At 42.2% G+C, this 288,358-nt stretch overlaps 6 protein-coding genes and 7 long non-coding RNA genes across 33 annotated transcripts in view; 7 read left to right on the forward strand and 6 right to left on the reverse strand.

The window, feature by feature from the left end:
• Window positions 1-24,976: 24,976 nt before the first annotated feature.
• On the reverse strand, window positions 24,977-52,627 carry URB2 (URB2 ribosome biogenesis homolog). Of its 6 annotated transcripts, none has more exons than XM_077894551.1 (11): window positions 52,506-52,627; window positions 49,931-50,069; window positions 48,291-48,467; window positions 42,808-46,129; window positions 40,189-40,410; window positions 39,014-39,174; window positions 37,030-37,140; window positions 35,211-35,453; window positions 32,443-32,530; window positions 29,082-29,221; window positions 24,977-25,453 (listed from the first exon to the last, which is right to left on the reverse strand). In XM_077894551.1, the coding sequence occupies exons 2-11, from the start codon at window positions 50,054-50,056 to the stop codon at window positions 25,256-25,258; spliced, it is 4,788 nt and encodes a 1,595-aa protein (XP_077750677.1). In that variant the 5' UTR covers window positions 50,057-50,069; window positions 52,506-52,627; the 3' UTR covers window positions 24,977-25,255. The 6 variants fall into 6 exon arrangements, with proteins under 6 accessions (XP_077750677.1, XP_077750676.1, XP_077750678.1 ...); XM_077894550.1 differs by having other exon boundaries at window positions 52,408-52,547; XM_077894552.1 differs by lacking the exon at window positions 52,506-52,627 and adding an exon at window positions 51,830-52,333.
• Window positions 52,628-52,738: 111 nt separating this feature from the next.
• On the forward strand, window positions 52,739-81,577 carry TAF5L (TATA-box binding protein associated factor 5 like). 3 transcript variants are annotated; one of them, XM_077894560.1, is made up of 5 exons: window positions 52,739-52,941; window positions 63,744-63,888; window positions 67,517-67,621; window positions 72,426-73,150; window positions 79,610-81,577. In XM_077894560.1, the coding sequence occupies exons 2-5, from the start codon at window positions 63,747-63,749 to the stop codon at window positions 80,405-80,407; spliced, it is 1,770 nt and encodes a 589-aa protein (XP_077750686.1). In that variant the 5' UTR covers window positions 52,739-52,941; window positions 63,744-63,746; the 3' UTR covers window positions 80,408-81,577. The 3 variants fall into 3 exon arrangements, with proteins under 3 accessions (XP_077750686.1, XP_077750687.1, XP_077750685.1); XM_077894561.1 differs by lacking the exon at window positions 52,739-52,941 and adding an exon at window positions 53,164-53,319; XM_077894559.1 differs by lacking the exon at window positions 52,739-52,941 and adding an exon at window positions 53,446-53,741.
• LOC144312182 (uncharacterized) lies at window positions 78,242-118,133 on the reverse strand. 4 transcript variants are annotated; one of them, XR_013377611.1, is made up of 5 exons: window positions 117,666-118,133; window positions 92,161-92,335; window positions 86,580-86,667; window positions 80,188-81,285; window positions 78,242-79,118 (listed from the first exon to the last, which is right to left on the reverse strand). It is a non-coding gene; the product is annotated as an uncharacterized LOC144312182 (long non-coding RNA). The 4 variants fall into 4 exon arrangements; XR_013377610.1 differs by having other exon boundaries at window positions 117,644-118,133; XR_013377613.1 differs by having other exon boundaries at window positions 80,188-80,375; window positions 117,644-118,122.
• A 448-nt stretch (window positions 118,134-118,581) lies between these two features.
• ABCB10 (ATP binding cassette subfamily B member 10) lies at window positions 118,582-154,380 on the forward strand. Its single transcript, XM_077894336.1, has 13 exons — window positions 118,582-119,098; window positions 129,040-129,240; window positions 130,342-130,544; window positions 134,305-134,439; window positions 135,437-135,583; window positions 136,571-136,706; window positions 141,276-141,371; window positions 142,540-142,749; window positions 145,192-145,271; window positions 147,026-147,206; window positions 149,585-149,628; window positions 151,943-151,977; window positions 152,470-154,380. The coding sequence occupies exons 1-13, from the start codon at window positions 118,582-118,584 to the stop codon at window positions 152,699-152,701; spliced, it is 2,217 nt and encodes a 738-aa protein (XP_077750462.1). The 3' UTR covers window positions 152,702-154,380.
• A 3,675-nt stretch (window positions 154,381-158,055) lies between these two features.
• LOC144312181 (uncharacterized) lies at window positions 158,056-159,432 on the reverse strand. Its single transcript, XR_013377609.1, has 2 exons — window positions 159,337-159,432; window positions 158,056-159,098 (listed from the first exon to the last, which is right to left on the reverse strand). It is a non-coding gene; the product is annotated as an uncharacterized LOC144312181 (long non-coding RNA).
• Window positions 159,433-159,495: 63 nt separating this feature from the next.
• NUP133 (nucleoporin 133) lies at window positions 159,496-213,454 on the forward strand. 2 transcript variants are annotated; one of them, XM_077894557.1, is made up of 26 exons: window positions 159,496-159,794; window positions 162,217-162,335; window positions 165,001-165,104; window positions 166,426-166,533; window positions 168,116-168,250; window positions 169,224-169,394; window positions 171,197-171,352; window positions 171,659-171,729; window positions 176,521-176,668; window positions 177,713-177,860; window positions 178,839-178,996; window positions 182,631-182,722; window positions 187,163-187,326; window positions 188,415-188,509; window positions 190,971-191,195; window positions 195,719-195,841; window positions 196,415-196,514; window positions 197,379-197,630; window positions 198,439-198,572; window positions 200,333-200,491; window positions 200,960-201,095; window positions 204,475-204,593; window positions 205,554-205,634; window positions 206,395-206,459; window positions 208,702-208,790; window positions 212,399-213,454. In XM_077894557.1, exons 1-26 carry the CDS (start codon window positions 159,613-159,615, stop codon window positions 212,533-212,535), a joined length of 3,471 nt encoding a protein of 1,156 aa, XP_077750683.1. In that variant the 5' UTR covers window positions 159,496-159,612; the 3' UTR covers window positions 212,536-213,454. The 2 variants fall into 2 exon arrangements, with proteins under 2 accessions (XP_077750683.1, XP_077750684.1); XM_077894558.1 differs by lacking the exon at window positions 159,496-159,794 and adding an exon at window positions 160,176-160,200.
• LOC144312184 (uncharacterized) lies at window positions 184,868-197,652 on the reverse strand. Its single transcript, XR_013377615.1, has 2 exons — window positions 197,354-197,652; window positions 184,868-189,822 (listed from the first exon to the last, which is right to left on the reverse strand). It is a non-coding gene; the product is annotated as an uncharacterized LOC144312184 (long non-coding RNA).
• Window positions 213,455-215,916: 2,462 nt separating the features above from the next.
• LOC144312183 (uncharacterized) lies at window positions 215,917-219,993 on the reverse strand. Its single transcript, XR_013377614.1, has 2 exons — window positions 219,265-219,993; window positions 215,917-218,091 (listed from the first exon to the last, which is right to left on the reverse strand). It is a non-coding gene; the product is annotated as an uncharacterized LOC144312183 (long non-coding RNA).
• ACTA1 (actin alpha 1, skeletal muscle) lies at window positions 219,396-222,223 on the forward strand. Its single transcript, XM_077894562.1, has 7 exons — window positions 219,396-219,554; window positions 220,327-220,467; window positions 220,579-220,903; window positions 221,012-221,173; window positions 221,268-221,459; window positions 221,557-221,738; window positions 221,821-222,223. Exons 2-7 carry the CDS (start codon window positions 220,339-220,341, stop codon window positions 221,962-221,964), a joined length of 1,134 nt encoding a protein of 377 aa, XP_077750688.1. The 5' UTR covers window positions 219,396-219,554; window positions 220,327-220,338; the 3' UTR covers window positions 221,965-222,223.
• Window positions 222,224-222,515: 292 nt separating this feature from the next.
• On the reverse strand, window positions 222,516-241,459 carry LOC144312186 (uncharacterized). Of its 6 annotated transcripts, none has more exons than XR_013377622.1 (5): window positions 241,104-241,459; window positions 240,191-240,327; window positions 232,391-232,517; window positions 227,470-227,592; window positions 222,516-222,979 (listed from the first exon to the last, which is right to left on the reverse strand). It is a non-coding gene; the product is annotated as an uncharacterized LOC144312186 (long non-coding RNA). The 6 variants fall into 6 exon arrangements; XR_013377621.1 differs by having other exon boundaries at window positions 240,924-241,459; XR_013377625.1 differs by lacking the exons at window positions 222,516-222,979; window positions 227,470-227,592 and adding an exon at window positions 227,897-228,080 and having other exon boundaries at window positions 240,924-241,459.
• LOC144312185 (uncharacterized) lies at window positions 232,008-237,725 on the forward strand. Of its 5 annotated transcripts, none has more exons than XR_013377616.1 (2): window positions 232,008-232,525; window positions 236,471-237,725. It is a non-coding gene; the product is annotated as an uncharacterized LOC144312185 (long non-coding RNA). The 5 variants fall into 5 exon arrangements; XR_013377618.1 differs by lacking the exon at window positions 232,008-232,525 and adding an exon at window positions 232,803-232,831; XR_013377619.1 differs by lacking the exon at window positions 232,008-232,525 and adding an exon at window positions 232,808-232,942.
• A 27,757-nt stretch (window positions 241,460-269,216) lies between the features above and the next one.
• LOC144311785 (uncharacterized) lies at window positions 269,217-271,266 on the forward strand. The gene is made up of 3 exons (XR_013377309.1): window positions 269,217-269,517; window positions 270,991-271,029; window positions 271,114-271,266. It is a non-coding gene; the product is annotated as an uncharacterized LOC144311785 (long non-coding RNA).
• A 15,461-nt stretch (window positions 271,267-286,727) lies between these two features.
• CCSAP (centriole, cilia and spindle associated protein) overlaps window positions 286,728-288,358 on the forward strand; it is an 18,887-nt gene continuing 17,256 nt past the window's right edge. The window contains exons 1-2 of the mRNA XM_077894566.1: window positions 286,728-287,086; window positions 287,135-287,183. Coding sequence (XP_077750692.1) covers window positions 286,760-287,086; window positions 287,135-287,183 — 376 coding nt within the window. The 5' untranslated portion in view covers window positions 286,728-286,759. The remainder of the gene's footprint in view (window positions 287,087-287,134; window positions 287,184-288,358) is intronic.

Consider the following 288,358-nt stretch of genomic DNA (forward strand, 5'->3'; position numbering starts at 1 on the left):
AAGCAGGCTCCCTGCAGGGAGCCCGATGCAGGACTCGATCCCAGGACTCCGGGATCACGTCCTGAGCCAAAGGCAGATGCTCAACTGCTGAGCCACCCAGGTGTCCCTTTTTTTTTTTTTTAGACTACAATAATGCTCAAAGCAATCTACATATTCATTACAATCCCTATAAGATCTCAGTGGCATTTTAAAATAAAAAAAATATTAGAAAAATAGAAAAAAAACCCATACAGAATCTCAAAGGACCTTGAATATCCAAAACAATCTTTAAAAGAAAAACAAAGCTGGAGGCCTCCTGAATCAAAACTTTTACAAAGCTATAATAATCAAAGCAGAATGGTACTTGCTAAAGACAGACATGGAGTAATGAATAGACAGCTCAGATATAAGCCCTCATATATATGATCAAATGATGTTTGACATGGGTGCCAGGAATATGCAGTGGGTAAAAGATAGTCTCTTTAACAAATGGTACTGGAAAAACTGAATATCCACATGGAAAAGAAATAATTGGACTCATACCTTACATTCTATTCAAAAATTAACCCAAAATGTATCAAAGACCTAAATTCAAGAGCTCAAACTATAAAACAGGATAAAACATATAGGAAAAGCCTCATGACATTGGATTTGGCACTGATTTCTTGGATATGACACCCAAACCATAGGCAACTAAAGGAAAAAAAATAGATACATTGGACTTCATCAGAGTTAAAAACTTTCATGCATCAAAGAATACGATTAGGAGAGTGAAAAGAAATGCAAAAAAAAAAAAATAGGAGAAAATATTTGCAAATCATATATTTGATAAAAGCTTAATATCCAGAATATATATAAAGAACTCTTACAACTCAACAACAATAAAGACTCAACTCAAGAATAGGCAAAACTCGTGAGTAGGCATTTCTCCAAAGAAGATATACAAATGGATGATAAGTTAGAATTGCATTAGGAAAATGCAACTCAAAACCACAATGAAACACTACTTCAAAACCATTATAATGTCTATCATTAGAAAAAAAAAATGAAGAAAGAAAAAGAATACAATTACTGTTGACAAAGATGTGGAGAAAGCAGAACCCTCTTGCATTTCTGATGGGAATATAAAATGATGCAGCTGCTGTGGAAAACAGTTTGGCAGTTCCTCAAATAGTTAACTTAGACTTACTATGTGGTCCAGCAATTCAGCTCATAGATATACACTTGAAGAATTGAAATCAGGTGTTCAAGCAGATGCTTCTCCAATAGTCACAGCAGCATTATTCACAGCAGCTAAAAGGTGGAAATTATTTATCTGTCCATCAACAGATAGATATAGATGGAAAAAATGTGTCACACACACATACAATGGAATATTATTCAGCCTTAAAAAAGAAGAAGGTTCTCACCCATGCTACAACATGGATATACCTTGAAGACATTATGATGAGTGAAATAAGTCAGACACAAAAGGACAAATATGGTATGATTATACTTATAGGAGGTAACTAGAGAGGTCAAATTCATAGATAGAAAGTATAATAATGGTTACCAGGAGCTGAGGGGAGGGAGTAATAAGAATACCCATAATCTGATGGGTATCAAATTTCAATTTGGGATGCTGAAAAGGTTTTGGAAGTAGATAGTGGTGATAATTATATAACATAGTGAATGTACTTAATGCCACTAAATTATACAACTAAAATTGGTCAAAATGGTAAATTTTACATTATTTTACATATTTATATTATTTTATATTATTTATATATTATATATTTATATATTATTACATGTATTTGTATTATTTTATATATTTTGCCACAATATTTAAAAATTAAAATAAAATTAAGGATCACCCCAGGTAGAGGGTATAGGCAGGTTCTTCTTCTCAGAACTATAAAAGGAACAAAAATTTGGGTGTCCCCAGGGTGCCTGGGTAGCTTAGTCAGTTAAGCAATCAACTCTTGATTTTGGTCATGATCTCAGGGTTGTGAGATCAAGCCCCATGTCAGGCTCCACACTTGGTGTGTAATCTGCTTGAAAGTCTCTCTCTCCCTCTGCCCGTCCCCCTGCTCACTTTCTCTTTAAAATAGATAGATAGATAGATAGATAGATAGATAGATAGATAGATAGATAGTAGATAAAATCTTTAAAAAAATTTTTTTGGATATCCCCATGAATAGCAGGAGCAGTGCCCTGCATAGCAGAAGGGGATGAACTGCAGGCATCTGGAAAAGCAGGCTGTTGACGCAGTCTGCAATCAGGGAGCTCTGAGCTTACATTGTATCCCACCTTTTGGCTATTGTGAATAATGTTGCTATGAACATTGCTACACAAATATTTGAGTTTTTGTTTTCAATTCTCTTGGGTATATACTTAGAAATGGAATTTCTGGCTTATTTTGTAATTCTATATTTAGCTTTTTGAGGAACCAACAAACCGTTTCCCACACTCACCCTCTCAGAAATGTAAGAAGGCTCAAATTTCTTTTCATCTTGTTATTTTCCTCTGTTTTGATTATATCCACACTAATGAGTGTAACTTAGTATCTCATTGTGGTTTTGATTTGCATTTCCCTAATGACCAGTGATACTGAGTATCTTTTCATGTGTGTATTCACTATTCATGTCTTCTCTGGAAAAATGTCTGTTCAAGACCATTCTTAAATTGTGTTATTTGTTCTGTTGTTGTTGAGTTTTAGGTATTCTTTATATATTCTGAATATTAAGCCCTTATCAGATACAGGCTTTGCAAATATTTCTTCCCATCCTGTAGGTTGCCTTTTGAACATCTTGATAACGTTCTTTGACATGCAGAAGTCTTTAATTTTGAAGAAGTCCAATTTCTCTATTTATTTTCTTTTGTTGTTCGTACTTTCAGTATCATATCTAATAATCTATTATGTAATCCAAGGTCATTAAGATGTACTCATTAAGAGTTTTATATTTTGGTCATTAATCCACTTTTAGTTAGTTTTGTATATTGTGTGATGTAGGTGTCCAATTTCGTTCTTTTGCATGTGGAAATCCAGTTTTCCCAACACCATTTATTAAAGAGACTGTACTTTCACCATATAAGGGATTTGGTACCCTTGTCCAAAACCAATTAGCCACAGATATATGGATTTATTTCTGGACTCCCAATTCTATTCAATTGTCTATGTGTCTGTCCTTATGCCAGTACCACACTGTTTTGATTACTGTGGCTATGTGGTTTGAAATCAAGAGGTATAAATCTTTCACTTTTGTCCTCTTTAAATATTGTTTTGGTTATTTAGAGTCCCTTGAGATTCCATATGAATCTTGGGATGGTTTTTCTATTTCTGGGGGGAAAAAACCACAATGGGATTTTACAGGGATTGCACTGAATGTAGATTTCTTGAGTAGTATTTTCATCTTAAGGATATTAAGACTTCTGCAACCTAAACACATGACTGACCCAATCATCAAAGCAAGGAAAGGAAACATTCTTGGAACCTGTTTCCTGGGGACCAGTAATAAACCCTGACAATCATGCTGCACCAAGAATGAAAGGAAGCAAGTGGAAACAGGACCAAAGATTAACAAGAATCCTCTATCCATTCTTTCATTCTCCAGCATTTACTGGGCACCCACAATTGCCACATTATGTGACAGGCAGTAAACTTCAAAGACAAGATATACCTCATGCTCTTGTGAACCTCAAAGTTAAGTGGGATATGCGTTAGGATCTTTCAGGTTATAGCAGACACTCACTAACACTCACTTGAGAAACAAGAGGTTTCTTGTGAGAGAAGTCTCCCCCAGAATGTAGGGATGGCAGCCAGGCCTCAAGAAAAGCAAGGAACCAGTAACTGGAAGGCTTTAAGGTACTCAGGGTGCCCTCCATCACTATCTCTCACATCTATGTCTTTCCAAACATCTGCTTCCTTCTCTTCCTTACAGATTAGCTTCCACTGTTCTTCTCATCTGTATGGTAGCAAATGTGGCCAAAGATATTAACCATATTTGCTCATTACTGGTCTGTATATGAGCTATACTTTTGGTTTTTCATTTTCTGAAGCCAAGACCAAGAAAGACAATTCTATCATGGTATAGATGGGAGACACAGGACTTGAGGTGGGTCAGGCGGGAAGAACTCACAGTTCCAGTTTACACAGCTAGTAACATGCAGATTGAGCACTAAGACCAAGTCTACCCAATTCAAAAGGCCATGCTCTTTCTCTACTCATCACTGAAACTCTTTTGGTAGAAAAATGTTTTGCAAAAAAAGAAAAAAGAAAAAAAAGAAAAATGTTTTGCCAGTCTGAGCAAGTATAAGAAAGAAAAGCTCCATAAAGTTATGAATCTATTTGTTACCAATATAATGTCTTCTTTTTAGAAAGTTTCTGAGAGGCATATAAAAATACCTTATTTTCAAAAATTACTAATCAAACCATTACCATATGGCAGATATGTTCTAAAGCTTTAACCTACACAATACTACCCTTTACAATAGGGTAAATAATAGTATTACTGGTTCCATTTTTTGGATGAAGAAACTGGGATTTGGAGAGACTTTTTTTTTTTAATTTTATTTATGATAGTCACACAGAGAGAGAGAGGCAGAGACATAGGCAGAGGGAGAAGCAGGCTCCATGCATCGGCAGCCCGACATGGGATTCGATCCCGGGTCTCCAGGATCGCGCCCTGGGCCAAAGGCAGGCGCTAAACCGCTGCGCCACCCAGGGATCCCTTGGAGAGACTTTAAGTAATTGCACAGTGTGATACAGCTAATAAGTGGCAAGCTAGATTTCAAGTCAAGTCTGAGTCCTAAGCTCTTAACTCTTAGGCTAAACAACTGAAAAGTCAGGGCAGAGGAAACACATGATTAAGAAATTACATCCTGATTATCCCTTAGAATTCTATTCTATATGGTCCTGATTGGAAGACAGGAATAAACCAAAAATATTAAAGATTCCTAGTAGACAAAAAAGGAAGAACAATAGTTGCAAGAGTCAAAATATCCTTAAGATAAATATAAATTTAGGATAATCCCAATTTTTCTGATACTGAGAGACTTTTACCCATGAGTCTTCATAAAGAGAGAATTCTGTGTGATGTCATGGATAATGTCCTGATATCGTTATAGCTAATACTATGATGGTTTTTATAACTTCTACACTTGACAATTCACACAATTAATTGCAGTCAACATAAAACCAAAGAACATATGAGTTTAGGAAGTTCTGTATGAGGCCCAACTAATGCAGTCCAATTCACAGCTCCCTGTAGAACTGGTTAGAACAAGGGGAGGGGGCAGGTTTGTACATGGATTGCACTTCCTTCAGAGAATCCTCCACATATATTTGAACAAGAATTGTACAGGGAGTCCTAGCTGGGATTTCTGACATAAACCTGCAGTGTAGCTAGTCTATGCTGCTGATTAAAAGCAGAGCCCTGAAAAAAAAAAAAAAAAAAAAAAAAAAAGCAGAACCCTGGAGAGAGATACGGGTTAAAATTATGGCACTAAGAAATATTTACCTCCATGGGTGGTCACCTTACCTACATGGAATAATTTGGTTTTGATCAATATTATCTTATAAAATGTTAAAAAAAACCAATATTCTGTGAAAATTATTTTAAGAGTAACATGTGAAATACAAATGTATATGCTAATGCTATCTTGTGTTCCCTCAATTGTTTTGAAAATAAAGACAGTGATTCTTACTATTTAATTGCAAGCAGGAAAAAAAATTTAATGATCTAATAAACAACGACAAGTGCCTACAATCAAAATACACATAGAAGCTAATAAGACAGCTCCCTATTGGCATAACTTGGATCATTCGATACAAAACTATTCTTTGAAAGATTTTCTCCTCTTCTTTATAATGGAAATAAAGTGCCTTATAAATGAAGTTTTTATTAGGTATCGAAAGAAAGCAATGAAAATCTTTTTTAAAAAACTTGAAATGAGGCGAAATTGGTGAGGAAGAAGTATTAGTAGAACATAAATCAAAATATATGAAGATGTCAAATAAAATATTACTTGGAATGTCAGCCAGGTAGTAGTCTGCTTACAGCTTAAAATAGAGAGAACAAAATATTCAGATGTTTCTATTTAAGTTAGGAATAAGATGAAAAATTAATATGCTTACTACTATAAAGTGAAGAATTCATGGTTTAATTCATCATTCCTGGTTTCAACACAAAAGCATAACTAATAAGTCCACTTGAGAAGCATCTATGATAGTTTTTGCTCATGAAATAATTTTCATAATACAGACTGAAATTAATGGTGGCTAAATCCAAGGACTCTACAAAAATGGACTGTATTGAATGTAAATCTTAATGAGAAAAAAATGGGAATATAATTAGTGAAAATGGAGCTGATTTCTTTGTAGAACTAATAACAGAAACCAGGAAAATTTCCCCAAATAAGAAACAGGGACCTATACCAGCTTTTTTAAAACTATTTTTACTGTTATGACATCAGATGTAGAATTTATATATAGATTTTTAAGTTATGGGGCAGCCCGGGTGGCTCAGCAGTTTAGCACCCGCCTTCAGCCCAGGGCCTGATCCTGGAGACCCGGGATCGAGTCCCACGTCGGGCTCCCTGCGTTGAACCTACTTCTCCCTCTGCCTGTGTCTCTGCCTCTCTCTCTCTCTCTGCATGTCTCTCATGAATAAATAAATAAAATCTTTTTTTTAAAAAAAAGATTTTTAAGTTATGGTGCTGACTTAAGGAAAACTCTTGAATTTCAGGATTAACTAGAATTTTACAAATTTACTAAATTTTACAAATTTATTCAAAATACTCTTACAGTCTCATTCACATATTCTTCTGCGATCACAGCTGAATGGGAGGTTAATCCCCATTGCATCACTGCAGTGTAAACTCCATGAGGGCGGACTTGTTTGCTTCACTGTTGTACTCTCAGCACCTACAACATTTTGGCACATAATTGCTACTGAAGAAGTATCTGTTAAAAGAATGAATGCTTTTGTGTGAGTGAATGGATGTCATTCAGATGCAGAAGTAAATGCCTGCCAAAACTTGGAAATAAGTTTAACCTCTAGGAATGAAACTAATAATAAGATATACAAAAGACCATAGCTATCTGTAAAAAAAAATAATAATAATCCAAAAGATTGCCTGTATATGTGAGAAGGGGGTGGATTTGGGACTCCTAAGTATAATTAAGATATGGAAGATAGTATCAGGGAGTCATGATAAAAAATGATTGCAACTAAAAAACCAGAAGACTGATTTTTTATATGCTGCTGGGGAAAAAAAAAAAAAAACTATGTAACCAAATAGGATCTGGGAAATAAGGGATTAGAGATGAAGAATTCTTAATTTTTCAGGGTCACCTGGGTGGCTCAATCAGTTGGGCATCTGATTCTCAGGGCTTCCGGTCTCAGGGTCATGAGATCGAGCCCTGCGTCAGACTCTGCGCTGGGCATGAAGCCTGCCTAAGATTCTCTCTCTCCTTCTCCCTCTGACTCTTCTACCCTCCATATGCATGCACACATGTTCTCTCTTAAAAAAAAAAAAAAAAAAAAAAAATTTAAAATTTTTCTATTGAATTACTATATTGTACACTTGAAACTAATAAAACACTGTATGTTAACTATGCTGGAATTAAAATAAAACAAAATAAGGAAAAATAAATAAATAACCAGGTTTTTGAAGTGCACTTGATGAAAAAATATTCACTATCTAATGGTAAATAAAAATTGAGAGTACAGATGGAATTTCCCCTAAATTAAAACTATACATATCTGGAAGGAAAAATCTCAAAATATAAAAGAGATCATTTCTAGATACTTAAAGAAAAAAGAACTTTTAATTTTTCTGATTCCCTTACTAGTAAGAAACTAAGCTCCATGAGGGAAGAGATTTTTGTTCTATTTACTTATTTATTTTTAAAAATATTTTATTTATTTATTTATGAGAGATACAGAGAGAGGCAGAGACATAGGCAAAGGGAGAAGCAGGCTCCCCGCAGGGAGCCTGATGCGGAACTCAATCCCAGGACCCTGGGATCACAACCTGAGCCAAAGGCAGACGCTCAACCACTGAGCCACCCAGGTGCCCCTTTTTGTTCTGTTTAGATGGATGGATGGATGGATGGATGGATGGATGGATGGATGGACAGACAATTCTTTCATTAATTTATTCATGCATGGAAGAATTTATCCATATTAACCAACATGATCCAGGAGAAAGAATCATTGAATTTGTCAGAGGACTCTGGGCACCAGAATGACATCTGCTATTCTGGGACAGACATGGGTTCCCCAACTTTACCATGGCTCAGTTCAGTTAATAAACATTTATTGACTATCTATTATTTAATAGTTTTCAAATGAGATGTCAAGACTCATGGGTGTTCATTAGGATACAGAATCAGCTGGCTGTGATTAAAACCAAAAATAAGTGTCCTCTGCAGCACTGTGTTTCTCTCACACAGGTACATCCAGACCACGTGGTGGCTCTGTTCCACAGAGTGGCTCCAGAACAGCTGGTGCGCTAGTCTGGTTAGATGAAGTTCTGCTGCAGGAACACAACCCTGAAATCTTGACGGCTTGATAATTAAACATTTTTCTGGTTCTTTCCCCCTGGCCATGGAGCAGCTGCTATGGGCCTGACTGTTCTCTGGGAAAGCTGCTTCAGGCAGTGGTACAAGGATCCAGATTAAATCAATGTTCCTGTCAAGCACAAGGCCACAGTGAGGCCCAAGCCCTGGCAGATCCGCTGAGCAAGCAACAAAGAGCTGTTTTTTTATTTAGATTGTTTACTACTTACATGGACAGTGAGGAAGCAGAGCCACAGGTGTCCCCTTCCTGAGGTCCTCGCCACACAACCTGGAAGAATGAGCCCTAAAACTAGGGGCCATATGATGATTGTCCTTCTCTGATTGACTGATTTCACTCAGCATAATACCCTCCAGTTCTATCCATGTTGAAGCAAATGGTGGGTATTTGTCATTTCTAATGGCTGAGTAATATTCCATTGTATATATAGACCACATCTTCTTTAGAAATAGTGAAAGGGATTATAAGGGAAAGGAGGGGGAGTGAGTAGGAAAAAATAGAGAGGGAAACAAATCATGAGAGACTCCTAACTCTGGGAAACAAAGGGTTGCAGAAGGGGAGGTAGGTGGAGGTATGGGGTAACTGGGTGACAGGCACTGAGGAGGGCACTTGATGGGATGAGCAATGGGTATTAAACTGTATGTTGGGGATCCCTGGGTGGCACAGCGGTTTAGCGCCTGCCTTTGGCCCAGGGCGCGATCCTGGAGACCCGGGATCGAATCCCACGTCGGGCTCCCAGTGCATGGAGCCTGCTTCTCCCTCTGCCTATGTCTCTGCCCCCCTCTCTCTCTCTCTCTCTCTCTCTGTGTGTGTGACTATCATAAATAAATAAAAATTTTAAAAAAAGAATCTTAGTCTTAAAAAAATTAAAAAATAAAAAAATAAACTGTATGTTGGCAAATTAAATTTAAAATAAATAAATAATAAATAAATAAATAAATAAATAAATAAATAAATAAATAATACAATTAGAGGCCAAGCAACTGCAACACAAGATCGTGGGACATCCAGTGGCGGAGCTGCTAATTACAATCATCAACCTTGTGGTTTTACAGTCTGCAGCTTTATTCTAAGGGGCTGTGGCAGGACCACCACCACTCAGAACCCTGGAAGCAATGGGAAATGATCTTGCAACCTAAGGAGAAAAGGAGGCTGCACACAAGCCCCCCATCCTCTCATATTCCAGAAAGACCCAAGACGTACTAGCAAGACAGATTCACTGCATGTCAAGCCTCACATAGAGCCGTTCCCCACAATCTCCACCTGCACCAGAGAAGAACACAGACTGGAAAGTTGTGTGTGCCTTGGCCCAGAAGTGAGCCTATGTCATAACTGAACACAGCTCTGCTGAACAGCCAGGGAAACAGGGGTGGAGGTGGGTATGAGGATATCTGGTGAGCTGTGACAAACATCTGCTGTAGCAGGTATGGCTCTCAAGGTGTAGGATCCAAGCTCTTCCACTGGTCATCGACCATCCCCAAAGCATTTGTCTTGTCTGCACGACCAGGTTGGCTGCACTGGAGGCAGCAGGAAAAGAACCTTCCTTTTAAGGGAATGACCCTGAAGATGCATGCACTACTCCAGCTCCTGTCCTACCAGCCACATGGTCACACAAGGTATGGTAGGAAGTATAGCCTTTCTCTTCAGAGGTCACATACCTGGTACAACTCTGTCACTGTAGAAGGGAGGACAGATATTGGGGGAGAGAGAGCAGAAACATTCACAGGTGTTTTGGGATCATTTGTAAGGTATTTTCTGGGTATTCTGGCTCCAGGAAAAGTTAAAACATCAATGTTTGTGAGTGATTTTCTTTTGCAATCTGCAAATTGTATATCCCTCTCATTGTCTTTCATTTTGACACAATTCTGGGTGAAGAATAAGGTGTAGAGCTGCAGCTACTACATCTGGGTAGATGAGCATAGCTTTCATGGATCTATGAACTTCATCAGGCGAGTATGCCACAGCAGGTGGAGGAGGCAGGAGAAATGCACAGAATACTCTATTATCAGGTGGACAGGGAGTGCACCCACCTGGGCTCAGAGACATGGATTAAAAAGCCATGTGTGAAACCTACAAGCAGATTGGCCTTGTCAGCACTTAAAACACAGAGGAATGGCATGGAAAGATCTATGTGAAATTATCCTTTACGGCCATGCAGCTCCTGTTATACTAATACCACCCTTACCAAGCAAAACCCTGATGATGAACCAACTTCCCAAGGACTCTGAAACTAAGAACTCGGTGTCTTCCTTAATAGATCAAATCTGGTAGTCACTGTCAATGGATCTTGTCCATTGCAAATCTCTTTCAAGTTTGGTGATCAAGACATTATGAGTTAGATCTGAGAACCATTATGAGTTAATGCTGGGTTTACTGATAGATACAGTGAAGTTTCTGAAACTGCTAAGTGAATGCACGACACCAGAATATAGGGATCCTGTTATGGGCCTGCCTAGGACAGGTAGCCAGTCAGTCGTCCCTTAGCATTTCTATGGAGGGCATGCATGTCTCATGACAGCAGAAGGTTAGCCTGACAATGTGTGGTCTCATGACTTGATGTGCATGTTTCCACCAGAATGACTGCCTGCCATCGAAAAGGTGCAACATGATAGCAGGCATGTCCATACAACTATGCATTTGAGACAGGAGGTGCTACTGAAGTCACCAAGAATCACAGAAACTCTTAGGGCAAATAAGCACAGAAACCACCAAATGCCTTCTCTCTAGCACTCAAAAATAAGACCACCAGTATTTCTGATTTAACATCTCTGATTTGAGAGGTGGGAGAAAGAGGGGAGGGGAGATCTCCTGCCAAAAGCTACAATGGAAATAAAATAATAAAACTTCAGTAAAAACCCAAATCAGAAATACATCTTAAATATAATCAAAGGTACATAGTGCCCTGCCTATCAATTTTCTTAAGTGATCTTTTCATGTTCAGTGGAAATTACAGGCATAGCTATTCTCAATAAATGTGTAATTTGGATGGAGAAAAGCCCAGAGCTGGCATAAAATTCATCTCTATCAGTTGGTGTTTAGATGTTTCTAAAACGAAATAGAGCAGAAACAATTTCAAAGCTCCCAGAAAGTGAGCTGTTTTGAAGAGGTAGCAAATAAAAATGAAACACCTGCAAAGCCCACAGAGAACCATCTGTAGCATCAAAAGCTCCCAGCCACCTGGGAGGGCAGTTTGATCCCAGTAGGATTGTGTCCACTGTAGGGAACCAAAGGGTTTTTCTTTTTCTGTGTTAAAATACCCTTCATTACCTACAGATAAGGATAGAAACTCAAGTCTAATGACCCAAGGCCAAGGACCACAAAAAGAACAATAATTAAGAAGGTCAAGACTTTTCTTAAATTTCATTACCTTTGTTATTATTAATGGTGCTCTTATAAACCCCAATTTCTATTCTTTTAGAAGTGGCCCTCAGTGTCTGCAATAAAAACCCACCAAATCCCTTCCCCACACAATGTGACCTCACAAGAGTCCCTCTCTTTTTGTCACTCTACCCCAAGAGAATGGGATGATCTTGTCTGATCACCCAGAGTTTCTCAAACCTTGACATCTTAAGACGTCACCTTAAGGCATCCCTATTTCCCCGTGGAAATCTCCATAAGAACCATATCTAATAATAAACCCCTCTTAGATAGCCACATTGTCCTCATCAGCTATGGAACATGCCCCCTCCCCATCTAGTTCTCACTTATATTTAATAGTAACAGCTTTTAAGAATGCCTCTTTTGATTTTTTATTTGATAACGGGGCAGGGAGATGTTTGGTGGTAGTTGTCGTGGGATCCAATCCAGATTCAAGGACTGTTTGTTCTATCTCAGCAGTGTCTCGGTCTGAAGTAATCCCCTTGTCTTTTTCTTTCTTTCTTTCATGACACGTTTTCCCCCTTCCACTTCAGCTGGGTGTTTGTTTTTTTTTTTAAACTCTTATTGAAATTCAATTTGCCAATTTATAGTATAACACCCAGTGCTCATCCCATCAAGTGCCCTCCTTAATGCCCATCACCCTATCACCGTATCCCCCCATTCCCTTCTGCAGACTTAGGAGTTAGGAGTCTCTCATGGTTTGTCTTCTTCTCTAATTTTTCCCCACTCAGTTTCCCTCCTGTCCCTTATAGTCCCTTTCACTTTTTCTTATATTCTGCATGTGAATGAAACCATATGATGATTGTCCTTCTCCAATTGACTTATTTCACTCAGCATAATACCCTCCAGTTCCATCCAGGTCAAGCAAATGGTAGATATTCATCCTTTCTGATGGCTGAGTAATATTCCATTGTGTATATATATATATATATATACCATATCTTCTTTATCCATTCATCTGTTGAAGGACATTGTGGCTCCTTCCACAGTTTGGCTATTGTGGACATTGCTGCTATGAACACTGGGGTGCAGATGTCTCAGCATTTCACTACATCAGTGTATTTGGGGTAAATACCTAGTAGTGCAATTTCTGGGTCATAGAGTAGTTCTATTTTTAACTTCTTGAGGAACCTCCACACGGTTTTCCAGAGTGGCTGCACCAGTTTGCATTCCCACCAACAGTGTAAGAGGGTTCCTCCATCCCCACATCCATCCTCTCCAGCATTTGTTGCTTCCTGTCTTGTTAATTTTAGCCTCACTGGTGTGAGGTGGTATCTCATTGTGGTTTTGATTTGTATTTCCCTGATGGCCAGTGATGTGGAACATTTTTTTATGTACTTGTTGTAGGTCATGACACTGACTTTTTGAAGAGTTTTACAAAATGCCCCAAAGACAGATGTCTCCATTCCTTGATTTTCTGAAAGTTAGGTCTAGAACAATGCTATCCAAGAGAAATATGATGTGTGTCATATATGTAATTTAAAAATTTTAGTGGCCACGTTTTAAAAACTTTTTTAAAAGTTAATTTTAATAACATTTTATTTAACTCACTGTATCTAAAATCTTATCATTTCAATACTTAATCTGTATTTTAAATTATCGATGAAACATTTTACATTATTTCTTCATAATAAGTCTTCTAAATGCAGAACATATTTTTTATGTAGAACACATCTCAGTGGGGACTAGTCACATTTCAAATGTTCAGTAGCCTCAAATAGCTAGCTAATGGCCATCCATTGAACAGTACAAGTCTAGACACTTGATTAGATCACAGGTAAGAATTTTGGTGGCAATATCTCTTAAGTGATGGTGTGTGAGCAGACCACCACATAATGATGTTGATTATTAACATGGTCAGATCTTTCTATGATAAAGATACCTTCCTCCTTCTTTGTCTTCAGTAAACAATCCTTGAGTTGATACTTTGGCATCAAACAAATATTCTTCTTGGGACAATTGGGAAATTTGCATGTAGACTAGACATAAGATGACTTTATAGAATTATTTTTATTTTTCTTAAGTATTATAAGGACATTGTGACTATGTAGGATAATGCCTTTATTACTAGGATCAGGATGAAGTTTTTAGGAATGAAACATCATGATGTTGGCAACTTATTTTCACACTGTATTAGCAAAAATTTTATGTATATAAATGCAGATATAAATTGGTATGTTTAAAAAGAGATAAAACAAATATATCAAATATTTACAATTTTTAAAAATCTAAGTACAGCATATATGGGTATCTATCATGTTACATTTTCAATCTTTCTCCAATTTTGAAATTTTTTAAAATAAAAAGCCGAGGGCAAAATTTTTGAACTAATAAATACCAGCACTTTTTTTGTTCCAGGGACTATACAAAAAAAGTACTAAAGTCTTTCCTACATTATCATATTTAAACCCTGAAACAACCATATCATCCCACTTCTTCTGACAGAGAAAATAAGGAACAAAGAGGTTAGGTGATTTGCAAAAAGTTACACAGAGTTTAATGAATGACAAGACTAAATTGAGTATGTGTGACTTGGAATCCAAGTTTTGAATCACAAAAGTATATTGCCCCCTTAGCATTCAAAAGAAAGAATTACAGTTCAAGAAAGTCATTTTTCTAGGTCTTTCCAAGCTCCATCTGTATTCTATTTTTTTAAAGATTTTATTTATTTTTTTGAGAGAATGAGAGAGAGAGAGAGAGAGAAAGCATGAGCAGGGGAAGGGGGAGGGGCAAAAGGAGAGGAAGAAGCAGACTTCCCACTAAGCAGGGAGCCCCATGTAAGGCTGGATGCTAGGACCTGAGACCATGACCTGAGCCGAAGGCAGACACTTAACCAACTAAGCCACCCAGGTGCCCCTCCATCTTTATTCTAAAAACCCAGAAGCAATGGAATGTGAACTTAGAGAAACTATAATCTTGATTCAGGACCCTGCTAGTGAGGTCACCCACAATGACTTCAGCTAGGGGACTGATCTATTCCCAGGACCAGACCCACCGTGTCTTCTCACTTATGCAACAAGCTTTTGCTCAGCCTAATGGCTCTAATAACCGTGATGATTTTCTCTAACCACCCACAGACAAGGGGCCCATGCAAGTCATTTCAAATACTACTGGCAAGGTTGGATTTCCACTCACTCCTCTCTAGTGGGGTACAGAATAGCAATGAGGGGAACTATAAGCTACTATGTATTGAACACCTGCTGTGTGCCAGACACTGTTCTGAGTGCTCTATACACCTAACTAAATTCTCCCACCAACTCTGTGAGGCATGTTCTAGAAGGAAAATGAAGCACAGTAGCCATAGGTATTAAGTATAGCCTAGATAACATAATTCCAGATGGTAGGTGGCCTCCCCAGAGTTGTTACGCTGGAACAGGGGTACAGGCAGGCCTGCCATGAGAAGCAGCAGCCACTATACCATACTACCCTCCAGGAGAGGGAGGGGAGGATTGGCAGAGACAGCATTTATACCTGTTGAACTCTACCTATGTGCTAGTATTGGGTGAAGCCCTTTAAAATCCATTACCTTGTTTAAAAGTACATGAACACTCTAGGGGTAATTAATAATTATCTCCATTTCGCAGATGAGAAAACAGAACTCAGGAAATTAAGTCACTTCCCCAGAGTCTCATAATTAAGAAGTGGTTCCTGCCACATAGTAAAAGTTAACAAATGTTTGCTAAATGAAAGCACAAATAGCTGCATGAGCTAAAAAAAATAAAAATACAGAGACTGTCATACATGTCATAAGCTAGATGTAGTTGCTTCTCAAAAGGAAAACTATGGCTCAGTGCCTGAGGTCCCACGTCATAAAGAGGCAGCCTTGACACTGGGGCATGCTGGGAGTTCCTGGCTGGAAGAAGGGACTGAACTAAGGGAAGCAACGGAAAAGAACCTAGGGCCAAATCCTCACATATGACCAGGCACAAGAAACCCAAGGCAGTACCAACTACCTCCAAAAAATAAGACTCTGGAACAAATCTTGGGGGCAGATGGGGAAGGAAAGGGTCTGGTCCCATGAGCAGTGACTGCTCACAAAGAGGTATCTGAGCTGTACTTCAAGTGGCATGGGCGACCCCTGGCCACTGTGGAAAAGCAGGTAAGCACAATTCCCCCAGAACTAAGAGAAAAAGGTGCTTGCTCCACATGGACACAGGATCTGGGGTAGAGGGCTCTGCTAACAGAAGTCAGGCCAGATTCCAGCCCTGCCTTATTCACTCAGCCAGGGACTTCTGGACATGATGCAAACTGCACAGCTGTACACACCAACCAGGAAGTTAACCAGGTTTAATACAAGAATCTGACCAGATACCCCTTTGTCCAACCACAGAGCTCTGTGTAGACTTCCCACTCTAGAAATTTTAAACTCTTGCAGACATGGCCTTGCCTCCTATGCCGCCCCTTCCCTTGATGGAGGCCTCCTCCTCATCCCCTACTTGATGCCCACAATGCAGATGTAGGCCAGAGGCCAAGAGGGGAACATGCCGTCTCATGAGCTCTCTCTCCTCTGCTTCAGGGCCTGGACCCTCACTCCTGCTCCCTGGGGTTGGGCTCCATAAGAAAATGAGATCACACACATCTGCTTTCTGGGGAGCCCAGGCTAAGACAGAATAAATGGAAGCCACAGACCTACTCCTGAGAAAACTTAACATACGAACTGTGGCATGAAGGCTCAGTGGGTCTGGGCACCCCTGAAGGTCAGCTTAAGAACGTGACCTTACGGAGGAAAGTAGAGGTTATGGTTTCTAAATAGAAGCACATTTTCTTTTTCTTATTCTAGGACACACCCCAGGATTTCAGACTCTGGGAAAATTCAGGAGTTGGTCATGGAGAGGGGAGCTCAACAGAGCCCTCAGCAGCCTCATAACATTCACCAGAAGCTAAAGTCAAGCAGGAGTGAAGCAGCTGTCAAAAATTACCAAAGAACTGGATGAGGGTTTAAAATGGATTTTGAGTCAGGAGAGGGTGCTTCTCTCCCACTGCTCTGGCTCTTGACCAGTATCCCAATCTCAGCATCCATAGTCTTTTCCCCAAACGCCCTTTGTGTTTTTAGCAAGAAATATCAAAACCGTTCAGTAAGATAAAAGGTTCATTATAAACCTTCCATAGTCCAGAAGCCCACAGGCAGAAAGAGCAACTCACCCAGATCAGAGCTCCTCCAGCCCTGCATGCAACCATCTGAACATCACACATGCTCTCCCATCCCCCCCCACAACACACAGAAGGAAAATGCCTCTGGGGATTTGGGGGGATTTCTATAAGGTATCCTGAAAAGAGAAACATTTGCTCTTCTAAAGACTTTGAAAGGAAGCTTTACAGTTCTCCCTCCAATCCTTTAAGGAGGGAAGGAGAAGCCCCCTGGCCGCATGCCACATCTGTGATGAATATGCATTTAAGGGGCTAGAGGAAACCATTAGTGATCACTGAATGCACAGCTAATGCAACAGTCTTGGACATGCATGCTAATCATTTTGACAACCTGTCAGCTGAAAAACAAGAGCGGCATCCAAATGCCACCTAGAGAATCCTGAGAGACCAGTAGGCCTTTGGGTCCATCCCGTACCCAGGCTCCATGCAAAGGCACGGCAGAGAGAGGGGAGGGCTGCTTTATATGCGCTTCAGCTCCTCTGAATACTCCCTCCTCTCTTCAGGGCTCCTCTTGCAAAGGGAGCCACCGGTCCCCTCATTTCCAGCACCCCGCGCCAGAGCAGCAGAGGGACATGTTGCCCGAAGCCCCGTCAGAATATCAAATCTGGCGGAACTGTCTTCCACCTGCTCTCAAATCTGAGTGACAACCAAACAAGGTGCCTAGCAAACAGGTTCCAAAAAGCTCAGCCTCTGGGACTGAAAGCCACCCTCCTGACATGTGCCAAATTAGGGATGATGCATCTGGAAATTGTGACAACCAGGAAACTAAAACACGAAGCAAAACGAAACACAATGATAGTGCATTTCCCTGATTTTATCAAGATGTAAGGTGTGGGTGTTGAGGGGAATGAGGACACAATTCAGTGTCAAGCTTCAGTCACATCCCCTGCAGTAATCAGCACCCGGAGGCCTCTGCAGATCCTGGCCGTGAGACTGCACACAAGGGATGCAAAACCTCCTTGGCCCCTTCACTTGTTCTTTCAAATATTTATTCTACAAAGATGCATTCGTTGACATTTATGGAGGCGGGAGAGTGGAGCACAGGGCATCAAACTGCTCTGCTGAAAACCCAGAGTTCTCAGGGGGTCTTCATTGAACAAATATGAATTGAACACCTACTACGTGCCAGGCCTACCCACCCAGGTGGGTGCTGAGATACAACAATGAGCAGCACAAACAATCCAGATTAAGACTCATGTGGATCTTAACTTCTAATGGGAGAGAGGACATCAGACAAATGTAACACGTGAAATACATAGTAAATTGGAAAGTAATAGTAATAATCAGCAGTAGTGATAATAATAGGAAAAAGCGGGATCCCTGGGTGGCGCAGCGGTTTGGCGCCTGCCTTTGGCCCGGGGCACGATCCTGGAGACCCGGGATCGAATCCCACGTCGGGCTCCCTGTATGGAGCCTGCTTCTCCCTCTGCCTGTGTCTCTGCCTCTCTCTCTCTCTCTGTGACTATCATGAATAAATAAATAAAATCTTAAAAAAAAAAATAGGAAAAAGCAATAAAGCAGAGAAAGGAGACAGAGTGGTCAAAGCAGGGAGGTTGGAACTTTATTTAGATTGGGTTCCTAGGGAAAGCTTCACAGAGAGACTTTTGAGTAAAGCTCTGAAAGAAAAGGAGACCCTGGTAAGTCCAGCAAAGCCAGGGAGGGAGGGAGGGGAGCAAAGGGGAAGGCAGAGCCAGGGAAGTGGGGGGGGGGGGGGGGGCGAGTGGGAGGAGGTAGAAGGTGGAGTAGGGAAGGCAGATCAGTGGGAGGACCCAGAGTGCTGTGCCAGGTGACCATTTTTTTCAACTATGGTAGTCCTACTTTCATCCGTTCAAAACACTGAGGTTCTACATTGATTTTTGTTTTAGAAAATCATCCACTGCTAAAAAGAGTAGGGGGTAGGAGGAGGGTGGAAAACAACCCACGTGGTGTACAAAGCCTTTGGAATAAGACAGTGCTGGGTTCAATTCCCAGGTTGGTAGCCTAAGTTTTCTAGAGTCTCCCTTCTCACCCTGTGTGCTCCCAGCCTGGGGAGCCTTGGAGAATGAGCAGTTGGCATAAGGGTTTCGAACTTAGCAGAGGGCAGTGGATGGCTTCCCTGCCCCCACTATAGTTGGGGCTGCTCATGAGGGAAGTGCAGACGTGGGGTCTGCCTTTGAGGAACACACCAGCCAGTAAGAAAGCTGAGATGATGCACACGAAGGCAGCATCAGGACACAGCGAGCTACACAGTTCATCTCCAAAAACCATTATTTTCAGCTACAGGGACCATGAGAAGGCAACCTCAGAATGAGGCCTGCGAGCAAGGGCAGCTTTTTGACATAGGATATGAGTCAAGGAAGACACTGCAGGTGGGAGGGGACAGCACACACAAGGCAGAGATTTAACAAGCAGGATGTGTTTGAGGGATGACAGAGAGACCACCTTGGTGAAGGTCCCTCCAGATGACACCTGGGAAGATTGTAGGTAGACTGCAGTGATCACAGCGCCGGGATGAAGGGTATGTCTTTAGAAGACAAAGCATCCCTGGGTCCTTGAAGATTTCCTAGCAAGGTGGAACCACAATCATTAAGGTGATTTGGAACAATACATGGGATGACCAGAGGCAGCAAGAGAAAGGAGGAAAGATGGGGGTTGGTAGAGCAACAGAGATGCTGGTAATGAGAGCTCAAACCAAAGAAATTAGATAGGAGTCTAGAGGACCAAATGTGAGAAATCTACTCTGTCCTCTCAGGCTGTCAACTCAAGAAATAAGGCAGGGTGATTCAGTGTAGAATTTGGGCAATGTGAGAGGGTCTTGCACAGAGGCAACTGGTGATATCAGAGAAATGGAGAGGGTGGAGGGGAAGGTCAACAGGGGACTGCCCAGAACTGATCCTGGGGGACACCAGTGTTTCAGGGTAGGAGAGAAAAAGGAGCCAGTGAAAGTAAGAACGCATCAGTGATACACAAGTCCCTAAAAACAGAAGAAGCCAATGGGGAGCCCAACAGGCCAAAGGTGCCTCAAGACCAAGAAGATCAAGGACCAACCAAACAGCCATGACGTTGGATGGTTAAAATCGATCCCATTACTTCCAGAAGGCAGTTTCAATGGGGAGGATTATCAAGATAAAAGGGTAGCAAGGTATAAACAATAAATGTAGGCTACTCCTTATATTTGTTTGGCAGTCAAGACCGTGATGGGGAGAATAACAGGAAAAATATTCAAAATTTTTAGATTAAGGGTATTCTGTGTATGTCTATTAAACAGAAAGGAAAGTGATAAGAGTTTCAGGAGACAGAAGGGATATGGCTAGAAGACTGGAAGATTGTTTGGCTCATTTCATCAGTGATAAAAGCTCAAAGGGGCTTAGAAAAATGCTAGCACACACACTGCATGTCCACAGAATACTGGACATTGAATACTGTGGGCATCTATACTCATGCATACAAGAGTAATCACCTCAGTCTTTAAAAGTGGCCACAGTTGATAAAAGTGAGTGTGGCCGGGCAGCCCCCATGGCTTAGCAGTTTGGTGCCACCGTCGGCCCCCGGGGTGTGGTCCTGGGGACCCAGGGTCGAGTCCCGTGTCGGGCTCCGTGCGTGGAGCCTGCTTCTCCCTCTGCCTGTGTCTCTGCCTCTCTCTGTCTCTATGAATAAATAAACAACAACAACAAAAAAAAACATTAAAAAAAAAAAAAGTGAGTGTGGCCACAGTTGGTAAAAGTGAGTGTGGCCACGTCCTCTACCATGATGTTGGTACATCCCCGCATATTTACCTGGGTGGCTTCCCTCAGTACTCTTCCTCTGGGTCCCATTTCTCTGAATGTGTCTCTCATTCCACACACCAGGTGAGCCTGGTCCCACTGTGTGTGGCATGGTTGGCGCTGAGTCACATCCCTCCATCCTCCTGTGTAATGAAAACCCTTTCCTACTCGTATCAGTTGTATCCATTATAGAGCATCTTACAGACCTCTTTCTTGTCCATAAATTTATTTTCTACAATCAACCAGAACTTGATACTAAAACCACAATAATCCAACTACCACTAACTCTTAACATCTCAAAGCTATGTTGCCTCATGAATGATGTTTCTTCCTCTGATTTAAAAAAAAAAAAAAAACAAAACGGTATTTTTCTTCCAAAGAGGTGGACCCAGCTGAGGAGATAACAGGATTTTGTGCAGAATCATCACCAGGATTCTATTACCTTCTGCAACAGAGCTTGTCCCTCTGGAGTGGAGGTGAGGAGGTGAGGGGACATACAGTAGGATAACCAGGGGCATCTCCAGAGCTTGACAAAGTGACAACAGTCAAAGGAGGGAAACGCTAAATGCAGGGAGGTGAATGTGGGTATGGTGGCCATGGGGTGGCTACAGGGAATTAGCTGGATGGAGGGACAACAGGGAGACAGAGATGAGGTGGTACAGAGCGGGAGGGGACATTGGCTCCTGGAGAGAGGGACAGCTGAAGGGGAGCAGACATGGAGACCCCTGGAAAGGACATGGCTGGGAGCTGCAGGCAGAGATGTAGCCAGCTGGGGAGAGCGAGCCTGGAGCAGAGGCTGCTGAGTGCAGATGGCACAGTGTCTGGAATACTTCCACTGGGGACGACAGGTGCGTCATTCCCCACGGCCCAGGCGACAGAAGTCCCAGCCATTGGAGAGACAGTGGTTACCTACAGGCTGAGCAGGAAAGGAAGAGCTGAAGGAAAGAGAGGGACTTGAGCCCCTTAGAAAGGAAAGGGAGAATGTTGAGAAGACACCAAGAATCAATCCCTGCTAGGACCACTCTCTCTGCAGTGGACTTTACGAGACTAAAAATATAAAGATGTGAGCCTATTAGACAAAAGAGACAGGGCTGTAGCCTGGCACATGAGCGCCATCAATCAGCATAATCTCTGTGAACTACTTGGAAGATTCAACCTGAATCCCTTCCAGGTCTGCACATGCCCTCCTTGACGTGTCTTTTCTTCTTAAGCCTTTCCGTTCCTCCACAAAGCAGGGAGGAGTTGCAAGAAAGGAGTAAGCATGTGGAAGGTACACATTTCCGGAAGCTGAAGAGGAAGACAGGCTGTGAAGACCTACCCACGGTGGTCCAAGGGGAGTGGTCAAGGTCAAGGATGGGAACAGGCAGTTTGTGGTGTGTCTCCTCTGGGGCCACCTGCAGTTCTACATCTAGGACCTCCACAGTGGCTCCTGCAAAGTCACAGCCCAGGCAGAGGCCCCCACCGCCAAGCCTTCTCCCTTCCAACTTCCTCCACACCTGCCGCTCCCTTCTGGTGCCTTCTCTCTCCCCAAACCAATCTGACAAGTGAATTCAGAGCCAGCCTCCTTAAAAGCTCCTTCCCTTCCATCAGGCAGGTCTCAGCTCAAATGTCATCTCCCCAGGACAGCTTCCTCCTTGCCAGCCCCTGCCCCATTTTCTCTGTTTCCCATCCCTATGACCACACCCTGCAATGATGGGTGTATTGGATTGCTGGCCCCTTGTGGATATCCCTTGCCAGAAAGCAAGCTCTGTGAAGCCCAAGAGGATGGCCCCAGCCCTTGGCCGAATACAGAGGGAAGTGATGCCCACTTGTCATATGAATGTACAGCCGGGGCCTTCCAATTCAGAGGGAGTTTGGTACCTGGCCAATCTGATGGGGTCCTGCTCAAGTCATCTTTCACTGTCACCCCCAAAGCTCCCCACTCTGCCATGCAGAGAGCTAGCCTGGGCCGACTTTCTTTGCCTGTAAGATCTACTCTAATCAAATAAAAACACATGGCATAGTTGCCCTTATTACCACCAAGAGAAATGTTTCCTCTTCATTAATCAGCAAAAATAGAATTGAAAATTATTTCTTTCCTGAGGGAGGTTTAGAGCTCCTCATGAGGAAAGGGGGACAGCATTTCTCAGGAACAGGCATACTGGAGAGATAGCATATTTGAACTGTGCAAGGAGGCCACAGGGTTGACAGCCTTCTCGTCCTCATTCCCTTTCTTCCAAGACAGGGAGCACTTTACACACAGGTGTCTCTGGGCATCTTCAAAGCAGGCAGGGCCTTCAGTTGCGGCCCGCAGTGCCACCGTGAGGACGCCTGAGCAACTGCTCCGTGTTGGTCTGCATTCCAAGCAGGAGAAAACCAATTACTGCTCATCTCTGGCCTTGGTGAACTCCTGGCAGAAAAAAATAGTTACAACTTCATGAGGGAATTCTGAGACCAGCAACCTTCCTGTTTGGGCACTTGACCAAAATGGGAAAACCAAGAACATGTTTTTAATTCTAGCTTTGTTCACAGCCTGTGTCCTTGAAAGGTCACCTGCTTGCTCCAACACACCATCTCCAGGTATGAACAAGAAATAACATCATCAACCTCTCAGAATTAGAGGATCCTGCAGGCAATTGGGCATAGAAACAAAATTTCATCAATACAGAGCATTAAGCAAAAAGATGCCAGACCACCTGAATTCCACTTGAATTTGGGTTACATGAGCTTAGAAGCCTCTGCACACATACTATCTAGGCAGAGGGAAGGAAATGGATCAAGCATGTAACGTGCAAAGCAGAACCATCTCCTCAACTCAGTCAGCCGATACAAGAAACAAAATCAAATTTGGGGCATAAAAAATGAGCTATTTCTCTTAGGTAGCCATAAAAATCCATTTCATATTGTCTGTTCTGATCATAAGTGCTTGAAAAGGTAGGGTAAAAACCAAGCCTTTTGCTTAGGTATGATCCTTCAAATAATTTAAGCCTGTATTTCAGGAGAATTCCAACATAAATTCTACAAAGATAGTGTGTAAGAAAAAAAAGCAAATATCCCAAATGATAGCCAGGCTAATTAATGTTACATAAGAAATATAATTACATAAATGTAATTTATACAAGGAATAAAAATGGTAAATATGAAAAATGTATCATCTCTTGGTAACTAAGGAAATTCAAGACAAAATAACATTTCTCTACCAAGGAAACATAAAACCAAGAAAATCAATTATACTAAAGTTGAGTCACTAGTGAGAAAATAAATTAGTACACTTTCTGGAGGGTAATCTGGCAATATTTATATAAATCCTTAAAACTGGATCGGATTTTTGACAAACTATATAATTATAATTATGGGAGTTCATCTTACAGAAGAGTAAAGATAGAAGGAAGAGTCAGCTGCAAGCACCACGTGTAAGAGATTTGAAAAGATCCCAATGTCTAACCATGGCAGATTTATTAAGCAGCTATATCTATGCAACGGACTACTATACAGCCATTAAAAAGTATGTCAAATGTCTTTATAGACCCAAAAATGTTACTGAAATATTACATAGGAAAAGCTAGGTAACTAAAACAAAACAAAAATGCATTTATGATTCAATTTGGCAACTATATATTTATTTCTATGTACATCTAGATAGATACATAGCAAAGAAATGGAAACCAGGTATTTAAGATGACAGAGGCTGTCCATGTAGTTGATACTAGGAGTGGTTTTTTCAATTTTTTCCCTTTTATTAACTGAGGTTGCTAAAATAAAATCTATTGCTTAGGTAATTAAAAAAAAAAAAAGAGTATTTCTTAGACTGAAAAGAAAAAAATTCCAAAATAAGCTTCAGAGAGCTAAAGCAGGAAGAGCAGGCAGAACAGAGCACTGAAGGGGTCAACCCACGCATGCCACACAGGCTGCACGGCCTCCCACCTCTGTCCAGAGCAGGCACCTCAGCTAACACTGAGTCTCAAAGCTCTAACTGTCCCCAGGCCCCTTGAGGAGGTATACTCAGAAGGAAGGTAGAGAAAGTGGCATTTCAAGAATACTTCCCATGTTACTTAGGAGAATATAAAAGGCAAAGATATTTAAATGGGATTTAATTATACAGCCATGTACCTAGTTTCCCATGAGGAGAGGAAACACCAAACCACTGGAAGATAGAGACAAGAACCACATTTGGATGGCCACAAAAGAGGTTCAGTAATTTTTTATTAAATTCACCTTATTCCAAGGTCAGTGATCAGAATTCTATTGCAATACATACTGCATAAAAAGATCTGTTAAAAAATATTCAGTGTGGAAAACAGGGCTGTAAAATATAGTATATATATTACATAAACTCAAAAGTGTTTTCCACATATCTCAACAACAGAAATTAGAACACCTGAATTCTTTCCCTCTCCAACTCTTCCAGAACAGGGGGCCAAAGCCACTCCACAGTAACATCAGCAGCACTTCCAGAACGAGGCCTCAGGCTGTGTATCTTTTCTCTCCTTCATGTTTCGCCTTGTGGTATTTCACATAATCATTATACAGCTCCTTAAAGATGTCTCTCACCCCCGGCTGCAGGGAGACCCGCAGGAACTGGACATCTGGCTCAATGCAGAGGTCCAGGATGAGGTAAATGCCTTCCTGTAGAAGGCCCTTCACCGTGGGGTACAAGGTGACCTGCAAAAGGAGGAAACGCCCACCATAAGAGCAAACACAGACCATGCCCTCAGAGGACCGGACGAGTTTCAACTTCAGCCCCCAATTTGAGAAAAGATATTTCTTTTACATTATAATTTTGCATATAAATAAATACTCCTATCTTAAAGATTTGTGTCTTAGATAAATAAAAGGCAACTCAAGTAACAAAAGCCTGGAATAAAGCCTCACAAAATTACAGAGTAGTTTTGCTACTCAGTAAATGATGCCTATCAGGGGCATTTAAACACTGGAATCTTTAAACTTACAAATCTTATGAGAGCCACCTGCACATTATGCCAAATTCTTTGCCATGACGAATCGCACTGGAAGTCACACTAATGTGGCACAACGACAGTAACGTTCTCTATGGGACTGACCCCACCTTCTCCCATAGCAAGGTGTGCTGGCAGGCTCCTACTCTGCAAATGGATCATTCATAGGCCTATATTAGTAGCCAGATCACATCATATCCAAACAAATCAGTTGTGATTTATGGTTACACTTCATACATCTTTTTATTTCTAACAATCGCTCAAGAGGACCTGAATTTCTAACTGCCACAGGATGGCTGTATTGGTTCTTGAGCCTTCAGATGTCTTTCTTCCCTGAACTTCTGGGTTAGCTACAATCTGGGGCACAGCAGGAAGAACGGTCAGGCTGGCTCCAACTGTACTGGATATTGTGCACAAACTTTCAGATGAGAGATTCAGACTACTGCCTAGACAAAAAGGCTGAGAGAGCAGGCTCTACTCACACCTGCTACAACCATTCAGGTTTCAGCTGAACCTGGTACTAAACCGTCTGAATATCCCAGGAGTTGAAACCAAAAAGCAACTGGAATGTTCCGGCAGACTGGCCTCGGATTTGGTAAATTCTTCCTTAATGTCTTGTTGGCCTAAAAGAGTTAAAGCCCCTCTACAAACATGTAGCTAGCTTCTGGCAAGGATATATGGTATTCACTAGAAGTCTGATTCACCAAAGCAACCACTAGAAGGCACATACCTAGAGGCTGTTTGTTTTCTGTTACCAAGATGCTGTTGTTCAAAGTTATGGTCATTTTCACATGACAGCTCAAAAAATTTCTGACAATCATCTTAAAATTTACTGTTTATAGTTGATAAGAACAGTCAAGGACTGGAGATAGAACTGTCTGTGACTTCAGCAGAAGGCATCAGAGAAGGAAGGAAAAATAAAACAAAAAAACAAAAGAAGTCCTGAATCTTATTGGCTGGGTGAGGATCCTATAAGTCGACTGCTTATTAATTTGTCTAATCAGCACTCACTGAACAGGTATTTCTAATTCCAAAGGCAGTAGGTGAAGTAACTGTCCCAGTGACAGAACTGAGAGCTGAAGCCCACCAGTTGGAGGCCAGGGCCCACACGCTCCCCCATCCCCTCATGCTGAGACTTCTTAGTCAAAGGATGGTGCCAAGCATGCAGCTCTGCTGGGTCACAGGGAGACAGGCAGCAGCCGGCCTGTACAACCACTGTGTATCTTTCTCTTTCCATCAACTTGTTTATAAAATGGGGGAGGGGAGGTGTCAGTTTCTATGACATCAGTGAACATCATTGACCTATGAATGAAAAGATCTCTCAGTAGCCTAAAAGGACCTTACTTTAAAAAAAAAAAAAAAAAAAAAAAAAAAGGACCTTACACAGAATAGGCAGTACAAACTATTTACCCTAGACTGTCAACATAGACTGATGTAAATCTGATCTATGGATGAAAGAGACAAGTGACCAGATTTCCCTAGCACATCCCTACAGTGACACATTACTGTATGGAGGATACAAGGTCTGTAGGAGTCACTGTGTATCCTGCCTGACACGGTCTCACCAGCTCACCACCAGACCTTCACCCACACCCACTCCACAAGACTATGGGGGGAATGCAAAGGAGGTTCATTTAGCTGTACTTGCTATCTAGCATTTAATTAAAATTACAAATGTCTTTCTGGTCTAGAAAGATTTCCAGTTTTCAGCAGAAGCCTCTAATACATATGGAATATTTTCTTCATTACTGAGTCAAAAAACAAATGAAAGATAAACCATAGACTCTTGCCAATGAATTCTGGGATGCTACAGCCTTAGATAATTCCCAAGGCCTTTGGCTTTCAAGATTAAAAATAAATAACTGAGAAGCATAAATTAGACATGAATAATGAGGCCTGGAAACCAGAGACTTTCATAAAGTAAATCTCAGAATAATAATTAGTGACTTAAGGGTTCAAATTATCATCTCCCTTCTTGGATCTTAGTTAAGTGATATTACTATCTCTCACTTTATTTTTCACTGAATCAGAAAATAATGCCGGCTTTTCCTTCAGTAAAGGCTTACATATCAATAACTTCAGTGCCTGGAAAATATCAAGATTCTATAAAAAGGCTAAGCAATTCCAAGGAAACCAAACACGAAGCCCATCTCTCAGTGAACGCTGACTTAGGGGTCCTTGCATGTTGCCACCAATCCTCCACACACCATGCCTGGTGAAGACCCAGTGCGTACCCACAGGGCTGGGCTGCATCTTGCAGGGCACCCCCCCAACCCCCATCCCATTTCAAACCGAGCCAAGTGCCCACCCACATGGCAGGCATCTCCACTGGCTAAGGCGAGCAGGGCCACCGTGTCTGAAAAGTATTTAATGTTATAGATTCATCATGAAACAGGGTCAGAATAAAAACGGATGTAACACCAGATTTTCTGAGAAAGCTCATTCAGCCCCATCTCCCTTGAGGAAAATCTCTTATGTAACAAGTTTACCAGTGGTTTTAACATTATTCTTACAAGACTTACAAAGGGGGGCTATTCTACAGAGAGCAATATAAACAACACAGATGTATTATCTATACCTGCAAAAGTAGATATGCACAGAAACACACTGTACTCGAAGCCTCTGACATTCAATTTAAACAAAGTAAGGTACTAAGTCTTGTAGTGAGCTTCACTGCTTGGGTCACGGAGGGTCTTGTGGAATTTTAGATATAACATGCTGACATTCCAAAGTGAGACCACTGCTGACATTGAATTAATTATCCAAAAAATATATTAAGTCAAAATGTCAGATTAAATAGGACAAAAGTATTTTTGTTTAAAGGAGCTGAACGAATCTGCCATTATCTCCACTGTGCATCTACTTTGAGCATTTGAGAGCAGCTGACTCAAATGCACGATGCATTCCAAGAGGATAAACTTTTGAACTCCTGCTGTTGGGGGGTCCCAAGACCCTTCTCCCTGGTCACTGTTAACCCTAGCCCTAGGAGAGCTCCTGTTCTTGAACCTGGAAAGCATTTTATCTCACTCATTACTCAAGAAACTGACCAGAACAGACCCTGCAGCTTGTGCTGCAGCAAGAAGGGAGAACCAGTGGTCATGGACCATCTTCCAGGTTCTAGGCATTGCTAGCTTCAATCAGTCATCCCGGGGACCCCGCAGGGCTACTGCTGAACCATTCAGATGGGCAGGACAGCCTGTTACAACACATGGTTTGGGACCATCAAGCTCAAAACATCACCCGCCACTATGGTTGAGAAGACCTGCCACAAAGGATGACAAATGAAAGCACTTGGTGAGAGCGAGAGTGAGAGCGAATGAGTGAGCTTGGTTTACCTTCTGCACCTCGGTGACATAGTGGGCCACCATAAAGGGAGAAAACACTGTGAACTCTTCGGCCCGAGCTGCGATGTGGCTGTACATCCTTTGCACCAGACGGGCACACTCGAGGACCACCGACAGGTCATCTGTGCCTCCTATGGAAGCAGAGTGTTTCCAAACTAATTAGTCCCTTCTAATTTCATACATTTAATACAGCTGAAAATTATTCAAGTCTTCCCTTTATTCTAGACTTGTTAACTGGCTTATTTCACAGACGGAATGAGGGAGAGATAGTATATCCAAATATTTATCTATATTACAAAGGAAAGACCACTTAAAATACTCAAGAGTACATGGGGTTTTTCAGGAGTCAAGAATAATCAAAATTTTTAGGATGAAGTCTACTATTGCTATTGTATTTTAAAAAGAGGTGGAGATCTATAAGGAAGATTTAAATTGGAAAATTATCTTTAAAAAACATGGTTTTTTACATCATAGGATTTTAAAGATGAGACGGCCTAATTATGCCTTTGCCTTCTATGTTTCAGAAATTGTATAGGCAGATAGATATAAGACTCAGCCATCACTATTAGATATCTTCCTGTCTTCCCAGATTGACTTCTGATTTCCTAGTTCTCCACCTTAAGGCGACAGGACCACCCAGGCCCTTCTTAACAAACTCCTCTCAAGGATTCTAATAGCCTACAACGTCCCTGAGGCCCTAGTCATACCCGCTCCCTTAGGCATACACAACAGAGCAAAGTGGGAAACCCCAGCACAGGCCAGAGTACCTTTCCCAGCTTTCACACAGCATAAAGAAATATACCCATTTCTGTAAAATTCTACAAACTGCAAACAAATCTATATTGAAAAAAAGCAGATCAGTGGTTGGCTGGGAATGGGGCCAGAACAAGAATAGCTGTAAGAGGACTCTTGTCGGGATGATGCGAATGTTGTGTATTTTGATTGTGGAGACAGTTTCCTGAATGAATTTACCTATCAAAACTCATTCACAATTGTACACTTTAAACAGATGCAGTTTGTTACACATATTTTATGACTCAATAAACTTCAGTTTTAGATGCACAATGTCTTTTTTAAAAACCCTGAATATACATATAAACATGTTACATATAGACCATTTTTCTAGACACAATGTAATTTTATGAAGTTATGTAAACGTCTAGCATTCACTGGACATTTCAACAGGCAAGAACTTTAGTGAAGCACTTGAATATCTATTATGTACCATTTCTTTCCTCTTTTCAGAATGCTCAGCACACATGTGCAGCTCAGTGAATACCTGGCATTTCAGCCACACAATGTGTGGTTATTAAGAGTACACTAATAGGGGTGCCTAGAGGGCAGTTGGTTAAGCTTCTGCCTTCAGCTTGGGTCATGATCTCAGAGTCCTGGATCAAGCCCCGTGTCAGGCTCCCTGCTCAGTGGGGGGTCTGCTTCTCCATCTCCCTCTCCTCACCCCTGGCTTGTGCTGTCTCTCTCAAATAAATAAACAAAATCTTTTTTAAAAAGAGTGCAGTGGGGCACCTGAGTGGCTCAGTCGGTTTAGTGTCTGCCTTTGGATCAGGTCATGCCTTGGGGTCCTGGGATCAAGCCCCACATCAGGCTCCCTGCTCAGAGGGGAGCCTGCTTCTCCTTCTCCCTCTGCCTGCCACTCCCCCTGCTTGTGCTCTCTCTCAAATAAATACATAAAATCTTTAAAAATAATAAATAAATAATTTTTTTAAATTTTAAAAGATTTAAAAAGTGCATTAGATATCAGTAAGAAAAGAGTAAATAGTTAAAACTCCACTTAGTTAAGCTATGAACACATCAGAGAACTGAGTCTTGGCAGATGGGAGGCACCTGAGCTGCACCACATGGACACAGCAGTGTCACACTTGTGAAACACACCCCTGCACTCCCTCAGAACAAATGACAAAGGACTCACAAATACTCGCTGGACACTCCTGTGGCAGTGTGATGAGGGCTCTGTTCCCCTACTGCTCAGCAAGGGCTGAACCAGGGCCTCCACCACACTGCCATTTCCCATTTCCTGTCAAGGAAGACATCACTAGTAAAAACAAGGATTCTTCTTGCTGAGCTCAAACATGATCATGACCTTAAGGGCCTCAACACAGTGCCACAGTTAGCCACCACCAAATGACCAAGGACAGCTTGGGAGATGGAACCCGTTTCCCTACCCTTCTCCTAAACATATTCACAATTTGACACTGACACCAGTATTACATTGCTCTGCACTAGGCCTGGGAGAAAGCAAAAGATCTCACTGCCACTGACCTAATCTCAAAATGAGGCAGAATAATTTGGGAATTATAGCCCAGTGTTAACTATACCTTTTCTTTTTTCTCAAAAAAAAAAAAAAAAAGTATGGTTTAAGTAGCTTAAATCTACAAGTCTGAACCCATTAAAGTGATTCACACAGGAAGGGGAGAAATTGAGTAGCACTCCTGCACTTCTGATTAGTCTAGAACTGCTGTCACAGGTTCTTCCCAGACACCCTTCAAGTTGAGTTATAAAATCCACCTTGTTGGTCCCAGAGCATCCCATCAGGTACCACACTCTGTAAATTTGAAAAAGCATAATATAGACTGCCTCAATTTATATGCAAATTTTTAAATGAGAATCTCCCCCAAACTAGAAATTTAGCAAGAATCAACAACCTTCAAGGCTGAAAACAAACTGTACTGTAATTTATGCCATCACCATATGGCAGTTCACTTCATTGTAAACAAATACAACCTTGCCAAAATAAGGCTGAAATGATGACTTGCCAGACCTCATCCCTTTTGTAAAATGCAATAGCTCTATAACTGCTCATTCTTTTTTAACTTCCCCACCAAACTAGGAACTCCTTCAGGGCAAGAATGGAATTGCAGTCACTTTATATCCCCTCTACATAAGAGTAAATATTTCCTGAATCTAGATTCTTTTTTCTTTTCTTTTCTTTTCTTTTCTTTTCTTTTCTTTTCTTTTTTCTTTTCTTTTCTTTCTTTTCTTTCCTTTTCTTTTCTTTTTTCTTTTCTTTCTTTCTTTTTCTTTCTTTCCTTCTTTCTTTTTCTTTTTTTTCTCTCTCTCTTTTTCTTTCTTCCTTTCTTTTTTTCCCTTTTTTCCAGGAAAAGAACTATTTCAATTAGGAGATCATAAATGTACTCATTGTTTTGGACATAGCAAAAAAAGGGGGGGGGCAGTCTGAAATTTTTTTAAAAATTGTTTTGGGCATTCATTGAGTGATCTGAACATTTCTTACTTAAGCTCAACTGGGTGGTTTTATTTTCAGTAACATATGAGGCCAGAGACATCACAAGATAAATACATTTGAAATCATGTATCTGATACTATTACTTTGAATTACCTTTGTCTTTCTGCCTCCCTTCATGCATAACCGAAAACAGCAATCTATTAAAACAGTTCAAGAAAGAAGGAATGGCTTTCAGCATTACCTGTAATAAGAAGCAAAAGAATATAAAAACATGTAGTTATTTATTTCAAATTCTACTTTAAAAGAGCTCATGTTTATTTCCTTCTTAACCCCATATCTATCAAGATGCTCAAAACAGCATTGGCAACTTCTTTTTTGCCTGAACTTTCCAGGGAACCACTCACCCACCCTACTTGACTCTTTAACATTTGTTTTAATGGTTTCGGATAGGGCTTCTAACTTTAGGAATCTAAATGAGTGATCTGAGTTTAGATTTTGCTTAATCTATACTGTAAGCTGTTACTCATACATTCTGGAAATGGGCAGAAATAAATAATAGAACAAACAATAGACAATATATTCGAGTATAATGCATTAGAAAGAGGTTACATAAAGCAAATCCACTTAAAAGAAGGACCCAAACTTCTCATTTTTTTACTGATGAACAGGTCTGGCTGAGATTTTTATCTCAAAAAATTATATGAAAAAATTGTTTTTAAGATTTTATTTATTCATGAGAGACACAGAGAGAGAGGCAGAGACACAGGCAGAGGGAGAAGCAGGCTCCATGCAGGGAGGCCAACGTGGGACTTGATCCTGGGTCTCCAGGATCAGGCCCTGGGCTGAAGGTGGTGCTAAACCATTGAGCCACCGCGCTGCCCTATATGAAAATTCTAAAACATGCTTCTTTTATATTCAGTCACCTTTAGGTCATAACCCAAACAACACACTATCCAATAAAGCAGCCATGAGCTACATGAGGCTACTTAAACTTAAATTAATTAAAATTCAGTTCCTAGTCATATGGCTCCTAGACCACATTTCAAGTGCTCAAGACACACGTGGCCTGTGGTTACTGTGCTGGACAATACAGACACAAAATACGTCCAACAGTGCTTTAAAAAATTACTGGACAGTTGTGCTCTTTTCTCAGAATTCTTAGAATGAACAAAGACTAAATCACGTGTTGACATTTTTTCTTTGGTACAATTTATCCAAACAAATTCTTGCTAGCATTAACATCCCATTCTTTACATCAAATTACTGACATCCACAGCATGCTCAGAAAGAGGTCATTTTTGCAAAAGTATTCCACAGCTTCATCAAATTTCCCAATGACCTTTTGTAAACCTCTGCTAGCATACTGATTAAAAGCACACAAATCCAGAGCCAAATTATTTGAATTCACACCCTGGCTTAATATGGCACCAGCTGCTGATCATTGTGCTGGGTACCCTGGCTTAGCTGACCTCATGCTATCCCTTTTAGATTTACCTAAGCAGATTCTAGCCTGGTGCTTTTATCAACTCAACTATGCACATGGCCAACAGTGTGATCACACACCACATGGAGCCCCCAACCCATGTGGGAGATAGTGAGTGGGAACTATTATTATTAGTCACATCATTCTTTACTTCAATACCATGTCATTATCCCTGTCAATTTTCTTTCATTAAATGGTCTAATTCTGCTAAATGGTCATTTGTCAATGGTTCTGCAGGAGATTCCCACAGCTTTCTATTATTACTTTTCATCAACTGCATGGAATCCTGCATCTTTTGCAAGATGGGCAATTTCAGCTTATAATTGATACGTATTGAATTTATTTGTATGGTCACATAAAAATCTAACAGTCAGCAGAGAGATTTAAAACAAAGATCCTGGGGCAGCCCGGGTGGCTCAGAGGTTTAAGCGCCGCCTTCGGCCCGGGGCCTGATCCTGGAGACCCAGGATCAAGTCCCACATTGGGCTCCCTACATGAAGCCTGCTTCTCCCTCTGCCTATGTCTCTGCCTCTCTCTCTGTGTGTCTCTCATGAATAAATAAATAAATCTTTAACAAAATAAAAATTAAAAAAAAAAAAAAAGATCCTCAAAAGATAGGCAGGGCCAAAAGCACTGGAGTAAGGCCCAACATCATGAGTGCTTTAGTTTACGAGACAGTAAATTTTTTCAAAACTGTGCTGCTGTCAGGTCTCTAACTTGAGAACATGAAAACACTTAAAAATAGTTGAATGTGTCTGTGTATATGTGTATACATCTTATTTATGAGTTTCTACATGTCACATGTACAGCAGTGGTGCAGTGGAATGAACCCAGGCCAAAGAATTAACAGTCCTGAATATAAAATTTAGCTTCGGCTAGGTCAAATCACTTAGCAGCTCTGAGCTTCAGTTTCTTTGTCAATAAAATGGACTACCATCTATTCTACAGACTTGCTGTACGGGTGAAATGAGACACACAGCAAATGTTCAATAGATGGTGGCTGAACTGGAATCTTTCCAATGGAACATTTATTCCTACTGAGTTTAATTTCAAAGGCAGAGTACTACACAACTGGAACTTGGGAAGTCTTGCTCCCTACACCCATCTGAGTTATAAACCCATGAAGAGATCAAAGCAAGTGAGTGAGATTTAAATGTGGGGTCTGTAAAAAGAGAATAAATGTAACGAGCTTCCTTAAATAGCTAGTATACAAACACCATCAAGTGTCAGACCCAACAAAGATGAAACTCACTCAAACAGCCTGATGTGAAGATCAAACATTTTTGTGCTTAAGAAACCACTGTGACCCTGGAAATTACTGGAACCAAAAAGTTTGCTTGGCAAATTGATGTTCTTACCATCCTCCAACAGTAAAGCTCTACTGCCGCTGTTCTGCAAGTTAAATTATCCTGCCCTGTGCCCTGTTCCTCCTCCTCACCTTCGGATGACACTGCAGGATGGAGAAGAGCACATTGTGCACCCGCAAGAAGATGCGCCCATACTCAGGCGGCTTCAGATGGTCCAAAGGGACTGTGAGCAGGATACTGAAAGCCAGGCTGACATGGTGTGGATTGCTGATGGTCTCCTCCCCCTGTCGCAGCAGTGCTGCCAGCAGGTCCAAAATAGGCCCCACCACTGCCAGGAGCACAGGCTGCTCTTGACAAGCCTCTCGGTTTTGCAGCTATAGAAAAAGAAGGCATAAAGGAAAGAAAATGAAGGTGATTCTCTAAAGAAAGAATACAAAAACTGAAATAGAGATAAGATCTGAAGTGACAGAGGTAAAAATGTCAAAGTGAACTAACGTGGTCAGAAAGCACTTTGAACAGACAAGGAGCCCAATGTTCAATCTCCGAGGGCAACCTACTGTGGATTTGGCCATTTCGGTCCACGCTTTTTGTTGGACTCATCATCCACAAAGAGAAATAACTTCTCACAAGAGTTTATTTGCCCAATTTCTCAGAACAAGTAAACTTCACATCAGACATACACTATATTTTCCCAAAAAGATAATTTGTTGTACATATCTATAATTAAAGTTCATTTGTTGTATTTCTTAAAAATTAGCTCTAGTTAAGACGTTCACTTACTGTTCTAGAGAATAAAAAGAACAGGCTCAGTTTGAGGGCCAGTGCAAAGTCTTACCTACATAACCTGGGAGAACTCACTGTGACCCTCATCCTCACGTTGCCAGGTGTAAATAGCAGCCCTGGTGTGGCCTGCTGGGGCTTCTCACAGTGCTCCCTTTGCCTGGGGACTCCAACTGTGCTGACTTCATACTGTAAGATCTACTTTTAGATTTACCTGCATGGTTTCTAGCCTAGTACACAGCCCAACTGTGCACCACCACCAACACTGACCACGCACCATACGAGTGTGTCTTCCTCCGCCCTACTCCCTGCACTCTTCCTCCTGACACCCATTACACACACCAGGTAAAGAGGAGATTCATCCACTAACACAAATTCCCAGAAAAACAACAAAGCAATCAAAGAGAACAGAAGGGAACATTCAGCCTACTCTAGATCCTCCTGCCCTGAGAATCTGCTAATCCAGGGCAATTCTCTCAGGTAGCACAAGAGAATTATGACTGATACTGATGGTAAAAGAGATGCTGATCTTTTGAACCCAAATGCAAGAATACTGACTGGAGACTCTCTAGAGAGCAGAAACAGAGATGGTTCCCATCAAAACTATGTTTTTGTGCTAATGAAACAAAGTCATGTGACTGCCACGTTATCTTCACCAGGTGCCAACATTTAATGACTGGGTGGGATCTATCTGCAACATTACTGTCCCATTCTATAAAGCCATTTTTTCCTCACTATATCATAGATTTAAATGTACACACCCCTCTACAAATGAATAAATGCACTAAACTGACCATAGAATTTTTGTGGGGACAACAGAAAGCCCCAGAATTCCTTCTCATCTCATCTACTTGAAACGAACTTCCACAGGAGCCCCATCTTATGACTGCATGCCTCTATTACTGCCTACCTAATGCTTCCTGGGGCTGCTCAACATCCCCTCATTCCACCTCTCCCCCACGTCTTGAGCAGACACCAATGTTTGCAGACACACAAATGCACACACAGCACACACACTGACAGAAAAGCATTCCACTGGCTGCTGTCTTCAGGACATAGTGCCCAGAAATATATTCTGCATAAAACCAGAGCTGGCAAAAGCCAAAATGCAGCCTTTTGTTTGTAGAGGGACAGGAGCGATGAGATGAAGGGAGAGGAAGGGGTACTCACAGTGAGAGCCGTGACTATCTGCGGGCATGCACTCCAGAACAGACGTGCTTTCTCTCCACTGAGTGGGGAGCTCAGGAGCACCTTGGTCAATGTAACAGCTGACAAAACGGCCTGAGAGAAAAGGGACAAAAACTTAACAGAAACAGCCAGTTTTCTCTTAAGAAGTCCATCTTGGGAAGAAACCTGATCACGGGTGCTGGAGAGAGAGAGCAGAGCCCACTAGAACCCTAGGGTCAGAGGCACGGACAAGACCCGGTTTGGGCTAAATATAGAGGATGAGGCGAGGTCCATTCCATCACCAAGCAGCCAGGAAATAAATGAATAAAATGAGGAGGACTGTGGCCAAGTGGAGGCCATTTCAGTAGCATCTCACTAAACCAAGCATGCAAATGTATCAGGATGGTGAAATAAAAGGCGGCCACAAATGGGCACAGCAACCTAATTACAGGATCTTATTTTGTCAAGATAGTGTGGAAAGAGGCGACAAGCTGTAACTTACCCATGCAAGAACTGCATACGCTCATGGATAAAAGGAGGAGCCGGGGAAAACATGGACAAAGTAAAACAACTAGATTAGGTGCTATGACTACAGGTGGTTTTAAACCATGAGCAGGGAACTATGTGGGAAGGCAACTCACTTTATTGAGTGCCTATGTCAATAAACGTCCAACCCTATGTTGGCATTTTACATCATCAATTTTAGCCTTCCATCAGCCCTTCCTCCCTAACACTGCAGCCCCACAATCCATACAATTCTCACCTAGGCCCTTTGCTCTCACTTTCCATCTCTCCGGCCCTGAGTAGCCACAGCCCTATACACACTCCCTCCCACTAGGCAGCCCTGCCCTCTCTCCTAAGCTGGGGGCCCACTTTCTTAGCCACCTGTAAGACAAGTGTACCCACCAAGGGCCTGAACACTGGCGTCTTCCTTGCTGTCCACCTCACACCTATACAACCTCTGCCCTGCTGTGCACATAACACCCTCCTCCTGTCTCCATGGCAACATCCCCCCATCCAAATCCTCTCCAGCTCTAAGTGCTCAGGCTCCAGTCTCGCCTCCTCCATAAACCTTCTCTGACTGGTTTAAACAGAAACCTACAGTGAGGCCTTCTCAAAGCTGGGTCCCAAATCGTGCCACAAATGCACACAATGAAAACTTCCAGAGAAAGGAGGGCAAGTGTCACAGGCAACAAGGAGGGGCTGGTGCAGAGCAGCGGCCCTGGTCCAGCCTGGGCCTCTTCCTCATGTACAGAAATGTGATTTCTCCCCGCTGTCCCTCTGTGACCTCAATTACCCTCTCCAGCTCTCCACCCATCCAAATCAAAACCCAAGCCTTTGTGCTGATTATAACTGCAACTTAAGAAGCCACTCATGAGGCAGAGAAAGCTCAGAACCAGAATACATGGGCTGCATTGCTGGCTCCAAGATACTTGGCTCTGGGACATTCTTCCTCCTGTGCAAGAAGGGACATCTGACCAGTCCAGAGCACAGAGCTGTTCAGCAGACCAAATTCCAGCAAGTAAACTTCATAGAGAGGCTCTCCTAAATATGCAATGCCAAATGCAAATGCAGGGCTTTATTAGCAACTACCAAATACCCTAAGGTGCAAAGGACTGCAGGGCAGATTGCTAATCAGAATGATTCTCAAACAGGATCAGGGCTATGTGACCAAGTAAAATTTTTAAGAAGTATGATGGCAGATGTCTAACACATAGGATGAGTGGAATTTAGCTTTTTTACATATCACTATCAGTATGCAATACTTAGTATTTCACATAATAAGTATACACAGTTGTAATTTGAAAAAGTTGCCCTTTGAAAAATAAGTTCCTCTTACACTAAAGCCCCAGGCTTCTCCACAAACATCCCCTGGGGTTTGATTTTGTGTGTTTAACTTTAGGGATGACATCGCATCTCAAATAAGTTTTCCCATTTGAGCTATCATTTGTGTGCCTTCCACCCAAGGGAAAAAAGGAGTACCCACCTGCAGATCTGCTTTCCACATGTTACTAACATCTAAACCTTGGAGAATACACTGCATCACCATCCTGAAGTCCTCTGTTGTCCCAACTTCTAACATCTGGGTGAACAAGGCTCCCAAATGAGGTTCAATGTCCTGAATTACTTGAACTGGAATTGTAGGATCTGTGTGGAAAAGAAACCAGTACTGCTAAAATAAGATAGGAAAGGGGCAGGCGAAATACTAGAATAATCACATGACAAATAGGGCCCCAGCCCTTAAAAGTCACAATTTGAGAGGCATGGAAATACTCATAGTGCGAAAAAGGTGTGCCACCTGTTGCAGAGTGACAGTGTTCTGCACACAGCTGACCTATGTAGACTGCATCCACAGCACAGGGGAGAGCCAGAAGGATGACAGCAGCTGTCAACAGTGCTTAACACTGGACTACTGGACACAAGTGATTGCTAATTTCACTACACTTTTTTCTACTTTCCTTGTTCAGCTGTACCTCAGAGATGGGACAAGTTTGGTTCCAGACCACTGTGATAAAGCAAATGTTGCAATAAAGTAAATCAAATAAATTTTGGGGGTTATCCAGAGCAGATAAAAGCTATGTTTACACTATGCTGTGCTCTATTGAGTGTACAATAGCGTTATGTTTAAAAATCAATGCACATACCTTAATATAAGAATACTTTCTTGCTGAAAAATTAACCATCTGAGTTTTCAATGAGTCGCAATCACTGACCACTGATCATCGTAATAAATGTAATAAATAAAAAGTCGGAGATATTGCAAGATTCACCAAAATGTGACAGAGACACGAAGTGAGCAAATCCTGCTGGAAAAATGGTGCTAACAGACTGCTCGAGCAAGATTGCCACAAACCTTCAAACTGTAAAAAAGCGGAGTATCTGTGAAGCTCAATAAAGAAAAGCCCAATAAAATGAGGTATGCTTGTATTCTTTTATAACACCAATAGGGACACAGGTGTGGTGTGGTACATTGGGAGAGACAGGAATGTTGAAGACATTAAAAGAACCCCACACTTCAGGGACCCTCCTGCTGCAGTCATCCAGCTGTTACTCACTTGATGCAGGAAAATCTTCTAATGGCCCCAGGGTGCTCTAGCCCAGGGTTTCATTCTAGAGCCCAAAGTCAGGGTATTCAAGGCTTTTCATCTGATGCCAGCTTACCTTCCCAGCCACATTTCAGCCTGCAGACTGTTCCATGTTGCCAGAATACCTTCCAACATCCCAGTCTTTGCTCACTAATTAGCTTTGGGGATGAAGGGGACGACAGGCTTTGAGAGATAAAGACCTCGGTCCAAGTGTCCCACAAGCTAGAAGATCCTGGACTCATGAGTTCTCTGAGCTTCCATTCCCTCATCAGTGAAATGCATATAACAGCACCAACTCCTGTGGTTGGCAAATAAAAGGAGCACTGCAGAATGTCTGCCACATGGAAGGCTCAACATTAGCACTCCCCATGACGTCCACCCATTTGACCTATCCCTCAAAGGCCACTGCCTACTAATGCTTTCCACACACTCTCAACCCACAGTCTCATAGTTCTAGTAAACCTGACAGCATTTCACTGTTTTGCGATTTGTACGATTTGTATGAATGTCTATTTACTTGATTAGACAGGTCAAAATCAACACTGTATTCATCTCTAGAGTAGGACGTGGTTCCCCCTATATATGAAATATTTGTAAAAGTAATTTTTTTTTATATGATAGTCACAGAGAGAAAGAGAGAGAGAGAGAGAGGCAGAGACACAGGCAGAGGGAGAAGCAGGCTCCATGTAGGGAGCCCAACATGGGACTCGATCCTGGGTCTCCAGGATCGCGCCCTGGGCCAAAGGCAGGCGCCAAACTGCTGCGCCACCCAGGGATCCCAAAGTACTGTTTTTTTATGATTGAATTAAGAAAGCCTATTCTACAGTCAGAAAGCATTCCTTAAAAAAAAAAAAAAAAAGAAAAGAAAAGAAAGCATTCCTTACAAATGCTCACTTTCATGAGCTGCAATCTACCTGAAACAACCCCTGAGAACACAGAGGGCCACACTTTGGTTATTCATAGCCACCTTAACCCTCCCTCTCCCCACTCAAAACTTTGGACCCTCCTCAGTAGGCATTTCTTTCAGACCTCTCACCCTGGTCCCTTTTCTAGACAAGTCTAGTAGCTCAAGAATATGAGACCTGGACCCAACAGCAGCACCTCAGCCCATGATCTGAGGAGCAGTGGGGCAGGGGGGCCTTGGCCCCCTGAAACTGCCATAACTAAGGCTCTTTCCCTGGAGTTGGAGGCACCTCAAGTCCAGGGACACATAGTTAGGCCCTAGAGGCCACCTCAAGTCAAGAGGAGTAGAGGGGAAAAGGAAGACACAGTATTCTGTTTAACAAAGAGGAAGAGGACAGAGCTTCAGACCACCAGCTGCTATTTAGATCACTCATTTAGGACTATAACTAGTGTTAATAAAAGACTAAATTCTAGCCTCCACTAAGGTGAAAACCATTCCCTAAAAGAGTCACTGACAGTACAGGATAGAACATGTGACACCAAAGCCTTTTTAGTCAATCCACAATCAAGGCAGGGATAGAAAGGCTATTGAAAGGGAGACAACAGCCGTGTTATTCTGGCCTCAACATTTCAGTTCTGGTGCTGGCCCGGACAGCCCGGGCAGCTTTGCTTCCTACAAGGCCCTACTTTACGCTTTTGTATCTGAGCACGCCTGCAGCCCCATCTGCGGCTCTGCCTGTCACAGCTTCTTCATTGGGAAACAGAAGTCGGCATGTGTCCTGGGGGCTAGGTTTAGCTGACAGACTCCTCAATCTCACCTCAAAGGACTATTCTAATTAACCTCAACCCCTCAAGAACAACCAAAACAAAAAGAAAACAAACCCGCACCAACTTGAAACACTGCTATCTTGAAACAGGAACAGATCTGGCTCGTTGGCCTTTGAGCTAGGGGACAGCAGATACTGAATGCTTCTGTACACTGGCTGGGTTTGGCTGGTCTAAAAGGATGACATCAGAGTAAAAGACTTGAGACAACAGCTAAACCTCTGTCCTGTTAGCACTCACAGCCTAATGACGGCCAGGCACCACCCTGAGACCTAGGCAGTGCGAGTCTGGCCCTCAAGGAATTTTATGAGGTTCCCTAAGTATTAAATCAGTTGCATTTTTTAAGTTGGCAGGTTTTAGATCTTTCTTAATCGCTGAAGATGGAGCTAGAGATTGGACACAAAAAAGGCCACTAAAAAGGATGAAATTATGCATGCTGACCATCCTGGGCCAGGACAGATATAAGCTAAAAAAGAGCAGAAGACTTTAAAACTATAAACTAGAACAATCTCCAAAATAAATGAAAAACTAGTGCCAAACAATATACCAAGACGGTTACTATTTGTGTAAACAGCAGAACTGTGAGGGTCACCGCTTATCCTTGCAGAGAATGCAAATACTGGGAACGAGTTCCTGGGAGCGGACAGGAAGGGATTTTCTCTTGGCCCGCCCCGGCCTGTGCCTTCTAAAATGAATACCTTTTCCAAAGGGGCTTGGGGGCAGGTGGGAGCCCTTGGGGGCGGGGGCGGGGGGCAGGTAGTAAGCCACTCACCTTGCCAGTGGCTTACTAGCTTTTACCAAAAGCCTAGCATGATGCTGAGTAAGAAATGCAATTGGCACAGGTTTCTTATAGAACAAGGCAGATTTTTCTTTAAAGGTTTTATTTATTTATTTGAAATGGAGAGGGCGTGAGAGAGAGAGCACAAACAAGGGGTTGGGGGGGGGGGGCAGCACAAAAATATCTTACCTGCAAGAACTTTTCTCATAGAATGAAACATGGAGGTAAAAACAGAATCCTTCTTGGGATGTAGCTCTGGGGTCAAAAAGAATAGAGTTAAAAACCGCATGGCTGCTTGAAAACACTGACTGTCTTCTGCAAAAGCCGGCAACTCTGACAGTAGTTGAGAGTAAACACTCTGGTAGAAGGTAGTATGTGAGCACGTCATTTCATCTGTCATTTGGGAAGTCTCTGTCCTGTGCCTAGGGTGCTGGCCTACATCTGCCTCCAAGAGTGTGCTGGCTGATGAGATAAAGATGGAGGGAAGGTGATGATCCTGGGCACCCTGGGCCCAGCAGAGCTGCAGCACAGCTCCTGTGTGGAGAACAGCCTTCTGCAGCAGCTCACACAGTGCTTCTGGGGCCTCGTGGTGCTGCTTCCGCTCTTTGACAAAAGGCCCTAGGACTTGGCACAACTTGGTTAAAGACACCAGAATGAGCTGCTGGCCCCGACAATTCTGATTTTCCACCTGTTTGCCTGCAATCGCTTCAGTGTAAAGTTTGTGGAGGAATCTAGAGATTTTCCCAAAATTAAGTACCAAGCTGAGCTTCATCTGGATAAGCATCTGCATTAGCTGTTCTAAGAACGCCCCTATCACTTGGAGGAATTCCAACCAAGAAGGGTCATCCATGTTAACAGGCAACCTACTACTGGCTTTGAACAGCGAGGTCAATATAATCTCAAAAATATCACTAACATACATAATCTTGAGCACTGAGCGAGCACTTTTCCCTCTCTGCAGGTAACCAAGAAGCCGATAGCAAGTCATCAAAAACTTGAGGGTCAGTGAGGAGGAGCAAGAGCTCCCCAGCTTGATCATGGCCATGGACAATAATAGAAGGAAATAATGCACATGATAGGGAGTCAAGAGGCTGTCCAGCTGCAGAGTAGAAATAACTTCCAGAAGTCCCAGGATGCTCTCTAATTGTTCTCCCTCCAGCTGAATGGGGAAGTCACTCTTGACCAAGGATAATAAGTTTTGGGCAATTTCTCCTTTTGGTTCTACACCTTCAGGTCCAACTTTTGCAAATCTGTTTTCCCAAAGAGCCACCATCATGTGGTCCTTTTCAAAAAGCCAGGGCAGCTGTTGATTGAGAAGACTTGGGTCACACTGGGCCCCAGAACACAGGATGCTAGTACATCCTTCAGTCAGGCACATTAAGAAAGCAGAATGAAGGGATTGCATTTCTGGAAAGAGAGGGCTGTGAAGGATAGAGTTGGATATTTTTTCAAGTGTGATGCTTGGCTCTTCATCTGCTGAAACTTCTTGGGCTTTACTCATTGGTAAAGTTCTTAGCAGCACGCTAGCCAGGGATCTCACATCATCTGGACAAAGATAGGATATCAAAATTGTGAGATTTGACACAATCAAGTGCCAGTGAGCTACAGGGTATGTGAGTGCACTCACTGTCCCAACCTGGGCATCCCAGGAAGCTCTTGTTCTTTGATTTAAGCTTTCTCTGCCAGAATCAAGAATGTAGGCAGCATCACACCGCAAAGTTCGGAGGGCTTCTTCAGACTGGAAGTTAGTTTGCATTAAAGTCCTTTTCATTTTCTGCAAGTAGAGCTGTTCTAAGCAATACCTGCCAAGAGAGTCAAACTGAGCTGTAAACTTTTCTATCTTCTTCCATTGGTGTGTTTCAACACCTGGGAGCAACAAGGGGAGGTTTGAGATCTCTGTAGCAACATCTGTTAGAGCCACAGACAAAGAGTGATACTGGCTACAGTTTATACTGAGCATGGCATCAACCTGGGCCCAAGTGTAAGAGAGCAGGAGTGCAGAGTCACTGACCTTCTGCAGCCAGAGCTCAAGCTCTGGGACCTGGAGGTCCAGGAGAAGGTCCAGCAGGGGCCTTACAAGCTCTCGGAGCATCCTCTCCATTGTGCACTGCATCCGTCTGATGATGGGCAGAGGTGTGCTGCTGTCTAGGCTCCTCATATTGAACATGATACAGTGCAGCAGTGAGCTCAGGGACAGTGATTTCAAGGCCATGTCGACATCACCCTGCAAATATGGCAAGACCAAAGACTGGAACTTCTCCAACAAGAGGGACCATGTGTCCAAGATCTGACCTGGAGGCAACTCCAGGAGGCACTCACAGAGCACCCTGGAGGGGCCCGAGGCCAGCACAGGCTGCCTTAGCTCCTCAGCAGCTGGACGACAGATCACCCCCAAAATCTCCTCAAACAACCGCGGCACTTGTCGGAGTTTGACATATGTCTGGAAGAGAGTATGAAGAAGCGCCTCCTGTGCTTTTTTGGTTCGAAAGTCTGTCACTTCTGCATCGATCCAAGCTGAAGCCAACAGGTCATCCAGGTCTGGCTCCAAAATCAAATGATTCAGAGACATCAAAGCCTTGAGGCAGCGGAACCAGGCCGGCACAGATGCTTGAGAATGGTTTATCAGCAGCTCAGCCAAACGGCGGTAAAAATGGAACTGAGCCTCTTCGTGTCGGATCCTATCAGCAGCAATGTTGTAGATATTGTTGCTGGCCACTGAATTTAGCAGCTGTTCTACAACCAGAAGTTCTGTAGTCCAATCTGACGTGGCCAAGGCTTTTATCTGCTCCTCCTGCAGATGTGAAATCCTCAAGCAGCCGAACAGCCTGGAGAGTACCCGGAAGCAGAGAAGCTGGTTCCCGTCCTTAAAATAAGAATCTAAAAAGAGCTTATACAGCAAGGCCACTGAGTTGGCTATAACAGCAGAACGAAGGGATGGCTCACAGTAACCAACATCTAACAGCCTAGCAATCAAAGTGTCCATGGGAGCTAAAAGATTCTTCATGGTCCCTATCTTCGTGTCACCTTGCTGCTGGTCCAAGAGCTCCTCTTTGTAGGACGAGAGCAACTCGGGCTGAAAAGCTCCACCTTGAAGTAAAGCCTCAATCTGACTCCTTATCTCCCGGCTCAGCCCCTGTCGCAGCTGGCCCTGACCAGCCTGTGTCCACATGCCCCCGGAAAGTAAGTGCCTCAGGACCAGGCAGGGCTGGAGCAAGTGCCCAGTCATCTCCCCAAAGGCACGTCTTGGGTTGACTTGCTGTTGCTGGATCGAGAGGTAGTGGCCAAGTGCCAGGTGAATGACTTCAAATAACTGGGCCACCATGGCTCCTTCTGGCTGTCTACAGGCCAACCAGCACAGCTGGCTCAGCAACACCACTATCAGCTCCTGTCTAGCTGTGTAGATAACAGCAAGGGCAGGCGTTGAGAGGATGCCCTGGCAGCAGCTCAGCACGGCACACATACTTCTTTGGGATTCCAAAAGAGAGAATTCAGCTATTCTCTCATTTATGATCTGAGCATTAAGAGAGAAAGAAAACTCATTACTGACCCTACACATACACAAGAAAAACACAAGAGAATCAATGAACTCACTCTTTGCCCTTATCTTGACGAGAAAGAAATCCCCAGATCATCACATCTAAATGAACTTGATGTTTGCTTAATGTCCCAAAGGAAGGCAAAGTACCTCCTTCACATATCCATCTCCTACCAACATGATTTCAGAAAAGGGATGAGTGCCTTTGTAATTCTGCTGTCCCTTTTTAAAGAGCTGGGGTTTTATAAGACTTAAACTGCAAAGATTACTTTTGCTCACATCCTAAACCTGCAATTCAGCTTAGGATGCTACAGGTGGATGGATGGTAGCCCTGGGCTATGATCCTTTGTCCCAAAATACATTTTTATAGTTAATTACACTGTTTTTCTATTTAAAACACCAAAGCAAAAGGTACTCTTGAAAGAGGAAAGCATGGGCAGCCTGGGTGGCTCAGCAGTTTAGTGCCACCTTCAGTCCAGGGTGTGATCCTGGAGACCCGGGATCGAGTCCCCATCGGATTCCCTGCATGGAACCTGCTTCTCCCTCTGCCTATATCTCTGCTTCTCTGTTTCTCTCATGAATAAATAAATAAAATCTTTTTTTAAAAAAATGAAAGAGGAAAGCAAATGTCAGCAATTACTGCATATCATACAGCAAAAACCAGTGTCTTCTGCTTCCAAAATTCTAAAATTCAAAAACACCAGAAATTAATGAGGCCCAGGCAGATTCCAAAATTTACTCATAGGCTGAGTGGCTTGCTCCCAGCCCTACAGCATCAAAGAACCATATTTATCCTGAGTGCTAAATCACTAGCAGCCCAATGACACAGGTGTGATTGTCTCCATTCAAGTAACTACTGGCTCTGGAAAAACTGAAAAATGTAAATACTTATATGCCAATGCACTGCTACAGTGACTGTCAATATTTCTGATTATACAACTTATCTACCAAACTTTTTTCACATTTGCACCCAATAAAAATAATCTGTTTTCCAAATCATGGGTATATACTATACTACTACTATCTCAACATAAATATAAAACGTATACGAATTGAAATACGACATTTAAAAACATAAGATTTTTTTCCCCATACTCCCAAAGGACAAATCAGAATAACCCACTTTGGTGCCCAGTCTATTATTTTAAAAAGTAACATACAATTTAGAACATAAACTCAAGAACCACTAAAGTCTATGAACCATCAGACAGCTCAACTATTTAATTTTCTTATTATCAGCCTTTACTGATTTTCTTTTGGCCTACACACTCATGTGGGTAGTGCAGAATGATGGTTAAGAGCACAGGCTTTGCAATCAGGTAGATCTATGTTCAAATCCTAGCTATGCCAAATGATCTATGTTCAAATTACTAGCTGAGTGACTTTTAACAAAGTACTAAACCTCTTTGAGCCCAGCACACATTAAGTATCCATTATGAGTGCTTTCTATTGTCACCAACTATTCTCACAGTATTTCAGAACACTCGGTTTTGATAATGAAGTTCATAATTCTAATCTGAGACTTCAAAATCACTTTGACTCAAGAGCAAATCCCTATTCAGATTTTGGCCTTTGATATTCCTCCAGACTAATGGAAAAGTGTGGGGGTGGGGGCAAGGAACACAAAGTAGCATTATTTGCTGGCAACATTTCCAATTAAAAGGTAATCAACAACCACTTTATGAAATAGTTCTAAGCTTTCCTTGAACATTAAACAACATAAAGTGCTTCACACAGCGTTTAAACAACATAAAGTGCTTCATATAGCATAGAGCATACCATATACATTCTTTTGTAAAGATGTTATTTATTTGAGAGAGTAAGAGAGAGATCATGAGCAGGGTGGGTGGAGAAGGATAGAGGGAGAAGCAGACTCCCCACTGAGCAGGGAGCCCAATGCAGGACTTGATCCCAGGACCCCAGGATCATGACCTGAGCCAAAGGCAGACACTTAATCGACTGAGTCACCCAGGCACCCCTACCATACACATTCAATAAATACCAGTCATCACTATAATTCTAATATCATTTCCTTCTCTTCCTCCACCTTGATACGTCCTGCATCTTCAATAATTAACAGGAAATCAACAGAGATGCATGTCACACACACAGGACAACAAGGTAAACAGAGAATTACCTTGACCAGGGAAATCTGAAGGTTAATTGTCTTTCCATTCTTGAGGAGATCCTGCAGTTTCTTGCTGTGTAGAATGTTATCTATATAGATCCAAAGCCTTTCAACAATATCTTCCTTCAGTTCAAGTTTTTTCTTATAAAATGCAATCAATGACTGTCTTGCCCAATCAAGTAGTACCTGAATTTGGAAGAAATATGCTCTAAAAACAAATGAATTTCTTTATTAAGGAAGAAAGATGCTGGACGTTTAAAAGGACATCTCATACATAACCAAACCCAACTGCCAGGGAAAAAAGCTGTCCTTTAAAACTTATCTTTGGTAATATTATATTATACAAATGTTCCAGTATCTTCAAATGTTTATTATCAAAGAATCAATAAAATGAAAGAAAAATTTTGTCATCATCTGGGGCCAATAAAAAGTTTCCAATGAAACTCTTAACAGTTTCTTCTAACTTTTCTGAAGTTATACTAAATTTCAAAAGTTAGAACAACAATTGCTCAAAATGGCCACAAAATTAAGTATGCACAAAAGCAAAAATGCAGAGTCCAAAGACAGAGCTCTGTGCCCTGGCTTCCCATGTTACTGGTAAAACCTCTAGGTCTACTTAACTCATCAGAAGACAGAGACAGTCTTCTGTGAAAGTGCTTTATGAAAAAGAGAGGCGGACATAGTTTCTATTACTGTGATATGTTTCCTTATTCGTCACATGAGGAAAGGTGGTGAGGCCTCATTTCACGATACCAAAACTGTCAATAACAGTATGAACAGAGACAGATGCTCAAAGGGAAAAAAAAAAAAAAAAAAGAATCTCAGCATAAGACTAGGTGAGACCTTAATCAAACTGCCACCACCACTTCCCCTTTCATCTCATTCTGGATAGCACTTGTTAGTTGACTATCAAGCTGCTAAAACAAATCTCAGGGGCAGCCAGGTTTAGAAATCACTGAATGTAAGAGTGTTCTACATACTGTACCTCTCATCATCATTTTAATAGATGTAATCCATCTTTGACAGACACATTTTGTGCTGTCTCCTTTAATACTAGCATTAATCCAATTTCATGAGCTCAACATCCGGGGGTCTCTAGTGTTCTATAGTACTTTTATTTTTTTTATTTTTATTTTTATTTTTTTGCCAGATAAGCTTGAAAATGTTAACAAAGAAAAAAGCCTTTCTCGGTTCCTAATCTATTTCTAGAACAGCCTGCTACAAATACTAAAGCTTCTCTACTTCCCTCCCTGTCGACTTATCAAATTCCAAAGATGTTTAATAAAGCACCAACAAGCAGTTGCTTATGGAGCATCACCTTGGATTTACAAACAAATGGAGCTACCCATAGACTCAGATTCTAATTTCTATAACTCGATTCCCAATTTGTTCACTGATGCATATACTTGATTTGAAACAGAAGAGATGTTTCCAAACATAAAACACTGAGACTTTGTAACAGAAAAACTTGGTTAACGAAATATTTGACTCAGAATTTTTTTCAATGACTCTACTTTCACCTCCAACCATGCTTCCTTCCCCAACCTTTCCTTTAATCTTTTCAAATTTTAACTAAATATCAATGTACAATTTATATAAGTGACCATTCTTTTCGGTTATAAAAACTGTAAATTTCACATTAAACTTACTTGCTCTTTATTTGGAAGAACGCATTGGTGGGAAATCCAAGCAAAGTGAGCTAGTTTTAGTTTATCTTCCCAAGAAGTTGTCTTGCTTTTAAGCTTAAAGGAAATTCCAGAATAAACAGCAGCCATTGCTACACTTTATCTATAATTTAAAATGAAAAAAATATATATATTATGGTCAAACTCAATAAGTACCAAAATATGAACACCACGTATCTTATTATCTACATAACATATACTCCTTTAAAGAAATTTTTAGTGAATTAAAATACATCAACAAAATTGTTGGGTATAAATCTATACATAAAATGTTGCAGCCCATAATCGGGGAAATACACATCAAAACCACAATGAGATACCACTTTGCACTGGTCAGAATGCCTAAAATGAACTCAGGAAACAGCATATGTTGGCAAGGATGCAGAGAAAGGGAAACCTTCTTATATTGTTGGTGGGAATGCAAGCTGGTACAGCCACTTTGGAAAACAGTACAGAGGTTCCTTAAAAAATTAAAAATAGAGCTACTGCACAACCCATCAAATGCATTACTAGGTATTTATCCAAAAGATACAGTGATTCAAAGGGGCACAAGCACCCTAACGTTTATAGCAACAATGTCCACAGTAGCCAAACTATGGGAAGAGCCCAGACGTCCATCAACAGATGAATGGATAAAGATGTGGTATATATACACAATAGAATATTACTCAGCCATCAAAAAGAATGAAATCTTGCCATTTACAATGACATGCATGGAACTAGAGGGTTCCAAGTTAAGTCAGAGAAAGACATACCGTCTGATTTCACTCACATGTGTAATTTCAGAAACAAAACAGATGAACAAAGGAGAAGGGAAGGAAAAAATAAGACAAAAAATAAAAAGGAAAGCCAACCATAAGAGACTCTTAACTATAGGAAACAAACTGAGGGTTGCTGGAGGGGAGGTGGATGGAGGGATGGGGTAAGTGGATGATGGGCATTGAGGAGGGCACTCGAAAACATTGCAGATAACACCCAGGTGTTATCTGACGAATGACTAAATTTTATCTCTGAAACTAATAATACAATATATATTAATTGAATTGAAATTTTAAAAAAATTTAAATGCTTTAGCCCATGAATTTCCTGGGGGAAATGCAGACAAAAGCAGGTAGAAGAATTATACACACACGTATAAGTATCCCTCCTGTGACCAAACATCACATCCTCAGAGGTGACTGTATAGGAATACAATCGGGCAAAACCCAAAGTGTCCAAACGATCTGTGAGAGAAGATTCACACGTGGCTTCAGACCGAAAATTACTGCACAAATCATCTGAAATATACTATGTATTAAGACAAGCTCCATCAAATAGTTGAGAGACATAAGCAGTATTTGGAGAAAGTAATGTTTCACTAAGTAAAAAAGAAATACAGTATAAACCTAGTCCCAACAGAAATACTGGTATTTCAACTGCAACAGTAACTTCCCACTCTAACTTTATTTCCTTTACATAGAAACCTAGGGACAGGCACAGCATCCAAAAAAAAAAAAAAAAAAAAAAAACCAGAGCACAATAAAATTATGAATAAAGGAAAGCGAGCATACCAACCAGCTATAATTCTAAAAACCTGAAGTAAACATAGCTTTGAGTTTCCTAAAAGGCATAATAAAAAGGGGAAATATATTAAGTCATTCTCGTTATATAAAACAAAAATCTGTTCCTCAAAAGTGAAAATTTTTCATAATACTGAAGTTGAAATATCGTATATAAAAAGCAAAATTGGGCAACACCAATGAATCTCATACACTGCGTCCCGCGGTCCTGATGCACTACGAAAGCAAGAGAGTCTGCTATACACCAAGGGTTGGGTCACTTTCATTTCTTCCATCGGTGGGGCCTGAAGCCTTACAGACCTACCCTCAGAACTTCTCCTCCACAGGCCGACGCCGCCTGAAGGACGCCAACATGCAGGAGAGCCTCCTCCACTCGGTCACACAACAGGAGCGGCCAAGAGCTGGAAGTGCTCCCCTTCTGCCAAAACGTCCAGGAGGTACCCACTCCACAACTCCCCAGACCTCTAAAGTCAGCGTCAGAAAGTCGTCGTGCCAGCTACAAAGTACTTGAGAAGTGTCTGCACAACTGGTCACGAAGGCGCCCCAGACGCCCCCGCGACGGCGACGAACGTCCTGCTCTCGGCGCCCTCCAGGTCCCCCGGCTACTAGGAAGCCCAGCGCGGAACGCAGAACCCGGTTAGCGCTGCCGCGAGGGCCGGCGAGGGCCGCCGCAATCAGAACCGCGCCGAGCGGCACGAAACCAAGTAACCAGGACGCGAGAGAGCACCGAGGGGCGACGCGAGGGGCCGCCGGAGGAGCGAGCCCTGGGGCCTCTCCCCGGCGCTTGCCATCACAGGCTGGGGGGTCCTCCCCGGTTAGGGAGCAGGGGCGGCGGCGCGGGACCGGGCCCACCTCGGGGGCGGCCTCCGGGAGGGCGCTCACCTGGACGCCGCCCTCGGGTAGGGCGCTCCCCGCAGGCCCCGCCCCGAAGAGCGGCGGCGGGCGCGGACGGAAGGCAGGCCCCGGGGTGAGCAGCTCACCTGGCGGCCAGCCCGGCTGGGGACGGCGGGTGCGGGCGCGGGCGCGGGCGCGGGCCGGCGGCCGGTCGGGGCTCCCGGGCGGCCCCACCACGTGAGACCGGCCCCCGCGCTCCTTCCGCCCGACGCCGGCGGCGCGGAGGGGCGGGGCGGCGCGCACGCCAGGCATCGCCAGCAGAGCGCCGAGGCGCCTCGCCCATTGGTGGAGACGGTTGCGCGTTGGAGGCCCGAGCGGCCCAGCCCGCGGCCCGCTCCGTGTCAGTCAGTCATGGAGCGGCCGCCCAGAGCCGCCGCCGCGGGGGCGGCAGGGCGCGGGGCGCGGGGGCCCGGCTGAGCCGGCCGTCGGAGCGAGACCCTGCGGCAGAGACGACGGAGGCGGAAGCAACCCGATCCCGGAGGCGGCGGCGGCGGGAGGAGCCGGAGCCGCCTGGGATGTTCAGTGAGTGCGGGGCGCGCGGGCGGGGAGGGCCGGGGGAGGGGGTCGCGAGCCGAGCGCGCGCGGGCGGGCGGGCGGGGGCCGGGAGGGAGCGAGCGCGGGCGGCGGCGCGCGGCGAGGCCTAGGCGGGGCGCGCGCCCGCAGCTCCCGCCGGCGGGGCGGTGGGGGCGGGGCGGGGCCGGCTGTGCGCGGGCGCGGGCGCGGCGGCCGCGCCTCCGCCCTCGGCCTGCGAGTCCCAGCGGCCGCGGGCGGCGTGGCCTGCAGTCGGCAGCTACACCTGGAGGGCTCCGCGTTCCTGCTCGGGGTGGGTCCTGCCGGGGCGGCTGCCGGGCGCCCGCCGGGAAGGGGTCCTGAGCGCCGGGCAGCCGAGCAGGAGCGCAGGTCCGTATCTCCCCTTCATTGAAGGAAAAAGGAAATGCCTTTTGGCCGAACTCAAGATTAAACTTCGCACATGGTGACTGCGGGTGGCCGGCCGGGAAACCGACCTCTGCGTGTGACAGGGGCGATCTCGAGTGAGACTGGCTGTTGCTAGAGGATGCCGACCTGCGGGGTTGCCTTTGGGGTTGGTTTAACTCCTGACAGCGGGAGGTTTGTGCGCTCAGGCTGCACTCGCGAAGCTCCGGGGGTTTGAAAATGTATTAGGTGAGGCGTTGGTCCGAAGTCAGTTGATGCTTAGAAATAGTGGTGTCATTTTAGACTTAGCGGAAGTGGAGCGCTTGAAAGCTTCGTGCGGTTCTCCCATCAGTTGTGGGAGTGTCGTTATGCTGCGGATCTCGCAGCTTGTACGGTTCTGGGATCGGGAGGTAAGTCTGCCAATGCCGTGCGGCGTTCGTCTTGAATTACCTCAACTCTGACCTCGCAGATTGAAGTCTTGGAACGGTGACTCCCGCGAACGAGCAGTTGGGTGCTGTGTTGGGAGGAACAGTGAGGGCGGAGGTGATCCAAGTGTGTGTGTGACATACCTGAATTGTGGGGTGGGAGGAGGACGAGGCGGCAGTTCCCGGCCTTGCTCACAGCCCTGCTTGAAAGTGAGAGTGGGAAGGGGGGTCTGAGCCGCATCTTTAAACTCCGAGAAACTTAATGTACTGAATGGATGGGGCTTGATGACTGTGGAGACCTAAAGCTGAAACCACGGAGCGATCATTGTAACTTTGGTGAGCCTTAGTCTCCTCTTCTGTAAAACGAGGTGATGACTCATAACTTAAAACTGGATCTTTTGAAGGATACCAAAAAACGGAATAATGAATGTGAAAATGCCTGACATATACAAAGCATTCTAAATATTAGCTGTTGTAATTTCTTTTGGGGGAAGATACCTTTTAGATTCCTTGTAGGCCTAAATTTTGTGTGTTAAATGGGAAGCATACTGACATTGATTTGTTTTATGAATTACAAATTCTTCTTGCCCGGAAAATCAGTGTTCAACTACAAAACCGAAGGGTGGGCTTGCCTTGAGTTTTTTTTTCTTTGTCATCAAACAACAAATCAGGTTGTTGTGTCTTGGAATAGTTTTATTGTTTCTGCCTATCAATGTGAGGCTTATATGTGCTTCTGTCACTGGTAAGCTGAGTGAAGGCCTCACTAAACTGCTCAGCAACTGGTTTGGGGGGTTTTGTTTTTGCAAACAGATGTCCTTCCTGATACCTGTGAAGGACATCTTTGGAGAAAGGAAAAGAGTTTTGGCTTTGATGATTGATTTTTGCTGGAAGGGAACCCTAGGGAGCATCTGATAAACCCACATTACTCAGTGGACAGGCAGAAGTTGTTTCCAGCCTCCCCGCATCTTCTCAGGTAGTAATTGTTCTACTTGTAATTGTTCTGATCATTCTCTCAACAAGCAACTGGTAAGCCTTCACTATTGTGAAGAAGCCTCTGATTTAACATAGAACCCTTTGGGCAAGCAGGACATTGTAAAAGGTAAAGAGTTCAGACCCTGAAGCCAGGTGACCTGAGTTTCCATCTTAGCACTATGGAACCTTGGGACAGTGTCTGACTTCTATGGGCTTCTGCTTTCCTATCCAAAGAGTGTTATCTAGCTCATAAAGCTGTTGAGATACATACAAGAGATAATCTGTGCACTTAAAATAGTGTCGTAACAATGGCATGCATACACTCAGCAAGTATGAGGTATTAGCAGTGATAGAGTACGAGGCAAATATTATGGTAAGCAATGAGACAGAAGCGTTCCCAGATTCAGAGGTGGAGAAGGCTGAGCGGAGCTGTGAAAAAAAGAGCAGGATTTAACCAAGTTGGAGCAACAGTGTACCCCTACACTGCCTCCACTTAATGGAGAGGTCTTGGCCAAAGCCCCTGAGATGACAAAGTGGGATAGTACCCACCAGGTGAGTGAACAAAGGTGAATCAGAGTAACCCCGGAATGACATAGAGGAGATTGAATTTTTTTATCCTCCACACTGGTGGAGGCAATAGAAAGTTTTTAAACTGAGCAGATGCCATCAGATTAGTTTTGGAAAGATTGTGCCTGCAGTAGTGTGGGATTGAATTAAAAGTAGGGAAGGGGGATGCCTGGATGGCTCAGCAGTTGAGCTTCTCAGGGTGGCTCAGGGTGTGGTCCCGGAGTTCCAGGATCGAGTCCCACATTGGGCTCCCTGCAAGGAGCCTGCTTTTCCCTCTGTCTGTGTCTCACTTTCTGTGCCTCTCCTGAATAAATAAATAAAATCTTTAAAAAAAAAAAAAAAAAAGGTAGGGAAGGCCCATCCATTCACTTGTCCTGGCAGCTTTGTATCTTCCTGTGACTCAAAAAGGAAAATGACTGCTTAGCAGAGACCGGCATTTCATTCCAAATCTGGAAGCTTAGAGAGCATTTACAGAAGGCATGAAGAAAGCCTTAGATCATCCCAGGCAGCCTTCCCTCTTAAAAGTCGACTGCAGGGCCCTACTGTATACACCTGATTACAAGGCAAAGTTCCTCCCAAAATACCCCTCTGTAAAGAGCGTATCACCACATCTTCAAGTCTCTCAGTCACTCTATTTTGAACAATAGGATGCTGTTTGGGAAATATGTATTGGGCTAAAATAACTTCAGTTGATGCTAGTTTGATATATTTATTCAGTCAATCAGTATAGTCACTGATGACTGAAAAAATGTTCTGCCTTCCTGAATAGGTGTTGATGGCTTTGGCTGGTTGAGATTTCCAATGAGAGCATCATGTGTGGATTCAAGAAGCACTCTATCACAGCTCATTTGGTAAATGTGAAGGTGATGTGCTCTAGAAAATGGAATTTGATAATTCAGAGTAGCTTGAGTGACCACAGAGACACTGATATGTGGAAGATGAAAGTGAATAGAGTAAAATTATTTCATGAATTAATATATTGTGCTATATAATGTATTTTTAAATATATGTGAGTTAATAAATGAAAGATTATAAGCAGACATTTGTTTCTTTTTTTTCAGACATTTGTTTCATTTATAATCATCATAGATTTTTTTTTAATTAACCCTAAAAAGTTCTTACTAATTTTCTCATTGCAAGGGTATCATTGTCTTAGGTTTGAACTTAACCTTTTATTTGGATTTTCACAGAAATTGACCACTGATCTTTTTCTTTACTGAGACAAATTCCCTTTCCTCATTTTTTAAACTTTTAGAAGGTTTAAAGAACATTGTGTACTGGCAAGGTTTAGAAAACACTGTGGAGAACTTCCATTCATAATTCTTTGTTCAGCAGTCAAATAAGATATTCTTCTGATAAAATGTATTGAAATGTATCTTAGTCACCTTACAGTGATTGGTTGTCTTAAAGGAGAGTTCTGTTTTACTAGCATAATACAGCTCACCCTTGAGCAACACAGGTATAACTGTATGGGTCCACTTCTAGGCAGACTTTTTTTCCTGTAAGGGCAAAACAGTACTGTAAATCCTATTCTCTGGCTTACCTTATTCTAAGAATACAGTATGTGATTTTTTTTTTTTAAGATTTTATTTATTCATGAGAGACAAAGAGAAAGAGAGAAGCAGAGACATAGGCAGAGGGAGAAGCAGGCTCTGTGCAGGGAGCCTGATGCAGGACTCAGTCCCCGGACTCCAGGATCACACCCTGGGCCGAAGGCAGGCACTAAACCAATGAGCCACCCAGGGATCCCCCAGTATATGATTTATTTATGAAACGTACTAATTAACTTTATGTTATCAGTAAAGCTTTCAGTCAATAGTAGGCTATCAGTAATGAAGTTTGGGGGGAGTCAAAAGTTCTGTGCCAACTTTTTTTTAATATTTTATTTATTTATTTATGAGAGACACAGAGAGAAGGCAGAGACATAGGCAGAGGGAGAAGCAGGCTCCTTGCATAGAGCCTGATGCTGGACTCAATCCTGGAACTCCGGGATCATGCCCTGAGCCAGAGGCAAATGCCCAACCGCTGAGCCACCCAGGCATCCCATCTGCATATTTTTGACTGGGAAGGAGCAGAGAGGGTCACTTACATTGTTCAGGGTCAGCTGTACTCCCTTTTGGATATTTGGTAATCTAGTTAATCAGACGTGTTGTGCAAAACTTTGTCAATCAGCATTTTAAGGCTAAGGTGCTGATACATTAGTTTCACAAAGTAATACCATGCTCTAGAACTGTGTTGTCCAGTACAGTAATAACCATTAGCCACATGTGTTTGCTTAAATTTAATTAAAATAAAAATTTAGCACTAGCTACAATTTAATTGCTCAATAGCTGTATGTGGCTGGTGGCTATCATACTGAACAGTGCAGACTTAGAATAGTTTTATTATTAAGGAAAGTCTTATGGGACAGTACTGCTCTAGAATGCAAAAATGAATATCGTTCTACTTTGAGACACATACATAAGTGATTTAATGTCATTAAGCTGTTTCTGAAACCTGGCTGCATTTGAATTCAGTTTCACAGAGAATGATTAACATTTATTCTGAGAGCAAAACATCCTGTTTTTTCCATCTACAACATTGTTTGCAAATAGAGCATATATGAAAGTTTTCTTTCTGAAGTCATAGTAAATAATGTAGATCTCCATTCTTGTGCTATACTCTACCGTGTTAATGAAGTTTTGTATGGGAATTTTTTTTCTGTGCTGTAAAACAGTATTAAAGGAGGAATCAAATATTTGTGGCTCATAAAAATTCAGAAAGATTATGAACCTAAAGTAAATTCAAAAATTCCAAACAGAAACTAGACAACACTCACTTTATTTTTAACGTGAGTTTTAAAGATAAGAAAAGCTGTATCCTCCAGGAATTCTCCATCTGTCTGAGCAAACTAAGGAACAGTGATGGCAGGATTGGACAGCCTGCATTGGGGCAGGGTTGGAGAGCAATTTTAAGCTTGGGAGTAGCATAATCAGATTTGTCTTCTACTCTGGCTGCATTCTAGAGAGTGGTTTGAGGTAGGGCTGGAGGTGGGAGGATGTTGGAATATTCCAGTTGAGAAGTGATTTGTGCTGTCATATAGCAGCAGTGAGGATGCGGTGGCAGCAATGGCTGCAAGAAAGAATTCTATGTAGAATAGAAGGAGTTAGAATTCAGTGAATTCAGTGAGAGAGAGAGAAAAAAATCTTAAGATGATGACTGAGGTTTTTGCTTTAGTGGTAGATGATGACACCATCAAACTGGCTAGGAACAGTAGAAAAAGGAAGAGCTTTTGAAGGAAGATAATATATTTGAGCATGTTGAATTTCAAATGTTTGCAGGTAGAGATGTTCCTCAGAATTGAGCTCAGGAAGGTACTCTCACCATAGACGGTATAAGTCTTGTGTAAGTAGCATGATGATGTAGGGAATGTGAAGAATGAGAAGCAGACCAAGAATGGGAGAGGGGAAGCGACCAAGGAAGAGGGAATTTCAAGGGAGGAGGGACCTGTTCAGCAGCCAAGAGACCCTGTGGGATAGTGTAGAAAAGTGACTGTTTCATTTGGTAAGAGTTGAGGAGTCTTAAGTAAGTAGCCCACTGAGGTAGGGAGCACGGTCAGCTGGCTGGATAAGGAGACTGGTATAGTTTTAGAATAGCCAGGTTGGAAGCTACAGGGAAAGAAACTAATTGTCGAAAAAATACTGGAACATCATAGAGGTCCCAGCTGATGTTAGAGAAAATTAATTCCTAGTGGCATCTGTCAGTTGTGTGAGTTCTGCATGCCCAAAACAAAACAAAACAAAAAACTCCAGGTGCTATGTTACATCCTGACTGCCTAGTTCTGAGCATTATTCTCATGTTTATTTCTTAGGACACCATAAGAAAGAATACAGCTTCTAGTTCAAGTATGTATGTCAGTCTGTGAGCAAAGATCAAATATAAAAGGCCATCATAATGGTAAAATTATACGAGGTATTACTAAAACTGAGAGAAGTAGAGCTCATTTGTCACCTGTGACTTATATTTTCACAAAGATAATTGAATACACTTTACCATAATGACTAATGCAAAAGCTAGCTTTTTAGGTTCTCCTTAGAATGACCTCTTGATAGATTTTACATTTAGACTTTTTCAAGTAAAGAGAACTAATGTATTTGAATACCTAGTATGCACTGTACCTGGCATCTTGTTGAACAAAAAGTACGCAATCATTTTTGTTTCTTTTTTTTATTTTTATTCATTTATGATAGTCACAGAGAGAGAGAGAGAGAGAGAGAGAGAGAGAGAGGCAGAGACATAGGCAGAGGGAGAAGCAGGCTCCATGCACCAGGAGCCCGACGTGGGATTCGATCCCAGGACTCCAGGATCGCGCCCTGGGCTAAAGGCAGGCGCCAAACTGCTGCACCACCCAGGGATCCCTCATTTTTGTTTCTAAGCATAAATTTATAATTGCTTTAAAGCACACACACACATCCTTAGCTGCCTGTCAGTAGACTCATTTGAGGAGCTGATTTGAGAATGGTAATGGTGAGTTTGACTAGATTTTTTTTTTTTTGAGACTTTATTTATTCATGAGAGACACACACAGAGAGAGGCAGAGACACAGACAGAGAGGCAGGTTCCATGCAGGGAGCCCAACGCGGGACTTGATCCCAGGACTCCGGGATCACACCCAGGGTGGAAGGCAGGTGCCCAACCACTGAGCCACCCAGGCGTCCCTGCCTGGATTTATTTTGAACCCACCCATGCTCAAAGCTGCCACCTTAAGGGGTGTTGTCCATACAGTATTCCACTAGCATTTAATAGAATTGTGTAGTATTTCACCCACTTAGCCCTTCATGTGGTGGGCTGGGGGTGTCTCTCCTAGCACCCTCCAGCAACACATATATTTGAACATAAGTGGGTGGGATGCAGTCTGTAACAAGTAAGAAATTTACTTGGCTGCAGTCCTGTATTATCATCATCTTAAGAGTATGTCTTTGCCTTCCCATATTTCTGGGATATCAAGAGTATGGCTGTGGTTTTTCCTGCACAGTTGTTACTTTGAGACAGGAAGATGATCCTGTCTTGATTTTATGTAGCAATTTTGTTAAAGTATTAAACAGTAGGTAGCTATTGATGTTTGAGAAAAAGATACATATTGTGTCCGAATCTTTATTTTAATTTCCAGAAATACTATTCGTATCACATGAAAAGAAAGATATGTGATCATCTATTTTTACCATTAAGTAAGTTGAAAAATCATTGGAAATCCTGAAATTTTAACAAGGATGCAATTATATACAAACAATTTAAATTTAAAAGATTTTATAATTATGAGAAAAGCTAAGCAAGTAACGTGAAATTGCAGTGTTAGTGTTATGTTTAAGTCTCTCGAAAGGCAGGTCTATTTTAAGGAAGTTTGTTTTTTTTCCCCCTAATGTGTCCATTTATGGATATTAGTATTACAGAAATCAGTAGGGGGAGGAGAACTGGTTTCTCCACAGAACTCTTCGTTATTTATTTCATTTGAAATATGTGTGCGTTGGAATCAAATCCAGTTAAGTCTATTGGATCATGTCTCTGGTATTTCAGTTGAGTGTGGTTGTAAAAGAGAGTTAGTTAATTCCAGGATTCCTGATCTTAAGATCCTTGGCCCTACAGTTGGCTCACTGCCCACCCTCAAGGAAGGTCCCTTGTCATAAAAAGTGGTTTGGGTTCAGAGAAACTGCCAGTTGGGGCAGCTAACTTGGACACATTCATTAGAATCAGTATTTATAGACTAATTTCTAGCAATCCCAAATATGGCCAGTTTTCGCTGTTCATTCTCATTCCTGTTTACTCTCCCATACCTTTCATATCTTTTCCCCTCCTTCTCTGATGTGCATAAAGATTGCCCCACTGTGAGGACAGTGTGTCATTGCAGGGTCTATTCTGTCAATTTTTCTGTGTCTTTCCTGTGCATGGTTTCTTCCTGTTGGAGAGGCGATCTCTTATTCCCATTTTATTTGGAGCACTGAGGGATACATATTGATACAAGCATGTATTCCCATAGCAACAAGAGATTGGCAGCAAAAAATCTGAAAAAGTGTTAGTCTCAGCTAAAATACAAGGAATTGGGCTACTTTGGAAGACTGAAGACTAGGAGCTCTTGAAGTTAGATTAAAAGCAGCTTTAGTAAACATCAAGGAGGGGTGCAGGTGGGGGGGGGCAGTGGGAGCTGGGTGTTTGGATTTAACTAGTCCTGATTTGGGGCCAAACTGGGAGAGGGCAGTATTGTCACAGTCTCTGTGCATTTCATTGTTTTTCTCTAATTATAACATTGAATCAGAATTCCAGGGCTGAAATTATTTACACACACAGTTATAGGACTTTCTCAGGTGCAACCTTGTTAGAGAACTAGAATCACTGATACAGTCAAAATGATACACAGTAAGGCCTCTTAGTAACCACCAAAAAACAATTATCTGCTTTCATTGATGGACAGATCAGTGCTTGGAGCAGGGATTATCAAAGTATCAAAACTCTTGTGTTGGCAATTAAAAAAATTTTTTTTAATTTAAAAAATAATCTAAGTTAGCAATATAGTGAAAGACTCATACACCAAAACTGAGTGAGACAAATTCCACAGTAAAACGGTGGTTCAGTCTTAGGAAATTTATTAGTAGTTTTCATTGTATCGCTGTCAACCATATCACACCCAGTGCCCCTCCTTTTTAGCAAATGATTTTATACTTTTTTGATAATCCAAAGCTGAAATGCATAGAGAAATATAATTTTTCTAAGTAAATAGTTTAGAAGAACATATTTATGATAGCCTAACATTTATATACTTCTATAGATATGTATGTTTTAATGTGTGTGTCTCCAGCCTTCATTGTTTGCTCTATGGTAGGATTTTTAGGGAATTAAAAAGTATATTTCAAAAGGGTATATCTGTTGAAAAAGTATATTTCAACAGATCACTTTAGAAAAAGATTATTTGCAAAGGATTGTAGCTGCTACAGTATTTGTGTAAAACATTTGGCTATTCGCCACAGTCATACACTAAAAGAAATGGCAGATGAATAAAAATTAGATAGAAATAAAAATTTTTGAAATGTTTAAAGGAGGATCCCTGGGTGGCGCAGTGGTTTAGCGCCTGCCTTTGGCCCAGGGCGTGATCCTGGAGACCCAGGATCGAGTCCCACGTCGGGCTCCCGGTGCATGGAGCCTGCTTCTCCTCTGCCTGTGTCTCTGCCTCTCTCTCTCTCTGTGACTATCATAAATAAATAAAAATTAAAAAAAAAAAAAAAAAAAGAAATGTTTAAAGGAAAAAAGGCAGATCTCTGGAATGGGGATCTGGAATGGGGAAATTTCACATCTTCAAAGGGAATGGAGGAAATGACAAAGGAGAAGGCCAGTTCATGTCATTGAAACAGAAAACTCAGACACACCCAAGTAAACTGCCAAAAGCAGATCTCCCACACCCAAAACATTGAGAACCATTGATTTAAGGAGGTTACTTTGATGGGGACAATCATGTGTATGGATAATGTTGCATGCATTCCATTTTTACATGACAGAAGTGAACATAGAAAATTCATCCAGCTGTCTTGGGTCACTTGGACTGCAGTATCCTTTACTTCTGGCAAAGTAATGTGTGAGATTCATGGCACCTTCGGGAGTTCCTCTTATTCTTGATAATCAATTTAGTTGTCAAGGAAAATAGTCCTTTTTGAAGGGAACCCTCAAATTAGCTTGAATTATCAAAAGTAATTTAGCCTCAGCTGGTACACTTCCTACCATTTTTGTTTTCTTTCTTGTAAGAATTTGTGAGACACATTCTAATGCATATACATATTCTTACGTTTTGATGCTTTGCTGTGCCAGAGGTTGAAGGAGTGAAATAGGTAAATAATAGGATTAAAATTAAAACACATTGCTCAAATCTCTGACGTAGTACTACCAGACTTCTCCTGACTATTAGGAAAAGCATAGCATTCCTTACCTCATTATTAAATGCTCACTTTCTCAACATCTGTTTATCCAGTTTCTGAATTTCTCAGATTTTTTATTTTGTATTGCTTCCTGCCTGCTTTGTTTGGCCGGTTCATTGCCAATTAACACCTCTCTCTCAGAGTAGATGGGAGAAATAAAAGGCTCTAGAATTGACCTGGTCCCGTTTGCTCATTGTTTAGCAGTTCTAATGAAAAGTTCTACCAGAAAGATTGAAATCATGGTAGTAAATGAAATTTGGGGGTGGTCTGTAGGGTCTTATTCTCCATCATATTCCTATTTTCCATAATTGAAGTGGACCATATCACTATTGAGAAAATAGGTAAATGGGAGAGTGCACCAGGCTGGTAACTAAGGCATTCTGCTTTGCATCTTAACTAGGTCACTTGACTAGCCACAAGGCTAGTCTTTCTCTACTTATTTTACTCATGCAATGTCCAAATGGATTGGGTAATCTCCAAATGCCTTCGTGTTCTGTGGTTCCCTCTAAAGGTCATGAAACGAGTGCGCACCGAGCAGATTCAGATGGCAGTGTCCTGCTACCTCAAACGCCGGCAGTACGTGGACTCCGATGGTCCCCTGAAGCAAGGACTGCGGCTGTCACAGACTGCTGAGGAGATGGCGGCCAACCTCACAGGTAACCAGTGGGGCCACCCTCGGGCAGGCTGGAGCAGGAGAACCCCTGCTCCTACTTCCCCTCCTGTTCTGGAGAGACTGCAGCAGCCTCAGCAGGCAACGCTGCATAATGGCGCTGGCCTTCAGAGATGCTATCTGCCCTTCAAAGCCACTTCTAGAAGCCCCTGTCATAATCCATCCTGCTTCAGAATTCTCAGTGCTTTTCTCCATATCTGATGTTACATGCAACTTTTTCCCTCTGTGAACTATTACACTGAAAGATCTGGAGGGCCAGGGTTCCCGTCCCTGTCTTGCACATGGCCCTCCCTGTAGCCTGGAGCCTTGCCCATGGAAGTCAGGTTTGCTGGGCAAACCAGTACTTTGGGATCAATGGTCGAAAAGATTGGCGTCCTAGATAGGTTCCTGAGGTTTTTAAAATTTGTTTTGGGTTTTAGTTTTGCAATCAGATTCTTTTTTAGAAAAATGTGTTTTAAATCTATCTAGAATTGCAAATAGTTATTACTTAGCTATGTTGTGAGTTCAGTTTTTATGTGATATAATTTTCTTCTATTGGATCTGGGTATTGGAGACTTTGCAAACAAACAAATGGCTGTGGTGCTTTTCGGGTGATTTTGAGCTGCTTTAATGGCTATGTGTGAGTTCAACATTGCAGTGCTTTCTCCAGCTCAGCCCTGGAGAAAGGTTCCTCTTACCTGCTCGGACTAGACTCTTCTTTCTTTTTTATTCCTGTACTTCTTTCTGCTCTTCCTAGTATCTGTTACCACCTACTTCATCCCTTAATGGTTTCAATCCCCACACTGGTAGCAGCAGCTCCCTCTATTCCCTCTTACTATCTTCAGAGTCATGTCAGAGCCTTCATGCTTAAAGGTGTATTGCCATTGCTAGAGGAAAAGAATGATGGGACAGTAAAAACCTGAGGACATCCTCAAAGAGGTGGTTCCTGACCCCCTGAGATAGTAGAAGTAGCCCAGTTAGGCATCTGCCTTCTTATTCTTTAGCATCACATCCACCTCCATTGTTCCTCTCTTCAGACTGGGTTACCCTTGACAAGAACAGAACCAGAGGACGGACTTGAATAGATTACTAAAGCTATATTGTTTCTAGTAGGATGACCAATTTATAGAGCCAGAGTAATTCCTTCTCAGCCCACCAGCACAGCCTTTAATGTGCACACATAATCTCCTGCTGCCCCCTGTTCATTACAACCTGAGAACAGTAATTCAGTTGCAGTTGTTGATAGAAAATAGAAGCAAGCACTCTTTTTTTTTTTTTTTTAAATATTTTATTTATTTATGATCGACAGAGAGGGAGGGAGAGAGAGAGAGAGAGAGAGAGGCAGAGACACAGGCAGAGGGAGAAGCAGGCTCCATGCACCGGAGCCCGACGTGGGATTCGATCCCGGGTCTCCAGGATCGCGCCCTGGGCCAAAGGCAGGCGCCAAACCGCTGCGCCACCCAGGGATCCTGAAGCAAGCACTCTTAAACAGACTTACAGAACATGACTCTTCTTTGTTGTCTGAAGTCAGACATAATGGCTTATTAGGAAGGTTCCTGGAAAACCACCAGGAAATGTGTGTATCATAAGATTTTGTTCTAGGTCATTCTGTCAGTTGAGTAATCTGAATAATTGTGTCTTCATTCAGCAGACCACCTATTCAACACCTGCTGTAGGTCAGGTGCTGAAAAGTCCTAGAGATAGCTAAGATTTGATCCTAGCTCCGGGAGAACTTCACATCATAGCCAGGAAATGAGGTGGATAAGTCAGTGATGACAAGAGAGCACAATGTAGTAAGTTCTGTGGTGGGAGAATGTTTCAGGTTCTGTACAATGAAGATGGTCTTCTTGGCAGATCAAGGATTGTTCCCCAAAAGGTCTCATGATCTCCTGCATGTAGTCAGGGGTTGGTAAATAGAAGGAGTGAGCTGAGTCTCAAAAGAACCATTAGGAACTTACCAGGGGACAAGTTGGAGGAGAGTTTCCAAGTTCTCAGGTGTGAATTATGGAAGGATCATTCGGGGCTGTACTGACTGGGGAAGGCCCAGAGTAGAACCACAGTAGTTAGTTAGAAGGCCATAAGGGGATCCCAGTGAGAAGTGAGGACAACCTGAATTGAGGAGGTGCTAATAGGAGTAGATAGATTGAAGAATCTATAGGATTTGGTGACAGATTAACTCCAGGTGGGAGCCACATAAAGGAGAGAGAGGAGTACCATTCATACATGTGCAGCATATCCTGCTCCAAGCTGTTGCTTTGCATTCTTGTAGGGCACATGGACATCCCCCTTCCTGTACATTTTATGCTGTAGCTGCCTCCATCCTGCTCCGTTGATTTCGTTCCTCTGTAATCTATCTTCTGAAATGTGTTAATGTTTCATCCAGATTATTAAAGATGGATCCCTCAGTCCCCAGCCACCTTTCCCCAGTGTCCCTTTATCCCTGTAGAAAGAGTAAGGAAGTATTGTTCTTCTTTTTAGAAAGCATAAACTCACAGGAAACTAACTGCATGTTTACATACTGAATATATGAATATTGAGACTCCAGCTTTCTTCCCCATGTTCTACTGACCAGAACCCTAGCAGTCAGTCACATATCCCTCAGCAGGGTGATTACAGAATCTCCCCTGGTGAATCTGACCTGCCTAAGAGAGAAGACCAACACAGACATTGACATTGGGAGATTGCCCATCTGGGTCATGCTGGGTGATAAACAGAGTTCTCATCAGCTCTCTAGTACCTCACCTTCAGCCACAAAAGAACCTAACCTAACATACTAAGAAAAAAGAGAGGTGGAAAGAAAAAGGGAGAACCAATTGAGTGAAGCAAACCTCAAAAATACCATCATTGATAGCCTTGAAACAAAAAGAGAATGCTATTTTTTAAAAACAAGGATCATTCAGAGAACAGCAAGAAATGTGGTAAATTTATGTAAATGGTAGTAAAGATGAAAAATCAGTAGAAAGGTTGATAGTTGAGGCAGCAGATCAGTTCAGGAGATCTAACCTTGGAATAGTAGGGGTTCCCGGGGTGCATGGCTGGTTCAGTCAGTAAACCATGTGACTCTTGATCTCAGGGTTGTGGGTTTGAGCTCCACATTGGGCCTAGAGCTTACTTAAAAAAAAAAAAAAAGAAAAAGAAGAAGAAGAAAATAGAGACATAGTAGGGGGTCTCAAGAAAGAGGAAACAGAATCAACAAATTTCTCAAAACTGAGAGACATGATTTTTTATTGAAATTCATTTATTTGAAACCCTACTAAGGGTCCATCATGATGATTGAAAACAGATCCATACCAAGGAACGTTATTGTAGGATGTCAGAACATGGGGTCAAATGCTTTCAGATATGTCTCTCACAAACTTCTATTCCTGTCCTCTTTCAGTCAACTTATCCTGTGTTTTATATCTTCTCATTCTTCCACTGTCATTTTATTTTGGGTAACAGGAGGGAGGGAGAAAGATATAGTTACGTATGATCACTCGGCCATATTTAGCCAGAAGCCTCAACAAATTTTGGAAATCTGCTGAAATGTCCATTGGTATGGATGCATACTCAACACCCTCTTCGATCCATCCTTCCATATATTGGATTAATAATCATGTTTCCCATTCCCACTTTGTGTATCTTTTCCTCCTTAGTTCAATCAGAATCCGGTTGTGCCAACATAGTGTCTGCAGCCCCTTGCCAGGCAGAGCCCCAGCAATATGAAGTACAGTTTGGACGACTACGAAATTTTCTCACTGGTAAGTGCTAGAACTTCTTACTAAGAAAGAATCATGCAAGTGTCCCTTAGAACCTACTATATTCCAGGTATGGAGTAGGGATTCAGAGGTGGTTGAACACAGTACTTGCATTCAATCTTGGGATCCGTTGGAATTCCTAGGAGAGTTAAATCACAAGGTAAAAGTTTGCAAGGACTAGGGTTCCAGGTGTTTTTTCACTGTTTTTTTTTTGTTCATGGCTGTCAGCAGAGTAACTAGAACTTACATTTGAAAAAATTAGGTTATTTTGGTTTTCTTTTTTTATTTGAAAAATCCTCAGGTTAATAATTTTTAATGGTAAAGATGAATATAAGGCACCAAAAAAAAAAAAAAAAAAAGATGCATATAAGTCAATCAACTTCTAAACCAAAATAATATATCTAGTTTTACATTACTTAGGGTTATCCTGATTTACTTGACCCTCCTAATGATTTGTGCTTTAAAGGAAAGAGTCCAGATTTTTTATATTCTGGGGAAAATGGCCACAATGTTATAGGAAATAAAGGTTACAAAACAAAACCTTGTAGAGGGTAATCTTATCAGCCTTAGAGTTATTGAGTGATGGAATTCATAAGTATAATCTGTTAAGTTGTTACAAAAATGAAAAAGTCATGAAGCTTAAAGGTTTAGTAAAAAGAGTCTATTATGTTTATATTGAAAAGAAAAGTTCCGTTAAGATCCTCATATCATGAATGTTAAATATCTCAGAACAGTGATCAGTCTCCAGTAGGATAAAAAAAGAAAAATTAAATTTATAAGAAGGCTTTCATTCAGAGGTGAGCAAGAACTTGGAGATAATGCATTATGTAATCACTGGCATTGATTTTTGAGGTTTTAAGCAATTTTTTTAAAAAAATTTTAGAAAGTGATTTTACTCATTTTTTTTTACTATAGCTATATTTCTTCCCCATGATCCATTTCTCTCTCCATGCTAGTGGTGGGGAAGCTGGTTTAAAAAGGAATGCCTGGCTTCTCTCCGCATTTCTCTTTCACTCATTCAGCCAATATTTATGTTAGGCACTAACTACTTGCTGGGCTAAACGTCGCAATAGAGCATATTGATGTGGAGCCTACTGCCTAATGAGGGATACAGACAAAAGCATAAAACCCCAATGTATCATTATAATAGTGATACCCACCATGTACTCATGCCGTGAGATGACATTTGTCATAGACATGACTTATTTCCGTTATGAATGACATTCATGACTATAGTGACATTATGTAGATTTTTGTTTATATTTTTTAATCACTGAAGCACAGCTGTAATAAAATAGACTCGTTGGAATAATTTTATTACAGAACTGTGATTACTTTTTACAATGAGGAATTAATACATTTTATTGATCGCTAACGTGATTTATTCTGGTGCAAAGTTTTCTGCTTAAATTTATTTCTTTCAGCTATTGCTGTTTTTCTTTAATATTTGCTAGAACTCTTAACTCTTTTGGTTCTGGTTTTTTTCTAATATGTGCCACCTTCTTTATTCTCCTCTTTATTTCCTTCCCCCAGAATTTTAAATTTCAATAAACTATATTAACTCTTCCATATGTCTTATTTCAAAACTGAAGAAGTTATCTGTTATTGTACCTATAATTCCTTTATCTGCTGAGCACAGGTTATTTGAAGGGAGTGAATATATTTTTGTGGGGTTTGTTTTTTTGTTTTTTTACAGACTGCTTTTCCTGGGACATTTTTCCCTACCTCAGGTCTCTGATGAGCAGTCAACCAAGTCAAATGAACAAGTATTTACTGAGCACCAAGATAAAGTCATTAATCTAAATAGGAAGCAATCTTAACATAAGAAGGCTAAAAGTAAAAGTTTTTAAATAAAGTTCAAATATAGTGGAAGAGTTTTCACAGGCCAGGATGAAATCAGTGCTAAAGTTTGTACATAGAGGACCTGTATTAGAATGAAAGGAGAAAATGATTTGGACGGCATAGTTGGAGAAGGTCTTACCAAGTAGGGGGTGGAATTTAAGTTAGCTTTTGGAAGATGGGTTGGATTTCAGTAAGCTGTGGAAGAGAAGTAGGAGGATTCAGGGTATGTGAGGAGACATGAGCAAAAGGGAAGCGATGGCCTTTATGGCACTCTGCACTTTGTGCAGAACAGTGAACAAACTGGCTTGTGGAGAATCAGGCTTTCAGATTGGAGAGGAAGCCAGCCACACTGGAGCCAGGTTGAGGAGAGACCTGACCACCAAGCCTAGGAGACAAAAGTCTGAAAGCAGTTTCTGAAAGGGTTTGTGAGTGGGATGACTAGGAGGCCAGCCTAAAGTTCACTGTGGTACTGAAGAAGTGAGAAAGGACCACAACTCACCAGTGTTGTGCAAGTGGAAAGCAAGAGCTTGATTTCATAGTTAAAATTCCCAAGGTAGAATCTCTAAGGCTCAGGATTAAAGGAGGAAGAGTTGAGGATGACTCGCACTCTGTGACAAACGGGGGCTCAAGCTATATCGAGTAGAAATAAATCAGTTTGGGTTTTTTACATCTATGATGGTGGCCTCTTACTATATAGCTTGCAGTAAGAAATTGGAGGCTAGTATTTAAGAGAAAGATACAGACTTGTGATAAAGGATTCAGTACCAGTTTCATGGAGGTGCAAATGCCATTTTTAGGAGATGATAAATCTCAAAGGAAGATACAAGGAAAATAAGAGCATCTCAGGCCATAGCACCATATGTGTATTTTTCCTCTGTAAGTTTTCTATGGGTGAGAGATTCTGTGAGCTCACCTGTTGCTGTGGGCCATTTTCTTCAGGAGGCATAGAAGAAAGAGCATAGATTTTGGAATCCAGCCGTCTGGGTGTGAATCTGGGGCCAGCTGTGACAATAGACTTGAGGATGGATGTCTAGTGCCTGAATCACGGAAAGCACACACTCAGTGTTCATCCTTGAAAGCAAAAGGAGCATTTGAGAAATGAGGAGAGGAAGAGGAGCCCAAAAGGAAGGGAGGTGAAGAGTCAAGCTGACTAGTGTGGTATTTCTGAGCAAAGACCAGGGGTGTGAGGTCAATGGGGTCAAACCCTATAGAGACAGGTGGGAGAACAAGGACTAACAAGCTCAGTTTTCATTTAACTTAGCGTCCTTTTCACTACTAATTTCTGTAAACTCGTGAAAAACTTCCTCTTATACCACCATCAGAGTGTGGCAGCAAGTAGGTATTTGTTACATGGCCGGTGGATGGATAGATGGATGGAAGGAAGGAAAAGCATACTTTTCAGAGGATATGTTACTTTTGAAATTAGAAAAAATATATTTCAAGGAATACATTTTCAGTAAAGTATAAAGTGTATATTATGAATTGCAAGGAAACAAGATTAAAAAAAAAAAAGAGTTAAGATTTATGCAAGTCTTACCTTGTTCCACATAATGAATATATTGATCAAAATTTTATTTTATACCTGACATACTGTTCTCTTCAGACAAAAGAGAACAATTAGGCAATTTTGAAACTAAGCTGAAACAGCAGTGAATTTCAGTAAGTTTTTAAGTCACGCAGCCCTATCTCTTGATGGCTGGGGTTTTTTTCCCCTAAATTTATTAAACTAAAATGCCTCTCAGTTTGAAAAATAAGCCTGAAACTAAGAGTTTAAGGAATTGCAAATGGTGCTTTGTCCCAGTAGAATATATTGGAAGTCTGATTGGTAAGGGTTGAGTTCTCTTGGTTTTGTTTTTTTCATTAGTATTTTGGGGAAAGGTACAAGCAAAACCACAAAAGCAATAAAATTCAAATTAGCAGCAAGTGAATATAATGGATAGATTTTGCCAGAATTAACCTGCTGCTCCACATGGGCATAAGGCCAGTACTGACGGCTATGACACAGACAACTCTGTACACAGGTTCTTGAGGTGCCCCAAGTCAGTTGTGGTCCTGCTGCCCGCCCTCACCTCTGGCTGAATGGCTGCAGAACCTCTGCACCATCACAGATCACTCTGCCCCCACTTATGTGGGTGTCAGATACACCTCTCTGCTTTTCTCATTCACCTGTGGTGATTAAAGCTGGACACTTTTTTGAGCATCGCATGGTGTTAAAGTCTCGAAATAATAAAAACGTCTCATCTGTAAATCATCACTGTAAAAGGGTAATTTTACTTTTTAGCCAACATAATCAAAATGATTACACTGGCAGATATGGGACAATTTTGGGTGAGTGTTGTCATCTTTGTGTTCAGGCGTGCCAGCCTGGGTAGCTAGTCATGTTAATGAACTCACTAAAATAAGTGCTTGGATAATACTGTTGGATGATGGAGGCCAAAAGTGATCACAAAACAAAACAGAGCCCTAAAATAGTATGTCAGTACTTGCTTAATGGCCAGCCAGATGATTCTGAATATGCCTGTATTTGTTGTTTTTAAAAATTACCAAACTAAAATGTTTCTGTGAAGAACTTACAGTCTCCCAGAGTATATCTAAGGACCCTCAGAGGTCTGTGCTCCCCATTTTGGGAAACACTAAGGTATTGTGGAAAAACAGTGAACCTAGAAGACCAGGGTACAAGCTCCTGAAGTATTTTGAGAACTTAGTCAAGTCACTTAACATCTGGGGGATCAAATTCCTGACTTGTGGCTGACTTGAGACCCAGGTTTGCTAGACTTCAGAATCCCTGCTCTTCCCTCTTCAGTCAAAAGGCTTGGACTTTGAGTTTCCATAATTCTGTGTCTGGTTTCTATTTCAATCAGCAGTCCTGACCAGAAAGTGTTGTATGATAGTGGGCTCCCTGGGAGGGCCACATTATTCTTTGAAGTTATACTAATTATAAAGCCCTTACTTTTTGTCATTGTAGATTCTGATTCCCAGCATAGCCACGAAGTGATGCCTCTCCTCTATCCTCTCTTTGTCTACCTCCACCTCAACCTGGTCCAGAACAGTCCGAAGAGCACAGTGGAAAGTTTTTACAGCCGCTTCCATGGAATGTTTCTGCAGAACGCTAGCCAGAAGGATGTCATTGAGCAGCTACAAACCACTCAAACCATCCAGGACATCCTGTCTAACTTTAAGCTTCGAGCATTCCTAGATAACAAGTACGTGGTCCGTCTCCAGGAAGACAGCTACAACTACCTTATCCGCTACCTCCAAAGTGACAACAACACCGCCCTGTGCAAAGTACTCACCTTGCATATCCATCTTGACGTGCAGCCTGCCAAGAGAACAGATTACCAGCTCTATGCCAGCGGCAGCTCCTCTCGAAGCGAGGGCAACGGCTTAGAGCCCACTGATATGCCCGCCCCTATTCTGCAGAATGAGGCTGCCCTGGAGGTCTTGCAGGAGAGCATTAAGCGCGTCAAGGATGGCCCTCCCTCCCTCACTACCATCTGTTTCTATGCCTTCTATAACACAGAGCAGCTGTTGAACACTGCAGAAATCTCCCCAGATAGCAAGCTGCTTGCTGCTGGGTTTGACAACTCCTGTATAAAACTGTGGAGTTTACGATCCAAGAAGTTAAAATCAGAACCCCATCAAGTAGACGTGTCTCGCATCCACTTGGCTTGTGACATTCTGGAGGAAGAGGTATGAGTATCATTTTTCTTCCCTACACCTGCCTTACTAATTTGCTTAGAATTCTTACCAAATATGACAGCTCTTGTGGAGAATGGACTTCATTATTTCCTCCATCATATAGCTAAAGCCAGACCAATACCCATGTAACCTGTAGCTATTGAATTCCTGCTCGTGTCTAACCTCAGAAGAGATGAAAGCTATTTTTAACAACGTTACCTGAACATTTTTAATGATTGGTCAGAATTTATTACTGTTTGAATATGGATAACATTGCTAAGCCTAATTAAAGACCTTTAGCTAATATTGAAATTTACAGTAAGTGTGTGTGTGTGTGTGTGGTGTATGTTTGTGTACATTTGTGCAAATATGAACACTTAGAAGTAGGATTACTGGGTCAAAGGCGTCTGCATTTTAAATTGTGATGAATGGTCTCATTTTCTAATCTCATCAAAAGTAAATGAGAACACTGGTTTCTCTTCCCCCTCACCAACCCTGGGTGTTACTGGCCTCTCTGAGGCCAGTGCACATCCTCTGGCTCCATGTGCTGTGGGTGTTCCCAAACCCCATCTTGAAAAGTGCACAGGCAGTATAGTTGATATTTTATCCATCAGTCAATGTAATGATCTTGCTGGGTTTGTTTGGGGATGGTTAGGGAGAAGGGCAGGGCAAGTCGCCTGAGTCTCAGGTCACTGAGATCTTTGCCTTAGAAGACATGTGGGCAAAGAGAGAGAAATTGAACTTCACAAAGGTAACTTGCCCTGAGAGTGAGAGCTAGAATATTTTTGTCATCACACCACTGAAATTCAGGTAGCTCTGCCTCACTTTACTTGCAATGGAAGATTCTTTGCACAGGATTGAAAAATTGAGGAGTAAAAACAAAAAAACACATTCAAGTTAATTTCCACAGGTGATAAGGATATCAAGAATATTGGGTACACAAAATAAGCCCTTTTTTCCTATTCTTGTTTCCTTAGTCACCTTCCAGTTAGCATGGTCTATGAATTTTTGTTTCTTGCAACTGAGACAATATAATTAGGGGAGTTGTGATGAGGAAAAGGTATACACTCCAGCTTACATGCTTTGATTTCTAGGATTTTATAATACCTTCTAAAATGTTTTCTATTGCACATGTATTTGAATTTTAAAATTCCTTTTCCTAGGAGGCAATTCTAGCCTTTTGAGTATTCTTCACATACAACTGAAGGATGCTGCTATCATTTGTTTACAGCTCTCTGTAGATACAGGCGTCGTGTTTGGAGATTATTCTCAGTATTACCAATTAAAGGAAGAAAGCAAAGATAGATACAAAGAAGAAAGGAACATTAGACTAAAATGTTTAAGAATTTACCCTGGCTACCACTAAAAATTAGCTCTGTGACTTAATCTGTGAAGATGTCCAGGCTTTGGAAGGTGCACATTTGAAAACCTAGAAATAAAGAATAACATGATGAATTCCAGGCAGTGAAAGAAATTCCATCTGGCTGGAGTTGGGAGGGGTATGACAGGCAGCAGTACGACTCCACAGGCTACGCTAGGGATCATGGTGGCCTGAGCCAGGGCAGTGGCAGCAGGAAAGGAACACGGTTGCCCGCTCAGACGAGAACCTGTGACTGGATTCAGTGGAGGGGCTAGAGGGGAAGGAGTGGAGGATGACTTCTGTGTCTCAGACCTGACCACCCAGGTAGATGGTGGGAGGTGCTGTTCAACTCCAAGAGAAGAAAGGATGTCAGAGGAGCACTTGTTTTAAATATCTCTCTGATTTATTCACCATTATCCATATTGAAAGTACTGTGGATGCTGCCACAGTGTAAAGGTACTGCTTTCCTTGTGAATGGATTTAAATTTTAGAACTAAAGTTGAGGTCTTCCTATTATGTTGTCGAGAGGTTTCCTGTTCAGGATTTCTGCATCCCCTGCCCATTTTGTTATAGCAGTTTAGGGATGTTTTTTGTTGTTATGGGTTTTGTTGGGGGGAATGGGTGGTGGGTTTTTTTTTTTTTCCTGACAAGGAACATTTTGGGGAAAAGCAAGGTATAAATCAGTTGTGGCAGTTTGTTTTTGGTGGGTGTGTGTGTGTGTGTGTGTGTGTTTTAAGATTTTATTTTTTTTATTTATTTATTTATTTATTTATTTATTTATTTATTTATTTATGAGAGGCACACAGAGAGGAAGGCAGAGACCTAGGCAGAGGGAGAAGCAGGATCCCTGCAGGAAGACTGATGCGGGACTCAATCCCAGACCCCGGGATCATGTCCTGGGCTGAAGGCAGATGCTCAGCCACTGAGCTACCCAGGCACCCCTCTGGTAGTTAGTTTTTAATATTTCTTCAATGAGAACTTGGACTTTTTTTTTCCTTCTAGAATACACAATTAAAATAGAAACTCTTAAAAAAAAAAATAGACGCTCTTAATGCAAGGATTAGAAATTCACATGCCTGTAGAAGCCAAGCAGGGAAACATAAATGGTAAAGCTAGTAGGATCAAAGAGATGGTAGGAACTATAAAAGCACATGGAAACCCAATTAAAAAGCCAATTTGCGGCCTGTGTCTTAATTTTTGTGAAGCAATAGCCATTGCATAAATTAGCAGATTAAATGTTTTAATAGTAGGTATTTAAAATACTGATAAGACCCAGCAATTCCATTTCTCGGTATATACCCAAGAGAATTGAAAACATATGTCCCCACAAAAGACTTGTACATGAATGTTTGTAACATTATTCATAATTGCCAAAAAGTGGGAACACCCCAAATGTTATTAACCATCTGGTTAATTGATAAACAGTGTGGTGGATCTGTGTGATGGAATATTATTTGGCCATAAAAAGGAATGAAACTACAGGAGACATGAGACTTGCTATATTGTGGATGAACCTTGTAAACATTATGCTGAATAAAAGAAGCCAGTCACAAAGGACCAAATGCTCTATGATTCCAAATACAGTCATATCCATAGAAACAGAAAGTAGATTGGGGACCAGAAGCCAGGGGCTGGGGACAGGGAAATAGGCAGTGACTGCTAATGGATATAGGGGTTCTTTTTTGAGGTGATGAAAAAATGTTCTGGAGTAGATAGTGGTGGTAGTTGTACAACTCTGTGAGTATACTAAAAGCTATTGAATTATACTTTTTAAAAGAGTGAATTTTATAGTATGTGAATTATATCTCAGTTTTTTAAAAGTCAAAACCAGTAATCAAAAGCTCTTATGAGGGCATAAAATTTTCTCTATTAATTAAGCCAAATAAAACAGGATTTACAGCACTGCCATATAGTTTCTGATATCTCCAATGTAGAGATATTCTAGATTAACCTCTGAAAAGCTATTAACTGGCATAGTGGTGCCCCTCTTCCTACCAGTACCAGTAGCCCCCATCCTCTATGAGACCCTCTATCCTCTGTTCCACAGTAAATGGAGTTAGAAATGAGGTCCAACTTTTACCCTTGTTGATTGGTAACTATGTATTTTTAATAATTTGGACAACATGGCAAAGCCACAGATACCAAATCAAGGATTTGCTCTTCGTTTCAGGTATGTGTAGATGATCACCCTCGTCACTGCCAGCTTCCCGCCCTCCTAGCCCAGCACTACAGCACCAGTATTCGGTTCATGTACTGTCTAGTGAGCCTTCCCCCAATCCAGCAATCTTTAAGTTTGAAAAGTAAAGAAGTCAGTATTGTCAATAATATTCAGTTCTGTAATTTGTATATAAAACGTCATGTAGGTCTATGTTGGCCTATAACAATATAATGTGAGCCATGTTTGTAATTTTGATTTTCTAGTAGCCACTTAAAAAAGTAAAAAGAAATAGTCAATTAATTTTTAATAATGTATTTTATTCAATCTAATATGGCCAAAATATCATTTCAACATGTAAGAAATATTAAAAAATTATTAATGAAATCTGTTACATTCTCCTTTTTTGTCCTAAGTCTTGGAAATCTGGTGTGTTTTACACTTACAGTACATGTTCAGTTCAACTAGCCAATAGCCACCTCTTCTATTCTAGTTCAGGTTACTGTCATTTTTCCTGGAGAGAGCAGTCCATCCCGTACCCCTCCCTCACACACACTTGATTCCATGTCTTAACCCAATCCCAAGCCAGCCATATTTAATTTCATTCCATTTCATTGGCAGCTCATGTTGGGGAAACAGCCTAGGGCTAAATTTCAGACCCCAGAAAGTACCCTCAGAGCTGGGAAAAATTGTGAGCTGAGGCACTTTGAACCTCCTAGTACAGGAGCAGACATCCATAACAAGTCTGAAAGTTGTAGGGCCTCCATGGTCTAAAGCAGGGCTTAGCAAACTATGGCACAGGGGTACATAAGGTCATGTTTGAAAATCTTTTTATACTTTCCTATTATTTTTAAATTTCTCATTTTATGCATTTTTATAATGTACATAGTGTGATTTATTATTACATGAATATACCTTAAAAATTAAAGATTCCTATTTGGGATGTATGCCCATTTACTGTAGGGTGTTCATTCAATTGTAGGGAGTTTGGGTTTTGTCCCATAAGCATGAAAGGAAGGAAAGGCAGAATCTGGGGCTGGGCATGTGTGAATCAGCTGCTTGTTCAGAATTTTAGCTCGACTTTGCTGAGGCCCTTGTGGGACTTGGTTGAGCCACAAAAGAAAATGTGGCTGGGTTATTTTAAGCTGTGGTCCTGGCAAAGAGCTGATAGTGATAGCCAGCAGGAATGCTCTGGTTTTCCCATCTCTTAGTCTATAGTCAACCAGGCACTTTTCCACGTGCTCAGGACAATCATTGAGACCCCTGGGAAGTGCCACCTTGACCCCTGGTGCACCCTCCTCTCTCCATCTCTGAGCATGCTGTTTGGGTCCCCACTAAGGAGCTGAAGACCCACTTTCCTAACTTCCTGCCCCAAGAGAAGACCACTTAAGCCTCAGAGATGGTAACGTGTCCTTTAATCTACCACTCACTTTCAGATATTCTCTGTATAATTTATCTGGGGTCGTTTTTTGCTCCCACAGTTTTTATATAAAGTTTCTGGTGTACAGCAATGAGTCACTCTTGAAATTTTTTTTTTTTCACTCTTGAAATTTTAAAGTGTTGCTGTAACCTCTTTTGAAAGGAAAAATGCTAATATTCTTGGTAAACTCAGTAGACTGTTAGGCTCCTGAATGCTTATGTATTTTTAATGTGGAGTGTCTGGAATAGCCATTTTGAATATTCATGGACATCAATGTTTATTTTCTCTTAAATTTTTCTGAAATCCGTACACATTGAAGGCATTTGTTTTATTTTGAATTTAGTAGTTTTCAAATAGAGGTTAAAAAGATGCCCTTTTCCTATACAAGAACCTAAGACCCACAGACCTATTTATTTCTAAGCTAACAAAGCCAATTGGTTCAAAACTCCTTCTTACTCCTCATTCTTCTGGTGTTTAATGGAAACCATTTTAATTTGTGAATTCCTGGATAGAGACAGCTGTGGTGTTAGGGAGCTTGTCCATGAGGGAATGAAGGCAAAATGGATTTTGAACAGAGATGCTGTCCTTGAGGGGAAGAGGGTGAGAAAGGGACTTTCTCCCTCAGTACCATGAGTGGCTATCTTCTTTGCTGTCCCCCCACACAGAAATTTATTTCCAAGAATCCTATAAGTTGGCTTTGTTTGAAGCCATTCTGAACCCATGCCTCATTGGGGAAGATGTTTCAGACCGTTCAGAAAGTCACGGTTTAAAAACTTCATCTTTATTCCTCTTTGGACACTGGTAGTTTCTGCTGGTCACAAGCTGTGAGGGTCCTTTATTGATAACTGGACCTTTCTGGTTTCCTCTCAGCTTCGATATGTTCGGGCTTTCTTTTGACTAACCTTCTACAGTGGTTCTGTATTATTTTGAAGTGAGACGGTGCCTGCCTTCATCATTGATCCCACTCATGGGAGTAATGAACATGCCAGGAAGTTTCTTAGTGGAGTAGAAACAGGGAGCAATGTGGCTTCCAAAGCAGCTGAAACTGGCAGATAAAGACAGGCCCTCAGAATAAAAGAATCTGAGAACTTAATGTAAATTTAGAAGTCAGTCTTTCCAAACGATGTCTATCAGAATTAACAGTGGAAGTTACTGTGGGCAGTCTTTTAAGCAGGCTTTGAAATCTGTTATTCTCAGCCTCACTGTAAGGGCCACAGTCATCACTGTATAATAATGGCCTTGCATTTGTGCACTTTTAATACAGTATTAGCTGCAAGATATATTTCAGGAAAACAATTTGCAAGTTGCAAGAGACCTTTTATTCATTTGTGCAATTATGAGTTTTCCTGGGGTCACCCTTAAGGGCAAGACCACTGTCATTTGTCAGGCAGATGCTATTTCCCAAGTAGTGGCTTGTGTGTTTGTTTGTTTGTTTTTCTTTTTGTTGGACTGTTTGGTTTTCATGGCAGACCACTAAACATTTTCTCCTTGTGTGTCTCTCTGCCACCTGCCCCCCCCCCTCCCCACTGTCCCCAGGATGATGAGGATGACAATGCGGGCACAGAGATGAAGATACTACGGGGACACTGTGGACCAGTGTACAGCACAAGGTTCCTCGCAGACAGCTCAGGGTTGCTCTCTTGTTCTGAAGACATGTCCATTAGGTACTGGGACCTCGGGAGTTTCACCAACACTGTGTTGTACCAAGGACATGCCTACCCTGTGTGGGACCTGGACATTAGCCCATATAGCCTGTACTTTGCCAGCGGGTCCCATGACCGCACCGCGAGGCTGTGGTCATTTGATCGGACGTACCCGCTGAGAATATATGCTGGACACCTGGCAGATGTGGACTGTGTCAAATTCCACCCTAATTCAAACTACTTAGCCACAGGCTCGACTGACAAGACTGTCCGGCTATGGAGTGCTCAACAGGGGAACTCCGTGAGGCTCTTCACGGGCCACCGTGGCCCCGTGCTCTCTCTTGCCTTTTCTCCCAATGGTAAGTACTTGGCATCAGCTGGTGAGGACCAGCGGCTGAAGCTATGGGACTTGGCCTCTGGGACCCTTTATAAAGAACTGAGAGGCCACACGGACAATATCACCAGCCTCACCTTCAGTCCGGACAGTAGTCTGATCGCCTCTGCATCCATGGACAACTCTGTGCGTGTCTGGGACATCAGGAACACTTACTGCAGCACACCTGCTGATGGTTCCTCTGGGGAACTCGTGGGTGTGTACACCGGGCAGATGAGCAATGTACTGAGCGTGCAGTTCATGGCCTGCAACCTTCTCCTAGTGACTGGAATCACACAAGAAAATCAGGAACATTAATTTTTTTTTTTTTTTATCTTTGTTGTAATGGACTGGGGCAGTAGTGGAAAGCCTCCAGGTTGCAAGTCTTAGGACAAATTAAGATTGAATCACTGACTGACTGTGAAAGACTCCCTGCTTCTCCCCCTTCTCCCTTGCAGACATCCTGAGCTCATCACCCCTTCACTCGGTCCCCCAAATGTCGAAGGACTGGAGGGGGAAGGTGCTGGGATTGGACATGAGATGGAGAATTAAGAGGCTCTGGAGGTCAGATTGCAAGTTCTTCAGAGATCCCACCTGTGTCCTCACGCGAGCACCTTCGTGTCTGTCTCCTTTTCCCGTCTGTAAACCCGAGATGCTGCTTACCTCGCTGCCGGGTGCTGCATTTGGTCCGAGGATGGTTGCGGGGCGCCCTCACAAGGAGCGGCGCCACAGGGTCACATGTGCCCAGGTGCTCGGGTGGAAGGGATCTTTACTGGTCTAGGAATGCAGGGGTGGGAACTAGGAATGGGGGGCGGGGGTCATCCTGGCATAAAGTCTTTCCTTTTCCGTAATTACAGAGAACCAGGATTTTTTATTATTATAATTATAATTATTATTATTATTGAGAAGAGGAAACCTAGCACTGGCAGAGGGGCCTTCTCTGCTCTCATCTTTCAGGTTTTACTCCTGGCACTGGCTGTGATACTTGGAATCTTGAGGTTCAGGGAATTCAGAGAATTTGGTAGCAGAGTGTTTTGGGAGAAAGGGAAAATTTCTGGGTGATGGATTGATCACTCCGGCTGACATGTGTCTAGAGGTGGGTGGGTGGGTCTGTTTGAGAAAGTCCTGGCTCTTGCAGTGATGGTGGGAGAGGAAGAGTCTCCTCATGGCTGCACTTCTATGAACAGTTCTCTCCCCTGAAAGGACAGATTGTGGTAAAGAAATGAAAATAATTTAAAGTGATAAGTCAAAAAAATAGAATTAGAAGATGTTAAATTTTCCAAATGCCCATTTATTCCGAGGTGTGGCTTTCTCAATGTGTTTTTCTCCTGCGATCATTTGCTCCCACCTCCTGCATTGCAATAGCGTTTTAATGAACACTTTGTGAAACAAAACGTAAGTACATACACACATCTAAAACTGTGCTTTGGGATAAAGCAAGTTCGAATTCGTGGAAAAAGGATTAAATATTTCTGTTTTCTGAAGAGAGTTATTTTGTATTTTGTTTTCTATTAAAATGTATTTAGTTTCAAAAAAAAAAAGTGTTGTCATCTCATTTAAACTGTGAGGACAGGTGGGTGTGTGACCTGTCCAGGGGTGACGTGCAGCCCACCTCTCTTCAGAATAATAGCCACTCATGTGGGCCAGACAAGCCACAACGTAGGTACACTCTTCTTGTTCCTATATTCTGTTACTTTGAATCATGATTCCTCTCTGCATTCACAGGAATTATTGGTAACATTTATTACTGTTTGTACATCCAAGATTGCCAGTTGCTAACAAGAGACAACATACATTTTACCATCTAGAGTAATTTGGGAAGATCCCACTTCCAGTTTTCTTTAATGACCCCATTATAAAATTTCTAAGGGGCACAAGAACTGTGCTATTTAATTTAACTTAAACTATTTATAGAACAATTCCAGATAAATTTAAATGATGCAAGAATTTTTTAAATATACTGTAAAGCAATTTCCTGGCAAGAACACCAAGAATTATCAGGAAATTAAATGAAGACACTGGAATTCTATGCCAGAATTTTTTTTCTTGAGCCTAAGATGCTAATTAATAGGAAATGTTTCTTATTCATAAAAGCCTAGATATTTGAAACATTGTAGGAAGGATCCTTTAGTGCCTCAGCCAGCATCCCCTTCCGCATAGTGTGAGTGAAGAAGCCCAGAGAGAATTCAAATGTGTTCGTATCTGTAATAAGTGAACTCTTAAGTTAAATTGTGTGATATATTGCTAGAAACAATAAAATCCCTAAATTGGGCCAAATCATTCTCAGAAGTGAAAATGCCACTGTTTAGCAATGATTTGGAAAGGCTTTGTGTTTATTTTTAATGCAAAAATTTTTTAATTAAACACAAAAATGTATTAGGTTGGTCAGTCTTCAAATTACCAATCATGTATATACTTTGTAATTTCATTTTTTTTTTTAAGATTTTCTTTATTTATTCATGAGAGACAGAGAGAAGCAGAGGCAGAGGGAGAAGTAGGCTCCCCACAGGGAGCCGGATACAGGACTCAATCCCTGGACCCGGGATCATGCCCTGAGCCAAAGGTGGACGCTCAACTGCTGAGCCACCCAGGCCTCCCTACTTTGTAATTTCAATTCAAGCTCTTACTGATCTGTATGTTTGGCCTCTTTTTTCAAAATGATTTTAATGTGGGATGATTTAACTTTATAGACTGCCCCTCACAACTTCCCCAGAATCATAGAAATGTCGATCAGAGGTATGGATGTATGTTTATGGCCACAAGGTACATAAGAACATAGTTCTAATCTTCAGGTTACTCTCTTGCATTGTTTTATTTTCTCTTCAGGGCAATTTCATTAGGCAGACAGGACGGGTGATACTACTATTTTGTAGATGAAGTATCTAAAGCCCAGAGAAGCTATATTATCTATACCCAACATGGAATGGTTATGTCTTGGGTATGTTACATAGAGGATCTATATTCGGTATGCTCAAGTTCTAGCTGGAAGAAATAGCCCTGATGATAGAAAAGCCTTAAAACAACAACAAAACAAAGAAAAACCTTCCATAAAGGAAATATGAATATTTAACAAATGTATATATTAATGCTTACTATCTACCAGAAATCATTCCATGAGCTTTATGAAAATTAACTTTTTTATCTCTGTAACAACCCCATGATATAAGTACCATTTTTATCCAAATTTCACAATGAGGATCCTGAGGCCCTATTGGATTAAGTTACTTTGCCAGAGAGTCACATAGCCAGTAACCAATTAAGCCAGAATTTGCACCTGGGCAGTCTGGCTCCAAAGTTCGTGCTCTTCCCCAGGCTCTTATCTCGCTTCATTCCCCTGGTACCAGGTAAAGAGTGACCTGAGGTTACTAGTAACTAAATGTTCCTGGCAACAGTCCTAAGACTCATGCTTCCCTTTGCCAAATAAATCATCAGCATCAGGCAGGATCAGGACCAGACAATAAAAACAAACTTAAACAATATATAGCTAAAGGAAATCTGAAAATATCCAATTATTTTGAACCACAATGATAAATCTCTGCAATGTGTATAAGAGGCAGAAAAAAAAAATACAGCTGAAATTTCTTAGGCTCAGAAAAATCTGACTGTAATTTCAAGTTAACAGTAGACTGGCCAAAAGAAAGAAAAAGTTGAGATAAAGGAAAGTAAGTAGACATGAAATGGGAACCAATCTGAAGTTTTTATATTCAAGATCGAGCTTCTAAGGATAACTGTGATTAGCCTTTCATTTGTTTTATTCATATTATTAAAAATGTCTTGGTTGTATTTTAAAAATCCGTTGAATATTTTACTATTGCCCAGATTGGTATTTAAGTATATGGATTAAAAGATTAGTCTGTACTTCAACTTGTCTTTCAGTTGCATGTTTTAGAAAAGTGTCCATTACATCTATGCCCAGCCCACAATGAGGATTCATATTATAGACCCCTACATAGCAACCAAATGAATCTTTATGGTAAATGGAAAATCTTCATTATAGAATTTGAGGAATGCAAATGTTCCTTGTCAGTTTGACCCATTGAAGGACAACTTAGATACTTTCCCGTAATTGAAATTCCTAAAAGAAATATTTTTATATTAAATATGGGAGTATCTATTATGATCAGATGTTGTGTTAGTGCACAAAAATGCAACAATAAGCAAAACTGATACAGGTCCTGGCTTGAGTTTAAAGAGGGAGGCAGTTATTGACCAAATAGTACCATAAATAAATATATAATTTCAAACAGTAGGGAGGGCTATACAGGGAGTAATGAAAAAGTAAGCCCAGGAATCTAATTTAGATTTAAGCATTCAAGGAATGCCTCCCTGAAGAAGTAATAATGAAGTTGGGACCTGGAGGGGAAGCAATAGTCAGGCAGAGTTCAGGAAAGAATGGTCCAGACTCCCAGCTGGAGAAGAACCTGGTACACTCACAGAAGTCCACTGAGGCTGAGGCAGTGTGAGTAAAGCATAGAACAGCACAACATGAGTTTGGATAATTTGGCAGGGCTTTGAGCACTATCAGGAGTTTGGCTTTTATCCCAGGTGGGATGGAAGCCATTGAAGGGTGTACAACAGGGAATTGATGCAGTCCAAGTTCCACCTTCGTATCAATGACAGCAGGAGGACGCAGACACATTTGCAGTGGACTTGGACTTCAGCATCAGGATAACAAGGCAACATGTACCAACCCCGTCTGTGCCAAGCACTGTGGGGCACAGCAAAGTGATGGAAGCCAGCTACCATGTAGTAGGCTGCCCCATATGCCCCCCTGGGGCAATGAACTGAAAGCAGCCTCTAACCAACAGTCTGTAAAGACCTGAATCCTGCCAGCCACCACACAAATGAGCTTGGATGCAGATCCTGTCCCAGTCGAGCCTTCAGATAAGACTGCAAGCCTCCTGACTGATGTGGTGACAGAGGTATCCAGCTAAGTCTGCCCAGATTTCCAATTCAAAGAAATTGTGAGTTATCAACTGTCATTTTAAAGTACTGGGGTTTGGAGTGATTTCTTATGTAACTAGCCCATCAGTCTACTCCATAGTCCATTATTTTAACTGCTATGCTGTAGAAAATGAAATCATTACTGATGTAAAAAAAAAAAAAAAAAATCACTGGCAGCTATGAGGAATATGGATAGAGGTGAGGGTGAGAGTGAGCAGGGAGGCCAGTTAAGATCATTGCAGTTGTCCAGGAGAGAGATGAGGATGGCATGTACTAGAGTGGCCACAGTGGAAATGGAGAAAAGTGGACAAATCCAATGAAAATTTTAGAGATGGGTTGCCTAGAGTTTATTGGATTGCATGGAAAGAAAAAACAGGAATCATGGATGACTCACATGTTACTGGCCTGAGCAGTTTGGTAGATAGGGTTGCCATCTATTGTGATGAGAATCCCAGAGGAAGAGGAGGTTTGGACCTCTGAAATTTGAGGTACATATAAGAACCAAGTGACAGTACCATATAGGCATTTAGACAGACACACCTGGAGCTCAGAGCCTCTAGAGGTCTGCCTTGACATTCTAGTCTGGGACTTATATTCATTAGAGTGATTTCTGCCACTAGGGACAGAAATCTAACTCCAAGTGGTTTAGAAATAAGGAATGTTATCGGTTAACATAACAAGGAGTGTAGAGGTCAGATGGGTTTCATGTGCAACTCACCTGTGTTCCGTAATTCCACTGTGTTCTCTTTTGTGGCCTTTCCCATTGGAAAAGGGCTACCAACAGCAATGAAGACCAGACTCCCCCCACCCCACCCCCCATTTATGTCTACTGGGGATGTGAGCTTACTTTCCATTTCTCACTCTTAAAAGCAAGGAAAAACTGTTTAGAAGCTCCAACAAACCTCTCCAATTTCCATTAGGCCTGCTAATCATTGAACCCGTCCCTGACAAGGGCAAGAGTCATAAGCATATAGTTGGAATTTGAAGTCTTTGAAGACATGATCACCAAGGATAAGAGCATAGAGGAAAAAGACATTAGAGTTCACAACTAAGTTTTGACCTTCTCTAGCATGTACAGATCAGAAAGGAGGAGCAACCAACAAAGGAAGAAAAACAGGAGAGGGCACTGTCCCAGGAGCCAAAAGAACACACTTTAAAATAGGAGTACTAGGGGTTAGAGCTTGGCGGAGCATGAGACTCTTGATCTCAGCATTGTAAGTTGAAGCCCCACGTTGGATACAGAGATTACTTAAAAATGAAATATTTTTTAAAAAAATAAAAGAGTGGTCACTTGTCCTGATGAGTTCAAATAAGGGTTGGAGAATATCCATTAGATTTAGAGGGCAAGTGGCTGACAATCTGAGCCCTGGCAATTATGCTTAAGTAACAGAAATATAAAGGACATTGAAATGGATTGAAAAGTGGAAAGGTAATAGAAACACAACCATAAACACTTCATTTGTGACATGTGACACATATGCCATGGAGGAAGAATAGGCTAATACAATTGGCAATTCAGAGGGGAAAAATTAAATTGAACCCTTACCTCTTTATACACAAAACCAGTTCCAGATCCATTAAAGAATATCTTCATGACCTTGGGATAGGAAGAAATCTCTAAGGAAACAAAAGCCCTAACCACAAAAGATTAAGTTCAAAACATTCATTCATCAAAAGAACCACAGAAGAAATAATGGACAGGCCATGAATGTGGGAAGGTGCTTGTAACTCACGAGTAACAGAGGCAAGTGTCTAGAACGATTGTGCTGTGGAATCAACTGTGCAATGGAATGTTGTCTTGTTCTGTCCTGTCCTAGAGAACATTGCGTGAGGACAGAAATGTTCTATAGTCTCTCTCCTGTCCTGTAGAAAATGCTGCAAGGAGGGAAGTTCTATAGTTCTCTACTATTCCATAAAGTAGCTACTAGCCACATGTAGCCATTGATCATTTGAAATATGGACAACGTAACTGAGGAATTGAATTTTTAATTTATTTTTTAAAAGCTTTTATTTATTTATTCATGAGAGACACAGAGAGGCAGGGACATAGACAGAGGGAAAAGCAGGTTCCCTGCAGGAAGCCTGTTGCAGGACTGGATCCCAGGACCCCAGGATCATGCCCTGAGCCAAGGTGAGACACTCAACCACTGAACCACCTAGATGTCCCTAATTTATATTTAAATGACCACATGAGACCAATGGCTAATGTATCAGACTGAAAAATTCTAAAATATATGAAGAACAACAAATCAGTGAGAGAAAAAGCATATGGTGAATGGGAGGGAAAGGCAAAAATCTTAAAGGGAAGCCCTTGTTCAGAAAAAAAAATCCAAATGGCCAATAAATTAAAAGTCACCCAACCTTGTATTACTCAGGGAAATGCAAATCTAAAACAATGAGACACCGGTAAACACCCTTCAGAATAACAACATTGTAAAACCCTGACAAGGCCAAGTGTTGGGGCATCTGGACCCTTCTACACTGGTGAGAATGTAAATTTGTAACCTTTCTGGGAAGGGTGTGTGGTATTATGCCCCTAAACTGAAGAAAGTTGAACTCTGCAAGCCTTACATCCACCAGGATACATATATGAAAATGTCTGTGGCAACATTGTCTATCATTTCCCAAAGCTGGAAACAAAGTGTCCAAGAATAGAAAGAATAAATACATTATTGAATAGTTACACAAAAGAAAAAAAATGGTTACACAGTGACAATCTGGGCCCTAAGAAAACATTAGAGCTACAAGCAACAAAATGGACGTACCTTACAGTGTTGGCTAAAGAGAAAAAATTTATTCCTATAGAGTGATTTCATTCACACAGAGCTCAAATCAGATAAAACTAACTATAGATTTTAGTGTGTGTACAACGATGACAGAACTGTAAAGGGGTAAGGGTCCTGATAAGGGGGGCATGCCAGAGTGCCAGAGATATTCTATTCTCTTAGGTGGTGGTTACCCCAGTGTGCACTTGAGAGCTATTTGTTATGTGGTATAAAAGTTTTATTTTATTATATTTAAAATGTTTCTAAAAGAGTAAAAAGTTGGTGAGGAAGTACGTACAGAGCAGACCTAGGAGTGCAAACAGGTCTTAAGACGTTTGAATAGGATCTGGCAAAGATTGAGACGTGAAAACAAGAAAGAATCATTTAGTTTGCCCGTTGTTCGATTTGGTTTGACCTTTAACAGAAACTTCCTAAAGCAAGGGCTTTCAAATGTTTAGACCTCAGCCCACAAGAAAAATATATTTTATAATGTGACCTAGTGTGCACATATACTGGGTTTCATTAAAGGAAGATTCCATTGAGTGTAAGAGGTACGTTCTTCTATGTACCATTTGTTTCTGCTGTCATCAAATGTTGAGCAATGCTTTCTTGTCACTTAGAAGTGTTATGTTTATTTTGAACATTAAATTTGTGTTTATTTTAAAACTTTTAGACTTACAAAGTTTTTCTGCCATGAGTCAATAACTGTGGTCCAAAAACTTCTTTACCTTGAATTCAACTTTTTGAGTCAGCACAAAGTTCTCCCCTTTGTGCCCTTAAATAAATGTTTTAAGATGAAGCATCTTAAAAGAGGGCACCTCTGTGGTGCCTGGGTGGCTCAGTTGGTTGAGTGACTGTTGATTTCAGGTCAGGTCTTGATCTTAGCATCACGGGATCGAGCCCCATGTCTGGCTCCACGCTCAGCATGGAGTCTGCTTGAGATTCCCTCTCCCTCTCCTGCTCCTGTGTACTCTCTTGCTCTTTCTCACACTCTTAAATGAACAAATTAATTAATAAAAGGTGTTTTTAAAAAGGGGGGGGGGGGGGACCACTGTTGTCTCCAGTATTTTCTTCCAGGATATTCTTCAAGGTTTGATGTTGGCAACTTTTTTTTTTTTTAAGATTTTATCTATTTATTCATGAGAGACCCAGAGGGGGAGAGAGAGAGAGAGAGAGAGAGAGAGGCAGAGACAGGCAGAGACACAGGCAAAGGGAGAAGCAGGCTCCATGCAAGGAGAGACTCAATCTGACGAGAGACTCAATCCCGGGACTCCAGGATAACGCCCTGGGCCGAAGGCAGGCGCTAAACCGCTGAGCCACCCAGGGATGCCTGGCAACTTCTTTATCTTAGGTGTCAACAGAAAGTTTTCAGAAAACAACCAGACTTCTTATTCCTTCCATAATTGTCCTTACATAGTTTGCTGCTAGAAATCATGAGTGATCATAGTGATGCATTCCTGGCACCTGGACTAACAATTCACTTCACATGTCACAAGTGTCATCCAATTATAAGTCCCATCCTCTCTTGATTCCACAAATGTTCAAAGAAAGTTTTAAATTAAGTTTTAGACTCAACAGAATGTAGTACATAAAAATTTCTATATGTAATATATAATTTTTAATATTGGTCACAACCTACTGATTAATTTCATGGCCCACTAATGAGGCCATTACATGGGAAGTGAACAATTCTGCTCTGAGGCCTTCTGAATGCTGGGGAGGGGAGCCCCATTTGATGAGGGGGAAGGATGAGGCATGTTGCTCATGGAGACAAGTAGGTAGAAGGGCTGGGGTCAGTAGTCCTGGCAGACCCTTTCCCCAGTGCTTGCAGGTGGGAAGAAAGAAAAGAAAAAGGAGAGAGAAGGAGGTTATAAAGAAAACAATGAACTTATGAACCAACATAATTTATTTTGGCTCACTTGGATTTATATTTCTGCATTAGATTTCATTCACAACACTCAGCTTTGACAGAGATAACCGGAGCAAGTTGCTTAGCCTCTCTGAACTTGAGATTGTTTTTTGAAAATATGAAGAAGGAAAACAAAAAACAAAAAAAAAAAAAATCTCAGAGTTAAGTTAATGCTGGCTATTTTGTCTCAGTACAATTCCAGTAATTCTGACTGCTTTCAGTCTGGACTTGATCGTCCCATAGCCCAGCCATGTTGCTCTCAATCTGGCTTCCTGGAGAGGCAGTAAGATATACAGTTTACTCCCTCCAGCAGTGTAGACATTGAATTCAGAGATATGAAATGCACATACCTGTCAGAAGGCAACATGGGTTTTTTTCAGGGGGGAAAGAAGGGTATTTTAGTTGGCTTACTTAGTTTGAGCTGGTGCAAGGGAGGCAGCCTAGGGTTTATTTACAGAATGTGGAATGCTGTGGCCTAAAGAGGTGAAGCGTGGTGTTGATTCTCAGCTGCAATGAGGTGTATCATGGCCATGGGTAAGTTACTTGGCTTCTCTGAGCCTGTTTCCGTTGGGGAATGTGGAAAAAAAGAATTGAAGTAGCATTTAAGACAGTTAAATTTTCATAGTCACATGGTGCCATAATATATACTTAGTAATATTAACCAAAAAATCTAATTTGATAAAATATATCTTGCCAAAAATATGCAAAAGCTAACAACTTTGCCTAGAGAAATCAAAGATAAAATCAAAAGGTAACATGGGCTTGATGAAAATCAATCGTGATGATAGCTGCACAACTCTGAATATTTACCATTGAGTTGAGACTTTAAATGGGTGAACTGTAAAATAGATGAGTTAAATCTCAATTAAGCTGTTACCAAAAAAACAAAAGATAAGGTACTGCCTCCAAATGCTGTAACTCACCTATGACTGGCACGGAAATTATCCCTGAATAAATGAATGAATGCAGAGTACACGGTAGCCATCCAGTCATGGGAGAAAATGATAGGCCTCCTTTCAGCCCTTGAAAGATTTCGACTCAACTACCTGCAGGACTTTTAAAGCTGACTTCTTCACCAAAGTAGAATTGCAGATATCAACACCATGCATCAAGTTTTGTGTTTTGAATTGTTCTAGTTTCTTCTGCTATTTTTTAAAAAACAGATTTTATGCTTCCTAAAAATGTCTCTAAAATTTATTTCAAATGTATTTCTTGACTAAGCCAATATTACTGGGTTGATCAATGCTCCTAAGTTTGCCTCTATCTATAAAAGAAAGCTCTCACTGAACTCTACCTCTGAAACCAAGAATACACTATGTTTGAATTTAAATAAAATAACGTCTTAAAAAAAGCTCAAACTTGACTTAAACCACAAGCTGTCTGATGGCTCAATGAATTTATGTTGGTAAATCCTTTTGCTTCTCAGAATAAAACCATAGGTAAGTATAACAAAGGACAGGGTACTGCAATTATTACTTGAGCTCAGAAGAATAAAATAAAGTGATTTGCAGTGATATCAAACTATAATTCAGTGCCCCAGAATACACTACACTGCCCTACACTTTACCTCTTAATCACCGTCTTTGTTAAGGGTGCTTATATAAAACAGAGAAGTCAACAAACCACCTCTTAACTAAAAAACTAATGTTTTTTGGACAAAAAAACTAATGTTTCCATAATTAGAAACATTTCTCCTTATGAATTTTTTTAATCCCCCAAAAGAATGAGATCCCTAGATTCTAAAGCTACTGAGAATCTGTCATCTTCAAAATTTTGCTCAGTCTTTGGAGAGCCCCTTTCTGTCGTATCCTCTCTTAGCCAGTGCCCACATTGTTTTCAAGCCTATGCTTTTTCTCAACTTGCTAAGAGTTCACAAAATATGACCATCGCTTAGAATCCCACTTGAGACTGTGTGACAGGTGGGATCCCACCACCTGAGCACAGATCAGGGCCAGGCCCCAGCATGTGGCACCCGGCCCGGGCTCTGAAGATGACTCTGCTCAGCACTCTGCTGCAGCACAGTGATCTGTGAGTCCTGATCAGTGAGGGCAGAGCTTCTCAGGCTTCCTTCCAGCAGCAGTCAGAGCACACAGAAGGCCTGCTGACTGCAGCTGGGGAGTCCTGAAATGGCCTTCTATTTGTGCCATGCCCACCCAAGCTACAGTCCAAAAAGCACACCACGATAAGGACACCTGAGGGAAAAAAAAAAAAAAAAGACACCTGAGAGTATCCCATCAACTGCAGCCCGACTTCCTGCCCGCATCTCTCCTCCCTCTCTGCTGAGCTCTGAGCAATATTTACATGAATTGGAGACAGGCCAGAAGTTAATTTCTCTGCTTCTTTTGTCTATTTTTTGACTTTTCTCACAGGGTTTTATGTTCCGATGACATAGTTCTTAGAGCCAACAGTTAGTACATTCCTTTTGACAGTCCCATAGATCTTCCCTCACTCACCTTCTTTGTGAATGATGAAGGTGAAATGCGAATCCCTAGAGGAGGAGGAAGTAGCTTCTCCCTCTCTCTACCAGGTGTTTCTTTTCTGTGGGATGCCCCAGTGTCACAGCAGGATTATCACTTAGGTTGATAAACTATTGAGAGACTCTTTTGGGTGATGTTCTTCTTTTGGTCTCTGGAACATTTGAAGATGGGAAGAGGAAGAGGAGAAAATACAGAAGAATAGGATAATTATAAAGGAAATTAATAAAAACTATCACATAGAACATATGCTGTGTGCCAGGCCTTGTACTAGATGCCAGAGATTCTGAGAGAAGTCACATAGAGATGGTGTTCCGCTGCTACTTCCATTTTTCAGTTACCCAGGAGGCCTTGCTCATGGTGGGTGCTCAGACATCTCTGATTTGAAATGTTCGCTTGTAGGTGGAGTGTCAGCATTGGCGCTCTAGAACTGCCTGCTTCTTATATGGGTGAACTGTACAACCATAATCTTGAATTGTACAACCATTCAAGAAGTTCCTATGAACAGTAGTGCCATGGATCTAGCCCATGAGCAAAGAACAATACCTAGACTACTTCTACCAGGTCAGCTGGGGTGATGCACCATGATGCCCTGTCCACCGATGTGTTATTCTGCAAGTTCAAAGAGGATAATGTCAAATGTAGCCCAAGAATTTTAAGATCATATAGAAATATTTCATTACACATAGCACTACTTCAACTACGCTCTCTAAACATTTTTAGACAAGGTCCACTTCTAGAAGTTGTCAGGGCTGTTGGATGTAGGGTGAATATATCAGACTTTCAGATTTGTTCAACTGGTATCTCCATTTTTCAGGTAATAGAAAGTCCAGCCTTGTTAATAGTAGATACTCAGACATATGAACTATTTGTCTGTAAGTTGAATACCTACAGTGTATGCTAAGCCTGCCTGGTAAGTTGTTTTGTTTTGCTTTTTTCTTGGTAAATCTACCCAATGGTTCAGGAAATTCTCATGAACATTAATGCCTTAGATCTAGCCTATTAAAGAAAAACAAATTCCTTCTCTGTTAAGTTCAATTTAATAAAACAATGCTCAAAATCCAGTTTCGTGGCGAAATTCAACACTGTGTCTAAAACTTAACTCTACTTTCGTCCTGTTACATACATTATCTGATCTGATGATTCGGTCTCAACAAAGCCAGAAAATTGACATGGCAAAATATCCTCTTTAATTATTCTTTTACTGTTTTAAGACCACATATGTTTATATTGGAGATATATGTCATGTTTTTCTACCACTTTATGTGCCTGACCCAGCACATGGGAAGATAGCCGACCTTTCTACATATATACAATACATAGTGCTGACGTCATGCTGAGCCACTGGATAAGCAAAAAATGGCCAGCATGCTGGAGGCTTGATAAGACACTGTCAGATATTAAGAGGTAAACCATACAAAGATTCTGAGCTCCATCCCTTACACTATATGACACAAAAGGCCTGCCCCTTTGAATGGGGCCTGGGGCAGGAAGGAACTCTCTCCCTCTGTCCTTCCCACTCATGCTCTCTCTTCCTTTAAATAAAAAAAAGGGGAGGGAGGTGCTATAAAGCTCAGAATCTGTGAAGCACTTTACCACATAGATTTCTGTCTGATAGAAAAGATAACCTTATAGGTGACAGGGAATATTTGGTGCCAAATTAGATAACTGTTACTTCGGAAAAGTAGAAAATCTCTGTGCCTACCTGACTTTTCTTCCAGGAACAAGAGAATATTACCTCTGCTCAATAAACTTTATTAAGTATTGTGGGAGACTAAAGGAAAATGGAAACAGACCCATAAATACAGAGAACAAACTGATAGTCTCCAGAGGGGAGGGGATGGGCAAAAATGAGTGAAGGAGAGTGGGAGATGCAAGCTTCCAGTTATGAAATGTATGTCATGAGGATAAGAGGTAGAGAATAGGGAATATAGTCCATAGTATTGTACCAGCATTGTATGATAACAGATGGTTATCAAATGGTAGTTATGCATGGTGTAACATACGGACTTGTCAAATCACTATGCTGTACACCTGAAACTAATGGGACATTGTGTGTCAGTGATACTTCAAATAAATAAATAAATAAATAAATAAATAAATAAATAAATAAATAAATTCCAATTTTCAGCCTATTATAAATACTGCTTATTTGAAATACCAGTTATATGCATGTTAACATATTAATAGAAGACATCCAGTAGGAAAGAAATCTGTTTAGCTGTGGCTTAACTGACTTATTAAGAAAAATGATCCAGGGGCACCTGGGTGGCTCAGTTAAGCTTGACTTTGGCTCAGGTCATGATCTCAGGGTCCCAGGATCAAGCCCCACATCAGGTTCCTGACTCAGAGAGCCTGTTTGTCTCTCTCCCTCTCCCTCTGCCCTTCCTCCTGCTTGTGTTCCCTTTGTTTAAATAAGTAAATTAACTTTAATCAATTAAGTAATTAATTTTAAAGAAGAAAGAAAAATGATCCAAATTAGGATGCAGGCAAAAGGTATTCTTGGGGATTGTTTCAGTATCCAGGTAAAAGTTGCTAGCAAGTTTGCTAGAAAAACCTTGGTTTGACTTTCTACTTACTATTGATTAGGATATTTTGCAACTCGAAAGATTAGCTTGAGAATGGCTGGGTGGCTCAGCGGGTTAGAGCCTGCCTTTGGCCCAGGGCATGGTCCTGGAGTCCTGGCATCAAGTCCCACACCAGGCTCCCTGCATGGAGCCTGCTTCTCCCTCTGCCTGTGTCTCTGCCTCTCTCTCTTTCTCTCTCTCTGTTTCTCATGAATAAATAAATAATCTTTAAAATAAATAAATAAATAAAATAAAGATTAGCTTGAACACGGTTGGTAGTACAACAAATAATATTTGTCTTATTAGAGTAAATATAACCCCCAAAAGTATTGTTTATTGCCCTGTGGGAAATAAACCATGTTTGTATCTAACACAGGAATATTATTCTACATTAAAAAAATATATTTTCCTGATTAACATATGGACTCTTGTTATTCAAATGCTTCTTGAACTAGTTTTGCCATCCTGCTATTCCTTCATTAACAATGCAATTAAAAGGATGCCTAGGTGGCTCAGCAGTTGATCATCTGCCTTCCGGCTCAGGGCATGATCCTTGAGTTCTGGGATTGAGTCCCACATCAGGCTCCCTGTGAAGAGCCTGCTTCTCCCTCTGCCTGTGTCTCTGCCTTCCCTCTGTATCTCTCATGAATAAATAAAATATTTTTTTAAAAAACAATGTAATTAAAGATCTTTGACATATTTTGATTTTATATTTGTAAGAGGTAGTCATGCTTTGTAATTTATTGAAAATTATACTTTAAAAACTATTTCCAAACTCACCTGCAGAAAAAGCATTAGCTTTTTTTTTTTCTAATCTTATTTAAGCCCATTGACATCCCTTGAAACTATATAACAAGAAGTCTGCTTTGGACACCTGCTGCCAAGGCAGTCTTAGACAGGAGAAATAAGGTGTGCATGGTTTGTAAGTAGGCATGATGATCCTTATTGATTAAGCTGAGAGAAAATTTCAAGCAGCCCCAAAAAAGTCTAAACAGTGAGACAGTTATTCAATTCACATACTCCTCCTATCCCCTAATCACCCCTGACATTAAAATGAAGTACTGCTGTTTAGGAAAATGAAAGTAACATATACATCCTGATTTCAAATATTTAATTAGGTATTTGAACCTTGTTATAGGTACATGTATAGATACATGTGTGTGTGTATATATATATATATATATATATATATATATATATGAACATGTATATATATGAGGTCTTTAAAATTTTTACTTATTTATTTGTTTTATTTATTTATTTATTTATTTATTTATTTATTTATTTATTTATTTATGAGAGAGAGTGTGCAAGCAAGGGGAGGGGCAGAGAGAGAGAGGGAGTCTCCAACAGACTCCCTGCTGAGCGGGTAGCCCAAAGCAGAACTAGATCACAGCACCCTGAGATCATGACCTCAGCAGAAATCAAGAGTCTGTTATCTAATCAACTGAGCCACCCAGGCACCCTGAGGTTTTGTTTGTTTTAAATCAAAAGCAGGTTCTTTTTTGTTAAAGGCTACTAAGCAAAGACCAATAATCACAAAAATAAATATTAGAATTACAGGCAGCCACACAACCCAAAGAGAATCATACAATGTTTGGCTACTTACCCAATTCTTTTCATTTGAAAAATTGGGATCATACTGATGATGTTACTAATGTCATCTCCCTTTTTTCACTTAATAATATGTTATGAATATTTTCTTTTGTCATGTCTTCTGCATGATTTTTCATGGCCTTATTGTAGGGAGTACCATGGGCCATTTACAAGTCTTTAACCATGGGCCATTTAGTTTGCTGACCATTCCTAACATTTTCTTTTTTTTTTTTTTTTTTTTTTTTTTTTTTTTATTTTTAAAGATTTTATTTATTTATTCATGATAGTCACACAGAGAGAGACAGAGAGGCAGAGACACAGGTAGAGGGAGAAGCAGGCTCCATGCAGGGAGCCTGACGTGGGATTCGATCCCGGGTCTCCAGGATCACGCCCCGGGCCAAAGGCAGGCGCCAAACCGCTGCGCCACCCAGGGATCCCCCTAACATTTTCTTTAGTCTAGGTTCCTAGAAGTGAAACACTAAAAGGAAGTGTATTTTTCTTTTTTTTTTTTAACATGTTGCCAAATAGTCCTCCAAAAATAGTGTACAATTAAGAATACCGCTAACAGGTGCATGAATGTGCGGTACCTTACATTCTCCACAATAGTTTTATTTGTGTTTCTATTTTAGTTGCTTATTGGTCCAAAAAATTAATTAATTAATTAATTAATTAATTAATTAATTAATTAAATCGGTCCATTTAATATCTTAGTCAATATGTGGTTAATTTAATAGAGAGATTTGTACCTCATGGTTTTAATTAACATTTAATTACTAGCAAGGTCGGGGATCCCTGGGTGGCTCAGCAGTTTAGCGCCTGCCTTTGGCCCAGGGTGTGATCCTGGAGACCTGGGATCGAGTCCCACATCAGGATTCCTGCATGGAGCCTGCTTCTCCGTCTGCCTCTCTCTCTCTGTCTCTCTGTCTCTCTCTCTCTCTCTGTATATCATGAATAAATAAAAAATCTTTTAAAAAATAATAATTACTAGTAAGGTCAATACTTTTTCATATTTTTTCACCTCAATTTTCTAGTTGTGTGTTTATTTTTCCATGTGAATTTTAATTCTATAGAGAAGATTTTTTATCTTTTTATTAATATTGCATTAAGTTTAGAAATTAACCTTCAGAAAACTGGTGTGTTTATGGTACTGACCTGTTCTATCCAAGAACACTGAACATATTTCCATTTGTTTAAAATCTATTTATGTACCTTTCAGAAGTGTTTTAAAATATCTTTATATAAGCTTTGAACACATATTTTCATTTTTATTCCAAAATGTATTGCCATATTATATAATTATTGTGTATCTGAAGGCTTTTAATTTTTATATGTTGATATTGTATTTTGCTATCATAATGAAACTGTTGTTTCAGTCCGCTGTATCATTGATAAAGTCTCTGAGACTTTCTAGGGATACTATCACATTATCTGCAATCCAGACAGTTTTGCTTCTTTTAAAAATTCTCCCGCTTCTAATTTAGTTCCTTTTATTGTTTGCATTGGCTAAAACCTCCAGTAATATGTGAAATAGTAAAGTAGATATTGGGTATTCTTTCCGGTTCCTCATCTTAACAGAAATGCAGCTAGCACTTCCTCTTTAAGTAAGATGTTGGTTTAGAACTAAGATATAGGGAAGGAGTTAAGATGGTAGAGGAGTAGGGGAACTCTAAGTTTGTCTGGTCCCTTGAGTTCAGCTAGATGGTTATGAAATCATTCTGAACACCTGAGAAATCAATCCTAGATCTGAAAAAAGAAATGCTGCAATTCTACAAGTAGAAAAGCAAGTTTTTGGAAGTTTCTTTTAACAAGCAGACCAAAACACACCCAGGATCTAGTGTTTTGTTTTATTGTGTTTTGTTTTTTGTTTTTTTTTTTTTTTCCTGTTGTCATTGTTATTGTTGTTTTTATCTTTCTTTCTTTTTTTCTGTCCTGGACAAAATGATGATACAGAGAAATGCACCCCAAAAGAAAGAACAGGAGGTAGTACTCATTGCCAGGCTTTTAATCAATATGGATGAGTAAGATGTTTGAAGTAGAATTTAAACAGTGATTATAAAGATACTATCTGGGCTCGAAAACAATCATAAAAGACACTAGAGAATCCCTTACCATAGAAATAAAAGAACTAAACTTAGGCTGAAATTTAAAATGCTGTTACCAACACAGTCCCAGGTGGAGGCTATAAAAAATTAGGATAAGGGCAGCCCTGGTGGCTCAGTGGTTTAGCGCCGCCTTCAGCCCAGGGCATGATCTTGGAGACCCAGGATCGAGTCCCACGTCAGGCTCCCTGCATGGAGCCCGCTTCTCCCTCTGTCTGTTTCTCTCTCTCTCTCTCTCTGTCTCAAATAAATAAATAATCTTAAAAAAAATTAGGATAAACAAAGCAGAAGAGAGTATCAGTGATATAGAAGATAAGATGATGGAAAATAAGGAAGCCGAAAAGAAGAGAAAAAACAGGTCAACACCTCAAAATATAATAGTGAAGCTTGCAAATTTCAAAGATAAAGAGAAATTCCTGAAAGCAACTTGTTACAAGAGGTCCTTAACTAACAAAGGTAGACACACAAGATTGATAGCAAACCTGTCCACAGAGACCTGGCAAGCTGGAAAGAGCTGGTATGATATATTCAATATGATAAATGGGAAAAATATGTGACCAAGAATACTTTATCCAGCAAGGCTGTCATTCAGAACAGAAGAAGAGATAAAGAGTTCCAAACAAATGAAAACTAAAGAAATTTGTGAACAATAAAACACCCTGCAAGAAATATTAAAGAAGATCCTTTGAGTGGAGAGACCAAATGTAACAAAAACCAGAAATGAACAGAGACATACTATAGGAACAGCAACTTTACAGGTAATACAATGGTGCTACATTCATATTTTTTGATAATTACTCTGAATGTAAATGGACTAAATGTCCAATCAAAAGACATAGGGCCTTTTGGGATTAAAAAAACAAGACTCATTGATATGCTGCCTACAAAAGACTCATTTTTAGATCTAAAGACACCTCCAGATTGAAAGTGAGGAGGTGGAGAACTATTTATCATGCTAAAGGACATCAAAAGAAAGCTTGAGTAGTCATCTTTATATCAGAAAAACGAGATTTTATTTTATTTTTTTAAAGATTTATTTATTCATGAGAGACAGAGAGGCAGAGACATAGGCAGAGGAGAAGCAGGCTTCCTGTGGTAACCTGATTTGGGATTCAATCTCAGGACCCCAGGATCACAACCTGAGCCAAAGGCAGATGCTCAGCCACTAAGCCACCCAGGTTCCCCAGACAAACTAGATTTTAAACCACAAACTTTAGTAAGAGGTGAAGAAGTACACTATATCATAATAAAATTGTCTATCCAACAAGAAGATCTAAAAATTGTAAATATGTATGTCCCTAACTTGGGAGCAACCAAATATATAAACCAATTAATAACAAAATTAAAGAAACTCATTTATAATACAATAATAGTAGGGGACTTTAACACCCCACTCACAGCAATGGACAGACACCTAAGCAGAAGATTAACAAGGAAACAAGGACTTTGAATGATACCCTGGACCAAATGGACTTAAAGATGTATATAGAGCTTTCCATCCTCAGCAGCAGATTATACTTTCTTCTTGAGTGCACATGGAACATTCTCCAGAATAGATCAAATACTGGGTCACAAGTCAGGTCTCAACTGATACAGAAAGATTAAGATCATACCATGTATATTTTCAGACCCCAATGCTATAAAATTTGAAGTTAATCACTAGAAAAAATTTGGAAGGACCACAAATACATGGAGGCTAAAGAACATTCTATTGAAGAATGAATGGGTTAACCAGGAAGTTAAAGAAGAATTGTATCTTTTTTTTAAGATTTTACTTATTTATTCATAGAGACACATGGGGGAGGGGGGTATGGGCGGGGCAGAGACACAGGCTGAGGGAGAAGCAGGCTCCATGCAGGGAGCTGGACATGGGACTCAATCCCAGGTCTCCAGGATCACACCCCGGGCTGCAGGCAGTGCTAAACTGATGCACCACAGGGGCTGCCCTAAAGAATTTTTTAAAAATACATGGAAGCAAATGAAAATGAAAACACGATGTTTCAAAACCTTTGGGATGCACCAAAGGTTGTCCTAAGAGAAAAGTATGTAGCAATACAGGCCTTATTCATCGCCTTTCGGCCTTTTGGCTAAGATCAAGTGTAATACAGGCCTTATTCAAGAAACAAGGAAACTCAAATACACAACCTAACCTTACACCTAAAGGATCTGGAAAAGAACAGCAAATAAAACCTAAATCTAGCAGAAGAGAAATAATAAAGATTAGAGTAGAAATCAATGATATAGAAGTAAACAAAAAACACAGGAGAACAGATCAAGAAAAGTATGGCTGGTTCTTTGAAAAAATTAATAAGATTAATAAACTCCTAGCCAGACTTACCAAAAAGAAAAGAGAAAGGACCCAAATAAATAAAATCATGAATGAAAGAGGAAATATCACAACCAACACTGAAGAAATATAATCATAAGAGAATATTATGAGCAATTATATGCCAACAAATTAGGCAATCTGGAAGAAATGGATAAATTCCTAGAAATATGTAAACTACCAAAACTGATATAGGAAGAAATAGAAAACCTGAACAGACCAACAAAGAAATTGAATCAGTAATAAAAAGAATCTCCCAATGGGAATGCCTGGGTGGCTCAGTGGTTGAGCATTTGCCTTTGGCTCAGGGTGTGATCCCAGAGTCCTGGAATCGAATCCTGCATCAGGCTTTCTGCATGGAGCCTGCTTCTCCTTCTTCTTCCTATGTCTCTGTCTCTCTGTGTGTGTCTCTCATGAATAAATAAATAAAATATTTTTTAAAAAATCTCCTAATGAACAAGAGTCCAGGGCCAGGTGGCTTCCCAGGGGAATTCTACCAAACATTTATTTTTTTTCTACCAAACATTTAAAGAAGAATTAATACCTATTCTTCTGAAACTGTTCCAACAAATAGAAATGGAAGGACAACTTCCAAACTCATCCCATGAGGCCAGGATTACTTTCATTCCAAAACCAAAGACCCCACTAAAAAGGAGAATTATAGACCAATATCCCTGATGAGTATGGATGCAAAAATTCTCACCAAGACACTAGCTAATAGGATCAGACAGTACATTTAAAAGATTATTCACTGTGACCAAGTGGGATTTATTCCTGGGCTCCAAAGGTGGCTCAACATCTACAAATCAATGTGATACACCACATTAATTAAAGGACAAGAACCCTATGATCCTCTAAATCGATGCAGAAAAAGCATTTGACAAAATACAGCATCCTTTCTTGATTAAAACTGTCTGCAGTGTAAGTATAGAGAGAACATGCCTCAATATCATAAAAGTCATGTATGAAAAACCCACAGTGAATATAATTCTCAATGGGGAAAAACTGAGAGCTTTTCCCCTAAGGTCAGGAGCACAGCAGGGTTGTCCACTCTCACCACTGTTGCTCAACATAGTACTAGGCATCCTAGCCTCAGCAATCAGACAACAAAAAGAAATAAAAGGCATCTGAGTCAGCAAAGAAGAAGTCAAACTCTCACTCTTCACAGATGACATGATAGTCTATGTAGAAAATCCAAAAAACTACCAAAAATCGCTAGAACTGATACAGAAATTAAGCAAAGTTGCAATAAAATAAATAAAGTCAATACACAGAAGTCAGTTACATTTCTATACACTAATAACAAAGCAGAAAAAAGAGAAATCAAGGAATTGATCCTATTTACAATTGCACCAAAACCCATAAGATACCTAGGAATAAACCTAACCAAAGAAGTAAAGGAATTGTGCTCTGAAAACTATAGAACACTTATGAAAGAAATTGAGGAAGACACAAAGAAATAGAAAAAAAATCCATGCTCATGGATTGGAAGAACAAATATTGTTAAAATGTCTATGCTACCCAAAGCAATCTACACATTCAGTGCAATCCCTATCATATTAAATACCATCAACATTCTACATAGAGCTGGAACAAACAATCCATAAAATTTGTATGGAAGCACAAAAGACCCTGAATAGCCAAAGGAATATTGAAAAAGTAAACCAAAGCTGGAGTCATCACAATTCTGAACCTCAAGCTGTATTACGAAGCTGTAATCATCAAGTCAATATGGTACTGACACAAAAACAGACACATAGACCAATGGAACAGAATAGAAAACCCAGAAATGGACCCTCAAATCTATGGTCAACTGATCTTCAACAAAGCAGGAAAGAATATCCAACAGAAAAAAAGACAGTCTCTCTTCAACAAATGGTGTTGGGGAAATTGCACTGCCACATGCAGAAGAATGAAACTAGACATACCATAGACAAAAATAAACTCAAATTGTATGAAAGACCTAAATGTGAGACAGGAACTCATCAAAATTCTAAAGGAAAATGCAGGCAGCAACCTCTTCGACCTCTTCTATAGCAACTTCTTGTTAGACACATCTCCAAAGGCAAGGGAAAGAAAAGCAAAAATGAAGTATTGGGACTTCATCAAGATAAAAACGCTTTTACATAGCAAAGGAAATAGTCAACAAAACTAAAAGACAACCTACAGAATGGGGGAAGATATTTGCAAATGACTTATCAGATAAAGGACTGGTATTCAAAATCTTTAAAGAACTTATCAAATTCAACACCCAAAAAACAAAAGATCCAGTCAAGAAATGCTCAGGAGACACGAGCTGACATTTCTTCCAAGAAGGCATACGAATGGCCAATGGACATATGAAAAAATGCTCAACATCACTTGGCATCAGGGAAATACAAATCAAAACCACAATGAGACACCGCCTCACACTGGTCAGAATGGCTAAAATGAACAATTCAGGAAACAATAGATGTTGGTGAGGATATGGAAAAAGGAGAACCCTCTTACACTGTTGGTGGGAATGCTAACTGGTGCAGCCACTCTGGAAAACAGTATAGAGGTTCTTCAAAAAGTTGAAAATAGAGCTGCCCCACAACCCAGCAATTGCTCTACCCGGTATTTATCCAAAGGATAGAAATACAATGATTCAAAGGGGCATATACACCCCAATGTTTATAGCAGCAATGTCAACAACAGCCAAATTGTGGAAAGAGCTAAGATGTCCACCTACAGATGAATGGATAAAGAAGATGTGGTGTATATATGCAATGGAATATTACTTAACCATCAAAAAGAATGAAATCTTGCCATTTGCAATGACATGCACGGAACTATAGGTTTATTATTTTATTATGCTAAATAAAATCAGTCAGAGAAAAACACCATATAATTTCACTCATGTGGAATTTCAGAAACAAAATAGATGAACATAGGTGAAGGGAAGGTACAGAGAGGGAGGCAAACCATAAGAGATTTTTAACTATTGGAAACAAACTGAGGGTTGCTGGAGGGGAGGTGGGTGAGGGGATGGGGTAATTGGGTGATGAGCATTAAGGAGGGCAGTTGATATCATGAGCACTGGATGTTATATGCAACTGATGAATTGCTAAATCCTACCCCTGAAACTAATAATACAGTATATGTTACCTAAATTGAATTTAAATAAAAGATTTTTTAAAAGAACTGATATATATAATCACATTGAGAAAGTGTCCATCAGGGGATCCCTGGGTGGCTCAGCGGTTTAGCGCCTGCCTTTGGCCCAGGGTGCAATCCTGGAGTCCCAGGATCGAGTCCCACCTCAGGCTCCCGGCAAGGAGCCTGCTTCTCCCTCCTCCTGTGTCTCTGCCTCTCTCTCTCTATGTCTATCATAAATAAATAAATCTTTAAAAAAAAGAGAGAGAAATTATCCATCAATTTCTAGTATTCTGATGTTTTTAAAAAAGACGAATAAGAATTTAATTTTGTCAATAATCTTTCTTTTTTTTTTTAATCTTTCTGATTTAATGGATATTATGGTACTTTTCTTTTTAAATCTATTAAAATGGGGGACACCTGGGTGGCTCAGCGGTTGAGCATTTGCCTTTGGCTCAGGGCGTGATCCCGGGGCCCTGGGTCCATCGATCTCCCTGCACGGAGCCTGCTTCTCCCTCTGCCTATGTCTCTGCCTTCTCTCTGTGTCTCTCATGAATAAAGAAAATCTTTAAAAATAAATAAATAAATCGGTTAATATGGTATTTCCATGTTATAGGTTTCCAAATATTGAATCAACGTTGCATTTCAGGATTTAATTGAACTTAGAAATGAAGCGTGCACTATTTTCTTAACATGATATTAGATTCTGTTTACCAGTATTGTATTTAGTATCTGTTATGGGCTGCAATGTGTCCCCCGAAAATTCATATGTTGAAGTCCTAATTCCCAGTAACTGAGAATGTGACTATATTTGGAGATAGGATCTTTAAATAGGTAATTATTTTAAAATGAAGTTTTTATAGTGGATCCTAATCCAATATGACTGACTGCTGTCCTCAAGAGAAGAGAAGATCTGGAAACTGGCACACATACAGAGAAAAGACCAAATGACAACACAGGGAGAAGATGGCTATCTGCAAACCAAGTAGAGAGGATTCAAAAGAAACCAAATTTGCCAACATCTTGATCTTGGACATCTAACCTCCAGAACTGTGAGAAAATCAATTTCTGTTGTTTAAGCCCCCCTGTCTGTGGTATTTCTTTTGGCAGCCCTAGCAAACTAATATATCTTAGCCTAGGTAATCATAAGTAACATTGGTCAGAAATTGTTTTTGTATTATTTTTAACAGCAATAGGTATCAACATTACACTGGTGCTACAAAAGGAACTTAAAAGTTTTTCTTTATTTTCTATGCTATGAAAAAAGTTATGAAAAATTATGACTATTTGCTCTTTAAAGTTTTGGCAGAATTTCTCTGTGAAATCATATGATGCCTTTTTGTGAGCGATTTCCTTGATAATTTTCCCTATTTCTCCTATGGAGTTGTACTGTTGGTCTATCTCCAGAAAATTCTAGTGAAGAGCAGTCTCCCATAGAATTATCTATTTCATTGGTGTTTTCAACTTTATGTGCATAGTGGTCCACAAAACAGTCCCATGGTTTTATAAATTTCTTCTCAATAGGTGTTTCCCCTTTGTCATTTTTTATTTTGTATATTTTATGGCTTTCTCCTTTTTTTCCCTACTAGGTTAGTTGTTTGAATACTTTATTGATTTAAAAAGACAGTGTTTTAAAGTTAATTATATCGGGATCCCTGGGTGGCGCAGCGGTTTGGCGCCTGCCTTTGGCCCGGGCGCGATCCTGGAGACCCGGGATCGAATCCCGCGTCGGGCTCCCGGTGCATGGAGCCTGCTTCTCCCTCTGCCTGTGTCTCTGCCTCTCTCTCTCTGTGTGTGTGTGTGTGACTATCATAAATAAATAAAAATTAAAAAAAAATAAAGTTAATTATATCTATTTACATATCATCAATATCTGCTTTTATTTTTTATTTCCTTCTTGTGTTTGTTTTGTTTTGTTTTGTTTCATTGTGTTATGTTTTTGTTTTGCTGTACCTTTTAGGTTCCTAGCTTCTGAGTTGAATATTTAATTCACTATTTTTTTTTACTTCTATTGATACAGATTTAAGGCCATTGATTTTTCTTCTGATAACTGCTTTAAAATAAACCCAATAGATTCATACATAGTTTTTTAAAAAGATATTATTTATTTGACATGGAAAGAGTGCAAGAATGCACAATTAGGGGGAGCAGCAGAGGGAGAGGGAGAAGCTGGCTCTCTGCTGAGCAAGGATCCCAGTGCAAGGATCAATCCTGCAGACCCTGGGACCATGACCTGAGCCAAAGGCAGACGCTTAACCCACTGAGCCACCCAGGCATCCCAGATACATAGTGTTTTAATTAACTAATTAGATTCTGTAATTTTTCTTTATAACTTCCCTTTTATTCAAGTGTTATTTAATGAAAAGAAGTTTTAAAAAAAATTTATGAAAGCTTCCTTTTATCATCTGACTTTATTAATTCTGAATTTTATTGCATTGTAATCATCATAGTGTGTTTGTAATGATTCTGTTTTATGGAACTTATGCTTTTTTGCAACATAATATATAATCATATTTTGTGAATACTACACAGGCACTTGAGAAAGACTGTTATTAGAATGTGAAGTTCAATTTATAGCCATATGATCTATCTTACTGATTTTGTTGTTTCAATTTTCTATATCTTTTTTCAATTTTAGTCCATCTTGACCTTTTTTCTATGCAGATTGATATGTGCAAGTGTGCTATCATTAGTGTGCTAATGTTTTTCCTGGCATTTCCAGTTCTTTTTTGCCTTCTAAGAGTGGCTACTGTTATCATTGCTAATTCTGGCTTTTATGTTAAAATATGTGCTTCTTGGGGCCCCTGGGTAGTAGCTCAGTCAGTTGAGCTTCTGACTCTTGGTTTCAGCTCAGGTCATGATCTCAGGGTTGTGAGATTGGGCCCTAGGACAGCCTCCCTGCTGCGCTTGGAAAAAAAAAAAAAATTATATATATATATATATATATATATGTTTAGTTTCATGTTTAGTGCTTCTTCATGTTTAGTGCTTTTTTTTAGCTTGAATTCTACTTTGCTATCAAGATCACAGAACTTGCTTTTGTTGGCTTCCATTTTTCCATCACTTTGTTTTCCACCATTCTTTTATATAAAGAATTCAATTGATCTTCTTTTATTAGACACATTAGAAACCTGTTTCATAGATTAACTAAATCCATTCACATTTATTTATTCAATTTGTGTTAAAATTGCCTTGTGTATAAATAATTGATATGTTCCTCTACATGATGCATTTTCTTTGCTCTTTTATTTTTAAATTTTATTTTAATATTTAGGAAACTTTGTATTTTTATTCTAGAGCTTACTTTTGGAATTCTCTCTTTTCTGATGCTAACTCCTTTGCTACTTTCCTGATTTGTCCATTTGTATTCATATTCACGGATTCCCATCTGTTGTCTAGACAGTGAGTTCATTTTGCTTTTGCTTTCTCTTTTCCTTCTCCTTCTATTTTAGTGGCTTAAATTTTTATCTAGAACATATCACATGTATATATTGCTATTTTATCTTCTTTCCCAATTTTGTTTTGGTTATTTATTTATTTATTATTATTATTTTTTAATAGACTCCACGTCCAATGTGGCACTTGGACTCACAACCCAGAGATCAAGAGTCATATGCTCTACCAGCTAAGACAGTGAGACACCCCCTTGGTCTTAGATTTAAATTAATTACTATTATATACTCATCATCGTCTTTTTGCTAAAGATTTCTCAGTCATTTTTTCTTTGAGGGTCATCCTCTCATAGAATCCTCAAGAAAGACTCATAAATTCCATATTTCCCAAGCTTTTCTATGTTCAAAACTATTTTTCTATAGTTTTGATACCTAAAGGACAATGTAGTAAGTTGAATAATATCCTGCAAAAAGAGATGCTCAAGTCCTAACTCCACATACCCTTGAATATCAACCTAATTATAAAGGGGATCTTTGCAGATATAATTAAGGATCTTGGGATAATATTAAGCTGGATTTCAGGTAGGCCCTCAATCTAATGAGTAGTAACCTTATAGAGGAAAGAAGGTGAAATTTTAAACACAGAGGCACGTAATGGAATGCCGTGTGAAGAAACAGATAAAGATTGGAGTTACACAGCCTCAAGGCAAGGAATGCCAGAATTGCCAGCAGCTACCAGCAGCTAGGAGACAAGCATGGAACAGATTATCTCTCAGAGCCACCAGAAGAAACCAGTGCTGCCAATACCTTGATTTCAGATTTCTGGCCTCAGAACTCTGAACTGATACATGTCCATTTGTTTTAAGCCACCAAGTTTCTGGTAATTCATAATGATAGCCCTAGGAATCCTAGGCAACACTGACAGCTTAGTTTGGTTATAAAATCTTTAGTTCATGTTTTCTTTCTTCAAGTTTCTCTTTTCAAAAAATGCTGCTCCATAATTGCCTTACTTTGCATGTTACCTTTGAAAAGTCTGAAGGCTGAAAGCTGCCTAATTCTCTTGCCCTTGCAAGTCATTTGATCCTTTTGCCTGGAATCTTGGAGAATTTTTTAATCTTTAAAGCTTAGTCATTTTGCTATCATATGTCTCAGAATTGATCTTTGTCAATTTTCTCAAGTATTTGCAGGCTCTTTAAATAGTAGATTCAGATTATTTTTATTTTTGGAAAGTTTTCTGAGATTATAAATTTATCTGTTGTTGTTTTAAAGTAGGCTCTAAACTGAGTGTGGAACCAACACAGGGCTTGCACTTATGAACATGACATCAAGCCCTGAGCTGATATCAGGAGTCAGACATTTAACCGACTGAGCCACCCAGGTACCCTAGATTATAGGTTTTAATATTAGTTCTGGTCTATTGTTTTGATTTGCTTCTCCATTATAAGAATTTTGGACCTTCTTTACTCATATTCCATTTCAGCCATCTATTCTTATTTTGAATGTTTTCCTGCGTCTTTTTTTTTTTTTTTTTTTTTTAAGATTTCACTTATTTATTTATGAGAGACACAGAGAGAGAGAGAAGCAGAGACACAGGCAGAGGGAGGAGCAGGCTCCATGGAGGGAGCCGGTCGTGGGACTCATCCCAGGATTCCAGGATTAGGCCCTGGACTGAAAGCGGCGCTAAACCGCTGAGCCACCGGGGCTGCCCTTCCTGAGTCTTTTGAATGCGACTTATTAAGTTTTTTATTTGAAACTGTTTTCCCTCTGGCATTTAGCCATTTAGTCTTCAACTCTGAGATGATTTTTCATTTTCTTCCTTTTCCTTCGATTTTTCATTTTCTTCCTTTTCCTTGAGTCCAATCAACACATTTCTTCTCTTCCTAATTTTGCCTATTTTGTTCTTAGTTTAATTTCTGATTCAAGGCGTTTTTCATATCCCAAATGCTTGTCTGAAAATATTCAATTTAATTTTGTGTATGGCATCGCAGTTTTCTTCTGCTTTCTGTCATTTTTGGGGAAATAATTTTTTTAAAGGTTTTATTTATTTATTCATGAGAGACACTGAGAAATTGGCAGAGAGGGACATAGGCAGAAGGAAAAGTAGTCTCTCAATAGGGAGCCCAATGCAAGACTTGATCCCAGGTCCCTGGGATCATGACCTGAGCTGAAGGCAGATGTTCAACAACTGAGCCACCCAGGCGTCCCTTGGATAAATAATTTTTAAAAAATATTTTATTTATTTATTCATGAGAGACACACATAGAGAGAAAGGCAGAGACACAGGCAGAGGGAGAAGCAGACTCCATGCAGGGAGCCTGATGGGGGACTTGATCCAGGGGCTCCAGCATTACGCCCTGAGCTGAAGGCAGGAGCTAAACTGCTGAGCCACCCAGGGATCCCCTGGAGAAATAATTTTTATCAGCGGAAATGCTTTTATCTTCCTTTTCTGTTTTCTATAGTTTTGTGTTGATGAAAAGTCTATGCATACTATGAGTAGAGTTGGCAATTGGGGGGTTGGTTTACAAAATGGCTGATTTGAGGGTGCTCTCCTTTGTCAGGGTAGTAAAACACAATTTATTTAGTGGATGCCTCTCTGAAGGGAGGAGAAAGGGATTGTGATTGTTGATTTTGGGTCTTACAGAATTCTAAATTTCCCCTCTTTCTTCTTTTTCTCTGTACCACCAACTCTCCATAGCGTACCCTTCCCTTTTATTAAAACTTTCTTCCCACTTTCCCTTTTCAGTTTTTGAGGCAATGACCTTGAGTCCTGCTTATTTTTAAGTTATTTCCTTGTGGTCAGTGTTTTGATCCATGCCTCCCATATTTTCATTTTTAAGTTTTCATTCTCTCACGACTTTAGGTCAATTTTGGACTCCTTGTCCCTCTCTTCTTGTTTCATGTTTTTTTTTGTTTTTGTTTTTTTCTAAAATCTTCCTGACCTCAGTTCTGTTCAAAGCCTCATGACAGAGCTAGACAATAGTTCTGATAAAAAATGGTGCTTGGGGGATCCCTGGGTGGTGCAGCGGTTTAGCGCCTGCCTTTGGCCCAGGGAGCGATCCTGGAGACCCGGGATCGAATCCCATGTCGGGCTCCCGGTACATGGAGCCTGCTCTGCCTATGTCTCTGCCTCTTTCTCTCTCTCTCTGTGTGACTATCATAAATAAAATTTTTTTAAAAAATTGGTGCTTGGGGATCCCTGGGTGGCTCAGCAGTTTAGCGCCTGCCTTTGGCCCAGGGCGTGATCCTGAAGACCCCGGATGGAGTCCCACGTTGGGCTCCCTGCGTGGAGCCTGCTTCTCCCTCTGCCTGGGTTTCTGCCTCTCTCTCTCTCTCTCTGTCTCTCCATGTGTGTGTCTCATGAATAAATAAATAAAATCTTTTTTAAAAATTGCTTAACATAGAACCTGGTACATATCATGTATTAGTACTTGGTCTACACATCCAGGAAAATATCTCTTCATTTTACTTGAATCTTATTTCCACCTCAGTACTGCTTTGTTATTATATTCACATCTGTCTTGTACATTCCTTTTACTTTGATTACTAGGTGTTTTACTTTTTTTTTTAAGTAGGCTTTACACCCTGGGTGGATCCCCAGTGCAGGGCTTGAATTCATGACCCTGAGATCAAGACCTGGGCTGAGATCAAGAGTCAGATACTTAATCAACTGAGCCACCCAGGCACCCCAAGGTATTTTACATTTATATTGCAATTATTAATGCCATTTTTTGGCAGTGTATGCTCAACTTTCATTCACAGGAAAACTTATCTTGTCAATTCTGGATTCAACTACCTCATAGAATTCTCTTATTGCTTCATTATTTTTTCACTTAACTCTGTTTTTTTAGGTAAATAATACAATTTACACGTAATGATAATTTCATCTTTCTTTTGTTGATAACTACATCTCATTTATTTTTGTCTCTTCCATCAGCTAGGACCTCCAGCACCATGTTTAACGGTGGCAGTGATGACGGTGTCTTCGTCTTATTTCTCTCACTAGAGAAAAATTCACTAGTAAGTATGATGTTGGCTGACGGCTTGATCTAGATGCTCTTTCTCAGGGAACTGATAGTGCAATGTGACAGTTCTATTCTTACCATGTTAGTTTAGTAATTATATGTTTTTTTAAAAATATTCTGTTGGATATGATTTGCTGTTGTTTTATTAAGGACTTGTATATTGATATTTTTCTATGTTTTGCTTTTGGTGGCTATCTTTGTTAGATTTAAATGTTAGGGGTCATGAATCTCATAAAATAGACTGAGAAATCTATCTTTTCTTATGCTTTGGGGTAGTTTATATACCATGGAAATTTTTCTTTAAAAATTTGAAAGAGGCCTTAACACAGGGTGTGTAAAATTAAGAAAAAAAATCACAAATAAATAAAAATATGAAAGAACCTATCAAGCATATTTTTCAGGTAATCCTTTGGTATGTTTAAATTTTTCTTCTTTTTTCTACATAGAAGGATATCTTTTATTGTTTTCTTAATTTCAATCAATAATTTTAACATATTTTTGAATAAGTGAAAGACCCAAAATTTAGAAAAGGACACATACCCTAATACCCTAGTCATTCACTTCTCTCTACAGAAAACCACTGTTCCTTGTATATCCTTGCAAAGATACTTTGTTAATATATGAATGTAAGCGTGAGTATATACATATATTTGTTTTTATTTTTTACACAAACATAGCATACTATGTTTTTTCATTGGACTTCTGCACCTTGCTTTTTTCATTGGACTTCTTAGGGTATGGTTCCAAACTGGCACATGTAGAACTGCCTCATCCTTTCTAATATTTTTAATTTTTATTTATTTATGATAGTCACAGAGAGAGAGAGAGAGGCAGAGACACAGGCAGAGGGAGAAGCAGGCTCCATGCACCGGGAGCCCGATGTGGGATTCGATCCCGGGTCTCCAGGATCGCGCCCTGGGCCAAAGGCAGGCGCCAAACCGCTGCGCCACCCAGGGATCCCTGCCTCATCCTTTCTAAAAGTTGCATGGTCTTCCATTGCCTGGATATATCCCCAATCTATTTAAATAATGCCCTAATACTAGCCTGTAGTTTCCAGTCTTTTGCTATTGTAAACAATACTGTAATGAGTATCTTTGTATGTATTTATCATCCCACACATGTGGGAGTATGTATACACTTTAAATTCCTAGAAGTGGCACACCTATTAGAATAACTAAAATCCCCAAATACTGACAACATCAAATGCTGGCAAGGATGTGAAGCAACAGATGCTCTCATTCATTGCTTGTGGGAAGGCAAAAACAATACAGCCACTTTGGAAGACAGTTTGGCAGTTTCTTACAACCCTAAACATACAATCCAGCAATCTCTCCCCTTTGTGTTTACCAAGAAGAGTTGAAAACTTATGTTCATATGGAAACTTGAATGTGGATGTTTATAGAAGCTTTATTTGTAATTGCCAAAACTTGGAAGCAACCAAGATTTCCTTCTGTAGGTGAATGGATAAACTGTGGTACAGACAAGGAAATATTATTTAGGGCTGAACAGAAACGAGCTATCAAGCCATGGAATGACATAAAAGAAACTTAAATTCTTATTACTAAATGAAAGAAGCCAATCTGAAAGGCTACATGCTATATATATATATGACAGTGTATATTCTGGAAAAGGCAAAACTTTGGGGACAGTAAAAAGATTAGTGCTTCCCCATGGCCAGGGGGAAGTAGGGATGAGGATTTTTAGGGCAGTGAAACTATTCTGTATGATGCTATAATGATAGATACATGTCATTATACATTTGTCCAAATGTACAACACCCAGAGTGAACCCTAATGGAGGGAGTTGGGGTGATAATGATGTATCAGTGTACACACATCAATTTAACAAGTGTACCCCTCTGGTAGGGAATGTTGATAGTGGGTGGGGGCTGTGTTTGTGTTAAGGCACAGGGTACATGGGAAATTTCTGTACTTTCTTTTCGATTTTATTGTGAACCTAAAACTGCTCTAAAAAATAAAGTCTTTGGGCAGCCCAGGTGGCTCAGTGGTTTAGTGCCACCTTCAGCCCAGGGTGTGATCCTGGGGTCCTGGGATCGAGTCCCACGTTGGGCTCCCTGCATGGAGCCTGCTTCTCCCTCTGCCTGTGTCTCTGCCTCTCTCTGTGTGTCTCTCATGAATGAATAAATAAAATCTTAAAAAAAAATAAAGTCTTTTGAAAATTCTAGAGGTGACATTGCAGGATTAAAGGATATATTTAAAACTGTAATAGCTGTAACCAGTGCTTTTCATAAAAACTGTAGCAGTTGACATTCTTCTCAACATTCTTCTCATTCTCTTGTCCATGTTTACATCTCACTCTTATCAAGACAGTGTAATAAAACTTTTTGATTTTTATTAAAATGATTGAGGAAAAACGTATCTGCTTGACATTTTAGTTTTTATACCTTCTATCATAAATTACATAGAACATCTTTTCTTTCTTTTAGTAAATTTGTATCATTTGAATTTCCTTTTGGGTGAAATGCCTGTTCATTTTCTTTGCATATTTTTCTATTAGTTCTGCACATACTTTTATTTATTTTTTTAAAGATTTTATTTATTTATTCATGAGAGACACAGAGAGAGATAGGCAGAGACAGAGGCAGAGGGAGAAGCAGGCTCCATGCAGGGAGCCCGATGTGGGACTAGATCACGGGACTACAGGATCACGCCCTGAGCCGGAGGCCGACTCTCCACCATTGAGCCACCCAGGTATCCCCTGCACATACTTTTATAGTTAGAAATTCAAATCGGAATGGGAATGATGATGCTGAAATCTCATATTTTGATTTGAAAATTATAGTTACCATATACCTTGCAGCCAGCCTCCCATCTTTTTTTCCCCCCTTTATATTTATTTTTCTAAGTAGGCTCCACACTGCGTTTACCACCCTGAGATCAAGACAAGGGCTGAGATCAAGAGTTGATCCTTAACTGACTGAGCCACCCAGGTACCCCAGGCTTGCATCTTTAAGCATGAGGTGAAACTAGCACAGAATGAGAAAAGTGATAGGATATGGGTAATTTTTCTCTACATCTGGGTCCAAGCTCAGACTCTTTAAACATAAGAGAATACACTGTCCCTAAATATTATAAAAATCATAGAATCAGGCTCACTGTCTGGCTTCATTCTTGCTATTTTTGTGTAGTAGTCATGAGCTTCATTTCAACAGATCATGCAAGCTTCTTTGTAGCCTGAAATCTAGACCAGCTATGAAACATACTCCTGGTAAAATAAAGTTAAGCGTTGTAGCAGATAAGACCTGCAAACTGTTTAGAGTAGCCTGAATAACTCAATTGCTTATTTGGCTAAATATGAGTTAAATGGACAAATGCTGAGCATCTATTGTAGTATTATATAAGACACTGATGTTAGGCCTATGTAGTACTTTCCAGAGCTGCCTTAATAAAATACCACAAACTGTGTGACTTAAAATAAATTTATTGTTTCATGGTTCTGGAGGCTGAAATCAGGGTGTTGGCAGAGCATGGTCCCTCTGAAACCTATAGCGAAATCCTTCCTTACACCTTGGCAGCCTCTGGGGATTAGCTGGCTGTCTTTGACATTCCTTGGCTTGCAGCTCCCTAACTCCTATCTTTGCCTTGGTTTTCATACAGCATTTCCCTCTTTGTGTTTTTGTCTTCACATGGCCATCTTCTCATAAAGACACCCTATTCCTACTCCAATATGGCTTCATCTTAACTCAATTAACTATGCCTGCAACCCTCTTATTTCCAAATAAGGTCACGTTCTGAGATACCGAGGGGGTTAGGATTTCAACATATCTTTTTTGGAGGGACACACTTCAACCCATAACAACCTTTCTCTAGAATCTTTGGGGAGAAGTGAGGGAGAATGTAAAAGCCAAAGATGCTGACACTTATATACATTGCATTCAGCCCGCCTGAGTCCAGTTACTGAGATAAAGTTACAGCCTCAGCATTCACCGGAAGCACGCAGTGCAGAGGAGTTACCAAAAAACCTCAATCAATCCAGACTTCAGAGGAATTTACAAATCCAGCCCTATATGCATTCCACCCCCTTCCTGGTTCATGCTTCACTGAACTGCATGCTCTACCTTCAGCCTGTCACTCCTGTCCTTGATTGGAGGAATTACAAGCTTGAGTTAAGAGAAAAAGAAATGTACTAAGAAAGGTCAAATGAGGGTTTAGCGCTGCCTTCGGCCTGGGCTATGATCCTGGAGACCCGGGATCGAGTCCCATGTCGGGCTCCCTGCATGGAGCCTGCTTCTCCCTCTGCCTGTGTCTCTGCCTCTCTCTCTTTGCGTGTGTCTCTCATGAATAAATAAAATCTTTAAAAAAAGAAAAGAGGTCAAATGACAACCCCCACCCTCATCAGATTATAGGCTTCACACCAGGAAGATTCTTGTTTGCTTCTTGTGCTACTATGCTTCATGGACCCCCTCCTGCTGTCCACATGAGCACCCTTATCACCCTCTGAAGGAGAGGAATCCACGGATGGAACTCTTCTTGAAGTGATCCCAACTGCTCTCAAGTTTCAGTCAAAAGACATCCTTTTTGAATTCAACACCTGTTGGCCACTAAACCTATTTAGAGTCTATTCACGGAGGGCCAGATTTTACTGCATGGTTCAATCACACTTCCACGAAGAGCCCTTTCTGTCTGTCAGTGGGCAGGATTTGGACTTTTGTTTTTTCTTGCTTTTCCATAGTATTTATACTATTAATCCACTCACATCTAAGGGTTTGAGTCTTACTTTCCCAAATACAGTTCAGAGTAATTCTTGCCTTTTTCAGTGGCCAAAGAAATTCTAAAAAAGCAACAAGAAGCTATCCTTATATTAAGTGGGAAGAAGTCATAGTCATGCAAAGTAATAAATAAAATATATACATGTGCAAAACATATGTTTATTGTTTTGCACCATAACCTTCTCATAGGAATGAATATATATATTGAATATGTATATACACATATTTTTAGAGTAGCTTCCCCCCCTTTTTTTTTATTTTGGTGTGATGACTGTGTAAGTAAGTCCTTCTGCCAATATTTATTCCCTACTCCATTCTCCCATTGTATATATTTTTAAAGAGCCGGGGACATTTTCTTTTGCATCTACAGTAGTAAATAATCCTTGCCTTGTCTGTAATATGATGGCTGGGCAGGATTTTTTTTTTTTTATCATTACATTTTTGTCAAGGTTAATTGTTATCCTATTACCTGCCTGATTTTTAGAAATTCAAAAAACCAACAGTTGTTTTGTTTTGTTTTTGAAATCAACTACACTTGAGTTATTTTTCTGTAGACATCAGACACCAGAAAGTGCTTGCTGACAAAGCCTGGTTGACAACACTCTGGGGAAGGCAGAAAGCAAAGGACCCAGCCCTTTCCCCAGCCCTTGGAGCAGCAACTGTTTTCTGGAAAATGGGAAAAAGAAAGTAAGAGGAAAGTTAGATTTGACTTAAAATTGTCACTTTCCAACAGGGAGAATGTCACTTTTTTATATTGCTTCAGCTGAGGCTTAAATGGGAAGTAGCAGGATGTATGATGTGGGGAATGAGGTACTATCTCCCCACTTTTTAGAAGTGACCTAATAAAATCTTTCCCAGAAGGAATATGCCTGCTCATAAATCAATGGAGTCAACTTTCAACCTATACCCTGCGTTCTAGATTTTAGACACCAATGAGAGGCTAACAAAAGTCGCCTGTTAACTCGGAGGGGGGTGGGAGGGCGGGGTGGCCCCACGCTGCCCTTCCTCTAAGACGTTGGGATTTAAAGGATGGCATGCTTCCTGCTCACTTCCTGCTCATCGGGGCATATAAAGCACCGTCTCATTCCACACTTTCTATTATCTGTACCTCCTCTCAGATGTCCTACACTCCCTGCCTGCCAGGGCCCCAAGTACGGTGAGGTAAGCCAGGCACTCTCCTGGAGTCAAAACTTCAATGGAGGCCTGAAAATGTCTCAGTTAGTCAAGATCAGTAATATCTAAATGCAAAAAATCTTTAAAAAATCGGTAAACTAGGCCAGCTGCTGACTGCCTAGTTCTGTAAATAAGGCTCTCAAGGGTGGGATTAAGGTGAGAAGACAGGCAGGATCGCGCAAGTGAAAAGGTGCTTTTGAAATTTTGATATGTGGCTTGTCATGGCTTTTTTAATATTAATTTTGATTTTTTGAAATTATTTTTGACTTTAAAAAACATTGCATCAAAATATTTATCTTGATTATGGAGGTGTGGGTTTTTTTGTTTTTTGTTTTTTTTTTTTTTCCGAATCCATGAATTTTGGAATTGAGGCTCGTGTCTCTCCCTAGCCGTACCCTAGCACTGGCCCTGAAAATTAGGGGTCAACGAAAATCTATCCACCTTGTTCAAGCACGACTCTGACAGGCAAGAGAATCAGGCCGCTCCGCTCCGCTCCCCGCTCCCCAGCGCCGAGGTCCCGCGCCACGAAGCCCCCCGCGGCCCGGCGGGTTTTCAGATGTCCCCCTCGGCTTTCCTCGCACGTGCGCTAAGATACTGCAGTGGCCTTGGACCGGGTTCTCATCCGAGCAGCCCGAGCGCCTCGACGGTGCTGTGAGGAAATGATCGCTCGCTCTCCCGCTGCAAGCTAGCCGGTGTGGCCGCTCACCAACCACCTCCTCCGCCGCGGGGCTGAGCCGCAGCGACGCCGTCTCCGACAGCGTCTGCCGCCCGCACGGGGACGCCCGGGGACGGGAGCGGCCCCAGCCGGGGTCGCCCGGGCCGCGGACCCGCCCCAAGCCCGGATCAGCTCGCCGTCCGGCCGCCACATCCTTTCACCGGCCATCGTGTGCTCTCGCCTGCGCGCCCCGCCGAGTCGTCCGGCGTGAGAAAGGGCTCGCGCCGCGTCCGGCTTTTCGCCGGACGGGACCGAAAAGCGCGAAAAAGCTCCCCGCACGACAGTGCGCAGGCGCAGCGGCGCCCAGGGCTTTCCGCAGCGCGGTCCTCGGGGGCGCTGGCTGCGCGCCGGGCGCTCGGCAGCCCGGTGGGGGGCGCTGCGGGGCCGGCGGCCGAGGAGGGAGGGGGCTCCTTGGAGGGGTGGTGCCGGGCGCGGGTCGCCGCCCTGCAGGGCGGGGACCGGTGCGGGCGGAGGGCCGCGGCTGGGACCGGTATGGGGCGGGCGCGGCCCGGGGCGTGCGCAGGGTCCGCGGGCCCGACGAGGCGGGTGACGGCGGGTGACAGCGGGCGGGGCGGCGGGCGGCGCCGCGTTCTCGCCGTCTGCGCGGCCGGGCCCGGAGGGTCGTCGGACTCGGTGCGCGCGGGGCCGGGCGGGCGGAGGCGCCATGCACCGCCCCCCTGCCGGGCCGCTGCGGCTGCTCCTGTGGCGAAGCGCGGCCGCCAGCACGTGGACCCTGGGCGCCCGCGGCCCGGGGCCCCGGCCTCAGCGGACGGGCCTGTGGCCGCTGCGGCCTTGGGGCGCGGGGCCGGGGCTCGCCGGGGCGGCCGGGGCCGCGCGAGGCCCGCGCCGCTGCACTAGCGGCGGCCCGGCCGGGGGTCCCCGCGCGGCGGGCGGGGGATCGGGCCTCGCGCGGCTCCTGGCGCTGTGCGCGCGGCTCCCCGGCGGCTGCAGGTGCGCGGCGCTCCCCGGGCCCGGCGCTCCCCGGCTCCCGTGCGCTGGGCTTCGGGGCGGCCCCGCGGCCGCCGCCCGCGTCGGGGGCAGGGCCTGGCCGCGCGGGCCGGGGGTGCCTGCGGCCGCCGCGGCTCCCGGAGACGACTCGCAGCTGCGCCCCGCGGCGGCCGGGCGCTCGGAGGCCCAGAAGCTCTTGGGGCTGGCGTACCCGGAGCGCGGGAGGCTGGCAGGTAGGGCTCGCCCCGTCCTCCCCCTCGGCGGTCAGCGCACCTCACGCCCCGCGCGGCCCTGGGACACACGCCTGGGCCACTTCTAACCCCGTGAAGAGGGGCAGGGCAGGCCGGCGTTTACGTGGGGATCTTGAGCCGGTGCTGAACGAGGGGTGCGCACCCTCGCTCGCATCGCCAGTGCCAGGCCTCCGGCTGGCCGAGAATCTGTCCTCGGCCGTGCTTTATGTTTGTCTTCTTGGCTTGACACACATTGCACAAGCGAGCAGCGGCGGCTCGTTATTGGAGTCTTCGGGTCCGTTCCGCTTCGCCATTGCCAGCGTTCTCAGAACGAGCGGGGTTCCCCCCACCCCTTACATTTTAAAATGTATTCTAGCCAAAAATATGTCTGGTTTTGTATTATGAAGTTATACTACTTTTTATGAACATTGTGTAATATCTTAGGCCAAATAAGTCAGAGAAAGACAAATACCACTGGATCTCACTCATATGTGGAGTTTAAGAAACAAAACAGGAGCGTAGGGGAAGGGAAGGAAAAAGATAAAAACAAAAGGAGGCAAACCGACAGGACACTCTTAACTGTAGAGAACAAGCAGAGTTGCTGGAGGGGAGGCAGGCGGGGGATGGGGTAACTGGGTGATGGCCATTAAGGAGGGCACTTGTTGGGATGAGCATTGGGTGTTATATGTAACTGATGACCCATTAAATCCCGTCCCTGAAACTAATAATGAACTATATGTTAACTGAATTTAATTAAAAATTTAAAAAACATTATTTGATTTAGGCAACCTTATTAAACAGTCAGCACTTTTTTGTGTGAATTTATGTGAAGTAAAACAATGTAAACCTCTCCGTTTTGTTTCATGTGCCTTTTGCTTCCCTGAGTGGTAAGCAGGAAGTTACTAGCTCTTCAAGAAAACCAAACACTGGCATAGTAAGTGATCTGTGAACTCCAGAAGCTATGAGAAACTGTAGATCATAACCTAACTAAATCGTAATTGAGTAATTTTTTTAAAGGAATCAAAATGAATGTTTTTAGTAGGATTTTCTATAATTCCTCATTTTTTAACCATAATTGGGAAAATGTTATCACGCAAGGGCCTTTTAAGATCTAAAAGATCACAGGACCCAGGGATCACCACCTGAGCCGAAAGCAGACACTCAACCAGTGAGCCACCCAGGTGTCCCTCCATTTCTTTAATAAATATTTATTGAGCCTCCTCAATGTCATGGGGTTACATGGGGGGTGGGGGTGGCAGAAAGAAACATGATTTCTGTTCCTGTCAGGACTTCCAGCTTAGTGGGGAAGAAACAAATGAAAGTCATATGACTAGAGAGAAAACTGCAACCATGATGAGGGCATGGGAAGAGGGTCAGATGCAGCCCTTGAAACAGGTGAGAATTCCACATGCTTTGCTGCAAATCCATTGCTTTAGAAAGGATTTTCCTAGAGAGTCATTTGTGATGTAGGGCAGATGGGTGCTGTGGAGGAAGGCAGGTGGAGTAGGAATGGCTTACTTCTCACTGTTGAAGCTTAGGGGAATTCTTGCTGTCACTTAAGTATAAAGAGAATTTATTTCATTGCTCAGTTGGTCCTATGCAGATTTTGATGGAAATAAGATCTTTTACTCTATTAAGAGAAATTTTTGAGACTAGAAGGTCTCGCTGGACGGTGAACTGCTTGAGACAGGTGCTGTTTCTGATTCTGCCTAGTTCTTAGCATGTGTGCAGCACAGGGCAGGGGCTCAAGAGCGCCTGAGATGAAGGAATTAAGTAATGGTCCCACCAGGCCCAACTTTAGTGACTCTGAGCACTGCAAGGTGTGTCTGTCATTCCCATATGCAATTTGAGTGCAAGGAAAGCCAGTTTTGTTTTATTTCTGAAATACCAGGTGCTGAGAAGTTTTTTTAGATAAACCTCTCACACTGTGGGCCAGAGTATTTTCCATTTTAGGCTTTGCTGGTGCCCACATGTGCTCAGCACTGTGGATAGTCCAGCCTGGCATCTCTCATAACCATCATCCCTGTACCTTCTTTCCGTTCCCACATGTCTTGCCATGCTAGTATGTTGAGACAGCTTTAAATAAAGCAAGAACTGTACCTCCCTTTATTTTAAGAAGAGTGATTTTGATCTGCCTCATTGAATGATTGTGAGCATATATATGACCTGAGAAAATAAGTCCAAGGTTGGTACACTAATTTTTTTTAAAGATTTATTTATTTATTTATTCGTGATAGACATAGAGAGAGAGAGAGAGACAGGCAGGCAGAGGGAGAAGCAGGCTCCATGCCCGGAACCCGACGCGGGACTCGATCCCGGGACTCCAGGATCGTGCCCTGGGCCAAAGGCAGGCACTAAACCACTGAGCCACCCAGGGATCCCCGGTACACTAATTTTTTTAAACAGATAATAAATACATATTGTATCTTATGAGGAAATCTGATGAAAAACACTTACTTAGGACATATGGTTTCCTTAAAAGTCATTATATATGATATATTGAAGCCAATCTGGGTGTTGGCATTTGTGAGATTAAAAGGAAGTGGGGTGTCATCATTAATTTGTAACTTACCATCATAAGAACAGCCTCAGATGTTGATACATCTCTTTGAAAGGGTGTGGATAAAGAGCTGTGTGTGTGTGTGTGTGTGTGTGTGTGTGTGTGTGTGTTAATCAAGAGGCCAAAAGAAACTGAATTGAAGAGAAGGAATTCCAGTGTTAATTTGCTAAATTTTAGGAAAATAAATGCAAAAATCTTTTTTTCAACGATTCAGCTCTACATTTGATTAACAGTATTTTCATCTGTCTTCAGCAATTTGTTGAATATGCCACCTGAAGTCTGTGACCAGAAAACTTTGATCTGAAGTAATTTATGTCAGAAACTTTAAAAAAGGTCTACCATTTGAAATGTTTCCAGATGTGTGGGGAGAACAGTTTTAGCATTATTCCCATTTTTCAGGGAATAGGCACTGCAGTCTTCTCACCTGCCCCATGCCTCTCCTCCCTGCGGCTCACTTAGTATAGGAATTTGCAGCCATCTTCCTATAGCTGTGGCCTACAAAGTTGTTCTCCAGTCTCTCTCTGTTAATTCTTCATCTTATCACCTTGGCCAGAAGAAGTCTTAAAAGTTACTGGAGCTCACTGAGGAGCCCCTGGTGGACTGCTGGGATAAGAAGTCATTTGTTCCAGCCCTTTGCTGCACCTGGCAGATAGAAGGGGACTGTGGAGGGCTCTAGCCATCCCACTGAATTAGGAGCAGAGAACACTGCATAAATTGATCTTGGAAGTGAGCTGTGGGTCATTGGGGTACTGTAAGGTTATAATGACCATGCCAGCCTGGAGGTGCCCACAGAGGCAGCTTGCCTTCCCTACACTTTGCAGGCAGGTTCCTGGTTAGATTGTGTAAGGTACACCCCCACCCCTCCACACACACAGTTCAGCTGAGGCCTCTGGAGAACTGGGGAGGGTGCCTCTCACTTAAAATATTGATAAGGGCTTGTGTGGTTTGAGATTAGGACAGTTCTTAGAACCTGATGCCCACCAGGAGCTTTTGCTAAATTAGTATTTTATGAAGCGATCAGAAAGAATACAGTGATAAAACCAGTGAATACTGTAAGCAAAGAGAGGGTGAGAAGTGTTTAGAATGGCTGTTTCCTGGAGCCCAAATCAGGACAGAGGCTCTACTAAGGACTGTACTGCTGGCACTGAGGCTGAACCTTTGAAATTGAGACTGCTCCAGAAAACCGTGGTTGTTTGTTCGCTCTGGAAATACCATATTTCAGAGAAAACATGAACATTCTGTAGCTGTGCTATGAAATGTGTTAGAATTCATTTAAGCAGAGAATGCATGCCATATTTTAAAAGAACTTATGATGAAAAAAAGTAGAACTCATTATTATTTTTATGTTGATTACAGGTAAATTAATATTTTGGATCAAATCTGTTGCTAAAATTCATCTTCCCCACTCCCCCTTACCCTTTTAATGTGGCAGTTAGAAGATTTAAAAGTACATAGGTGTCTACTGAACAGGGAGTGCTGGAGTTAAGGGCAGGACTCCCACTATTGCAGATATGGCACAGATGCCTCAGTCTCCAGCACATGCTGACCGTCTGGAAGATCTTTATTCTACAGATTAGGTGTCCATCCACCTGAGCAGTTCTCTAAACTCTGCTAGCCTGCCAGCCCCTGATGTTTTCATCCCTTCCCCAGCCAGCTTAGATGCCAGGTTTCTTCACCTCTCCCTTTACCTTGAAATATTCTCACCTCCTTTGTGCCCTATAATACCCACCTGTGTCCTTGGAGGTATCTCCTAGGCACCTGAAAACTCAACATGTCCAAAAACCAAAGTACCCTTCTCCCCAAAGCTACCTTTTCTGCTCCGTCACTTCTCTCAGAGAGTGGGCTGCTGTGTCCTTTGTCAAAGCTGGAGACATTCTTGGTTCCTCGTAATGACAACAGTAATACCTAACTATTGTACTAGATACTGGGCCTTGTATCAGATGCCTTACTTATACATACTTAATTTACTTCTTATAATATTTCTGTAAAGGAAATATGACTTTTATTGCCATATTATAAAGAAACTGAGGCACAGAGAGGTTGAGTGACTCACTGGAAGTCAAACAGCTAGATGGCAGAGTGAGGTCCATTTTAAAACCTACCCTCTTAACATGCTCCCCCAATCCAGCCAATCCTCAGGTCCTAAGAGTCTAGTTCTTAAAAACATCTGCAGTCTTTGACACCTTCCTTGTCCTCTCTGCCCCTACCCTAATTCCCTCCAGTCCCTCTTGTGTGGAGCAGGGGAACAGAATATTCTAACCAGTCTCTGTAGTCATGATGGCCTCTAGTTCTCCCCTCTCACTCTGCAGCCAGAGTGGATCATTTAAAATGTACAGTTGACTATAGCACTACCTACCCTAAAGCCCTCTTAGCCTGCCATTCTGCTAATTCCCCATTTCAGTGTATAATATAGAACCCACTCTTTCCCCACTTTATTTCTCAATACTTCTTCCTTTGCACCATGAGGTCCCTGTCCTAGCTCTATCCTCTGACCATCAGGCAGGTACAGCTAACCCCAGGGTCATTCCAGGATTAAAGATGAAGCACAAAAATGAGACCCCACCACTGTCTGAAGCATTTAATGGGCATTATCTCCTTCAATCCTCCCCAAACCCCTCTTACCCACCTTATTTCAAAGGAAACTCAAGCACAGAGAGGTGAGGGAGCTTGCCCAAGTTCACCCAGTTCATATAGTACAGAACTGCACTGAAAGAAAGACTTCCTCATTGTACTACACTACATTACAAGCAGAGAAAAGGACAGCAGCCTGGGGTTTGGGACAGGCCAGGAAGCAGAAAGGCTCCTGCCTGATGGTCAGAGGAATCATTAAAATATTGGCACCGTGTCTATTAGGTGGTGGGCATGCTTCTTCCACCTAACCCAAACCTGTTTTTTCATAAGCTAACTCTGCATTTTAGGGTTTTTTCCCTCCTTCTTTTGAAGACTATTTCTTTAACTTTTTGGATGCCATAATTCAGTAGAATGAAGATAACAAACCTGAAGATATCTGTCAAGAGATACATAACAGTGGCTGAGGTCCCATTAGCAAGGATAGGAACAAGCAAGAGGCTTAACCATGGAGAAAAGTTGGAGAAGGACTTCAGAAGGATTGTAGTATAGTCAGCATGTTGGGTTTAGGGAGGAATCTGAAATGACAGGGTGCAAGTCTAAATTATTCATTAATGTCTTAAGACAGTGATATGTAGTAAAACCTGCATTAACAAGAATCCATCTAACTGAAATCTAAAAAAAAAAAAAAGCCTTTATTTTACTTTTGTCTACATTCAGTTTGTAGGAAAAGGACACAAATGGCAATAAAACAAATGGATGATATATATATATATATATATATATATAAAATATAAAAATATATATATATTTTTTAATTAAAAGGCAAAGGGGGATATCCTGGAATGAGTTTGGATTCAACTAAATTCCTTCCTTTTTATGATCATTATCATTACTGTGTAAGAACTAGTGTTCAGAATCAAAATCATAGGGTATTTCATTCACTAACTACAGATTCTAATCTGGAATAAAAACTTTAAATTAGAAGATTGGAGGAGAGAGGGAGAAATGGACCCTTCTAGCACCTTGCATACGTTATACTCTTGGAAGCATTTCCCAGAGTGAAAGAACAGCCTGGAGAGACTAGCAACTGGTGAAAGATGAAGCAGAAAGGTTTCTCAAGTTAATCCCTTGTTCCCCAGGACACGTTCCCCTGGAGCATGCCAAATCACCACAGTTGTGTTATGCTGAATGCCGGGTGAGATGTTCTGCATACCTGTGGGTTTCAGTCCCTCTGGGCCCTGTCATCAGGAGCATGGCATTTCAAAATAAGACCCCAGCTCTGACTCTTGGCCAGGTTCACGTTTTTTGGTTATATTGTGATATTGGGATTTTAAACCAGACACAGGAACTTTGTGGCTCTGTGCAAGGAGTTGTTTCTGTTTGGATTTTCTGAGGTGCCAGATCTTAAAGTTCCTCTTTAGGCTACTGAGTAACTTTGGTCTTATACACTTTTGTGCCTTCTTTACCAAAGTTCAATTTATTTGTTCATTCATTTGACAAATGTTTATTGAACTTCTACTATGTGTCTCTGGGGTGGGGATATAGCAGTGAACAAAGCAGACAAAAATCTTTATGTCCTGGGGCACCTGGCTAGCTCAGTCAGAAGAACATGTGACTCTTGATCTCAGGCTTGTAAGTTCAAGCCCCACCTTGGGTGTAGAGATTACTTAAAAATAAATTACTCTTTAAAAAAAAAATTATTTATTTATTTATTTAACAGAGAGAGAGAGAGAGAGAGTAAGCACACACACAAGCAAGAGAGCGTGGTAGAGGGAGTGAGAAAAGCAGGCTCTCCCCTCCCTGAGAGAGAGAGAGAGAGAGAGAGAGTAAGCACACACACAAGCAAGAGAGCATGGTAGACAGAGGGAGTGAGAAAAGCAGGCTCTCCCCTCCCTGAGCAAAGAGCCCAACTTGGGGCTCGATCCCAGGACCCCCAGGTTCATGACCTGAGCCAAAGGCAGACACTTAACTAACTGAGCCACCCAGGTGCCCCTAAAAATAAATTCTTAAAATCTTTTATGTCCTAATGGAAAAATAGACAATAAACAAGTGAAACATTTAGAATGCCAGAGGTGGGGGGTGCTAGGAGAAAAATGAAGAGGGAATGAGGCAGCCAGTATTGAGTATCTATAGTTTAAATAAGGTTGTGAGAAGGCCTCGAGAAAGGAAAAGAGTGATTATGTGAAATACTCCCTATTTAAAAGGCTCTCATTCTTCCTAGAGCTCTGCTCTATACTCTTTTTTTTTAATATAAAAAATACTTTATTTGCTCTATACTTTTTTTAATATAAAAAATAATTTTAAAAAAGATTTATTTATTTATTCATGAGAGACACAGACTGAGAGAGAGGCAGAGACCCAGGCAGAGGGAGAAGCAGGCTCCTCACAGGGAGCCTGATGCAGGACTCGATCCCGGATCCTGGGATCACAACCCGAGCTGAAAGCAGGCACCCAACCACTTAGCCACCCAGGTGTCCCTAAAAAATACTTTTTTAATTGAAGTATAGTTGATGTACAATGTTATATTAGTTTCAGGTGCATAATATATTGAATCATCAATTCTGTTACTCAGTGCTCACCACAATAAGTATAGTCACCATCTGTCACCAAACAGCATTTAGTACTTTATTACTGACTATATTCCCTATGCTGTGCTTTTTATCTCTGTGACTTATTTATTTTATAACGGGAAGATTGTACCTCTTAATCTCCTTTATCTAATTCTCAATATTTCCTCCCACTTTGCCTCTGGCAACTACCAGTTTATTCTCTATATTTAAGAGTCTAAGATTTTTTGTTTGTTCCATTGTTTTATTTTTTATATTCCACATATAAGTGAAATCACATGATTTCACATGATTTTTATATTCCACATAAAAGTGAAATCACTTTTCCCACAGCTTCACTTTCTTTGATTTATCTTGCTTAGCATAATAGCCTCTAGGTCCATCCATCTTATAGCAAATAGAAAGCTCTCATTCTTTTTTATGGCTTAAGTAATAGTCCACTGTGTGTGTACCACATTATCCATTCATCTATGGGTGGATACTTGAGTTGTTTTCATATCTTACTATTGTAAGTAATACAATCTACACTCTTTTTATTAAGGTTACATAAAACTAATACCTTTAACTGCAGTATTAGTATTAGGTAAAACACAAAGAGAAGTACCTATTGTTAGGAGAGTGTGAGAGCTCCCATCTCCCAGGGCTCAGTCCACATAGTATTCATCTAGGAGCCTTCTTATTGAATCTGTAATGGTGGCACTAGCTGGGTTCCTAATAGAATCAAACTCAAAAGGTATGTAGTGGTATGTACAGTGCCCCCAATCACCCCAATCTTTTTTTTTCTAAGATTTTATTTATTTAAGGAAAGAGAGAGAATAGAGGGAAAAGCAGAGGGAGGGGGACAAGCAGACTCCCCACCAAGTGCAGAGCCCGACGCAGGGCTTGATCTTACCATCCTGAGATCATGACCTGAGCCAAAACCAAGAGTCGGATGCTTAAGCCACTCCCCAACCCCAGTCTTAAAAAGGAACTACTGTTACTTGTTTCTTATTATTTTCTGGGAGATGTTTTGTATGTATATGAACTTAAAAGCCAACAAGCAAATGTTAACACTTGTGTCCTGGGCTGTTTTCACTAACAGTGTATCTTGGTGACCTCAATACCTGGAAAATTGCTTCATTCTTCTTAATGACTGTGTAATACTCATAAAATAAATGTTCCTTAATTGATTTAACTTGTTCTCCATTGGCAGTTGTTTGCATGCTTTGAGTCTTTTGCTGATACAAGTAATGCTGTAGTGAACATCCTCAGACGTGCCTGTTTTGCATACATATATGGGAGTATATGTATAAGTTAAAATCTTAGAGGTAGAATTATTGTATCAAAGGGAATACACATTCATATTTTAACCAATATGATCACATTACTCTCCATTGCAGTCGCACCACTTTTGCACACCCACTAACAGTATAAATGCTTCTTTTCCCACAGCTTCACCAACATGGTGTGCTATTGAACTCTTTGATCCTTGCCAATCTGATATATGAAAACTGGTTTATCTTTGTAGTGAAAATTGCATTCCTCTTGCTATGAATGCACTTACTTACCTGGGGTATGTGTTGTTCCTAATTGGATTTTCTCAATATTTTCCTTTTTGATAAGACTCTGTCTCCCTGTTTTATAGATGTGTGAACAATTATGTTATTATGTATTTCTATATCATGCTGGTATTCTGGTGCTTTATTCCCAAAGCAATAAGATTAAGAAGGAACATATCACATGTGTAATGGATGCCAGTAACAGTATACTATTTCAATACTTTAGATAACCTTTGGAAATAGTACACATAATCAAGAGCTTTACCTGCATTGTTTGATCTTCAAGCAAAGACACAGATGCCAGGGAATGACAATGTATAGCGTGAACGTTGGAAAAATGTCCTCTGAGCTGAACACCCAGATCAAGAGGCAGGAAGGGAGGCCAGAATGGATCTTCAGATTGTCATAGTTAACTCTTGGTTATTTCTGGCAAGGAAGATATAATCAGACCTGAGTAAAGTAAAAGTCATTCTGCCTGGATACTTGGGTAGGATCAGTCCCTCCCTACAGTCACCCTACTTCTTCTGTCCCTAGGACCCCCTGGGTTCTTGCCTTTAGTCAGTCCAGGAGCATGAAAGGAAGGAAACTCCCAGCACCTGAGAGCAGCACCTGCTCTGAACAGCAGCTCAGGGAAATAAGCTTGGTAAAGTTGCCATCCTGCCCCTTGCTGAAGTGCTCACGGACCTGAAGCTGCTTGTGTTTTTCTAGCTGCAGTTGGGTTTCTGGCCATGTCCAGTGTCATCACCATGTCTGCTCCTTTCTTCCTGGGAAAGATCATCGATGTCATTTACACAAACCCCACTGTGGACTACGGCTCTAACCTGACACACCTCTGCCTGGTGCTCAGCGGCGTGTTCCTGTGTGGTGCTGCTGCCAACGCAGTTCGCATCTACCTCATGCAGACTTCAGGTAAAAAGGCCCTCATTTTGAGAAAATGAGTGAAAATATCAGTGAGGGTGACAAAACATGAGAGACACCTAACTCTGGGAAATGAACAAAGGGTAGTGGAAAGGGAGGTGGATGGGAGGTTGGGGTGACTGGGTGATGGGCACTGAGGGGTCACTTGGCGGAATGAGCACTGGATGTTATGCTATATGTTGACAAATTGAACTCTAATTAAAAGAAAAAAATAATATCCCTCATTTTGCGCGAGCAAGGCATTCCAGAGGACTTGTAGTGGGGTCACATGGGGTTGTTCAGGTGTGAGCTTCATGTGCTCCAGGATGTCTGTTCCTCTTTTTCTACCCCTTGTTCAGCAGGGACAAAGCCCCAAGTGTGGCCAGATGGGCCCATGAGTTGTTTTAGATCAAGCACTCTCTTCACAACTGTCTTTGTACATGAACTGAAGTGAGGGAAACAGCCTATCTTATGGAAGGTTTGAGAACGTGGTCCGTAGTCAGAGGGCTGGAGTTCTGAGCCTCCTCCAGGGACCTGTGGAAACCTTATCAGCTCTGTGTTTGTATTTCCCTTTCAGTAGGCAGTGGGGTGATGAGTTTTTACAGTATTTCCCTGATGAGGCCTGGTTGTTAACAGGTGGGCAACTACCACAATAATCACAGAGCCCAGGATGCCCGACTCTAAATCGCTGCTCATTATTTAGCTAATAAAATACTCTGCAGATAATTAACCAGTTCTTGCCATTTGAAAGATCAATACAAAAAAGCATTGTCAAGGAGGAACAAAATTAGCTTTTGAGAATTTAATGTAGTAAAGCTTATTTGTAAATAATACTTTTTAAACATCTCTCAGAGATATTGTATTTTATCACTGCATCCTGTTCTCCACATCAACAGTCTGTGTATGGTTACTAAGAGAAAATTAGTGCTTGTTACTGGTGCATGCATGTCAGTATGCCAGGGCTCAGGTGAGTCTGTTCCCATCAGATGGATGCAGGGTGCCAGACATGCCTCAGAGGGTGCAGTGCTCAGAAGAGGTTGATGACCTCTGGCCAACCTGGTGCCCATCAGGTGGCTACACCCAAGCTGATACCATTCCTGTTTGCTTTTGCAGGTCAGCGTATTGTGAATAGGTTGAGAACTTCATTATTCTCCTCTGTTCTGAGGCAAGAGGTTGCTTTCTTTGACAAGACTCGCACAGGAGAATTGATTAACCGCCTCTCGTCAGACACCGCACTGCTAGGGCGTTCAGTGACGGAAAACCTCTCGGATGGGCTCAGGGCTGGGGCCCAGGCTTCTGTTGGCATTGGCATGATGGTATGTTGGCCTGGCTTGTGCTGGTACCTTCTAGTTAGGGCTTTGGCCTGTGCCAGGCCTCTCAGTCATGAGATGAACTCAAGTTGAGCTGTTCTTATCACCTTGTAAGCCAAAAGTGCTATCACAGTCTGCAGGGACATGGAGATGGCGTCTTCCTTTGGGACCTCCTGCAACTTTTGTTTCTCCAGAATGACTTTCTGGAGAGTGGACAAGAGAGTGGACCATTTAGAAGAGATTACATGGTTGCCTGGATTTTCTAAGAATGTGTGAATGAATGTTGCAGAAAAGAGCAACAGGTGGAAGGAGCCCTTTGGGTTAGAGGAAAGATTGTAAGTTACATTCTCTCCTTGCCCGGCAAAAAGGCAGTGCCATCTTGACAAGACCAGAGGATCATTTCCTTTCCTCTTCTTGTAAGGAGGAGGATAAATGCCATCTTTCTATACACAGAAGTATATCTATATTCCATTGAAGTGAACTCTCTCTACCCCCACAGCCTCTTTCCTGCCTTAGCTGGGTGGCTAGAGCACTGTCATCTCTGCTTGCTTCACTTCTTCAAACCACGTTTTTCTCTTCAGACCTGTACTGCTGGCCAGTAGAAATGTAATGCAAGCCACATAGGTAATTTTTAATTTTCTAATAGCCATACTTTAAAAATCAAAAAGAAAGATGAGGTGAAAAAAAACAAAAACAAAAAAAGAAAGATGAGGTGAGATGTTTTTTTTTTTTTAAAGATTTTATTTATTTATTCATGAGAGACACAGAGAGGGAGGCAGAGACACAGGCAGAGGGAGAAGCAGGCTACCTGTGGGGAGCCTGATGCGGGACTCAATCCCGGGACTCCGGGATCATGCTCTGAGCCAAAGGCAGACGCTCAACTCCTGAGCTACCCAGGGGAGGTGAGATTATTTTAATAATACATTTTACTTAACCCAATATAAACAAAGTATCATCAGTTCAACATGTTATTTACATAAAAATTATTAATCTGATAGTTAATATGATTTTTTTCATATTAAGATTTCAAAATCCAATGTGCCTTTTATATTTAATGGAACATCTCAATCCAGATTGGAAATATTTCATCTACATTTAGATTTATAAACTTTGCCACTGAAAAAATAGATTTACATACCAGATTTTCCAGACATCTAAAACTTAACCAATAACTAAATAGAATATTCGTTTTTAAGTTTAAATTTTAATTAAAACTAAACAAATTTAAGAATTTAGTTTCTCAGTTACACTAGCTACATTTGATGTGCTCAGTAGCTATGTGACCATTATCATTTTAAGCAGTGCAATTCCAGATCCCTAGAATGAGGACTGTAATTAATCCCATATCCCAAGTGGAATAGCTTGGGCTTATGTCCTCTTTGCTTTCCACGTAGCACTCAATCCGGAGCAGAAGGATGTGTGCCAGACCGAGCTGGTAAGATCTGATTATGAAATGGAAAACTGCTTTTGTTTTCCCAGCCAAGAGAGAAGCCAAACTCTGGAAGAAGACCCACCCTGCACTAAAGCACCATTTCTAATATTTCTAAATATTGATCATTCTGGGGCTCAGGATGAGTTTGGAACCTCTTTTTGTAACAGTTTCAGACAGTTCAGTATAAGTCTCATAGCTAATCAGAAGGAGCCTTAGTTCGCTCAGGCTGCCATAACAGTGTGGAGACTTAACCAACAGAGATTTATTTCTTACAGTTAAAGAGGTTGGAGTCCAAGGTCAAGGTGCTGGCAAAGTTGGTTCATTGTGAGGCCTCTTCTCTTGGCTTGTAGGTGGCTGCCATCTTGACATATGCTCACATGGCCTTTCCCCAGTGCTTGTGTGAAGAATGCAGGTTCTTTGGTGTCTCTTCTTTTAAGGACACTGATCCTATCAAGGCCCCACCATATGACCTCATTTCACCGTAATTACTTCCTTAGAGACCCCATCTCTAAATACAGCCAGACTGGATGGAGTTAAGGCTTCAGCATGTGAATTTGGGGGGACAGACATTCAGCCCATACAGGGCTTTATGATGTGGCATCACCTGGTCTTTAGCCCTGGAAGAACAAAAAGTATTCTTTGTTTCTCACAAACTCCCTGGACCTGATTTATGATTAGCCTGCTAATAAGAACCTAATAATGTCTATACCATACTGCAAGTTTAGTAACTTAAGTCATGGGATCTTCCTTCTTAGGTTAAGATGTGTGTTCCTACTATTCTAACACTCCTTTTTGGTGACAAGATCCCTTCAGAAAGTTATTACTAAACATGGAATCAAAGCACACAGAGGTGGGTGGTTCTGAGACAGTCTACCCAGGAGTTCTGATGCACGTTTCTACCCTACCGCAGAGGACACCACATGCAGATGGTTTGCTTGAGCTCTGTTCTATTTGGGCACCAGAACCAGCAGGCCTACCCTAATTGAGTCACTGCCTCTGCATGTACCCTGCTGGACTGCATGACTTGTCTGCTCAAGGTGGATCATTGCATAAATTGAAAGTACCAAGCTCATTTCTGCTTCAGGGCCTTTGTGCACTTGCTTTTCCAAGACCCTTTTACATCTGAAATTGTCCTCTCTCTTACCCATTTTCTACCTAGGTCTCACCTTGGATAAAACTCCACATGGGTCAGGTATCTTTCAGGTGCCTGGAATAGCATGTGCTGTGTGTAGGCATTCAGTAACAAGCTGTTGAATAAGTAAATGAGTGAATGATTGGTTGATCCATCTATTACTGCACATTTCAGTCTGCAACTTTTCCTCAGTTTTTCAATAATCAGCTTTATGCTGATTATACTATTTTCTGTACAAATGAGATTTGACAGATTTAATAATTTGCTGAAGAGATGCTAGGGCCATTTAAAATCCAATCACTAGATTACAGGGTTGACAGGAAAACCCACTATGTTATTTCTATAGAAGTTGATTATTTCCTCTTTCAGTAACTCCAGTTGTTAGAAATTCCTTATGTTGAGTCCATGTCCATCCTGCTGAGACTTCATTCCTCTGAGCCATGGAAACAGCTCCAACTCTCTTTTCACTTGTTAGTTATGCCTCTCTACTGAGTCCTCTTTCATCTGTCATTTGATATGGTGGGTGTCTTTGCCATCTTGATCATTTCAATGAGACACGTGGCCCTGGTTGTTCAGTGCCTTTAAGGGGATCCAGACTTGAATACGGAAGTCATGGTGTGGTCTGGTCAGTTTGGAGCAGCCTGGGCCTCCTTCCTTTACTCCTGGCCTGTCTTCCTCTGCTCTGTGGTCGAACAGGGTGGTCTGCTGTATGCAGCACTGTGTCAGCAACAGTACAGCACTGGAGGGTAAAAATCCTTCCATCCTTTCTTCAACAGCTCTGTCACATTACCCCTGTGTCACATTACAACCTCAGCACATTATGCTGAGTTCTCATGGAGTTTTATGAAGATGTAGATATCCAAAAAGTTCTACCAAACAGGATGTACAACTTTGAGACAGCACCTTCAAACTTGCCTACTAATTTATTTTTTTTTTAAGATTTTATTTATTTATTCATGAGAGACACAAGAGAGGAGAGGCAGAGACACAGGCAGAGGGAGAAGCAGGCTCTATGCAGGGAGCCCGACACAGGACTCAATCCCGGGTCTCCAGGATCATGCCCTGGGCTGAAGGCGGTGCCAAACCACTGAACCACCCGGGCTGCCGTTGCCTACTAATTTAAATACATACCCTGATAAGAGGTAACGAGAATATCTTGCTCTTCTGTGTAACAAACCCCTTTTGGCTTTTGTTTTTTACAGTTTTTTGTGTCACCGAATCTGGCCACTTTTGTTTTGAGTGTGGTGCCTCCAGTATCCATACTTGCTGTGATTTATGGACGTTACCTACGGAAACTAACCAAAGTCACACAGGATTCCCTAGCACAAGCCACTCAGGTAAAGGCCCCTCCCCTGTGTGGTCTCCACTAGAACAAGCTCAGAGCCAAGGACTTGCAGGCAGACCCTAAGAAATGGACTTGGGCTTTTCAAAAAAAGTACTTACTTTTCCTTAAGTTAGTCCTCAAGGTCTTAGAAGCCTAAGATGCTCTCTGCCTTCTAGACTAGATGACTACCCATACCTTGGTATAGATCTCACTTGGCTGAACACTGTATGAATTCCTTAGTTCTTTACCATCACTATTTCCTAGAAGATGAAAAAGCTAATTATATTTTAAAAATAGTTTCTGCATAACAATCTGTCCTTCATTAATTAATAAGTAAAGCTTTGCAATGCTATCCAATATCGTATTTTTTTTAAGATTTTATTTATTTATTTGAGACAGAGAGAGAGAGAACACAAGTAGGGAGGAGGGTCAGAGGGAGAGGGAGAATCAAGTTCCCCACTGAGTGGGGAGCCTGATGTGGGGCTCTGTCCCAGGACCCCAATATTTATAAGACCTGAGGGGAAGGCAGACGTTTCACTGACTGACCCACCCAGGAACCCCCAATATTGTATTTATTAAAAATTAAAAATAACTGTTGCATTTTCATGTTACAAAAACCATGCATGTTTGTAATTGAAAATTTGAAAATATAAAGAAAAAAATAACATATATAACCCTGTCTCTCAGAATGAATCTTATTAACATTTTAGAGTCCTTTTTAATCTATCTTTTTTCTCTGCATAAAAATATATTTCAGTGTCTGTTTCTTAGCCCTCCTGTTTGCCTTTTTCTCTACATATGTATGATGTGTGTATGTATAAATATTTGTTTCCAAAAATAGGATTGTTCATACACTATGCTTTGTAACCTATGTCTGATTTAGTCATGTATCATGCATGAGCAGCTTTCTGCTGATAGTGCCTTAAAAATGAGAGACCCATTTTAACTTGCCTGTAGAAATCTTGTAATGTGACATTCCTCCCCTTGAAACGTATTTATTATTCTCCTAGCTAGCTGAGGAACGTATTGGAAATATAAGAACTGTTCGAGCTTTTGGGAAAGAAATGACTGAAATAGAGAAATACACCAGCAAAGTGGACTGTGTGATGCACTTAGCAAGGAAAGAGGCATTTGCTCGGGCTGGCTTCTTTGGAGCAGTAAGTAGATGATTTTGAAAAGTGCAAAGGATGGATGTTATGACTGAAAGACATTTGTATTCTGTGACTTTGCCATAAGTAGAAAATAATTCTATTCCACTTCAAGACTAGGCGTGAGCATTCATAAACTGTTTCTGTGAAAGAAGAGAAAAACTGCTACATGTAACAAAAAACAGTGGGTGGTAAGACCGAAACAGTGTGGGATCAGACAGCTTCCTGGTGTGGCCCAGACCACCTGTATCCACTTCACCTGGGAACTGGCTGGACACTCCAGACCTACGAATCAGAACCTCTGGGCTGGGGGCCAGCAATCTGTTTTAACAGGCCTCCGGGTCATTCTGATGCAGGCAGTGTGAGACCCACAGAGTATTAACCAAAATAACTTCAGTGTATTTCAAGAAAGAAGTATGACAAAATTGATCACATTGGTCACAACTCAAATACAACACAATTAGATAATCACCCTGAAGGGAAATCCATAGCATGTTCAAGTTGGAAAGAACTTCAGGTGATTCAATAATTATCATGATTTAGGGACACAGAGGCCCAGATAAGGCAGCACTGACCAGGGACCACACACCTAACGTCACTCAAGGCAGTTCAGAGAGATAGGATTCCATCTTCTTATCCAGCTTTGCTGGGGGTGTCAAATTAGAATATATAAATACATACATTAGCTATGTATTCATCTTCTCCTTAGAGAGGGAGTTCTTAATATTGTTTTTTTCCTTTGCAAACTGAATTGATTGAATAGGAATCTGGTGGGTGACTCAGCTTCTAGATTTTCATGTTGATGAGATTATTTCCTTCAATACTGCACTATTTCAGAAGTATTTTTGTATTTGAAATTCAGATAAAAACTTACTATTTTGGAAAAATCTTGTTGTAATAGTTAAATGCAAAAAAGGAAATTATAGGCCATGCTAATCCTTCTAGCGTTTAGGTCTCTGGTTCCCACCTGACATCTCTGTTTTCTTCATCTGACAGACAGGGCTCTCCGGGAACCTGATCGTGCTTTCTGTCCTGTACAAAGGAGGGCTGCTGATGGGCAGCGCCCACATGACCGTGGGTGAACTCTCGTCCTTCCTAATGTATGCTTTCTGGGTTGGATTAAGCATTGGAGGTACATAATTTAAATAGGCTTGGGAGTTACAAATTAAAAATCAGGTTATTGTTTCTGAAATAAAAATTTAACTTTCCCATTACATCACCTCTCATCTATTAACTTCAATTGAAAAAACATTTCCTAGAATGTTAGTCCAACTTGACTTTGAAAGAAGAAATAAAGATATGAATGTGTTCTTTCCATGAGGCAAGCAGTTCCTTAGCTAGGATATTGAGGATTTTTACAGGCCTCTGTGGCTCACTGAGCTCAGGGTCATACTGGAGCCATATTTTCCAACTTGCATGTTCAGACAGCTTGTTTGCTTTGGCCCTAGAATGTGAGGAGGAGGAAGGACAGTGACGAACAGGTGTGTACACAAAACCCACAGTCCTGTGGTAGTGGTTGTTTCACGACTGACAAATCACTAGGGAATAAAACTCCCTTTGTACAAAGTCAACCACATTCAAAACTGATGAATGGTCATAAAGTATAAATTAGAAAGTACATGGAACAGAGTTGTTTACTTTTATTAGGAATCTCTCAGAGTTCAGCTTTTTTTGTTCATTCCTGGCTAAAGGGAAGCAAGGTCTATGGAGACAAAGCTGTGTAAAATCTGTGAAGTTTTCTTTTCTGTACTTCTCCTACATGCCCAGCCAAAAAGGGGCAAGTGATTTCCTGCTTTTAGTTTCCTTTCTTTGAAAACTGAGATGGAAAGATTAGATAAATAAATAGCTTGAGATTTGATTAATGCAACTCTGGTATCCCGCAGTGTCACCTCAACCCGAGATTTTTATTGTCGGTGTTTAAAGGTAGAATCTTTTCCTTAAACATCTGCAGGCAAGTGAGGATATTTTCTAGACTGAGATTTCCAGAGATCCTGTTAAAATAGCCTGTTAGTTCTGCTGGCTGCTTTTGAAGAAGAACCTGCTTAAGACGGTTCAGGGTGCTGAGTGACTTGAGAAGTGAGTCGGTCTGGGAGGACCTGGTGATGTGCTGTTGCTTTTCTCTCCACCCCTGGGTTGAGCCTGCTGGGCTGCAGGGTCTCACGCCTGGGCGGTCATGGTCCTTCAAGACTTCTGGCCTGCCGCAGAGTAGATTTGCCTGCCCCACGTCCCTTCCCTGTGGCCTCTCTGCCCACATTCCATGCTTGACCACAATCAGCTTTCCTCCCCGGCCTTCCCTAATCTTATGTTTTCTGCCACAAGTTGAATTGATCTTTCTTAGTCTTTCTGCTTCTCCTGCCTGCTTTTCTCCAAACTATTTGACCTGATAGAAGCCATCTCTGTTTTGGTGTGCTCACTGCCTTACTTTTTGTCCTGACAATTCACAACTGTGTCTTGCACAGAAATAGTTTGGAAACACAGTTCTGTCTACTGGGAGTCCGTTACTTCTCTCATTTACGGAAGCTGCCTTTGAGGCTTTGTGCTCAAGGTTTGAGGATAACTTGGCTTTCTGAGCTGCAGGCTATCCCACAACTCTGGTCACTGTCTTGTATGATACCTGCCACTTGGTGATGGAGGGAGGAGAAAAGGTATAGGTAGATGTATAGAGATCTATTACCACACAATTTCCCCACATTTACAACCCACATAACTACATAAGACTATAGGAACTTAATTCAAGAAATTGAGTCGATTTTTAATGTTTTTGTGAATCTCACTCTTCAAAATAATGAATCTGCTAGCAAGAAATTCTATTTTATTTGTTAAATAAATAAGAATTTTCCAATGTTGTTTTCTGCTTAGAATTTCATAGTGAAAAATAAAAACAAATTCTACTTACGTTCTTTGCTGAGAGAGCATTAGAATTACTGTTTGAAGAAAAGTATGCCTATTTGTTTTGTTCAGAGAATGCACTTACATCTTCCTGCTGAACCCCAATCTCTTGTTTCTTACTTATTTTTATTGAGTTGAAATTCACATAACATAAAATTAACCATTTTAAAGTTTACAATTCAATGGTATTTTGTACATTCACAGTTTTGTATAACCACTACCTCACCTTAGTTCCAAAATATTTTTGTCACCTCAAAAGAAAATCCCATAGTCATTAAGCATCTGTCTCCATATCCCTCCCTCCCTCAGCCCCTGGCACCACAGCTTGCTTTGTGTCTACATGTATTTACTTTAGTCCATATAAATGGAATCATATAATATGTGGCCTGGTATGTTTGGCTTCTTTGACTTAGCCTGATGTTTGCAGAGTTTACCCACACTGTAGCATAGGTTGATACTTTATTACTTTCTCTGACTGAATACTACTACGTTGTATGGATAGACCACATGTTGTTTATCCAGGGCCATTTTGTTTTGTTTCTATTTTCCAGAGTCTAAACTATGTTGAACTATTTCCGACTCCTTCCTGCCTTCCTTTTTTTAATTAATAGAATTTTTTTCGATAAATTCTACACTTGATCTTAGCCAAAAAGCCGAGAAGCGATTCGATAAATTCTAGATTGAGGAGAAAAGTATAGAGTTCCCACATATTCCCTGCTTCTACGCAAGCACAGCCTCCCTCACTATCAACATCTCCCACCACAGTGATACGTTTGTTATGATTGATGAACCAACAGTGACATGTCATTATCACCCCAAGTCCATAATTTATATTATATTCACTGGTGTCATATATTCTATTCGTGTGGACATGTATCTATCATTACAGTATCACACAGAATCCTTTCATTGCCCTAAAAATCCTCTGTGCTCTCCCTATTCCTTCCTTCCCCTTACATCTCACAACCACTGATCTTTTTACTGTCTCCATAGTTTTGCCTTTTCCAGGATGTCATATAGTTCAGATTGGCATCTTTCATTTAGTAAATAGCATTTAGGGTTCATGTCTTTTCAGGGCTTGATAGCTCATTTCTTTTTAGCACTAATATTTCATTGTCCGATGTACCACAGTTTATTTGTCCATCACATATTGCAGGACCTCTTGGTTATATCCAAGTTTTGGCAATTATAAATAAAGATGCTATACATATCCATGTGCAGGTTTTGGTGTGGACATAAACTTTCACCTTCTCTGGGTAAACGCAAAGGAAATGAGATTGCTGGATCGTACATATGGCAAGAGTATGTTTAGTGTAAGAAATTGCCTTCCAAAGGGGCTGTACCATTTTGCATTTCTGCCAGCAATGAATAAGGATTCCTGATGCTCCACATCCTCACCAGCTTTTTGTGTTGTCAGGATTTTGGAGTTTTGTCATTCTATTGGGTGTGCAGTGGTATCTCACTATTGTTTTATTTGCATTTCCCTGATGACATATGATGTGGACCTATGTATGCTTATTTGTCATCCTTAGTGAGGCCTTTATGTTCAGATCTTTTATCCATTTTTCAGCTGGGTTGTTTGTTTTCATATTGTTGAGTTTTAATGAGTTCTTCTTATATTGTGGTTATCTGTCCTGTATCAGGTATGTCTTTTACAAATATTTTCTCCCAATCTATGGATTGCCTTCTCATTCTTTTTGGAGAGCACAAGTTTTTAATTTTAATGAAGTCAAATATATCAGCTCTTTCTTACATGGATTATATGTTTGGTGGTGTATCTACAAAGTCATCACCAAACCCAAGGTCATTTAGGATTTCTCCTATAGTATCTTTTAAGAGTTTTATAGCTTTGTTTTTACATTTAAGTCTATGATCCATTTTGAGTAATTTTTGTGAAGGATGTGAGGTCTGTGTCTGGATTCTTTTTTTTTTTTTTTTTTTTTTTGCATATGTATGAATGTCTAATCGTTCCAGCATCACTTGTTGAAAAAAGTATCCTTTCTTTATTGAATTGCCTTGGCTCACTTGTCAAAGATTAGTTGACTATATTTTTCTGGATCTTTTTCTGCCCAGTGCAATTTTAATTTAACCTGAAGAGTTTAAGCCACTGTATTTTGCCCAAATTTCCACAAATATATGCACAAAAATACCTTTAAAAGAATATGTGAATTGCATTTTTGCAGCATCCTTTCTCAGGGAAAGTGTTACAAGTATATAGTTGATATAGCCTAGTGTACTTGGAGTTTGTTTGCTTTAAAGTCATTAATTAATTCATAGTTCAAAGGTGACTTTAAAAAGAGATTGTTGTAATCTTTAACATTTCCAAATTCCTTTTCAGTTTTTAGTCTAGTAAAAGTTCTCTTTGTTGAGTGCCTGAAACGGGGGGTTTGATTTTGTGGATTGAATTTAAAATGAATATTGGGATGTTTTATATTCCTTTTAAGTAAGCATTATATTTTATTTATATGCTATGTTTTTCGACTAGGTAGATTTTCTCTATAACACTGTGGTTTTAATTCAGTGGTTGACTACTATTATGGCTATATGCATTTGTAAATTCCCAATCAAACATTTAATCTTTATTAGAAATCAGTGAAATTGGAGGAGGAGGAGTTGAGGGCAAACAAGGGTATGGGACAGAGAGAATGTTGAATATTCCCTCTGGTTTCCCAGGTTGTGCCTCAAATCCTTTTTTGAAAGTTAACAAATTTTATATTAAAAGCAAATTATTATTACTATTCACATAGAACAAGGAGTAGCAGTTGGTTGCTTCCTGGCATCAGTGATGGTTATGTTTGCTTCTTGTCCTTAGGTCTGAGCTCTTTCTACTCGGAGCTGATGAAAGGGCTGGGTGCTGGGGGACGCCTCTGGGAGCTCCTTGAGAGAGAGCCTGAGCTGCCTTTTAATGGTGGGTCTCCCATGGGTGTGTTCTTTGCTGGGATTAAACAAATGTGGCTTTGGACAGTTAGACCAACTTCCTGCTTTACCTGTGAAGGATAAGCGTGATATAGATGTCATCCCTGCTACACAGCAGAAAAGGGTAATCGGGTATGCAATGAGAGAGGAAGGATGGTGCCAGGCGCTGCTGCGGGGCAGAGGATGGCCCTGGAAGCACGGGGGCTGACCTTACAGTGTGCTGTCCCTGCAGGTGATTCATTACCACCAACAGCAGGAAGGAAACAAGTGCCCCCTGGGGGTGCAAATAGGAGGGGCTTTGGCGAGTCCACCAGATTCATCTTCTGGAGTGATTTTGATGTTGGGGTGGGGGGGTGGGGGGTGGGGGAAGACAGATCGCACAATATAAAAGCCTCTAAATTTCTGGGCTTTGGGGATTGGGCTCCCCAAAGGAATGCTGGTGTTAATTGACTAGAGCCATCTTTATCAATTCCTTTCTTGGAAGCTTGTACTCGGGAGAGCTGTGTGGCCTGGAGCAGTAACCACTCCTCCCTCACTGACTCCCAGGACATTGTTGCTTAGCCTCAGACCATGAGTGAAAGCCCAGTATTCTCTAGTGTGACAGGCTAGAGGAAATAAACCCAGCTGAAAGAGATTGAGCAACTTCTCTCAAGTCATTAGCAAGGCAGTACCAAGCTCTGAAGCTGTTGTGCAAGGCCCTTCCATTTACCATCATTCTCTCAAAATATTTAGAGTAGGTAAGATAAACCCTGGACCTAGGGAACTACAGAGGTAGTGGCACAGAGAGGAAAGGCAATTGGGTTTGAAACCAGACTGTTCCGCAGGTGGAAACTAGCTAAACTAACTCTACTACCTGTCAGCTTGGACAGTTGGTTGTCTCTGAGACAGTGTCCTGTCAGTAAACCTGGAGCAGTTATCTCTGCCTCTTCGAGATGAGAGAATGGATAAACACATATATATAGTGCCTTATACAGAGTGGGTGCAGACCAGGCTCAAGGTAAGCAATAGACAGAGGCTTCTTCCTGCCAGCCCAGGCTCATACTCCAGTACAGCATGGGAACTGTGGTCAGGTCCCATCTGTAGTCAGGCAAATGGGAGAACAGAGTTCTGCTGTCAGCTTGATCTTTGCGTGACGTGACTAATATTCCATCTTGTTTCAGAAGGGGTCATTTTAAACAAGGAGAGCTTCCAGGGCACTTTGGAGTTTAGGAACGTGCATTTTGCCTATCCAGCTCGCCCAGAGGTGCCCATATTCCAGGATTTCAGCCTTTCTATCCCATCAGCATCAGTCACAGCGCTGGTTGGCCCAAGTGGTTCTGGCAAGTCAACAGTGATATCCCTCCTGCTGAGGTTGTATGACCCCATTTCTGGTGAGTGGTTCATCACACTGTGGGGGGAGGACTCTCTAGAACCCTCTACTTGGATGTTCTAAGAGAGGACCAAATTATGCAGAGAGTTTGTAGTATCAGAGTCTTGAAGTGCCAGATGGCCTTTGTGTAAGGGAGTTGTTCCCAGGAAAGAACTCCCTTATACAAAGGTGTCCCTTTTAAATGTACACAGAAGGGATGCCCGGGTGGCTCAGCGGTTGAGCGTCTGCCTTTGGCTCAGGGCATAACCCCAGAGTCCCGGGATCGAGTCCCACATCAGGCTCCCTGCATGGAGCCTGCTTCTCGCTCTGCCTGTGTCTCTGCCTCTCTCTCTGTCTGTGTTTCTCATAACTAAATAAATAAAATCTTAAAAAAAAAAAATAAGTGTATACAGAAGACCTGTCACTCAGTTTGTATATTTCGTGTCCGGCCTCTTCAAGCCCCTGTGACTTCCTGAATTCTGCCTCCACTTGCCCCATGCTGGTGTCTCCTTTGACACCCGCTCTCCCGGGAGAGGACGAGCAAGGCTGCTCCACAGCTACACGATGGCGCCCCATCCCATGTGTGGCTGAGCATCACCGGCCACCACCAGTGGCACTGTGGAGAGGCAGCCACTCAGCTTGTAAAGCTTCTCTGGGAGCCTTCAGGCCACGTCTGCCCATTAGTTGCCCTGTGGCTAGTGTGCAGACAGGTAGTTTGGCAGTTGGTGATTCACTTCTATGTAATTGCTTTATTGAAGCTATTTTGAGGTAGTAGGGATTTTCTTAATGGATTTTTCTTGTTCTGGTATTTTTAACTGAATTATAGCATCTTTTAGAGTTAAGAACCTGTTACTTTATTTCTTTATATTCTTTGTTAATTAAGATATAATTAACATATAACATTGGTTTCAGATGTGCAACATGATTCACTATATTGTGAATATGATTACATATATTGTGAAATGTCAAGTTAACATCCATCACCATACATAATTATAAAGTTTATATCCTTCTTTATATCAGAGCCTGGAGTAGATAGTCCATATTAATGGATTTAGTTTTGGACTGAGAAAACAATGATGTTTCTTAGCAAGAAAATGACTGTTATTAAAAAAATTTTATTAATTTAAAATCAGTATGTCTTGTGGTCTCTGTATCTGTACTTTTTGGTTAAAACCATGAGAGAGGGCAGCCCAGGTGGCTCAGCAGTTTAGTGCTGCCTTCAGCCTAGGGCCTGATCCTAGAGACCTGGGATCAAGTCCCACGTTGGGCTCCCTGCATGGAGCCTGCTTCTCCCTTCTGCCTGTGTCTCTGCCTCTCTCTCTCTGTGTCTCTCATGAATGAATAAATAAAATCTTAAAAAAAAAAAAAAAAACATGAGAGAGCTGGTTATGTGCCAGATAATTATTTGATTTGCAGATCCTGACCCATAGAGTCACTGACTATATTAAAATGGGTGTTAACTATACTGTTTGCCTCTGGAATCCCTGTTTTGATTCACCCTACTTGCTATAAAACTCTGAATTTAGAAAAAATCCTAGTTAGGTGGATGCAAAGCAAGTCAAAATATGAAGCCTCTAGTTTCTTTCTCATGGTGGATCAATCAAGGAGAAAAGAAACTACATGTAAATTCCAGCCTTGCACAGACTATAGAACCTTTGTACTTTTTAAGTTAAAGACCTTGGGTTGTTGCCAGTTTGTGAAAGTTTACAGCTGGCTTGTATAATTCCATACCACTGACGGAGAAAGCATGGCATTTCTTAGTCACCGTCATGGTCATCCCCAAGCATTATTGAGTTCCCTCTGTGTTACAGAATTAATTCTGTTACCTAGGATCAGAGAATTACATTGGATTGTTTACAAGCTCTGCTATAGTATCAGATTCTTGGTAATAATAATAATGATTCTTTTCCAACTGCATCTATGCAGGAAGGAATATTTGAAGGAGTAATAAAAGAGCTAAAAACGTCACTGGCAGATTTGAATTTCTAGGACAGTTCTCAAAACTTCACCACAGAACCAGGCCTTCACGGTATATGCTGATACTGACAGGGTCAGGAAACTCCAGGGTTGGGCAGCCACTGTCCTCGGTGCCAGCTTCAGAACTGTGCCACCACTGCCCGTATTTATGCCAGCAAGTGGACATCACACTGCTTGCCCCCTTCCATGGACCTTGCTTCCAAATCAGTTTTGCACAAGTGAATCTTCTCGGGAGCCCTGAATAACTCCAGAAAGGAAGTCATTGCAGCAAAGTGAGGAGCTGGATGAGTGAATTAGTGGATGGGCTAGTCAGTAGACAGGGAAATTCCGTGAACTATGTTGATATTAGATTCTGTTTGGAGATTTTGAGTGTACTTTTGATCTTTAAAAGAACTGAATGTGGAATTTTTCCACCAGATCCCTTCTGTGTTTACATTAGTCTTAGCTCCATGACACTCTGTGACTTTCCTCTCCTCTCTACAAGGAACAATCAGTCTTGATGGCCATGATATCCGTCAGCTAAATCCAGTCTGGCTGAGATCCAGGATTGGGACAGTGAGTCAGGTAGGAAGAGAGGCTTCTGTTTTTATTATACTGCCTTTAAAATTTGATTTTATTATTTATTGTTCCTTAGACTTGAACCTCTTAAAAGAGAAGGGATGGAAACTCTCCAGATGTACTAAACTAATCTCAAATGGCATGTTTTTTAAGGTTTGTAAATAGTGCTATATCCTCTTCAGGATATTATTACCTTAAACACTTGAACCAGTTGAAACTGGCTTTTTATCAAAAGCTGGGCGCTAGTGTTACTTTGTAGTGCAAGTAGTCCAGAGGATAGCAAGAAAATGATAGAACTGTTTAGCTTTTACTGACTCTTCCACAATTCCCATTCTCATCACCGGCACAGTGGTCTACTGTTTTACATAATGGGTTTCAGGGATAAGCAAGCAAAGATTATGGCAAGGGCCAGGGTCTCCTTGCAAAGAGGTTGCAGATTTCAAGGCAGAATGTTAGTGTAATATGTCACTTTAATGAGACTGTTTTCATGAGACCATTTGGTGCAGGGAAATTTTGACGCAGCTGTTTATATTCTATTACCAGGCTGCATGCATGGCAGACAAACCTGAGCCTTCCTTCATTTCTGAGCCTCTCCCTCTAATGAGCTTCCTCTCAGACCTCACCCTCACCCCACTCCACTAGGTGGGGAGCAGGGGTGGTGGTGATGGGGACTGCTTGGTAGTTTAAGTATATCAACAGTGTATATTGTTTAGGGATGGAGAAAAGAAGCTGGAGGTTTATTTGCTTTTTTAGGACTATTCCACAGGGTCCAGTTAAAATGTCATGTTCCCATCTGGTTTGTGTATATTTCAAAAAGTAACGAATAGAGATGGATTCCCCCTTCATCCTTAGTGGGAAGTTTGCAGCTGGAAAATACAGATGGATCCAGCACCTTCCATACCTGACAGTTCCTAAGGGAGGGAGCTTACATTTATGAAGTATCTACTATGTGCCAGGCACCTGCCATGGGATCTCATTTCCTGCAATATAATGATGAAATCAATCCTGTTCATGGAAAAACATGAATTTTTCAGAAGTCATCTGTGTGAATTTATGGAGAATGAGGAAGTAGAATCAAAATAGTATAAAGTTGGGCACCTGGGTGGCTCAGTTGGTTGAGCATCTGACTCTTGGTTTCAGCTCCGGTCTTGAGATTGAGCCCCAAGACAGATTACATGCTCAGTGTGGAGTCTGCTTGTCCCTCTCCCTCCCCCTCTGCTCCTTGCTGCCGCCCCCCCCATTCACGTGTATGTGCGCATGTCATCTTGTTCTCTCTCTCTCTCCAATAAATACATAAATAATATTTTTTAAAAAATAGTATAAAGTTGACCCTTGAACAACATGGGTTTGAACTGCGTGGGACCACTTATACATGGTTTTTTATGGTACAGTACCGTAAATGTATTTTCTTTCTTATGATTTCTTAATATTTTCTTTTCTTGCTTTATTGTAAGAATACAGTATAGAATATATATAATACATAAAAGATGCATTAATCAACTATTTATGTTATTAGTAAGGCTTCCAGTCAACTGTAGGCTATTAGTGGTTAAGTTTTGGGGAGTTCAAAAGTTATACTCAGATTTTCAACGGCACCCCTAACCCTCATGCTATTTATTCAGCTGCCAACTGTGTATTCTTTGGGAGGAATTTAATAGTTGCTTAGATATAAGTACTTTTTAAGCTTCACTACATTTCCTAAACATGTTTGAAGTCTGTTCTGAAATTTGCAATAAATATGTTTTGTTTCCAATTTGCAGGAACCAATTTTGTTTTCTTGCTCCATTGCTGAGAACATTGCTTATGGTGCTGATGACCCTTCCTCAGTGACTGCCGAGCAGATACAGAGAGTGGCTGATGTAGCCAACGCAGGCACTTTCATCCGAAACTTCCCCCAAGGATTTAACACTGTGGTCGGAGAAAAGGGTGTTCTCCTTTCAGGTACCTTTTTGTTACTGCTTGGCAGCAAAAACTCTCTGCTCCAAATAACTCCGCAGTGTTTCATATAGCAGTATTAACTTCTAATTAGGCTTTTGTTCATGATGTTAGCCTTTCCACTTTCTAAAATCTTTTTTGTGTGTGGATAGCCCCCCAGTTTCCTTCACTTTCTACCCCAAAGGTGCTCCCAAATATCCACGGAGTGTTCACTGAGCAGTACTCAACCATAGCAGCTTTTTCTCTCTTGAGGAAAAAAAAATGTTTTGCAGCTTGAGATCCTTAAAAATTGCAGAAAATAAGACAGATATCGGGTGGCAGGATGATTTGTTCAGGGAGCGGGGGCTGTAAATCTGGAGCAGAACTGAAATTGAAGTACTTTGTACTTTACGTGTTAGACCAGAGGTCCACAAACTTTCCCATAAAGGGCCGCAGAGTAAATATTTTAGATTTTATGAGCCACATGTGGTTTCTGTCACATATCCTTTGTTGATTTTTTTTTTAAAAAACAATCCTTTAAAACTGTGAAAACCACTCTTAAATTGAGAGCCGTGCACAAACAGGCCCTGGCCCCAATCTGGCTCACAGCGCCGTGTGCCGTGCCCTGTGCCAGACACATGCAGGACTTTGAGGCTCAGTTGCTGTTCCCTGGGATGTTAGAGCACATCAGAGCACATTGCATTATGGGTGCCATATTTTCAGGAGGGAAAGAGAAAACTTGTATTCTATTGCTTTAGAGTGCAGTAGTGGGATCAATGAATAGACTTAAAGGGAAATACATTTCTGGGTAAACATGGATAATGTTTTCATTACAATTATTGGCATGTGCTCACTTCCATGGAATGAGCTCTCTGTCCCTGGAAGCATCTGAGCAGAGGACAGATGCCTCCATGTCAGAGTGAAGGTGGCTGGGTTGAGCTAGAGCAATAGTCCTTTCCAACTCAAAACTTTTTGCTTCAGGTTAGACCACAGAAAATTTAACACAAGACATGTTTTTATTGTGTATGATTTTTTTTAAAACAATAGGCAGTGGATGAAAAAATGTTTTTGATAGATTTGCGAGATTCCAGCAGTAGAATCATACATTGCTGTGTAAAAGTGAACTGCTCTGGCATTTCTGAAACACGCCCTCAAATAGAAAACCAGTTTCTGCTGCTCATGGTGACATTATTGAGCATCAGGATGTGGAGCTGGGAGCTACCTCACTCTGTCCAACAAGCATGTCACCTTGTCCCCTGGAATAGATTCTGTATGTCCTTCCCTCTACCAGGATTTTCAAGCTTACATTTCAGAGTGAAATAGCCAAAAGTTTCAACCCATGCTCACTTTCTGGAAGGAAGGAAGAAAGGACATCTAGTGATAGATTCCCAGTGTACTGATTGGTACTGAGGATTTCTCAGAGCCGACCTGAAGTCCTCAACTGGCTACTCGACCAGCCCATCTCAGAGCACTCAGACACCCTCACCGACTTGGGGGGATCCAAAACAAAGGGATGTCCCTGGTTTCCTTGTTGTGAGCACAGGGCTGCCTATTTGAGGACAGCTTTTAGGAGCACCATATGTTTCAGATGTAATATGATGAAATGCACATTTCAATTGTAATTTAATTTCGGTTCATCATTTGATGAGCTTCTCTTAGATGAAGTAATATAATACAATTACTATTAATAAGTATTTCATCCAATAAAATCAACCAAAAGAGGAATGTTTTCATCACCAAAAATAGAGTGAGTTTTCTAAAACAAAGTAAGTCGGGAGGAGCCCTGAGTACTGGTGTCTGAGACTCTACTCGTGGTAACTTGGGAGTCCTGTGCCCTGGAGGAAAGGAGAGAGGGTGCTGTAAGGCAAAGTGGAGGAAGGGAATTATCATAGATGTTCTGCCTACTGCTGTGCCATCTGCATTTGCCCACTCCCAGCCCCCAGTTTCTTCCCTTGCTTTTAGTAGAATTTGAGTTCTAAAAGGGAAGGATTAAAGTGGGTTACTCAGACCTTGGCTCTGCCACTTACCAACTGTGAGACCTGGGACTGGGTTATTTTGTGCCTTGGTTTTTCATCTGTGAAAAGGGAATAATTACAGGATCTACGTCATAGGACTTTTTTTTTTTTTTTTAAGATTGAATGAGATAACATTGTAATGCATTTAGACAATGCCTGGTACATAGGAACTCCTCAAGAAATGTTAGCTATGACAATTGCTATTAATTTTGAGTTTGATGAGGAGACAATATATTTTAAAAATAGGTTTCCTTTCTACTGTCCATCTCAGCTGTGACTAACCGGAAGAAGCTGTCTTCAAATTGCCACTAAGCTTATCAGAAAAACCTATTACCAAGAATTTTTGTTTAGGCTTTCACGTTTAAAAAAAATATATATTGTCATTGTCAGGTGGGCAGAAACAACGGATTGCAATTGCCCGTGCTCTACTTAAGGTAAGCTTGAAGCCACTTGGCTGGAATATTTCTATCATTTTTAATTTAGAGGCCTTATAATTTATAATTTACTATTCTTCTTCCCGTTTTTTTAGAGGGGGAGGGTAGATATATGGTTGATAGTTGCCATGAAAAATGAGTTGGGAATTCCACTGAGTAAATGTTGTCCTGATTTAACAAGTATTTCTTAGGTATTAAGAGCCCATACTGTGGTAGGGTTGTTGGAGGGAGAAAAGTTTAACACATGGACCTTCTGTCAAGAAGTATATGGTCTTGGGACGCCTGGGTGGCTCAGTGGTTGATCGTCTGCCGTTAGCTCCGGGATCGAGTCCCACATCGGGTTCCCTACATGGAGCCTGCTTCTCCCTCTGCCTATGTCTTTGTCTCTCTCTCTGTGTCTCTCATGAAAAAATAAATAAAAATCTTTTAAAAGCAAGTAAGCTAGCATATGGTCTAACGAGTGTAACAATGATTATATCAAAATATTGAAACAATACAAGTATGATTCCTTGTATAATCTATAGTCCACTGCTAAATTTAGTAGTATAGACTGGAAATACTTACACAAGACTCCTAAGAGGAGAGGGAAAGCCATTTCAGCTGAAGGCCCCAGACATTGCAGTTTTTAGGAAATGCCAGCATTCCCCTTTATTGTATAACTACTCCCCTCGGATTTATAGGTGATGTTTTTTTTTAAAAAAAAAAAAACAGCTTTATCGAAGCATACCATAAAAATTACCAGTTTTAAATATACTCTTCAGTAACTTTCAGTAAATGTACAGTTGTTCAACCATCACAGTCCAATTTTAGAACATTTCTGTCACTCCACACAGATCCCTTGCACCCCCTTGCAGTCTTTTCCCATTTCCACCCTCGTCCCAGGCTGCCACGAAGGTACTGTCTGTCTGTCTGGATTTGCCTTTCTGGGCATTTCAGATAAATGGAGTCAAACAAGATGTGACCTTTGCATATAATCTCTTTTGCTAGTATAATGTTTGTTTGTTTAAGCGGGAAAGGGCATAAGGAGTAGGAGAGACAGAATCATAAGCTGGCCCCACTCCCAGCATGGAGCCTAATGCAGAGCTCCATCTCATGACCCTGAGATCATGACCTGAGTCAAAATCAAGAGTCAGATGCTCAACCAACTGAGCCACTCAGGCGTTCCACTAGTATAATGTTTTGGAGGTGTGTCCATGTCGCAGCCTACACCTGTCCTTTACTTCTTTCTCTGGCTGAGCAGTATTCCTCTGTGTGGGCACAATAGGACTCGCTTATCTGTTTGCCAACTGATGAACATTTAGGTTGTTTCCAGGTTGGGACTATTGTGAATCATGCTGCTGTGAGCAAGTAGTGGACAAGCTTCTGTTTGGACATATATTTACATTTCTTCTCAGCAACTTCCTAGGCACAGCTAGAATTTAATGTGTTAGAGACATTAGTTGACGACCTTTTCTGTTTTATGTGATACTCTTAACTATAAGCAGGATCTTTTTTTTAAGATTTTATTTATTTATTCATGAGAGAGACACACACACACAGAGAGAGAGAGAGAGAGAGAGGCAGAGGGAGAAGCAGGTTCCTCACAGGGAGCCCGATGTGGGACTCAATCTCGGGCCCCCAGGATCATGCCCTGGGCTGAAGGCGGTGCTAAACCGCTGAGCCACCCGGGCTGCCCTATAAGCAGGATCTTGAGAGTCTAGACTCTGTCTCACTCACTTTAGATCCCTGCCTCACACTGCTAGTTGATTGGCCAGCAGGATAAAACTGCATCATCTACAATGTCCAGTCCAGTGACACCTGTGATATTGGTTCAGAGTCAGCTCTAACTTTTCCATTTATGCACTTATCTCAGACACTTAGGAGTTTATGCTTTTCTTATTTGTAGCAGCTTTATTGTGATATAATTTACATCCTATACAGTTCACCCATTTAAATTGTGCAGTTCAGTGGGCTTCTGTGTATTCTGAGTTGTATCTATCACCATCATCAATTTTAGAACATTTTCATCACCCCAGAAAGAGATGCTTGATCCTTTACTAGTCACACATGACCTCCTCTCTTATTTCTCTGTTGACCCCAGCTGCAGGTAAACACTTACCTACTCTTTGTAGATGTGCCTGTTCTGAACATTTCCTATAAATGGAGTCCTACAATATGTGGCATTTTGTATCTGGCTTCTTTTACTTAGCAGAGTGTTTTCAAGGTTCATCCACATTGTATCCTGTATCAGTACTTCATTTCTTTTTATTACTGAGAGTTTGTGTTTTTATCATAAATTGTGTTCCTTTTCTTTTTGATATTTCTCTTTTTTCAGAATCCCAAAATTCTTCTCCTAGATGAAGCAACCAGGTGAGGAGATCTTAACACTATGTGTGCCTGTATAAGCCAAATTCTTCCTTTACCAAAAACTTATTATTCTGTACTTCAAAGTGGTACAACTGAAAATGCTGTTTTTCCCACTTCCACTTTAAAGTGACCACATCTGAATGGATAATGACAGTTGGGAGGCAGAGGGCAGGCCGAGTCAGAAGTTGAGGGTTCTAGTCTCAGTTCAGTCACGTTTGTGATGAGCCCTGGATCACACTCAGCAGCAGCTTTACAGAGTGCTCTGCTCCTTCTGTGACAGCAGTTCTATGGAGAACAAAGATCCAAGTTTCTTTTGTGTAGTATTTTTATAATATAAAAAATATATAGTGGAATTATGTATAGAGTAGAAGTGATTTTGATTGCAGTGGAAATTCCCTGCTCCTCTGGGGCAACTGCGTTTATAAGGGGAAGTACGTGAGCACACAGCATGCACAGCACTGATGTCTCTGCTTTCTCACATGGTTCCTGTGAAAGCGCGCTGGATGCTGAAAATGAATACCTTGTGCAAGAAGCGCTGGACCGACTCATGGAAGGAAGAACAGTGCTAATTATCGCCCACCGTCTGTCTACCATTAAGAATGCTAATATGGTGGCTGTTCTTGACCAAGGAAAGATTACAGAATGTGGGAAACATGAGGAATTGCTTTCAAAACCAGACGGGATATACAGAAAATTAATGAACAAACAAAGGTTTATTTCAGCTTAAAGAAGCAATTACTGATAAAGTGAACATGGGAGACTTTAAAGCAAACCATTGCTGCAGGATAAAAAGAAATTTAGGGATGGTATCTAATCTACAAATCATACTTCAAGTTATTTAAAATATGCCTATTTTTTCCAAGGTGGATAAAACATTGTTTTGAGATGTACCTATTCTCAAGACTTTTTTATTCAGAGTTTTAATAATTGTAACTTTCTAAATGTCTATAGCACTGAAGTTATTTTCAGGTTTTTTTACTTTCTTTTATCCTGGAGTACTTTAATTAATATAACATGATGCCTCATTTTTTTTAACCTGCTGATACACATTGAAACTGTTGTCAAATGACAACTTTTAAAAGGGGATTATAAATAAAAAGCTTAACTATTTTAGGTGAGTTTGCCAGTCACTCTGTGTAATTCTCTTGGTAGTGTCCTACCTACATTATGTCTAATTTCACTAGATGAAAATCTTCCTCTTTTTCTATTCTGATAATCTCCTGAAGCAAACCTGACATACAGACATACAGGAATAGTTAATGTCACATGGCGAGGAGGGAACATTTATGTTCCCCACCTCCTATGTCTTCAGGGGTGTGAAACTTTAGAAATATGTGTTCTTCTGGGATGAAACTGTGTTTAGATGTGTGTGGTTTTCAACATTTTTAGCACATGAAAGTCTGATGAGTTCTAAAAAGGGAAGAAGCCCATCCTTTGAATACGGAAACTTCTGTTTTCATTATTTGCACATTTGTTACTTTGGGAAGCAAGGCATGAACTGCTAGGTATTACCAAGAGGTAAAAATGAATTTTATATATAAGTTATCCAAAGGCATGTATTTTGAAAATCCTCTTTTAAAAATTTATAATTCCTAGCCAAATTTTACATTTTACCAGTTACTGAAATACTTTTGAAGTTGTTTCATTCAATAAGGCAAAAATCTAAATAATATAACTGTAATTTTCAACTTTAAAACATTTGAAGAAAGCTTAGTTCTTCCTTTTGATATTGTTTGTATCAGTAGTTTTCCTATTGATACAGAGTATCAATAAACTTTCAGAACTTGTCACTCACTCTTCTGAAAAGAGGATTATAACCCTTTTGATTTATGGTTATAATTTTATTCACCCAAATGCCTCAGAATTCTGAAAGCAGTGCTGAAAGCCATCTTTCAAATCACTTCTGTTATTTTGCTGTTGCCTCAAGAAAAAGTGCTTTTTTTAACATTGATGATGCCAGAACCTAAGAAATAACTATATTGGTATAATTAAAATGGAAGTTTGCCCATGTTCTAAGTATTGATTAGTTCACTGATTATACTGGAAGAAGAACCACTATTTCCTGATAAGCGTGTAGTGTTATAATTCATTCTACATAAGGGAATTTATCATTGAATAAAATGAACTCAGTGAATGAATGAACTCCATGTTCTTTGTATTAGGAAACAGTATATTTGTGACAATCATTTTAACAAGCTTTACTTGTATTCTTTATACAATTTGCTATTATGGCATGGTTCACAGCAGACTAAACAATTACAAGTTGGATCTGAGGGAAATCTCTTTGTGCCATAGAAATTATTTACAAAATTGACTTTGATTATATTTTATTTTCTAATACAAGATGTTCAAATGTGTCTTTAAGGAACATTTTATATCCCAGATTAAAATTTATAGTAAACTTTATTTGAGTCTGTCACTTCTTATAAAGCTTTATTCTTACTGGAATTTGACTATGGAGGTTCAGTAATAAAGAAAAAACTAACATTATAAATAAAGGAAAGTAGTAATTACAAGTTCCTTTCATATCCTCCTTACCTAAAATTGTTAATGTTCTCATTTTTATTTTTACCCTTTCGTTGTTTTGCTATTTATAAACTGTTAGAAGGTGGGGGAGGGATAGTAAAGTATCCCCCAAACTGAGAAGGTTAGAGACGGGAGATTGAAATAGGTGACTCCATCCAATTTACATGGAGTTTTCTTCAAAGAAACTTGTCGATGGGGGATCGAGTTGATGATGCTCCAGGCAGCTGCACAGCTATTCTCCATAAAGTCCAAACCTTGGTCTACAGATTTCATAGAGCAAAGGGATGTGTGGGTGGGGAGCATACTGTAGTGAGATCAAAGGGCTTGCATGCACCTAACCGGCAGCTAATCTTTAATTAGATATTGTGGTGCCATCCATAGGAAGTGTAAAGACTCTAACAGATTCATGGGAGACCAAAGCAAGCCTCCACACATCCCAGCCTTGGTGTGCACTTCTAAGGTATGTATATTAATCTTCAAGGGACCTGGAACACAAGAGAGGTCATTGAGCAAACCTGAACAAGATGGAGGGCTAAAGATAGAGTCAGTATTGTCAGTACTCCTACATAAACTCTCTATTTAGTTGCTTTAGTGCAATAAATAAGTATCCTCTATTCCCACTGTGGACAAGGAATTCTGCTTTGGAGTTGATGACAGAATGAGTATCTGCTCTCAAGGAACTTCTAGTTTATTTAGAAAGAGATAAAGGAAACAAAAAGTAATTACAAGAAAATAGCTAAATAGCAGAGGAGTTACTGCACCAATTTGTTTCCCGAGTGTTTGCACATGTTACCATGTTTGATACCTTGACAGTTCTATAATTTAAATAAAGGCCTATCATCCCCTTTTCACAGAAAAGAAGAATAGGCAAGTTGTAAATTAATTCAGCACTGGTGCTGTATACTAGGAGATATTAGAGAAATGGGAGCTGGATCATGGACCTTCAAAATCATGCTGAAAATCTTAGCTTTCATTCTACATGCATGGAGAACAATTGAAGGATATGTATGTTCATATAAGCAATTGAAAAAATAAGCAAAAAAGAAAATTTTAATCACCAGAAATACTGCATGTGCGATAAAATTTCATGTTAATGAGCTTAGTGTTTGTTGTCCACCTCCCAGGCTCATCTCTATGTGCAAGGCCTTCTCTGACCTTGGACTTGACTGGTTCTCAGGAAATAACCATAAGCTAAATAAGCTGTTTTAAGCTAAACCAATTTTTATAAACTAAGGTTCTATTTTGAGAAATCCATTTTATTCCATAAAAATGCCAAAGCTGTTAGAAAATAAATGAAAACAAATATAAATGTTACAAAACATTAAGTATATTAATGAAAGAAGTATGTGAAAACTACATTGTAAATGTTCCTTTGGGGGTGTCCTTCTACATGATTTTTATGTCAGGCATCATGGCAATCTCTGTTCATTCATTTGAAAAACATTACTGAGCATTCTCTACTTCCCCTATGCCTACAAAGGACCCATGTTTCCTCATGAAACTAGCCCATGGGTCAGTAAACGGACCTGCTGCCTGATTTGTATGGTCTGCAAGCTAAGGATGGTTTTTACAGTTTTTTAAAAGATTTTATTTATTCATTCATGAGACAGAGAGAGAGAGAGAGAGAGGCAGAGACACAGGCAGAAGGAGAAGCAGGCTCCATGCAGGGAGCCCATTGGGGGACTCAATCCTGGGACTCCAGGATCACACCCGCTGGGCTGAAGGCAGGCGCTAAACCACTGAGTCACCCAGGGATCCCGGTTTGTTTGTTTTTTAAAGATTTTATTTATTTAGTGAGAGAGAGAAAGAGAGCACACGTGAGCCGGGGGAGGGGTAAAGGAAGAAGGAGAGAGAGAATCCCAAGCAGACTACACTGAGCATGGCACCTGACATGCGGTTCCATCCTACGACCCTGAAATGATGACCCAAGACCAAACCAAGAGTCCAATGCTTAACCAACTGAGTCATGCGGGCACCCCAGTTTTTACAGCTTTAAATTATTTTTAAAATCAAAGGAAAAATATTTCATAACACATCAAAGTTATATGAAATTTAAATTTCAGTGTCCATAGAGTTTTATTGGAACACAGCCACACTCATTTATGAGCAGTTCCAACAGACTAAAAGGCCTGCAAGCTGGAGACGGTCTTTGACCCTTGACAGTCTCCTGACCATTGAACTAGTGAAAACAATATGCATTCTTCCCTGCTTGGAGGACTAAATTCCTTTAAACTACAATGAAATTTATAGTTATCTCAAAGTCCCATTGCCATTAGATGGCAATTAAATGAATGCCTTGAAAATGATTGGGCGTGGATGATTTCTATCATGAGTTTTTCATTGTTCCCCTGCCTTTCAATTTTAATAATGTCACCATTACTATGTCAGTGATAATGGGATTCTAACAATTCTACCACAGCTGCAAGAAGTGATTCTGGCTACTGTCCCATTGTTGATTGCAGTGATTAGTGCCACATAAATCAAAGTTTGGTCTTAACTGAAAGGGTAGCACGTTAGGAAGGGAGGCACATGTTCAGGTTGAACATCTCACAAATGTGCATGTGTCTAGACATACAATGAGATATTTTATTTCATTTTAAAAAAAGATTTTATTTATTCATGAGAGAGAGGCAGAGACACAGGCAGAGGGAGAAGCAGGCTCCACGCAGGAAGCCCGACGTGGGACTCGATCCCAGGACAGGGATCACAACCTGAGCCAAAGGCAGATGCTCAACCACTGAGCCACCCAGGCGTCCTGAAGTATTTTATTTCAATTAAAAAATGGGCTCGTTGTGGGAAATATCAGAGAGGGAGACGGAACATGAGAGACTCCTAACTCTGGGAAACGAACAAGAGGTGGTGGAAAGGGAGGTGAGTGGGGTGATGGGGTGACTGGGTGATGGGCACTGAGGAGTCACTCCATGGGATGCATACTGGGTGTTATGCTATACATTGGCAAATCGAACTCCAATAAAAAAAATATACAGAAAATAAAGGGCTCATCGTGGAATACTGTTCTTAGACCAACCTGCTTTTTAAAATTTTACAATGGAGGGATCCCTGGGTGGCGCAGCGGTTTGGCCCCTGCCTTTGGCCCAGGGCGCGATCCTGGAGACCTGGGATCGAATCCCACGTCGGGCTCCCGGTGCATGGAGCCTGCTTCTCCCTCTGCCTGTGTCTCTGCCTCTCTCTCTCTCTCTCTCTCTCTCTGTGTGTGTGTGACTATCATAAATAAAAGTTAAAAAAAAATAAAATTTTACAATGAAATATTTTCCTATATCCTTAAGTATTCATTACACGCATCTACATGTCTTCTTTTAATGTGAATATACTACAAAGCTATCATTGTACATCTTTCTATAGTCTTCGCTATTATAAACAATACTATCTATATGATTTTTGTTTTTTTCAGATAATTTCTAAAAGTGAATTGCCAAGTTTAAAGAGCATGTGCAAGTTATAAGGCTTTTTGATAGATTATCCTCTCAAAAGATGGTACTAATTTATAAAAATCTCACCAGAAGTGTAAATATCAGCACGTATTACTCCACAGCCTTTCAACATGAACTATTTTCATTTTTTAAAAAACTTCCAACTAGTTAAACAGGCAAAAAATACTGATTGGTGGTTTGATTCGTATTTCTTTAATTACTAGTGACATTGAAGATCTTTTCATGTGGTCATTTCTAGTCTTTGACTTAATGCTAGTTCATGCCTTCCACATTTCCATTTTTTTTTTTTTTCCTTTTGGGGTGGCTTGCTTTCTCTTGCGGATTTTCTTTAAAGAGTACTATTTTATTGGAAATACTGTTTTTCTTCAGCTTGTTTGCTTTCATTCTACGTTTGTGTTTTTTGCCATCCATGAATACAGTCATGTCTCCACTATCTAATTCTCACAAGCGAGTACTTTCAGTAATTTAATAGAGGCTCAAAAAGGTGACAGAGATAGTGAATAGCAGAGGCGAGATTTAAAGCAAGTCCCATTTAATTCCGGAGTCTATACACTCAATTACTACGTGAGTGGTTGTCAAAATATCCCCAGACAGCAGCATCACCCACACCGGGAAGCCCGTTAGACGTGCACATTCCCAGGCAGTGGGTGAGTGGGCAAGCTCGAGCGGGAGACGCGGCTCCACACCATCCCTCCTGCTAGTCTCCTGTAGAAGGAACCACGCTGTTCAAAATAAGGTCAGAGGATAAATAAGGAAATGACTTAAAAAAAAAAAAAAGGAGATGGCAGCCACGAGGAAAATGTAGCAGCCCGGGTGGTGATACCGAAGTTCTTGGGTCCCCGCTGTCCGGGCCAGGCTGGCCCCGGTGGCCCGACTCAGCTCGGCGCTCCGGGATGTCGCGGCGGCGGTCGGTGCGCCGAGTGACTCCGGGACGAGCCCTCCTTTACCCGGGGGCGAAGGGGTCCTCAAGGAAAACAGGAATCCAGTTTTTGACACATGGGTCGTGAGGAGTCTGCAGGACACGCAGGTCCCATTGTCCCCCCGGGAGCTGCTGCAGAGGGCAGCTTCTGAGCCAGATCCGGGCTAAAGACCTGGACTCTGCTAGCGTGGATGAGACGGCGCGGAGTTGAGTGGGGAACGACAAACCTGGAGAAGGACAAACAACCCTGAGTGTGACAGCACTGGCGGCCTTTCAGCGTGGACCAGGGATCCGACACTGCAGCTGGCGAGAGGCTCAGGAGAGACCAGCACACGGAGACGCTGGCGTTCAGGCTGCCGGAGGGCCAGCCCCACCCCTCGGGGTCCAGAGGGCCCCGGGCTTTCCAGTCTCGCTTCCCTGAGGCTCCCGACACCCGCCGGCCCCCCAAGGCCCCAAAGGAGTCACCTCTTCGACCACGCCCCGCGGCCGACTGCGCCGCTCCCACGTCATTACCGCGCGCCCTCCCACCGTCCCCACCACACCCCGCGCCTCGGCGCTGCGCTTTTACGTCTGACCGCGCGCTCTGCCCCCGCCACCCTACAAAGCCCGCAGCTTGGCGCTGTGTTTTTACGTCATCACTGCGCGCCCTCCCGCCTCTGGGTGTTCAAGCTCCGCGCGCGAGCAGAGCTGCAGGCCGCACCGGCGGGATCGGCGCGTTCTGTGTCGCCTCTCCCTTCCGTCATGTTCCCGGCCGTCTCCTCTCCGCGGACACCCGGGCCCGGAACCCGGAGGGGCCCGCTAGGCGGAGTCGGGCCAGGTTCCACGCCCCGGACGGCGAGCAGGAAAGGGCTGTGCCTGGGGTCGGCAGTCAGCTCCCCGGTGGTCTTTTCGCCCGTCGGCCGGCGTAGCTCGCTGAGCTCGAGGTACGTGATTGTCCCCGGTTCGGTCCGGTGATGCGCAGGCTTACGTGCCTCGCGGGCCTGCTGGGCCAGTGTCTCCAGAATCCTCCGGAACCGGGGGCGGCGGGGAGGAATGCCAGAAGTTTGGGGGAAATAGACCTTCGCCATCTTTGCGGGTTATTTCAGCCTCGCTTTTAATTCGTCAATTGTGCCTTCACTTTTCACTTTTCATGGAAAAGGTCTCTTCTACCTCTGTGTAGAAGGGAACAAGTTGGATTGCAGTGAGTGGTTGCCTGCCGCCTCCTTACTGCCCCTGTGTTCCGGTGCAAGTCAGTCAGTCATTCTTTTCATCTGTGAAATGGCGATAGTACTTGACCTGAACCCGCTTCACTCAAGGCCAAGTGAATCAACATGAAATTCCTCGACGATGGTGGGAATGAGCGTCTCCAGCCTAGGAAAATCGTATAGTGCCTGATATAATTACTGCCGTTAATATATCTGCTGATTGATAATTAAGGGACTTTAGGCCACACAAGTTAATTTTGTAGCTAAATTAAATAGGGCAAAGGTTATCCGTAGCATTGACATAAGAATAGTTACCAGAAAAAAGCGTTTCACAGTAGTCCACATATCTGTTAAATCATGCTCCATGCCCCCCGTCATAATTAATTTAGAACTTTAGAAGGTAGCATGTTTTAGAGTAGTTTCCTCAGAATTCGTCTACCAAAAATGAACTTTTTTTTTGCAAGAAAACTGTGATGCTGGATTTTGAATTTATAGTTAAAATTTATCTCTGAATGTTTGCAATGCTTTAAAGGAGAAATGGTTTTTAAAAACTACACTGCGTCTTTGACTTTTTGCTTTTGAAAGTGCTCTTCGAAGTGGTGATCTTGTCAGTGTTTTCTACTTTTGAGAAAAATCAGGGAATAAAAGCTGTACTCTATTTAATGTGTTTTAAAAACTTTTCTTACTTTCCAGTGATCATTTATTTTTTTCTTAAGATTTATTTATTTATTCGTGATAGACATGTGGCGGGGGGGAGCAGAGACACAGGCAGAGGGAGAAGCAGGCTCCGTGCAGGGAGCCCAATGCAGGACTCGATTCTGGGACTCCAGGATCATGCCCTGGGCCAAAGGCAGGTGCTAAACCGCTGAGCCACCCAGGGGTCCCCTCCAGTGATCATTTAAAGAAAAATCTTTGTTATAACGCTCTGTCAGGAAACAAAGCTCATTTAATCCTCACAAGAGAGAATAAATTTTATACTGGTAACTTTACATTATTTTTGAAGGTTAACAAGATGAGAAGGAGACACAATTTTTTTTTTTTTTTTTTTTTTTTTTTAGATTGAGAGACACAGAGGGAGAAGCAAGCTCCCTGCAGGGAGCCCAACATGGGACTTGATCGCTGGTCTGTAGGATCACGCCTTGGGCTGAAGGTGGCCCTAAACGCAGGAGATACAATTTCGACTGCTGTATCTGGTGTTGAAGAACAGATAACAGCAGATATTCAGGACCCTATTTAATTTCTTGATTGTACAAGTCTAGTAGATTTCATAAAGTTCTATAGCTGATGAGGGCAAAATGGGTGAAGGGGAGTGAGAGGTACAGACCTCCTGTTACGGAATGTGTAAGGCATGAGGATGAAAAGTACAACATCGGGAATATAATCAGTGATATAATAGGGTTGCATGGTGACTGTAGTTATACTTGTGAGCAGAGCATAGTTTCCAATTACTGTATTGTACATCTGAAACTAATGTAACATTGTATATCAACTGTACTTCAATAAAAAGAATTCTGGGGGATCCCTGGGTGGCGCAGCGGTTTGGCGCCTGCTTTTGGCCCTGGGCGCGATCCTGGAGACCCAAGATGGAATCCCACGTCGGGCTCCCGGTGCATGGAGCCTGCTTCTCCCTCTGCCTGTGTCTGTGCCCCTCTCTCTCTCTCTCTCTGTGTGACTATCATAAATAAATAAAAATTAAAAAAAAAAAAAAAAAGAATTCTGGAGCTGATGAGAGCTTAAGGATGATCTAACCCAATGTTTGTAAAGCTTTTTTGACCACAGTGTAGAATAAATTCTAGATTATATTCTTTTTTTTTTTCTAGATTATATTCTATTTCATTTTTCATAAATGTTGATTGAGACCTTCAAAATGACCCACAATTTGGAAAACACTGATCTAGTCCAACCTTTGTATTTCACAACTAAGGAAGCAGTTATAAAGGGTCTAAGCAAATAGAGCATGCATCTGATTGCTAGAGCAGAAGAGTCCGAAACCAAGTTTTTCTAGATCCTGTCAGTCTTTTTTTTTTTAATGAAAAATATAGTTAATTGCAGTAGACATGAGCCAAAGCAAGATCTTCTCTTCATGTGAAAATAGGTATGTAAAGATCAGAATAACACAATTTTAAGTTATGATTCAAATAATATGGTTTCTTTTCTTTAGAGGGACACCTACACGGATATTGCCACACCATTGTGTAACTGAGTCTATGAACTATGATGTGAAAACATTTGGATCTTCTCTTCCTGTTAAAATAATGGAAGCCTTAACATTGGCTGAAGGTGGGTATCATTTTCCATTTGCCTTTATTAGCAATTCAGAATGCAGCCTGGCTCTAGCTTAGATCGAAATTTGTGCTTTCTGTGATATTCCTTCACTTAAATCGGGCAGAAACAGATAACATATTTGATCTTCACTGTAACTGAAAAATAAAATAAATTTCAGAAGCAGAATGAGTCTATTCTTAGCACAATCATGTTACTTCTTTTATGGCTTTAAACATTGCATATGCAAAACTCAGTCCAATTTCAGAATTTGTGTGTATGAAGTTAGCTTTAAAAAAAAAAAAAAAAACAACCACTGCCTCACACTATTGGGTGTAATACTGCAATCAGGTCAAATCTTACTTCTATTTCTGGATCCTGTGTAGTATCCCAGAGGTTTTATGTACACATTTATGTTATCAATGTGGTACCTGTAGAAGATTCTCTTGGCAGAGAATTAGAGTGGAAATTTGGAAGATGCAGTCACACAAGCATCAAAAAGGCAACACTAAGGACGAGGGGTTGGGTGACTGGGGGAGCAAAGTTCAGAGCATCCTCAGTGATGAACCCAAGTCATTTTTGTTTATGATTCAATTCTAGATTTTTGTGATTTTCTGGAAGTGTTTTTCAAACTGTAAGTAGTGACTGAAGTCAGTTTAGTGTCTCATGGCCAGCACTTAAAAAAACAGAGTGCATGATATCAGAGTGCATTTCATATAATAATGTTAGATAATTTTTTTTAAGATTCTGTTTATTTATTCATGAGAGACAGAGAGAGAAAGGCAGAGACACAGAGGGAGAAGCAGGCTCCATGCAGGAGGCCCGACATGGGACTCGATCCTGGGTCTCCAGGATTAGGCCCTGGGCTGAAGGTGGCGCTAAACCGCTGAACCACCCAGGCTGCCCTGTTGGTTTTTTTTTTTGTTGTTAGAGAAATACTGATTTTAATTCAACATAAGGTAAACTCTAGGCATCTGTCATCTTTCAGCCTAAGAATTAGCAAAACTGTTGAAACAAGGCACAATTTTCCTCATATTTGTTACGTGGCTCCAGTTACAAAAATTTTTTTTATGAAAATGTTAAAACATAAAAATAGAAGTCTGATTTAAAAAAAAAGGTATAAAACAATCCCCGCAAAACCTGTTAATGTTGATCCTGATTCTACAAAACAGCACCAGTAAGAAGAATAAAAGTTGTTAAAAACCATTACGACAGCATTTCTGAAATCAGGCTGCCCTGTTTTATTTAAATTGTATTTGAATGTATTGTGATACAAAGTGTGTTTCATACTGTGAATGACAGTCAAAAAAGGTTAAAGTACCCTATTCTAGAAAGGAATATTTCTCATCAACTTGAAGTTGCATATCTTTGTCTATGAGTCCTTGGGAATTCAGTTACGGTGGTGTTCAGACAACTAAATTTCCACAAACCTCTATTATGCACTGTTCTTGTTTTAAATACATATGTTATATTTTTTATTACTCTTCAAAAAATTTCAGCTTAAATTGTATTTAAGCCTTTTAACATACTCCTGGTTCATGCCACCAGGCTTGAACAAATAGCACAGATAGTACTATTAATAGTACAGAGCCTCAAAGGAGAGAATCCCTAGAAATTAGGATGTGCATATGTAAACTATAAGAACTTTTCCCTATATAGAAACCTACCAAGTACTGTGTGTTAAATCAGAGACCTCAGGGGTTTGCCTGTAGAGTATTTGGAGCTGCTATATTGCTTTTAGGAAAAGAAAATATTGAGCATTCTAATTCAGCAAAAAACACACACTTAGCTTAGGCATGATTTAGTATTGTAGCTTGTACGTTATTGATGCCTTTTGTTTTGCCCTCTGTACCCTGCTTTTAAGCAAAGAGCAGAGCTCAAGTTAATTAAATTTCTAGGGCTAACACATTAGTTGGCCACTAACGCTTATGACAGCAACATACTAATTTAGTTTTGCCATTTAATATGGAATGTAACCCATGAGACACCTGGGTGGCTCAGTTAGTTAAGCGGCTGGCTCTTGGTTTTAGATAAGGTCACGGAATTGAGCCCTGTGCTTAGTGGGGAGCCTGCTTTAGATTCTCTTCTACTCCTTCTGTCCCTCCCTCATGTATGTGCTCTCTCTCTTTTTAAAATAAATAGCTTTTTAAAAAATATGGAATGTCACCTTTGATATTTATATATGTTTGCATATAATGATTTATTATACTTTTAAAGAAAGTATTTTAAAATCACATTCTTTTGAAGGAACAATTTTTCCTTGAAATTTTTTTATATATTTAATGGGAGATTATTTGTGTTTCCATATCAAAATAAAATTATAGATGTTACTAAATATTACAGAAAGTAAGATATCTGTTTATAGCAAATATTAAAAGATAGTAAACCTAAGCCTAAAATACACTTTTTGCCTTCAGATACATTTCCAAAAATGGTTATAAAAGTCAAATAGATTCTTGTTTTGTTAATAAATATTGATTTACTCAATAGCATTTTTTGGGGGAAAAAAAAGCATTTTTTGATGTGAATGAATCTTTTTTGTATGTGGTAATAACTTATATATATATATAAAGAATGTAGCCATAAAGAAGATTTTCATATAAGGAATTTTAAGGATCTTTTTTCTTTTTAACAATTTTTAAAAATTTATGCTTTAAGATTAATTACACACTTTTTTTTAAAGTTGATGATCAGCTCACTGTTCACATAGATGAAGGTGGATGGGCTTGTCTGGTCTGCAAAGAGAAACTCATTATTTGGAAGATTGCTCTGTCACCTATTACTAAGGTAATTGCTGTTTAGAGAACTAGTAGGAGATAGAGGAGAGGATTACCAATTGGCTCTAGATTTTTACTCTAATAAAGCTTTAGAGTTGTTACAGGACAGTAATCTGAATTTATACAACATTATGGATTTCCATTTTTGTTACAATATGAAACACTGAGCATGCATACACATTTCTATTGGGGGGAAAAGTTCCTCCCATTTAATAATTTTAAACTAGAGCTATGTTACTTACATTTAATAACATTAGAGACTTTAAAATTTTTAATGATTGTTATAAGCATCTTGTCAGTCTATCTAATGGAGTTTAAAGACTAAATGCTGTCCACATAAGCTAATGAACTGAGTTTATTTCTAAAATAGGATTGTGTTTCACTGAATTTACTGAATGATGCTTAAGAGAGAAGAACTGAGCGGTGCCTGGGGGCGCTCGGTCAGTTAGGCAGCAACTCCTGATTCTGCTCACATCATAATCTTGGGGTCCTGAAATGGAGCTCTGCCTCACTGCACTCAGTGAGGAGTCTGCTTCAGGATTTTCTCTCTCCCTCTACCTTCGCCCCCCAAATAAATAAATGTCTTTTTAAAAAACAAAGAAAAAATGATACCAGTTTTAGCAATTGCTAGTTTAACTTTCAGTTGTCAAGTTTCTCACATAGGGTTATCATTTGTGTTTCCAGAACCTTATCCTCAGCAACCTATTTTCCTGTGTGTTTCAGATCAGGCATCCTCTCTTACATCACTCACTGGTTACTGTTACTGGGCCTTATTCCTTTGGAACTGGGGACTCCTGCTTACCTAAACTCTTGATGTCTGTGACCTCTGTACTGCTACTACATAGAAAATAATATTTGTGAGCATAGGAAAGGGAGACAGACATTCTGGGTGCTGTGATGAGTTAGCAGAAGGAACCTGATACCTGGCTGAGGCTAAGAAATATTTTCTAGACAACTTGGTATAATTAATTGCTCTGTGGTAATGCTGATGTTAGTTGTCAAACAAATCAAGACTAGCCTAGGAAAATTCCATACGTATTTTTCTTAACCAATAGACTTTATTTAGTCCAGAAAAACATTGGAGTAGTTGATATTCAGGGACTAGTCTAGCTTTTAAGTTTTCCTAATCCTATATCTGTTAAAAAACTTTGTTTTGAAATTACCGAAAGCCTGATCAAAAAGATGTGAGAAGAAAGAATATTTGTAGAATGGTATTTCCAGCAGTGAGTCAGAATCTAAAATATGCAAGGAAAAAAAATAGTGAAGTCAGGTACATATTTTAAAAAATTCGATTGATGTGAAAGATTTTTTTGTTTGGGTTTCTTCTTTAGTTATCTGTTTGCAAAGAACTTCAACTGCCACCTAGTGACTTCGACTGGAGTGCTGACTTGGTGGCTCTCTCTTACTCTGATAACTCAGGTGAAACACAATCTACTCAGGTAGGTGACTTAAATGCTTATTGATACGCATTTTTTTTAAATAAAGAAGTTCTACTATTAGAGGAATCATCCAACCTGATTTAGAGACATAATGATAAAGCCACAGGAATCAAGACTTGTATTGGCAAAGGGACATATAAGGGCATTTGAACAGAATAGAGACTACAGATACAGAGTGGCCCTTTGATCTTTGACAGCTGCAACAATTATTCAATGGAGTAAGGATGGTCTTTTCAGTAAATGGTGTTGGGACCATTGGGCATCCTTATGCAAAGAAAAAGAGAGAAAGGAAGAACTACTCCCTAAATCTCCTACTTTATATAAAGATTAACTCAAAATGGATCATAGGTTTAGATGTAAAACATAAAACTATAAAAACTTTTAGAAGAAAACAGGAAAAAAAATCATCATAATCTGGGGTTAGACAAAGAGTTCTTGGAAATCACCGAAAGCATGATTCATTTTAAAAAATGGATAAATTGGACCTCATCAAAATTTAAAAATTGGCTCTGTCAAACACAGTGACAAGAAAAAGAGACAAGCTACAGCCTGGAGGAGAATATTCTTAAGTCCTATGGCCATCAAAGGACTTGTATCTCAAATGCAAAATGAACTCTCAAGGCTTATTAAGAAAACAACTGAATTTAAAAACAGGGCACAGGACTTGAACAGACACCAAGGGTGTCACAGAGGTGTTCATGTCATTAGCTATTAGGGAAATGTAAATTGAAACAATAGTGAGATATCATAATACATCTCTTAAAATGGCTAAAATACAAAATACTGACACTACGAAGTATTCCCAAGGATATGGGGCAACTGGAATTCATACATTCCTGATGAGAATGCAAAATGGTATAGCTACTGGATTTTCACACTTGCTGTTATGACCCAGCAATTCCCTTCCTGGCTGTTTACCTTATAGAAGTTAAAACTTATATTTACACAAAAAACAGTGTATGAATGTCATGGCAGCTTTTTATTTGTGATAGCCAAAGGTGGAAACAACCCAAGTGTCCTTTAACAAGTGAATGAATAAACAAACAGGGTTCATCCATAGAATGGAATTCTACTCAGCAGTGAAAAGGAATGAACTCTTGATAACAGTAACAATCTGGATGGATCTCAAGACATGCTGAAGTAAGATAAGCTGGTGCTTAAAGGTTACATTCTATATGATTTCATTTGCTTGACATTCTCAGAAAGATGGAACACTAATGATGGAAACAGTGGTTGTCAGGGTTAGGATGAGGGAAAGATGTGATTATTAAGAGAGAGCACCAGGAAGTTTGGGGTGTTGACAGAATTGTGCTGTGTCCCTATATTGGTGGTAGTTACGTGGGTCTGTACATGTGTTAAAATTTGTAGAACTAAAAAAAAAAATTTTTTTTTTGTAGAACTGCACAACAAAAGAAAGTAAATTTTATAGTCTGATAATTTTTAAAATATAAAAAGGAGGGGTTTTGTCCCCCCTAATTTTTGTTAAATAGTAAATTGCCCTGGTTTCTTTTTATTGGTGTCACCAGACTCCTAGTTTCAGGGTCTTTTTTATTGTGATTACTGACTGTTATATTGTTTCAAGGCTGTTGCTGTCATGGTTGCCACCAGAGAAGGAGCCATCCGCTATTGGCCAAGCCTTGCCGGTGAAGATATCTACACAGAGACCTTCGTAGATTTGGGAGGTGATAAGACTTACAGTTTCCTAACAGCAGTACAGGTATACAATGAGTATTCTTTTATATTTATTGGAAAGCTGTGTTTTGGCTTGGGAGTGAGATGTAAACGACTAAAAATTGTTTTGAATAGACCGTACAGGCCAGAGGGGGATCAAAAAGAGGTGAGAAGAATGAAAGGGTCTAGGATTTCAATAGGTGGACAAAAGAAAGCCTTTCTCCTAGGACTCTGAAATACCAATATTGGATCATGGCCAGTGGTATTCATTTCTTTCAGAAATTTTCAGACAGTGACTTAGGAACCCTTAAATGGTATGAAGAATAGTTTACTAATGTCCACTCTGCAAGTTTGCCAACAATAAAGTGTGATACTCGATTTGTTGAACCTGCAGTATGGTGAACCTGTTTAAGGATCAGAATTAAGAAAACATGCAGTTGGGACTCCTGGGTGGCTCAGTGGTTGAGCATCTGTCTTTGGCTCAGGTTGTGATCCCGAAGCCCTGGGATCAAGTAGCAAATCAGGCTCCCCATGGGGAGTCTGCTTCTCCTTCTGCCTGTCTCTGCCTCTCTATGTCTCATGGATAAATCTTTTTTTAAAAAAAGAAAAATATGTGATTAAAAAAACAATTATAACTGAAGTTTTTCTTTTTCTTTTTTTATTTTAAAGATTTTATTTATTCATTCTCGAGAGACATAGAGAGGCAGAGGGAGAAGCAAGCTCAGGCAGGAAGCCCCATGCGGGACTTGATTCCAGGTCTTCAGGATCACACCCTGCGCTGAAGGCAGACACAACTGCTGAGCCATCCAGACATCCCTGAAGTTTTTCTGTGTAGAGTTAATATCATGTGAGTGGATTCATAATTAAATCATTTTAGTAAAATGACACTTAAAATTCTTTTTAGATTTGTTTTAAGGTATAGATGATAGATGATTTGTTTCTATGATCAAAGCATTTTGTGTTAATGTTCTTTATCTCAGTTGTAGATGCATAACTGCTTTCACAATATTTGTTCATAGGGAGGAAGTTTTATTTTGTCCTCATTGGGAACCCAGCTGGTTCGGCTGATACCTGATAGTTTAGGAAAGATTCATCAACATATCCTACCTCAAGGACAAGGCATGCTTTCAGGAATTGGTCGGAAGGTTTCTTCTCTTTTGGGAATTTTATCTCCAAGTAGTGATCTCATCGTAAGTTGATAAAAATAATTTTGTTTTACAAGCTTGTTTCTTAGTGAAATCAGTAAGTTGGAAGTTTCCTATGATGTTGATATTGCCTCCGTATGAACACTAGTGTATATGAAATAGAATCTTTGATTTTTTTTCAGGGAAGCATGTTTTGATCAAATGAGTTCGTATTAACCAAACCCTTTTGCAAACCCTGTAACTTTAGTATTCTTAAATCATACAGATTCTAAGTAGAGTTTTTGAATTAAAATTGTTATATAAAATTATAAATGTGTTTAAGGACCAATTTTGGTTTTTAGATTTAACCAAAAGTGTGTTCTCCACTCCCATGACTCCAGCTGTATGTGTGGATGACTCAGATCTAGATCTGTCAGCCGGGCTTCTGCCTCAGGCTCTGGAATAGTGAAAGGAGGTGGACGAGAGCTAACGTGGAACATCTATTCTCTGCTAGGTGCTCTGTATTTGTTATCTGGAGTAATTGTTATGATGACCTATAATGTAGAGAGCATTCTCCCCAGTTTGCAGATGAAGATACAGCCTCAGGGACATTATGTAAACTGCCTGAGGTTGCACAGCTACTCTGTGGCAGATACGTGCCCAGGCCTCTGGGAATCAAAAGCACATTTTCTTCTCACTGTGCTGTTCGTCACTGCAGGTTGCTCTCATCATCCACTTTCTTGATGGTCTTTGGACCTAAAACCTGATGTGTCTGAAAACACATTGCTCATATTCCCTCTTCTCTTATGTTTTCTGTACCAGAAGTGTATATAAAACTCGTTTCTCTTTTGGGCTGTTTATTTCTGTTCATGACCCTGTCACTTTTTTTAGTAACCTCAATATAAAACCTTCATCCTGTATATATGTGTCTTCCCTTCTATAGCAAATTACTTACTTATCAGATACTATAGATTTGACTTCTACCATGTCTCATTTTAATCCCTATCTCTTGCTTCCATTGTTATGCCCTAATCTACACTCTTTTTAAATTTCCCCTAAGTTCTTCATGCCAGTTTAGTTTACTCACTGTTGGCCCCTTATCCTGTTAGTGGCCAGAATCATGGTAACAGGAAAAATGGAGAAAAGTAGGGCTTTAACTCAAAACAATCATGTGTGCCCAACTAAAAACATAACTGTACTTCAGAACCAAGTATATACTTGAAAAGGCAAAATAATCTACCTACATGGGGCACCTGGGTGGCTCAGTCAGTTAAGCATCTGCCTTAGGCTCAGGTCATGATTCCAGGGCACTGGGATGAAGCCCCATATTGGGCTCTGCCTCTGCCCTTCCCTCTGCTTGTGCTCTCTCTCTTGCTCTCAAATGAAATCTTTTCTAAAAAAAAAAAAAAAAAAAAAGAACTATGTACATATAACTTGCCACATTCATTTTCCTATAACAGTTCTTGAGTTCAAAAGCCATTGATAATATCTTGTTTACTAGATTTACAAACTCCTATTCAGGACTCTGCTGTGTGTTCGTAATTTTTCATTTGAATGTTATTTCTAATTCTTTTTTTGTTACAATCTACATTCCAATGTAACAGGACTACATGTTTTCTGAAAGACCTTATAACTTTCCCACACTGTACTCTTTTTGGGCTGTATACTTTTATATTTCTGCCTATGGAAATCTTACCTTGCTTTCAAGGTCCATTTCAGGATCACTCCTTTTTTGAATCCTAAATGAAGAATTCTGCTAGGATTACTAATAGAATACTCATAAAATACATAAAACTTGAATTTCAGAAAAATAGTTCATTAACATTAGAACTTAGAAATCTGTAAACTTTTTTCTTCTCTCCATACAGCTTTCAAGTGTCCTTTGGGATAGAGAGAGAGCAAGCTTTTATAGCCTGACAAGTTCAAACATTAGTAAATGGGAATTAGATGATTCTTCAGAAAAACAAGCACATAGTTGGGATATAAATAGAGCCCTGAAGGAAAACATCACTGATGCTATATGGGTAAGGAAAAATAATATTCAGCTTTATAATTCACATTTTTGGTTATATGAGAATGCTAGTTTTTTAAATTGTTTTATTTATTTTAACACATTTCAATGCAATGTAATGTAGCTTTTAGCCATCAGATAAGCAGAAATGGGACCTTCAGTCTCTAGAAATACTGGAGCTCACTGATTTACTTAGTAGTTTTTAAAATGCATACATTATTTGATAACTCTTTGAACTATTTAGTAGGTGCTGGGACTACAGAGGTGAAAAACTGATTCTTACAGTCATGGAGCTTATGTTACTGATTTTTTTATATAGGGATCTGAAAGTAACTATGAAGCTATTAAAGAAGGGGTTAACGTTCGGTATTTGGATTTGAAGCAAAACTGGTAAGTAATTAGTTTGTCATCAAGAACATAGGTAGTTATTTGGAAAAATAATGTTTTTTGTAAAGTGATGAGCAGTCTTGCTATCTGTTTTTTACTGCTAATCTCATCATACTCTCATACCTTACTAAGTGGTTTAGTGTCCTTTTCTAGAGATGCTGTTTCTCTTTTACAAACAGGCAGTTTTCAGCCTTTGGCTGTATATTTTTATATTAGCTGTCTGCCCTAGTTCGAGACCAATCTTTCCTGCTGTCATGGCTGGAGCTTCTCTTACTTCATGCAAAGAGCCGTCCTCCCTGCTGCTGTCATTCTTTTCTGAGTGGAGATTCCAGGCATACTGTTGCAGCCATTTTGCTTTAGTAAGCCTATGTTTGTGGCTATATTAAAGAAAGGAAGGTGGGGTGAGATCTTGTCTTGGCAGTACAAGTAAGAACTCAGGGTTTATACTCAATGAATTTCCTCTTAAAGACAAGAGGAGACAATTCTCTAAGTCATGCTTAAGGCCCTAGGTTAGTCTGTTAAAGCTGAGCTTTTTCGCTGTGTTGCAGTTGTGTTAGCTTTATTAGCTGTCTTACAATTTACTTTTAATACCAAAGATTGTATGGAACTTGAAAACCAGTTGTAACATGGCTTCCATGAGAAAGTTCATAATGAGTGCATTATGGGTACTTGATTTGTAATTCTTCAAAACACAACTTACCAGAAGTTAAGGGCAATTTTTATGTATTTTAGAGTAATTTAGTTTAGTAGAACAAATTCTACTTGTTTTTTGGAAGGATATTGAAATTCTGTATAATTTTTCTGAGGCTCTTGAGAATGTCAGATCTTTTTTTATACTAGAAACCTCATATAAACTATCAAAGAGGTAGAAATAATAGTACCTATTTAATTTCCATAAATGGTTTAATTACATATAGTTTATGTGTTTTCATGTATCTCTACCAGACTTTCAGAAAGTTTAGAACTGCTGCTGGGACACACAGCCCATGTGGGCGTGTGATGCAGACATTTTTTTCACATAGTTTTCAGAATGGAGAAGTAGACTGCAAACAGGAAGAGAAACATGCTTAGGAATTGCTGTATTGGATCAGAGCCCAGGCTCCTCTCCCCTATTGTCATGTTTAACAAGATGCTTTGGGGCTTTCAAGACACAGCTCTCAGTTCTCCTTCTGGACCCTCTGGTGATCCATACAGTGTGTCCATGTCTGCATACATTTTTTTCTATTTAAGAATAGTGTTCATCTTCCTGATGCTCATTGGTGCTCCTTGCTGCTCCTTAATCTTCTGCTCGTTTTAGCCAGGTTTGCAACCTAAGCATATATTTTTAATGAATAGGCTTATAAGTTCTTTTATTAGATTATTATTGATATGGAACTCAGCCTCATTTTTGGTGTGAATTTGTGTTTTTGTTTTGTTTTGTTTTTAAGATTTTATTTATTTATTCATGAGAGACAGAGAGAGAGAGGCAGAGACACAGGCAGAAGGAGAAGCAGGCTACATGCAGGGAGCCCAATGTGGGACTCAATCCCGGCAGTCCAGGATCAGACTCTGGGCTGAAGGCAGGTGCTAAACCGCTGAGCCACGCGGGCTGCCCTGGATATTTTAAGTCTTAAATGTAGTATCTTGTGTATATTCACATAAAAATTTGTTAAATTTTTACTGGTCTGCAAAATTTAGATTATCTGTGTGTCTTCTGTGCTACCTAAAAGTGCATCGTTTTTTTCAAATGTGAAGATGTTTTTATAAAGATATCAAATACAACTGGTCTAACACCAGTCTCTAAGGAATTCTATTTGTTAGACATATCTCTGTGATTTGGTGAGCACCTTTCATCACCCAGTGTTAGTCTTTAGAGTAACTTCAATATAGAACCTTACCATAGGTCTAACCAACTATACCTCACTCCTTGGTACATTCAAGACCACATTCTCTGGGGCCTCACTTGGTTCCTCTTTTTGCTTTGTTTTGTTTGTTTGTTTTTGGCTACACTATTTATAATTGGAAGTTGTATCTACTAATTTCCCTTATCTATTTTGCCCATTCCCTCAATAATCTCCTTTCTCGCAACCGAGAGTCCTTCATTTTTCTGTTTGTTCATTTGTTTTTAAAATTCCACATATAGGGGAAGCTTATGGTATTTGTCTTTCTGTGTCTGACCTATTTCAGTTAACAGAATATCTTCTAGTGCCATCTATGTTGTCACAAATGGCAAGATCTCACTCTTTTTTATAACTAATATTCCACTATGCATGTGTGTATGTGTGTATATATGTACTACATACATTGATACTTAGGTATATATATACACCCATATACACACACATCTTGTTTATCCATTCATTTGTTGATGGGCTTTGGAATTGCTTCCATGTCTCAGGTGTTGTAAACAATGCTCCAATAAACATAGGGGTGCATGTATATTTTCAATTTAGTGTTTTTGTTTTCTTTGGATAAATCCCCAGTGGTGGAATTATTGGATCATATGTTTTTTTAATTTTTCAAGAAACCTCCATACTGTTTTCCACAATGGCTTCACCAGTTTGCATTCCCACCAATAGAGTGTGAGGACTCCTTTTTTTTTCTCCACATCTTCACCAATACTTGTTAATTCTTGTTTTTTATAGCCATTCTAATAAGTATAAGATGCTATCTCATTGTGGTTTTGATTTGCATTTTCCTGATGATTAGTGATGTTGTGCATCTTTTCATGTGTTTGCTGGCCATCTGTATGTCTTCTTTAGAAAACTGTTCAGGGCCTCTGCCCAAAAAATTGGGTTTTTTGGGTGTTGAATTGTTAAGTTCTTTATATATTTTAGATATTAACCCCTTATCAGATACATCATTTGCGAAATTCCATTCAGCAGGTTGCCTTTTGTTTTGTTGATAGTTTCCTTTGCTGTGCAAAATCTTTTTATTTTGGTGTAGCCCTAATAGTTTGATGTTAATTTTTTTCCTTGCCTGAGGAGACATATCCATAAATATGTTGTTAAGGCTGATGTCCAAGAGATTACTGCTTGTGTTTTCTTTTAGGAGTTTTATAGTTTCAGGTCTCAACATTTAGGTCTTTAATCCATTAGTTCCTTTTTACGTATGACATCTATGTCTTGTATTAGCTCTTTAGGTCACTGCCAGTATATTACAAATTTGGGCCAATATTTTTGGATTCCTTTCAAGAGTCCAAGTAGAAGTGATAAGGGTTCAGGGGCTGGGTGAGGAGAACGGTGGAAAAAGAAATGAAAGCCATGTTAGGATCACTTGATTTGGAGTGATACCAATTAGTCATCAGCTTGTTTTTTTGTTTTGGGGGCTTTTTTTTTGGCTTCTTATTTTTAGTTGTCAATAGAGGGCGCTTGCTCCCTGTTAATATTTCTGAGACTTGCGTGAAAGTTGCTAATAATAAATGCTACTGAATGTTTTGGAGGGGTTGAGATTAGAGACTATTCTTTGTTGAGGGCAATAATTTTGATAGACTTGAGAGGAACATACAAGCTTTAAGATAGGAAAAGGTTTGTTTTCATATTGAAATTTCTGTAATTAGTTGTTAAAATTAAAACCAAAATGATGTTCCTCCTAACCAGAGTAAGCTTTAAAGAACAAATTAGGCAAGGGTTTGGCAGCCTTTTTTGTGAGGGGCCTCAAACTGACTATTTTAGGCTTTGGGGGCCATGTAGTCTTCTAGGCTATCAATGATAGCATGAACTATTCTATCAACAGTAGCATGAAAGCATCTATGGACAATATAGAAATGAGTGGGCATAGCTGTATTCCAGTAAAGCTTCATTTATAAAAATTCACTTGGGCACAATTAGCCCTGAGGGTTCTCTTTTACCAGTCCTGCATTTGATTTGTTGATCTTTTTTTTTTTTTTTCAAGATTTTATTTATTTATTAGAGAGAGAGAGAGAGAGCAAGCACAAGCAGGGGAAGTGACAGAGGGAAAAGAAAGTTCTCCACTGACAGGGGAGCCAGACCTGAAGCTCAATCCCAAAACCCCTGGGATCGTGGCCCAAACCAAAGGCAGGTGCCCCTGTTGATCTTTTTTTAAGTCAGATTTATTGAACTGTGCTTTACGGACAGTAAAATTCACCTGTTTTAGTGTATAATTTAATGAGTTTTGACCAGTGCAGACTCAGTCATTTGTAAGACCTAGTCAGTATATGGAATAGTCCATCACCTCCCAAATTCCCTCATGCCTCTTTGTAATCAATTCCTCCTTCACCTTCAACCCCTGGCAACTATTGATGTATTTTCAGTCCCTGTAGTTTTGCCTTTTTCAGAATGCCCTATAAATGAGATCATAAAGTTTAAAGCCTTTTGAGACTAACTTCTTTCACTTCGCATAATGTATTTGATACTCATTCAGTGGTTTCTTTTTACTGCTAAGTAGTGGCACACTGTAGAATTACCAGGTTTGGGGCAGCTGGGTGACTCTTGATTTCAGCTCAGGTCATGATCTCAGGGTCGTGAGATTGGAGTCTGCTTGGGATTCATTCTTTCCCTCTGCTCCTCCTACTCATACTCTCTCACAAATAAATAAAATATTTTTAAAAAGATTACCAGGGTCATCTATTCAGCAGTTGAAGGATATTGGGCTTCCATTTTTAGGCAATTATGAATAAAGCCACTATAACAATTTGCACACAGGTTTTTGTGTGAACATAAGTTTTTACTTTTTTTGGGCAAATATCTAGGAGTAGGATTGCTAGGTCTTCTGGTTAGTCCACATTTTAACTATATAAGAAACTGACAAGCTGACTTCCAAAGAGGCTATAGATCTTTCTCTTTTATTGATTAGTGATGGGCTCCTGATTTTGGCAGCTGCATGGCACCCAGCAGACAATCCATGTCTCATTTATTACTCTCTGATAACAGTAGAAGATAATGGCCACCAAATGTCAGATGCAGTAACTGTAGAAGTCACTCAGTATAATCCACCTTTTCAGGTAAGATTTCTGTCTGCAAATTAAATTAGGAATGACAGTAATGTAACAAGTTGTTTGTGTGAACCATTGCAGGGTCAGGTTCTTTTGAGAGATTGACCTGCAGGGCTTGGAAATATTTTTAAATAGCTAGTTTTTAGGCATTGCATTTTGTTTGTCATCTTAGACTTGTTCCTTTGCACAACCTTAGCTAAAAAGAAATGAGAGTGGAAGCAGCTGACCGTAAGCAGTTGTTTAAAATTGTAAATATTCTTGAATGATGATGATGTTCATAAGGAAAAGCCTTAACTGTAAATTCATTTCATTTAGCCTTAAGAAGTATAGTATCTAAAAAAAAAAAAAGTATAGTATCTAATTTTGTTAAGTCTTTATTTTTAGTATGACTCTAACTAAATACTGTAAGGAAATCGTTTATTTTGTCCTTTTATTTCAAATAAACCTTATTATGCAAGAAAAACATGCTCAGTGTTAAGATTTTTCAGGCAATGCAGAAGAGGTATAAAGAAAACAGTTTCAGAATAAAATCATGGAATACCACTTTTAATGTTTCATTTATAAAATTACTTCTTTAATAAACTATATATTTTTAGCATTTGATTTCATTTAATTAGGTCATATTTCTTTCTGTTTCTGATTTTATATATGAACAAATTAACTCAATTTTCTTGTGCTCGATAGCTTCACAGTGAAGTAGGAGCCAAAATGTTTACCAAGAATCGCTTACAAAGTATTTGCCAATTTTAAATCAATAACATAGAAAACTAATCTTTTAATTCCTCACATTTGTTAGAGGCTTTTAGTTAAAATTTCATCACCATGGAATTTTCAAAATTTGTTGATTTACAACTTGACAAATTGTTTCTCCAATTGATGTTTATAAACTTACTCTGTGTCATATTTTGTAAATCATCCCAAGGGTAGTGTTTAGGTTTTAAAAAGGACAATCTGAATTATTTTATCATTTTCATGAGATAGTATATAAAAATGTAAATTTGCAAAATTATACAAGTATTTTTAATTCTCATTAATGTAACCTTTAATTTTCAGTCTGAAGACTTGATTATGTGTCGGTTGATGGTTCCAAACTTTTCAAATCAGACTGCGTATCTGTATACTGAAAGTGCAGTCTACGTGTGCTCCACAGGAACTGGGAAGTTTTCTCTTCCTCGGGAAAAAATTGTCTTTAATACACAAGGTACAGTATTAGTTTTAGAAAGGATGATTAATGATTAATCATAATTAGTCATTCTTAGCAGTTTTTATTCTCTTTCATTCCATAAGTGTTGTTTTAAGCATGATACCTCTAAATGTTATTGAGACATTCAGTACTATAGCAGTAGTAGCTGGAAGTTACAAACCCTACTGAAAAACTGAAAGGGTAGTAAAATTCCCAAACTGTTATGTTTGTGGGCAAAAACATAGTAATGTTTTCCCCCAGAAGAGGCCAAGAAGCAGAGAACTGACATTAAAAGAAGTAATTGTTGATTCCTAATTAGACTAACTTATTACTCTGAGCTGATGGTCTTTAAGTTTGTTCAGACTCCTGGTTAAGAAGAATCCCAGGTGCCCGACTCATGCAAGGGGGCCAGAATGGAGGCACAGGACAGGGGGAGCCATCCAGAAGTGGAAAAAAAGCCAACCAGGCAGTCTAATCAGGATTTTTATCTTAAAGAGATTGGGGAGAGGGGAAAATCCAAGTAAGGCATGGATTTTGAATGGAACCTAGATTTTTCTAGTTTTAACACAAGAGCCTAGACTTTGAGTATTGAGATTGTTATCAAGGCATTGAGCAACCTGAGACTTTTTCCCTTCTCCATTGGCCTATTTAATAAGTAAAGAAAGACAGAGGGCAAGAGGACTCCCTTGAATTGGAAAAAGCTGTCATCTGAGTTTTGCAGAATGAATAATTTTATTTTTTGGCTGATTATACTTACCGCTATCTTGCAAGGCTAGTTTTTAATTGTCCCCAAAATGAAGGACACAGAGCTTGTTTTTTCAAATAACAACAGGTTCCTGACATTTGATCTAAAATTAAAAAGCTGAGTTCAAAGTAGGAAGAATATTGTAAAGGGAAAAAAAAAGTTCTTAATATATCAAGATGATTTTCTGTTGAGGGCAGTAGATTTTAGAAAGAATTTTATTTGTTATGTATGTCTGTATATTTTCCTTTTAGGAGATAGTATTTTAGGAGCTGGTTCCTGCGGTGGTTTTCCTATCCTTTTTTCTAGAAACAGTGGATTGGTGTCTATTACTTCAAGGGAAGGTGTGTCCATATTAGCAGAAGACCTTGAAGATTCTCTAGCATCTTCAGTTGCTGGACCCAGCAATGAGGTAATTTGGTTCCATAAGATTTTAAGATTTTTATCAGAGTATTTCCCACAGATGTTTTAGTTTAACAGTTTTAAAAGAGTTGTGATGAAAAAATAATTCCTTCATCTCCTCTGTCCTCTTTTCCAGTAGCAACTCCTTTTAAGTCTTTTAGCTGTTTCTATCTGTTTCCATATTTCTAAGTAATATCATATGTTGCTATCTCTTAATTCATCAGTTTTAGACATTTGTTGATATCCTATTACAGGATAAGGATTTAGGGTAATCTGTAGTCCTGCCTCTGCATTTATCATCCCAGTATAAATTTTTTCCCTTTAATAACAATGTGAATATTACTTATAGTTCACTGAATCAAGTAGTGTGCTGATTACGTGTCCTTCATTATTCACCTTTATGTGATTCTCGGAGTGTTTAATGGACCAATTTTATATTTCCTTTCACTTTTCTTTAATATATGGCCCATCTTCTCATGGCCTCCAGGAGCTCTTTAAATGCCTGTATGGTTTTCCTCACAGTCAAATCTTTAGAAACTCTGCATCTACTGGCATCTTCGAAACTTCCTTTTCATTATCCACAAATCCTTGCCAGGACTTGTGTCTGCACCACACACACACCCTGGTTTGCCTGTCTCCTGTCTGCTCTGTAATCTTTCATTCCTTCTTCTGGTTTCCATCTTTATGTGTTGTAGTTGGAATCACAGATGTTCAGGTGGTTGCGCTTCTGGCTATTTTGGGATGATTTTGACAGAGTGGGATAAAAACCATCAATTTTTTTTCTTCATCTAGAATTACGAAATACCCTGATCTGGGTATTTGTATCATTCTTTTACAAGAGACTAAAAATACCACTTGAGGTCATTTCCATTTGAATACAATATGAAATATATAGACTATTTTTAGAGTTCAAAATTAAAATAACTTGGTAGTTTCAACAGAAGGTAACAATTTTTTTTTACTTTTATTCATTTGTAGTCATGTGGTTTTTATAATACTGCTTATGTTCTGAAGCTTAGAATATTCTTCTTTGAGATTTTTCTAAATCTGTTTAAGCTTGAAATCAACCATTTTCCTTAGTAATATCCATTGCGATGAATTGTGTAAGAGCAAACCAATAAAAAGTTGTGTGGCTAATGATGAAACCCCCAGATAGTTTTATTTACAATATAATTCCTAAATTATATATGCCTTTTTTTTTAACTGTATGTCAATCCATATTTTTTATTTATTTTTATTTTTAATTCTAGTGTAGTTAACATAGTGTTATCCTAGTTTCTGATGTATAATACAGTGATTCAGTAATTGTATACATTACTTAGTGCTCATTATGATAAATATACTCTTAATCCCCATCACCTATTTCACCCATTCCTTACCCCACCCTCCCCTTTGGTGACCACTAGTTTGTGGAATAAACAAATAAAATAGGAGTCTGTTTTTTACTTTGTCTCTTTTTTTTTTTCTTTATTTATTTGATTTCCTAAATTCCACATATGAGTGAAATCATTTGGTATTTATCTTTCTCTGACTTATTTCACTTAGTCTTATAGTCTCTAGATTTATCCATGTTGTGGCAAATGGCAAATTTTCATTCATTTTTATGGCTGAGTAATATTCCATTTTATGTATGTACCACATCTTCTTTATCCATTCATCCACTGATGGATACTTGGACTGCTTCCATAATCTGACTGTTGTAAATAATGCTGCAATAAACATAGGGTTTCATATATATTTTTTGAATTAGTGTTTTTGTATTCTTTGGGTAACTACCCAGTAGTGGAATTACTGGGTCATATGATAGTTCTGTTTTAATTTTTTGAGCAATTCCTATACTGGCTTTTTTTAAAAGATATTTATTTATATTTATATATTTATATTTATTTAGGCAGAGGGAGAAGCAGGCTCCCTGCAAGGAGCCTGATATGGGACTCAATCCTGGGATCATGCCCTGAGCCAAAGGCAGACGCTCATCTGCTGAGCTACCCAGGCGTCTCTCCATACGGTTTTCCAGTGGCTGCATGAGTTTGCATTCCCATCAGTAGTGTGCAACAGTTCCTCTTTTGTCCACATCCTCGCCAGTGCTTAGTATTTCTTGTGTTTCTGACTTTAGTCATTCTGATAGGTGTGAGGTGATATCTCATTGAGGTTTTGATTTGCATTTCCCTGATGAAGAATGATTTTGAGCTTTTTTTCATGTGTCAGCCATATGGATGTCTTCTTTGGAGAAATGTCTGTTCATGTCTTCTGCCTGTTTTTTAATTGGGTTGTTTTTGGGTGTTGAGTTGTATTAGTTATTTTTTTTAAAAGATTTTATTATTTATTCATGAGAGACAGAGAGAGAGGCAGAGACATTGGCAGAGGGAGAAGCAGGCTCCATGCAGGGAGCCCGATGTGGGACTCAGTCCCGGGACTCCAGGATCACGCCCTGGGCCAAAGGCACACACTCAACTGCTGAGCCTCTCAGACGTCCCTATCAGTTCTTTATATATTTTATATACTAACCGTTTATTGGATATGTTATTTGCAAATATCTTCTTCCATTTAGTAGGTTTTCCTTTAGCTTTTTTTTTTTTTTTTTTTTTTTAAGATTTTATTTATTTATTCATGAGAGAGAGAGAGAGAGAGGCAAAGACACAGGCAGAGGGAGAAGCAGGTTCCATGCAGGGAGCCTGACGTGGGACTCAATCCCAGGTCTCCAGGATCAGGCCCTGGACTGAAGGCGGCACTAAACTGCTGAGCCACCTGGGCTGTCCTGTGCATAAGCTTTTTATTTTGATGTGGTTCTTCTAGTTGGTTTTTTCTTTAGTGTCCTTGGCCTTAGGAAACATATCTAGAAAAATGCTGCATCCAGTGTCAGAGAAATTACTGCCTGTGCTCTCTTCTAGGATTTTTATGGTTTTAGGTCTCAAATTTAGTTCCTTAATCACATTTTGAGTATATTTTTGTGTATAGTATAGGAAAGTGGTCCAGTTTCCTTTTTTTGCATGTAATTATTTAGTTTTCCTGACACTGTTGAAGAGATGGTCTTTTTCCCACTGCATATTCTTGTCTCCTTTGTTGAAGATTAATTGATCATACATTTGTAGCTTTATTTATGGGCTCTCTAGTCCAATGATCTGTATGTCTGTTTTTGTGCCAGTACCATACTATTTTGATTACTACAGCTTTGTAGTATAACTTGATAATCTGGGATTGTGATACCTTCCCTAGTTTTTTATTTTTCAGGATTGCTTTATGTATACCTTTTTGATAAGACTTTTTTTTTTAAGATTTTATTTATTAGCGCACACAAGCAGGGGGAAGGGAGCAGCAGAGGGAGAGGGAGCAGCAGGCTCTCTGCTGAGCAGGGAGCTCAATGTGGGGTTTGATCCCAGGACCCCAAGATCATGACGTGAGCCGAAAGCAGATGCTTAACTGACTGAGCCACCCAGGCACCCCTTGATAAGACTTTAGTTGATCATTTGGTCCATTTTATTTTGTTCCAAAAAATTTAAGTATATAAAGTGCTAGTATGAAGGACATGGTAAACAGCTTGTGTCTGTGTTGTTGTCATAGGTGGGTTTGATGCAGTTTTTAGTTCAATAATTCAGAATATTCTGATACCTTCACCTCTGAATTACAGTTTTTTTATTTGACAGAGTATGGTTTTTGAGGCTTCTACAAAGAATGAAACCATAGCCCAGGAAGATAAAACCAAATTGTTAAAAGCTGCTTTTCTGCAATACTGCAGGTATGAAAAGTTTTTTAAATTATGGCTTAATTATGTCACATTTTCGTGACATGCTACTTATTTATTGACTGTTGGGGGCAAGTAGGAGGAATGATCCCACTAAGGAGAAAATGTTTTTCTTAGCTTTAATGCTTTAACAAACTTATCTAAACTTGGTAGCCATAAGAGGCTTTCAATTAGTCTAGGAAAAAAACATGATATAACGTACCCTCCCACTTAATGGATAACTATATGCTGTTTAAAATGTTGATCCTGAAAGACATCTTACAAGCATGTTTTATGTTTACTGTGAAGGCAAATTACTTGCATATGAAGGTCTATTGATGTTATAAAGAAATTAGACTTGGCTTATTCATTCGGTTGTGTTGCATACAAAATCACCAGAGAACTAGTGGCTTATTTAGCATAACTCATGATTCTGTAGTCTGGCTGTTTGAGATTGGGCTCAGGTGGACATTTTATGGTTCCTATCTGGATTCACTCTCTGTGATCACCTGCCAGCCATGGCAGCTAGACTTGCTTCCAGGCCCTGGCTGGTCATCTCTCTGCTCATATGCCCTGTCTTCATTCATCTAGCAAGCTACCCTAGCCTTGTTTATGTATCTCAGGGTTCCTGGAATGGCAAGAGAATAAGCTTCAGTGTACAAGTGATTTTTAAATCTCTGTTTGGGTCATATTTGCTGATATCCCATTGGCCAGAGTAAGTCACAGGGGTAAACCCCTAGCGCCCCCCCCGCCCCCATTGGGAGGGTGCTAACAAGGAGTGTGTATATGGGAAGGGAATGATTGTGCTCAGTTTGCCACAGTTGCTGACCTGTACTTCTGGTTTTAAGGTGAATTCAGTCATGTGTTTGTCCCAGTTATGTATTCTGCATATCATATGCCTTCTTTAAAACATAAATTCACATTTGAATGAACACTAAGGAAAATTGAGATCTAGCCTTTGCCCTGCCCCTAAGTAGCTGTGTAAGACTTTAAACAGATTCCTTAACATTCCTTAACATTTCTTAACATTTGTTTCTTTATGAGGTGTTGAGTGGATTGGCCATTGGATTGGGGTGGCCATTGAACTGTATGAAGGATCATAAGTTTATCTGGCAGATTTTTATTTTGAAGTTAAAAACTCAGAGTTAACTACCTCCATATTCCCTAGTTCTCAGTTTGTGATCCCATAGTCCCACTTAGTAGTATCTGGTGTGTCGGGGCTCACTCCCACAAAAGAGATAGTAAATAGTTAGACCCTACAGTGCTTTGACAGTTTAACCAATTTGTGCCATCATAATGATCTGCTGAGCTTAGTTCTTAGCCAGAAGAGGGCACCATTAGAAAACTTGGCAGTTCAGTCTTACTGCCAAGATTTGGATTAAAAGATTACGATTATGCCTTGCATACATTAACAATTTTGACAGATCTGTGGCATCTCAAAATTTAAATGATAATGATGCAAGTCACCATAGTCCTAGTATTAGTTTCCTGTGGCTGCTATAAGAAATCACTACAAACCGGGTGACTTAATAGAAATTTATTCTGTCACAGTTCTGGAGTCCAGAAGTCCAGAAGTGTTAGCAGGGCCATGCTCCCTCTGAAGGTTCTAGGGAAGAATGTTTGCTTGTTTTCCTCCTAGATTCTGGTGGTTGCTGGCAATCATCAACATTCCTTAGCTGGTACATAGATTACTCCAGTTATCTCCATAGTCACATGGGCTTCTTCCCCATGTATCTGCCTTTACATGGCGTAATTATAACACAGTCATTGGATTTAGAGCCCACCTAATCCACTATATCCTCATCATAACTGATTTTGTGTGTGTGTGTATGCAAAAACCTTATTTCCAGATAAGTTATATTCTGAGGTTCTGGGTGAATGTGGATTTGGGAAGGGATGCTATTCAACGTATATAGTCATTTCTAAATGTTCTATAGGGGAAGATTTTGTTTATAGGGGAAGATTATTAAGCATGAAAAGGAATCACTGACCTGAAGTCCTGAGAGTATAGTAACCTTAGAAATAGGGTCATGGGTCTCTAGCACAGCCATATCTTCAGCTTACCCTGTGTGGCATGGTTGAAGTACTATGAGGTTAACAAGTAACCACTTCTGGGGTGTTGTCGCCTATTAATCATCTTAAAGAATTAGACTCTTCACAAATGGAATCATACTTTTATTTATTTTTTTTTAAAGATTTTATTTATTCATTCATGAGAGACAGAGGGAGAGAGACAGGCAGAGGGAGAAGCAGGCCCCATGCAGGGAGCCCAATGTGGGACTCCATCCCAAGACTCCAGGTCCATGCCCTGGGCCAAAGGCAGATGCTAAATTGCTGAGCCACCCAGGGATCCCCGGAATTGTACTTTTAAAGCAGTTTTGCAACTTCATCACTGTTGACATTTGAGGCCATCACAATTTTTTATCCTGTGAATTGTAGTGTGTGTAGCAGACATAACTGGCCTCTTCCCACTTGATGCCAATAGCATCCTCCCCTGACTTGCGACAACCAAAATTATCTTCAGACATTGCCAAATGCTCCCTGAGGGTTGAAATTGGTAGACAGCATTCAGAAGTATTCTGTGTTTAGTTTTTGCTAAGGTAATATTGTGATTTTTATGGCATCTTTTCTTTGAAATTAATTTTTATATTATTTTGATTTTCATTTTATTGGCTCTATATAAATATAAGATCTTTTGCTCATGAGAGTTTTAAGGAACTTACTTTGTTAATTTAAATAATTATTGGTTATCTTGCCATAGTCAACTGTATTCCTATAACCTGTAGCATAATCAGGTTTCCAGCTTCAGCTTGGCCTTAACCACTTCTAGGCAGTTTTTCTGTGTTTATCTATTTAGTTCCATCTCCTGTTCTACCAGGGGTCCATTTCAGTGCTTTTCTACCTCTCCTCCACCTGTCCCATTTCTCTGCCTCCTCTCCCGTACCTAGCAGACAAATCAGCCTCCTACTTCACAGAGATAATAGAAGCCAACTCCCTGGACTTACTACCTACAAACTTAGCTGCGCCTCAGCTACTTTTCCTCTTTCCCTCCCTATAAAGTAGGAAAGGGTGTTCTTTCTAAGAAGAAGCTGTCTTTTGTTATTGTCTTAAAGATTCTATTTATATATTATATATTAATATATATATTGTTTATATATATAAATATAGAGAGAGAGTGGGGGGGGTTAGTGAAGGGGAGAGGCAGAGGGAGAAGAGAGAGAACCTCAAGCAGACTCCCAGCTGAATGTAGAACCAACATGGGCCTCAATCCACTGAGCCGCCCAGGCACCCCTCTTTGCCTTTGTTTTGAATTTCATTTTGAAATTATGTTCTTTGTTACTTATCTTCTGTATCTTTGACCTCTTTTGTGCTGGCTTCTTCTCACCAGCCATTAATCATATTTAATGTGTCATGTAAAAAACGACCAGGGGCAGGATGCCTGGGTGGCACAGTCAGTTAAGCATCTGACTTGTAGTTTCAGCTCAAGTCATGATCTCAGGGTTGTGAGATAGAGCTGCACATTGGGCTCCATGCTCAGTGGCACATCTGCTTGGGTTTCTCTCTCCCTCTGCTCCTCCACCCCTACTGCGATCTCTCTCTCTCTCTATCACACACACACACACATACACACACACACACACACCTTTTAAAAAAAAACAGCACCTGGGTGGCTCAGTCCTTTAAGTGTCTGATTCTTGATATTAGCTCAGGTCTTGATCTTAGAGTCATGAGTTCAAGCTTCATGTTGGGCTTCAGCTGGGCATGGAGCCTACTTAAAAAAAAAAAAGACCAATCTTTTTGTGTTCCCCTTTGAGCTACCACCCCTTTTGTTTGTTCCTGTTTAAACTGCCTGAAAACTAGTCTACCTTTGCTGTTGTCTATCATAATTTTTCTTTCTCCTTGCCTTTTTTTTTCTCTTTCCTTGACTTCATTTGCCGAAGAAACCCAGATCTACCATACTCTAGGCCATTATATACAAATGAAGAATGTTCCAGAGCAATTGTACATTCACAGGCACCTCAGTTTGAACATACCCACAGCTGTGCTTGTCTTCTCCAAGCTTATTTTCTTTTTTAGCCCCTTTTGCTACCACTGGAGTTCTACAAGTGTTCTACCATAATCCATTCAATTTCAGAGCAAAAACATACAGATCCGGCCAGTTGCCAATATTTACCTCATTTCTTTTCTTTTTTTTTTTTTTTAAGATTTTGTTTATTCATGAGAGACACACACAGGGAGAGAGAGGGAGAGAGAGAGAGACGTAGAGGGAGAAGCAGGCTCCTCACAAGGAGCCTGATGCCGGACTCAATCCCTAAGCCCCAGGATCATGCTCTGAGCCAAAGGCAGACACTCAGCCACTGAGCCACCCAAGCATCCCCACCATTAACTTTTTAATAGTGAATTTTGAAAATGATTTGCCTCCTTTAATACTTTTATTTTCCAATTTTATTTCAGAAAAGATCTAGGTCATGCTCAAATGATGGTTGATGAGCTCTTTTCCTCCCACTCTGATATGGATTCTGATTGTGAATTAGACAAAGCTGTTACCCAAATCAGTGTGGACCTGGTGGATGACTACCCAGCCTCTGACCCACGGTGGGCTGAGTCTGTCCCTGAGGGTAAGAACTTCTACTTTTCATATTATGGAGTGATCTGTTTTGAGAATATTTTGGTTTTTTTATTAAAGCATGTCTCAAAGCATGTTTTTTAGGTGAAACAATTATAAATTTACTATTTTTAAAAAAGTTGTAACTTACTTTATAGTAGATTTTGGAAAAGGCTCAACAGATCTGCATAATAAAAACTGAAGGAATAATGCAGCACATCCTGCTTGTTCTGTCTGAAGGAGATTAATTAGCACTACTTACCTTTCTCACCATTTTGTTTCTAAAAGGAAATTGGTGACATAAGTAAGCATATTAGCTCCCGGGATTCCTGGGTGGCGCAGCGGTTTGGCGCCTGCCTTTGGCCCAGGGCACGATCCTGGAGACTCGGGATCGAATCCCACATCGGGCTCCCGGTGCATGGAGCCTGCTTCTCCCTCTGCTTGTGTCTCTGCCTCTCTCTCTCTCTCTGTGACTATCATAAATAAATAAAAATTAAAAAAGAAAAAAGCATATTAGCTCCCAAATTAAATGATACTTTTGGCATAATCCCTATATTTGCCTAATAGAAATTATACATTTCCCTAAGAGCAGCAATGAGCAAATCTCAGTGTATAGAAGTGGGCATATCATGTCTCTCTGCCCAGTGCTTTCTTTTTGCCCTGGGTGACTATCCCTCTTACACTTCCACCACAGCATCAGGGGCACTCAAGCATACCCAAATACCAACAAACTGTCTCAAATGTCCATTTCTCTCCCACATTTCCTACTTAGCAAGTTTGCTATGCCTCATTAGAAGGTTAATAAGGAAACATTAATGGTTACCTTTTTTCTTTGACTTTATTTTGAGCTGTCAAGCTCAGAAAAATATAAATGATTAATAATAACATGGCTTGTGTTTTGAATAAATACAATATGAATTGTGTCGAACTCCCAAAATTTCCCTCTAAATTTTTTAACTCTTGGGTAATGTTACAAATAATTGCATTGAAAGGTTGGCAGTTTTTTTTTTATAGATTTTTTTATCTTTATATTCATTTTAATAGCAGTAATTGTAAAGCCGGTATGTTATGTGTTTAAATTTTGTTACTTTGTTTCAACAGAAGCACCTGGGTTTAGCAATACATCACTGATTATTCTTCATCAGCTAGAAGACAAGATGAAAGCCCATTCTTTTCTTATGGACTTTATTCACCAAGTAAGTATCCTAGTTGCTGTGAACAGGGATGGCCAGGACACTTGGCTTTACTGTGTCTTCTGTTAGATCTCCCTAGGATAGTGGGAGATCCTCTTACTCTGAGGTGGTTTGTGGAGTGGGACATGACCAGTGAGTGTTTCCCATTTTCGTTGATGCCATAAAAATAAATATAACTCCAGCGTTGGTAGGGGAGGGGGAGCTATTCAAGTATAAAAACTGCATTGAAAACAGGATAAAAAGAAGAAAAATAGTGTATTTCTGCAGAAGTGTTTTTACTTCTAATATTCTGTGATATTCTATGTGCTTTTATGTAAACTTAGGTTTTCATGAATTTACTTTGTATTATTAAAAAGATAGTGAAGAGTAACAGATTTTGATATATGGGTTTATGATTTTGAAGTACCATTAGAATCAATTCCTTACTTAATTTTTTTTTTTTACTGGAGTATCCCCCACTGAGCCCTTGATATTAATTCTTATCCCCTTTGGCAAGAGATATGGCCTTGTTGGCCTGGAGTCTGGCTTGAGGAGGAGAGCCTTCTATTCAGAAGTATTTCCTTGGATATAAGTATCTGGTATATAATTATTTACATTAGTAATAATAAACAGTAATAAGCTCTAAAATATTAAAAGCAATACAAACAAAAGCATACCCAGAATGGCTTTTAGATCCAGCTAGATACTACCTTGCAATGGACACTGCCTCCAAGAGCTGAGTGACTCCAGCAGGGTTTCTGAAGCCCAGGGAGGCTGTACCAGAGATATGGCAACCACTCCTGCTCTGTGGCTCTCTCACCCTCTGATAAATTAGTGTGTCCTCCGTGTGGCATATTAAGGCATGAACTCCTTTCATTCCACTATGCACACCTTCTCTTCCATGGTTAGAGCTTCTCTTCACTCCTTCTTTCCTGGCCTTGTTATTCATTTGGGATGATAGAGAATATTCTTGAGATCCTTGAGGTTTGACCTACAGTATTATACTTCATTCTGGCCCAGGTTTATCACACCCATTCTGTTTCAGTTGTATTCGCTGAAAGAAGGGTTCCTGTGTGCTGTCTGTCCTCTTAGTTGATAGTTTATTATGTATATAATTGCTATAGATTCTCAGAAGTCAGGGTGCAGCTTTTCTTGGAGCAGTTAAATGAGTGAATTCAGCAGCAAAGTGGCAAGAAATGGTTCTCCAGCCAGAAGAGGTCCTGTTCATCCTCTTATTGCCCAGATTCTTGCTCACAGTGGTAGTCAGGGAGAGGCACCACTGGTGTCTCGTCCTGGGCACACGGCATTTCCATGTTGGGTTGCAGTGTAGAAGTAATCTATCATTCAGAAAAAATGAAAGAGCATTTTTGCACAGAGAAAAAAGGGAAAAGACGCGTGAATGTCATCTTTTATCTTTTGTTTTCAGTTGGCTGATGTTGCAATTTTTCTTCTCGACATACAATTGTAAGCCAGACTTGCCAAGACACAAGTTGTTTTGGCTTTTCACTATAACTAATTCTTGTTCCTCCTGTCTTGACTGCTGATGTTCCTCAATGATTCTGATGTCTATTGTATGGGAAGCAGCCTTCCCTTGTGGCTTTCCATTTATACACTGTGGAGCTATCTTTATACTTTAAAAAATAAGAAGAGAAGACTGTTACTAACCTCATGAGGGATTTGCAGAAAACCGTTTAGCCCATTTAGCAAGTGGTAGATTCCTCATTGTTTTAAGAAATCTAATTCATAAAAAAAAAAAAAGTTTTCTTACCATATGTGTTTTTTTATCCATGTTAGTAGGATTTAGAGATTTGGGGCATTGTTTATTTTTGCTTTCTGTGTACTTTTTAAAAAATAAACCTAGGCATACAAAAATCAAGTCACTCAGTAATAAAATGTGGAAAAGATTTCAGTATTTAGATGTATCTCTTGGTTTCTTCCTAGTTGGTATGTTAACACTTTATCAGATGAGAAAGCTCACAAGAACTCAACCTAGTAACACATCAGGAATCTGCCACCAGGCAGATCAGAGGTAGTAGTGCAGAGGATTAAACACTGTCCCACTCTCCTCGTGGCTTTAGGGTTCTGGAAATTAGTCACTGAAGATGAAGACTGCTGACTGTCTTGTTCACAAAGATCTAGAATCTTGGATAGTTAGGTAGTAAAGAGCAGTTTTACACTTTTGATAACCATAAATAATGAGAAATAAGGTAGAGTAGCAAAATGACCATAATCTCAGAAGAGGAGAATCTATACTTTCTTATAGGTGCTAATGGCTCTGGCTGAAGGAGAGGGGAGGGGAGGAAAGGGGGGGAGAGAGAGAGAGAGAGTTTAGAACAGCAAAAAGAAGAGATAGCCATGGTACTTTCTTGGGGACAGCTAAGGCCAGTGGCTCTCTACCCATCGTGCTTCTGGTGGAGAAAAGACTGCATTATTTCATGTGTTACGGTAAATGCTTTCTAAGAACATGTGTTTGTATTTTCACTAGGTTGGCTTATTTGGACGTCTTGGCACTTTTGCAGTAAGAGGGATGCCCATGGCAACTCGACTGTTGCTCTGCGAGCATGCTGAAAAGTTATCAGCTGCCATTGTTCTCAAGAACTACCATTCGAGGCTCTCTGACCTGGTGAACACAGCAATAATGATTGCTTTAAACAAGAGGGACTGTGAAATCCCATCCAACCTGACTCCTGCAGACGTCTTTTTTAGAGAAGTAAGAGTCCTTTTGCTCTTAATGTGGCTTCGTAGAACTATGCCATTTGTGGATTATGCCGTGAACAGGGATGAGATTGAGGACAAAAAAATCTCAGTGAAATTTTAAATAGGACTCCATATTCATTTATCACATTCCATATAAATTAGAGCTTGCAAAATTGATTAAGTTTTTTCTACTATCTGCTGAATGTTTTCCTTTTGCCTCTCCAAATCCACTCTTGACTGCCCCAGAGGGCATCTTCATCAGCAGGTTCCCTTGACCCTCTGGCTTCCTGTTGTCTTTGATAATGGTGAGGCACTATCAGGTGGGGAGTGGCTGTCTGTTGATATTTGTTCTCATTCCTTCCCTGCTTCCACTGCAGTTTGCTCTGCCTTCTGTCAGAGACTGTGGCTTCTCCATTGCTGCTTTTCAGGTTTCCAATACTGCTTCCTCCCAGTGCCCTTTCACACCTGGACTTAATAGTGGCTCCCCTAGATGTTGCACCTTCCTTTGTAGATCCCCTTACCCCTGCCAGCACCACTGTAAATCATCCCTTTACTAAACTCTTCTCGCTACCTGCTAGGATCCTATCATCTACTTTGCTTTTAAAATCAGATTTATTTTCAAAGGAAAAGAAAAACCTACTGCAAACTTCAGAGGGAGAAAAGATTAAGATACTGTCCAGTTGGTGGTAGCTGATCATTGTGATAATAGTATACAGCTCTTGTTCTCATGCAACTTCTTACAACCTCGTGAAGGGGCAGGGGAGACTTTATTCCCTCTCGTAAAGATAGTGATGCTAATGGTGCTAGCTCACCCCCCACCTCTGAAATTTGGAACTGTTTTTTACATTTGGGGAACTTTTAATTCTTATTTGGTGAGTCTCATTTTTATTTCCTTCTGACTACAGTCTAGCTATGATCCAGGATCTAACAGGCTATGCTAAGAAGTCTTTTTTTCCTTCTTAATACAGTTGACCCTTAAACAACATGGGATGCTGACCCCCTTGCACAGTGGAAAATCCATATATAACTTCTGACTTTCCATCGGAGAAGGACAAACATTATATGTTCTCATTCATTTGGGGAATATAAATAATAGTGAAAGGGAATATAAGGGAAGGGAGAAGAAATGTGTGGGGAATATCAGAAAGGGAGACAGAACATAAAGACTCCTAACTCTGGGAAACGAACTAGGGGTGGTGGAAGGGGAGGAGGGCGGGGGGTGGGGGTGAAAGGGTGACAGGCACTGGTGGTGGGGGCACTTGACAGGATGAGCACTGGGTGTTACTCTGTATGTTGCTAAATTGAACGCCAATAAAAAATAAATTTATTAAAAAAATAAAAAATAAAAATAAATAAAATAAAATAAATAAATAACTTCTGACTTTCCAAAAACTTAACTACTATTAGCTTACTGTTGACCAGAAGCCTTACCAGTAGTTAAATTAATACCCTTTTTGCATGTTTTTTTTTTTAACATATACGATACTCTTTTATTATTTTTTTATTTATTTTTTTAATTTTTATTTATTTATGATAGTCACACAGAGTGAGAGAGAGGCAGAGACACAGGCAGAGGGAGAAGCAGGCTCCATGCACTGGGAGCCTGACGTGGGATTCGATCCCGGGTCTCCAGGATCGTGCCCTGGGCCAAAGGCAGGCGCTAAACCACTGCGCCACCCAGGGATCCCCTCGTTTTGCATGTTATATTACATATATATTACATACTGTATTCTTACAATAAAGGAAATATTAAAATTTACATAAGAGAAAGCTCACAGTACTGTATCGAAAACTAATCTGTGCATCAGTGGATGGATGCAGTTTAAACCTGCATTGTTTAAGGGTTGACTGTGTTCCTTGTACTATAACCTAAAAATAATTTAAGACGCTGAACTATGTTCACATTTTCTTTTGATTCCATAAATGTGTTTAGTTTTAAGAATGCCTTGTTTTTATATATTTGGGTTAGTTTTTTTCCTAGGGAATGTAAGGCAAAGCACTTTTTAATTTAATTTTGTTTTTCTTTAATCTAGGAAATATGCCCAAAATTGAATGAAATAAATAAAAATAGTTTACCTCACATTTATTTTATTTTTTTTTTAAGATTTTATTTATTCACAGGAGACACAGGGAGAGAAGCAGAGACATAGGCAGAGGGAGAAGCAGGCTCCCCAGAGGGAGCCCAATGCGGGACTTGATCCCCAGACCCAGGATCACGCCCTGAGGCAAAGGCAGATGCTCAACCGCTGAGCCACCCAGACATCCCTTAACCTCACATTTCACGATCTTACCATTCTGAAAGGAATCTATACAAAGCCCCCATTCCCCTACCCCTGGCCAAGCTTACAGATAAAACTCACAGGTGTCTGCACTTAGCCCTAACTCTTTGTTATTTAGGAAGGGGAGGAGAGTGATGGTGTCAGAAATAGAAGCGGACAAAGAAGGACTGCGGAGGAGAAGGTCGCTTACAGGATGAAGTACTATTTGGGAGGGAGAAATCAGAGATATCTGATGCTAGAACTTGTCCGAAGAGGTGGGGGCCATTCCTAAAACCCTGCGAGAGAACTGTCTACCTACTGTTGGGAGTGTAAGGTGTTGGGGTCGCTCTTGGGATTCTGGGGAGATGGGAATAGTGAAGAATGTGCCCCACCTTGGAATGGTGGGGGAGAAGAGTGTATATGTAGATCGGGGACGATGAGGGGGATGAGGAAGACTGCCTCATTGATAATTCTAAGATCCTGAACTAGTCTGTAAGAGCCATCTGGCTTTTTGACTGGAAGAATTGGAGTACTATAAGGAGAGTTAGTAGGTTTCAATATATTTGAGGAAAGGAATTTGAAATGAGGGGTGGTAAGCCTTGCAAAGCCTCAAGTTTGAGAGGATTTGGGGTTTTGAAGGGAAAAAGGTAGGATCCTTAAGGTGATTGTGATTTCTTTCACAAACTGTTAGAACTTTTGTGTCCTTTTTTGGTCTTTGTTCATACATAATTTAACATGGCAAAAGAAAGATTTTAAGTTATTAACAAATTTTTTGAAAGAATTGAGTAGGAGCCTGGTTCCTTTTTCTGCATTTGGATCAGAATGGAAAGGATACTAGTTAAATTCAGTATACCTGCATTTTCCACTTACCAAAAAAAAAAAAAAAGAGAGAGAAAGATCTGGAAATTATCAGTTGAATACATTAGTTCATGAGTAGTATCTTAGGAATATGATAGAACAAAACTAAAAATATCATTGGTTCTCCAAAAGAACACTCCATATGGAAAATGGGAATGTTTAAGACCATTGATACCACCATTTATCTTAATTCCTCGTGACATTTACTGGTCTTAAGATTCCTTCGAGATGTAGTTTTGAATCCTAGGGTTCTATAAAGCAGAGTTAACTGCCTAAGGGATGGACGATTGGGTCAGCATATGAACAGTATTTGAAATCACTGAGTATGTAACTCACATGATTGAAGGTGTTTATTAGCAAATGTTTTGACATTTTATTTGCTCTTATATTATTTTCTCTTTTATGTCATATATGCTTTCTTATGATTTTCACATTAACAGTATTAAGAAATTCTTACATTTAATCTTATAAATTTAATGAGCCAAAAAGTGTCTTGCTGGGGTCGTTAGGATGCCTTTGACTAATACCTGAAATAGAAAAGAAAGAACAGCGTTCTTCTCTTTGGGCCACATTTTGTATGTGCATATGTCTTGTTCCTTCAACTAGTTTGTCAGCTTAAGGGCAAACATCATTTCTCTTTTTTCTTTGCATGCCCAATTGCTGTGCAGACTCTAAATGTATTTAGTAAGTATTCCACTTAAAGGGAGGAAGTTTATTTTTATTTATTTATTTTTTTTTTAAAGATTTTATTTATTTATTCATAGAGACACAGAGAGAGAGAGAGAGGCAGAGACACAGGCAGAGGGAGAAGCAGGCTCCATGCAGCGAGCCCGATGTGGGACTCGATCCCGGGTCTCCAGGATCACACCCCGGGCTGCAGGCGGCGCTAAACCGCTGCGCCACTGGGGCTGCCCTAAAGGGAGGAAGTTTAATCATGGGCTGAAACTGGAAGCAGGTGTTTCAGTGCTTAAGAACATTTTTACGCCATTACATTCATATGTTAATAATGACAAAAAATTAGAAAAAAACAGTGAGAAGTTATATAAAATTGACCCTTGAACGCAGAGGGACAGGGGGTTAAGGATGCTGAACCCCTACGCTGTCAGAATATTTTTACAAAAATCATAAGAGAAAGTACATATATGTACATATATATACTATATATAGTACTGTACTGTATCAAAAAATATCCACGTGTGAGTGGACCCATGCAGGGTCAACCCTGTGTTGTTCAAGGGTCCCTTGCATGATATTTTCTCTACTTCTTTTAAATTTATTTTCACCATTAACTATTTTATTCTGACTATCGAGCTGAGGGCATCCTTTGATGAGAAAAGCCCCTTGAGTAGATTCTGGGCAGTTGTAATTATTACCCATCACCATAATTGTTGTAAGTATTGCCTTCTCCTTACTCTTTCAGGTGTCCCGGGTAGACACTGTCTGTGAGTGCTTACTGGAGCATGAGGAACAGGTCTTAAAGGATACATCATTGGAATCCATTGAATGGGCTGAGGTGGTCATCAATGTGAATAGTATTCTCAAGGTACAAAACTACAGTGAAGATTTCAGCAAATCAGAAACCAGAGTGTGGATAGAAGAGAAAGTGGTTTCCATATTCTTGTCTGTATCACCATTAATTTATAAATGTATTTAACCTTTAATTCCAAAAATGTAGAAAAATACCAGTCATTTTATTAATCAGCCAAACATAAACATTAATTACCAAACATTTAATGTTTGCCTTGTGCATGTTGAAAGTATCTATAATCCTGAGTTCTGTTTGGTAAGATAAACCTTTTATTTGGAGAAGGATATGTATATATCATTGCAAATGTATTAATGTTATAGTAACTAGATAAGTCTCTTACTCAAAAGCTTACTATTTATATTACTGATTAAAATGTTCCATCTTATAGCAGTGGTTTTCCAACTTTGGTTATTATAATTTTCCAAAACTGCAGCTAAATTATGAAGTAAAGCATTTCAGTGCAGAAAGAACCAAAAAGTAATTCTGCAGACTTGGTATTTTTTAGTATTAATAGACTTTGGTGTTTTGAATTACCTTTAAAAATACTGAGATTCATCACTTTCTGCATGTGTTAACATTTTATTCCAGGACATGCTACAAGCTGCTAGTCATTATCGACAAAATAGAAACTCCTTGTATAGAAGAGAAGAACCGCTAGAACAAGAACCTGAATATGTTCCTTGGACGGGTGAGTTTGCAAGCACTGAGCCCAAACATACTGATTTATTATTAGCAAAATATATTTCTAATGACTGTTTTTGGAAGCTATAATACTCCCATTAGTTCAGGTTTATAAGTGAAATGAAAAATAAATGCCATCTCCAGAATGAGCAATTCTTGTGAAAACTGCTTTTTATTCCCTTAGAATAATTTATAGATCTTTTCATAATTTAACTAGTACTTCTTATGTGTACACTAGATTTTTTTTAAAAGATTTTATTTATTCATTCATGAGAGACAGAGAGAGAGAGAGAGAGAGAGGCAGAGACACAGGCAGAGGTAGAAGCAAGCTCCATGCAGGGAGCCCGACATGGGACTCAATCCCGGGACTCCAGGATCACGCCCTGGGCGGAAGGCAGGGGCTAAACCACTGAGCCACCCAGGGATCCCCCTAGATTTTTTTTTTTAAGTACTCTCTACCCTCAATGAGGAGCTCAAACTTAGAATCCCAAGGTCAAGAGTCACATGCTCTAGTGACTGAGCCCACCAGGCACTCTGTGTCTACTAGATTTTAGGGCATATGGTTACTCAAGGAAGCAGGTCCTGGCTTTCTAGGAGAGAGAGAGTTCACTATGTTTAATGTTGATTTAATACAAGGAAGTAAGTAGAACAGCATAAGAGGGATTTAGGAGGAAGAAGTATCATGTTTACCTGGCTTTGTTGAGGAAGTTTCCATAGAGAACATGGGATTTGAGCAGGACAGAGGTATCAACTGAAGCCCTATGTGATTTATTTTTCCAGCAGCAGTGAGATGATAGTTTTTAGGCAGTTGGTTTTTCCATTAGCCGCCATAGAACCCTTACTTACCATATTACTTTGTGTGATTTCATAGCAACAAGTGGTCCTTCAGGCATCCGAACAGTAATAGAACGCCAGCATGGGATTGTCCTGAAAGTGGTTTATCCTCAGGCAGACAGCAACCTCCGAAACATTCTGACAGAGCAACTGGTAGCACTGATTGATTGCTTCCTGGATGGTTATGTTTCCCAGCTGAAGTCTCTGGACCGATCTTGTGATCAAGAAAGATACAGCAGTCTGGAAATGGAGTACCTACAGAAAAGATCAGATCTCTTATCTCCACTTCGTAAGTACATGGTATTTAGCAAGGGCCATGGGTCTTTGAATTTGCAGAACAGATGAAGGAGTCAGATCATTAATGTAGCAGATACAATATACTATCATTCATCCAACCATAACCAAGAACTTAAAGCAAAGCATATGTGTACAGCTTTCTCTTTTTTTTAATGTATTTTTTTAAAGATTTTATTTATTCATGAGAGAGAGAGGCAAAGACACAGGAAGCAGACTCCATGCAAGGAGCCCGACATGGGACTCGATGCCGGTTTCCAGGATCGGGCCCTGGGCTGAAGGGGCGCTAAACCGTTGAGCCACCCGGGTTGCCCCTATGTACAGCTTTCTGTGTTGATTTGTTCAACTTTGTTTTCAAAACTTCCCAGTACAAGTGCCATAGGCGGTGCTAAAGAAGATTTGAAAATGAATAAATTAACAAATGGAAACTGCCCTCCAAGAGCTTGGCATCTGAGACCTTTATATACATAACTAGTCTGCACAGTAGAGCAGGTTGAGGCCTGTTAGAGGGCACAGCTGGGAGAATGTGGCCGTTCAACAAAGGACCCATTATTTTTATAGAGAGGAGGAAGGGTAATGGCCTGTACACTCAGGAAGGAAACTGCCTCCTAGAGAGACAGGAATGAGCAGCAGATTCACTTTGTCTCTTTAATGAATTTGTGTGGATGCCAGTAACTAGAAAGGTTTCTATTCCATTATTTTTAGAATATAATATGAGTTGAAGGTAAAATTTCCAGTCATTTTTTATCACATATTAAGTTTTCACTAACGGGATTTTTTTCTATCTGTTCTCATTTTTACAGTCACACTAGGCCAGTACCCGTGGGCTGCTTCTTTAGCAGAAAAATACTGTGATTTTGATATCTTAGTACAAATGTGTGAGCAGACCGACAACCAGAGCAGACTCCAGCGCTACATGACCCAGTTTGCCGATCAGGTAGTGATCATCAGGGACATAGGCAATAGGTCCTGTAGTGAGGTTTTACCATTTCAGATTGAAAGATGATATACAATCTTTTTGTAGTTAACTTAGCTACTAATTTGTGCATTATGTTTCTTGGTAAATTGGCAGGCAATTCCAAGTATTATTGAATGATTCTTTTAAGGTTTGAAGAATATGTTAAAACTTTCATTTCTATTCAGATATTTTCAGTTATAATTAAAAGTACTTAGGTATACGAATGTTGGGGGAGTTCTTAAACTTTGAAAAAAGATCTTGGGAGCACAAGATGCTGCAGCTTTGGGAGAGCTTAGCTTTCCATACACCAAAGATTTTTGCTTTCCTTGTTTGACATCATGCTTATTTTTTTAAAAAGTTCTCATTATGACACTCTCTAAGCTAATTCAAGTTGCTCCTAAAGGCCACGTTATTCAGTTGATCTTCATGTGAAACCTGATTTTTTTGCTACTAAGAAGTGACATTGTATACAGACAGACATGTTTTGCCAATTGCTTGTTTACCTTAGTACGTCACAAACATTTGTCCTTATCATTAAGTATTTCACAGCAATGTTTTTGATGATGTTAGGGTATAACGTGGACTAGATGTAACTTATCTTATTTGATCAGGGCCTAATTGTGGGACACGGCTTATTTAGTATTTCATAATAGCGCTAAGCCCATCATGGTTTTTATTCTTTTTGTGGATTCTAGTCCTTTGCTGACATTTTCCATCCGTTTTTGTATGCTTTTATTTTCTTTAATATGTTTAGTAAATACTTAAAAATCCTTCTGTGCTACCTCCAAAATCTGATCATTCTCAGGTCTGCTTCTCTTGCCTACTTACTTGTCATATTTTTCTGCTTTTTATGTCTTGTAATTTTTTTTTTTGTTGTGTTTGGATATTGTGTATAAAAGAACCGTACAGATGGAAATGAATGCTATTTTTACCTGGGGAGGCAGATATGGTGAGAAGCAGGTCACTCAATTCAACCAGAATAGAGGTGGACCAAGGCTTGGTTGTGGCTTCTGTTACATTCACTTCATTTCTGGTTTCGAAGTCTTATGGAACCGGTTCATTGCAGAATTCCCCCTTTGGTGGAAAGATCTCTTACATGTATGGCTGTAGGACTTTTTAGTCTTCCTTTCCCCCCTAGCCTTCCATATTACCCCAACATCTGGTGGGAAAAAACTGACTAAGCATTTAGGGCCTATCTAGATTTCTATTTATCAAACCAGCCTGCATGGCCTTCTGGCAAAGGATTCAATTCTTGAGAATCTTTCATTCTGCACTGTTGCATAGAACTTTCAGGGACAGTGGAGATCTTACTCATATTTTCTGTCTCAGATTTCTATCTGGCACATGTAGGGCCATTGAGCACTTGAAATATGGCTAGTGTGACTGAGGAACTGAATTTTTTTATTTTAATGAAGTTTAAACAGCTACATGTAACTAATGAGTACCATTCCACACCATCCATGTATAAAGTTTACATGATCTTGAGCAGGATCCCCTTTCTGAATCTGAATTCCTCATTTGTTAAATGAAGTTTTACTAAGTTAAGTTTTCTTTAGGACACTACCATATAGAAAATAAGTGTTTAAAAGAAGATTTCTATTCTAGAATCTACGACCTTTAAGAAAATTTAATATTTTATTATCAGAAATGTACTTTTTAAACCTATACTCCCGAATATTGTTGGATTCTTTGCTCTGTTTCTTGGTTTTGTTTTGTTTTGTTTTCTTTTTTTTTTGTAGAATTTTTCAGACTTTCTTTTCCGTTGGTATCTGGAGAAAGGAAAGCGAGGCAAATTATTATCTCAGCCCATTTCTCAGCATGAAGAGTTGGCAAATTTTTTGCAAGCTCATGAACATCTTAGCTGGTTACATGAAATTAACAGCCAAGAATTAGAAAAGGTAAGGAAGATTGAGTTACATGGAGCCGATTTAGGCAGTTTTTTATTTAATTAGTTTAGCTTATAGTGATTAAAATATTATTTAGAGGTGATTTTAAATATGTATCTCCTGTTCGCTGACATAATTTGAATAAAGTGTTTTTATTTATGATGGCATAAAACAAAAAAATGTTCAAATTTTGGGTAAAAACTATACATGAATTAATTTTAAAGTTTGTCCTTGACAAGTTGTTGAAGTGAATATATAATTGTTATAGAAGGAATGTTTTATGTATGTTTCTTTTCCCAATAATTAGTATGGCAGGTTGATATTTTGTGCAATCACTCTCAGTATATAGTACCAGTCAGTTTTAGATTTGCTAGTATTAATTTGATTTTTCATTGTTATCAGTTGGGAATAATTTTGGGTTGTACTTAACTTGAATTAGTACTGAGAATCTTAACATTTTTCATATTTTGTTTATTGTAGGCTCATGCAACACTTCTGGGTTTGGCAAACATGGAAACTCATTATTTTGCAAAGAAAAAAACCCTTCTTGGTTTGAGTAAATTGGCTGCATTGGCTTCAGACTTTTCAGAGGATATCCTACAAGAAAAAATTGAAGGTAAAAGAAAGGATTTGAATGTTAATCATGCTATCAGTGAACTCTTAGAATGCATTCCTGTAATTAATAGGGTTTATTAGAAACAGGACCCATCACTCCTTTAAGAGGAGCGATTTCTATCCAGTCTCATTAGACACTTAAGTACATATTTTTTGGGATTCTATTTTTTACAGAAAATCTGTTTGTTAAATAAGAATTCCTAAGAATTATGTATGATTTGAAGAGTGCTCTGAGTATACCCTGAGTGACTCATAATCTAAGAACAAGAAGAACTGCAAAGAAATCTTGACCTTTTTAATCAGTGGGTTTGTTGTAAATAGTGGTAATTTTGAAGCTACTGGTTTCAGAATTCAAAACTTTTTGGTGTCATAATTGTATCCAACTATTTTGTTGTATTGTAGGTTGAGAAAATGATACATTGTCATTTTTGAGAACCAAGGGGAAGGGAGATAAAATCTAGGAGGAGAAGGAAGAACCCTGTATACAGCATTTGAATTGGAGATTTCAGATGGAATCAAGATTATTTAAAATTAAAGTATTCCTGGCTCTGTTCACTGAAAAGGGCTAAAAGCAGTGACACCCCAGTAGCATGAGTATACCTAGTCCTATGTTTTGGCTTCTAACTACTTCTAACTATTTCTTAGTAAAAACAAAGGTTATTGAGGAAAGATCTTGAATCTTGCTGAGCCAGAGAGCAAGGTTTTTGTAGAGATGTCAACAAAATAGCCTCCACTGGCCGAGTTTGAACCAAAAATAATGATAGTAAAATGATAGTAAAGCATTTTATTTCACCATTTAAAAGCAAAAATTCATAAATCTACAGTGATGCCCAGAATGGGAAGGATCAGTGAAATTCTTCTTTACGAAAAAAGAATACCAGCTGATAAGTGTGGAATAGGACTTGGGAAGCATCTTGCAACTATAGTGACTAATTGTTCATCAAAGGATGCTAAAACATTGAGTCTAGGGGTTAGGGGTAGAAGATCATCTCATGTTTTCAGACTGTCATTACACACATCTAACAGACCATCATCAGCAGTGAGACAGATTAACATTACATACTTCCTGGAGTGATGCAGAATATCACCTGCATTGCTTTCGTGCTAGAGATGTTCAACCTGAATCTAACAACAGGGAATGATTGGATATATCCTATTTGTGGGGCATTTAATATAATCAGCCCAGTCTTTTCAAAATTAAGCAACATAAAGGGAAAAAAAAGAGGCTGTTTTAGATTAAAGTAGCCTGAGAGCTGTGACAACCAAATGCAGTATGAGATGCTCGGTCATCCCCCAAATAACTGTGACAAACATTTTGGTGACAACTGGGGAAATGTGAACATAATTAATATTAGATGACTTTACTATATCTGTTAAATTTTTCAGACTTGATAATGATACTGGTTGAATGGTCTTGTTCTTAGGAGGTATATGCTAAAGTAATTAGAAATGAAATGGTGTGAAAGTCTGCAACTTCTATATTACTTAAGGGGAAAAGCAAATAGGTGGGTTGATAAGTAGATAGGTAGATAAAGCAAAGATGGCAAAATGTTAACAGCAGGTAACTCCAGGTATACAATGTACACAGTATTCTTTAAATTTTTCTGTAGGTTTGGAATTTTTCAAAATAAAAATCGGAGGGGGATCTTAGCTATCTGTTCAGGGGTGAACTGTATGCAAATACAGGTGTTTGGTTTCAGGGCTTAGCCACAGAGTCCAGTCTCTTAGGTACAGATTCTAATTATACTGCTGTCATTTGTTTCTTCGAGGAGTGGGAATAGTGGAAAGAATCTAGATGGAAATTGGACAGATCCGATTTCAGATATTTTCTCCAGCTTACTATCTTTGTGACTTTGGATACCCTCTGACAGGCCTCAGTTCCTCAGCTATAAAATCGGTAGTTACAAGGATTGGAGGCACTGTTCTTGAAAAAAAAAAGTCTTACATATATTATTTAATATATCCTAGGATTAGCATTTAATTTTTATTATTAAAATTATTTGGGCAGCCTGGGTGGCTCAGCGGTTTGGCACCGCCTTTGGCCCGGGGTGTGATCCTGGAGACCCAGGATCGAGTCCCATGTCGGGCTCCCTGCGTGGAGCCTGCTTTTCCCTCTGTGTCTCTGCCTCTCTCTGTCTCTGTGTCTCTCATGAATAAATAAAATATGTTTTTAAAAAAAAATTATTTTGCACTGTTGAGGGAAATCTTCAGTCTTTTATTTTTAAGCACTGGTAGTCCTTTTTTGTTCTAAAGAAGTGTGTATAAATTCAGCAAGGTTGGCTGATAATCTGACGTGGGAAGCCATAATTTAGTCTGATCACCAGAGATAGACCATGTTATTAATTAAATCAAGGTTTTATTTCTTGCTACCTCACCCACCAGAAATCGTTAGAACTGGTCATTTTGATTTGATTACTTCTTAACTTTCACATTCTTAACACAATGGGAGTATTTTCAGATGTCAGTAATTACCTACAGACTGTCATCAGTGTATCTGGACATAGGGAGTAGATTTTTGAAAAATAACTTCCTTTCTGGTAATGTGAATAATTCCTTATGGAAATTTGTAAATTACCAGGAAAAACACAAACAAAAAACCCAAATTGTCTATATAATATCTCACTGCCACAGAGATTACTACTATTACTGTTTTGTGTATCCTCCCAGTCTGTTTTTCTATGTATGGAAATTGCACAAAAATGATTTGATTGTGAAGTGATGTCAGTATTTGTATGAGCATATTTGTGCTTTGGTCACTGTACTCTGCTGTGATGGGACCGCTGTGTTTATGAGGCTGCATGGCAGTTCTAGATCCTTTTCCTCTGTAGCCCAGCCTGGGGATGGGCTGCAGCCTGGATGGCTTATGGCAAGTAAGCCTCACCCTGTCCCCTCATCCTATTGAGATTACCATTGCTAGTTAATAGGTTTGGCACATAAGCTTCCAGGTTTTGTTTTTCCTGGAGTATACTCATTGTGGCTTTTAAGTAGATCATTTCCCCTAGTGAAAGATTATGCTAGAAACTCTGGTGGGAGTTCCTAAGTTACCATAAAATGGGACTGAATCCCCCGATCTGAAGGACTTGTGCCTCAAAATAGCCATCTGTTCTACAATTTCTTCAAGCAGTAGGGTGTATTTTCATAGCTCTTCTCTCCCCTCCTGTATCTGGTGATAGTGTTTGTTTATATGATTTGGATCACACCATAAATATGTTTTAGCATAATCAGAAATCAAGAGTTAGCAGAATTAATAACATTTTAAGTTCACCAAATAGTGATGAGATTACCTGTAGAGATGTTCCTCTTTTTTGAAAAAAATTCAGATTTTTTATGATGGAGCAGAAGAGTTTATTCCTCTCCCCGCCTCTCATTTTGAATTCTAGAAATGGCTGAGCAGGAGCGCTTTCTGCTGCACCAGGAGACCTTGCCTGAACAGCTGCTGGCGGAAAAACAGCTAAGTCTCAGTGCAATGCCAGTGTTGACTGCCCCACAGCTCATCAGTGTGCGTGCTTTTCACATCCTTGCACCATTCCTTAGTCTCAAAACAACCTCTCAGTATTTGAGTCAGATGGTATAGTTCCTACAAGTAGTCATCTGCCCACTTCCTATTTTTCTGGTAACTTTCCCCTTCCCCTAGAATAGTTGTTAAAAGTTGCTTGAGAGCAGGACTCACGTTAGTGGAAAGTAGTGGGCCAGCCTCTGCCTCCACCTGTTCCTAGAGATGCTCATCCAGGTGACCAGAAGAAAGTATTTGTATTTTTCAGCATAGGACAGACATGTACCATGAGGTACAGTTCAGGCTCTTCCATAAGAAAAATGTTCAAGGAACTGGATTTTACTTAGCCTATAAGTACCATCCTCACCCTTTTTCTCTGGGACATAGCACATTCCTAAGGGCATAGCTAGATTATGGGCTACAGCCTAGGTAGGCTAGCTTTGTTGTTATGTACGCTTGTAGTGTTAACTTTGCTTCTCCTTTGCCTTTCAAGAAAGCATTTCAAATGCACGAACAATGTAGGATCACTTTGAATTTGCTCTAATTCTATTAAAAAGAAGACAATTCAAAAACTTCAGTATTTTAGCCATTACTAATAACAGATTTCCTATAATTGAGCTCACAACAGCCTCTCCATATATAGCATATTGCAAAGAATATGATCAAAAGAATACTGAAATACATATACTATCTTGAACTTAAGAATATAAATGTACTGACATTTTAAAGGTACCTATACCAAGTTATGCAAATTAAATACTGTTGAGCATAGGCACATTTTGAAAGACAGTTTATTGTGAGGGTAGATGGAGTGTGAATTCCAAAGATGATAGTCTTCTTACTATAAAATAAAAATACCTGTGACTTACTTGAAAGACAGAACGACTTATTTTCTCCATAAATTTCTCTAGTCTTGGTTATATGATTACTTAAAATAATCCTCAGTCTTATTTGAACTTGCCATAGCTGTATATCTGTGAAGAAAACAGAAGAGCTAATGAATATGATTTCAAGAAAGCTTTGGACTTGCTGGAATATATTGATGAGGTACGTAATTCACTTGAGATGATCATGGGCAAGTATCACAATTTATATATTTGGCTTTCTGTAGAGCTAAAGACATAAAAAGAAAAAAATTACTCTTTTAGCCAGTTGTAACAATGTGTTAATTTAAAAAGACTCTGGTTCAGATATTCCTAACTTGGCTTATACAAAGCTCTTTAAAAAAGCTGTCAGGAGATTCCCTTTCCTGATAATTCTCAGACATTCCCAGATGTCTTTTTCTGCACATGAATAAAAAACAGTGCTTTTCAGAATCCTGGGATATTTTTTCTCTTTCATTTATGAAGTCATTATTAGTTCCTCAGTCTGATATATTGCTTTATCAATTTATTCTTCACAGTATTTATCCTAAGAGGAGCTATTCTCAGCCTTCTTTGGCGGGGTGGGGGGAGATTATAATGACAATTCTGTAGGTTAAATAGTTGGCCCTGCAATTGAAAGTAGTTTGGTTAAAAAAAATTTTTTTAAAAAGTAGTTTGGTAGATTTTTAAAATGTAGTATATTGGCTTTTATATTACCTTGTTTAAAATCTTAACCCTTTCAATCAGATTATCACAGAATAATCAAACTAATTCATACACAGTTATTAATTGGCTTACACTTCTGAGTATTGATGTCTTAAAAGAAATTTTTTAAATTATGAATTAAAGTAAATCAATCATTTATGCAGAATTAGCTAACTCAAGCTTAAGCATGTATTTTTAAAATCAGGACTTAATGAGGATTTATTTGTTTTACTATAAAGGAGGAAGACGTAAACATAAATGATCTAAAACTGGAAATCTTTTGCAAAGCTCTTCAGAGAGATAAGTAAGTTCTTAGTTCTCATCGTATGACTCTAAGCTATGGTTTTGGAAAAGGACTCTTTAGGAACATTATATCATACATCAAATGGTTTTATAACCTAATTGTATTATAACATAAAAATCTTACTGCGTGGGCAGCCGTGGTGGCGCAGCGGTTTAGCACCGCCTGCAGCCCCAGGGCGTGATCCTGGAGACCCGGGATCGAGTCCCACGTCGGGCTCCCTGCATGGAGCCTGCTTCTCCCTCTGCCTGTGTCTCTGCCTCTCTCTCTGTGTCTCTATGAATGGATAAATCTTAAAAAAAAAAAAAAAAAAAACTTACTGCATGCATTAATAATTAAATTTTTCATTCAATAATAAAGGGAGAGTTTAAGGACTTAGGACCACTGGTATGATAAATTTCTACTTCTGATTTTATTTATTTGAGTGAGCAAGAGCAGAGGTGGGATGCAAAGGGAGACTGGGAGAAAGAGAATCTCAAGCACTCTGCACCCAGTGCAGAGCCCTATGCAGAACTTGATCTCATGATCCTGAGATCATGATGACCTGAGCCAAAACCAGGAGTTGGTTGCTTAACTGAATGAGACACCCAGGTGCCCCTCTACTTTTGATTTTAAAATTTGGACTGTTTGCACAGAAATATATATGTTCCTGATTTTCATATAAGTTGGGCCTGTTCTGCTAAACAAGAAACTGCATTTTGTTTTAAATAAAAAGTTTATTAGCGTATCAGTACTCTCTTATAAGTTACTGAGACCTCTTTTTCACAATCCTCTCCTTCCCGAGGAGGGAGATTTCCATGGGAAATGGTGGCAAAGAAAGGTGGTGGCAGTGAAAGACAAGAATAATCGCTTGTGAGGATGAATTATTTCTGGGAAAAGGATTTTAAATAGATTGTAACTTGAGTGCTAACACTCTTCCCTACTCACAGTTTTCCTATTTATATGAGAAATTGTATTACTATTTTTACTAAAGCATTTCTTCTCTGATCACTCCCAGATAGTTAAAATTGTTGTTCTCTTTGGTCTTGGAGGTCACTCTCTAAAGCATCTGTCTCTAACCACTTGATTCTTCTTCCTAATCTTAAAAAAGTATATTGTCATTTGACTGGAATTCCTTGTCATGACTTCATGTTTAAAAACTTTGAGGTATGGGGCAGCCCTGGTGGTTCAGCGGCTTAGCGCTGCCTTCGGCCCTGGTTGTGATCCTGGAGACCCAGGATCAAGTCCCACGTCAGGCTCCCTGCATGGAGCCTGCTTCTCCCTCTGCCTGTGTCTCTGCCTCTCTCTCATTGTCTTTCATGAATAAATAAATAGAGCCTTTAAAAATATATTAAAAAAAAAAAAAAAAACTTTGAGGTAGGGCAGCCCGGGTGGCTCAGCGCTTTAGCGCTGCCTTCAGTCCAGGGTGGGATCCTGGAGACCCGGGATCAAGTCCCATGTCGGGCTCCCTGCATGGAGCCTGCTTCTCCCTCTGCCTGTGTCTCTGCCTCTATGTGTGTGTGTGTGTGTGTGTCTCTTTCATGAAAAATAAATAAAATCTTTAAAAACAAAAACAACTTTTAGGTATTGGGACACCCGGGTGGCTCAGTTAAATGTCCACCTCCTGATTTCGGCTCAGGTCATGATCTCTGGGTCCTGGGATTGAGCCCCGTATTGGGAGCCTCCTTCTCCTTCTGCCCCTCCTCCTAGCCCCTGCTTGTGCGTGTGCTCTCTCAAACAAAATCTTTTAAAAAAAACCCCACAAAACTCTAAGGTATCATGGGATATATATATTCATTAATTACTACAAAGCAGTGAGTCTGTGTGTGTGTGTTTCAACAATAGATAATCTAGACTAGATAAAACTTGCTACTATTTTATTTTAATGAAAAGTAGAATATGTTACAACATACTATAACTATTGTGCTCTGAAGATCATTCTTGGGAGTCCTTACTAGATTTGTTACTTTTTTACAGAATTTTTTTTGGCAAAGATGGCTCACTACTTGGTTTTGACATCAAATATATATGGTTGTGTTGGGGGAATGCTACACCTAAGTGTAGCATTTTGTATCTAATATGGAGACTCTAAGTATAATACAACATTTAAACCTCTCTTATTTAAATAATTTGAAACAGTATCACAAAACTCAAGATTCTCCAGCCAGGCACAACCATCAAAACAAAACTACAGGAGCAAACAAGTCATTTATATTTCAGATAATCTATTATTTCATTTTCTTCTCATTGCAATTTTGTTTTTTAGCTGGTCCAGTTCAGATGGCAAGGATGATCCAATTGAAGTATCTAAAGACAGTATATTTGTGAAAATCTTACAGAAACTTTTAAAAGATGGTAAGTGGTTTGTTAATATTGGAAATTGTATCATCGCTCCTCAGTTTTAGAAATCTGAGAATAATGGGTATTGGCTAAGGTGTCAGTGCTAGGGCAGTTTAAACAGTATCATACTCAGAGAAATGTTTTTAAAATGAAGGAAGGGGTTTTTCCTTTCCTCTCCCAGCTGAGGGAGCATGTGCGAAGGTGAAGTCTCCATCCACATAGGTCCCGGGGGACTCCAGTGGGCAAAGTCTCCATGTTGATTCAAGATGGACAAGGAATGGATTCAGATACTGGTTGTGACACCAAAAATCTGTATGATAGAAGTAACCATTTTCTTTTAATTTTTCAGTTAACTCTTGTAAAGATAGAAAACTTGAGATATAAATGAGAAATAACTTTTTGTTATATAACTGACCATACTGTGCTTAAGTACAAATTATAAAATGCTTTTATAAATCCATTTTGGACATTAACACTCTAAAATTCATTTTAGGAACAAATAAAAAGAAACAAGGGAATATGTTTTGTATATGTTTTTTACCTAAAACAGTGAGCAAAACTCCATTTGCTGATTGAGACACAAGTTAAAGGAGCTATTCTAAGGGGGAATATGAAGTAGAGGATACAGTTGACCCTTGAACAATGTGTGGTTGAGGGGTACTGACCCCCAGCACAGTTGAAAATCCACATAAAATTTTTACTCCCTAAAAACTTCACTACTGTTAGCCTGCTATTGACCAGAAGCCTTACCAATAACATAAACAGTTAACACATAACTTTGCATGTGTATTATATACTGTATTCTTACAATAAAAGAAGCTAGAGAAGAGAAATTGCTATTGAGAAAATAATAAGAAGAATACATTTACAGTAGTGTACCGAATCCAAAAAATTTGGAGCTAAGTGGACCCATGCACTTCAAACCTGTGCTGTTCAAAGATCAACTGTAGTTACCTTCACCTTTTTCCATATTACTGAGAACTTAACATATGGAGAGTGTTAGAGATGAGCAGTTTTGCACATTTTATACACATGTGGCTCCTGTTATATCATGTTCTATCAAAATGTGTCATACTAAATTCAGGCCATGTGCAAAATAAGGCTTAGAGTTTACCAGTCTTTGCAAAAAGATAAGGACATTCTTTTGGACCACATGGGAAAAATATACAGTGATAAGTTATTGTAAATTCAGTCCTCCTAAATCGATGGGACTTTAATCCATCATAGTGACATTTACACACATTTGAAAGTTTTCTATATATGTATGTATGTATGTATATATATATATATATATATATATATGCAAGAGACATTTTTTAATATACATAAAACATGGCAAACTGAGTCCCTGGTATGTAGTAGTCACTCAACAGATACTTGTCCTTTGAATGCCTACAAGTATTTTGTAGATTCAAAGCCCCAGCTCCTCTGTAATGGATTGTATTCTGCCATCTTGTATTTTAGAATTGCTGGCTTACCCTGGGAAAGTAAAAGGGGGCTCTTGGAAAGGTAGTGTGAAACCAGCCATACCACCCCATATTCGGAGGTGAAACAAAAGCAAACTCTCAACCATTTGTGTGTCAGAAGCTTTTGTTTTACAGCCCATCGGTGGTGGTCTCCTTGCATTCCTTGCTTTTCAGATTTTTAGTCGCCTTTTATAAGTGATCCAGTGAAAATACAGTTCTATGACTAGACAACTTGGAACTTGCCTAGAATTGATATGGATTTTATTTTATTATTATTATTATTTTTAAATATTTATTTTTATTTATTTATTTATGATAGACATAGAGAGAGAGAGGCAGAGACGCAGGCAGAGGGAGAAGCAGGCTCCATGCCGGGAGCCCGATGTGGGACTCGATCCCAGGACTCCAGGATCGCGCCCTGGGCCAAAGGCAGGCGCGAAACCATTGAGCCACCCAGGGATCCCCGATATGGATTTTATTTATGAAAAAGGAATGCTTGATCATCCTACATGACAGATTTAATAGTGCATTCATTTTCAAAGACAAGCAGATAACACAAAGGTTAATCAAGCCTTTTCATTGTTACAAAATAAATAAAAATTAAAAATGAGTTAAGAGATATAGCAAAAGAACCTGACTTTTGCTTGAAAATATTTGAAATACTTGAAATTCAGAAACAGCTAAAACACCTGTAAGACTTTTTTTCTGTATTTGAAAATGAAGAAATAACTGGATATAGTTGATTTCTCTGTGCTGTTGGAGAGATTTTCCAGTTGGGCCTAATAGATTATTAGAAAGCATTTGGACTCAAATCCAATGTTTTTCATGAAGCTTGTTCTCATAAAAGTGCCACAGAATTGAGTTATTGCTCAGGGTAAGTGTTTAGTGCCTTTTAAAGGTGACTTTGCTCTTTTTGTTATTCTTAGATTATAAATCATAGATGGGCAGCAGGAATGGAAAGTTGTGGTTTTATAGAAAGAATTACTGAATTGTGACCAAAGGACAAAAAAAAGTAGAAACTATTATGTAAATAAATACATATACACAAATGAAAGATAACAAGAAGGTAGGGACATCTGTCTTTGGAAAATTTTTAATAATACTGTAGAATAATACTATATACAGTAGTAAATGTTTTTAAAGGACAGATCCTGAAGGTACAGAGATAAATAGCCTCAAATTTTATAGGCTTTGACAGCCAGCAATTAACTTCAGCTTGTGGAATGTATTCATCCAACAGATATGTTTAACTTACCCACATGGAATTTTTTGGTTTGTTTTTATATATTATTGAAGTACATTATACACACAAAATGCACAATCTTTGTTGAAAGTATTTTAATTGTAGTAAATGATCTATAAATATTTTGGATTTAGTCTCATAACATTTATTAATCCAGATTTTTATTATATAACAAGTACAAAAAATGGTGCTAGGCACTTTGAGGGTATTAAAAAAAAAAACTCCGTATTTGATTTTGAGAACTTAATGCTAATGTGACAAGTTATATTGTCTTATTGAATTTTTTTCTAGTTTTCTTTATCAAGTGAGAAAATTTTACATGCCTCTTTGTAACTACACAAATCCTGATTCTGGCAGTTCCATTTAATCAATGTTCATTGGCTTTCCAGCTTTATAGAGGACTAATGAAGAAATGATTCTTCTCCTGTCTCATTTCAGACTGTATTTTGAGACACTATAGCTAGCTTTCATGATATTATCTCTGCTAAATTATTTCTCTCTATATATAATTGGGTATATATTTATTATATATAATTCTTGAAATACTTGAATATATAATTGTTTGAAATACTTGTTTTCAGGTGATTATTAGTTGAAAACTTCCATTCTGAAGAAATGACTTACGCTATAGAGAAAAATGAAAATATTTCAGATCTTATTTAAAAGACTTTAATCAGATTGGCTGTTTTGACCACTAGGCGGAAAAATACTCAAGCACCCTCCTCTAAGTAAACAATGTCCTGTCGTTAGACCTGCAAGTATGTTTGACAGTGGAAGGAATTTAGAACAGTATTTCCCAATAGTGGAGTGACATTATATTTTAAATAGAAGCACAGATGTTGTTATCATTAATCATCTTAATTCATTTGAGAGTTTTATGAAAATAAAAAAGGACTGTGTGTTTGTGTTTATAGGTATTCAGCTCAGTGAATACTTGCCAGAGGTGAAGGACCTCCTACAAGCAGACCAGCTTGGAAGCTTAAAGTCCAATCCTTACTTTGAGTTTGTTTTGAAAGCAAACTATGAATATTATGTTCTGGGACAAATGTAACTTTTTCTGATAACAGTCACTGTTCCTGGAAATGTACATAACATAAGTCTATCTTTATAAAAATCTTAGGTCTTAAACATCTAAAAATTTGTACAGTTTTATAACGTGTTGCTGAATTTTGTATACTATATTTTAAAGCTGCTACAAAACAGCTGTGTGACTGTAGTTTTGGTTTTTTGTTATAATTTCTCTTATCCTTTTTCCATCTGAAATTTATCACTTGTGATTTCCATGCTTTCTACCCTTTCTTTCTCTCTGTCAAGGGTTCTGGAGTTCTTACTCTGGTTCTGGCTACTTGTATGCACAAAGCACTTCTAGGCCTCATTTCTGTAACTCTAAACATGAACAAGCTTGCACTGTCTCTGAAATTGCTGTGACTTTAGATGGTATATCCTGAAGAGAATCTGGAGTGAAAATCTGGAGTATGTGATGTCTGTTTTGGTTAGGGCTAGTGGGAAAGATGTAGTAAGCTAGATGTGAGATATGCTGACTTGCTGTAGGACTAGAAGACTAAACAAGTGGCAAAATTCATGTGAGCTTGAGAACTGATTAATTCACTGGGAGGATATTAAATATTTCTACATGAATAATAGAGTATTAGAGTAGTGAATAAGACCCTTCAGTGTTTTCTAACCTATCTGTAAGTTACCGTAAGTATACAGTATTAATGTTAGCTACAGTCTTCCAGTGTGGGGAATTCAGTTAACTTCATATATTTTCAAAGTGTTTTACAATGAATTCCAGCTTTACCACAGTCTGACTAATGTAAAGCATGTGTTATGCTAGAAGCCATTATAAGTTTTCTTAAAATGGCATCTGATTTACTGAAAAGTGGTGGTTCTCAAAGCTTCATTGTTCTGACCAATGTCATCACTCAGTTTTTATCAGCTTCAAATAAAGACCAGAGATTGGACAGGGAGTTGCTGGCATTTCAGACTTTGGCCCGGTTGAATGCTCACTAAACAACTTGCTCCAACAGCTGAAAAGGTCAGAAGTTAAATATGGTGAAGAGAGTCCTGTTCCTGGTTTCATAAAGTACAACCATCATGCCCTCTTCTCCTCTAGGCTTCAAATCCAGCCTTTGAACATGGTGGCAAAAACAGGTTAATGGAGCTCATTACATTAATAATGAAAGGAAAGACACTAGCAACCTTGTCTTTTTCTGTTTGCAGCTTGTGCGTTGGACAGCATCAGGGCCCAGGTTAGGAACTTACTGATGGATGCTAAGGGAAGTTAGGAAGAACTTGTCAAATGGTAGCTAAGAAATTGTTAAATTCTTATGTTATAGGACAAGGCTTTGGTTCTACATAGACATTAACAATTTTTGCCTGTATGATCCTTTTAGGTAATAATATGCTCTTGAGGATACAGGATTGTGCCCCCTTCAACATACTGCCACAAATCTAATATCCCTAGTGTGACAGGAAAGCCAGTCTGACAATGACCCTGGCCCCATTGATGGCATGATGTGGCACTACTGCTGTCACAGTATAATGCATAGTCTTAATTTGAGGGAGAGAAAGGCTCACTCTTCTAACTCTATCTTGTAGTCAGCATAGCACCAAAATAGTTGGGTTTTTAAAAATTAGTAATAGTAAAATTAAGGCTTTAAGATTTTAAATAATTTTTCTAAATTTTTAAAAATTTGTTTCACAACAGTCTTTAGCAAAGAATTGATTTTATATAAATTGAGTAATTGATAAAGACATTATAAAAGTGAGCATGTTCTCTAAGGAAAGAGAAATTTTACTGACGTGGGAAAGGTTTTTTTTTTTTTTTTTCCACTCACGTTGTGCTGTTCTGAAAGTCACAGCTTGCAGCCTGATTAAATGAAACAATAACATGTTTTTGAAAGTGAGCAGCCAGCTTTGTGTGCTGAATGTTTTAAGAATTTGTGAATGTGTCAAGGATGAAGGCAGAACCAGAGATATACATAAGGGACTTGCTGAAACTCCAGTGAAGAAAAAAGCTATTGATACCCTCTATTGTAGGAATTTCATTTTTGAAGAAAATTTCAAAACTGGATTGTTTGTTTTACTTTGAGGTCTGAACCAGAGTCCTGAAGTGTTATCACCCACCAGGCACATTAGGCCTGCAGGTAAATGGTACAGCGCATTTCTCCTTTGAGGTGGATTTCTTTCTCTAGAAACAGGAACAGAAGGAAAGCCACACTGTAATGCCATCAGACTCACTTCTTATTCTGTTGTAATCCAGCACACTTGTACATTTTGAGGCTGAGGAACTACAAAAATATTAACGTAGTCCCACCTGCTTATTCCTGGACCTTTTACTTGGAGAACACCTGAAGAGAAAATAGTTTTACTATTTCTACATAAAATCTACTCATTAATACCAAAATATTAAAAATTTTGTGTAATTCTAAAAATTTCTAAAAGATTTTTATTTATTTGACAGTATGAGGTGGGGAGGCAGAGGGAGCAGCAGACTCCCCGCCGAGCAGGGAGCCCAGTGCTAGGCTTGATCCCAGAATCCTGAGATCATGTCCTGAGCTGAAAGCAGACACAGTCCATTGAGCCACTCAGGCACCCTTAATTAATTCTAAAATTAAAAACAAAAACAAAAACCTGTAGAAATGTGTAACGTATTTTTTTCTAAGTATATGGAAGAAGATAAACCCCTGTAATCCCAACAGCTAGAAATAGCTTCAGTTACAGGTTTGAAATGTATATGAGGGACACCCAGCTGGTTCAGTCAGAAGAGCATGCGACTCTTGATCTCAGGATCATGAGTTCGAGCCCCATATTGGATATAGAGATTACTTAAAACTTTTAAAAAGTGAAATGTATCTTAGACTGGGACTGTGCATACTGTGTGTTCTATAACCTAATGTGTATTGTGAGCAACTCCATGTAGCCTTAATCCAGTGTTCCCCAGTCTTTTTCCCATTGTCATTCCTGAGGAGTTTTTAGACCCATTTTGCCCTAATCAGTCCACACACACCCCACCCCCGTGAAAGTTTAATACTGCAGATTAACTATATTTTTTATGTGCTGTGCCTCTGGAGGGCACAGATCATTGTAATATCTAATTTAAATTTTTTTCACACCCCCAAGAAACAATTCTCCCCCCTTTAAAAAACCACATCTTAATTAAATAACCACATCATGAGAGACACAGAAAGAGAAGTAGAGACACAGGCAGAGGGAGAAGCAGGCTCCATGCAGGGAACCCGGCATGGGACTCGATCCCAGGTCTCCAGGATCAGGCTCTGGGCTGAAGGCGGCACTAAACCACTGAGCCACCCGGGCTGCCCAACATCCAGTTTGTTAATGACCACATGACACTTTACCACATGGCTATGCCATGCTTTATTTAATAGTTCTCTGCCTCCTTAATGATCTTACACTTGAGAGTAAATGGTTTGGGTTGGTTTTTTTGTTTTCATTTTTACTTTATTTTTGCCACTTTGGGTAATACTAAAATAGTAAGTCTTTGTACAAAAATCTATGTGCACTCCAAGTTCCTGTGAAATTACATGACTCTTGTTGAGTTTTTGATGTTGACACATGTTTAGCGAACAGTTCTAGTAATATTGAATGTCCTTTGCTCCCCTCTTGTACCATCTCACCCCCCTCCCCTCCTCCAAACGCTCAGAAGAAAGATACTGTACTATTTGAGTGTCCGTGTTCTAGGCACTTCGTTCTAATCTTCAAGTCAGTGTTCAGGAGTAGGTAGTGTCCCTCAGTTGAGAATATGGAGTCTTTCTTGAAGTAAGCTGCCAAGGTCATGTAGCCAGAGTGGAGGGGAGTACACCCAGAAATGCTTCACTGCAAAGTGCAGGCTTGTAACACACGATGCCAGATACTGGGGGGGAGGGAGCTGATGTTTCCAGTGGAATCGTAGGCCGGTAGAGATGGCCAGGTCAGAAGTCCTGACTTCACTGTACGACGTCTTGGCCCCTCGGAAAAGGTCGCTTAAGGATCTCTTATGTTTCCAGAACCAAACCAAGTTTTGGGGAGCATTTAAGAAAGGTGGAAAGCAGTTCCCACCCCGCCCTGACTGCTAGTGGGAGGGAGGGTCGTCCAAGCCTCAGCTGTGGGACCTGGGAATGTGGTCTAACTCACTGAGCCTTGCTTTTCTGATTTTTAAAACTGACTCACCTGTCTACCTCAGAATAGTTAAAAGCATATATGCTTTTAACTATATGAAGGCATATAAATGCCTATATATGGATTCATATTTGAATCGATAGGAAAGGACAGAAGGCTTAGGCCCAGCGAGGGTGGGCATACAGGTTTGTGAGGAGCTCAGAGGACAGGGCTGAGGATGAGGGAGCTGTGAGCACGCAAGGGCCCTGTCAGGGTGTCCAGATCCGGGTTGCACCTGAAAACTTAGAAGCAGGCGCTGTCAGGCACGCCCTACGTGGCTGAGCTCGACTTAGTTCTCAAAAGGGTATGCAGGCAGTCACCCGCTTATCAGGCGAGAGCAGGGCACTGGTGTGTTCCCCCCAAGTGTACATGTATGGAGACCGTTTTTCCACTCGCTGGTGAAGTCTGTTCCCTAGGCCAATGAGAATTCAACAAGACCAGAATGGTACTGGGTGGCTCTGTAGTGACCGGGCAGAGACTATTTAAACAGCTCCAACCGTGGGCAGAGAGCAGATGTCTGGCTGGGTGTTCTCAAGGCCGCGCCCCCAGGTTTGCTGAACTAGGAGCCTCTTTCTTGGGAGTGTTTGTTTTTTTTTTTTTTTCCTTTCTTTTTAAAAAGATTTTATTTATCTATTCGTGAGAGACACAGAGAGGTACGCAGAGGGAGAAGCAGGCTCCCCACAGGGAGCTGGATGCGGGACTCCATCCCTGGACCCCGGGCCCCGAGCTGAAGGCAGACCCTCAACCACTGAGCCATCCAGGCGTCCCGGAAGTGTTTTGTTCATCGCTTCGTGTGTTTGAAGCTGCTGGACTCTGGGCTTAGGAAAGCTTGCTGTAGGAGAGAGGACTGCACTGAGCAAGAGTTTGGGAAAATATTGACAACCCCATTCCCCTTTAAAATACCAAATTTCTAGCTATTCTTCCTACTTTCGGACCAAAATTTAAGCTTTCCTCTTCTATTGTATCTACAGCCCATTTGCCAGTTAATTTTTTTCTAGTGTCTTCACTACCCACTGAAAGCAGAACATGAGGTATTAAAAATGAAATATAGTTGTCACTCTCTAAAATAATTGAAAATGTTGAATATGAATCCACAGTAGCTTTTGGCACACCCCTTATACTCATCACATAGGCCCCATACTAACCAAACTATTTTTTAATTGACGTTGATGGTTTTAGGAAGAGCTGCCATGAGGTGGGCTACAGAGGAGGGTTACATGTGCTCTTGTGTCCCTCCTCCAGAGAATCCACACCTGTCCCAGTTGCTGAGCTCCACCACCAAATGTGAATTGCAACTATTCTGGGAACAGTTAAGCACGTCAGAAAAATGAATGATTCCATTCTCACTGATGTACCCCCTCAAAGCATGTCACTGAGTTCATCACAGAAAATTGTTTCTCCTTATGCCTTCTACAGCGGTGTTAGGACTGTGCTGGTTCCCCCACCCCTGCCAAAAAAAAAAAAAAAAGAAAATGTGAGCCAGGCACCAACTGGATAACCTCCTCTGACCCTCACTCTACCTTACCATAAGTAGATCCAAATCCTTCTAGAAAATTTGAAAGGCATATCCCCATATATCAGTGATATAAATAGAACCGCTTCAGCCAGTCTGGTGGATGGTGACTCTCCAAGGTGGACTGGGAAGTGGCCTGGCCTTGGCAAGGCATCATCCTCTAAATATAAAGATGAGTTTGTTCAGCCTTTGCAGAAGGAAAAATTGCTACCCATCCTAGAGTGCAATGTCCTTGTCCTCTTTACTGGGAGGAAAGGTCGAGCAAGGCTTCATTTAGTACGGGCGCTTCACCCATTCCACCCCCAGGTTGTGGGGTGTGACCCTTGCCTTGAAGCCCCAGGACGGGGACACTCTTACCCCACCGAGGAGGTGGGGACTCGGGGACTCAGTTCGGCCCACCCAACCTGGGGCAGGTCCGTCCGGGAGAAAGAGAACACTCCCCAAATTCACTCTATGAACCCCCCCTCCCGTGAGCGCTGCGCGTCCCCGAGGCGAACAGCTCCCGGGCGCCCTGGCTTTGTGCCTGGCGCTGCCAGAGCCGCCGGCCCGGCCTGTCCCCGGGAGCCCTACGCTTCCTCCTCCTCCCCGCGTCTCCGGCCTCCCGCCGCCAGTTGTCCGGCCGCGACAGCTGCGCGCCCTCCCGCCGCCGGCGGCCCTCTCCGCGGCGGGGGCGGGGGCCGACTGGGGTCAGCGCTCTGAACCCGGGAGCTCAGGGGTGGGGAGGGAGAAATGAGGCCGACTGGCGGGGAGCGCGGTCTCCTTCCCCGCCTTCCTGGGACACCGGGGCTGCTCCCCCCGGCCTTCCCGTCCCACCACTGGCGTGGCTCCCTCCTCCCTGTAGCCGCGCGGGGGCCCTGGGGGGCCGAGGGAGCCCGAGGAAGGGTTGCAGTGTGGGAGGCACCCTCCGCAGCGCCGGTGCGAGCAGAGCGGACGGGGTGGGGAGGCCTGTCGGACAGGTGCAAGCTCCGGGAGCGCAGGCGCACGCACGCACCCACTGGCGCGCGGTGACCCTCGCCCCACCCTGTCCCCTCGGGCGGGCAACTGGGCCGGGTCGGGAGGGGCCGACCGGCCGGGGAGACACTCCATATACGGCCCGGCCCGCGTTACCTGGGCTCGGGCCAGGCCGCTCCTTCTTTGGTCAGCGCAGGGGACCCGGGCGGGGGCCCAGGCCGCGAGCCGGCTGGGGGTGGGGGCTCTAGTGTCCAACACCCAAATATGGCTCGAGAAGGGGAGCGACATTCCTGCGGGGCGGCGCGGGGGGGGCGCCCGCGGGCTATATAAAACCTGAGCGCGAGGACCAGCGGCCACCGCAGCGGACAGCGCCGAGAGAAGCCTCGCTTCCCTCCCGCGGCGACCGGGGCCCGAGCCGAGAGCAGCAGGTGTAGCCACCCGCCCAGGTAGGGCGGCGGTGGGGGAGGGGGCGGGGCAGGCGAACAATAGGACGGGGGGACGAGGTGACGGGGCACCACCGAGGGAGCCCGGAGAACTCCGGGGTAGAACCCAACCGACTCTCTTGCTCAACCCCGAGGCCTACTTTCTGCCTCCTGCGTCGCGGTCCTCAGAGCCACACGCGCTTCAGAGACGACACCATCAGTTTTGGGAAACGTCTCCAAATTTCTCCCCAGCGCCTTTGGGCTCCTCCGCCAGGCCTTTAGTGTGTGCCCGGCAGAGTCGAGGCTTTGCGGCAGTCCCCCGAGGGCAATGCCCTCCCGACGAAGGCCAGAGCCAAAGGGCAGCGGGGCCACAACCTCGGGGCGGCCCCCAGGAGGAGAGGCCGCGCCCCCCGTGCCGCGCCGAAGCCCCTCCCGCGGGCGCGCCGCTGCTCCTCCGGCCGGGCCCAGCCTCCCAGGTGGGGCGGCCGCGGCGCCGAGAGGCGGGGCGCCGGCACCCGGGTCCGGCCGCAGGTAGCCCGCCGCGAGGGCGGAGAAACGTCGGCGGCCCCTACGCCGGGGTCCGGGCGGGAGACGGTGTCGGTGAGGTCGCGACGACCCCGTGGCCCTCTCCCGTCGCAGCGCAGCCCTGAGCCCGGGAGCGAGGCCCGGACCGGTCCTTTGGGTGCTCCCGGGCCCGTTGCGCGCGCCCCCGGGCGGGGGTGTCCTTCGGGCCCCGGGGCGGGGGGGCTCTCGGGCCGGCCGACGCGCATCTCCGCGGCCTTCCTGTCCTTTGCAGAAACCAGACACCATGTGTGACGAAGACGAGACCACCGCCCTCGTGTGCGACAATGGCTCCGGCCTGGTGAAAGCCGGCTTCGCCGGCGACGACGCCCCTAGGGCCGTGTTCCCGTCCATCGTGGGCCGCCCTCGCCACCAGGTCAGGCAGCGCCCCCGGCGGAGGGAGCCGGGCCGGGGTCCCCGTGTGGCCGGGGTCGCCCCGCGCCGCTCCGGGCCGCCGTGACCTTGGCGTGGTGTCTGCGCTCCGCAGGGCGTCATGGTGGGGATGGGTCAGAAGGATTCCTACGTGGGCGACGAGGCCCAGAGCAAGAGAGGCATCCTGACCCTCAAGTACCCCATCGAGCACGGCATCATCACCAACTGGGACGACATGGAGAAGATCTGGCACCACACCTTCTACAACGAGCTGCGCGTGGCCCCCGAGGAGCACCCCACCCTGCTCACCGAGGCCCCCCTCAACCCCAAGGCCAACCGCGAGAAGATGACCCAGATCATGTTTGAGACCTTCAACGTGCCCGCCATGTACGTGGCCATCCAGGCCGTGCTGTCGCTCTACGCCTCGGGCCGTACCACCGGTGAGTGCGCGCGGCCGCGCCCCCCGCCCCCCGCCCCCCGCCCCGCCCCCCGCCGGGCCTGGGGCGCCCGCTCACCCCGCCGTGCCCCCCGCCCCGCCCCACGCGCAGGCATCGTGCTCGACTCCGGCGACGGCGTCACCCACAACGTGCCCATCTATGAGGGCTACGCCCTGCCGCACGCCATCATGCGCCTGGACCTGGCCGGCCGCGACCTCACCGACTACCTGATGAAGATCCTCACCGAGCGTGGCTACTCCTTCGTGACCACAGGTGCGCGGCGCTCCGGGCGCCCCGGGCGGGCGGGGCGGCGCGCGGGCCCCGGGGCCGGCGCTGAGGGCTCGTCTCCTGCGCCCGCCCCCCACAGCCGAGCGCGAGATCGTGCGCGACATCAAAGAGAAGCTGTGCTACGTGGCCCTGGACTTCGAGAACGAGATGGCGACGGCCGCCTCCTCTTCCTCCCTGGAGAAGAGCTACGAGCTGCCCGATGGCCAGGTCATCACCATCGGTAACGAGCGCTTCCGCTGCCCGGAGACGCTCTTCCAGCCGTCCTTCATCGGTGAGTCGCGCTCGCCCGCGCCCGCCCCCGCCCCCGCCCCCGCCCCCGCCCGGCCCGGGGCGCCCCCGCCGCTCACGCTGCTCGCTGCGGCCCCCAGGCATGGAGTCGGCGGGCATCCACGAGACCACCTACAACAGCATCATGAAGTGCGACATCGACATCAGGAAGGACCTGTACGCCAACAACGTCATGTCGGGGGGCACCACCATGTACCCCGGGATCGCTGACCGCATGCAGAAGGAGATCACGGCGCTGGCCCCCAGCACCATGAAGATCAAGGTGGGCGGCGGCTCGCGCCCCCTGCCGGCGGCGGGCTCGGGGGTGCGGGCTCGGCCCTCCTGACGCGCTCTCTGCCTTGCAGATCATCGCCCCACCTGAGCGCAAGTACTCGGTGTGGATCGGCGGCTCCATCCTGGCCTCGCTGTCCACCTTCCAGCAGATGTGGATCACCAAGCAGGAGTACGACGAGGCCGGCCCCTCCATCGTCCACCGCAAATGCTTCTAGACCCCACGCCACCAACAGCGAGCGAATTCTCCTCAGGACGACAAATCTGCTCAGGTTGCAGGTGGCTGACCTCGAGTCACCGCTGCAGCAACTCTGTCTCTAACAACTTGAGTTGCTGCCGCCGCAACCCTACACAATGTTTATAACGTGTACATACATTAACTTATTTACCTCATTTTGTTATTTTTAAAACAAAGCCCTGTGGAAGGAAATGGAAAACTTGAAGCATTAAACTCAGCCATTCTGTCTGTTGCGTAAAGTTGTTTGTTGTGTTTATTTGCTGGGGTGGGGCGGCGGGGGGGAGTGGGGGGGGGACGAGGGAGGAGGAGGGCCCCCCCCCCAGCTTCTTGTGTCAATTTCCACAACACTCGGAATGAGTGCTCTGCCTGCAACACCATTACTTAAGTCTTCCCTTGCTCGGGATTTCCCCCTCTGGATCAGATCCATTCCCAAACACTGGCCGCCCCGTCGGGGCCCCGACCCGGCCCTCTGTGGTGGGTCCGGAGCCTCTCCCTGTGCAGGGCGCTGCAGTGAGCAGCGGGCGGCTCTGGCCCGCCGCAGGCGCCGGGCGCTGTCCACGGTGCTGGCGCCCGGGACCTGCTCCACCTGCGGCGGGGCGGGCACTCCCGTCACAGTATTCCCTACTGAGTCTTGGGATCTAACTGAAGAGCTGTGTTCGGCATTTAATGAACTAGTTTTCGTTTGTAAGTGAAGACAATCACTTCTCTTCCAGGCTAGGAAGTCCTTTGCTTCATGCCAAAGTGATGGTGGTATAAAAAAAGTGCCTCTTCCAGTGTGGGCCCGGGGAGGATCCCTGCTCCGAGGTGGAAGGGAGGGGTGAGGAAGGGCCAAATGAGTACGCAGAAAGGACAGCGCATGCTGGACGCCGACGGGCACCAAGGGCAGCCCAGCAAGGAGGTGTCTGCAGGGAGTGGAGCTGAGACTGGCACTGGCAAAAGAGGGGCGAACTAGGGAGGAGGAACACCACTCCCTCGGTCCCATCACTGGCAATGTGCTAAAAAGGAATAACAAATACCAACAGAGTTGGAATTTCAATAGGAGAGCACAGTATCTACTTAAAAAAAAAATAGCTTAATGTTTTCTAGTCAAGATAACAAGGACAGTGGCACCTAAATAAAATAGATTCTGACTCAAAAACAGTAATACACTTTTTTGAAAATAACTTTATAAATAGAATTAACAATACGCAGTGTTATATACCTCGTAGCCATATGTTTGTTCATTCTCTCTTTTTGTGGCAAATTGAAAAGTTTCTGAAATGTTTGAGGCCTCTCAGGTGGGAATACCGACAAAACCAGATATCAAGAAAATCAGTTATTCAGAATTTAAAATTTTACTAAAAGAAGTATATGAGTCCATGCATTATTTCCCCATAAAAGGTGGATAAATGTTAAAAATAGACTACATTCTAGTCTCAGAGGAATCTAGGTTTTATTGATAATAACAAATATACATGGGCATATCTAAGCAAAGCAAACCCACATACACACAAACTGAATAATTCATGTAGCCAGCAGCCTGGAAAAATATTGGAATTACATGAATTAGCTAATTATCATGTTAAGCATTTTTTAAACTAAAACTCTAAATCACTTAATAAAGACTTTGGTAATATATGTAAGGAGATAATGACCCATTTCTCTTGTGATCATAATCATTAAATGATCGTCGTCATTTAGAACTCACAGAAGTTTTCAACACAATCTGGTAGCATTTCTTTGTGCACTACCTTTGACACTGCTTTTCTATTTTAAAAAAAAATATGCCTATTGAAAAAAATATTATTAATTGTGTGGTTTCACTGAGAATGTGCCAAATCTAAAAATTACTTTCCTTTTCTGACACTTCTCTAAAAACAACAACAAAAACCATACATTTTATTAGTGTTCTGCTATCTTTCCTGCTGTCTTCTTTTTAAAAGATTTTACTTATTTATTTGACAGAGAAAGAGAGAGAAAGGGCAAGCAGTGGGAGCAGCAAGAGGGAGAAGAAGAAACAGGCTCTCTACTGAGCAGGGAGCCTGATGTGGGGCTCAATCCCAAGACCCTGGGATCATGACCTGAGCCAAAGGCAGACACTTAACGACTGAGCCACCCAGGTGCCCCTCCTGCTTTCTTATTAGGTTATAATTATAGTTATTTTGTAAATTGTATTATTTGTATATTTGCCCTGAAAGAGGATGTTGGGTGTGGTGTTTTGAAAATATGTATCTAGAGCATACACAAAATGTTTGTGCTGGGTAAAGGGAGAAATAACTAAGTCCAGCAGCCCTAAAAGTGTAATAATAAGAATCAAGAAGTCCCTGTGTGGTGGCAGTGTACTTGGCAGTGGAGTGAATAAGGTTACACCTGATTCCTCACTGAAAAGCCATCTCAGAGAATCAATTTCTGGAGCTGTGAGAGAATTGAAAACAACAAGAAATTTCTCCCACCCATTGCTTATTGCTTATTGCTTATGGTGTGTTTCCTTAGACTTACTTGGCAGTGGGACTTATCAAGGATCTTACTTCCTTTTCACAAAAGCTTGTGAAGTTGCCACCGATTTGTTTTCACTAAATCTATATTACTGGTGCTCAGTTGGAGAAAGAAGGAATAAAGAAGAACATGGAAAGAAAGAATGTCAGGATTTAAGAGAAAGATTAAGGTTGAGTGGAAGAAATGAAAGGATCCAGTACCACAGTACACCCTGGGCTCTATCATTAAACATTTGGAAGTTCAAATTAGACCATGGAATATCAGGGTCCCTCCCAGCTGCATCTCTCCCCTGACCTATTATGCTAGTTGTGGTAGAGCCCACAAAAGGTTAACGAAATATTTTGTTGTCCACCTACCATGTGCAAGGAGAGGACTAAGGAGAGAGGGCTAAGATATGGTCCCATCCTTAAGAGTTTGGTGCCACGATACCCCAAGGGTTTGGTGAACCAGGCCCTTATGCCTTGACTCTGATTACTGCAAAACCTATTGAGCTCCTGAAGGAGAAGGCCCACTCTACACTGTGAACCATCAGATGCTATGAGCACTGTGGCTGTTTTGTACCTGGCTCAGCCTCTTGCCACTATGAAGCAGGCTTCCCTCCCAGTGTTTTCTGGTAAGACTGGTTGGGTTCCAAATATTGGTTAGTATGGGGAAATACACCCCTCATTGTGCTTAAGAAGGTCTGCCCTGCCTCTGGTGTTGGAGACACAGAGTAGTACTGCCTCTTACCGGGTTACGCCTCAGCCCCGAGGATTGGAGGTGGAAATGGGCTCATGCCACAGACCAGCACTGCCATGTGGGCATTTGTGTGTCAGCTTACCAACTGAATGCTTCCTTCTCCTCTTTGTCCCATTTCTATCCCTGTCATTTTCTTCCTGTCCTGTCCTTTGGAAGGCATCCATTTCAGCACCATTGATATGTCATAGTTCTTTTGACTAACTACCATAAGCTGATGATATATACCTCAACAGCAGCTCTCAGAAAGAAAGCTGAAAAAATCACGCTTTGATGGCACTCTGTTTAGGTAGGTAGCCCAGTAGGAACACAGGATTCTGGGCCCATCTGCACCCTTGTCACCCACAGCCAGAGCTAGCTCCCAATCCGTCCTGGGCTGCAACTTCCAAAGGTGGTTTAAGGAGGCAAAGGCAGTTAGAGGTTAGCCAGATGTGAATAAGGAACATGCGGGGCTTCACCAAGGGTGGTCCTATCACACAGGAAGCTGGACTTGTCACTGAGTGAAGGAGCCCTGAGCCCTCTGATTGATCCTGCCCTGCCCCCCTTATCAGTTTCTTAATGGCTTCTCCTGATATAGAACAGTTGCTGAAGGTGATATGTGAGTGAGTAGAAGACAGATTGTGGAAGGTGCATAGGTGATATTGGTGGTTCTCATATGTGTCAAGAGAAACAGGACTGCCTTTTGTTATGATAATGATTGGAGTTGCCTAAATCTCATCACTGTACAGAGTTGCTGGTCACTAGAATTGGCCTCAGAAATGTTTGATTCTATGTATCACAGGCCAAGGGGCAGCCATAACACCCTTGGATGCTTATCCTACCACATCTTCACTTATTTCCTTCATGGTACCTATATTAGGATCCTGTGGCTGCTGTAACAAATTACCACAAAGTAGGTGGCTTAAAACGACAAGATTTAACTTTTTCACAGTTCTGAAGGCTACACGTTCAAGATCAGATAGTGGCAGGATTGGTACCTTTGGAGGCCTCTCTCCTTGGCTTAGAGATGGCCATCTTCTCCCTGTGTCTTTAGTCCATCTTCCCCCTTTCCCTGTCTTGGTCCAAATTTCCTCCTGATAGACCACCAGTCATACTGGATTTAGTGCCCACCCTAATGACTTCATTTTAATTTAATTACCTCTTGGAAGACACCACCCCTGAATACAGTCACATTAGAAGTACTGGGTGTTAGGACTTCAAAATTTGAATTGAGAGGGGTGCACAAGTCAGCCGGAAATAAGGGGCAGCAATATGACCCACTAGAGTATCTAAGAAACCCTGTAACAATTCATTTATGTTAACATTAACAAGTCGTGCATCTCTTACGTTAATACTGTGTCTTATGCTATAAGAAGCACTTACACATACATGAACTGATTTTAGCTAATAAGGTAGCTAGAATAGAGACTATTATGCCACATTTGTATATGATAAAAGTAAGTCTTCAAGACTGAATGACTGGCCCAAGTTTATAAATTAGGAAAAGTGGTAAAGCAAAGACTTGAACCTGGAACAGTTGACTCTATTATTTTCAACCTTTGTATGTCCTTATGTTTTATATGTATTTCTTGTAAATAGTATATGATTGAATAGTTTTTCCAGCTGGACAATTTTGTCTTCTAATTGAAACACTTGGTCCATGTATATTTGATGTAATCACTGACACGACCCTGAAACCATGACCTGGGCTGAAAATGAGAGTTGGACACTTAACCGACTCAGCCACCCAAGCTCCCCATTCTATCTTTTTAAATCCCCAGATATTATCATTTGTTGTACATTGGTCATGGCTTTAACTTCCTCAAGATATTATAATTGTTTTATACAGTTTAGATTTACTTGTATATTAACAATTTTCTTTGCCCATTTCTTCCTTTCTATGGATCCTTTCCAAGTGGGATCATTTTTTTGCTGTTCAAAGCACAAAGTCTTTAGAATTTTTTTCATGAGAATCTGTTCATTGTAATATCTCTTAGTTTTTGTTTTTCTATGTATGTCTGTTTCTCCCTTGTTCTTAGAAGAATTTTTCCTGAATATAGAATTCCTGTTTGACGGTTACTTCTTTCACCATATTGAAAATGACATTTCTCTACCTCCTAAGTGCCATTGTTGCTGTTGAGATGTCAATAGTCAGCCTGGTATTTCTTTGAGGCAATCTGTATTTCCCTCTCCCTACCTCTCAGCTTTTTTTCTTTTTTTTTAACATTTCTCTTTGCCTTTGATATTCCTCAGTTTCTCTGTGATATACCTAACTGTAGATTTCTTTTTTACTTACCTACTTTGGAATTTATGAGCTTTTTGAATGTGTGGATTGATGTCTTTTCAACAGGTGTGGGAAATTATCAGCCACTATTTCTTCAAATACTGCCTCCAGTCCTATGTTTTCTCTCCTTTCTTTCTGAAAAATTGACAATTTGGGCTTCACCAAAATTAAAATACCTGTTCATCAAAGGACATCATTAAAAAGATGAATAGTCAAGTCTAGTACTGAGAGAAAATATTCGCAAAGAGGTATTTTGCCCAAACATGTTCATAGCAGCATGATTCACAATAATCAAAAGATGAAAGGATCCCAAGTGTCTATTGATGGATGACTGGATAAACAAAATATGGTATATGTGTACATTGGAATATTATTCACCCTTAAAGAGGTGAATCCCCCCCCACCCCCACCCCCCCCCACCCCCCGTGATTTGATGCCAACAAGTTAACTTCAGAAGGCAGGGCTCCGATAGCTCCGTGGCTCCCATCCTGCAGATCCGATTGGAAGATAATCCAGAGAGGCTCGGAGAATTTCCTTCCTCTTGAGCCCTGCTCCACGCTCAATGAGGAGTCTGCTTGAGACTTTCTCTGCCCCTCCCCTCTGTGTATTCTCATTCTCTCTCTCTGTAATAAATAAGTAAATCTTTAGGGTGGGAAAAAATAAAAGAGTCACATGCTCTACTGACTGAGTCACGTGCCCCAAAATATCCAATACCCTCTACATTAAAATTTTTTTACTACTTTTCATTTTGGGGGGTTTATCTGAATTGATCTAATGGATCAATTCTACTAATCTACTAATTAGATTAGTATTAATCTACTAATTCTTCCTTTTACTTAATCTATTATTAAGCTCTTTTTTTTTTAATTTTTATTTATTTATGATAGTCACAGAGAGAGAGAGAGAGGCAGAGACACAGGCAGAGGGAGAAGCAGGCTCCATGCACCGGGAGCCCGACGGGGGATTCGATCCCGGGTCTCCAGGATCGCGCCCTGGGCCAAAGGCAGGCGCCACCCAGGGATCCCTATTATTAACCTCTTTTATTGATGTTTAAGCTTTTATGTTTCACTTATATATATGTTCACTTATAAGTTTCTTTTTCACTTACAGAAATTTTTAGATACTCTATTTCGTTCTTTTCCAACCCAATTACGTCATTTTTTTTTACGTCATGTTTTTATACTTTTTGTTCCCCATGGGTATTTGTTAGCTTTTCCCCTACTTCCTTAATAGAGCATCCAAGGGTTGGTTTTTGTTTGTTTGTTTGCTTGTTTGTTTTTAACAATGTGGACCTAATAATACCAGTAGCTGAAGTCTTGGAGTGTGTTTCTGTTACCTGTTACCTTGGTGTTTATTCATACTACCTTGTTTCCATGTGTTTCCTTGTTGACAGTGTCATGTTCACTGTCCTTAAAGAATTACTGATAGAACACTTGGAAACCTAGAATAAAAGTGCATCTCTCCGGAAAGGATTTATTTCGCTTGTGCCAGGGATCTCCTAGGATACAACTAATCAGAAATGATGGTAAAATTCACAGCCTGAGGTCTCTTGGTCTTCCCAGGTGTTACAAATTGGGACTGCAGATACATGTGAGGACTCAGCTGTGTTCACAGTTTCTCAGAAATCTGTGCCCCACACTAACACTGCCACCGCCACCACCACCACCACCATGTGCTCAGAGTCAAGGCAACTTATCTTTCAGATGCTTGAGTGTCAGTGTGGGTTAGGATTTACTTCTGGCTAACTCCTTCACTCTTACCCTGTGGCGTAGCCCTTCAGGGTCCCAGCTTCATGTAGGCAGGCCCCAAGCTTTACAAAGCTGTCAAAGCCCACGTGCAAGATAATCTAGATAAGCGAACACTCACTCTCAGGGCAAGAGCTGTTCCTAGAATTGCTTTACTTCTGGCTTCCCTTAGATTTTGGCCCTAGCAATTCTTTAGTATCTTGTCAACTCTTCAGTGCCTGCAAGATTTTTTAAATACTTTATCTGGCTTCCTAAAAGTTGTTTTCAACAGGAGTGTTGATTCTGAGAATTTAGCTTGCCACATTCTCTAAAAATAGAACTCAACATCTCTTACTTCTCAGGCTTGGCTTTAGCCACCCCTGAAAAACAGCACAAATGTCATATGCAGGCTTCAGGAATTTTGCCCCAACTTCTGCTGCCTTATTTTAAGGCTGTTGTTCTTTCTCTGGCCCTAAAAATGCTCTGGGTCTGAAATATTCCCCAGGATGACAGGGTACTGGCTGGGAGGCAGAGGTGCCTGGAGCCCTTGCTGCCTAACGCTAATGTGCCATGTGTCAACAGGGATCAGGCGAACCGTGACCAAAAAAAAAAAAAAAAAAAAAGAGAATGAAGGGCAAAAGAGACAAAGGAACTGGGTCAAAGTGATAAGTCACCACAACAGCTTTGGCAAGTGAGTTAATGGGTGATTTTTTTCTGCCTTTTTGTATTTCAGTATTTCTTTTTTTAAAGATTTTATTTACTTATTCATAAGAGAAACATAGAGAGAGGCAGACACAGGCAGAGGGAGAAGCAGGCTCCCTGAGGGGAGCCTGATGCGGGGACTCCACCCCAAGGACCCAGGGATCACACCCTGAGCCGAAGGCAGATGCTCAACCACTGAGCCACCCAGGCATCCCTCAATATTTCTTCCAACTTGATTTTTCTTCAAGAAATGTGTATAATGTTAATACTAAAAATAGTCCAGTGAAAAATGAAAAACAAACAGGAGAGAGGAGGCCTCAGTAGCCCAATAGTCCTGGATGGTGTTTCCAGCAGAGGCGGGGATGAGGCTGGGCAGATCCATTCACAGCCCGCCTGGTGGCCTGAGGCTGGGCTCCTGAGACAGGTGGAGGCACTTTGGGGTTTGGGCCTGGCGGGAGATCAGAGGACCGCTGTGTCATGCATGATCCCAAGGTGGCACCGGCTGAAGGGAGCTAAACCTGCTTCTCTCATTCCTCTGCTCTGAGCTCCAGAGCTGTCCTGGGTGAACCTGGCCGACCGCAGTGCGGCAAGAGTCTCCGGGGTTCCAGAGATTGCCTTCTAGTCCTGGCTCCACCTCTAGCAGGAGGGAGAGGCTTCCTGTCTCTCATTCCCCTGACCGTGTGTGACTGCCCTTGGCACACCTGGGACGGAAGGGAGAGGTGGTTCTGAATCGCCTCAGGGAGCAGGACAAGCTGGCGAGCTAGGAGCAGGGGAAACGCAGTGCCATTGAAGAGTGTCTCTCTGCCCAGGGCCCACCAATCCCGCAGAGGCTCCATTTCACACTTGGCCCTTCCCAAGCCAGAGTGCTCAAAATCCCCCCTCCCTCCCCCCATCCATTCACCCACACACAGTGACTGGATGTCTCTTCTCTGTAGGCACACAGAGGCGCTGTACAGAATCACTTGACTGCACTTGAACTTCAGCAAATGCTTAAAAGGGATGCCTCAAATGCTTCACATCTATCTCTGGAAGCTTCTCAGGAACCTGGGTTTCCTCTCATTTTTGTTTCAGACCTCCAGAGAGCTATGCCGAGTAGGCAGGTGGAGGGCAGGCCACGGGGGTTGAGCCAGGCCCCAGACAGAAGATGCCTCAGACCACCAGGGACACTGGGGCTGAACCTGCCTGCCTGGGGCTGCCTGCCCAGGGGAGCCCCATATTTCTTCTTCCACTACATTGGCACCGGAGGCCAGGAATCTGAAAGCCAGGGTCTTGGCACCTCTGTAGTTAAACGGACTTCCCAGGGGAAGACCAAGATGGGGTGAGCACTGTCCTCATGCAGACTCTATCTCTTCCTTCCCTGCACCCCAGGTGCCTTGCTCGCCGCACCCTCACCTCAGGCCTGTGAGGAGCAACTGTATGTTTTCCAAAGGGCAATTTGGGCACTGCGAGACCAACAGATTTGTTCCAGGCCACAGGAGAATACAGGGTCATGGTTCTCAGCCAAAGAAGTATCCCTTTCCTCTACCCAGCTTCCTGGTCGTCCAAGGACATGGGCGTGGGGGCTGTCCTCCTCATCAGTCTGAGAAGTCAAGACATCCAAAATCTAGTCCTGATTATGCTGCAGCTCATTTTCCAAAAGGATCCAGAACCCTCACCCCACTATTGCCTGCTCATCGCACACCCACCAGTCAGCAGTTAATTTGCTGATTCACTAGACGAATATGTATTGAGCATTTACTACATGCCAGGCACTGTGCTAGGAGATAACATGGTGAGCCAAAGGCTCAGAGTCTCAGCCCTCAGGGGGCTTAGAGTATCAGGGTGAGGGGAGACATGTTAAATAGCACAAATCAATGTAACTCTGTAAATCCGGCACATGCTGCAAAAGGGAGGTGTGGTACGTGATGATATAGGGTAAGCCAAGGGCCACAGAGGGGTTCGAAGAGCAAGAGCAGATTGAGGTTCCTCTGAAGGGTCAGTAGAAGTCAGCAGGGGGAGTGGGAAGGAACAGCTGGTTCTTGCACTGGGAGGGATTGAAGGTGGAGGTCCCCACCCAGAGGAGAGGTGGGTGTGGCTGGGGTGGAGGGTGGCTGCAGGGTGGGTGCAGGAGGGGGTGTGCCTATGTTGGAGCAGACCCCACATTGCAGAGTATGTATTTCTTCTTTAATCTAAGAGGGATGAGAAGCCATTGAACCATTTTAGGAGGCAGAGACAAAGAGAGACAGAGAGGGAATCTAGCATCGCTGGGGGTAGGAGGAAAGACTCCATGACGCTCTCAGGCCTCTGACTCATTGGGATGCTGGCTGAAACAGGGGAGCTAGTGAGCTGTGGCTGGCGCCCGACACCGGGCGGATCGGCAGTGCTGGAGAAGGAGCCGGAGGTGTGGAGGGCCCAACAGGCCTGGGCCCTGGGATGGGGGACCCTAGGACGGGGGTCCGGCCTGGGCCCCTATCATGGCAGTATGGCCTGGGCGGTAGCCTTTCCACTTCCTCTCAGTCTATTCTCACCTTGGAGTTGGCAGGGAGGATCATTAGACCTGGAATGTTCTCTGTAGAAAATGCAGAAAGACCACAGGAGAATGAGTTTTTGCTATTTTGGCGTTTCCTCCCGTCTCAGGCGCGAATGCAGGGAGATCTGAAATGGTAAATGAGCCTTGGGGGAACCTGCCTCCAACAGCACTGCTTTATGCACTGTCTGCTCGGAGGACCTATGCTTGGGGAGCTGCGCAGGGGAGGGGCGGCGGGGAGGGGAGAGGAGCGAGGAGGAGGAGCAGGCAGGGATGGGGGAGGAGGGAAGAGGAGGAGGGAGAGGAGATGGGAAAGAGCAAAGAGGATGGGGTAGAGGAGGAGGAAGAGGGGAGGGGAAGGGGGGAAGGACGGGGGAGGGAAGGAGGCCCGCAGCTGTCCGCCCAGGCCGCCCGCCGCCCGCCGCCCGCCGCCCGCCACCCGGTGAGTCACGGTGCCAGCTCCCACCGCCTGCCTCTATTTTTACATCAGCGCCTGCTCCTATCTGACTCGTTAAACAAGCCTCCGACTGTGGCGGGGAGCCTGATGGCAGAGGTGGGGGCCGAGGAATAGCTGAGGAGGCTACATAGGAATTATAAAGCGATCCCCCTCTTATCAGAAAACCCCGGCCTCTGTCCTAGGCAGGCCGCGCAGGGGGGAGGCCACGACCAGCCCCGGGGGGTGGGGGGGGGGGGCTGCGGGAGCGGAGGGAGCGGAGGGGCTCGGGCTCCGCAGCGGGGGAGGGGCCGCGGGGAGCCGAGGGCGGCGGCCGACGCACGGGGGACCCCGGCTGGCGCGCCCCAGGGCTCCCTCCGGCCGCCGCTTGAGAAGAGCGCGGCTGCCCGCTGCCCGCTGCCCGCTGCCCGGGCCTTCTAGAGAGTTAGTGCTGCTTTCCCCTGATCTGCGATGGGAACACCAGCCTTTCTGAGGTCCCTGCAGGGGTCAAGGGCACAGGTGCCCCGGCCCGCCCGAGCCTCTCTGGATTATCTTCCAGTCGGATCTGCGGGATGGGAGCCACGGAGCTACCGGAGCGGCGCCTTCTGAAGTTAACTTGTTGGCATCAAATCATGGGGGGAATATTGATTATGTCGATCCTGGCGCTTCAGAGGTACTTGGAGAGGAGAACTGGGGTTTACTCTCGCTGGGAGGACCTGGGTGAGCTGGGAGCCATGCATCCTTCTCACCATGCTTTCTTTGCAAGGCTGTGTGGACAGCTGGAACACGCATGTGTCCTTGTGTCCCCAGGATGGACACTCGCTCCACTCTTTTCTCCCAGATCCGGGGTCTGGTGGAGAAGAGGCATGAGCGTTTCCGGTCTCTCCATGGCAAGAACCCTCACATTCAGAGCAAGATCCTGGTGACCCAAGGCCCTAGGACCTGCCTGTGCACTCAGGCTGGGGGCCAGACAGGCTGAGCCCCTGACCCCAGCACAGCCCGAGGGCCCTGAGGGTCAGGCCTATAGGAGCAGGTGCAGGGCCACTGGCACAGGCGTCTCCTTTCTGGGGCCTCCCAGAATAAGCAGCTGTCTGCTCTTTCATCTGCTTTGCCTGACCCTAGAAGGAAGCAAAGGGACACTGACAAGTGGCCTGGTGTTTTTTTCCCCCCTTTCTCCTTGCACAAAGAAGTACAGCTTTAAATCCAAACTTCAGTAGGCCCTGGGAAGAGACAAGAGCATCCAGGCCCTGTTAGGAAAGTGCAAGGGGCCGGCCAGGCTCAGGGTACGTGCTGTCCTCTCCCACCCTGTCCTCCCCTGTCTCCTACCTATCTGAGCACTGTGGCAGGAGCTGAGGGCCCCATTCCCCTGGACATTGCCTCGGGTGCCTGGCCCCCATGTGCTCACCTCCACCTCTCACACCCCCCCAAAGCACTTGCACCTTTCCTGCCAGGCATCTGACCCTTTCCCTTTCCTGTGTACTGTTAATGGCCCTAGGGGGAAAGGCAGCCTGGCTTTGCGTGGCTGGGCCACTCCCATAATGTGACTCCAGAGCCCACAGGGTTCCTTCCACCAGGGCTGGCTCAGTGAGGCTCTGCTGTTGGAGCAGAGCCTTACAGAGTCTACCCTTCATGAACTAGACTGAGGGCATCTTTGCTTGTGGCCAATGAGCAACCTGCTCACGAGGAAAGCTAGAAGTATTCCCATTCTGCAGGTTTGAAAGTCAAGGCTGAGAATCGATCACAAAGTCCAAGCTCTTACTGCATCAAGAAGCCTGTGTCTCTAGCCTGCTATTTCTCCCGCCCCGGAGCCTGGTGGTGGGGATTGTGGATAAGCCTCGGGCAGCCAAAAAAAAAAAAAGTCTCGGGCAGCCCCGGAATCGGGAGCTGGGCCTCTTCTGGGGATGGGAGGAGGCGATAAAAGAGGGCATCTGTGTCTCAGATCCCTTCCGTCAGAGTCAGCGTGGAGGACAAAGCCCACCACCTTCCTTAAGCAGGTTTTTAATTTTCCATCTCCCTCGTGGCCTCGGTTCACTCTACGTGGCCGATTTTCCACTCGGCAGGGTTGGTTATCCTCTGGGAGCTGGCTCCGGAGGCTGGGGGCAGGAAGGGGGTGTGGGGAGAGAGCAGGCTCTCTGGGCGGGCTCACTGACAGCTCACCCCACATGCCTGCCACGGGCCACATGCCTGCCATTCCCTCTGGCGCTCTCATCCTCTCAATATAGGGTGCTTCTTGCACAGCCAGGCCGGGCCTCCGGCTCCAGGGTCGGACACCCTGCTGCTTGAGGGCGAGGCCAGCGGGGACAGGCTAGGGCAGGTGTCAGCTTTCTTCCTCTCCTTGCATGGCCAGGGCCCACAGCCGGCCTTCTGATTTGTGTGTATTATTAGGTCTCAGGGACTCCAGCCGGCCGTGGGGGAGCCTCGGAGGGTGGGGCGCTCCCCAGCCCGTAGAGGGAATTCATCCCTGAACCTGAGTTTGGCTGGGGGCCCTCTGGCCTGGCTGAGAGGGCAGGCCCCCCACCTCCAGGCAGGATGAGGAAGATGCCTTAATACTTCCCTCAGTGCCTTCTCCTGCTGCGGCCCCGACAGCCCTGGGCTCACACAGGGACCCACCTCGTTTAGCTGCCCCTCGTGCATCCCCCAGCCCGGGGCTGGTTTCTGTTCTATAAATTAACCTAGTTCGTGGCTGATAGGGGCTTAATTGCCTTTCTTCCCTGGTAACATATGGGCGTGTTTACTAGGGCGGTTAATGTCATGGCCCTACCGGAGAGCTAATTTGGGAAACTGGGACCGCACTGCCCTGGAGATGCAGGTGGAGGCCCCTCCCAGGGCGCAGAGCCCACCTGGCCCCATACAGGGCCCGGAGCTGCTGAGCTCAGGAGGGAGGAACGCACACATTTTTGCTTTCTGCCCTGGCCCCCAAACTACTTGACCATGGCTGGCAGCAGCAGAGAGGCTGAGCTGCTTTGCCACCAGACGCCGGGAAGTGACAGGCGTCTTTGGGCAGTGGGAGAAGAGGACATTGCCCTTTCCTGGCTGCATTTAGCTGGAGAGAAGCCTGCCCTCCACCTCTCCAGGGGCTCAGAGCCAGGCCGGGCCTCGTGGGCAGGTCTGGTTTGATTTGATTTTACTACGCTTCTTTCTCTTTCTTTCTTTCTTTCTTTCTTTCTTTCTTTCTTTCTTTCTTTCTTTCTTTCTTTCTTCTTTCTTTCTTTCTCTTTCTCTTTCTTCTTTCTTTCTTTCTTTCTTTCTTTCTTTCTCTTTCTTTCTTCCTTTCTTTCTTTCTTTCTTTCTTTCTTTCTTTCTTTCTTCTCTCTTTCTCTCTTTCTTTCTTTCTTTCTTTCTTTCTTTCTTTCTTTCTTTCTTTCTTTTTCCTTCCTTCATTTCCTCCCTCCCTCCCTCCTTCCTTCTCTTAACAAAGAGCTTCATTAACTTTTGTTTCAAACTGTATTCCTAGGCCCCTTCAGCTTAATGAGCTACAGAGGATGAGTGGTACATAAATAAGACCTGAAAAGAGCTGCAGGGTCCAAGGGGCTTGGGCTTAAAAAGATTAGAGAGGTAGATCTCATCAGATCCACAAACAGAATTTTGGAAAGCAGTCGCAGTGCAAACTAGCAGCATCCAGTAACTTCTCTCTTTTCTCTTCTTCAGAAGTCGGCACAATTCTGTTCACCTCATTCTCAGAAGCCTCATCCCAACTCCTCAAAGGACCTGGAACTTCAACACCACTGCCCGAACCCTGGTACACAGAGAACTGCTCCCCGGGGGTGAGCTCCTGAGAAGCAGCAAAAGAAGCCACATCTGCTGGGCTGGGGGGACATTGAGATGGGGACCCTTGGCCGGGATCCCTTTGCTGCTGGAGGATACACGGGTGTGGGGCTGCTTCCCCCCGGGGAACCAGCTTTCTCCACAGCAAGGCCCCATTGAGCCAATCTCACTGTGTCCTCTGATAACCTTCGGTGCACCCACCTCCTCCTGAGCTGTGCCACCTCTTTGCTCAAGGCTGATTGTCCCAGGTCTCCCAACCTTACTCTGGGACAGTCCCTCTGCGACCTGGTGCTCCCACTTTGGGCCTTATCTTCCACATCTGTCAAGCAAGGAGCAGAATCCTTACCTCTAGGGTCCCTCTCTGCCCAGAAGCTCTGAAATCCTGCCCACAGTTACTGTTTATAGCTCTGGGACGCACTGGGCTCCCGAGTGCCATCTTGGCCTGTGGCAGTGCTGGCAGGTCCTCCGGCCGCCCCCTCCCTGCCTGCAGAGCCCCTGTCTCTGGAGTGAGTTAATGCGGGGCTGGTTCCCTGCCAGCCAAGGGACTCCAGTCTCAGGCCAGGCTGTGCCCTGGGGGGAAAACAGCCAATTGTGAAAAGCTCCCCTCACAAGACAGGGTGGGGGGCAGTAGAGGAAGGAGAGGTTACCGTCTGCAGCCCGAGCTCTGCTGGGTGGGGGGGGCCCGGGCACTGCTTTTCAAGATGAGCCCTCTGCGCTCGACTTAGACATGGGAAAGCTCTCCATTTCTCCAAATGTTCAGTATGCAGTCAGCCGTACACAAAGGGCTTTTGTGTGAATGGGTTTATTTGCTTTTGTGTTGGGGAATTTTTGGAGTGACAGTCAAAGCAGGTCTGAGATCAGCCTCGGTTGGCGTGGTGCAGGCCAGGGCAGCAGACCTGAGCTGAGAGCGAAGGCAGCGAACACTCGAGAATGCGGTGCCAGAGCCAGGCAGCCACGCAGATTCAGTGTAACAACAATAATGTCAGAGGAGGGGTTAATACTTGTGTTGCACTTTGAAAAGTTTCTTGAACAGGGTTAAGTGTGATGTATATGTTGGTTGAATGTCTAAAGGAGTGATTATTTAAAACCTCAATTAGAGTTGTTGTTTTTTTTAATAAACACTTATTTTGGAAAAAAATTTCAATCTGCGAAAAAGTTGCAGTGAAAGCGCATAGAGCTTCTGTACATCCTGCCCCAGGCCCCCGGTTGTTCATATCGTCACATTCCTGGCACAGCTGTCATGCTAAGGAGCCAGGCTTCGTGTGTTACCATTACCGTAACTCCAGAAGTCATTTGGTTTTCAGCAGTTTTCCCATAAACACCCTCTCTCTGTCCCAGGACTCCATCCAGGGCATCATGCTACGTCTAGTTGTCATGTTTTCTTAGTCTCTCCTGGCCTCTGACAGTTTCTCAAGTCCTTTCTCGTTGTTTTTTGTTTTGGTTTGTTTTGGTTTTCACGAGCTTGACTCTATTCCAGTACAACAGTATTTTGAAATGATCCATAAATTGAATGAATCTGGTTGTGGTACTAGCTCAGGGAAAAATATGAGCATGAAAATAAAAATCTCCATTCCTGGGGTATAGAGGGATGATACTGGATTTTACACAGAACGGATTGAGGGTTAAAGCATTTATTTCAATCTTAGGAGACCATGTGACCCCAGTTGACATCTAGATGATGGAGAGGACATTTCATTACCTTGCATTTTCACTTTTCAGCCAGTTGTCTGCCATCATATGGGTGCAGATATAGACTTAAATGATACATCATCACATAAAGAATAAGAAAATCTCCCCCATTCCAGAGACAGCTCTATTAAGGGTAGGGAGGCAATGCTGTCCAAGCAGTTGTGTCTTTGTCTTCTGGGCTGTGTCTTTCTTTCAACTCTGGGCACTGCCTACTATGTCTATGGGGCCTTGACAATTTAGATGCTGGCACCTTCAGCACCTACCACCATTTTCACTGGATTATTAGAGCCCATAGCTCCCCCTTGCCTGGGTGGAGAAGTACCACAAGGATCACAAGAACCTGGTCTTCACTCTTTTAGGAAAAAGCCAGTTCAGTCTGCCCCCAGCACAGTCCAATCCAGGCAATGTTGGCTTTCTGATTCCCCTGTCTGAAGGTGGCCCAGCTTTACCATTATGCTGAGCTCTGCCTTCAACTTTGAGGGGACTTCGTGGCAGGTGGTAGGGCACACATGGCAGTAGGAGCCCAGTTCCCCTTACCAGCTCCCCCTCCTCTGCATTAGCACAAAGGCTATACTGCTTGAGCTTCAGATCTCCCTCTTTGAGTCAGGCTAAAGGCTATGTCTGAGAGACATATAGGGTTTATAGATTCTGGAAGTTTCTAAATTAAAAGGAAAGGAATCTTGGCTTGAAGCACCAAGACCCTTAAGAGACATGGCTTGTAAAACAGAAAAAGGTATCTAACTCTGCCTTCTGCTTAGGACTTCCTACAGGCGTGGTGCTTAATGTGTGCTGATCCTGCAGGGAACTGTGTACCCCCTGGAGAAAGAAGTGGAATTTACATCTGAGGCAGGTAAGATAAAGTAACAGGCACTTATTGGACTGTGTATCTAGTACTCTTCGCCACTGTGTATCCAGCACCCTGCTGGCCACTGGCGGAGGGGGCAATGTAAAGGAAGACATCTGTCTTGCCCTGACAAACTTACCAATCTCCTGGAGATGGTGAGATGCACAAAAAACCACACCAGGAGTGTGAGCCGGGGCCTGAGAGACCTCTGTGGGCCAACCACTCGTGACCAGGGCTTCCCAGAGGCTGTGAGAGCCGGCAAGGAGTGACATTTGGGAGCAGGCCCCGAGTGTGAAGGTCATGAATCCTAGGGGTCGCTTTCCAGATGTGTGATCTTGGTTCACGTCACTATCTCAAGCCTCCACTTCCTTGTCCATAAACTGAGAAAAATATTCGCAAGACTGTTGTGAGGATTGATGTGATGATGTCTGCATAGCCTTAGCTGGGTGTGAAGTGCCATTCAGCTCCTGGTAGTAGCTATCAGCGTTATCGAAAAGAAAAGGCCAAATTCTTCCAGTTTTGGCTGTTGGCTGCTGTGTCAGTTTGATCTACCCCGTCACTGTGGGATTTTTGTTTTTAAATCACTCCCTTACGTTCTGACACTACAAGATACTCCAGGCTCCCCTTGTATATTTGCTGGCCCAGTCCTAGGTTCAGGTAATTCTCCAGGGAGTTCTGGTTCCTTTTATTGGAGAATGGTTTTAGAACACAAAGATCTGAGGATGGCTGTGCTTATGGCTACTTGTGTGTCCTTGCCCAGAGGCCCTCTCAGCTGACAGAGCGAGAAGGTATTTAAGGACTGTAAACCTTGTATACACACAACTGCCAATACTGCTATATTGAGCAATCTGTGTATTATAACAAACATGAGTTCGTATGATGTCTCCAAATGCAATACATTAGCACGTGGTTTATTTTAGCCACCTCCCCCTGCCTTTGTAATCTTCTACTTCAACAGTGGGGACACTGACTCCTACTGTCATCCATTTACTTCTTTGTTCGAGCCCTTACACATATATAGTTGACTCAGAATTATGAAGCTATAACCCCATGGGAAGCCCCAAACTTACCAACTATGGGTCAGCAAAGAAGAGTGATTTCATAGTGGAGAAACCTGTCAACCAGGTGACCAAGTTAACGTCAACAGTGTTAGGTCATGCCCTTGGTGCATGTGACGAAAATGGCACTTTACGTCTGTGGTCTTCCTCTAAAAAAAATGCATAACCCCAATATAATTATGAGAATGACACCAGACAAATCCCAAGTGAAAGATATTCTATAAGACACCCGACCCAGTACTTCTCAAAACTGTCAAGGTCATCAAAAATGAGAAAAGTTTGAGAAAATGTCACAACCAAGCGAAGCCCAAGAAGACATTAGGATTAAAAGGAATATGGGATCCTGGAACACTGAAAAGGGACATTGGATAAAAACTAAGGAAATTTGAATAGAGTGTGAACTTTAGTTAATAGTAACATATCAATGTTGGTTCATTGACTGCTTCAAATGTACCACACTAATGTCAGATGTTAATAATAGGGGGAACCGGGTGTGAAGTATACGGCAGCTTTCACACCTTCACAATTTCACTGTAGGTCAAACACCACTCTCAAATAAAAAGTTTACTTAGAAAAATAAATAAAAGAGAAGGCCAAGTCTAAGACCACCTGCTCTGGCTACTCTCCTCCCACATGCTCTCAGGGCATCTTCTAGGATGCCTGCTCCCTTAGGAACACAAGTACAACCTGGGCCCTTCTGATCTTGCCTTAAATTGGAGCAGGCCAAGCAAACTGGGCTCCTTACCTGTTCTCTTGGAAGTAGAAAATGTGGATAGAATAATAACCCCCAGAGGTGTCCATGTTGTGGTCCCCAGAACCTTTAACCCTTTTAGCTTCTATTGCCAAAGAGACAGGTGTGACTAAGGTAAGGACTCTGACATGGGGAGGTTATCCTTAGTTATCTGGGTGGACCCAGTGTACTCACAAGAGTCCTTACAAGAGGGGGAGGCAGGGGTCAGAGCCAGGCAAGGCGATGTGACAGTGAGGGCAGAGATGGGGGTGACCCAGTTGCAGAAGAGACCAAGAGCCAAGGAATGCAGGTGGCCTCCAAGGAAGCAGACTCTCTCCTGACAGCCTCCAGAAGGAATGCAGCCCTGCTGACCCCAGCCCTTCTGACCTCCAGAAATGCTAGATGATAAATTTATGTTGTTCGAGCCACTAAATTTGTGGTAACATTACAGCCACGATAGGAAACAAATATAAGTGTCTTAAGAAAAGTGATCATCTCTGGGGCTGACTTCCCTCTACTGGGCATGGACCAAACTGCCCACAGAAGCAAGAGTTGGTGTCGTAAAGGGGGTATGTTTTCCTTAGAATCTGTACCACAAACATCTGTATTACATACAGATCACCCGGGTAATCTCTATCAGCCCAGGGTAATTAACACTGGCGCTTCTGCTGGGTTTCCACCAGCTTCTACATCAACAGCAAATTTATTATCTGTAGCCTTACTTGGTGGAAGCGAACTTGCTTTCCTTTCTTTGAAATTCTTGCCAACCTCTCTTTGGAAGGCAGTAATTATCTGCCTTTGCTATTTAGAGCAATTTTTATTTCCTGAATATCAGGATGACAACAGTATTCTGTAGATAAATTCTCTGCAGCCTGAAGATTTATTTCACACGTCGCTTTTCCTTTCTAAATAATAAAGTGTCTCAAGGGAAAGGCAGCTTCCCAGAGCTGGGCATGTAGGCCTGTGAGGATTCTGTGTGTGCACGTGTCTGTGAGGGTGTGGATTCCATGTATTCTAAACCTCTCCAGAAATAGATGAACCAAACTTTCCATGAGATTGAAGAGGCTTTAAAAACAACAAACCTACTTTATTCTCTGTGTATCATAGCTGGTTTAAAATTGAAGCAGAAATACATACCTTTAGGTAAGGCTCATCTGCCAGCAGCACCCTCCACAAAAACAAATCCTGGGTCACATCACAGATGTAGCAAGTGAGAATGCCTAAATCCTCCATCTCACCTACATCAGTAAAATGGCACTTTAGAGTTTATGCAGCAGCACTTGCACACATCATTTAAAACCTATAATGTAGTCGTTATTATTTTCATTTCATTTTATTAAAAGATTTTATTTATTTATTCATGAAAGACACAGAGGAGAGAGGCAGAGACACAGGCAGAGGAAGAAGCAGGCTCCACACAGGGAACCTGATGCGGGACTCGATCCTGGGTCTCCAGGATCAGGCCCTGGGCTGAAGGCGGCGCTAAACTGCTGAGCCACCCAGGGATTCCCTATTTTCATTTAATAAGTAATAGCTACTTTTTTGGGTCTTTCCTGAGAGTTTGAAATACAGCAGGGGCTGTGCTAGGCTTCTTACCTAGTGTAGTGGTTGGGAGCTCAAACTGCCTGGATTTGATTCCCGGCTACCCCCTCATACCCTCTCCCCTTATCAGCTGAATGGCTTTGCCCAAATTGCTTACTGTCTCTGCGCCTCAATTTCCTCCTCCATAGGAGAGAATAATTGTATTTACCCCCAGGGGATGGCCATGAGGAGGACATGAGATGATGTTGTAACAGGTCTTAGAGTGGTGCCTACCATGATGGAAGACCTCACAGCACTCTTGTGAAGTAGGTAACTGTCAACTGTATCACTTGCCTCTCTCTAGGGCTTACAACTGTAATTGGATTAGCTTGTGTCATTTGTAGTCTTTGACTGGTGGCCAGTTGATTTTCAACAAAGAGGCCAAGACAATTCAATAGAGCAAAGAATAGTCTTTTCAACAAATGGTTCTGGGACAACTGGGTATCCACATATGAAAGAATGAAGTTGGACCTCTACCTCACACCATACACAAAAATTAACTCTATTACCAGCTTCTATGTGGGTTTTTCTCATTCACTTGATGTGTAAGAGTCACTCAGCTAGTCCCCCCTCATCCTCCCCAGAGGGCATTGTTCCATATATAGCTGTAGATTCTGTGTGTCCATGGGAGGAAGGGAGTTGCCATCTTGAACTAGAACTCCAAAATCGAAATTTTGTCTTCAAATGACACCATCAAGAGAGTAAAAAGACAACCCATGAATGGAAGAACATATTTGCAATATATGTCTAATAAGGGACAGTTCTGTGCTGGTCTCAACCTACTGATAACCACGGTTACAGTTGGACTGGCCTCTCTTTATCTTTCTTATTAGATTGCAAGATGCCCTTTAGCAACAACCATCAGGAAGCTTTGAAAAAATAGAAGTTTATTACTTACAATACCTAGAAATTACACAGCATACTTGGGGCCGTATAGTGAGGTTGTGGGGGAAGAGAGAGAGTACACAGCCCGGGGTTCTGCTTTTATTGGGGTTGCGGGTGGGGGCCTAGGGTTCTAGAGACTCAAACTTTATTGGTGAATTTAAAGCATAAGAGTGGGAATTTAAAGCATAGGAAGAGACAAGTGACCCAAATGGCCAGTTATCAAAATTAACCAAGATCTCTAAAATAACAGAGCCTGAGAGAGTAGAGGGAGCCTGACTCTTTATCTAATCATGTGGCCAGCAATATGTTTATTCAAGATAGCCATTTTTTAAACAGATACCTCATTGAAATGTTTGCTTAAGCAATCAAAGCTGAAGTCAGGCACTCACATTACAAAAAAGAAAAAAAACAATTAGAGCTTACACTACTGGCACTTGTATTCAGAATAGATAAATAACTTAAGGGACGCCTGGGTGGCTCAGTGGTTGAACATCTATCTGCCTTTGGCTCAGGTCATGATCCTGAGGTCCTGGGATCGAGTCTCGCATCAGGCTCCCTGAGGGGAGCCTGCTTCTCCCTATGCCTATGTCTCTGCCTCTCTCTCTCTGTGTCAAGAATAAATCAATAAAATCTTTTTAAAAAGATAAATAAATTCAACAATAAAAAATAACCTAATTAAAAACAAGGAAGGGGTTGAATGGACTTTTCTCCAGAAAAAAAAAAAATGGCGAATAAGCACTTATACTCAACATCACTTGTCATTATGGAAATGTACATCAGAACCACAATGAGATCCACTTCATAACCCACGAGGATGTGAATAAAGACAGACAGTAACAAGTATTGGCATGGATATGGAGAAATTGGAACCCATACATTGTTGGTGGGAATGTAAAATGGGGTAGCCGGTCTGAAAAGTAGTTTTGCAGTTCCTCCAAAAATGAGACATAGCACTGTCATATGGCCCAGAAATTCCACTACTTGATTCATAAACCAAAATATCTGAAAACAGGTATTCAAGCAAATGGTTGCTCATGAATGTTCATAGCAGCACTATTCATCACAGCCTAAAAGTGAAAATAACCTAAATGTCTATTAAGAGATAAATAATGGATAGGGGCCCCCGAGTGGCTCAGTAGGTTAAATGTCCAACTCTGGATTTGGGGTCAGTTCATGATGTCAGGATCATGAGACCCAGCCCCAGGTAGGGCTCCACAATCAGCGAGGAGTCTGCTTGAGATTCTCACCCTCTCCCTCTGCCCCTCACCTGCTTGCACACTCTCTTTCTCTCTCAAATCAATAAATCTTTTTTTAAAAAGGAAGGGGGGATCCCTGGGTGGCGCAGCGGTTTAGCGCCTGCCTTTGGCCCGGGGCGCGATCCTGGAGACCCGGGATCGAATCCCACATCGGGCTCCCGGTGCATGGAACCTGCTTCTCCCTCTGCCTGTGTCTCTGCCTCTCTCTCTCTCTCACTGTGTGCCTATCATAAATAAAATAAAATAAAAATTTTAAAAAAAAATTTAAAAAAAGGAGGGGGAAGATGAACAAACAAAATGTAGTCAATCCATACAAGTAGAATATTATTCAGCCATAAAAAAGAATGAGGCACTGACACATACTATAACATACATAAACTCTGAAAGTCTTATTCTAAGTGAAAGAACCAGACACACAAGGTCACATAGTGTATGATTCCATTTATATAAAACATCCAGAATAGATAAATCCATAAAAATAGAAAGTAGATAGGTGTTTGCCAGGAACTAGGAGTGGAAAGGGGAGTCATGGGAGTAACTGCTGAATAGGTAATGGGGTTTTGGAGTAGTGATAATGTTTTGGAACTAGACAGAGGTGGTGGTGCACAACATTTTAAATGTACTAAATACCACTGAATTGTTCACTTGAAAATGGTGACTTCATGTTATGTTAATTTCATCTCAGTAAGAAAAATTAAGATAGTAATTATCCTTGGGGGATGGAGAGGATGCTGGGGCTTCTGGGTTGCTAGTAATCTTGTTTCTTTTCTTTTTTAAAGATTTTATTTATTTATTTATTCATAGAGACAGAGAGAGAGGGGCAGAGAGAGAAGCAGGGAGCCCGACATGGGACTCGATCCCGGGTCTCCAGGATCACACCCTGGGCTGCAGGCAGCGCCAAACCGCTGCGCCACTGGGGCTGCCCGTAATCTTGTTTCTTAACTAGAATGTGGAATGTGCAATTATATTGGATGTGTGACAATTTGTTGAGCTATACGTTTATGATCTGATACTTTGCTAGATATTTATTATAAATCTAGAAAAAGTTAAAATGGAAAAAACTGCCCAACATAGTATATGGAGCATAAGAGAGGCTCAACACCCATTAATCTCCACTCCTCCCCCCACCCTCCCTTATCAACCTCCCTTCCTGCCTTGCCTGCCTCCCTTCCTTATTGCTATCAGCAGCACAGTTTGGAGAGAGGGGAGAGCCTATCAGTAGCTGATTTGATCTTAAGAGACTTCCGTTGCTCACACTAGAGACCTCAGAAATCACAGCTAAGGGCAGCCCGGGTGGACCACCAGCCTGGTCCTGGAGACCCGGGATCGAGTCCCACGTCGGGATTCCTGCATGGAGCCTGCTTCTCCCTCTGCCTGTGTCTCTGCCTCTCTTTCTCTCTGTGTCTCTCATGAATAAATAAATAAAATCTTAAAAAAAAAAAAAAGAAATCACAGCTAAATTCTCAAAGTCTACTCAACTGCTGAATCTCAATGCAGAATGCAATAGATAATATACTGAGGAAATATTTTATGAGAAAACAGATGGCAAGGGAAATAGGCATAAGTGTTTAATATTTGAAAGATTCTTTCTGCCCTTGGTTATTAAATACCATGCTAACTGGTATAAAATATCCTCTAAAATAGTTTTCATGGTAGATCTAAAAGAATCTTTTCCTGTGCCAGGTTGTTTGTGAGCAACAGTTCATGCACAGCAAGAGTTCATGCACCACGGTGTGTGAGAAGTTCACGGTGGCTTCTAAAGCCCAAGGAGGACATACTGTATGGATCTGTACTGAGCTTCAGGCATCAAGAACTCCAAAAAGGAGCTCTGGGAAGCACAGGTTTCCCATAATCTCAGTACAGAAAGCACATGTGGAGGATGCACCATGCCACCATGTTCCTGCCACTGAGGTCATTTCTGGGCCCTCACATAACCCATCATCTTTTTCCTGCCCTGAGCCTTTACTCATTTTATTTCTACTTCCTATGAACCCAAGGTCTGGGCATTTTGGCTCCTTCTCATCCTTCTGAGAAGGGTTGAAGCACCAGCTTGCAGGGAGGCTGTTTTTAGGGGGCCCAGGATTTGTGTTAATCAGGTGTGGTAACACGCGCAGACATGGAAATGAGTGAAGAAGAAAGAAGTTTTTTATACTGGCAATTTCCTAGAAATAGGAGGCATACCAAGGTATGCAGGGCTACTCAGGAAGCACCAGGCTTCATCAGGAGACAGAGGGAATAAGAGAAAAATGTGGGCAACAGGCTTTCTAATGGTTTCTGTGGAAAGGAACTCGAGAGGCAGGATAAGCAGACTCTGGCCTGGGCTAATTTGAATCATTCCAGTGGACTCTGGGTGTAGAGGTGTCCCTCCCTAGTTGTCTTGCCATGGAGTGATTAGAGCAGGTGGTAGTGGTCTTGAGTAGGACAGCCGGATAGAGGACATGGTCAGAGGTGTGGGCTCTGGGTCGATTGGTTTGCATTTGAAAAACCCACTCTTGGGGCAGGTGTCTAGGAGTTAACCAACGCTGCAAGAGGCAGTCCCTCCAGGGTCAGCGAGGCCCCAGGGGTGAAAGCATCAGAGGACAGAAAATAAAAGACTTAGTTACTACGGAAGCTTTCCCAGAACAATAATGCTTATCATATTTCCTATGTCTCCTCCAGTTTGATCTGTTTCCTTCTCTAGAATGGAAGCTCTGGGGGAAGGAGCCAGGTCTATCTTCTTTACCAGTGTATCCTGGTATCTAAAGCTTAGCAGATGGGCAGCCCCGGTGGCTCAGTGGTTTAGGGCCGCCTGCAGCCCAGGGCATGATCCTGGAGACCCGGGATCGAGTCCCACATCAGGCTCCCTGCATGGAGCCTGCTTCTCCCTCTGCCTCTCTCTCTCTCTCTCTCTCCTCTCTGTGTATTCTCATAAATAAATTAAAAAATCTTAAAGCTTAGCAGATACTTAATAAATAGTGAATACATGAATCAATCAAATTTTATCAATTTAGGGAATCTCTGAAATGTTAAGGTCTATTCTGCTAGTGTCCTAATTGTGCATGCATATGTGTGCACTTGCTTTTTTTTTTTTAATTGGAGACACCACTGGTCTCAGGTGCCACCAGGTCCCCTGGTGTCCTGCCCCACATGCTATCAGATCTCCCAAATGTTCTGACAAATGTTCCCACTCATGCCTTCGGCAGTGGAGAGCTGCCTGGAGGGGACAGTATGGGATGAAGTAGGCCAGAACACCTGTCACTCATGTCCTATTTTTCTACCAGTTCCTATTTTTTTTCCAATTGCCTTTTTTTTTTTTTTTTTTTTTTTTGCTTTGAAAATGGCAAGACAGCGGGAAGGTTGTACTGAAGGGATGTTTCATATCCAGCCGAATATTTTCGAGACCAGGCCTCTAATGGGAAATAATGCTTGTGCTAATTCCCGTAGAATTAACTCCCTGACCACGTAATTCTCCAAACTGGCCTAATGTGCTGCTGGCACTTCCCCAAACTGGATTAATTCCCTTTGGCTGTGGCGTCAAATTAGAGGTTTCAAATTAGGCTGTGGAGTCCGCTGGGACTGGAAGGAGACAAGGGCTGAAGGTAGGGAGGCTGCCAAGCTCTCACGAAGAAGACGGGCTGTAGGAGTAGAAGGTGTGGGGGCCCCTCCCCACGCTGGTTACGATCACTTTTTTCTTTAGAAATGTGAGAGGTGGAAAAAGGCACTGTTTGTATTTCTTTGCTTACTAGTGACATTGAACTTTCCTCTCTGTGCAGTGTGTGTAGAACATGCTTAGTTGCCAAATTTGTCCTCCTGTGACTGGCCTGTTCATACCCTTTGCCCATTTGTTGCACAGCACGCCCACTCCTTATTACTTTGTCAGAACCATCTATATGCCAATTTCTGGGCTGGTGTATAGGTTGCAGTCGTTGTTTATGGCTCTTCACTGCCAGGCAGCTTCTTTCTGAGTGGCCAAGCTGAGGTGGTTTCCAAGTTGTTTACACCTTACCAGCTAGCAGAGGTGCGTGTGTCTATGGTTTGAGTCTAGTTTTGAGTTTCATGCTGATGAGAAAAACTCTTGTCACCAGGGATGATAAACTTACTTCCCTCGGGTGTCATTTACTGAACGGGACTGAGTGCTTGATGGGCTTCCACAGCTCTCCTGACACCCTTGCAGGATGGATGAAGAAGAAGTAGCTGCAGAGCCCGGAGGGACAGGGAACTTAGGTGGTAGGATGGAAGTTTCCTAACTTGCAGTGAGATCTTGGCAAGAATTGCAGTTTCTCTGGGCCTCTGTGACCTCATCTAAAAAGTGAGGGGATGGAGCTTATGGGTGGCTCAGTTGGTTAATTGTCTGCCTTCAGCTCAGGTCATGATCTCAGGGTCCTGGGATGGGTCAAGCCCTGTCAGGCTCCCTGCTAGTGGGGAGTCTGCTTCTCCCTCTGCTCCTCCCCTTGCTGGTGCTCTCTCTCTCAAATAAAATCTTTTAAAAATAAGAATAAAAATAAAAACATAAAAAGCGAGGGGATGATGTGAACAGGGAATGCTACAAATTTATAGAGGTTACCCAGGCAGAGACAGTAGCAGTGGGGAGTACAGGTGAAGGAGAACTTTTCCTTTTCCCTCGGTCCACTTCTGCTCCACATGAGCATTTAGAACCTCCATGTGCTCGTGTATTTCTCCAAAAATTTGTTATGAAAAACATCAAGCATACAGAATGTTACAAGTATTGGACAAGAACTGCCATATGCCCTCCACCTAGGATCCACCGCTAACATCTGACTCCACTTGCTTTACCACTTACCTATCTACTCATCCCTCTATCCACCCTTTAATCCATCTGATTTTTTGATGCATTTCAAAAGAAGTTGCAGATATATACAAATATTCTTGTAACTACTTGTTAAGTCTGTTCATAAAGAGAAGTGTTTTTCGTTTGTTTCTGTTTTTAGAAAGGAGAAGAAGAGGGAGGGGGAGAGAATCTTAGGCAGACTCCACACCCAGCATGGAGCCCCAGGCAGGGCTCCATCTCAGGATCCTGAGATCATGACCTGAGCGAAAATCAAGAGTCAGATGCTTAAGTGACTGAGCCACCCAGGTGCTCTACCTTTTTTTTTTTTTTTTTAATTTATTTTTTAAGAGAAGTATTTAAATGAAATAGTACTTAAGGTTGTCTTGTATTTCAAAGATTATAGTATGGCACTTCTTCCAAAATGTCTGACTAACAGAAAGACTTAAGCCCCTCACTGAGGAATGTATTTTACCTTCATTTCTCCAATATAAGTAATGTGTTTTTTGTCAAAAAATGAGAAAATAGGGGCGCATGGATGGCTCAGTTGGTTAAGTGGCTGCCTTTGGCTCAGGTCATGATCCTGAGGTCCTGGGATCGAGCCCCACGTTGGGCTCCCTGCTCAGCCGAGAGCCTGCTTCTCCCTCTCCCTGTGCTCCTCTACCTGCTTGTGCATGTGGTCTCTGTCAAATAAATAAATAACAACTTAAAAAAAATGAGAAAACAGGGGCAAAAGGAAAAAAAAATTAAAATCACACAAAGATTCAATTCGATTGTGTTTGGATCTAGATTTTTTTCTAATGCAAATATATAAGTAAGCAAATGGCATCACACTTTTGTAGCCTTATTAAAGAGAAGTGATAAGATTGTGAATAGATACCCATCTGCCACACTGTGTGTGAAATTTTTCTTTCATAGCAACCTATCGGGGCAGGTATTCTTATCATGTACATGTTTTAGATGAAGAGATGAAGGCCCAGGGAAGTTGAGAAACTTGTCCAACACAACACAGCAAGTAAGTCACAGAGCTGAGATTTGAATTCAAGTCTGGCTTAATACAAAGCACATATACTTAACTATTATATTTATTTCCAACCAAAAGGAAATTAGCACTCCTGTACTAAGAAACAGATGAATGTTTTTAGATTATGAAGATTATTCCCAGCTATAAAATTAGTATTTAGAGGTATTTAGTTACATTAAGAGAAGGAGATAGGATAGAGATTGGGTAGTGAGTGCAAAGTAGCCCAGTTAGCTTCAGGAAAGGTAGGAAGGGGAGTGAATTTTCAGGATGTGGGAGATGAAGCCAAGCCTCATGGAGGGAATGCACAGGGGGGCTGGAAGGGCTTTGGACACATCTCTCTGTTGTTTGCCAGCCTCCTCTTTGAATGTCTGCTTTGTTCTTCCCTTCCTGTTTGTCTGGCTCATCATAGACCACAGACACTGGGCAACTCCAAATTTATACTTACCGGTCCAACCATAGGCAAAAGCTCAGATTCTATCTAAGTTCTATCTGACATTTCCAAGAATAGGGAAAATCGGATTGGCCCAGCTTGAGCTAAGTTTCCATCCTTGGTTCAATAAGCACTGGCTAAGAAAAGGGATGCCCCAGCATTTGCATGGCCAATGGGTGTTCTTTGTTGCCAATTTAGACAAGTGAAAGGCAAAACTTCCCAGAGAAGAGCATCACCAGCTTATGAGTGGGCAAGCACCCCAACAGATTCCCTTCAGCAGAACTCGTGGAACAGAAAGACCAACAATGCAAAAGCCACATCCTATGGTCCCCACCACTATTGGAGACCACTTCACCTGCAGGGAAGGAGGGGTAGGACACAGAGTCTTTAGGGAATGCACAGGCATTAAACAGGGATGGTCTTCAGCGTGCTGCAGGGACATCTGTGTGTGTCGTGAGAGGAGGGGCTCAAAGGGCCTGGGCTGGTTCCTGTATTCATTTGCTAGGGCTGCTGTACCACAGTTCAACAGATGGGTGGCTTAAACAACAGAAAATGTATTGTCTCACAGTTCTGGAGCCCAGAAGTCCAAAATCAAGGTGTCAAGACGGTGGGTTCCCTCAAGAGCTGTGAGAGAAGGATCTATCGCAGGCTTCTCTCCTTGGCTGCTAGGTGGCCCTCTTCATCTTCCATCTTCACATGGCCTCCCCACCACCCCCACCATGTATGTCAATTTCCAAATTCCTCTTTTTATAAGGACACCAGTCATATTGGGTTAGTAACTCTAACCCACTCTACTGACCTCATTTTAATCTGATTACCTCTATAAAGACCCGATCTCCAAATAAGGTTATATTGTGAGGTGCTCGAGGTTAGGACTTCAACATAGGAATTTTGGTGGTGGTGGTGGGGGCGCACAACTGAGCCCATACAATTCCTCTCTGAGTCTCTGTAAGGATAAATGGAGGCATGAGAGCCTTACCAGCAAGGTAGGAGGGTGGAATCTCCATCAGCATCACTCTCGCAGTGAGTTCAGAATCTATTCTTTAATGTTCCAGGGTGAAATCCAAAGCCAACACAGTCTCTGTTTTAGAAAGGACAAAATAAATGTTCAATAACTATTCAACGAATGAATGAAAAAGATGATGGGCTTCTCAAAGCCTACAGGATAAGGACAGGAGCTACAATCCTAACTGGGTCTCAAAGAAATGGAAAGACAATGTATGTTCATGGATTGGAAGAACAAAGATTGTTAAAATGTTTATACTACCCAGAACAATCTACACATTTAATGCAATTCCTATCAAAATACCAATAGTATTTTTCATGGAACTAAAACAAACAATCCTAAAATTTGTGTGGAACCACAAAAGACCCCAAATAATGAAACCAATCTTGAAAAAAAATTCTTGAAAAAGCAAAGCAAAACTGGAGGCATCACAATTCCAGACTTAAGTTCTGCTGTAGTAATCAAAACAGCATGGCACTGGTGCAAGAGTAGACACATAGATCAACAAAACAGAATAGAAACCCCAGAAATAAACCCACAACTAGGGCAGCCCTGGTGTCTCGGCAGTTTAGCACCGCCTTCAGCCCGGGGTGGGATCCTGGAGACCTCGGATCGAGTCCCATGTCAAGCTCCCTGCATGGAGTCTGCTTCTCTCTCTGCCTGTGTCTCTCTGCCTCTCTCTCTCTGTGTCTCTCATGCATAAATAAATAAAATCTTAAAAAAAATAAATCCACAACTATATGTTCAAGTAATGTCTGACAAAGCAGTAAAGAATATCCAGTGGGAAAAGGACAGTCTGTTCAACAAACAGTGTTGGAAAAACTGAACAGTTACATGCAAAAGAAAGAAACTGGACCACTTTCTCTTACATCATGCACAAAAATAAATTCAATATGGATGAAAGAACTAAATGTGAGATCTGAAACCATAAAAATCCTAGAAGAGAACATAGGCAGTAATTTCTTTGACATCAACCAAAGGAACTTTTTTCTAGCTATGTCTCCTGAGGCAAGGGAAACAAAAGCAAAAAACAAACTATCGGGACTACATCAAAATAAATAGCTTCTGCACAGCAAAGGAAACAATTAACCATAGTAAAAGGCAACCTATTGAATGAGAGGAAAAAAATTGCAAATGACATCTGATAAAGGGTTAGTATCCAAATTATGTAAATAGCTGATACAACTCAACACCCTAAAAACAAATAGTCCAGTTTTAAAATGGGCAGAAGACATGAACAGATCTTTCTCCAAAGAAGACATCCAGATGGCCGACAGACACATGAAAAGATGCTCAACATTATCCATCATCAGAGAAATGCAAATCAAAACCATAATGAGATACCACTTCACAACTGTCAGAATGGGTAAACTCAAAACCACACACAAAAAAACCCCACAAGGGTTGATAAGGATGTGGAGAAAAAGAAACCCTTGTGCACGTTGGTGGGAATGCAAACTAGTGTGTCCACTGTGGAAAACATTATGGAGATTCCTCAAAAAGTTAAAAATAGAGCTACCTTATGCTCCAGCAATCGCACTACTGGGTATTTACCCAAAGAATACAAAAACACCAATTCAAAGGGATACGTGCACCCCTATGTTTATAGCGGCATTATCTATGATAGCTGAATTATGGAAGCAAGCCAGATGTCCATCAACTGACGAATGGATAAAGAAGAAATGGTGTATATGTATGTGTGTGTGTGTGTGTGTGTGTGTGTGTATAATAGAATATTATTCAGCCGCAAAAAGAATGAAATCTTGCCATTTGCAAAAACATGGATAGATCTAGAGAGTATCATGCTAAGTGAAATAAGTTAGCCAGAGGAAGAAAAATACTATGATTTCACTCATATGTGGAATTTAAGAAACCAAACAAATGAGCAAAAGGAAAAAAGAGATACAAACCAAGAAACAGACTCGCAAATATAGAGAACACACTGATGGTTACCAGAAGGCAGGGCATGGGTGAAACATGGGAAGGGGATCAAGGGAGGCACTTGTCGTGATGAACACCAGGTGATGCACAGAATTGCTGAATCACTATATTGTACACCCGAAACCAATACTACACTGTATGTTAATTAACTGGAATTAAAATAAAAACTTAAAAAGAAAGTTAGTTACATGACCAAAAAATGATGTTACATGACAAAAAAAGAAGAAATTGGGTCATGTTGGCAAAATAGGCCCAAGTCCCCAACCAGAAAGTTCTCTCCCTTGGAGTGGTGGGAAAAACACTCTTCTAAGTGTTTGCTCCTGTGTGCGTGTCTGTACACGTATGCATGTGTCTTGTGCATGTGCAAGCTTTTGCTCTGAGTCCTTCCTGAGACTCCAATGCCTTTATTATCCTTACTCAAAAAGTCAGGTGCTTGCAAATAAAACCCTTGACCTTTGATACTGTGTCTTGGGATGGATTTCAAGGCCCCAGTTTAGAAGTCAAAAACCAAGGAGTTCTCTCAGCTCAGCCTCTCCGGAGGCAACCAAACTCAGGCTCTTACTGATGAAGAGTCACCGGGTAGGAAGGATGTACCAAGAATAATGATATTTCAAGATATTCTCCTGCTCATTAAGATCAACAGATGTAATGATTCATGTGTCTCAGAGGATTTCGGGTAATAAGAAACAAGCTGAAAGAAACAGACCTCAGCAGCCTTGGCACTACTTCATCTCTTTAGCAGCAGATGACATGTGTCATTTTTGTTGAAGCCACTTTTCCTTATGGCCCTGTGACCTTCCTGATTTCAGTAGAAAAAAAGGAGTGTCCTCTGAGGAGTGGTACTGATTTTGATCACGTCGTCGAAGGGCCAGTTTGGAATCAGGAGAGAAACGGACCTGAATATGAACAAATGACTCATCCCGGGCAGACCGGTGCGAGGCCCAGCCCCCATTCCCAATATGTGTGCAGATCATTTTCCACAGTCAGCAGTCAGGAAGGAAAAACACTCTGTGCCTTCCTACAAAATAAAAATAATACAATCACTCTGTCTGGTTTTGCTCTCCAAAGCACAAGATCTTGAGCATTTCCTGTAAGCCTGGACTCTGGGCAGAAACAGCCTCATCCCTGGCTTTCAGAGTTGACGTCTGAGGATGTAACACAACGTGTAGCTGATAATTGTGTGAGGAGTTTATGCTTTTTCCTCCATGAAAAGACAGATGTAAACATGGTAATCTTACGGAGTTTTTTGTTAGATACTTGCTGCATTATTTTGGATGAGATAGTGTTCCTGAGTTCTGGCTCCCTTGCCCCTTTTTGTAAGTAAATATTTTTTTTCTTTTTGGAGCACTTTTTGCCTCTACACCTTCTCTTGACAGATATAATACATGGATTTGATTTCCCAGTTTTAGAAAATCCATGGGGTGCCTGGGTGACTCAGTTGGTTGAGCGTCTGACTCTTGATTTTGGTGCAGGTCATGATATTGAGCCCCGTGTTGAGCTCCTCACTGGATGTGGTGCCTGGTTGAGATTCTCTCTCCCCCTTGCCTCCATGTACTCTGTGTCTCTCTTTAAAAAAAGAAAAGAGGGGATCCTTGATCCCTGGATGGCTCAGCGGTTTAGTGCCTGCCTTCAGCCCAGGGCATGATCCTGGAATCCTGGGATCGAGTCCCGCATTGGGCTCCCTGCATGGAGCCTGCTTCTCTTCTCCCTTTGCCTGTGTCTATGCCTCTCTCTCTCTCTCTCTCATGAATAAATGAATAAAATCTTAAAAAGAAAAGACAGTTACACATGTCACTCTTTGCCACACAGAACATCCAGGGGCCCCAGGGTCCTGGTGCCTGCTTTGCCATGCCTCTGTCCCTGTGCTGGACTCTCCTTCTCCATAAACTGGTGTCAGGGTCTTTATCTCCCCCAGCCCAGGGGACAGAAATGGCCTCATTAGAAGCATGGAAACATCATGGGTGTGCTTCATTTGGTCCGAGTATATTCCATGCAAACCATAGTGTGCACTTTAATTTCTTTAAAAGACCATCTACCCCTGGGACTGCAGGGAGGCAAAATGTGTGAGTCTTAGAGGACTCTGGTGACTTTCAAACTATTCACCACCTGGGGCCACTTATAGGGCAACCGTGTATTTGGAAGAAAATATCAGGATGCATGGCCTGATACCTGGACCAGCCATCATATATTTGAAACCACTTTGCACTGAAAATCTAGAAAGCTGTCCCAGGAGATGTCTTAGTTCTCCTGGGAAGTCATCATGTCAATGTGTCTCTGGTTCAGCGTCAAAGTCTTGGGCTTCTAAGGGGCCTTCCTACGCACCCATGGTCATCTGGCAGTTGTGTTTAGTAAGCCCACATTACACCTTAATTGAAGAAGCTTTCAACAATGGTGGGGGTTGCTAGCAGAGCACGTGCCACGTCTCTGTAGCTCAGCTTCAGCGTGAGAACATGAGTGCTGAAATCCCCCCATATGGACCCTTCAGCTGTGGGGGAAAGCAGAATAGTTGCTCATAGCTTGGGAAGGTGTGGGCAGACGTGTCTCTCCTACAAAGCACACTGTTGCTCATGTAGGTGCCAGGGGTGGTGTGGATGCTTCCTGGTAACCATCTGTGTTTTAGTCTGCCAGTACCCTTCTTCCCTCCCAGTGCTATCAATCACATGGTTGTGCATCACCCATCCCCCCAAGAAACAGGGACCAGGCCCATGTCCCAACTTGAGCCAAGTTGGAAACAGCAGTTGGTCCTGGATGAACCAGTGATCCAAACCATCCAGAGAGAGCCCTTGACTACATTGGTCTACGGTGTTCAGAGAGGGAGGCTCACTCCTGCTGGGCCTGGACACACTGAACGGGTCACAGTTTGGGGGTGGCAGGTGGGGGTTACAGGCAGCCGTGGCCCCTCAGGTGGGGGCTAGGAGAGGGAGAGTCAGGTGGAGATGCTTAGACTGGATCTGGGGACCCGGCTATGCCTTGGTGCATTCTCATTACCTGAGTTTACAAATTCCTTACCCTGTTGTTTGTTTGCTATGAACCAATTTGATTGGGGTCTCTCACTTTCAACTAAAATAGTCCAGACGTGGGGATCCCTGGGTGGCTCAGCGGTTTCGCGCCTGCCTTTGGCCCAGGGCGCGATCCTGGAGTCCCGGGATCGAGTCCCACGTCGGGCTCCCGGTGCATGGAGCCTGCTTCTCCCTCTGCCTGTGTCTCTGCCTCTCTCTCTTTCTCTCTGTCTATCATAAATAAATAAAAATAAATCTTTAAAAAAATAAATAAAATAAAATAGTCCAGACGAAGTGTCCTTCATACTGAGGCAATTACCCTAGTGGCTAAAGTTTCAGATTTAGGCATCAGATTGCCTCAGTTCTGATCTTGGCTCCACTTCTCCAAATTCATAACTTGCAGGCGCTAAAGCCTGTTTCCTTAGCTGGAAGATGGGCCAGAGCCTCCCTAGGGCCCATGAATCATGCTTGAGTTTAATGAGCAAAAAAGTGTGCAATGCCTGCCAGTTACTATGACCGAGTCCTTTCACGATTGCCTCTTATAAAACTACTGTATGCTTTTGCTCATAATGTGCAAATCCTTACGGGAAGCTGCAGTGTTTTCTTCACTTACTTATACGTTGTCTTATCTAAAAAGGATTTATTATAGAATATAAAAGATAAAATGAAAACAAGTGAAGAAATTGGAGCACAGAGGGTTGGAAAGCTACAATAAACCTAGAAACGAGATTAGACCGGCAGGTTGGAATGAACCGTAAGTTAACTTCTGAGCTCACCAAAAGCTTCTGCAAAGAGGGGGATACAATATGATTGTGTTGATCACGTCTTTATTCTGATGGCCTGGGGCCCGGATGGCCTTGTGAAGGCCGTGCCTGTCCCAGGAATAGCAAATTCCTAGAGCTCGTCAACAACTCATCTTCAAGCACCTTACATAGGCAAACCCGCCAATCCAGAGCCCAGTCACCTCTTCCGTGGGCTCTCACACTCTGGGCCACCCTCCCCCTGTCCTAATCACCAAGGCCCAGGTGGCAGACAACTGGGGACAGCTCCTATGCCCCCTATGCCCCCAAACCTACTAAGATTATTTATTTATTATTTTATTTATTCATGAGAGACACAGAAAGGGGGGGGTGGGCAGAGACACAGGCAGAGGGAGGAGAAGCAGTCTCCATGCAGGGAGCTCGATGTGGGACTCAAACCCAGGACTCCGGGATCACGCCCTGAGCCAAAGGCAGGCGCTCAACCGCTGAGCAACCCAGGCGTCCCTCACTGAGATTATTTAAACTAGCCAGTCCTAAGCCAGGTTCTGTTGGCTCGCCTTACCTTTCCAGTGGAAGCCACAACGAAGGCTCTTGGCAACATCTTCCCCCTCTCCCTCTGCCCCCTCACTGGCCTGGCGTTCCCTGGGTGCCTCTCATTTCTAGGGAATCTGTAGGTATATAAAGAACTTCTTCCTTCATGACGGATATTTCTGAGTCTGTGTATCTTATCTTACACGAATAAAACAAATCCCTGGCACATCTACAACAGTGAGTCACCGTACCCAGGAGAAAAACCAAGCCGATTGCTCAGAAGCACAGTTACTCAGAAAAGCGAGGCCAAAGGTAATTGTCACTGGTAGTCCTCTTAAAAAGGACGTTGCATCATGGACTAAGTAATGTCCTCAAAGATAAATCCATAATTTGTTGGGTTGCTTTCAGCAGGAAGTAATGGAAAATGGGCTGAAACAAGCTTAAACTCCAAAGTTCAGAGGGAGGGTGGTTCCATGGACTTTATAGCTACAGGGGAGCCTGGTTTTTCCTTGATCCTTTGGGCTTCCTCTTTCACCCCTGGGCGCTTCCTGAGACGTAGATCTGTTTATCTTAATGTGGTAAGAAAATGTTTTGAGGGGCGCCTGGGGCCCAGCGGTTGAGCATCTGCCTTTGGCTCAGGGCGTGATCCCAGGGTCCTGGGATCAAGTCCCACATCGGGCTCCCCACGGGGAACCTGCTTCTCCCTCTGCCTATGTCTCTGCCTTTCTCTGTCTCTCATGAATGAATAAATAAAATATTTAAAAAAAAACAATAAAAGGAAATATTTTGAAATATCAGCTGCTCATTTTTATTCTTGGTATTCCTTTCTATCCCACGGCCCTTCTTTCCAACATTAGAGGCTAAGTTCAGAGACAAAAACAACCACATCTTTAGCCTTGACACTAAAGAAAATGGGCTCCCTCTCTCTCTAATAAATAATCTTATTTATTAATATCCCTCCCTCTCTCTCTAATAAATAATCTTAAAAAAAGTTGGGGGGGGAAGCCTAGTTTCTCCAACCCAGAATGAGGTGAGGAAAGCTCTTACTCAGATGTAAGGAATAGAGTCTTTCCAAATTTGGGAGAGTGGGGTAGGGTAGGAAGGCCACCAATGCTGCAGGTTTCTGAGAAGGAACTTTGTGTCAGGCACACCCAGGCTGAATGAACCATGGTAGTGACCCCTTGTTAAGTTGACAATGACCCCTGAGCCCTGGGAGCTGTGCACAGATGTGGCCAGCATAAACCAGAGCTTGGAGGAGCATCTAAGTGGGGTCGTCAGGGGCCCCAGGCTGTGGTGCTCAGGCTGGATCAGGGAAAGGTCCTGAGAGCCCACGACGTCCCGGAAGTGCTGAGAGGACCAGGGGGCACCTGGAGGAGCCCAATAGTTTTGCTAAGGATTGTGTAACTCCTTAGAGAGCTGCAAAGGATGCAGAGTTGTGGGAATGAGGACCCACTGAAGGACCACATGGGCAAAGGTGGACTAAGGTCACAACACCTCCTCCTCAGCACCTGGATGAGTCCCCAGAGCCTTGCCTCATCCCCAGGGAGAAGAAGGGCGGAGGCATCAAAACTGAAATCTTAAAATGACTTCATAGTCACTAATGGAATTTCTTTGCAAATAACAAGATTATTTTTGCTCTTGGGAGAAAACAGGGGCTCAAGAAAAGGTATAACATGATTATAGAAAATACTGTTTCATTCTTGCACAGTTGAGCTCACAAGTTCTAGGGAAACTGTGTGTAAGGTATTTTGGTTTTGGTATCTCAACAGTTGTTGCAACTCCAACAAATACCCAGTTGTTGTTGATTATTATTTATAGGCAGGACTCAAGCATGTGTCTCATTTTTTTCTCTTTTATCCTTATAGGAAAATAGTTTGTTTGTCTGTATTTCCTCAATTTTGTTATTTTTCAGTAGTGAACATTATTGCCTATGGCATTTATTCATTCAATAAGCACTACTGAGGACTTCTAGGTGTGCCAGTGTGGATAAGGTTCAGTTGTCAGGAAGAGACACAAAATAGTGACTTAAACAAGATAAAAATGTATTTCCCTTTCCTCTAAAAGGCTGGGGATAGATTATCCAGGACTGGAATAATGGCTCTACTCCGCAAAATCCTCAGACGCCCGGAACTGCTTACCTTCCTGTGCATGGTCCCAATTCATGTCACCACTTCCCTATCCAATAGGGCTGCATAGGTCCGATCATCACACACACATTCCAGCTAGCGTGAAGGAGGAAGGCGAAGGACATGACTAGTTGTCTTTTATGGAAAGCTCCTGGAAGCTGTCGTGTGATACGGCTAGTTTTGTTTCATTGGTCAAAACTTGACCAAAATACATGGTTTCGAGGGTGACTCAGAAAAGTCATTTTTATTCTGAGCACCAATGTGCTCAACTAAAATGTGGGGGTTCCACAAAGATGTAAGAAAGGGGAATGGTTTGGGGAATAATGAACAACCTTTGGCATAGTACTTCAGGAATTCTTTATGTCAATTCAATTCAGCAAACATTAATTGGGCAACTATGATGTGCCAGGCACTGTCAAGGCAGTTGCTGGAGACGCCTTCCGTGGCGGGCCTTTCTCCTATCTCCTGCTCTCCCTCTGATGAGGAGATCACTTCCTCTTCTCCTTCTGATCTGATTTGGCTTTGCAGAGAGAGTTTTTAAAAACATCTTTTCTGCTAGCAATATTGCCTGCTGCTGAACTCTGAGGGGAAGTAATTCCATTTTACTGAACTGAAGCTCTGATTCTTTATGAGGAATCACCAAGCCCACAATTACCTCTAGGCCTTGAGTAGGAATCACCGATCAATATTAAATATCTCAGACCCAGAATCATAGAATCTTAAAGCTAGAATAGTCTCTGGGAGCACTGAGCCCAAAGCCCTGGTGATACACAGGAGGGCCCCCAGCCTCTCAGGCATGTCGAAGTTTGCCAGGGCTCCATGGAGCCTGGGGTCCTTGGCCCTCTCCAGTCCCACTGGCAGAGAGACAAGCACGTGGTAGGATCCCAGGCCTCAGGCACATGTCACCAGGCAGAGCCCTGGGAGGTTGCAATGGAAGCTTCATCCTGTTCCTTAATCCCCAGGTGACCTGTCCCAGTTCTGCAGATGCCCGTTCCCAGCCCTGCTTGAGGCAAAACTCGGTTTGGATTTGTGTCCTCCTGGTCCCTGGGTCGCTCCCCTGCTCCTCCCCTCCCAGCCACTGCAGCACCTGCCCACCTGTTTCCCTGGGGGTGGGCGGGGCCGGGGGGGGGGGGTGCAGGAGTCCCACACACTCGCAGGCCTGTCCTCTGGAGGCCGCTGCAGGGAACGTGTTGCCCCAGAAGTAAACACTCCCAAGCCCTGAATGATGGGGTGAGGGTACAGAGAGGTGAGATCATCCCACTACTGATGCCATTGGACCTTGTACGCTGGTGACCTTTCTTGAGTGGGGTTGGGGGGAGGGCTGACATTAGGCCCTGGGACTGGGGATCAGCCCAGCACTGACACACCCGGGGAGGCAGTCTCGGGGTGCTCCAGCCTCTCCCCTGCGCCCTGCCAAGGGACGGGGTGCTAACTGCTGCTCACACTACCTTCCGCCTCCATTTCCCAGCAGAGAGGGCACAGGGGAGGGGGGAGGGGTGGGTGGCTCCCTGGTGGCACCACCCAGAGAGACCTGCTGTTTCCCACTGTCCCTTGCTGTCCCCCCCCCCCCCCGCTATCCCCCCGCTATCCCCCTGCAGTCCCTCTGCTGTCCCCTGTTGTTCTCCTGCTGTCCCCCCCACTGTCCCCTGCTGTCCCCTTGCTGTTCCCCCGCTGTCCCCTGCTGATTCCCCACACCCAGTCCTCCTTTGCCGGCAAGCCTGGCTCCTGTTCCCTCCCTGGCCCCTTTCCTATGGGACCCAGAGGACAAGCAGCATCCAGGGTCCGGGTCCCAGGTCCTAGGAATGGTGTCCCGTGGGGTCCGGGCCGGGAAGCAACGGCGGCAGGCCAGCCTCTGCACCCTCTGCCCAGCGCCCTCAGGAGCCCGGCTCCGGCCTGAATTCTCTGGCGCCCGAGCTGGAGCTGGGCGGCCAGCGTTGTCCCCCCTGGGCGTGAGGGAGGATGTGTAGATGAGGCGGTGGAAAAGGTCGGGAGGTAAAGAGTAAGGGACCCCGCACTCCACCTGATACCACACAAGCCCCCTGCCTCCCCCCTGGGGAACGAGGCCATGCGCCCCGGTCTGGGTTCAGCTGACTCAGGGTCCTGCCGAGGCAGGTGCTTGGCCCGGGGCTGCGCTGGGGCAGGGCGGCAGCGCTTGGTTTGCAGCAGCCTTTAGTGCAGGCTGGGGGCGGGGGGGAGGGGATAAATGTTGCTACATGGGGGGGAGGGTCGTGCCTACTCTGGTCCCCAACGAGGCAGCAAAAGTGCTGTCTGATGTGCCAGCAGCCCCTTTTCTCTCACATGCTTTTTTGCTCATGTATCTGGCTCTCGTACGCATCAGAATCTGTCCCAGAAAATCTAATGGCAGGGAAAAGCACATTTTCAAGCCTGAAAAAGCAAGATGCTTCCCGGAAGTTATGACATCACTGCCTCTGACGATGGCACTGTGCTTTTGTGGTAAAGAAAAAGGATGGTTATTATTCGTGTGAGATACAGACTGGTGGGTGGCCAATTTCCTTGCGCGTCATCCCAAGTGGAAGGCCTAACTGCTTCTCTGCCCAGCTATTCTCGTTGAATTCATCTGCAAAAAATTGCTCTCAGAGTTTCCTACAGGAAAAAAATACCATATTATTTTATAAGAAGGGCAAACACAGGCCACAAATTCCCAGTCCCCTCAGTCTTGTTTTTTGGTTTTTTGTTTTTGTTTTTGTTTTTGCTTTTTCCCCTCAGTCTTGTTTACCACATGCTTCCCCATCCCGGGCCACCTGCCTGCCAGGGAAGAGCACCGTGTCCCATGCTCAGCTCTACAGGAAGGTTTCCTTCCTTTCCTGATTCCACACTCACTGACAGGTATTTTTTTAGGATACAGGTGAAAGAGAGATGAAGTGCATTTCTGGATCGCACTCCCCAACAAGTAGCTCCTAATCTAGTGCATTTTGAATGTGGTGTGAGTGACAGCATAGGTATGTCTACAAAAATACCCTCAGGTCACCAATAAACAGAGCCCAGGAAAATCCTAGAGCTGGAGGTCTCATTGGTCACCTGTCAGATCTATCCTTGAGGCCACAGGCACTGCCTCAGAGGGGTTCCCCCTGGAGCCTATACTCATATTTCTTCTTCTGTTTCCCAATCCCTATAAGAAACTTCAAGATTTAAGGTCAGGGCAGGGACATGGAGAGATGGAATTGGACTTGGTTAGTGAATCTTCACCTTAGGCTGAGAAATAAAGTGAAGGATCTATTTCAGTTCACCATCCTGCTTTCGGTCGCCCCATTATCACCATGGAGTAGATATTATTTATCAGTTCTCTTAGGGAAAGAACAGGTGTTTATTCGGAAGCACATGTCCATAAGCTGCCAGCCCATATAGTGAAATAAGTCCCAGAAGGGCATGGCAAAACCGAAGCAAGACCAACAGGTACTTGTTTACTTTAGGGAAGGAAGGAGGTGGCTACGGAGAGATACAAGGAAAGGGGCCAGTGAAAGGGTGAGCCCCCTTTATGACCCCAAATCTCCAACAAAGTGGACTAAACTCCCCAAACGCTCAGGGTGCGTGGACTTTTGCTGGGAACAGCTGAAGAGGCTCCCTTTGCTTGGGGGCAGACACGTGCAGCACGTACAAATGTAGGAGTCAGACCCAGGGGGTCAGAGAGGAGGACTTCTATTCTGATGGGCCCTGGGATTGATGGTGGGAATGGACGTGGGTCTCAGCCAAACCAATTCAGCATAAGCTAATTTATGCTGCAGGGAGACTCCAGCGCACATCTGTGATCTACCACAAACAAGTGAGTTGGAATGAAAAGCCAAATCAGCCTGCATTTCCCTTTTTATGTTACTTGAGAATATCACCCATTTCAGAGCCATGGGCTGGTCTTTGAATGTGCTCATGCTTAAGGAGGAGTGTTCCATATTCCAGAGACAGCACCAGTTCCTTCCTCACCCGCGTGAATCAGGAAATGCACCCATCCCTCTCCATGGCCGATAAGAGTTCGAGCCCCATGTTGGATACAGTAATTACTTAAAAAAAAAAAAAAAAAAGTTGGGACGCCTGGGTGGCTCAGCGGTTGGGCACGTGCCTTCGGGATCCTGGGATCTGGGATCAAGTCCCGCATTGGGCTCCCTGTGGGGGTCCTGCTTCTCCCTCTGCCTGTGTCTCTACCTCTCTCTCTCTCTCTCTCTCTCTGTCTGTCATGAATAAATAAATAAATCTTAAAAAAAAAAAAAGTCCCAGATGACTCTAGTGCAGACAGACATTGGTGAGCAGCTGCTGCAGGGAAGAAAAATACAGTCACTCGTGGCAGAGTCTAGGTTGCTATGGCCCATGGGCTTCTGCTGCTGCTGCTGTGTGCACCATGTCTTCCTTCTGTGCCCCCAAGTGTTGATCTCCTGACTCCTCAAAATGGATCTGCTTCATGGGATGGCTACAATAATTAGCCATTAACTTCAGATCTTGGCTTAATGAAGCCTTGGGGGGAACTACTGCCCAAAGGGAAAATAGCTCAGGAGGCCACTAAAGCAAGGCAGCAGGGGGAAGGACCCTCACCCTACTTTGTTTCGGGGAGCATCCCTTGCGGCACAGAGCAATCACGGGAGCTGGCAAGGAAGCCCAGGGCCCGGTGGACGGCACAGAGCCGGCAGGTAGGAGCCTGGACGGCAACACAGGATGCAGCCCTGGGGGCAGTGGCGGCTCTCTCCGTGGTGGGTCTGCAGAGCCTGCGGTGGATCCACCATAAATCACGGCAGAGAAATGCAGGTTAGCATAGCAGACGCTGCTCCCGCCCTAGCTGTCAGCAGGGCGTATGCTGGATCCCATGCCTGAAAAATGTAGGTGACAAATCATACACGGATCCAATCACATGAGCAGATGGTGTGGTCCCCTTGACATTCACACCTGGTGGCTGCTGAAACCCTAGAAAGAGAGTGTAATTAGAAAATAAACCACCTTGCTTCATATACTCATTTCTCTTGCCAAATGAGAAATTTCACCCTGAAGCAATGATTTTCTCTTCCATGAAGGTTGTCTGCTTGCCGGTGAGACAGTAGATGGTTTCTACTTTCACCTTAACGTGGAGGCTAACAGTTCTCTTAATATTGCCACCGCCTCCATGAGTGTGACTCTGATGTCCCCTGTGCGGAAGGGACTTACGCTTCACAAAGCACCTTTCCATGGTGCCAGACCTACAGAGACCCAGAACTAGCTCGCCCTCTCCCTCTCTTCCTTCCTCCCACTTCCTGCTATGTGTTGAGTGGGCATCTCAGGGAGGAGAGACAGCTCCTGATACCGGGAGGTCACAGAGTATGGGCAGACAGACAGACGAACAAGCTGTTAGAGCCACAGTGATGAGTGCTGCAGGAGTGGTGAGGACGTGCGCTGTGATGCAGAGGCGGGGAGGCTGCTGGAAGCGGCAGTGCCCAGAGCGAGCCCTGGAAGCCACGCAGGAGTTTTATATACTAAGCCTAGAAGGTCTTTCCCATTCAGGGAGCTGTAAGCAGCACAGCGCTGGGGCACTTCGGAGAAGCAGCGTCTAGGCGGAGATGAAGACGGGCAGACAGGGGCTGCATCAGGAAAGGCTTTCTGTGTCCAGCCAAGGGGCTTGGCTTTCCCTCTTGTAGGAGCCCCTGCTAGGTCCTTCGCAGGGGAGCTTCCAGTGAGGTCCCTAAGGCAATGGTGAGGAGGAGGTCCTGGAGGAGGAAGCCATGGCTGATTGCCTGGGCAAGAAAGGCCTTGTTACTGGGCTTCTGGGTGGCTTAGTCAGTTGGGCTTCTGCCTTCAGCTCAGATCATGGTCTGGGGTCTGGGGATCAAGCCCCACGTGGGGCTTCCCACTTAGTGGGGAGTCTGCTTCTCCCTCTAACCCTCCCTCATCTTGTGCTTTCACTTTCTTTGTCACTAATAAATGAATAAAATCTTTTTTAAAAAGAAGTGGAGGGATCCCTGGGTGGTGCAGCAGTTTGGCGCCTGCCTTTGGCCCAGGGTGCGATCCTGGAGACCCGGGATCAAATCCCACGTCGGGCTCCCGGTGCATGGAGCCTGCTTCTCCCTCTGCCTATGTCTCTGCCTCTCTCTCCCTCTCTCTGTGTGACTATCATAAATAAATAAAAATTAAAAAATTTAAAAAAAATAAAAAGAAGTGGAAGGTCTGGTTGGTAAATCATTTTGGCACTTGAACTAGTAGTGATTTTTGCAAACTTAAGTGCCCATCGTGGGTCAGTTCACTCACTATCTTTCAAGCTCCACTTGAAAAAAGATATTGGTGCCCTGGATAGATCTATCTATTCAGTGAAGACAAAGGGGCTGTCCATCCAGCACTAAGGAGATGGTAGGACTGATGGAACCCATCTACCAATTCATTTCCAAACAATTGACAGGTTAAATACTTGCCACAATTAGACGGAGAAATGGTTAATATAGTCATAACTAAAAAAACCCAGAAAACTGACCTTTAAAAATCATGATAGAAAAGCAGGCAAAGGACGTGTGTGAACAAATCAAAATTTAAGATAAATAATACACAGAACCACAAAGAACATAAAATAAATACACAAACCAATGCACATGAAAAATATTTAACAGTATTACTGGTCAAAGCCATGACCAATTAAACACTGAGAGTTACTGCTTTTCATGTATCAAATTGGTGATGTTTAAGAAGCTAACACACATCTCAGTACTGACAAGACTGGTGGTCTGGGCACCCTTCCCAAAATTGTGGGGTGGGGCATGGAAGTTGGAAACTTTTCTGAAAGCAATTTAGACAATTAAACCCAAAGCCATAACAATGCCTCGCTCTATGATTTTACTTTCAGGAATCTATCTTAAGGAAATAATGAACGAGGCAGCAAAGATGTGTATGTACAAGAACACTGTTGTATTATTTCCGAGGAGCCTAAATCTTGGGTCAGGACTGGCCCAGTTGGATAAGCTTTGGTGTGTAGTGTAAGACAGACTGCTGAGCAACCACTAGAAATATATACTCCAAGATCTGGAAATGGTTGAGGAAAATGACCATGATGCAGTCTCACATAAATCAGTAGATTAAACCACAAAATCGGCATGATCTCAATTTCACTTTTTAAAATGAGTCAACAAAATTAAAAGGCAAACTACAGAATGAGAGAAGATATTTGCTAATGATATATCAGATAAAGGGCTAGTATCCAAGATCTATAAAGAACTTATCAAACTTAACACCCAAAACTCAAAAAAATCCAGTCAATAAATGGTCAGAAGACATGAACAGATATTTCTCCAAAGAAGATGTACAAATGGCTAACAGACATGTGAAAAAATGCTCAACATCACTTGGAATCAGGGAAATACAAATAAAAACCACAATGAGATAACACCTTACACCACTCAAAATGGCTAAAATTAATGACACAGGAAATAATACGTGTTGGCAAGGATGCAGAGAAAGGGGAACCCTCTTAACACTGTTGGTGGGAATGCAAGCTGGAGCAGCCACTCTGGAGAATAGTAAGGAGGTTCCTCAAAAAGCTCAAAATAGAGCTACCCTACAACCCAGCAGTTGCACTACTAGGTTCTTAACCAAAGGATACAAACACAATAATTCGAAGGGGTACATGCACCCCAATGTTTATAGCAGCAATGTCCACAATAGCCAAAGTATGGCAAGAGACCAGATGTCCATCAACGGATGAATGGATAAAGAAGATGTGCGATATATATTTGTAATGGAATATTACTCAACCATCAAAAAGAATGAAATCTTGCCATTTGCAATAATGTGGATGGAACTAGAGGGCTGCTAAGTGAAATAAGTCAGTCAGAGAAAGACAAATATCATATGATTTAACTCATATGTGGAATTTCAGAAACAAAATAGATGAACATAGAGGAAGGAAAGGAGAAATAAGATAAAAACAGAGAAGGAGGCAAACCATAAGAGACTCTTAACTATAGAAAACAAACTGAGGGTTGCTGGGAGGGGAGGGGAGTGGGGAGAATGGGGTAACTGGGTGATGGGCATTAAGGAGGGCATGTGATGTGATGAGCAATTGATGAATCACCAAATTCTATCCCTGAAACTAGTAATACACTATATGTTAACTAAATTGAATTTAAATTGAAAAAAAATAAAATGAGTATACACTTTAATAAATGTTGGAAGGACATGCATCTAAGAGAGGAAGTTATGGGCATTTCTTTTAATGTAATTTCTCTGTTTCCCTGTATTTTGCAATTTTCTACAGTAAATATTACCTTTGACCAATTTTTAAAAATTAGTCTACAAAGCGACATGGTCCCTACAAGTACAGCAGGTTGGTGTTGGCATCAGCTGTGGTCGGGGCAGATGGAGTAGCAGGTGGCCCTTTGTTGGCCAGGTGCTTGGAGTCCTCGGTGTCACTGTGTCATCGGTCCCTGTGGAGGGCCTACGTGTGGAAGTGCCTGTGACCATGTAAATAAACCCCACCAAACCCAAACATATATCTCCCTATCTCGGCAGCCTACCAGCCAGATCCCAAATTACCTGTAGCCACCCCTACACCATGTGAAGGGAAGCACATTGGAGAGAAAGTTGTAGGTAAATTACTTTTATGAATTGTACTCAAACCGAGGACTTTCTAAAAGCATTGTTAGAGTCTCTCTCAGAATCTTGATAGGGATCAAGGCAAGTGAGGGTCCCTGACACTTGAGCTTAATTAGCTTAATTAGATTTACTATGAACTCAGCTTCTTAGTGGTTAGTATTTGTTGAATTGAGAAAAGGGTGTTGTAATATTGTAATTTATAATAAGAAACATATAGTTGGTCTTTGCCCTGTTTCTGGCACAGAGCTTCCAAAACCCTTGGAATTTCCTGAGCAATAGGAGCAAAAGGAGCTTTTGTTATAATACTTGATCTCTTGTCCTCAGTTCTTAAAACTCAGATCCCTGAAGGTGAGTTGGGTGTCTTATTATTCATATAGCTGGGTTTATGGTAATGAAGTGACTTTTGAAATGCACATAAGGATGGAAGCTGGTTGCCAGGGAAACCACCTGGTGAATACAGAGTTGGAAACAGTCCCAGCCCTTGACTTCCGGGAAAGGGAGAGGGTCTAGAGATGGAGTTCAATCACTAATGGCCAATGATTTAATCAAGCATGGCTTTGTAATGAAGTCTCTATAAAAACCCAAAAGGATAGAGTTTTGACAGCCTCCAGGTTGGTGAACAAATGGAGATTTGGGGAGAGTGGCATGCTCAGAGCCAGCATGGGATCTCCTCACCCTTGCCCAATACCTCGCCTTATACATTTCTTCCATCTGGCTGTTCTTGAGTTATATCCTTTTATAATAAATTGGTGATCTGGTAAGTAAGACATTTTTCTGATTTCTGTGAGCTGCTCTAGTAAATTAATCAAACCCAAGGAGTGGAGTCGTTGGAACCTCTGATCTATAGCTAGTTGGTTAGAGGCACAGGGAACTAAGCATCTGGGCTTGTGAAGTAGGGGGAGTCTTGTAGAACTGAACCCTTAGATATCTGACAACCTCTCCAGGAAGATTGATTCAGAATTGAGTTGAATTGTAGGACACCCAGGAGGTGTCTGAGAATTGCTTATTGGTGGTGTGAGGGAAAACCATACACAGGTAGGGATTGGTATTCGAATATCAGACATGAATCCAGCCCTGAGGAAGTCAGGTTCTAGTTTACAGCCCCAGCCTGCAGGATACAGGGCATCTTGTCCCAAGCTAGATTCTCAGCCTTCCAGGGCATCAGATGAGCAGCAGGGATCCTGGAGCTCACTTCAGAGTCAGGAAAAATCTGAGTTACTTAGGAAGTTGAACACTACTCACAAGAAGTCCTTGGAGTCACTGGTCTGAGTGAGTCTTTCTCCAGGGTGAGTCCTCACACTTCAACCTGAAAACTTGGGCCATGGGCTTGAGGCTAGGGGCTGCTGTTGAGAGCAGAACCTTAGTTCCTACTTTCCCAACCAGTGGCAGTTAGAAGGGGAGGTGGGGGTTGTGGCACATTTGTTCAAAGGATCTACTGGAGTCCGAAGGCTCAGATTCCTGAGCTCTGAGTGGAAACCAGAGCCCTGTTGGGTTCTTGGTTGGGAAGGGCAGACACAAAAGAGAGGTATTTTCCTGGACTCCTGGGGTGGGTGTAGGAACCAAGGTCATTAAGTAGATGGCCATCTTGATTTCAATTGTATTGGGGCAGAGGGGCGGGTTGGGGAAGGGGGAGATTGGGGTCACCTAAGAGCCAAAGACCATGCAATTTGCTTCATATATGGCTACCTCTTGAGCAAGAGGCTTTGTCTGCTCTGCTGGCAGGAAAGCATTCAAGCACTCATTTAGAAATCAACACCCTACCCCCAGCAAGTGCATACTTGCCCCCAAGTGGGATCTATATAGTTCTCTGCTGACCAGAGACCTTCCCCCAGCCTTGTGCTCACCCAGCATGGCTCCCACATTACTCAGGCAGCGAGAGGGACAGCGCACCCCTTTCAGCACATAGGTGGCCCTGTAGACAGTAGAGGCTTGCTCCCTCCCCATGTTATTCTTGCACTCACCTCTTGCAGGACTGGGGGGCCGGGGCTAGAACCTGGCTCTGCTGTCCAGTTGGGCCTTGCCCTCCACTCCCCACCTCTGGGGATGTAGTCAGTGATAGAAAGTGATGAGGCCACCACCAGTGTTGTGGTGTTAGGTGGGTCACGTCAATACTTACAGCAGCCTCCTGCTCAGCACACAGGCCCAGGAGTGCAGAGTGCTCAGTGGATGGTTGGTCAGTCGTAATCTTTGATACTTTAGACCTCTGAAGTGCACGGCGTGTCTATTTCAGACCCAGCCCTGGATGCTTCACCTGTTGCGTGGGTTTAGGGTAAGGATTTTTGTAGTTGGAATCAATTCTGCTGGCCACTCTTCAGATAATTCCCCAACCAAGTCCACTTCTGTTTCTCTCAAGAACGCAAATCTGGACCTTCAGCCTCACCCACGAGAAGGTGCTGAGCCTGACCTCGCAGCCAAGACCCCTGGAGAAGATCAAGCTGAACACAGCATCAAGTCAGAAAGCCACGAAAGGGCTTCGACCTTTTTCAAATAAACTGGGCCATCAGCTTCTTTAGGAACTAAGTCTTCTATTCTTTTCAGTACCTCAGTCCTTTACAGATCTTCCCAAAACTAGTTCCCTAAATTCCCAGAAATTTTCTAGCCAAGTGCTGACCATTGCTGTTAGAAAAGCCCAAATCTAACTCCAAACGAGAGTGCATCTAAAAATCCCTGGTTCTGTAATGGGCTTGGTTCAGTGTTTTCACTTCACGCAGAACCAACTGCTGAAGAACTTTAAAAAATTCTCCTTTTCCTCATCTCAGCCAAACCCTTTGTGCCCAGGGGCCCCCCGAACCCCTCTAGAGATGTTTGGAGCTATTTATAAATGTGACACATGATTATGTCTGCCTTGGCAAGCAGATCACACAGAACTTGAAGTTTTGGGAGGAGAAAACAGATACCCTAGTCTGAATCTGGCCATGATATCATTTACCTTCTAATTCGTGGTGGCCTGCTGCCCGGAACCGCCATCTGAGCCCTTGACAGATACAGGGCTCCATGAGAAAGTTCAGTCCCTGAGGACCCCAGCTGGTAGGTTTGGAAATGTCTGGACCTATAACATTCCAACTAGGGTTGGAAAAGACTCCAGCACTTGGTTTTCTTTGTCAAGTGATGCCCCCAGAGAAGTTCTCGCGTGTTAAAATGAAAACCAGAGTTTCCCTTGGTCTTGTCATCCTCTGCATTGTCCTTTTAGGCAAAAGAACGATCCAGGGCAGAGCCAGATGCTTTATGAGTTTCAGACTTCAGATCCAGATCATCTATAACTGGGGATTCTGAAGATGCTCCTGGATATAATTTGGAATCCTTTTTGGTGATTTTAAAGGAATCACAGATGATAGGAATATTTAAAAAGATTGAAATCAGGCTGGATTTCTTTCTTTCTTTCTTTCTTTCTTTCTTTCTTTCTTTCTTTCTTTCTTTCTTTTTTTTTTTTAAAGGAAAATATAGCAGATTCTGAGAAACTATAGGTCTGCTTTACATTGCTTTCCAGAAAACTCTGGGATTGATTGATGATCAGGGAAGGGATAAGGAGATTTCTAGGAGTCTGCACTAGTTCAGAGAGAGCACATAGGTTGTGCCAAACTCGTGCCATTCTTTGTTGAGATTGCAGTGCTCACTTAATACCAAGGAATCCCACAGAGAGCATTTTTTCTGTTTCATACAGCATCTGACATAAAATCCTATACGTAAAATGGAGAAATGTGGGTTGGGTAGTAGTACACTTGGACAGGTGAGAGATGAGTGGGCTGGACAATTATGTTTAAAAACTGGATATCAGTGGAGCGTAGAGCATTCTGTTCTAGCTTCTCAATGTTTAGAAATGGAAAACTTGCTTGCTAAACTCATAGACACTACAGAAGTAACAGGGAAGGCTAGTCTGTAGGTAACCAGATTTGACATCTAAGCTTTATAGCCTGAAATGGTGGGCTCAGATCAATGGGTAAAATACCAACCAGGACAAATGCTAAGTTTGGATTTAGATCTTTAAATATGGGAGAGATATTTTGCCAATTCATGTGGAAGATCACGGGGGAGTTAAATAGACCATAGTGTGCTGTGATCCTGCACTGCCTTCCTGGAGCATCCATGCTGAGCTCATGTCCAGGCCATTACACATGAAAATAAGTTCACATCTAGTTCCTGGTAGGCCACATCTCAGTTCAATCCTGGGATCTGCATTTTAAGGTCCAGGAGCAGTGACAAACCAGAGGACATTGAACAGCACAACCAGAATAAGGAGGCATCTGGAATATCATACAAAAGAGAGTAAAAGAAATTTTTTAACATTTGAAACACGTATTTTAGCTTTTTACTGTAGAAAAATAAACACATCACAAAAATTGGGAAAACCAAAGAGCAGTGGAGAAAAGACACTCATTCTCTCCAAGGAAGAATCATTTTTGGACAGGAGAAGGTGACGGGTGGTGAGGAGGTTGGTTAGGGGACAGGAGTACTGCCTTGGCCTCTGAGGTTCAGGTTCATCTTCACCAAGATGGAGGGCTTGATTAGGTGACCCTCAGGCCACTTCTAATGTTATGAATGACTTACTGATAGGACAGGACTGTCTCCTAAACTGAAAGGCTGTCAGGTAATCAAAAGGAGTAGATTGAGCAATGCTATTCCAAATTCCAGGAGATAAAACTAGAATCAGAAGGATAGGCAAACTAAGAAAGCTTATTATAGCTTATCATTAATTAAAAACTTATTAATAATTAGAACCACCCCCAAAATAGAAAGGATTGCTTGTCAAGCACTGAGTACTTGCCATGGGATAAACTCATGCTTGTCACTTTCAGTTTTGGCTGAACTGAAACTGAATTTCTACAGTTGCCTCGAAGTCCCATGTGCCCGGCTCCTACACAAGCCTCATCAACCCAGATCCCCATTTATGGAGAAACTACATCTATTGAGAAAGGAGATGCTTTATAGATTAGAAGTGTTGAAATAATATCTTCCTTCACATTCTCAGAATCTTAAATACAAAAGGGAAAAGTTACCGAATTTCAAGACCTTCTCAAAGGGAGATCCCAAAGAATCAAAGATCTTTGCCACACATTTTGAGGCCCCAGTCAAGCTGATATTTATACCTGTGGAAGGCTTTCTATTTTCATAAGGTAGCAGTGCATAAAGCAGCCGGACTCTGAAACCCCTCCCCTTCTCCTTGTGACCTGGAAGCTCTATGTTGGAATGGCCTTAGCATGGTTGTGTCACAAGATGGAGAGATGGGAGATTTCTGACTCACTGCTGGGAGAACAGCCCCCTCTTTGTGTGAATGAGAAATAGACTTCTATTGTTTTGGGGTACTGAGATTGTGGAATCTGTCTACTGTAGAAGCTGACCTGACCGGGTAGGAAATACTCTCAAGGATTACTACCCTTACCCAGATGAGATGAACAGGAAGTAAAAACCTTATAGAAAAAACAAACAAACAAACAAACAAACAAACAAAAACCTTATAGATACTCCTATTTTTCTCAAGGGTGACATCACTACCTGAACTTCATCTAAAAGAACTCTCTTTCTGTCTCTTTCACTTGTTTAAGCTTTCTTGGTCAGACTTCCTTTAATAAAAGATTTCCTTTTTTTTTTTTTTTTATGGCATAAAATTTCAAAAAGTTTCTAGCACTCCTGGAGTCCTTGTGAAGCCCTCAGTGTGCATCTCACCTAATCCTCACAATGACTGTATGACATAGGTATTGTCACCATCCCCATCTTTCAGGATCTGGAAGCTAAGGCTCACACAGGCAGATGGCCAACCTGGCAGATACACTGGGAGTAGGTGAGGAAGCTGGGTGTTCAGCCCAGCTTGGACCAACCACAGAGCCCTAGCTCCTAACTGGTAAGTAGCTCCACTGGTATAATTCAGTCCTCCACTAAACACCTGGATCTCCAACAAGGGTCTTCCATGACCTACCTAATAGGGGAGCCAATCATCTTATTGGCCCATTTTAATCTGTAAGAAAGTTCTTTTTTTACTCTGAGGTGAAATCTGCCTTTCAGGCCTCCAATAAATGCTTAATGAATCGAGTCACCATTGTCCTCCTACACTAGAACCACTATATTATGTATGCATCTTTCCATTTTAAGAAGACAAAGGATCTGTACAGGAAAAGGCAAAGGCTAAAGAATAGTTTCCAACCAGCCTTCTATTACAGAGAGAGATATTATTATAAAATGTTGTATTTCACCATCATGGCAAGGAATGAAGTATGATGTTGACTACTGATTTAAGGAACAGCAGTCCCCTTGTGCTGTACTTGTTGCTATTTGAACACCCTATATATCTAAATTATATATTTGAAACATCTTTATTACAAATCATGAGCAGCATTATTCTCCTGAATCATCTTTGGAGTTTATGTCAAGTGGGCTTTTATATATATATTTTTTATATGTATAAAATATATATTTTTTGTAAAACATTTATTTAAAAAATATATATATATAATATATTTACCCATCCATGTGGATATATATTATATAATATATATATTATATAATATATATCCATATAATATATATATTACCCATCCATGTGAATGGGTAAAAGGAAAGTAAATTCTAGTCCCTGCTCTGACAATAAGCGTATGATCCTGAGGAACTTACTTACCTTCACTAAATGACCATATAAACACGCTCTCAGTTTTTATGACTAGAGGATTGTGGAGTAACCAAAATGTAAGCAGCTCTGAATTTCAGGAGATCCATGAAAGGAGATTTGTTTCATCTACTCCCACCCACTCTTGCCAACAGAGATTCTAATTTAACTTTGTAGCAATGATCATAAGGTTCAAACATTTTTTTCTCTGCTTTCTATACTTTTAAATCAAGATTCCTTTGATACACTGTGTACTTCTGTTTAATCTCTAGTATGGAGAAGTTAGGGTGCATAGTTCACAAGACCATCCTCACTTCAGACACCAGCTGCAAGTCTGGACTCCCCAGGTCCACTCTTAGGTTTGATCATTCTTTAAGAGCACCCACAGGACTCCCTGATGGTTGCAATTTATAACAGCAAAAGAATAGAGATTAAAGCCAGCCAAGTGAAGAGGGGCAGGTCCAGGAGGGCTCCAAATGCAGAGGTTCTTGTTATCCCCTCCCCATGGTGTCACGGGCAGTGTCAACTCCCCCCAGGAATGATGTTGACAGTATTTGTGGAATATTACTAACCAAGGAAATCCACCCATGACTAAGTGTCGAGTCTATATGGAGGCTCCATAGTCAACTGCATATGTAAGGGGCCTCAGTCTTCAGATTTTTTGGAGGTTGAGTTGATACTGTATGACTTAAAAGCCCTCACCAGAAGTCACATTGTTAGAAATTCTGGTATGGTCCGAGACCCCCAAGTAAACAAAGACACTCATCAGTGAGGACATTCCAAATGCTTGGAGATTACCCACCAAGAGCTGGAGGCAAAGGCCAGACCTCCTTTTGGTTAACCCTTACTATGTATGTAGAAAAGTTTTCTTTTAGATAAGTTTGTGAAGATCATTTTTTTTTTAAATCTTGTTTTCTATCTGAAGCAAAACAGTCAACTGCATCATCAAAAGCAAAAGCATTTGGAACATCTACTATGGTGCTTGGAAAATCCTGTGTTAATTGCTGACAAATTTTACCCTACAATGTCTAAACCCGGTCTTATGTATCGGCAGACATGCTGACATGCTCCAGTAGCGCCGGCTGGATGAAATTATAGAGGTGTTATCACCTCTTGACCACACATTGCTAAGGTTCAGCCTGGCTTCTGATCAGCCATTTTTGTCATGGTTGCCAGTTCCCAGGGTTCTGACAAGAAGGCATAATGAGATGTGGGACAATGTCACCAGCCTCTGAATCTGTAGTTCATTTGTCACAGTCACTCAATTCCCTTTCATGTACCCACTTTCTCCTCTCCAGGTTCAGAAAATGGGCAACTCCCTGACTCTCCAGAGTCACTTTTTTGGGCAATAAAGTTCAGTTGGCTCTGAAAGTTGAGTGCACTTTGACATCACAATGGATCTCCAGAACCATCAAAGTACATGCTATGAACTGAACTCTGTTCCTTCCAATTCATGTGTTGAAGTCTTAACTCCCACTATGATTGTATTTGGAGACAAGACCTCTGAGGAGGTGATAAAGGTTAAATGAGCCCACGGGGGGCGGGGGGCATCTTGAGATTATAGGACTGGTGCCCTTATAAGAAGAGGAAGAGCTCTCTCCACCAGGTGAGGACATAGTGAGAAGGCAGCCATCTCCAGGCCAAGAAGAGGACTCTCACCAGCAAATGACTGTGCTGGACTTACAGCCTCCAGAACTCTGACAAATAAGTTTGTTATTTAAGCCCCCGTCTATGGTATTTTGTTATGGTAGCCTGAGCTGACCAATACAGTATAATTTCCCCAAAGTGATCAACCTGGCTCTCTTACAAATGCAGGAAGAGCATGTGTCAAAGTTTTGTTTAAACTCTCATTGAAGGGACCTGCATGATAGTGAAGCTGGTTCTTGGTTAGACTTTTATTTTAAGATTTATATATTTGTTTGAGAGAGAGAACACATGTGCATGAGCGGGGGGTGGGGCAGAGGGAGAGGGAGAAACTCAAGCAGACTCCATGCTGAGTTGATCTCATGACCCTGAGATCACAACCTGAGAAGAAACCAAGGGTCAGATGTTTCATTGGTTGCACCACCTAGGTGCCTTTTGGTTAGACTTTTAAAATGAGCACCTTCCTCTGACCTGGACTCCTCAAGGCATAGGGTCATTCTGTGCTGCTGCTTTTAATAAAAAGAGCTACCATCTACTGATTGCTTATTAAATGCAGATGCGGTTCTATTAACTTCATAAGCTATAATTTTATCCAATCCTCTCAAGAACTGCCATTATGTCTATTTTACACATAGGGTCACTGAAGGAAAAAGAAGTTAAGTTACTAGATCCAGGTCACACAGTGGCAAAACCAAGATTCAAACTCAGGCTGCCTGGCCCTGGTGCCTGCTATACTTCCCCCCCACACTGCATGGTCCCCACCCTTTTCATTCTCTGCCTTAGGGAACTTGGCCAGCTACTCCTTGGCCAAATTTCTTTTGTCGTAATCATCCTTTCTAGCAACATGAGTGTTAACTCTGGAGTCAGCCATACTTGGGTTCCAGTTGTATCTCTGCTACTTACTAGCTGTATCATCTTGCTCCAGGTACTTATCAGGGCTAGTCTTCAGTTTCATTATTTATAAAAAAGTCTATTTCACAGAGTTGTTTTGAGAATTAATTGAGATAATAGGAGTAAAATACCTGTAAGCATTTGATGCTAGCTTTGTTAGATATCTAATCATATAGTTTGTCTCAGGAATAGGAGATAGAGATTCTTTTCCTGGGATCCACAGCCAGTAGGGGAGAGGATTACATCAATTTTTTTGTGGTGAAAAAGTCTATAGCTTTTCTTTTTAAATATTTTATTTATTTATTCATAGAGACAGAGACAGAGAGAGAGAGAGAGAGGCAGAGACACAGGCAGAGGGAGAAGCAGGCTCCATGCAGGGAGCCCGACATGGGACTCGATCCCGGGTCTCCAGGATCAGGCCCTGGGTTGCACGCGGCGCTAAACCGCTGAGCCACCTGGGCTGCCTTATAGCTTTTATCATATTCCCAGAAGAGTAGGTGACCCCACGCCTCAGCAAATTGGGCACCTGTGACTGTAGTGAGCATGGAGGTTGAGACTTGAGTCCTTTACTCTTCCTGCCCTCTGCACAGCTGGATACGTAGCAGGATCTGGGTCTTTTAGCTTTCCTCCCCTGAACACAGTGCTGGACACACAACAAGATCTCAGTGGTGTGCATGAAATTAAATTCCACTGAAATTCAGCAGTGGATGTCAAGGCCTAGGATGTGGGGTCCCCGATGTTGCCAGCCTGCCTTCCTTTCATACAAATATGCCCACTGTGAAATGATTTCCGAAATTACTCCTTTTGTCCAACAACAATAATCCAAAGCTGAGTATTCCAAATGCTGCATTGGAAAAGGATGCTGATTACACCAATCAAACTGCATGTGATGTCTACTGCTGGGGGGGGGGGGGGGGTGGTGGTGACGTCTACATGGGTGGTGGGGGTGGTGTATACAGCAAGCCTGTATGTCTGTATTAGCCCTCTTTGCCCTTCATCACTCAAATACCTTGAAATTATAGTGACTACCATGCAAAGAATGGAAACACAAGCTATTCAGTTTTATTTTTATCTATTTACTTGTGGATTGTTATACCTATCCTCAATTTAAAAAGGATTTATGTATATTTAGATACTGATTTCCAAATAAGGTTTTTAATATATCTTGTCCTCCTATGTGAGATCTGTGTAGTTTATATTACATACTCCTATAAATCTCATTGAATTAAAAAAGTTTACATTTTACATCAATTCTGAAGAATGAATAATAATTTTCAAACAATAAATTAACAGATTAAGAAAGGACTTTAGTGGGACGCCTGGGTGGCTCAGCAGTTGGGCATCTGCTTTTGGCTCAGGGTGGGATCCTGGTCCCGGGATTGAGTCCCACATCAGGCTCTCTGCATGGAGCCTGCTTCTCCCTCTGCCTATGTCTCTGCCTCTCTCTCTGTCTCTCATGAATAAATAAATAAAATCTTTTTTAAAAAAGAAAGGATTTTAGTAAGCATCCAAAATGCACATCATACAAAAGAATAAGTTCAGTAAGAGAGGCAATCAGAGGAAGAAAAAGAATATAAAATAGAACAAAGTTGTGGTAGGTTGGTGTACAAGAGTGGGCCATAAATTTGGCTTTATACAGCAGTCAAAGCAAAGAAAACCCACAGAATTTTCAGTGTCCAAAAGTTAAAAAAATAAGCCAATTTGTCAATAGAAGACTAAGACAAATTTCTTCTATAGGATTTCACAAAAGGATAATGGGTAAAGGAGTGGACAGACCATTGCAACTACCTTGCGTGGATTTATTTATTTATTTATTTATTTATTTATTTATTTATTTATTTATTTAAAGATTTTATTTAATCATGGGAGACAGAGAGAGAGAGAGAGAGAGAGAGAGAGAGGCAGAGAGAGAAGCAGGCTCCATGCAGGGAGCCCGACATGGGACTCAATCCCAGGTCTCCAGGACCAGGTCCTGGGCTGAAGGCAGCGCTAAACTGCTGAGCCACCCAGGCTGCCCCACATTGTGTGGATTTAGAGTATCTGGCTGTTTCTTGTAGGGTCCTCCGGTGAAGCCAATGCTCTAACACCAAATGCAATTCAGAAAAAAACAATTCTGTGAGGCACCAGCAATGCTCCTGAAGAACACTTTCTAAAGGATTGGCTAGAATGCAAGGAAAAGATTTAGGAGGGAAAAAAAATCACCTCAAGTTGTGGAGGGAGTGCATATCCATTAGGCAATCCTCCCTGAAAAATATGTTCTTGTTCCCAAGCCTGCTAAAGTTGGAGGTTCTATTCTCTGGGAGACAGGCCTGGAGTATAGATATTCTATGTTGTTTAACTAAATGAAGAGTCGAATGTCCATCATTCCACGAAAATTATGAAGCTTCAGAAAAAAGATGGGTATCCTGATGTGCACAGGAGTGGGGTAGGCTGATGGAGTATATGCAAATAGGGCCAAGAATTTCTTCAGAAACACATACAAATAGGCAACCAACATGGAGCAAGACAGCAAGAACTGCAGTCTGGGCACTCTGTCAAAGCAGGCGTTACTGATGCAGCCAGATGAGACTGCACATAGAATTGCATGTTCTGACAAATTGCCATGGTAATCACACTGTGTTTCTGGATGTGATGGCTTATTATGTAGTAGTCAAGGTAATTGGAGATATTTTTGTTTCTTTGTTAGATGGGAGCACAAGGAGGAAGATTGGGGAAGGGGATTGTTCTGGAGGGAGTCAGAAGCACTGTGCTTGAAGTCAAGGAAAGAGAGAGAAGGAGGTAGGGAAAGGGAGGGAGAAGGAAAGGGAGAAAGAGCTTGTGTGGCTGTCTAGGGAATGAATGAGAACAAGAGGTAAGAGGTAGCGGTGGTGGAGGAAGGGAAAGGGACACAGGGGTTTTAAAGGCTGCTCATGTCCCTCTGCTCCCAAATATGTTGAAACCTATGCCTTGCCAGCTGGTGTTAGGAGGGGGTCTCTGGGAGGTGATCCAGTCATGATGGTAGAGCCCTCCTGAATGGGATTAGTGCCCTTACAAAGGAGGCCCTACAGAGATCTCTCACCCCCTTGCTTGCCCTGGAAAGACACAGAAGACACCATTCATGAACCAGGAAGAGGGCTCTCACCAGAACCCAACCGCGCCGGCACCTTGACCTTCCAGCCTCCAGAACTGTGAGAAATACATTTCTGTTGTTCATAAGCTACAAAGCCTATGGTCCTTTGTTACAGAAGCCTGAATGGATGAAGAGAGGGTTCCCATCTGAGAGCCAGCCCTAGGGTCGAGTAGCCTCTTAGAGGAGCTCAATTAGTGCTCAAGCTCGGGGTCTGTGCCGAGGTTCTGACACAGAACCTCTTTGCCTATTCTCAATATGTGAAGGACTTAGGGTGGTTTTCCTTGTAAGGCTCCTGAAGCCACTGACTCAGAAGAGTCTGAGTAACCTGACTTCTGCACAGAGACCATGTATACGGCTGGTGAGGCCTTGAGAAGAAAGGTTATAACTATCAGGGATAATACAGTCAAACAAATGATTTAGTCTAGATCTTGTTCATGAAAGGACTTATCTGTATGTATTTTTGTATATGATAGTTCCTGGCTCTGTTCATTGCAGATGAGGAAGGAAAGAAGGCAGTTAAACGATGCTGGCTGTACTTGATGATTAAAAAAACATTTTTTTTTTTTTAAGATTTTATTTATTCACGAGAGACACATAGGCAGAGGGAGAAGCAGGTTCCCTGTGGGGAGCCTGATGTGGGACTTGTTCCCAGGACTCCAGGATCAGGCCCTGATCCAAAGGCAGACGCTCAACCACTGAGCCACTCAGGCGTCTCTTGATGATTTTTTTAAACGTTAGTTTTCTGTGCTCTCTCATGGCACAGGCATGGCTTCCCCTTCCCCCCGAGGACTGGGGGAGGCCCTGTGGCTGTAATAACCCATCTAGGCCTGCTCCTGGGTATAGACCCCTTATTTACTCAGGTCTTTGCTCCCTGCTTGGTGCTTGTGAGTGTGCCCCCAACCAGGATAACAGGTGATGAGAGGATGGATGCAGGAGACACTGTCTGAGAGACATGATCACACTGGCAAGTGATTGCCACTGTGGCGTCCCCAGTCACAAAGAGGACTCTGACATTTGACTCTGTGTGTAAGAGAAAGAAAATGCTGCTAGCAGTACCTGGGAATACAGAAGAAGGGCTTGGTGGAAGGGAGCGGGATGGTAGACGTGAACACAGAGAAGGCAGTGTTGGCAAGCTACACACAAGGAGATAACAGTGGACAATAAGCTGCAAGGTGGTCTCACTCTGTAGTGAAGGGCAGGACATGGGGGTGCTGATGCCATGATAGAGAGGTCATCACTGCAATGGGATCCCGGGTGCAGAGATGGCGAGGGAAGAGAGACTAGGAAAGAATGGGGAATCCTTAGTTTAAATGAGTAGAAGCAGGAATAGGAAGCTGCCAAGGAAACTGGGAATCCTACAGAGAGGAGGAAGGAGTCAGCTCTGTCCAGTGTATTAAACAAAGTGCTTAATCGTTCGTCAGAGAAATCAACTCTGCTAATTTTAGAAGAAAAGACACATATATAAAACTTGCCTGGGTGCATTCCAGAATCTCTGGATGGGCTGAAAAAAAAAAAAAAAAACAGGCTTGGAACTCTGAATGAATAGCAACAGAGACAGCCACTGCCCTGGAGTGCCAGGTATGCAGTTGGCATCCCTGACACCTGGAGCTCTGGATGCCAGCATTTCTCTGAGCACTGTGGCCACTGCTGCTCCAGGAACTCAGTCTTGAAATTAGCCTTTCAGCCAAGGAGAGAGCTTCCTGGTCCTGGCTTCTATGCAACAGTAAAGCCTGATGCTGAGCCTGTGGGCAGGAGTATCTGATGAAGGGAGTTTAGGGTCTCACAACTGCACTCTAGCTGCGAAAGAGGCTGGGGAAAATATCTAGCATTTGTAGCTTCTCCCCTGGGAGGTAGAGTTATAAAAAGGGCAGAGGGGACAGGGGACTTCTGGGTACGTTTGTGTTTGGAGAGGGGGCAGATGGGAGGGATCAGGAGAGTTAAGAAGAGAATATGTGATATGCAAAGAACATCTCAGAAGAAAGGAAGAGCGAAGCAGAGGAAGCCCTTGGGAGACAGGCTCCCTGGGCTCAGAAGGACAGTTACTGACACAGGAGGGGGTGGCACCCTGAGGGAGTGATGGCACCAGAAGCTTTGGGTAGGTAGGAAGGGCTCTAGGAAGCAGGGGCCTCAGAGAATTAGCCGTGCATCCCTGAGGTGGAGAACAGCCTGAAGTGCTCACCTCCTGTGGCCTCTGTTCCATGGCCGGCCAGACTTAGTCACCAGCAGGTCTTACACGGAATCTGTAGGCCTAAGCAGCAAATATCTACTGCTGGAAGGAGTTCAGCATTCCTTTCTATCGGCTCCGCAGACACCCGGGTGGAGAGGCTCCCCCAGGGCTGCCTCTCACTGAAGCCTCCCCTCTACCAAAGTCAAAGGGGGCAGATCTTCCCTCTCCTCCCCATCCAGGACCCTGCAGCCTGCCCTCAGGGGGTCTCCTCCAGGCCTGCTCACTTTCCACCCTCTCTGTTTCTTCTGTGAGCTTCTCAGGCCATTCCTTAAGTTTCCCTCCTGCTTAAGAAACTAGTTCTAAGTCCACAACGTTGGCCACAGTTGTTATATCTTGTAATCTCTGCTCATTGGTCCTAATTCCACCCAAAGAACAAGTGGGCACTCATCCACAGAGGCTGCTTTCAGTGCTATGTGAACAGAGGACTCTTTAGAGGAAACGTTTACCTCCCCTGATGTAGACATATAATTTGATAGATATTGCCTATGATTGTACTCGATTTCTCAGCAGCTGTACCTTATTTATGATCAACTACATCCCAGGTTCCCCCTCTCCCAAGCGCTGTCAAATTATAACGCGCTCATCTGTTCTTAGACACAAAGACAAACACACACACGTGCACATGCAGTTTTGTCTGCCTCCCGCTCCTCCTTCTGAGAGGCCACTCCCTCCTTATTCCACGTGTTTTTCCTGGGGCTGTCAATCTCAGCCTGTCACCCTATCGCCATCTACAGGGACGGACATGGTAACCCACGCTTGGCCAATCATATCACGTCCTACACCTAGCAACAGCTAACCATGTGACTAAAGAATCTTCCTCTATAATTAGAATACCAAGAAGTTCTCTTTTTGCTGGTGATCCTCCCGCTAAGACAAGATAAGCTTGGGGCTAGCAAGAGTACCTCCTCAGCCATGTGGAGGAAGTCCATTTACAGTGCGAGACAAAGAAGCCAGCCCCAGGAGGAAAGCAGAGCTCAAAGGCAGAAAGAAATAGAATCCCAATAACAGTGACTGGGTCCCTGGGTTTAGCTCTGCCAGAGTCACTAAATATCCTGTTGAAGCTGGTTGAATTGGTTCTTGTCCCTTCCAAGTGGATGAGCCCTGATAAATAATAACACTTTAAAAAATTAGAATGAAAGTAATAGACTTAATTGTGCAAAAACAGGTAAAACAAGTGTTCCTAATTCTATTTTTTTAGTTATACAAAAAATGGTACATTACCTTATACACTGTGTGTGTGTAGATGTGTGACTATAAAGTACAATCACAAATTTGCTCCAGAACTCATGCCCCTTTGCAAGGTAAGTTTGCTGCTGCTCCTCTCATGCAGAGGTGGAGTTTATTTCTCTCTTTCTGAATCTAGGCTGGTCTTGTGGTTTGAACGGTAGTCTGCAGCAGAAGAGCTGTGTATATGACCTTCTCAGGCCTTACAGCTTCTCAAAATAGAGGACAAGGTGAGAAAGTGGGTCTAGCCTCCTGGAAGAGGAGGAAGAGGCGGTGGGGAGGGAGACCAAGCCAAGGCCAATGCACAGCCAGGCCCAGGACCAAGCAGGCATGTGAGGCCCTCTTGAGCCTTCTGGGACAGCTCTCCCTCTAGCAGAATGCAACTGTGTAAGTGGATCTAACCCAGCAAAGTGAAACCAGAGAGGAACTGCCTGGGAAGCCCGCGAAATTGTGAGGAATAATAAATCTTAGTTGTTTTAAACCACTGAGTTTTGGGGTGGTTAATTATGCAGCCAAGGCTAACTGAAACAGATTGTGTTCTGCATGTTTCATAGAACTGCATATCGTCATCCCCCCCCCCCCGCCAAGTTATTAATATATTTATTAAAATTCTTCTGGTTGCAACCATCTGAAACCAACCCTGGCCAGCTTAAAAAGTGAAAAGCATGAGAAAGTTCTTGGGGGGTATCTCAAGAAACAAATGTAAGGCTGGGAAGAGAAGTCAGGGCTACTGTAGGGAAGTCTACAGTGGGAGTCCATGAAGTGTCTGTCCAGAAAAGTGCCATTAACACTCCAGTGGCAATGACTCCTGGACTGCTAACTTCAAGTTCTCAGGACAGTTTGACCCGTCCCACTTGGGCAACGAGTACCTCTGGATCATTCAGCTACAATGAATGTCTGGGGCAGAGCACGAAGACAGAAGCAAAAATAGTAGGTGAAAAACCATAGTAGGTGAACGGGGGAAATCCCAATATAGAAGCCAGAACCCAGTAACTCATTCATGGCCTCGGCCTGCTTTTCAACTGCTAATTGATTTTTCAAAGCTTCTTTCAACTCTTTTTGTAAAGAATGTATCGAGGCTCCTTTTTAATAGAGGGTAACAATCTGCGTGGGGTCATTCTTGAAAGTGTAACAACTAGAGCAACACTGTATACCCGCCCAGCGCCGCTGAATCCGCCAAGGTTTCTTGCGCAAAGGTCTCTGAGAGGGTGGGTTGGCGGTTTTAATGAAGTTTAAACATGTTTGGGGTGTGTCGACCAGAAAAGAATTGTGCTAAAACGTAAAAAGGGGTTAAAACCACAGTTAACAGGTGCCGTGAACACAGAAGGGAGGGAGGCAAGAGCCAACGCGTGGACCGCTTTCTGGGAAACGTGAGCGGCGCAGGTGCGTCCGGAGGGGAGCGCCGAGGGTCACGGTCCGGGCCGCCCCTCGGGCCCCAGCTGACGCCTGCGGTGGCGGGCGCGGGGCGGCGCGCACTGGGGACATGGGTGCGCGAGCGCCTGGGCCGGGGGCCGGGGGGCCGGGGGGCCGGGGGGCCGGGGGGCCGGGGGCCGGGCCCGGGCTGGCAGGCGCGCCGCCTCCCCGCGCCTCGCGCTCTGCAGCGAAGCAGCCGCCCCCACGCAGCGGGGCGGGGGCCGGGACCGGGAGCGCGCGGGGGAGGCGTCCGCTCCCGGGGACTGAGGCGGCGCCTCGGGTTCCCGGCTGCCGCAGGGACGCGGGCCGCCGCGCCGTCGGCGACATCTTGCTCGGGAGGAAAGCGCGGGGAGAGCCGGCCGCTCCGAGCTGCTGCGCCGAGCGCACAGAGGGCCGGCCGGGCGCCGCGGCACCCAGGAGGTAAGCCTGCAGGGCGCCCCGCCCCCCGCCCCCCCCGGCCTCCCGCGGCCCTGTCACCCGGCCTGCAGCCTCTGGCGGCCCCCCCGGGTGGCCCCCGCGGTCCGGGCCGCTCCGCCAGCCTGCAGGAGTCTCCCGCCCGGCACCCGCCGGGGCTGTCAGGACTGGGTCACCGGACGCTACCTGGCGGTCCTCCCGGGACCCGCCCCTTCCCGGCCCGGCCGCCCCGCGCCCCGCCCCCTCGCCCCCGCCCCTCGCCCCCGCCCCTCGCCCCCGCCCCATGCCCCCGCCCCGCCCCATGCCCCCGCCCCGCCCCATGCCCCCGCCCCCATGCCCGCCCCGCGCGGGCGGGGCTCCGGGTTTAAACGTCGCGGCGGGCCGGGCCGGGCCGGCGGGAGGGGCGGGGCTGCCTCCGTCGTGTCCCGGGTTCCGTAGGCGGCGGCGCGGAGCGGCTGGCGCTCGAGCCGGCGGGAGGCACCATGTCCCCGGGCAGCGGGGTGAAGAGCGAGTACATGAAGCGCTACCGGGAGCCGCGCTGGGACGAGTACGGGCCGTGCTACCGCGAGCTGCTGCACTACCGCCTGGGCCGCCGGCTGCTGGAGCAGGCGCACGCGCCCTGGCTTTGGGACGACTGGGGCCCGGCCGGCACCTCGGACGACTCGGCGTCGTCGGCGTCGTCGGGCGCCGCGGGCCCCGCGCCCCCCTGCGCCCCCGCCTCGCCGCCCGCGCAGCCCGCGGCGCGGGAGGGGCCGGAGCGGCGGGCGCGCGGGCCGGCGGAGGAGCAGGGCGCCGAGGCGGCGGAGGCGGCGGAGGCGGCGGAGGCGGCGGAGGCGGCGGAGGCGGCGGAGGCCGAGGAGGCCCGGGACGCGGAGAGCGCGGCGGCGGCGGCGGCGGCTGTGCCAGGTACTGGGCGGAGGGGCTGCGCCCGGGTCCGAGCGGCCCGGCTCCGGGTCTCGCAGCGCGCGAGGCAAGCCCTACCCCCCTCCCCCGGGGTAGAGGAAGAATCCACATCCCTTGACAAAATAAGGATGATGTCAGCCCCGCCTCCGCCCTCCCACCCTTGATTTCCGTCATCGGTGGCTCTGGGTTGAGCCAGTTGTGAATTCAGTTGAGGTGCCGCTCAACTGCAGGTCTCCTTCACCCCAGGGCCGTGGTCGCCTTCGTGAGCTCTAAAACCCCATCTATTTATATCTTAGCGCCCCTTTTCCCCGCCGACTAGCCCAGCTTTCACCCGATTCTCCGAGAGCACCTGCGGCGACAGGTTAAGAATCAGAGCCAGGCTTTCAGTCTGGTGATTGGGGCCGCGGTTTTCTCTGTTAACTCTAATCTCGCTGCCTCTTGCCTAAAGAATATTTCGAATTTGTTTACGCAGGCTGTTGCGTAACTCCTAGTTGGGGGGAGAACATTCCTTGCAAGTGCTCGGCCCTCTCCACCCCGGGCCCATCCACCCCAGAAGCGCATCCTGGTGCAGAGGCAGGGCGGCAGCTCTCCGGGGCTGCGTGCCTGGTTTCAGCCGTGGCCCGGCACCTTCTCTCCTGGCCAGACGGCTGCGGAGCTGGGGGCTCCGCTTGAGAGCCGGCTGCATGGTCGCTGGTGCTCAGGGCCAGATTCAGAGCCTCAGGCAGGATACAGCCTGCAGTAACCAGGGTCCTTCCTGCTGCTCCCCAGCCTTGGCCCCACAACCTCTCGCTCTCCACGCCGGGCCCGGGTCCCTGGATTTTAAAAAACTCCTCTGGCGATTAAAACAACCAAAAATTATTGAGAGCTTATTATGCCTCCAGTCACTTAGAGGACTTAGAATATGTATTTTCCCATTTAATGTTCAAAATAATTCTAAATGGTAAAATTTTAATCTCAATTTTATAGATGAAGAAATGGAAGCTCGGTAAATGATTAGTGGCATCTTGTTGCTTTAGGGCATTGTGAGTGGCAATTAATCCACTCTTTTCAGGTTGTCCTCCTCGCCTCTCTGTAATAGGCCGAGGAGGAGAGGAGATGTAACCTTTGAGTCAAAGAGCCAGGCTACTGTGCTCTTCAGTTCTTCTCAGTTCAACATCTGTGCCAGAGCTGCGCTCCAT

Source organism: Canis aureus, chromosome 4 (genome assembly GCF_053574225.1).
Source record: "Canis aureus isolate CA01 chromosome 4, VMU_Caureus_v.1.0, whole genome shotgun sequence".
Classification (NCBI taxonomy): Eukaryota; Metazoa; Chordata; class Mammalia; order Carnivora; family Canidae; genus Canis; species Canis aureus.

Coding starts and splice junctions, on each gene's coding strand:
- URB2 (XM_077894551.1), bottom strand. CDS start 50,056: ATGGCTGCTGTTTATTCTGGAATTTCCTTTAAGCTTAAAAGCAAGACA. Junction 39,175..40,188: donor GCTGAAATGTGGCTGGGAAG/GTAAGCTGGCAT, acceptor TTTTCCACACAG/ATCCTACAATTCCAGTTCAA. Junction 29,222..32,442: donor AGGGAGGCAGAAAGACAAAG/GTAATTCAAAGT, acceptor CTGCTTCCATAG/GAGGCACAGATGACCTGTCG.
- TAF5L (XM_077894559.1), top strand. CDS start 53,607: ATGCTTAGAAATAGTGGTGTCATTTTAGACTTAGCGGAAGTGGAGCGC. Junction 53,742..63,743: donor TACGGTTCTGGGATCGGGAG/GTAAGTCTGCCA, acceptor TTCCCTCTAAAG/GTCATGAAACGAGTGCGCAC. Junction 67,622..72,425: donor ACTACGAAATTTTCTCACTG/GTAAGTGCTAGA, acceptor TTGTCATTGTAG/ATTCTGATTCCCAGCATAGC.
- ABCB10 (XM_077894336.1), top strand. CDS start 118,582: ATGCACCGCCCCCCTGCCGGGCCGCTGCGGCTGCTCCTGTGGCGAAGC. Junction 130,545..134,304: donor CTGTTGGCATTGGCATGATG/GTATGTTGGCCT, acceptor TGTTTTTTACAG/TTTTTTGTGTCACCGAATCT. Junction 134,440..135,436: donor CCCTAGCACAAGCCACTCAG/GTAAAGGCCCCT, acceptor TTATTCTCCTAG/CTAGCTGAGGAACGTATTGG.
- NUP133 (XM_077894557.1), top strand. CDS start 159,613: ATGTTCCCGGCCGTCTCCTCTCCGCGGACACCCGGGCCCGGAACCCGG. Junction 162,336..165,000: donor AGCCTTAACATTGGCTGAAG/GTGGGTATCATT, acceptor TTTTTTTTAAAG/TTGATGATCAGCTCACTGTT. Junction 198,573..200,332: donor TGACCCAGTTTGCCGATCAG/GTAGTGATCATC, acceptor TTTTTTTTGTAG/AATTTTTCAGACTTTCTTTT.
- ACTA1 (XM_077894562.1), top strand. CDS start 220,339: ATGTGTGACGAAGACGAGACCACCGCCCTCGTGTGCGACAATGGCTCC. Junction 220,468..220,578: donor TGGGCCGCCCTCGCCACCAG/GTCAGGCAGCGC, acceptor TGCGCTCCGCAG/GGCGTCATGGTGGGGATGGG. Junction 221,174..221,267: donor CTACTCCTTCGTGACCACAG/GTGCGCGGCGCT, acceptor CGCCCCCCACAG/CCGAGCGCGAGATCGTGCGC.